This window comes from Gopherus flavomarginatus, chromosome 7 (assembly GCF_025201925.1).
Source record: "Gopherus flavomarginatus isolate rGopFla2 chromosome 7, rGopFla2.mat.asm, whole genome shotgun sequence".
Classification (NCBI taxonomy): Eukaryota; Metazoa; Chordata; order Testudines; family Testudinidae; genus Gopherus; species Gopherus flavomarginatus.
This window is the reverse complement of record NC_066623.1, coordinates 37,178,059-37,442,282: the sequence shown is the minus strand read 5'-3', so window position 1 is coordinate 37,442,282 and position 264,224 is coordinate 37,178,059. Positions and strand designations below refer to the sequence as shown.

Here is a 264,224-nt window from a genome sequence, read left to right as displayed (position 1 = left end):
CCTACAGCTTTGTGTGGGAAGCTACTCCTCACCCCCTCTCCCAAATGCCCTACGGCGGAAATGGGTGGCTGAATCTGGTTCCACTGGAGAAAGAAGCTGCTCTCAACATTGTTTCCACAGACCACTCGGTTTTCCTGGCCCTGCCGGGAAAGGGGGGTTGGGTCCCATTAGAAATAGTAGGGTGGTGGGTGTGGGAGCCAGTGGGACCCTTAGGATCCCCTTGGACCCGGATCTCTGCTGAACAGAGCTGGCCAGCTGCTCCCTTCCCGGAAGGCGCAGCCGGGGCTCAGATGAGGGCTGGACAACGCCCCGGCCCCTCCTGCCAGGCCTCTGCCTCCCCACTGCAGTGGCCCTGGATGGAAACTGCGCGGAGTGGCTGCTTTTGGCCAGCTCCCTGGCCACAGCCGCGGCCTGGTCCTGCACGTGAGCCCCCTCGGCCTGCAACCCACAGCCCCCAGCTCCTCTCGCCTGGCTCCCCCCGAGACTCTGGGCCTCCGGCACGCCACGGCCCCACTGCTCCTCCCCTCTGCCCCTCCCCGTGCGCCTCCCCTCCAGCCACCTCCCCCGGCCCCGCCTCCCCGCGCTCCAGCCCGCCGCTCGCCCTGCAGCCGCCGCTCGCCGCGTCCGGTCCCCGGGCGCCCGGCTCGCCGAGGCCATGCTGGGCAAGGACTACATGCTGGCCATCATCCTGGTCAACTGCGACGGTGAGAGCCGGGGGGCCGTGCCCGGGCAGGGCGGGGGCCGGCCGGGCAAGGGGCCGTGCCCGGGGAAGGGAGGGGGCCGTGGCCGGGCAGAAAGAGAGCCGTGCCCCCTGCGCTGTGCCGAGGAGGGGCAGAGCGCCAGCCCCTCACCCTGGGCCGGGCTCGGGGGCGCGGGTCCCTGGCTCGCTGCAGACCTGTTGCTGGTCACTGGGCTGACACCTGCTGGGGTGACGGTCTGCAAAGGGCTCTCTGCACGGAGGAGCGAGCGGCCCATGAGCCCCCGGCTGCTGCTTGCCGTCCTGTGCAGGGGCGCCTCCCCCTCCTCCCGGGATTCTTCCCGCAGGCTGGCTGGGTCAGTCCGGGCCATGCCTCGGGCAACTCTCCATGGTGCTGAACGCGGACATGGGCTTGGCCTCGCATTTGCCTCTACAACAATCTCTTCTTGCTCGTTAGCTGGGAGGGCTGCGCTGAAGACTGGGAAACCTGGGCCCAGCCTCAGGCCCGCAGCCCTGCCAGCACCAGGAACAGCAGCCCGGATAATCCCTTCCCCTCAGTCATTTTACTCAACTTTCCTGATGCGAAACATGTGTGGAGTAAAAGGCAAATCTGGGAGGGCTGAGTGGCTCCGGAGTGGGGAAAGCCAAGCTGCAGCTGTGCACTGCAAATGGAACAGGTTCTTAATCACCCCGAGTGTGTGTGGGGGAACTGGCTGGGGGAGGATGGGAGTCGGGTGTAGGTCCTTTATCTCAGTCCATCTCCAGGTACCATCTCACCTGCTGCCTGATTGGCTGGCATTAAATGAGCTGAGTGTCTCAGTTCAAGTGTCCACATCACACCTGTTCTCCTTGTTGGAAGTGGAAGCAGAGTGGCCACTGGGCCCCAGACACTGGAGCCTCTTCTTCCTATGTGTGGCCCTGTGGGTGGAGATTGGGAGGCACTTGCTGTGTGACTACCCATGCTGTCCCTGTGCTGTAGACAAGCAGAGGCCAATGGCCCCTGGCATGGCATCCTGGCACCTTTCTCTACCACTAGGTTCCTGGTGAAGTCAGGAATGCCCTGTAGCTTTTATCCTCACTTTGTTTCTTTGGGAAGTGCGCAGAATCTGAGTGAGGCCAGGCATGAGAGCTCATGCTCCTTGTAGAGGAATCTGTCTGATGAGTATGGGCACATCCGCACCCCAGTTTACCTGTATCCCACCAGGGCTATGGGGCTGCCCTGAGCAAATCCAGGACCCCTGCATATGCACTAGCTCTTTTGAAAAACAAGACCCATTTGTTCTGAGGCCCCTACTCTGGGATTTCCTGCATCTGGGCAGCTTTGGCCATGCAGTGATGCTGTTACCACCTCTTATTGGTAACAGCCCTGCTGAATCAGGAAAGTGCCTCTCTAAAAGGTTGGCATCACTAAAGAATTCCAAATGGCCCTAAGTTGTTACCCCCTGGTGGCCATCTGGTGGACTTAGTGAAATGAGTTTGGTGGGTTTCAGTCCATTTCCTGGCTAGCAGGTGTCCAAATCACCAAAACCATTTCCTGTCTCAGCAGAGAAGCCAAGGACTGAAGAGACCCTGTAGACCCCACTCCTTTGCACTCGAGAGTCATGTCTGAGGCACGTTGCGCTGAGAAGGGGTGCGGGCAGTGCTCAGGTTGTGTCAGAATGCTCCAGAACACCGATCTAGGAGATAGAACAGTGTTATAGTACTTCTGCCTGTCCCAGGCCACCTGCTCCTTTCTCTCACTGGCTGCAGAGTGTCATCTGAGCAGCAGGTGCTGGGCCCTGGTGGCGGCTCTTGGAGAGGTATCAGTATAGAAAGAGCAACAAAGAGTCCTGTGGCACCTTATAGACTAACAGAAGTATTGGGAACTTTGTCATTTTTTACAGATCCAGACTAACACAGCTACCCCTCTGATACTTGAATGTAGAAAGAGTTGAGGACACTGCAGCCAGGACCAGGCAGGGGAACGTGGGTGCCCAGACCTACCAGGAGCCCAGGATGGAGCTAGAGCTGGGCAATGTGAGGAGTGTGGGATTGCCTGGGCAACAGAGCTCCCCACAGGGAGCTGGACACAGGTCGGGGGGAGGTGGACACAGGATGGGCTCTGCAGGAAGTCATCCCCTGCTCCCTTGGGCCTCCTCCAGCTTTCTCACTGCCCTTATCTTCCTCGCAGCTCCTTCCACTCCTCCCTGCTTGGCACTTATTTTCTAGGACTCCAGCACTGGGTGGAAGTGGGGGAAAACTTGCACTGCCACTGCCTGGACTGCACCTGATCTGTGGCTACAGAGATGAATCAGCCTCCAGGGAATGTCAGGGCATCCCTTGCCAGCCTGACAGCCACACCAAATGTGTGACGCTGTATAAGCGAATTTGGTTTGTATTAAAGATAATTTGTTGCTAAAGCAACGACTCCCACATCATTTCCCAAAGCATCCTGCCCAGCTGCTCCCTTTGCCCCACCAGAGATCTGGAAGATTTCAGATGCTTCTTCCTAATATGCAGCCATTTAACACCTCAAGGAAAGTTATCTCCATCTCTCTCAGCCTCACACACATCCTGGCCCCTGAGAACTGAGCAGTGGAGAGGAGAAGCTGGAGCTCGAGGAGGCTGTGTGGAGCTGTAGCCCGTTCTGACCAGATGAATCTCCATGCTGAAAGCCTGCTATCCCTTGATTAAATTCCCAGAGTTGGCATGGGTTTGATAGCTGTTTAGTGTCTTTGGGATCAATGTTATTATCCTGCCATGTAATACTGGACAAGGATTTCTGTCACAGAGTCATTGGCTGGAGGGTAGAATCAGTGACAAGTGTGGTATGTGCCCACCAACACTGAAAGACCAGGGTCCCCTAATACAGAAAAGGGGTCAGCATCAGGGCATGGTGAATGCACTAGTGCCATTGATGGAGAGCGTCTCCCAGGGCCTGATCCTGTGGGATGCTGAGTGCTGCCAACTCACCCTGAAGTCCCAGTGAGAGGTGAGAGCATGCCACGTCCCCAGAATTGGGCCCTGACTGCAGAAGGTGGAGGCCTGTGCAGGGATGAAGATCCACAGTGCAGCTCAGCTGGGGAGGCTGCAGGGTGCCTCCTCTCCACTTGGTCTCAGGAGTCGGTGTGTCCGCGCTCATTCCCAGTTCTGCCAGAGCCTGGTGCTGCGTGGGAGGCAGGAGGCTTGGGGCAGTTTGGAGGAGCTGTCTGAGATCAGGCTCCGGGCACAGTCTCTTTATGCATTGAATGAAAGACAGGAAAAGGCTTGTATTCAAAACACGTCTCTTGCGGAGCCAGCGTCAAGATTCCTGTCACGGGGGCCTCTACTCACAGGGGGCACCTCCTCCTGGGTGCTCTGGGCATTAGCTCTTCCAGTCTGAGGCCCTCTTCTTGTGGTTCCTCAGCCTGCTGTCTCATTGTCTCGCACTGCAGCCCTTCTCTTGCTCCTTGGGAGCTGCTGCGCCTCATCTTTGGGGCCTAGCCCTTTGGCCAAGTCACAGTGCTCTTCCCCTTCCAGAGTACTGTCAACATCTTCCACACTGTCCCAGGCAGTGCTTAACCCCACTGCCCTCCATGGCTAGAGCAAATGTTTCTGGACAGTCTTCAGGTTCACAGCCTAGATTGTGCCACTCGCTCAGGGGAACTCAGGCCCGCTCCCTACACTGGGTCCCAGCCCAGAGACCCTATCTCCAGCAGCAGAGGTCTGTACTATCACAAACCTTCCTGCCTCTCCCCTGGAGTGCTCCCTACCTTGCCTATCCCAGCCTCAAGTCTACCACCCTTCTAACTAAACCGCAATCTCCTGGGTTGCTGGACAACACAAACCCTTCCTCTTGGGTCCAAATTCCTTTCGCCCCCTTGTTTTAGGGAGAGTGACTGCCAGTGACTCCCTGCAGCCTCCTTTCTGCTCTCAGCTCCCTGGCTTTCTAGAAGCCCTGTCTGTTCCTGCACCAGTGAGCTTCCCTCAGCTGGGGCTTTCCCATCAGCCTAAATGGCCCCCATTTTGCAGCCCCTCTGACCCACATTATCCCCTTCTGGGAAAGCATGGGGCCCACCCCATCCCCTCTTGTCCAGCTGCCTCTCGGCACAGGGGTGCAGAACACAGACCCCCAGTCTGTCAGAAGTGAGGCCAGCTCTCTGCGGGTGTACACCCTCTGCAAACAACCCAACCAATGAGATCTCTGGGAGAACGTGGCTGAGAGCCTGGGGTGAGGAGCAACCTTGATGTGATGCTGTGGCCCAGGAAGCTGGTCTGACCACAGCTGCCTGGGGTTATGGCAGCAGCTGGCCCATTAGAGGGGGGCGTCTCTGCTGCATAAAGGGGTGTGGGTTGTGCCATTCCTGCGCATTGGTAGTTGGCAAAGCCGCTGCCAGCGGGCTTGTTTCATAAACTGCTGTTCCCACTTGGGAACCTGCCTCCTTGCTGAGATCCGCAGCAGGATGCTGACATCGCAGTGGTGGCAGCTTTCCCCAGGAGTATGTGTGTGTGGCGGGGGGACTGGTGAGTCCCACACTGCTGAACCTTTGGGACAGCCCCAACCCTCAGCAAGGAGAGGGAGGCTCCCCGTCGCCTGGTATTTTAGACAAGCTGAGGGGCAAGGACACAAACTCGTTCACCCTTCCCTTCTGCAGGGCACCTGGTGGGTCATTGCACCTGACCTCCTGGGAGTAGCTCGTCCAGGCAGCAAGTGCTGCTCCTGTCAATGGTGATTTGAGTGCTAGGCTAGGAGAGGCATGTGCAGTTGAGGGGGGCAAACGGGAATAAAAAGGAAAATCTAGGCTGAATCTCAGGGACCAATTTCCTGACAGTGCAGTGGGAGGGGCAGGGGAAGAGGGGCTGGGAGCCCCATTGCTTGAGCACTTAGGATCAGACGGGATGTAACCATGCCTGGGGAATGCACCCTTGGGAGAGCTGCCCTGGTCCTAGTGGGGAACCTGCTCCCGTTCAGAGGATTAGGTTTCAGGTCAACCGGCTTTAATTTCAACTCCACACCAACAGTTTCCTCCCCTGGCCCTTCTTAGCACTTGCTCGGCCAGGTGCTGCTGTTGTGGAACCTGGCCCAATGCCCACTGACATCAAGGGAGCCGTGACTACAAAAGGCTTTGCCTTTCCCTCCAGCCCCTTGATCATTTTGTGATTCTTCTTGGTTCCCTCCAATTTGCCTCTGTTTTCCTGGCACAGCGGAGCTCGGCCTCAGTGCCATATTCCCAGCACAGTGTTGCAAGTGCCATGTTGAGAGAGGCATGGTGTCCTCTCTGCTTGGATAAGGCACAAACTTTCTCTGGTTCAGATTCCAATGGCTTTGTGTCTTCCTTATATGTTTCACCCCTTTCAGAGCAATGCCAGGTCCTCAACCCCTTCTGGGGATAGATATATGCAGTGTAGCCCTTGGGTCCCTGGCAGGTTGTGGGCCAAACTTGGACACTGTCTGGGCACTGTCCTGGCCTCCTGAGTGAAGGGCTTTGGCAGTGACAGAGGCTGTGTGGCTGGCAGTGGATGTGATGGTTCCAGTGGTAGGAAGGAGCTGGGCGACAGCTGGCTGCTTTGCTGCAGGCTCTGTGCTGGGGCACTAATTTTTCTGTCTGGAGGGTGCAGGCGGCTTCTACCAGCAGCTGGTTGAGCCGGCCTGACTGATGGTGGGACCTGATTAAGTAGAGTGTGGCTTGCAGCTGCCTGGGCAGGTTGTGCCATCGGGGAGAGCAGAGGCACAGAGTATGCTAGAGCCTGGTGATAGATTATTCACCTTCTGTTCTGCCCATGTTGGGCGTCTCAACAGGATAATAATGCAGCAGGGGCATGCTGACCTTTGGCTATTTTTAGCTGTATTCCCGGGGACGGATACAGTTACAGATACTGCACCTTTGATTCCTGCAGGGAAGAGCCAGGCTGCAGGTTCTGATTCATGTCCATTCTGAGGAGGGGCAGGGACTGAGCTATTCCTCTGCTTCTGAAGGGGGGAAGGTGGCATTCTGGGCCTCCAAGATCCTCAATAATTTCCCTTTTACTTTCCTTCCTCCTCTTCCTCCCCACAAAGCATCAGCTGGTTTGGCGCACATTAGACCCCCTCACTGCTGCCCCTACGGAGGCTGTGTGTAGCCACACCACCGTGACCTGTGACCTTAACACATCTCAGAAGCAGAACAGCACCGGGCCTGGTCAGTAATTGGTGGGAGATTGAGAAAAAGGCAGAGGAGATGTTACGGGACATGGTGTTCGTGCACAGCAGGGGCCAGTCTTCTCTCTGAGTAGGAGCAGAGCCAGTGCCCCAGGGTGGCGCGAGGGGATGCCGTGCAGCCAGGGCATGCAGTCCCTGTAGATTGTTTGCACTGTGTTTTGTGATCTGCAGTGTAACGGCTGGAGATGAAAGGCTGTCTGTGACCTTCCCCTCTGGTGTTATCTGGACTGGTGATCTGCTAGGTCACTCCAATCCTTGACTCTGGGAGCCAGCCTGGCCCTGCTCTGCTGTGAGAACCCTACTCCTGGGATGTTCACACACAGCTTCTGGCATGTAAGCTGCTCCCAGCTACTTGCAAGCGAATGACACTAGCCAGTATCTCTGGTCCCAAACACAACCCTAGGAACCTCCATCTTGCAGTGTCTGGTTATGCTCGCTGGACGCTGCACGCTTATATGAGTTTGTCAATTTAACAAAGATCTTGATATGTACCAGGCTTGTTATCCCAAGGGGAGCCTCTGACACGCTTCAAACCAAACGCACCGCTACAGGTAGAATAAACAAACACATTTATTAACGATGAAGATAGATTTTAAGTGATTATAAGTCAAAGCATAACAAGTCAGATTTGGTCAAATGAAATAAAAGCAAAACACATTCTAAGCTGATCTTAACATTTTCAATGTCCTTACAAACTTAGATGCTTCTCACCACAGGCTGGCTGGTTATTCTTCAGCCAGGCTCTCCCCTTTGATCAGTGCTTCAGTCGCTTGGTGGTGGTGGTGTCTGTAGATGTAGGTGGAAGAAAGAGTGAGCATGGCAAATGTGTCTTCCTTTTATCATGTCCTTTCCTCCTCCTTGGCTTTGCCATCCTCTTCAGAGTCAGGTGAACATTACTCTCTCCAAGCAAGGTTGAGCAATTCCCCTGGTGTGGCCTCATACAGGTGAGTCATTGCACTGTAGCTCCCTTGCTGGACAATGACTGTTGATGGGTTGTTTGACACCCCACCCAGGCATTTGTTACTTTTCTTCCTGTTGCCTCTGGGGAGCTAATATCTGGCTCATTCCCCCAACTTACAGCACGTTTTAGTGACAGCCATACTACACAACTCTCATAACTTCATATGCATTAATGATACACGTATATGGATAGAGAAATGACTTTCAGCAGATCATAACCTTTCCCCTGATACGTATAAAGCATGCCTTGTAAGGTAAGATCATGATTATTTGAAAATGAGGAATATGGGGGTTACAATACGCTCCCCCAAGGTATAGAATGTCACACCATCCTGCTTGAGCCTTGACTGCAGCACATTGTACTCCTGCTGCACTGTGCCAGTCTTGCCTTGGCGGCACTGGGTTTGTAATGCATCTCTCCCTGTGTGTGCCTGAGTTCTCTGGCTGGGCCGTCCTGGGGATTGATGCTCCAGGACTAGCATTGTTCCTTGCACTGTAAATGGAGGCTTTGGAGAGTGCCTTTGGCTCAGATCCTGTGTGTCTGAGATGGCCATTGGCAGAGGAAATGCTGAATGAACCTCCTTTGCTGGGGAATGTGCCAGCTCCAGAGAATGAATTAGCTTTGGCTCCATCTAATTAGTGGTGCGTTTGCTCTGAGTATGTCTCTGGGGACAACCAGCTCCAGCCCTTCGCCTGTGCAGCCCCTGCCTCGGGGCCCCCAGTGTGGGGTGTGTGGCAATGGCATTAGCTCTCTGCTCTTAGCTCTCAGGCTGGGTTTTGGGGCCTTACTCTCCCAGCTGCAGGTGGCTTTGGCAGCCTGGGTTCCTTTACTTTGGGAGGATCCTCAGGGCTGCTGGGCTGAGCTGAATCTCTGGTCCTTCCTTGGAGGATAAGCTCAGACTGTCTGGGAAACCCCTCCAGAGCTGTGTGATCCAATTCTGTTGAAGAGACTGTTGGTATAAATAATCTGGATTGGCTAATGCAGCATTAGGGGTAGAGATTGCAACCTGCAAAACCGTCCAGGAATCAGTCACTTGGCTACAGAGAGTGAGATACTAGAGATGGCAACTTAACCCCACCTGTATGTGCCAGAGCATCATGCTGAATTTCCTGGCTTTTGAGTGTCTCCAGCCACAGCCTTTCTGCTGCCTTGATGCCACTGAATTCCTTTAGCTGTTTGCTTGACATTAAAAAACATGATCAATCACCCACTGTAATAGCCACACAGGCTTATTGCAGAAGAGTGTGTGGGCTAGTGGATAGAGCACGGGTGGTTGGAAGTCAGGACTCCTGGGTTCTATGGTTTATTTGCTCTATGATTTTGAGCATCTTGCTGTCTCCCCATCTGTAAAATGGGACAGATGTTCACCCCAATCCCAGGATTGTTGAGAGGCTGCCCCAGAGTTGTAAAAGTGCTTTGAGATCCTCGTGGTCAGGGATGTTATTACAGTCCCTAGTCTCATCACTGCACTGAACAAAACGACCCCTAGCATTGTACAGAGGTTCTGATGGGCCCGTGCTTCTGTGTCTGGGGGATCCTTCCTGCTTGTGAATCAATGCCTGGATTCAGTGATGGAGCTATGGAATCCTCATTCATTCAAATAACCACACTCATCCCTGCAGCTGGTGTGTGTGTATTTCTGGCAGGCTGCGCTTGCTGTGTCCTTACTTCGCTAAGCTAGCTAGTGTCCTGTGCACATGCAGCACCGCTTGGTAACTGAGGTTCCAGCTGAGAACCAGGAGCCAGTCTATGTGCAAGGATGTGTCCTGATGTTTTTTTCACCTGTTTGAATTTCCTTTGTCTTCCCTTCCTGCTTGATGACTCTGTTTACTGCTAACATGCAAATTATGCAGAGCGCACGTTCCTTTGTTTAGGACAGCTGTTTGCCAGATTCCATTTGCGCAGAGCTTTGTGGTTTAGAAGGTGTGTCAATAGCAGCACCATACAGGGAAATCTTATAACTTCTTATATAATATTGCCACACATATTTTACCAGGACAATACTGACCAGCAAATGATGAGTTTTCAAAGGATACCTTACCAGGCATACTTTGTTCAAAGATTATTCCAATAGTGGGTAGGCTGGGAATATGGGGGTGTATTCCCTCACAACTCCCCTGGGCTTGGGCTGGCTCATTGGGGTTGAAGCCATGAAGTGTGTGTTCCTCTCCTGCTTGGAGGCCTCTGGAGTGGCAGGGTGGCTTGTTCTCTAGGCTCAGCAAGGAGGATGAGCCATTTGAGCCCCAAAGGGATTTGGAGAAGTATCTGAAAATGGAGATGTACAGTGGTCTGATCCTTTGCTATAGCTGACCCAATGGGATGGCTCAGGGCAGGTCTACAATACAACTTTGAATTGGTGCAGCTACACTGCTGTAGCGCTTCTGGTGAAGACTCTTAAGCTGACAGGAGAGCTCACACCCCGCAGTGATGTAGTTGTAAAGAAGTAAGTGTGTAGTGTAGACCTGGCTCAGGTCGGAGGTGTGACACCAGGCTTTAAACACTGAGGGTGTGTCTACACAGCAGAAAACCCTGCAGCAGCCAGTCTCATAGCCCAGGTGAAGTGACTGGGGTGTGCACTGCTGGACTAAAAATAGCAGTGTGGATATTTGGGGTTGGACTGGAGCCCAGCCTCTGAGACCCTCCTGCTCACTGGGTTTCAGAGTCTGGGCTCCAGACCAAGTCCAAATGTCTACATTGCTATTTTAGCTCTGCAGTGTGAGCACCATAAGCCCAAACTAGTTTACCTGGGCTCTGAGGCCTGGTCTACACTATGGGGTTAGTTCAAATTTAGCTGCATTAGGTCAATTTAAAAATGATTGCATCCACACAACCAACCCTGTTCTGTCGACCTAAAGGGCTCTTAAAATCGACTTCTATACTCCTCCCCAGCGAGGGGAGTAGCGCTAAAACTGACCTTACTGGGTTGAATTTGGGGTAATGTGGATGGAAATCGATGGTATTAGCCTCTGGGAGCTATCCCAGAATGCTCCATTGTGACCACTCTGAACTGCACTTTGAACTCTGATGCACTAACCAGGTACACAGGAAAAGCCCGGGAACTTTTGAATTTAATTTTCTGTTTGGTCAGCATGGCGAGCTCAGCAGCGCTCAGCAGCACAGGTGACCATGCAGTCCCAGAATCACAAATAAGCTCCAGCCTGGACCGAAAGGGAGACACTGGATCTGATTGCTGTATGGGGAGAAGAATCTGTGCAAGCAGAACTCCAATCAAAAAGAGGAAATGCTAATATATTTGCCAAAATCTCACAGGGCATGTTGGACAGAGGCTACACCAGGGACACACAGCAGAGCCGCATGAAAGTTAAGGAGTTCAGGCAAGCCTACCAAATGACAAAGGAGGCAAACGGTTGCTTCAGGTCAGAGCCCAACACATGCCGCTTCTATGAACAGCTGCATGGTATTCTGGGGGGGACTCTACCACTATCCCACCACTGTCCATGGACACCTGCAAGGGGGGCATCTCACGGAACATGGAGGAGGATTTTGCGGATGGAGAAGAGGAGGAGGAGGAGGAGAATGTGCAGCAGGCAAGCGGTGAATCCATTCTCCCAGGCAGCCAGGAACTTTTCATCACCCTGGAGCCAATACCCTCCCAAGACGGGGTCCCTGACACTGAAGCCAGAGAAGGTACCTCTGGTGAGTGCACATTTGTAACTACACTACAGGGTTTAAAAGCAATAGTGTTCATGGTCACCTGGTTGAAATAGGGGAATTTTTTTAAGGGAACAGTAAAAGGACCCCATTCATGCTGGGCTGTTTGTGCTTGGCTAAAAGAGATCGTCCCGGATAATAGCCATGTGGTGGGGTGAGGGTAGGTGTGTGCTACACATCTACCCAAATACTGCAGCCTCTCCTTTTAAATGTGAAACCCAACCCATTGCTTGCTCAGGGAAAGGGGGGCGCTGCAGTTTGAAAACATTCCCACATGTTATGAAGGCATAAGAAGTCAACCCAATTTTACTCTCCCTTATTATCTCCCCCTAGGTGCAAAAGTTTCTATGCTCCCCCTATCATCTCCGTCTCTGCGGTTATCACAGATTAGAAGGCAAAAAAAATGCACTCGCAATGACATGTTTTCTGAGCTGACGCAGTTCTCCCGCACTGATAGGGCACAGCTCAATGCATGGAGGCATTCAGTGACAGAGGCCAGGAAAGAATTGAGTGAGCGTGAAGAGAGGAGGCAGGACGCAATGCTGAGGCTAATGGGGGAGCAAACGGACATGCTGAAGCATCTGTTGGGGGAGAAAACAGACATGATGAAGCGTGTGTTGGAGCTGCAGGAAAGCCAGCAAGAGCTCAGACCTCCACTGCATCCACTGTATAACCACCTACTTTCCTCCCCATGTTCCATAGCCTCCTCACCCAGATGCCCAAGAATGTGGGCACTCAGCTACTCCACTCCAGAGGATGGCCCAAGGAACAGAAGGCTGTCATTCAAACAGTCTGATTTTTAGTGTGGCTACAATAAACAATGTGGCCTTGTCCTTCCCTCCTCCCCCACCCCACCTAGGCTACCTTGTCCATTATCTAAGTTTTTTAAATTAATAAAGAAAGAATGCATGGTTTCAAAACAATAGCTACTTTATTTCGAAGGGGGAAGGGTAGTTGGCTTACAGGGAATTAAAATAAACAAAGGGGGTAGGTTTGCATCAAGGAGAAACACACACAACTGTCACACCGAAGCCTGGCCAGTCATGAAACTGGTTTTCAAAGCCTCTCTGATGCGCAGTGCACCTAGCTGTGCTCTTCTAATCGCCCTGTTGTCTGGCTGCTCATAATCGGATGCCGGGTGATTTGCCTCAACCTCCCACTCCACCATAAATGTCTCCCTCTTACTCTCACAGATATTATGGAGAACACAGCAAGCAGCAATAACAATGGGAATGTTGGTTGCGCTGAGGTCTGACCTACTCAGCAAACAGTGCCAGGGAGCTTTTAAATGTCCAAAGGCACATTCTACCACCATTCTGCACTTGCTCAGCCTATAGTTGAACTGCTCCTTACTACTGTCCAGGCTGCCTATGTACGGCTTCATGAGCCATGGCAGCAAGGGGTAGGCTGGGTCTCCAAGGATCACTATTGGCATTTCAACATCCTCAATGGTAATTTTCTGGTCTGGGAAGTAAGTCCCTTCTTGCAGCTGCTCGAACAGCTCGGAGTTCCTAAAGATGCGAGCATCATGCACCTTTCCCGGCCATCCCACGTTGATGTCGGTGAAACGTCCCTTGTGATCCACCAGTGCTTGCAGCACCATAGAGAAGTACTCCTTGTGGTTTATGTACTGGTTGGCAAGGTGGTCCGGTGCCAAGATGGGAATATGCGTTCCGTCTGTCGCCCCACCACAGTTAGGGAACCCCATTGCAGCAGAGTCATCGACTATGACCTGCACATTTCCCAGAGTCACGACCTTTGATAACAGAACATCAATGATTGCATTGGCTACTTGGATCACAGCAGCCCCCACAGCAGCCCCCATCGACTATGACCTGCCCATTCCAAATTTATTCCCGACTGACCGGTAACAGTCGGGCTTTGCAAGCTTCTACAGGGCTATCGCCACTTGCTTCTCAACTGTCAGGGCAGCTCTCATTTTGGTATTCATGCACTTCAGGGTGGGGGAAAGCAACTCACAGAGTTCCAGGAAAGTGGCCTTACACATGCGAAAGTTTTGCAGCCACTGTGAATCATCCCATACCTGCAACACTATGCAGTCCCACCAGTCTGTGCTTGTTTACCTGGCCCAGAATCAGCGTTCCAGAGTATCAACCAGCCCAATGCCACCATGATGTCCCAGTTGCCACAGACTCTGCTTTCAGGAACATCTGTGTCCATGTTCTCATTAAAATCCTCCTTGTTCCAGTGTCTTTAACCCGGTTCTGCATATACTCAAGGATAATGCGCAAGGTGTTTACAATGCTAACAACAGCAGTGGTGACGGTGAGCTGAGCGGGCTCCATGCTTGCATTGGTATGGCGTCTTCAGGAAAGCAGGAGAGCAGAGTTGCAGTGGAGCAGTGAATGATGACGGTTAGCACTGTGCAGATTTCTGACAACTTGGAGAAAATTGCTATTGAGATTGAGCTCATTTACAAGAGCAGGAGAGCAGAGTTGCAGCGAAAGCTGTGGATGATGATGGTTAGCAGTCGTACTGCACCGTCTGCTGACAGCAGCACCCAGGACACAACAGCAACGGTGATGGTGAGCTGAGCTGAGAGGGTTCCATGCTTGCCCTGGTATGGCTCTGCATGGGAAAAAGGTGCAAAACAACTTCCCTGACATTGCTTTCACAGAAGGAGGAGAGACTGACGACATGTACCCTAAACCACCTGCGACAATGTTTTTGCCCCATCAGGCACTGGGAGCTTAACCCAGAATTCCAATGGGTGGCAGAGACTGTGGGAACTGTGGGATAGCTACCCACAGTGCACCCCTCCATAAGTTGATGCTAGCCACGGTAGTGAGGATACACTCTGCTGACTTAATGCACTTTAGTGGGGACATACGCAATTGACTGTATAAAATTGATTTCTAAAAATCAACTTCTATAAAATCGACCTAATTTTGCAGTGTAGACATACCCTGACACTCACTGCCATGGAGCTTTTTTTGCTGTGCAGACATACCCCCAGGCTCCCTGCCAGTTCCAGAGGGGTCAGTCTGACCCTTTCTCCTTCTGGGGATAAGAAGTCCAACACTGTGCACTTCCTATGGATGAGAGCTCAGAACCCAGGGTTCTGTGTGCTGCAGAGCTAAAGGTACTTCTCAAAAGAATGAGAATTTGCTGCTGTTTGCCATTAGGTGCTGCCCCCCACCCCAGAGCTGGCTGCATTTCAGTGGGGCTCCATGGCTAGTGTGTGCAAAGTGCTTTGGGATGTAAGTTGCTTGAAGAATGCAGATGAAAACAAGCAGCTGTTACAGTGAGAGTTAGATGGAGCTCCTGAGGGAGGGGCTCCAAGCGCAGTTAGTATTTCAGAATGTGATCCTACAAGTCCTCTGTGTTCAGAGTCACCAGGGACTTCAGAGGGAGTTTGGTGCATGGGGCGCTTCAGCACTGGGCCCTCCCACCCAAGCTCACCCCTTTGTGACGTGAATTTTTCCATCTAAGTATGAACCAATGGACTTCATACAAGGAGGCTCAGGAGTGACCCTCCTGGGAGTGACCTCCTGCCTCATGCTCTCCCCATTCTCTGGGAGCGTGCCAGCTCCACCACAACCAGGGGCTTCCCTCCTCACAACTGGATCAGGGCTCAGCCCTGGCTGAAAGTCATCAGGTCAAGACTGTAGATTCTATACTGTAGAAAAAGGAAGTGAATTGGACTGGTGCCATGGAGCCGGGAAACAAAATTACCTTGACCCTCCCTGCATACTCAGCCTAGTTAGAGTGTGTGTGTGTGTGTGTGTGTGTGTGTGTGTGTGTGTGTGTGTGTGTGTGTGTTGAATACACAGATGATGCACTTACAAGACATGCACATGAAAGCTTGTCTCTCTCACCCAGAAATTGGTCCAATAAAAGCTATTACCTCACCCTCCTTGTCTCTCTAATACCCTGGGACTGACACGCCTACACCAACACTGCATAAGACATGCACATAGCAGTTAATGTGACACTACATCTATATAAAGCAAACAACATGCAGCACCGTTCAACTACCTCATGCCCTTGTCCCCCATTTCTCTTTACACTCTGCTTTGTCAGGTTATGCTCCTACATAGACTGTCAGCTTCTGAGAGCAGGGACCATGTCCTCTTGATTTGTTCACTTGATGCCTTATTAATAATGCACAGTTGTTTGTATTCTAGAGGCAGCACCCTTCCCTCTGAGTTCCTGCTGAACGGGTACCTCAGAATGGCTCTAGGGGTGTTGTGCTGCTGGAGGTGCTGCATTCCATGGTGGTGTCCTGGCTCAGGTCCTGTGTCTCATCCCAGAGGTGGCTGCATTTCAGCCAGGGTAAAGGGACAGTGCGGTATCTGTAAAGTGCATTGGGATCCTTTAGGATGAAAGTTGCTCCACAAACCCTGACCCCAGCTGCCTGATGCTTTCTAGATAACCTGTGGAGTGACCAGAATCTGGAGACAGAGCCTGACCTTCCCGCAGGATGGAGGAAAATTCACGACTCCTCAGGGACCTACTACTGGCATGTGCCCACGGGCACGACACAATGGCAACGGCCGTCATGTACGTCTGGCCTGGGAGGGAGCCTGGCGGCTAGCGGAGAAGCTGCACTACAGGAAACGGTACAGAATGCCAGGAGAAGGTTGGCTTTAGTCTTCGCACTGCCAGTTCCATGTGGGAGGAATGAGATTAGATCAATCACCTCTGGTCACCATGGGAGGGGAGATGGCCAGGGCTAAGCAGGGCTGTATCAACAGCGGGGTTGCACCCATCAGGAACGCTCATCTGCACACAAGCTCCATGTGCTGTCTGGTGGCCTTCTCACGAGTCTCTTCTCCTGTCTCTGCTCAGGATCTGCCGGGAGCCACAGTAAAGCTTGTGTCCGAGGAGAGACCCATCCCCAGTCCAGTGGCATCGTTGCCCAGAAGGTAGGGCTCGTGGCAAAGGTTACCTTGCCAAAGCATGCCTGGTTAGGACAAACCCCATGGGAGAGAAGTCACTGGCACCTTGTCGTGTTTGCCTCCCTGGGTTAATCCCTACTGCTAGGGTTTGACTTAGCCTAGCTTTCATCCCAAGTGCTGGGTCCCGCTCCTTCCCTGGGGAGGCAATTCCACAGCCATGGGGGTGTCACGATCAGGAAGCCGTTTCCTGACAATCAAATTATATTTTCCTCTTAATTTCATCCCATTCCTCTTAGTTCCAAGCTCAATGCTCCTCTAAGGAACTTCCTTCTCCCTGGGCTGCACGGTGTCAGCTATCTGTCCCCACATAGTTACTGCTGAGCACCTGTCATGCAGGGAACCCCTTCCCCTCAGCTACTCTTCCGGCCTCCTCAGTGCTCACGGGTCTCCTTTCTAAGCTTCCCAGTTTTTCCCTGGCTTTTTGGCCATGTGGCACCCAGGGATCAATTAAACCACCCTGACCTCCTGCCCCAGCCCTGAAGCGCGGGACTTGCCTTCCCTGCTCTGGAAGGCAATGCCTTTGCATGGACAGCCCCCAAATCCACCAGCTTAACTTGCAGCCATATGCCAGAAAACCTACACATGGAGAAACTCTCTTACTGTCAACATCTGGCTAGGCAGCTAACTAAGGGGAATCAAACCTCATGCTTCAGGGCCCTGGCCAGCAGGTCAGAAAGGAACCCCCCATCTCACCTGAGCAGCATTGCACATTGGGCCAGGTGCCTCATGGGGTGTCTCTTGTTTATCACTTGCTCAGAAGAGTCTAGTACCAGCCACTGCAGGCGGCAGGATGCTGTGCTAGGTGGGTTGGCGTGGCTTGATCTGTTAGGGCAGATGCCGCATTCCTGTTTGGCATGCCGGAGAATGCATGTGCCCTTCACAATGGTAAATGGGGGCATGTCATACTGTTTGGATCAGGAGCAGCCAACATCTTCCCAGGCCAGACAGTGTCTCAGGAGAGAGAGAACTCACCCTGATCCCAGGGGTGGAACTGGGCACAGAGCTTGGGGGAGAGGGAGAGGAGAGGGTTCACCCTGATCCCAGGGGCAGTGGGGCCAAGAGCTTGTGTTGTCTCTGCATTGGATCATGAAGTCGGGCCTGTGTCATGACAGATGAGTGATTCCGGAAGCCAGAGTCGGGTGCTGCGGGCACATGCTTGCACCTCTTCTGGGAGGGCCCTGTTTGTTGGTGCTGCCCATAGGAGAAAAGGGCTGGTTTTCTTTGCTGAACATCCCAGGCCCCAACTCATGGCTGTTTGGTGGCCTGTATGGAAGCAGCTGGTGGGCCTCGGTCCAGTTCCTAGTGGGGCAGGGTCTCTATCAAGAAACCCCACCCCAGTAAGCACCCACCAGGCCAGGCCAGGGCGAGTGAGCAATGCCTTCCAGCCCTATGCAGGGTCAGATACTGTGCCCTCACTGCTCTGGGCAGAGGCAGGGGCCCCCAGCCTGCTGGGCTCCTGCTGCTGCTCCCTGCCATGCCCTGCTCAATGCCATGACTAATGCCGTACCTTCCTTTGCAGGACCTTCAAGCCCTGGCATGAGGAGGAGTTCCCTCCTGGTGGCACAGAGCCTGGCTCCAAGGTACTGTCACCGAGGGGTCATTTGGCGCAGGCTCTGGAAGGGAGTTAGTGTGCAGGAGGGGGTCAGGGCTGGGACAGGGGGTTGGGATGATCTAGTGGAGGGGTTTGGGCCCTGGGGGCTGTTGGTGTGGCTGGGCTGCTCCTGTCCAGTGGCCACGGGCAGCCTCTTGAGGTGCATTTCAGTACCCAGCATGCTCTCATGACTCCCGTGCTGGCTGTGAGTGAGCCCCGGGAACAGACAGACAGTGGGTGGCAGGACCGGCTTTAGGCCAATTCCACCAATTCCCCTGAATTGGGCCCCGCACCTAAGAAGGCCCCGTGCCCAGTGAGAATCTCTTCCCTGGCTAGAGGCGCCTTTTTAATTTTTACTCACCTGGCGGCGCTCCGGGTCTTCGGCGACACTTCAGCAGTGGGTCCTTCAGTGCCACTGAAGACCTGGAGCGAGTGAAGGACCCGCCGCCGAAGACTTGGAGCACTGCCCGGTGAGTACAAGCCCCATGTGTTTTTTACATTTTCTTTTTTATATACAGTCATCCCTGCCAGGGCCCCGTCGAAACTGTTCGAATTGGGCCCTGCATTTCCTAAAGCCGGCTTTAGTGGGTGGAGCCCTGAATTCTCACCCACGTGTGCTGCTGGCTTCATAGAATCGTAGGACTGGAGAGGAACTTTGAGAGGTCATCTAGTCCATTCCCCTGCACCCAGCAGAACCTCCAGAGGCACAGGATGGTGCTGGTAGCTGGGCTAGCTGGGGCCTTGGGCCCAGTTGTTTGATGTTCAGAGTCCTGGGCAGCTGGCATGGCAGTGACCCCAGCGGGTTGGCTTGGCAGAAGCTGTTTATACTGTGTCAATTAGCCCTCTGCCCAGACTGGGTTGCTATATTGGCCTTGGCTCTGTCAGGCTCAATGAGGCTGAGGGGAGCTGGTGGAGGGGTCTGGGCTGTTGCTGAGTGTGACCCCCATGTGTGTCCCCCTTCAGTGCTTCGTTGTGCGCTCCCTGGGCTGGGTGGAGATCCCAGAGGAGGACCTGGCCCCGGGCAAGAGCAGCATCGCGGTGAATAACTGCATCCAGCAGCTTTCGCAGAGCAAGTGTGAGGGTCGGGACCCCGTGGGCAGTTGGGGTGAGGTGAGTCCCTTTCCCGACATGGGGAAGAGACCACTGGGTGCCACGGGTGCCTGGGAGGAGCATGGATCTGCTCATAAGAGTCAGGACGCTGTCCCCGGAGTCCTGGCTTCCCAAGCTTGGCTAGTGACTCTCCATAGGGATCTCCTGCCATCTCAGTAGCAGCCGCGACTCTGCCTGATTCAGGGTCACTGGGCAGAGGGTGAGAGTCACTCCCTGTGTTCCCCCAGCCTGCCCCTCCATCCTGATCCCAGACGCAGGCACTGCCCTCCCCAAAGTATGCATCCTGGGGGTGCCCTCAAAGCTCCTGGTGGGGGAAAGGGTGTCCCATCCCCACCTGCCTCTGGCCACCCCTCTGGCATGGGTGGGAGGGGGAGCTGGGCAGCCTGGGGAGGGGAAGGGGAGGCCTGTGTGCTGAACACCCCTGCTCTCTCCTTGCAGGGCCAGAACATGGTGATGATTCTGAAGAAGGACACAATGAGCTTGCTGGACCCTCTGGATCATAGCCTGATCCACTGCCAGCCCATCATCAACATCCGTGTCTGGGGGGTGGGCTGCAACAATGGCAGGTGAGTGGCCAAGGAGTTGGGGGGCTGCTGGAGCTCACTCTGGGGGAGCCCTTGCCACCCGGGTACAGCAGGCACACTCCCTGGTGTGTGGGCAGGACTGCCCCGGGTCCTGTAATCCAGCCTCCAGGGACATTTCAAACCGCTCTGTGATCCCTTAGGGTCCGGTGCCAGGATGTGGTGTCACCCCAGCAATGGGGCATCACTGCACATAACACAATGCAGGGCATTGCAGCCCAGGGCTGGCATGGCTCCCTTGCACTGTACCTGCTGGGACACAGGGCATTGCTTGGTACTGCAGCTAGTTCTCTGCAGTGGGCCTTTCCTCCCTTCCCAGCAGGGCTCCTAGGGAAGTGCTGGTGAGGGGTGCGTTGAGGTGCATGTCCCAGCTCGCTGCTGCCACACAGGAATCAGTGCATTAACTGCTGTCTCCTTTCCTCTCTCCACATGCTACCACGCTGGCTGCAGGGACAGGTAATGTAGCTCAGCTTCCATGGGCAGGGCCGATGCCCCACACCCATCATCCTGCTCACCCCACTCTCTTCTCCTTGCAGGGATTTTGCTTTCGTGGCCAGCGACAAGGACACATGCATGCTGAAGTGCCATGTCTTCCACTGCAATGTGCCTGCCAAAGCCATCGCCAAGGCCCTGCATGAGATGTGCTCCAAGGTATGCTCCTGGGGACATGCCACCCATCATACCTGGGCCTGGCCCAGCCTGGCTTTGTCAGCCCTGCTGAGTTGGTGGCAGGGAGTCCTGAGCCCGCATGCCCCTTCACTCCTTTAGATCAGGCTTCTCCTGGGCTAGGAGCCAGGTTCCCCTCCTGTTGGCAGGTGTCTCAGAACCGGACATGCTCCAGGCCTCTGGCTGTTGGGAGGCCTCCCAGAGCAGCATCCATGCTTGGGAACAGCATGAGGCAGGACCAACAGGAGTCACTCCCTGATCCAACGGGGACCGTCCAGCCTGGCCCTGGGGAGCGGAGACCATGGCAAGGGCACTGATGAGCACTGTGGGTGAAGTGCAGGGCTGGGAGTCATTAAGGTCTGAATGCCAATTCCTGGTCTGCCACAGACTTGCTGTGTAGCCTCAGACAGGTCATTTCCCCATTGTGTGCCTCAGTTTCCCCTACCTGATTATAGAATCATAGAATATCAGGGTTGGAAGAGACTTCAGGAGGTCATCTAGTCCAATCCCCTGCTCAAAGTAGGACCAACACCAACTAAATCATCCCAGCCAGGGCTTTGTCAAGCTGGGCCTTAAAAACCTCTGAGGATAGAGATTCTACCACCTCTCTAGGTAACCCATTCCAGTGCTTCACCATCCTCCTAGTGAACTAGTGTTTCCTAATACCCAACCTAGACCTCCCCCACTGCAACTTGAGACCATTGCTTCTTGTTCTGTCATCTGCTACCACTGAGAACAGCTGAGCTCCATCCTCTTTGGCACCCCCCTTTCAGGTAGTTGAAGGCTGCTATCAAATCCTCCTCACTCTTCTCTTATGCAGACTAAATACCCCTGCTATCAAATCCCCCCTCACTTTTCTCTTATGGAGACTAAATAACCGCAGTTCCCTCAGCCTCTCCTCACAAGTCATGTGCCCCAGCCCCCTGATCATTTTCGTTGCCCTCCTCTGGACTCTCTCCAATTTGTTCACATCCCTTCTGCAGTGAGGGGACCAATACTGGACACAATACTTCAGGCGTGGCCTCACCAGTGCTGAACAGAGGGTAATAATCACTACCCTCGATCTGTTGGCAATGCCCCTACTAATACAGCCTAATATGCTGTTAGCCTTCTTGGCAACAAGGGCACACTGCTAACTCATATTCAGCTTCTCATCCACTGTAATCCCCAGGTCCTTTTCTGCAGAGCTGTTGCTTAGCCAGTCGGTCCCCAGTCTGTAGCGGTGGATGGGATTCTTCCTTCCTAAGTGCAGGACTCTGCACTTGTCCTTGTTGAATCTCATCAGATTTCTTTAGGCCCAATCCTCCAATTTGTCTAGGTCACTCTGGACCCTATCCCTACCCTCCAGCCTATCTACCTCTTCCCCCAGCTTAGTGACATCTGCAAACTTACTGAGGGTGCAATTCATCCCATCATCCAGATCATTAATAAAGATGTTGAACAAAACCATCCTCAGGACTGAACGCTGGGGCACTCTGCTTGATACCAGCTGCCAACTAGACATTGAGCTGTTGATCACTACCCACTGAGCCCGACAATCTAACCAGCTTTCTATCCATCTTATAGTCCATTCATCCAATCTATATTTTTTTAACTTGCTGGCAAGAATACTCTGGAAGACTGTATCAAAAGCTTTGCTGAAGTCAAGCTATATCACATCCACCACTTTCCTCATATCCACAGACCCAGTTATCTCATCATAGAAGGCAATCAGGTTGGTCAGGCATGACTTGCCCTTGGTGAATCCATGTTGACTGTTCCTGATCACCTTCCTCTCCTCTAAGTGCTTCAAAATGGATTCCTTGAGGACCTGCTCCATGATTTTGCTGGGGACTGAAGTGGGGCTGACTGGTTTGTAGTTCTCTGGATTCTCTTTCTTCTCTATTTTAAATATGGGCACTATATTTGCCTTTTTCCAATCGTCTAGGACCTCCCTCAGTCATCACGAATTTTCAAAGATAACGGCCATTGGCTCTGCAATCACATCAGCCAACTCCCTCAGCACCCTCAGATGCATTAGATCCGGACCCGTGGACTTGTGCATGTCCAGCTTTTCTAAATAGTCCTTAACCTGTTCGTTCACCACTGAGGGCTGCTCACCTCCTCCCCATACTGTATTGCCCAGTGCAGCAGTCTGAGAGCTGACCTTGTTTGTGAAGACCCAGGCAAAAGAAGCATTGAGTACTTCAGCTTTTTCCACATCATCTGTCACTATGTTGCCTCTCCCATTCAGTAGGGGTCCCACACTTTCCCTGACCACCTTCTTGTTGCTAACATACCCGTAGAAACCCTTCTTGTTACCCTTCACATCCCTTCTAGCTGCAACTCCAATTGTGCCTTGGCCTTCCTGATTACACCCCTGCATGCGCTAGCAATATTTTTATACTCCTCCCTAGTCATCTGTCCAAATTTCCACTTCTTGTAAGCTTCCTTTTTGAGTTTAAGGTCATTGAATATTTCACTGTTAAGCCAAGTCTGCCATATTTGCTGTTCTTTCTGCACATCAGGATGGCTAGTTTCTGTGCTCTCAACCAGGCTTCTTTAAAATACAGCCAGTTCTCCTGGATTCCTTTCCCCTTCATAAACAACAAGGAGTCCGGTGGCACCTTAAAGACTAACATTTATTTGGGCATAAGCTTTCGTGGGTAAAAAACCTCACTTCTTCAGATGCATGGAGTGAAAATTACAGATGCAGGCATTACAGAATGACACATGAAGAGAAAGGAGTTACCGCACAAGTGGAGAACAGTATTGACAGGGCCCATTCGATCAGGGTGGATGTAGTCCACTCCCAGTAATAGATGAGGAGGTGTCAATTCCAGGAGAAGCAAAGCTGCTTTTGTAATGAACCAGCCACTCCCAATCCCTATTCAATCCCAAATTAATGGTGTTAAATTTGCAAATGAACTTTAGTTCTGCTGTTTCCCCCTCATATTAGCCTCCCAAGGGATCCTGCCCATCCATTCCCTAAAGAAGTCAAAGTTTGCTTTTCTGAAGTCCAGGGACTGTATTTTGCTACTCTCCTTTCTTCCTTTTGTCGGGATCCTGAACTCAACCATCTCATGGTCCCTGTTGCCTACGTTGTCACCCACTTCTACTTCATCTACCAATTCTTCCCTGTTTGTAAGCAGAAGAGCAAGAATAGCACGGCCCCTATTTGGTTCCTCCAGCACTTGTACCAGGAAGTTGTCCCCAACACTCTCCAGAAACATCCTGGATTGTCTGGCATTGCTGTATTGCTTTCCCAGCAGATGTCAGAGGGATTGAAGTCCCTCATTAGAATCAGGGCCTGTGATCTGGAACCTTCAGTTTGTTGTCCGAGGAAAGCCTCGTCTACCTCATCCTTCTGATCCAGCGGTCTGTAGCACACACCCACCACGACATTACCCTTGTTGCTCTCACCTCTAAACTTAATCCAAAGACTCTCAACAGGATTTTCTCCAGTTTCATACTGGAGCTCTGAGCAATCATACAGTTTCATACTGGAGCTCTTTTACATACAGTGAACTCCTCCATCTTTCCTCCTGTACCTGTCCTTCCTGAACAGTTTATGCCCAGTTTATACCTATCCATGACAGTGCTCCAGTCATGTGAACTGCCCCATCACATTTCTGTTATTCCAATCACATCATAGTTCCTTGATTGTGCCAGGACTTCCAATCCTTCCTGCTTGTTTCTCAGGCTTCTTGCGTTCGTGTACATGCACCTAAGATAACTAGCCGACTGCCCTACTTTCTCAGTATGAATCAGGAGGCTTCCCATCTTGTACCCTCCTCCTTGTGTTTCCTCCTGGTATTCCACTTCCCGACTTACCTTTGGGCTTAGGTCACCATCCCCCGGCGAACCTAGTTTAAAGCCCTCCTCATTAGGTTAGCAAGCCTGCCTGCAAAGATGCTCTTCCCTCTCTTCGTTAGGTGGATCCCATCTCTTCCTAGCACTCTTTATTCCTGGACCAGCATCCCACGGTCGAAGAATCCAAAGCCCTCTCTCCAACACCACCTGTGTAACCATGCATTCATCTCCACAATTCGATGGTCCCTACCTGATGATACAGCTCTTTCCCCCTGAGCTGTACAAGTGCTAATGAGAGTAATAGCTCGCTCCTATATAGCATGTCTCAAAGGGAAGATGGGGAAAACAAGTCACAGAAAGACTTGCCCAAGATCACCAGCAGATCTGGGACTAGCACACATGTCTCCTGACTCCCAGGCTAGGATTTTAGCCACCAGGCTGGAGACAGCCACACTCATTTTCCCTGGTACTATCCTGCTACCCAGCAGGGGTGTTTTTGCCTGACCGCCCAAGGCTTGAGCCCCACCAGCCAGGATCTGAGAGCAGAGGCCTGTGGGAAGTGTCTGTGTCATGGTGTTTCTCTGTGCTGTGCAGATTATGGCCGAGCGGGCAGTGGTCAGCAACAGCCTCACTCGATCCATCACGCTGCAGCCCATCTCACAAGACAACTTACCGCTGCAAGGTACTCCAGGGCATTTCTTTCACCCCCCGGCACCTGCAAATGCCTCCCATGCCACCGGGGGCACGAGACCCCATCACCTGCACTCTGCCCACTGATCATCTCCTCCATGCCTACTGCCAGCATTGCCACCCCCTGTGCACTCTGCACAACTCCCATTTTGAAACCTCCACTAAAGACTTTGCTCACAAATGGTCCTTCCTTTCCCATACCGCAAGCATCTGCATGAGTGACAGGGCCAAGATCTGATACTTCCTGGCCCACCAATGGGTGGCGAGTTCTGTGGGCCCGTGGTGCCTGACCTCCAGGAATATTCCTGGTGGCCAGGCACCACAGGCCCGGCTCCAGCACTGGTCTGTGCCTCAGCCCCGTCTTCTGTCCCTGGGCACACTCCCACCCCCGCATCCTCCTGGGCTATTTAAAACAGCCCGGGGCCTCCACTCACCACCAGCAGGGCTCTGGGTGTTCTGGGCACCACCAAAATGTCTACAAACCTGCTGCCCCTGCAACCAAGGATAGAAACCCTCACCTTGTCCCATGGGACAGCTGGGAACTCCCTACCCATGGGTGCAGGGTGTTCCTTTCTAGCCCTGAAAGGGGCTGAGATATCAGCTCTCAAACTGATGTCCCCCAACCCCGATTTACAGATAGGAGCTTTGGGCTGCATGCCAGAGGATGGGGCTCGCTCTCTCTCTCCAAGGCCTGCCCCGTTGTACCCATGACAGCCTGTTTTCATAAGCAGGGTGGTGGTGGGAAACCTAGCACAACACAACCTTTCCTTGAAAGAAAGGCCTAAGGTGTGCCCTGGGCTGTGCTCGGAGCCTGTGGGGATGGGCTCAAGGCCTGGGCGCTCCTAGAACATCTTCAAGAGAAGGAAACAACCCCATATGCACAGAACCAATCCCAGGGCGGTGGAGGGCTGTTCGCCAGCAGAATGGCTCGCCTCCTGCTCTCTCTGTCCTGTAAGCCCTGAAGCCAAGCGACTGGTGCTAGGTGGGGAAATCCACGTCACTCGTGCCTGAGACACAAACAGACATCCTTTAGCTGGGCAGCCCTCAGGTCGGCCTTTGCCTGGGGGTAATACAATGAAGCCCCCACCCCTCGGTAAAGAGTTGGGCTTTGTTCAAGGTGGTGAAGAGCTGGAGGAGAACTTGCTCTGGCTTGCTCTTGTCTCTGGCAGTTGATATTGGGGACACTGTGAGGCAGTCTATCCAGAAGTACGAAGCCCTGTATATTGGCAGCTTACCGGTGCCCAAAGCCATGGGTGAGTAGCCCTGGGGGGGAAGCGCTTGCTGCAGTCCCTATGCTGTTACATCATATGGGCCACTGCATACTGAAAGAGAACGCGGGGGTGGGGGGGGATGCTGCACCCACTGAACGGTGTCGGTGGCCAAATGGCCACTGGCTTCAATGGGAGCAGAGTTAAGCCAGCACAGAGAGCTCCTGAAAAGCGCAGCCAGGTTGGGGGTTGGGGTGCGGGATGCAGGCTCTGGGAGGGAGTTAGGGTGCAGAAGGGGGTTCTGACCTGGGGCAGGAGGTTGGGGTGCAGGAGGGTGTTTAGGATGCTGGCTCCAGCTGGGCGGCGCTTACCTCAGGTGGCTCCCAGAAGTGACCGGCATGTCCCTCCTCTGGCTCTTAGGCAGAGAGGCCGGGGGCTCTGTGTGCTGCCCCCATGGCTGCCTCTGTGCTTAGAAGCTGGACATGCTGGCTGCTTCAGGGAGCTGTGCAGAGCCAGGGCAGGCAGGGAGGCTGCCTTAGCCCCACTGCCACTGACCAGATTTTTAACAGCCCAATCAGTGGTGCTGACCTGAGCCAATGGATGCCTGGCAGCTCTGAAGGGTTTTTTCTTGGGGGGGGGTCGGTGGGCACTGAGGCCTGGCTGTGCTGTGGACCAGCCCAGGGGCGGGGGGGCAGTAGTGAGGCTTGGCTGTGCTGTAGGCTGGCCTGGGGGGTGGCACCAAAGAATCCATGTTGTGAAGCACTGAGGGCTGGTCTGGGGCACTGCTGCTGCCTATATTCCCTGTTGCGTTGCTTTCTGCCCCTGGTCCCCAGGGAGTCTCCCCACTCAGTGTCTCCAGTGGCTTCTGCACTAGTGACACTGCCCTGTAACCATGGAACTTGCAATCTCTGCAGGATTCGCTGACATCTCCTGCCAGTCTCTAGCAGGTGCTGCCCGTGCCTCACCCTAGCTGAAGGGGCTGCTTGTGCACCCCTCCTTTCACCCCTCTGGCTAGATGAAGCTGCCTGTAGCCCCATCTATCCCCACCTCACTAGACACTGGCAGCGCAGAGTGCTCCCACCCTTGCATTTCCCTCTGGGCAGCACAGCCCCGCTGAGTCCTGTAGGCTGATGGGTGAGGAGCCTGATGGGTGAGTGGTAACTGGCCCCATTGTGCCAGGCATGGAGGATGTGGTCCATCCCCTCTGCTCATCTCCCCAGGGATGGTCATACTGAACGAGGCCATTGAGACCCTGATGAGCAGCCAAGGCCGTGAGCAGTGGACTCCCTCCCTTGTCAGCGTGTTGGACTCGATGATGACAGTGCACCAGGCAGAGGTAACATTCCACATGCTTGGTCTTCTAGAGGCTCTACCACAGGGCAACTACCCCTCTCCTGCTGCTGAGGGGTGCTTACTGAGTGGCTGCCTCTGGAATACAGGGGGTTCACTCATTGAAGCCCCCATGCATCAAGTGGAACAGGCTCTAAGGTGGGTTTGGGGGTTTCTTACTGCAGCCCCCGCTGCCCTGGAGCCCACCCGGTTACACTCCTCTGGCAAATGCAACCAGAGAACAGGTCCTACTGACCTTGTAGCCAATGCCCTCCCACCTGCCCTCAGCCTGTGGTTCCAAGCCACTCACTCATTAATGCCACTAGGCAATGCCAGCAGTGCTCAGGGCTGGCTGAAAGGAGTTCAGCGCTGCCAGCTCATGGGCTTTGAGGTTTGTCTGGTTCTCCACATAGCTGCCATCAATTGTCCTGAAGGGACACTGAGCGCAGGCCTTGGGCAACGAGAGGAGCTCGATGCTGCTGGGGCCCACCCAGCAGCAGGCACAGTGAGGGGCTGGGAGGAGTGTTGCCAACTTGAGCAGTAAATAGGACAGCGGGGCCGGGCTCCTGCTGGAAGTTGCAAGGACACATAGGGTGTAGGCACCAGGAGGAAGAGGAATGACGCAGGAGGCTCTGAGAGAAAATAAGGCAAAATGAAGCCAAGGGAACATAGGCTGATGGTTGGAGAAGGCTCATTATCCATCAGGCCATGGAGTTGCTTCCCCGTCTACAGGCTGGAAGCTCCATTGCTTGTGAGCCCTGGGGACAGTAGGGGACAAAGCCGTAGGCCCAGGGGATGGCCTAGCTGGGACATGCTGGGTCTTTTCTGCTGTGGTTCTTTGCATCCCTCTCAAGGACACTGAGGTAACCCTGAGGCAGGGTCGTTTCCTCTCTGCCTGAGTCTAGTGACTGCTCTTGTGTGTGTTTCTTTGAGGCTGGTGAGGAAGACGCCCACATCTTTGAGTGCCAGGTCCGCTACGTGACCTTCATCGGGGTTGGGAAGGATGCTCACACGTTTGCTTTCATCGTAGACATGGGGCAACAGCATTTCCAGTGCACGGCCTTCTGGTGTGAGCCTGATGCCGGCACCATCTCAGAGGCTGTGCAGGCTGCATGCATGGTGAGTGTGCTCCACCCCGCCCCAGGGGAACTCTCTGTGGTGAAAGGTGCTGGACTGAGAGCCCTAGAGACTGACACCTTCCATCTAGCCCCAGAGAGGGGCTGCATGGGCAGCTGTCCTTCAGCCCTGCCCTATAGAGGGGAGTCCATGATCCAGTCAGTCCTTGCTCTCTACTGAGACCTATAGACTGGGACAGCTCTGAACCCACCTGCTGTGGGCTGGCATTGCAGGCTCTATATTCCCAACCCTGGTTGTTGGGCTGTTTCACCTCTGAACCATCCCCATGAGGGACTCTGTTCCACCTCAGTGGGGGGTATGTGTGTGGGCTCTGGTCTAACAAGCCCCCTGAGCCACCTAGGTCCCTAGAAGTGTGGGTATCACTGGCAGACTGTAGCTCTTAACAAGCACGTGGTGCTTTCAAAAAGCTGCACAGTGTGTGGGCCCTGCCAGTACATGTCTGCAGCAGGGTCCAGGCTGGGTGGGAGACATGCTGCTGTCTTCCCTCACATGGGGCCATGTCCTCTAGAGCCAAACCCGGTTCCCTGTCAGGGAACTCACCTTGGCATTTGGAATGGGTCAACTTGCTCAGCTACCCCCTCAGGCCCTGAGGCCGGGGAGGCACCTGGATGCTTTGGGGCCAAACAATATGCCCAGCCCCCTTCCAGCTGGGCTTTGGCCACCCAAGGGAGCACCCACAGTCCCTGTAGAAAACAGTGTTTAGAGGTCAGGGGTAGGGCATAGTCTGGGGGGTTAGTGATGGGAACAGATAGGGGTGGGGCAGAGTCTGGAGGGGTTAGTGTGGGGGTAGATGGGGGACGGGTTTTCATTTTTCACATCTGACACAGATGTCTGTAAAAAAAAAATCTATTAGCACTGGAAAAAGTATAGAGAAGGGCAACAAAAATGATGAGAAGTATGGAACAGGTTCCAGATGAGGAGAGATTAAAAAGAGTGGGCCTGTTCAACTTGGATAAGAGATGATTAGTGGAAGATATGACAGAGGTCTATAGAATCATGAATGGTGTGGAGACAATGACTAGGAAACTGTTATTTACCCCTTCATATAATACAAGAACTAGGAGTCAGTCAATGAAATGAATAGTCAGAAGGTTTAAAACAAACAAAAGGAAATACTTCTTCACACAATACACCATCAACCTGTGGAATTCGTTGCCAAGAGATGTTGTGAAGGCCAAAATTATAACTGGCTTCAAAAAACCATTAGATAAGTTCCTGGAGAATAGGTCCATCAATGGCTATGAGCCAAGACAATCAGGGAGACAACCCCATGCTTGGGGTGACCCTAAACCTCCAACTGCCAGAAGCTGAGACTGGATGACGGGGTGGATCACTGAATAATTGCCCTGGTCTGTTGATCCCCTCTAAAGCACCTGGCATTGGCCTCTGTCAGAAAACAGGATACTGGGCCAGATGACCCATTGGTCTGACCCAATGTGGCTGCTCTTATGTAAACTCGACCCCCCAACTGATTCATTCCATACCCTGACACTTGCCTCAAAACACCCCTGGAACTTGCTGCCTTTCCTTGGGGTTCCACTGCCTCGGTGTTTCCTGTGTCCACTCTACATCAGTGGCCTGGGGAGTATAAGGAGAGGGGCTGCTCCCAGGGAAAACCCTTTGAAGCTGAGGCGCTCTGGGCATCTAAAGAGAAGGTACCATCAGCATCTCACAAACCACTCTCCACAAGCACCTACAGGAAATGGGCTAAAGCCAGAGCAGACTTGGGTGACTCGGAGCTGGGGGGAGCAGGATGGGAGAGGACTCTGGGGGGAATGGGGTTTAGTGGTCAGAGTAGGGGAACTGAAGATGCCCTTTTGCTGGTATTGTCCGGCTGGAGAGTCTGCTGAGAAGTATGATGCACACATGAAATGCAGAGCCAATTTGTACGCATGGGAAGGAGGCGGTTCTAGTGGTTAGAGGAAGGGACAGAGACAGGGTTCATTGGCTCCATTCCCAGTTCTAGGAGAGAGTGGAGTCTAGCGATTAGATGAAGGGGCAGACTGAGTCAGAACTCCTGGATTCTATCTTTAGCTCTGCCAGCTGCCTTTGAACAACTACCTAATCGCTCCGTGACTCAGTTTACCCACAGTGCATGGATGACGACAACACTTCTCCGCTTGCTGGGCTCTTGTTGAGGCACAGCGCTCTTTGTGGTCTGGTCTCTGTGACACTCTGACTCGCTGCTCCCATTCCGTCACAGGTTCAGTACCAGAAGTGTCTGGTGGCCTCCACCTCGCGGCTGAGGCCGAAGGGCAGCTCACGGTCGGTGCTTAAGATGAAGAGGACGGCATCTGTGGACTCCCCAGGGTGCCCGTTCCCTTCCACGGGCCACTCCCTGCAGAAAAACAGCAGCGGCACCAGCACTCGGAAGCGGGGGGTTTTCTCGTTCTTGGAAGTGTTCCGGCAGAAGCATTCAATGCTGCACACCCCATAGGGTGCAGCTGTTGGAGAGGAGGGGGGGTAAGGCAGCAGGCTCCTTGGCTGGCTTGTGTAAATAGAGTAACCAGATCTGTTGGCTCTACCTGCAGCTAATGGCCGACAGACCTAAAGAGCGAGTCCATTCCCCGCAGGGAGAGTCCCAGCTGGCCACAGAGGCAAGGCCAGAACCCAATAGTCCTTTGCTTTGTAGATAACCCCCTGGGGAGGAAGGTGGGTGTGGGGGGCTCGGGGGAGTAGCAATGACCCAGCACATGTATGGTTCCAAGCAGGGAATGTTTCTTAATATCCGGAGCAGTCAGCAGCGAACATGACATGCAGGCTGAAGGCAACCAAGTTCTGCCTTCGCTGGGGGCCGGGGTGGGCAGATGTTCCAGTCAGGGCATAGCTCCTTGGGATTCACTTCGGAATGGGAGCTCAACTTGATTGTAGCTGAAGGCCATGGGCGCTGCTGCCACCACAGCAAGAAGGGTTGGTGTATTGCCAGGACCCATGAGTCAACAGAGGGGTTTCACCTCCTCAGCCCTGGCTCTTCCAATGAACCCCTTTGATTTTCTGACAGCAGTATGGAGGGCAGGCACAGGCCATGGGTCTGTGTCTACTGGCTGCATATACGAGGAAAAGCCTTTTGCAGGCACCTGACTAACCATCCCCCCTGCCACACTCTGAAAGAATGATCTGCCTCTTTTCCCACTTCATTCAATAGCTGGTAACATGCTGCTGGGAATGGTAAGAGGCCTGTGGGAAGGGAGGGCTCTATTTCGCCCTCCTGCTGTGAATTGTTTTAATTCTAAATGAATTCTTGCCTCCTTTGCTCTTAAAAATATCAGTGGCAGCAGCCCAGGTGCAAATCCAACCAAAACAAACCAGTGAGCACTGCTTAGTGATCACATGCAAACCCACAGTAACAAACTGGTGCACGCAGCCCCAATAACTAAGTGTGTGTAGTGCCAGTGCGCATGGAACACCAGCACGTGCAGCCCAGCACACGGGAGCAGCCCTTCTGTAACAAGCCCATGGCCAGGTACCAATACCCTGGTGCCCAAGGCCTGGCACTGATACACCAGTGCTCCTGTGAAGGACAACTCTCATTTTAAAGGTAGGAAAAGAAAATCAGTGTTGGACTTCTAGTGGGTTGTTATGAGCTGGTGTGTATTCCTACTCCTCCGGGGGGGAGCCCATGTGTGAATTCCCACCAAGCCTAGTGGGTACCTGGCTCAGCCGTGTCCAGAGCGGGCCAGCTGGGGCTGTAATTGTTAAGTATAGTATGGACAAGCTGTCCTTCCAGTTGCAAGCCAGTCACACATTACCTGCTGGTTCCTTAAAGGGATTGTTCTCTTGCCCAGTTTGGAAATCACCTTAATCTGTCTTCACGCCCATATTTCTTTACACTTGCCTATCAGTTCCCCGGGGGAGCCCGTATGATAGACTGAAGTCTACCTCAGTAACACTTTCTATCTGATCATTTGTGCAAATAAAACACTAACATGCAGCAAGCACGAGCCAGCCCCATCTTTGCTTTAGCCCCTTCCTGCTCAGGATCGGACTGGGGTCAGAACAAGCTGTATGGGGGCTGGGGGGGCAGAAGGGGAAAGGAACTTTTTTGCTACACAGAAGTAGGAAGATAGGAACCACCAGACTGGCTCAGACCCATGGTCCATCTAGTCCAGTGGCCTGTCTCTGGCAGTGGCTGGCACCAGATGTCTCAGAGCAGTGGTACTGGAATAATTTTTATAGTGGACGGTCCTAAAGGTGGAAACCATGTTGTAGTGAAGCGAAGACTCACTGGCATGGTGACTCTTACTGGTCCTCTTGGGATTTAGGTCAACTCCAGCTCTGGAGCACCTCCTTCTGTCTCACCTGCCTTAGGCTCTGTGTCCCTCCTGGACCCCAGTGCCCCTTTACCTTGGGGTTCTGCCCCCACAGTACTCCCCCACTCTGGGTCTCCCCTCCCAGGGGACCCCCCCAACCCTCTAGCCCCACCTTGTCTCAATGGTTACTGCCAGCCACCATCTAACCTCCTTTTCCTGGGGCAGACTGCAGTCTATAGTGGCCATGCATCACTGGCAAGGGGGTAGGACCTGCTGCCTCTGCCTATTCCTAGGATGCACCTTTGCAGGCCTTCACCAAGGCCTGCAGTTTGGAGGGTTACCGGACTGGCGCTCCCAAGCTCCTCTTGCCCTTCCCCAGCACTGCTCTACTTCAGGTACCTTCCCATGCCAGGGCAAGAGTGAGCCTTCTTTGTCTCATGGCCCCCACAGCCCTTTTAGCCAGGCAAGTTGTGGCCTGATTAAGCCAGCCACACCTGGGGGCCAACTACCTCACCAACTTCCCCCTCAGCTGCTCTTAATGCTTTTCCCAGCTGCAGCCCTCTCCAGGGCTGCTTTTAATCCCTGCCTACTGGAGTGGGGCAACTGCCCCACTACACATATATTTGGGTTGTTACTACTTCAAGCCAGGGGGTGCAGCAGCACCCACCAGAACCAGCACTTACTCCTCCCTCAGAGGACACTGCAAGAAACCCCACAGTAGGCGGCATGGGCAGTGTGTAATGGAGGCTTGGGGAGGCTAAGCCTCCCCAAACCTCTGCTAATGCACCACACCATGGGCTGGGGGCTAGGCCATGGTAGGGCTCAGAGCTCCTCTGGGCAGCCGGGGCTTGGGGCTCCTCTGGTTGTGGCTTGGGGTGGTGGGCCAGGACTCAGGTGGGCGGGCTGGGGCTCGGAGGTAGGCTGGGGTGGGGGGGGCTCAGCTGGGGCTCCAGCTGCAGTGGGGGATTCAGGGCGCCTCTGGTATCAGCGGGCAAGGGGTGGGGGAGGAGCAGAAGGGGCAGGGTAAGGGTTGGGCTGCAGGTGACAGGGCAGTGCAGGAGGCTTGCCTCCCCAAACAGGGTTCATGTGCCGCCCATAGTAGGCAAATGGAAGATAATCTGCCCCCCCACCAGATGGATGGGATTGAAATACAAACCAACAGTGTCAGAGGCTGTGACTCAGTCCTTCATCGAACACCCTCTGGTGCTGAACTGGTGCCTGAGACTCTCCATGTGCCTCACACCTCAGACTTCTTGAGGAAAATGACATGGGTGAAATCATGGCTCCACTGAAGCCAATGGTAAATCTCTGATTGCTGCAGCAGGGCCAGAACTGCCAAGCTAAACCACTTGCAAATTCCCTGTCTAATCACAGCTCCAAGCTTGCCACATTGCACAGGTGCCAAGTATGCAGGGCCAGCACTTGGGAAGGAGCCCTCCAGGAAACAGCATGGGCTGTAGTGGGTAGTCTTCCATAATGCCCCAGCATGGTGATAGGGTGTGGGGGGTACTGGTCTGCTGGAAAAGTCATCTTTCAAAACAGATCAAATATAGAGGTTCTGACTAGTTGAGTCATCAAAAATCCCATGGCACTTTTGGTAAGATCACTGTCATTTGTATTGTCATCCATAGACAGAGGACCAGAGCCCTTTGTGCTAGACACTGTACATACACACAATAGGAGACAGTCGCTGCCCTGCTAGCTGGATGCACAGACTTGCCAGCTGGTACCAGCATTTGGTGCTGATCTCAGGCATTCCTAGGGGCTAACCATTCTCAGCTAACCGTTTATGACAGTCCGGAGGCTAGACAAATGGCTGGTGGAGACTGGCATAATGGGCAAAGACACAACAGCAAACAGGGAAGGGTTAAGTAGTGAACAAGGGGGAAGGGTAGAGAAGGGAGAGCAGGACAAGGGGCTCATACAAGGCCATGACTAGGTCAGCACAAGGAGCTGGGGACAAGCCCTTGGTATCAGTGCTGCAAATGGAGCGAGAGGTTGACCCACATATCAGAAAAGCCGGAGTGGAGGCAGGTGCAGTTGTCAAGATAAGGGTCTAGGCACAGAAAGAGAACCGGTTGGCTTCTGTAAGAACAGTGGCTAAAAATAGGGCAAGATTTGGCAGCAGGCTCAGGCTGGCTGGCTGAGGCAAGGGGGACCCCAGGTTACAGGTTGGAGTGCCAGGGAGGCTGGTGGCACTGCCAAGGTGATGGGGCAGAAGGGGTTTTTAGCAGGTAGGATAAATACAGTATAAGTAGTTCAGGTTTGACCTCGTTCATCTGGCTGCTGGTGAGACACCCAGGCAGAGAGGTGGGCTGGGATAAACGGCAGCAGGATAAATAGGAGGCACGTTTGTGAGTCATCGACACAGAGGTGGCAGCTGAAGCGACCCCCGGCGGCAGAGCCAGCACCCGGGCTCCGCGCCGCTCGGGTCCGGCTGGCGACTTGGCTGGGCCCGGCTGCGGTCGCCGCTTCCCAAGACCTCGCATTCACCGCAGGTCCCCTCCGGGCCCGGCCGCAAGCTCCGCCCAGCGCAACTCAGCCACGCCCCCCGTGAGCCACCGCCTCCACGCCCTGGTCCGGGCACTGAGCACCGCCCAGGCCACGCCCCACTTCGGAAGGGGCGGGGTCTCATGCTCAGCTGTGACGTGGCGATGGCGGAACTCTACGTGAAACCGGGTGAGGGGGCCGGGCCGGGCCAGCGGGGACGTTCCACGACCCCCTCCCCCCGTCCTGGGAAGAGGGGAGGCCTGGGCCCTCTTGTCCTGAGGCGTGGGGGAGGGGAAGTCCTGGCTCCTCTTGTCATGGGGCCTGGGGAAGCCTTGCCCCCCTCCTTCCTGTCCTGGGGGTGGGGGAGAGGAGGGAAAGTCCGGCTCCCACGCTTGTCATGGGGCTGCAGGGGGAGGGGAAGCCCTGGCCCCCACTTCTGTTCTGGGGCGGGGGGGAAGCCCTAGGTGCCCCCCTCCTGTGCTGGGGTGAGGGGAAGCCCTGGGGCTGGCCATCGTGTCGTGCCAGTAATTGGTGCCATTTGTGTCTCCCCAGGGAACAAGGAGCGCGGCTGGAACGACCCCCCGCAGTTTTCCTATGGGCTGCAGATCCAGTGTGGAGGCCCAAAGCGCCCCCCCCTCACACGCAGGGCCCCTGGCCCCGCTGATGGAGCCCCCCAAGGTTAGAATCGCCCCATATGTTGCCTTGCAGCTGGTGGGTCCATGCTGGGGGTGGCAGAGCCCACCAGGAATGCTGAGTTAAGCCCAGTTTCTGGCTCAAAGCCCCCTTCAGGGGGCTCTCTGCGGAGGAGGATTTCCCCCTTCCGTGCCCCCTAAGCACCTGTGAGGGGAATCGGTGCTAGCCTGCCCCTCTCCTTTGAGGCCTCAGGCTAAGGCTCTTGGGTTGGTCACTGTCTCGTGTTTTGCTGTTGCTCTTGTGGGACCTTCCTATCCGGGGTCATGCAGATGTCACGCTGACAGACCCCGGTCAGTGGGCAGGGTTGAACCGGGACTTCAGGAGCTTAGTGCATGAGCCTCTACAGCAGGGGCAGGCAAACGTTTTGGCCCTAGGGCCACATCTGGGTATGGAAATTGTATGGCAGGTCATGAACGCTCATGAAATTGGGGTTGGGGTGTAGGGGGGGGGGTGAAGAGTCTGGCTGGGTGTGTGGGCTGCAGACAGTGCTATAGATGTGGGTGGGTAATTCCTCTCCTTGGAAGGGCTGCCTCAGTAGATCTCGCTGCCCAAACCCAGCGGAAGACCCGAGCCCAGCCTGGGTGCTCATTACCTCCTTTCCCTGCTGGCTAACAGGCAGCCCCCTGGCTTTGCTGGGTGATTTCGCATTTGCGGGTGATTTCACATTTGCAGGTGATTTCCCTGAGGCCAGTTCTGCTCCTGTCCTCCCAGTGAGGGACAGATTCACTTTGTACCTAGAACTGCTTTCCTCTGCCACCCCAGGACCAGGGTGGGGGAAGCGGGCACTTTATGCCGCCCTGCCCTCCCCTCATCTGCAGAGAAGGGAGGTGCTGTGATGTGACCACCTGCTCCTCAGGAGCTGGGCTGAGACCCCAGCCCATGTTATGCAGGGCACTGGAGCAGCTACCACATGGGAATGCCTGCTAGTCCCTGCTGACCTGGCCAGATCTCAGCTGGGGCCCTCAAGCTGGCAGGTGCATTCCCAGTGCCCTGAGGCACCCAGCCCCTAGGTACGGCCAGTAGTATAGACAGTGGTAGGGGCTCTTCAGAACTGGAGCTCTGGAGATGTCTGCTCTGTAGGGAAAAACCTATGGCACTGAGTCTGAGCCTGGGTCAACTGACTCAGGCTTGTGGTGTGAGAGGCTAACAGCAGCAGTGTAGACATTCCCGCTTCGGCTGGAGCCTCTGTGCTGTTATTAGCCCCATGCTGACACAGGCTCTGAGACTTGCTGCTGTGGGGTTTTCTCTGCAGTGTAGCTAAATAGGCTAGCATGGCTTGTTGTGCTGGGCACGAGTCCAGTGTTCTGCTCTGAATGCTTTCCACCTCAGGACGCGCGCTTGGAGCACAGCCCCTTTGCTGAGCAGGTGGGACTTTGGGTGGGTCGGACTGGAATATTACTGTGGCTGTTGACTGCATAACCTTTGTATTTTCAGCCCTTACTCCAGCGAATTCTGCTCCTCCAGTGGTGCCAGTAGCCTTAGCCTCAAAACCTGTGGGGCCGCCCCCTCTTGCTGTGGTCAACCCTGCTCTGAGGCCGGATGCTGCAAAGCAGGTTGAGAGCCTGGCTGAGGAGGAGTGCGAGTTGAAGGTAGAAGATGTCCTAGCCCCTCTGAATGAGACTCTGAGCATGTGCAGGAACACTGTGCAGGTGAGGATTGCTGCTGCACCCAGTGGCATTGCCAGTGACTCCTCTTTCCATAAAAACAATGAAGTACCTCAAAGACTAACAGATTTATTTGGGCATAAGCTTTTGTGGGTAAAAAACCCACTTCTTCAGAGGCATGGAGATAAAATTACAGATACAGGCATAAATATATGTTGGCACATGAAGAGAAGGGAGTTACAAGTGGAGAACCAATGTTGAAGGCCAGTTCAATAATTGATGAGGAGGTGTCAATACCAAGAGAGGGAAAATTGTGCTGATGTCGAGCCCTGTACCCTGCTCTCATAGACTCATAGGTCAGAAGGGACCAATCTGATCATCTAGTCTGACCTCCTGCACAAGGCAGGCCACAGAACCCCACCCATCCAATTTTATAACAACCCCTATCCCAGGACCTAGTTATTGAAGTCCTCAAAAATGGTTTGAAGACCTCAAGCTGCAGAGAAACCACCAGCAAGCGACCCGTGCCCCACGCTGCAGGGGAAGGCGAAAAACCTCCAGGGCACCTGCCAATCCGCCCTGGAGGAAAATTCCTTCCCGACCCCAAATATGGCGATCAGCTAAACCCTGAGCATGTGGGCAAGAGTCACCAGCCAGCACCCAAGAAGGAATTCTCTGCAGCAACTCAGTACCCATCCCATCCAACATCTCCTCGCAGACCATTGAGCAGACCTGTCTGGTGGTAATTCAAGATCAATTGCCCAAATTAACGATCCTATCATAACATCCCCTCCATATACTTATCAAGCTTTGTCTTAAAGCCAGGAAAGTCTTTTGCCCTTACTACTTCCCTCGGAAGGCTATTCCAGAACTTCACTCCCCTAATGGTCAGAAACCTTCGTCTAATTTCAAGTCTAAACTTCCTAATATCCAGTTTATACCCATTCGTCCTCGTGCCTACATTAGTACTAAACTTAAATAATTCCTCTCCCTCCCTAACGTTAACCCCCTTGATATATTTATATAGAGCGAGCATATCCCCCCTCAGCCTTCTTTTGGCCAGGCTAAACAAGCCAAGCTCTTTGAGTCTCCTTTCATAAGGCAGTTTTTCCATTCCTCGGATCATCCTTGTAGCCCGCCTCTGAACCTGTTCCAGTTTGAATTCATCCTTCTTGAACATGGGACACCAGAACTGCACACAGTATTCCAGATGGGGTCTCACCAACGCCTTATATAACGGTACTAACACATCCTTATCCTTGCAGGAAATACCCCGCCTGATGCATCCCAAAATCGCATTTGCTTTTTTAACAGCCGTATCACATTGGCGACTCATAGTCATCCTGCTATCAACCAGTACCCCAAGGTCCCTCTCCTCCTCCGTCGCTTCCAACTGATGCGCCCCCAACGTATATCCAAAATTCTTATTATTAATTCCTAAATGCATGACCTTGCACTTTTCACTATTGTATTTCATCCTATTTCTATTACTCCAGTTTACAAGGTGGTTCAGATCTTCCTGAATAGTATCCCTGTCCTTCTCCGTGTTAGCAATACCCCCCAGCTTCGTGTCATCCGCAAACTTTATTAGCACATTCCCGCTCTTTGTGCCAAAGTCAGTAATAAAAAGGTTAAATAAGATCGGTCCCAAAACCGATCCTTGAGGGACTCCACTAGAGACCTCCCTCCAGCCTGACAGTTCACCTTTCAATATGACCCTCTGGAGTCTCCCTTTCAACCAGTTCCTTATCCACCTTACAACTTTCATATTCATTCCCATCTTTTCCAATTTAACTAACAGCTCCCTGTGCGGAACCGTGTCGAACGCCTTACTAAAATCTAGGTAAATTATATCTACCGCATTTCCTTTATCTAAGTAATCCGTCACCTTCTCAAAAAAGGAGATCAGATTGGTTTGACACGATCTACCTTTAGTAAATCCGTGTTGCAATTCGTCCCAATTACCATTGACCTCTATGTCCTTAACTACTTTCTCCCTTAAAATTTTTTCCAAGACCTTACATACTACAGACGTCAAGCTAACAGGCCTATAATTACCCGGATCACTTTTATTCCCTTTCTTAAAAATAGGAACTACATTAGCAATCCTCCAGTCATACGGCACAACCCCCGAGTTTATCGATTGCTTAAAAATTCTCGCTAATGGGCTCGCAATTTCACGCGCCAGTTCCTTTAATATCCTCGGATGGAGATTGTCCGGGCCCTCCGACTTCGTCCCATCGAGCTGTTCAAGTACGGCCTCTACCTCAGTTGCGGTAATATCCACTTCCATATCCACATTCCCGTTTATCATCCCTCTATCATCGCAAGGTTCCTCACTAGTCTTATTAAAAACTGAGGCAAAGTACTTGTTTAGATGTTGGGCCATGCCTAGGTTATCCTTAACCTCCATTCCATCCTCAGTGTATAGCGGCCCCACTTCTTCTTTCTTTGTTTTCTTCTTATTTATGTGGCTGTAGAACCTTTTACTATTGGTTTTGATTCCCTTTGCAAGTTCCAGTTCAATGCGGCTTTTAGCCTTCCTCACTTTATCCCTACATGTTCTGACCTCACCAAGGTAGCTTTCCTTACTGATCCTGCCTTTCTTCCACTCCCCGTAAGCTTTCTGCTTTTGTCTAATCCCCTCTCTGAGTTGCTTGCTCATCCAGTTTGGCCTACAACTCCTGCCCATGGTTTTTTTCCCCTTTCTCGGGATGCAGGCTTCCGACAGTCTCCGCAGCTGTGACTTAAAGTAATTCCAGGCCTCCTCCGCATTTAAATCCACTAATTCCTCTGCCCAATCCACTTCCCTAACTAATTTCCTTAACTCTTTAAAATTAGCCCTCGAGAAGTCAAAAACCCTAATCCCAGATCTGCATTTGTTTATCCTTCCATCTAGTTTGAACTGAATCAGCTCATGATCACTCGAACCAAGGTTGTCCCCTACCACCATTCTTCTATGAGGTCCTCACTGCTCACCAACACCAAATCTAAAATGGCATCCCCTCTCGTAGGTGCTTCAACTACTTGATGAAGAAATCCATCCGCTATCACATCCAGAAAAATCTGACCCCTATTATTCTTGCAAGTACTCGTCCTCCAGTCTATATCTGGGAAGTTGAAGTCCCCCATAATCACACATTTCCCCTTTGTGCTCTCTCGGCTGCTGATCATCCCCCTCAGGGTGTGTGCAGCCAGGGAAGGGCCCATTGAACGGGGGTGTTTGTTCTTTGTGGCATTACAGGGGCCCACCACAGCCAAGCCATTCCCAAGTTGTCCCTCTGCACCCTGCCGCCTGAGAGGAGGATGTGAGGGCTCAGCTTGCTGGGTGTGGGTGGCTCTGACAGGGTCTTCTTCCCAGAGCTACCCCTCTTCCCTACCTTAGTGCTAGTGGTGGTGGTGGGGGGTCCGGCTCCAGCCCTTATGTTGGCAGCTCTTCACTAAGGCTCCTCTCTGGACTTCCAGAAACAGGTTTGTGATGACATCAGCAGACGCTTCGCTGTGTTTTGGGAGCTGTGGCTCCAGGGAAAGCTGTCTGCCCCCGTGAGGAAGAGGATGAATATCCTGGTGCAAGGTGAGCAGGGGCAAAGGGGCACCAGGGAGCTGTGACCAGATCTAGGGAAGGGGCCAGCTTTGCATCTCCCAGGGGTTCTTCACTGTGGCCTGCATGCGTTCCTTTCCTGGCGCTCCATCTCCTCTCAGCATTCAGGAGGTGCTGCTCCCATGTCCCTCACCTGTCAACGTGAGGCCCATTTCTGCTGTCATGTCCCCGTGTCCGACTGTCGTACTCCCATCCCTGTAGTATCTAGGCACAACTCTTCTTCCAGCTGGAATCCCAGTGTTTCCAGCTGCTTTGGGGTGTGGATGGAGCTCATGCTCAGCTCAGAGCCTTTTTTACTCCCCACATCCACCAGAGAGGCTTGTGGGCCACTAACAGGGGTTGCTCTCTCCTTGTCTCCCAGAGCTCCAGCAGCGGCACTGGGACGTGGCCGATGAAATCCATCGCTCACTCATGGTGGACCATGTCAGTGAAGTCAGTCAGTGGATGGTGGGAATCAAACGGTTAATTGCTGAAGCAAGGAACTTGCCTCCTGGAGACTTGGTTGTAAATGATGAGCAGGGAGCTGGAGCTCAGCCAGCCGAAGAGGCCCTGTGAGCCAGGTGGTGGAGCTCTTGGCCACTGGGATTATTTCTCATTGCTGTAGTGGGAAAATAGCAAGACTCCTCCATCCCCGAAGAGTTTCTGGCTTCTCCCATGGCTCCCTGTCCTGCCTGTGAGTGTCTGATTCAGGATCAGCTCTGCACCAAGGAGAGGCTTTCCTACCACCAACAGATCTCGGGGCAACTTGCTGCATATGATACTGAATAAAATTATTGATCTTCCAGTGTCTCAAGCCTCTGTGCGAGCCCAGCACTAGCCCTCATCTGGAACCTGCTGTGAGCAGCCTTCAGGGGAGAGAGCTGCAGCTGGTGTGGACATGTGGCAGTCAGTGCTATTCTTTCCCAGGCCTGTCAGGCATGGGGATAGTGGAGGCCTGGGCTGTAATGACAGGTCAGTCAGATGCTGGACCTGGAGATCAGCGCTCAGCCCTTCCCATGCCCAGAAGAGAAGCTGCAGATAGAACTGGGTGATGTTTTTTGGCCCAAGATTGTTTGATTTAAAAAAAATGCAGTTTTTGTCAACCCAAACAAAACAGCTGGTAGAGACAGATTCTCTCATCCAGCCCAGTAGTTAGGGCATCAGCTGGGATGTGGGAGACTCAGGTTCAAATCCCTACTCTGGAAAAGACCCCAAATGGCCACCTTCAATTCACAGCAAATTCTGAAGAATCAGTATTGGTTCAACCCAAACACAGTGTTTTCGAACCAGGGGTGCACGGACACTTCTGTTTCTCGCCCAGCCCTGGTTGCAGTAAACATCCCCTGGCGCCAGCCACCTCAGTGCCCAGGGGAGGTGCGGGCAGGCCTGGCCCTGTTTCCCCTTTAGAACATAAGAACAGCCATACTGGGTCCACCAATGTCCAGTATCCTGTCTTCCGCCAGTGGCCAATGCCAGGTGCTTCAGGGAGAATGAACAGAACAGGGCAGTTACCAAGTGATCCGTTCCCCGTTGTCCACTCCCAGGATCTGGAGGATCTGGCAGTCAGAGGTCTACAGACTCTCACACAGGTGTTGCATCCCTGATCATCCTGGCTAACAGCCATTGATGGCCCTATCCTCCAGGAATTTAGCAGATTCTTTTTTGAACCCGGTTATACATTTGGCCTTCACAGCATCCCCTGGCAACAAGTGCCACAGGCTGACTGTGTTGTGCGAAGAAATACTCACTTCTTTATTTTAAGCCTGCTGCCTAGTAATTTCATTGGGTGACCTCTAGTTCTTGTGTTATGTGAAAGGGTAAACGACGTTTCTTTATTACTCACTTTCTCCACACCAGTCATCATTTTATGGACCTCTATCATATCCCCCCTTAGTCAGCTCTTTTCTAAGATGAAATGTCCCAATCTTACTAATCTCAGTTCATACAAAAGCTGTTCCATACCCCTAATCATTTTGTTGCCCTTCTCTGTATCTTTTCCAATTCTAATATATCCTTTTTAACATGGCGTAACCTGATCTGCACACACTATTCAAGCTGTGGGCATACTATGGATTTATATAGCGGCATTATATTTTCTGTCTTATCTAGTCTTTTTCTAATGGCTCCTAACAATCTGTTCGCTTTGTTGACTGCCGCTGCACACTGAGTGGCTGTTTTCAGAGAACTATCCACAATGACTCCCAAGATCTCTTTCTTGAACGGAAACAGCTAATCTAGACCAGTAGGTTTCGAACTGTCGGTCATGGAATGGAAGGCACTGGGTGACGGCGGCTCTGGTCCCGTCAGTGGTGCTGCCCGGCTAAGGCAGGCTAGTTCCTACCTGTTCTGACACTGTGCTGCACCCCGGAAGCAGCCAGCAGTAGGTCTGGCTCCTTGGTGTGCAGGCCGGGGGCACCACATGCAGCACTGGCTCCGCACATCCATTGGATGGGAACAGATCAATGGGACCTGGGGTGAGGTGGGGTGGGGGCAGTGCCTGCGAGTGAGAGCCACGTGGAGTCGATTGTGCACCTCTGCCTAGGAGCTGGACCTGCTGCTCGCCGTGTCTGGGGCACAGCCTGGTCCGCACTTCCAGGATAGACAGGAAACCTGCCTTAGCACCCCCAGCTATGCTGCTGACCGGGAGCTGCCTGAGGTAACCCTGCACCTCAATCACCTACCCCAGCTCTGACCACCCTCAAACCTGGAGCCCCTTCCTGCACCCCAAACCCCTCATCCTTGGCCCCACCCAAGCCCCCTCCTGCAGTCCAAACCCCTCATCCCCAGTCCAGAGCGTTCTCAGACCCTGAACCCCTCATTCCCAGCCCCACCCTGCAGCCCTCACTCCAACCCTCCGCCCCAGCCCCAGCACCCTCAGCCCCAGCTCTGTTAGGTCATAGGCATCAACAATTTTCTTCAACTGGGTCACCAGAAAAAAAGTTTGAAACCCACTAATCTAGACCCCATCATTTTATATGTATAGTTGGGATTGTGTTTTCCAGTGTGCGTTACTTTGCATTTATCAACATTTAAATTTCATCTGCCATTTTGTTGCCCTGTCACCCAGTGTTGTGAGATCCCTTTGTTGCTCTTCATAGTCTGTATGGGACTTAATGATCTTTTGAAGTAAGGTGTGTATCCGGGCACTGCAACTGCAGCATGTTCTCCAGCATTTCCCTCTTCCCAGCCCTACACTCCACAGGACAAGTCCTGTCCCAGCCAGTCAACGTGCCTTCCCTAGAAACCTGCCCCTCACTGACCAGCTCATGCTTTTACTGTCTGGGGTCCAAAACCAGCCAGCATTTCCCCAGTCACTATCAAGCACCTGCCACCTTTCCTCACTGTAGCTCTTCTTCCTTCTCTTGTACCTGAATCTGCAGTTGGGCTCAGCTGCTGCTGCTCCCAATCGGCACAGTGGGGCAAGTGTGCGCGTGTGTATAAAAAAATCACCAGGCTCAGATCCTGTCACAGCAGCAGGAGAACGTATCCAGCTCTGCAGGGGCCGGATGGCTGCTTGCCCTATGGGTGCAGTAGGGTGAGCAGCACAATGAGCTGGCCTGGCTGCCCGTGGCATCACCCCAGTGCCTGCCATCAGCTGGCCTTTCCCTCCCAGCCCACAAGGGGTCTAGGCCAGGCCCTGCCTCAGTGCCCAACCAGCCCTGAGTTCAGGGGGAGGGACAGCTCAGTGGTTTGAGCACTGACCTGCTAAACCCAGGGTTGTGAGTTCAATCCTTAAGGAGGCCATTTAGTATTAGGGGCAAAAATTGGGGGTTAGTCCTGCTTTGAGCAGGGGGTTGGACTAGATGACCTCCTGAGGTCCCTTCCAACCCTGATATTCTATGACTCTACAAATGCAGCTTCCCCCACCCATTGTCAGTCCTCTCCAGGAGGTGACATAGCACTGCCCTCTTGTGGGCCTTACAGGACATGCATCAGCAGCAACCAGCACTAAGGAATTCAGCTGGTTTCTCTAGGGGCTGGTCCACACTAGGGGGGGAAATCGATCTTAGATACGCAACTTCAGCTACATGAATAACGTAGCTGAAGTCGAATATCTAAGATCGAATTACTCACCCATCCACACTGCGAGGGATCGATGTTCGCGGCTCTCTGTGTCGATTCCGGAACTCCGTTGGGGTTGATGGAGTTCCGGAATCGATATAAGCGCGCTTGGGGATCGATATATCGCGTCTAGATTAGACGCGATATATCGATCCCCGAGCAATCGATTTTAACCCGCCGATACGGCGGGTAGTCTGGACGTGGCCTAAGCATGGAGACAATCTCACTCCAAACACTTGCTCAATCCCGCCCAGGCTGTGGGACAGGAAGAGTCCTCCCAAGCCTCTGTGTAACACAGTCACCGCAGTTCAGCAAGGGCATGAGGGGAGAGAGGGTAACAACTCCCTTGCACTCTAAAGGGGGCAGTGAGACAAGGGCATTGGCTGGCCAGAGGCATCAAAACTCCCAGCCAGAAGCAGCACTGGCCCAGGCATTCACTCCTCAGCCTTTCACCCCTCCTGGAGCTCAGGTGGCCAGACAGATCTGCAGCTGGCATCATTCAGGAGTGCACCCCAACTCCCAGTACCGGAGTGCAGCGAGTTTTGCAGGAGAGATCTTCCAACAGCCAAAGGCTTGGCCCTGAGGGATAATAGGAGATTTGGGATGAGCTAAGACAGTCTGTAGAATGATATGGTTACAGGCTGTTTCTTCCAATCCAGGACTGAGTGCCACTGGGTCTGCTGGCAGCTCCTGGAGCTCATTGAGTCCTGGAGCACTTGCTTCCACAGTGGATTCTGGCACAAGCCTGGGCTCGCAGCTAGCAGCTGGTGGGCCAGTGCAGGTTTGCAATTGCTGCTGCAGCTGTCACAAGAGACACTGGAGAACGCCTCTTCTTCCTGTCCTATCCTCAGCAAGCACCAGGGGCTCTGGGCACACAGCTCATGGAGCTCAGACTGCACCCTCCCAGGGCAGCTGTCATGACAGCCAGTGTGTCCCGCCCAGCCCCAGCACTGCAACCACTTCTGGAGAGGCTGAAAGCCATGGGAGACAGTTGGGGCTGCTCGGCCCATCACCCCCAACCCCACAGAGGACATGTCTGACCCTGGCCTGGGGGGTTCTTCAACTGCTGATTATGCTGAAGAGCCTGGTTCTGTGCTAAATTACAAATAAGCAGGAGCATGAAGTCAGCCTCCTCCTGATTGGCCTAAAGCCAAGGAAAGCCACACCCCCCCCGAACCCCAAGCACCATCCAGTTTGCACCACAGCTTTCAATCAAGCTGGATGGGCTGCCCTGACTGCTGGGGACCCAGGCCTCCTTCCCCTGGGACCCCTCGGGCAGTTCTAAACAAAGGCTCAGATCACCAGCGTCTCTCACTCTCCTGGAGGCGAGGGAGGGCCAGCGACTCCTGTACACTACCCACCCCCCCTCCCTCCCCGCCCACCAGCTCCAGCTACAAGGGAAAAGGGCCACAGGGCAGAGGCTTTGCCCATGGACTTGGCAGGCTCTTGCCAGGACCCAGCCATGGGCTGTGGGTTGGGAGCGAAGCACAGAAGACGCGCAGGGCAGAAGGGGGTACAGGTTGTTTATTGCACAGTCTCAGAGTAAGCCCACAGCGCAGCCACTAGACACGTTCAGCACAGCGAGCCCAGCCAGCCCTGTGGTGCCTGGGGGAAGAGCAGCTGCTCATGCCAGCCCCCCACGCCAGCCCCCAAACCCTGGCTTAATTTCAGTAAAAAGAACCGAGACCAAATGCAACTGCAGAGAAACAGCGTTAAAACAGTGCCAGATCCACAGGTGGCAGCTGCGCCAGGGCCTTGCTCACCTCTGAGTCTTCAGCGAGGGAAGGGAGGCAGGAGCCCCAGGAAAGCAGCTTGCTGCCAGCCAGCCGTGTTGCTGAGAGCTCAGATATCCATGGCAAACTGATTGTCATCTGGGCAGGAGAAAGAAAAAAGGGCTGCGTTAGAAGGACAGCGCATGGCAAGGGGGGCTCTGCAAGGATCACTGTGGGGATAGGATGCTGTTAACCAGAAGAGCACCTACTGCCAGTAGCAGCAGCATGGACGGGCAGATCAGAGCGAAGACCCTTCTTCCCCAGCTGAGTTCCTGGGTCACGGCTCTGCACTGCCGACCTTCACTGGCCTCTGGGTGGGGCGTCCCATTTCCCCTCCCCCCAGCCTGTTCCAGCTGCGAGCAATGGACGAGTCCCAGGGCTGAACTGACAGTATGTGAGGCCCATGTGATGGGGCAGCTCAAGGGGAGCTGAGCAGAGCCCCAGAGAGAGCAGCAGTGACTCCCTCGGGAAGGAAGGGAGGGGCAGAGACAGCAGTAGGCAAAGGCCCTGCCTGCTAATTTGCAGTTCTCCTCCCATCCACAAGGGGCACTCAATGCAGATGGTCACCCATCCAATAGGAGCAGACTTCCTGAGGGGAGTAAACTACGGGTCCGGCCCTGCCATGCAGCCACAGGAGGCAGCCGTGGCCCTGGCACCAGCACCCACTGAGTTCAGTGGCAGTCTCAAGAGGGAGAGGCTGGTGGCTCCATGCACCCAGGACCGGTCTCCACCCCTGGCATGGGGAACGAGCGCAGGACAGCAGGCGAGGGCTTGGCCTCCTCACTGCCCCACAGACAGGATATGGACCAGCAGCCACCACCCAGCCGGAGGCAGGTGGAACCAGACACGTTCTCCCCATCCCAGTGCTGGAAGGGGGTGCTGCTCCCCCAGGGTGAGAGCTGCATTACCCCCGGCTCCCTCCACTTGAAGTCCTGCTTCAGATGCCTTGAAACAGGCAGGACAAAGTCACTTGTGATGCACCAGGGGGGCCCCAAAGGCTGCAGCAGGAGCAAAGGTGACAGGCGGTGCTCCGGGACCAGGGGCTGGGCACGTGTGTCTTACCTGGGACCTCTTCCTCAGTCTCATTTTGTTCCTTAAGATCCTGCAGCTTGGAGAGCGCCGCGTGAGGGGGAGAGGTGATGCCAGGGATGTGAGGAAGGTAGCAGGGGGGGGTCCTGGCAACGGGCGAGTTCTTACACTCCAGCAGGAATTTACGGTCATAGATTATCCTGGTACCTGTCAAAACCAGCAGGAAAATCAGCCCCCGGCACTCAGATGCCCTCTTCCAAGAGCCCCATCCACCACAGTCTGCTCCATAGGGAGCTCAGGAGTCTGCCACTCCCTCTCCAAGCCAGGAGCAGGCAAGATCAAGCCCAGGCTTGTGCAAGCATCTCCTGTGTTGCCGAGCCATGTGACACCATGACTGTTTGAGCCGTCGGCCCAGGCAGAGCTGCTACTAGTAATTAATGTTAATTAGAACATAAGAGCTGCAATACTGGGCCAGATCATGGTCCACCTTGCCCAGTATCCTGCCTCTGACTGGCCCATACCAGAGCTTCAGGGGGAGTGTACAGAACACGGCAATTATCCATCCCAGCTTGACAGTCAGAGGTTTAAGGTCACTCCGAGCACGGGGCTGCCTCCCTGACCAGCTTGGCAATAGCAACTGATGGAGCCATTCTCCAGGAACTGATCCAGTTCTGTTTTGAACCCAGTTATAAGTTTGGCCTTCACGATATCCCCTGGCAATCAGTTGCACAGGTTAGCAGTGCCTTGTATGAAGAAGTACTTCTCTTGTTTGTATTACATCTACTGCCTATTCATTTCATTGTGTAATCCCTACTTTCTGTATTGTGTGAAGGGGTAAAACACATTCCCCAAATGGGGCAGTGCTGCCAGGGATCCCTTCCTCCCAGCTGGCAACATCAGCCTGCAGCCCACCCAGCCACATGACCCTTCAGTCACCAACTGCTGAAACCCAGCCACTCCCCCACTCCAGTAATCAAGCCTAGCATCAGGTGGCAGGGAGAATGCGCCAGGTAACATAGGCTCTGCAATGGAGAGGGAACAGCAGAGCAGCAGCTGGTGGGGTGAGCCCAGAAATCCCTGCACTGCTGATCACAGGTGGCAGCCTCTGGAGCAGAGCAAACATATCACGTAACCCAGTGCAGGCAGCTCTGAGCAGCTGACCTCAACGCCAGCACCTGCAGTGCCTCCCCCCACTCCCAAGATAAGACTTATCACGAGCCAGTGCTGGAAGGACAGGCTTGTGCAGTTTAACTGAAACGCACCCTGCCCATGGATAAAGGCTTGCAGCCCAGTGAGCCAAGGGCAGCACCAGGCACAAGGACAAGTGTGGACAGCTTTCTAAAAATAGACATGCTGGTGAGGCCAGCAGGGTTGCTTTCACCCCCTGCAAGAGGTCAGAGTCCTAGAGAGCCCCGAGGCAGGCAGTGCAGCAGCAGGGCAGGAGTCTGCCTTGCCTCCAGACACCAAAGTGTGGGTACACCTGGCAGAGCGCCCCTCTCAGCAGGCACAGCCCAGTTCCTACCCACACCCTGCCCAGACCTTGCCTGAGGATTTTGTACTGCTTTTCATCACACAGGTACCTGAGCGTCTCCCACAACAGAGCAGCAACAGCGCTCAGGTACTCAGGAACGTTCCTTACTAGCTCCACATGTGGACAAACCCTGGGAGATATGGGAAAGCCTGGAAGCAAGGATGCTCTGGCCTGTTTGAGGAGCTGGGCCATGCAGAGTGCAGCAGAGACCGCACCTGCCAAATGCTCTTGATCAGTGATTCTCAACCTATTTACCATTGTGGGCTGCACATGTGGACCACAATGTGTTATGGAGGATGCATCCAATACTACCTATATTGCCCTGAGGAGTCCACAAGGGCTGCAGCTGTGTGCTGACTGGGCCACAGGTTGCTCTAGATCATCTCTGTCCAAACTCACACTTTCAACTTTGAATTTAAATCACTCGTGCTGCCTCTACCACAAGTTTTCCTTAAACTCTCCCCAGGGTCCTAGCCCCACTGGCAGGGCTAATGCAGATAGGACCCACTGGTGTTTTAACCACCGCATCAGATAACCCTGCTCACAGCAGAGCTTCTGAGCAGTGCAAGAAACAGACCCAGCTTTGGAAACAGGGGGACCCTTCTGGTTCTCAGGGCCAGGGGCTCCCCAGGGCCTGCACTGCTACAGGGGTGTGGCCCCAACAGTTTTCATAAAGCCTTTGTTTGGTGTCTCTCCTAGCAGGCTCCTGTGCACTCACGTGGCATCGGTGCAGGCTTTGCAACTCCCAAGCAGGGAGCAACAGCTCAGTCGGCGACCCAGCCCAGCACTTCCACAGTCCTTGTTATTACGACGTGTATTGTGGGAGCCCCACAGGCCCCTGGGCCTTGGCCACTCCTGAAGTTGGTCAAGGAATCGGGCAACATTGGATACAACACCATGCAGAGCCTGCTGCCTCCTCTGCACCTCCCCGGGGGCGTCTCTTCCTCCCCAGCATGAGCAATGCGGCGCGGGGGGGCAAATCCTTTGGGTCTCAGGGGAAAACCGAGATCCCGTCCCGCCGAAGGAGAAACCCGCCCAAACCCTCCCGGGGCCTAGCCAGCCGAGGGCAGTTCCAGCTCGAAGAAGCTTTTCGGACACGGGGGAGGGGGGGGGGGGTGAACGGGCTTAAGTCGCCCCGATCCGTTCCGGGGGCGCAGCGCCGGGCGCCCCATTTAGCTCAACGCCACCCCGAGCCCGGCCGGGCGGATCCCCTCCGGTTACAGAACCGGGTCTGAGTTGCTGGACTGCGCGCCCCCGAAACTGGAACGGCTCGGGGCAAGAGCCGGAGATCGGGGCCGCCACACGCGCCCTCCTGCGGGAAGGGAGGCACCAGACCCGCTGCCCGGGAGCCCGGCCGGACACTGGAGGCCGCTCCCCATGGATCCAGGAAGGCCTGGGCCACCTCCGCGCGGGACAGCCGGGGTTGCAGCTGCAGTAGGGGGCGCTGGGCGGAGGTTCACCCTAGACCGGCTGCAGGCAGAGTCCGGGGGCTGGGGTCGCACTGAGCCCAGGGGCTGCTCGGGAAGCGGAGCCTGCTGGGCCCGGCCTTACCCCCTGGGGTGGTGGAGTAGAGGGTCCCGCCGGGGGTGCAGCTGTAGCCTTCCGGGGAGCCCGCGTCTCGGCCGCCCGGAATGGGGCAGGAGCTCGTGGTGCTCGCAGCGGCCATGGAGCCCGATCGGTATCCGCGGGACACAGCAACACGTGCAGGCCCGGGGCGGGGCGGGGCCGGATCCTTCCCTCCCTGAGGCAGGCGAGGCCCGTCCCAGCGTGGGGCGGGGTCGGGGGTGTGTGTCCTTCCCTCCCCGAGGCTGGACAGGCCCCTGACAGGCCAGCACAGGGCGGGGAGCGGGATCTGGCCTAGTTCTGACTCGGGATCCCCGGTGCGTTAGAAAAGAGCCAAACACCGCAAGCTGCACAGGAATCACCCCAGGAGCTGGGACTCAAACCCTAGACTCAAGCGCCAGCCTCCCCTTCTCCTACCTGCTGGGCTCCCCGCGGGGAGCGATAAGGCCCCTCCCTTTCCTCTCTCCGGCTCCACAGAAACCGGCTTGTACTTACTAGACCCTGGAAACGGAAACCCATGAGAACACGTTTCTGCAAAGCAGCCCCGAGCACGCGGCTACCCGCTCCTCGGTGGGAGTGGGGTGGGCCCCAAAGAGCCTTGGTATCAGAGTAGGACACCGCTGTTGCTGCCTGCAAACCTCTCTCTAGAGGAATCAAGAAGCGAGGGATTGATGAAACTTAAGGAAATATTTCTGCCTAGCCCCTGGATCCCAGTAAGCTCCAGTAAAAAACATCTCCCTGGGGCAGGGCTCCATCCCAGCTCAGCAGGGGAAACCTGTTTGCTAGATTCTCCTCCACAAAACCAATTTAAGCTCCTTCCAGGGGCGAATAAAGACCTCCAGTCACAGCAGAGTCAGTGACAGTTCAACCACGCAGGGCCTAGCTGTCTGCTTTGGGAGGAAGACCAAAGATTCACGAGTAGGCAGTGGTGCAGCAATAAGGCAGTGGCTCCTGGGGACAGCAAAGCATTGACTGAAGTGGGTCTAGTTTAGGTTGAATCCATCCTAGCCCCCCCCCACAAATGTGTCAAATTAATGTGCTGAAATCTTGAAAAATCACAAGGGCTTCATTTCTCTTTGCAGTCCAGGTTTTGCAGGGCCCTGTACAAAGTGCCAGCATGCAGACCCTCAGGCAGCCTTGTGCAATCCCCAGCAGAGTGCCGGTGTGCCTGGGAAACTGGCAGCCAAGCAGGCTGAGATGAGCGTTTTTTGAGTGTTGGCAGTTCAGAGTGCTTGTTCCTCTCTACCCATGTGTGTGTTGTGGCAAAAGTTGGGCATCTCAGGCTAGGCACTTCAAGGGCTGCTTTTTTCCCCATGGCCAACAGCATTCCAGTACTCTCAGGTCAGAAATAATCTCAAGCTCCGCTGAAGTGAATGCAAGTTTTGTCATTGACATCAATGGAGAGCTGGTATTTCACCCTCAGAATGCAAACATTTCTGACCCATCTTCCTCTACCTGTGCTCTATGATCAGGGATGAATCTTCCACCTATAGGAATGGCTGGTCTGTCTCCTGGGTCTGGGGGGAGATGGTCTCAGGCAAAGAAAAGCACTAGGCCTCAGTTCCCAATCCCTGTGCTGTCTACCATGCTGTCCCCATGGGCGTTGCTCTATTGAACATCAATAACTACAGCTAGCCCATAGGCTGCTGTCCCATGGCACATTTTGTGTGTCCCCCCCTCCCCAACAGCAATCAGATTTCACAACTTAGGTCCTTCCTATAGATTCACCCACTATTAAACACTGTCCCACTGCCTTCAGTTTTTATTTTATAAATAAATAAAAATAGCAAACCTGTTCTATATACCACCACATGTTCATGGGATAACAAGTTGTTAGATTTTCTCCATTACTGGTATCTTTTGCACTGTGGGCCTGATGCAGACTTCAAGAGCATTAGAACGACCACAAACCGAGACCCCACTAAAGATCGTTACTCCAGGGCAACTCCATGACCATCACATTTGACTGACTTCCACTGGGTACCAGTCAAAACATAACTTGCTTCGCAACATTTTGTTTGAGATGTTAATAGTCTAAGAATCTGCAAGGTAGAGGTAACTGTACAAATCTGAGTTTTGTTTCACACATTCCTCACTGAGTAACTCCATAATCCTGATTTGTAATTTGTCTCACCTCCCCCCACAAGCTTATGCAGCATCCAACTTCAAACTGTAAGCTCTTCAGAGCAAAGCCTCTTTACTTGTGTCTGGGAAGCATCTAGAGTGCTTTTGGAGGCTCCAATATTCAGAAAGTATTAATACAACATTAATACAAATTTTTACCTGTGCAAAAAATTCTGGAACCCGATATAGCATATTTTAATTGGGTTAATGTGCTCTTGTAAACAGAACATCTGTTTTGCTGTGGAGGGGGTAAATTGTTAGGGTAAGAAATAGCATCAACAATGACGTGTTCTTGTGTGGGGACATTTATGTTCCATTCTTAAATATTAGTAGAATACCTCAGTATGTTCAAAAGGTTACTGAGATCTGATCACCTACTAGTTCTTGGATACTATTTGAGCACTTCATGTTTTCAAAAACATTTAAAAAGTGACTGGGCAGAAATATGCCACCACATGGTTTGCAAGGAATGAACTCTTAGGATTCAGTGATGATTTGCCTTCTTCTGTCGCTGCTTCCTCAGGCTTTTCCTGGAAAAACTCTATTGCTGCATATATGGAATAGGCAGGAGGGGTGGAAAGATGGGGGAAGTCTCTGTCTATATTGAGCCTGTAAGAAAGTGGTCCATGACACAGGGTACCTATTTGTGTCATGTAGTTACTGGCTCGAGAAGTGGATCAGATCTTCAAATTATAATTAGTGCGTCATTACTGAGGAAGAGTAAAGTATGATTTTTAAAGCAAAAGTCTGACATTTCCAACCTGGGGGAAATGCACTATTTGCATGCAGAGTGAATGCAGGTTTTTAATATGGTATTCAAATGAGCTTGCAAAACCTGTTCTGACTCTCAAATATGATTATAAACTCCGATCACATTTAAAGGGACACAAATAATTTAAGATCAAACACTGGCCAACGCTATGATTGGTGGTGAAATATTCTCTGGTTTCCAGAAGTCTACCAGTCACCAAGATATGTAAATACATCAGTAGTTTTCAACCTGTGGTCTGTGGACCTCTGCAGGTCCACAGATTATGTTTAAGGGGTTCATGAAAGGTTGTTGTTAACACAGTACAGTGGTTTTCAACCTGTGGTCTGCAGATCCCTGGGGGTCCACAGACTATGTCTAAGATGTTTAAAGAGGTCTGCACCTCCATTTGAAATTTTTTAGGGGTCTGCAAATGAAAACCACTGTATTAGATGAAAAGACTCTTTGGTATGTAGGCAATACCCAGTGTTTTGTGTTCTCCTACTGTCATCTTTGGCTATTAGGATGTCATGCTAAAGCATATTCCCAGACCCAGAGCTGTACCTGATATAGTTGACACTAGTAAAAAATCCAAACAAACAGAATAGGAAAGCCACACTGGCTTGCATGATGTGAATGTTCACCAACCAGAAAAAGACAAAGCTAAGAGGGAGCAAGAGTATTTTCAAAGTTTTGAGAGGCTGTTACAAATGACAGTGATCCTCCCCCTACCATCCTGCTTGAGTAGCCGACTGTGTCACTAAAGCAGTACACAAAGTAATTATAGACATCCTGATAGCAAGATGTGGCCCTTCACCAAAATCCACACCACAACCTATAAATACTGTTCGTCTTTTTATTGAATATTCAGGTAAATATTTCACATTAATACAGGCTACATAAAGTGGAGCCACTATACGACATGAAATTTACTCAACTTTTTTCCTTTTAAGTATGTAAACAATTATACATGTATTTACCACCGTAAAAGGTTGAAATCATGTAATCATCTAGTTCTCTGCTGCATACAAGTAGCATTCAGTAGTGTTTAGCCAAAAGCACTAGGTTCATCTGATTTTAAGTTCAAAATGGCTAAACTAACTGGAGAACAGAATCAGTTGAATAGGTAAATCAATTTGTTCTTACACAATGGGCAATCAAATTTTCATTGTTACAGCCCAGAGAAAAAAATTGCTTAGTTAGGCACATTAAAAAAATCCCCAGGGTTCTTCCAAGGTCATAGGTTTCCCAACAAGGCTAAAAAGGATAGACCCTCTTAAATTAGTTGACGTATTTGAGATGCATATTTCCAATGTGAGGTGCCCAGGTGCCAGGCCAAATCTGCAGTGGAGAGAAAAAATAATTAAGAAATATAGAATATTAAGAATATGCCCAAGTGCAAAATTCTATAATAGATACAGTACCAAATTCAGACTTATTGTGGCCCAGTTTTTTAAACCTAGGTGTCTAAAGTTAGACTCCAACACAGGAGTGGTCAGATTTTCAGAGGGGCTATAGTAGTCTTCAGCAATGACCAGGTTTTTTGCATGAGCAGTAATTGGAAATGTAGAACCTGTCAGTGTGTATTATTAGTTCATCCTGTTCATAGCAAGGTGCTGAGCACTGCTGAGAATCAGGCCACTTCCTTATGAGGTAGACGAGGCTTTCTTCGGACAACTAACTGAAGTTTCCAGATCACAGGCCCTGGTACTAATGGGGGACTTCAATCACCATGACATCTGCTAGGAGAGCAATACAGTAATGCACAAACCAGGATGTTTTTGGAGAGTGTTGGGGACAACTTCCTGGTACAAGTGCTGGAGGAACTGACTAGGGGCCATGCTCCTCTTGATCTACAGCTTACAAACAGGGAAGGACTGGTAGGAGGCAGAAGAATTGGGTGGCAAACCAAGGCAGCAGTGACCATGTGATGGTTGAAGTCAGGATCCTCACAAAAGAAAGGAAAGGAAAAAAATACAGACCCTGGACTTCAGAAAAGCAGACTTTGACTCCCTTAGGGAACTGATAGGCAGAATCCCCTGGGAAGCTAACATGAGGAGACAAGGAGCCCAGGAGAGCTGGCTGTATTTTAAAGAAGCCTTATTGAGGGCGCAGGAACAAACCATCCCAAAGTGCAGAAAGAATAGCAAATATGGCAGGTGACCAGCTTGGCTTAACAGTGAACTCTTTGGTGACCTTAAACTCAAAAAGGAAGCTTACAAGAAGTGGAAATTTGGACAGATGACTAGGGAGGAGTATAAAAATATTGCTAGAGCATGCAAGGGTGTAATCAGGAAGGCAAAGGCACAACTGGAACTGCAGCAAGCAGGGATGTGAAAGGTAACAAGAAGGGTTTCTACAGGTATGTTAGCAACAAGAAGGAGATCAGAGAAAGTGTGTGACCCTTACTGAATGGGAGAGGCAACCCAGTGACAGATGTGGAGAAAGCTGAAGTACTCAATGCTTTTTTTGCCTGGGTCTTCACAGACAAGGTCAGCTCCCAGACTGCTGCACTGGGCAACACAGTATGGGGAGGAGGTGAGCAACCCTCAGTGGTGAAAGAGCAGGTTAAGAATTATTTAGAAAAGCTGGACATGCACAAGTCCATGGGTTCAGATCTAATGCATCCAAGGGTGCTGAGGGAGTTGGCTGATGTGATTGCAGAGCTATTGGCCATTCTCTCTGAAAATTTGTGGCGATAGGGAGAGGTCCTGGACAATTGGAAAAAGGCAAATATAGTGCCCATATTTAAAAAAGGGGAGAGAGAACCCGGAGAACGACTGTCCCCGGCAAAATCATGAAGCAGGTCCTCAAGGAATCCATTTTGAAGCACTTGGAGGAGAGGAAGCTGATCAGGAACAGTTAACATGGATTCACCAAGGGCAAGTCATGCCTGATTGCCTTCTATGGTGAGAACTGGCTCTGTGGATATGGGGAAAGAGGTGGATGTGATATATCTTGACTTAAGCAAAGTTTTTGATATGGTCTCCCATGGTATTCTTGCCTGCAAGTTAAAAAGGATGGATTTGATGGACGGACTATAAAGGTGGATAGGAAGCTGGCTAGATTGGGGGGCTCAATGGGTAGTGATCAACAGCTCGATGTCTAGTTGGCAGCCAGTATCAGGCGGAGTGCCCCCGAGGTTGGTTCTGGGGCTTGTTTTGTTCAACATCTTTATTAATGATCTGGATGATGGACTGCAACCTCAGCAAGTTCACAGATGACACTAAGCTGGGGGGAGAGGTAGATACACTGGAGGGTACAGATAGGGTCCACAGTGACCTAGACAAACTGGAGGATTGGGCCAAAAGAAATCTGATGAGATTCAACAAGGACAAGTGCAGAGTCCTGGACTTAGGAAGAATCCCATGCACCACTACAGGCTGGGGACTGACTGGCTCAGCAGCAGTTCTGCAGAAAAGGACCTGGGGATTACAGTGGATGAGAAGCTGGATATGAGTCAGCAGTGTGCCTTTGTTGCCTAGAAGGCCAACGGCATATTAGGCTGTATTAGGAGGAGCATTACCAGCAGATAGAGGGAAGTGATTATTCTCCTCTATTCAACACTGGTGAGGCCACATCTGGATTATTGTGTCCAGTTTTGGTCCCCTCACTACAGAAGGAATGTGGACAAATTGAAGAGTGAGGGGGGATTTGATAGCAGCCTTCAACTACCTGAAGCGGGGTTCCAAAGAGGATGGAGCTAGGCTGTTCTCAGTACTGGCAGATGACAGAACAAGGAACAATGATCTCAAGTTGCAGTGAGAAAGCCTAGGTTGGATATTAGGAAACACTATATCACTAGGAAGGTAGTGAAACACTGGAATGGGTTATCTAGGGAGGTGGTGGAATTTAAGGCCTGGCTTGACAAAGCCTTGACCGGGATGATTTAGTTGGTGTTGGTCCTGCTTTGACAGGGGATTGGACTAGATACCGTCTGAGGTGTCTTCCAACCCTAATATTCTATGACCCTAACTTCATGTACTCAGGTTTGAAAGTTTTGGCCTGTAAACTGATCTTTAAAGCCCAGTGCCAACATATCTAAAAGACATTCTCAAAAAAAAAAAAAAATTATGACTGCTGATAAAATCTTTTTCCTCTACTAAGCACAAAAATATCAATCGAGAAACCAGATAGAAAGTATTTTAAATTATGAGAAAGATACAAACAAATTTACCTGCTGAGCATCAGTACATTCTGTTGAGTTTTGGACAACCTTTATCATAGGATTCCAAGCGGGATCTGGAGTATGAAGTCCATTAAAGAGAGGCCCTCCTGGGCCATCAGCTAGCTGAGGATGAGAAGGTATTAGAGCGCCTCCATACATGGAAATCGGTAGACCCTAAAATAGCAGAAAGAACAATCACTGTACAGTGTAGTGATTACAGACAACAACACTAGTACATCACATAGAGAGTAGTATCTGTCATCTCAAAGAATCCCAGAGTGTTTTACAGAACTTATGGGCAGAGATCACTTCATCCAACACTGAAATTAGAAAGAGAGGCGACTGTGCATCAGCAGTGCTACAAAGCAGTGTTGTGAGGAGAGATGAGAATACCATATCCAATTCCAGGGACAATTCAGAGCAAAGCAGAAGGCAATTGATTTTTATTAGTGTTGGAATTTTGCAAGGCTCCCCATTCCAATGTACTGCACAATATGAATTAAAATGCATTACCCAAAATGTTCAAACTTCATTCAAATCCTTATGCAACATTAAAGTTGCACTTACAATCATCTTGGCATTCTGTGAGAAAAATGGGAACATGTGGTGATCTAAGCATCAAGTTTGGAATGCTCAGACTCCTTGGAACCAGAAGTTCAAATCCCAGCAGAACTAATTCAGCCCTTCATCTTCCTGAGATACCCATATTAAGTATCATCATAGTCTTGAGTGTGGTTTATTTAGATGAGTCTGCAAAGCCAGATGTTGTGTTTGTTCTACATGGATTTCATGTGAGATTCTGTGGCCTGCGTTGTGCAGGTGGTCAGACTAGATGATCATAATGGTCCCTTCTGACCTTAAAATCTATAAGTGCTCTCCTCTCCCATCAATATACCACTTGTCATCCTAACTGAGCTGCAGCGATGCTGTGTGTGTAGTCTGAAAGCACAGTGGGGTCCTTTAAGATGGAAGGTACTATACAATATTTTAATTGCCAACTGGAATAATGACCTTTGAGTTCATTAAAGAAAGCCACTACACCTTTTTAGAGCCTCACTTCTGTGGCCTCCAAAATGTGACATGACAGTTTTTATAAAACATCTCCCTACACAGAACAGAAGGGGATACAGAGCTCTTTTGATACCTCCCCTCCCTCAAATTTCTGTTGTATCATTGCATAGGATATGAAAAATCTTTGTCTTGCTCACAAAAAATAAAGACTGCAACAAAGTACTTTCTCCAGATGTAACTGTAGCAACGTTCTGAGAAGACTCCAGATTATGCACATGACCCTAAACACTCCTCAAATTCTTCAACTGAATTATGACAGGGCTGTATTGTGTTTTTGCCTTGTGCTAGTTTCTGATGTTAATGCCTTCTTTATGTACATAGTTCAATATTCTCCTAACCTCCTGCCACATGTGCTGAAGAAAATTACATGATATTCATATGCCTAATTTATATCTATAACTCGTGCCAGAAGCATTAAATATTAACCAGCCTGAAGAGGCGACCTAGTTCCATGTAGGAAGGAAGGAATCTAACACAGTAGGGGAGAATGGAACAGTGAAGGGTGTCACCAAGCAAGTCCATGTATAGGCCTGGGATATTAGCAACTAGAAATAATATTTAGTGTCAGTTATAATGTGCCCTCAGTTTGACTAGTGTGTCTCACATGTCCAAGAGTGTTTCTGGGGTGAAGGGGGGCTACATGAATCCTCATATCTGCTAGAGCAGAGGTCCTCAAACAGTGATCTGCGAGTTCTATTCAGGTGGTCTGTGGATAGTTCCCTCTAAGGTGTGCGCCTGGACAGCTGCACATGAGAGAATGAAGGGCTACTAGGGGCTGCTGTGGTGGGGAAGAGACCCCTCTCCTATCTAGCCCCAGCTCGGGGGCTGCTGCGGCAGGGGAGAGAAGGCACATCTATTGCATTAGAAAGGTAAGACCACTGATATTAAAATATGAGTTGTGTGCTGTTATTTGTACAACAAAAAATGTTAATTAAGGTTTTTTTTAATATAGTGCTTTTATCCAAAGTGCTTTACAATAGTTAGCATATGGCACAAACATTTAGAAAGATTATTAAGTGGTTCGCCAAGATCCCCAGCAATTTTCAAGTGGCCCATGAAAATAAAAGTTTGAGAACCACTGTGCTAGAGCAAGGGTGTACAACCTATGGCCTGGGGGCCATACACGGCCCACCAGAGCATCTCATAAAACCTGCAGCCTGCTTTAACACAATATACTAATGGCCGATTCATTAGAATTTTATCATGTTTACATCATTTTAGTTTACATAAGGGTGTAAACAGACAATGCTGTACATAGGTTGTTTCTATCTAAATACATACAAAATAAGCTGAACTTAAAATATAAATCAATACTGGTGACTTACTTCTTATTAAAATATGTACAATCTGTTTGGCCCACACAAGGTTGTGCTTATGTGTATGTGACCCTCCTGTATAAGATTGGGCACTACTGTGCTAGAGAACATTCAGAGTTAAACAAATCTGAATGGACTAATGGCCTTGCCAAAGTTGCCCCAACTTGTTCCAGAGAGAGGGCTTTTAATGAAGTCTCTCTGGACAGTCATTTCTGGACATGCACTGTCAGACAAGTCATCTGCAACCAGGCAAAGCCACCCAGCTGCTTATAACAAATTCAACTTTCAAATATAACTTACTTTAGAAAAATCCACAAAGCTATTTGGCATAGGTTGGTGGAAAATGTTTGAGGGAGCCACGATTCCAGAATCATCTCTCTCCATTGGCTGATGCTGGGAAAATGTGCCTGGGTCTGATAATTGTTGATGCATTGGATGATTCCCCATTATAGGCTGAGACCAACCTGACATGCCTTCTGGAAAGGAAGAGATTAAAAGTGGATGGTTATAATCAATCGAGAAAACTATGGAAAAAAAATCAATCAGCTGCACAGACCATCTCCACACGTTAAGGATCTCAGAAATAAAGCATAACAATGCTGCAAAAACAAACTGGGGCATTGCTCTGAACAAATCACTTTTCAGACCTCCCCAAAACTTGTATTCTACCCTCAGACCCCAATGACTTCTTAACAACAAAATATGCACACACATCTCCTATCCTCAGCTTCATGGCTCTGCCTACATGGCCCTCTCGCAAAGACAGGCTGTAGAAAGTACTGCCCATGTGAGGCCCCACTGCATGCAGACATTTTCTTCCCCTCCCATCACCCACTGAGTTAGGCACTTTAGCACATTCCATATCCATGGTAATGCAAGGTGAGAGACTCCACAGAGTCATGCTTAGGGCAGGAGCTGGTAGGAGGTGAAAGGCAGAGAACTTTCTGAAGACTGAAGAGGGAGAAGATGGTGAAATCTGGAAACATGAGACTAGGCCTGATATAATTTTCTTTCATTCTCCTATATTCCTGCACCAAATACTAAACCAATATTTCAGATGCCCCCAACACTGAGCTAAACTTTAATAGAACTGTGATCTATGAATAATGCCAATTTGTATGACAAGTTTATAACTTCAGTCTGAAAAACAGCCATGAGGAGACACTAAGGTTAATGGGATAACGTCAGACCAAATTTGGATCAAAATTTAAGCCTCATTTAAAAAAACCCTAGCTTTACAAAATTTAAGACCATTAACACTGTCATTTTATTTAGCTACATACACAATCTCTTAAAATTTCTAATGAAAACAATCTGCAGCTCATACAGTGCACTTCGTTTTGATCTGCAAGAACTTGAAAATGGAACTACCAAAAACTGAAAATAAACCTTCAGCTATCTAGAAGTCACTTTTTTTTTTTTAAAGAAAGAAATTGCTGTTGCCTGGAACAGAACTTATTTCATATTATTCAAGAAGAGTTACAGAGGAGAAAAGTATAAAAATTAAGGACCAATAGCACTCACTCTGAATGCCCCAGTTTTTATTTGCTTGTCATAACTGTAACCTCATTTTTAAAAATAGTTTGAGTGACAAGCTACAAATTAATGAAATGCAACCACAGCTTTCAGACCGAGTTTTAAATTCAGAGACCAAATTTTGAGGAAAAGGTAAAGCATTATTTGTTCCCATTCTAAAATTACATTTCTGTTCAACAGATTTAACAGTATAGAAGATTTCAATCACTCTTTCAGAGTTTATGTATTTACTGTGTACCTTTGCAGGATCTAAGTCAGGTGAAAAATTCTATATTATGAGAGAAAATTGCAACGGTTCTGGCAAAACAGATTTGGCCTGAAGAAAATCAGAGTAAGTCATTACCCAATGAGGAACATTTTGGCAAAGCCCACCCTATCTCTATCAAGAAATTCTTTAGAATCTTGTGGGTGGGTTACAGATTATTTCAGAATCAGTCATGAAAAACTTGGTCTGTCAGCTATAACATCAGAGGTATTTATCTCTTAAAATCCTGCAGAGTAGCTGAATAAATGAAAAGAAAAGCAATCATGAAACAAAACCTAAAGAAATACCTCTGTTCTTCCGAGACTTGATCCCATCCCAGGTGGGATACTGAGGCTGTATTAACAGCCCATCTGTAAAGAAGAGTATGTTTCTGGATTTGTACCCACATAAAGTGTTGCAATCAATCACTTCTTTTGCCCTAACCTTCCTTTCTAATTGTGGTCCTTATGGGTCAGTTCCTCAGTAAATGAAGAACAATTTAAAAGGCTTCCCCAATATATTCCCTTAAAGGATCAGAATATGCACGTTTCTCAACACTTCTCTCTATATCCCTCCAGCTCTCTGTTTGTGACTTCCCCATGATATTCCTTTTAGTTTCTGCCTTTAAAGTAATCTTACATGCAATTGACAAAGTGTATTTTATTCTCTGGTTTAGAAGGGAAGATTTTTACATATTACTACCATGTATTACTCTATTATTTCAAATTTGATCCTTGAAAAGCTTAAGTTTGGCATTTTGTTTCCCCCCAATTAGTTCTCAGAATGCAGTGTCACCCTAAAATCTGAGGTTTGATTTTTTTTAAAACAGAAAGCTTACTTATTGTGTATGAGACTGACTTACCTGATACACTGTTAACTCCAAATGACCAGATACCACTATGTCCAACAGGAGCCGTAAAGTTAGTTCCTAAGGGGGTAGGAGTGACAGAACCTCCCTGCCGAATTCTAGCAAGCCTTTCTGTCCCAATAGGAGGTGGTACCTTTCGATCTTGACTTGTGCTACCTGCTTTTGGCTGGCCCAAGTTAGAAGGTGCAGAAGCAGCTGAAAGGGGTGAAGATGATCCCGATGAAACTGATGGAATAGGAGATTCACCTGGTGACAAAATATTTCTCTTGCTTTATTATACATGGAACACTTAAGTGATGTTAAATACCACAATTTCCCCTCTAAACTGCCAATCTGTATTCTGTAATGCAGATTATGAAAGGGGTAAAAGTTTATTGATTTATCATCTTTTGGGGCTAGTGAGAGAATTTAGTTATCTGTGGCAGAATAGTCATTGCACTGATTGCTGTTTGGCCCACTGGAAAGATTCTTCACCAGTGATTTTGTATCTTACATTAGTTGCATAAATGGTTCCAACAACAGGATAGTATGACATTTTCTAGATCTTCTTGTAAATATTTTAGATATACTAGACAAGGACAAGAAAACTGGAAGACTGTATGAAGAGATCTGCAAATCTGGGCCTAAATTTTCCAGGCACTCAACTGGCCTTGTTTTCAGAGGTGCTGAGCATCCCCAACTCCCATTGGGATATAGGCTCAGGCTGCAATTTTCCAGAAATGCACAAATGACTTAGAAGCATAAGTTCCATTGACCCTTAGTTTTGGCACCCAAGTTTATTTTGGCCTTTGTACTCAGGGAGTTGCCATCACTAAGATTCTGAATTGCAAAGATCCAAGCTTCTCATGTGGCCATTCTCTCTCTCTCAGATTTGCTCCATAAAAGTCCTCACTGTCATTTCAGACAATTTACAAATTTCAGTGAATATTAAGATATATAAAATATTAATTGCAGAAGTCTCATTTTTAAAACCTTTACAATAAAGCATAATTCAATCTGAGAAAATCACGCCAATTTCATCTGAAGCAGTTTTACACTACAAGAAAGCTCCCGGTGTTGTGATCACACAAAAATTAACCTTCTCTTCAGAGTTTAAGGGTACATCTACACTGCAAAAAAACAAAAACAAAAAAACCCAAAACAAACTCTGCAGCAATGAGCCTCAGAGCCTGTGTCAACTGAATTGGGCTCAGGTTATGGGGCTAAAAACTGCAGCGTAGCCATTCTTGATCAGCCTGGAGCCTGGCCTCTTGGCCCCACTCTCCCCTTGCTGCTTTTCAGAGATGAGGTCCAGCCTGAACAAGAATATTTATATTGTTACTTTCAGCCCCATGGTGCAAGCTGGAGTCAGTTAACCTGGGCTCTGAAACTTGATGCCGCAGGACTTTTTTTGCAGCGTAGACATACCCCTAAGCCTCCTGAAGCTACATCAAGAGAGCTAATACTAATGGAACCTGTGGCATTTCACATAAGATATCCATAAAACGTTTTGTGATGCCATTTCACACATTTCCCTTTACTGAGGCTAAAAGCAATTTCCAATAATAGTTTCTCAGGCCACTGGTTGCTTTCCCCTCAAAGTCAGAAATCAACTAGTAGCTAAAGACAATAACTAAAACATTGAAAATGTATAGATAATAAAGACAGACCCATGAAGTTCCTACATGAATTTGTAGCGCTCGTCCAAGGATGTGGTGAAAAATGCTGTCTGTTAAAGCTGGGAGTCCCAACAGGTGCTGGCCCTTGAAGATAAACCCGTTGTATGTTTGCTGAAAAACCTGTCAGAGGGGCTGAAGAGGCAGCTGAAGAGCCGTTGGATGGATCTAGAGAGGGTAAGCCTGAAATAAATGTAAAACTTATGAAATATACCTATTTGGAAAAATAATTCACAGCACCATGAAGATTCACTGCTCCAAATACAATTTAAACTTAGTGTCCAGTCACCCTTTTCATGGGTATTTACAGGTGCAATGAGTTTTTGCAGGTTTCAGGCTAAGGGAGAATTACATACTGGTATATGTATTTTTCAATCTTGTTCTTTGTCAGCCTACAGCTGTTATCACACAAAGCTCTACCTCAGGGTACTCTATTTTTTGTCAAGGACCAATTTTTTTAGCCAAGGTGTAGCCAAGGTCCAGACTTCAGAGCAAATAAAAAGAACAATACTGAAAAATAAAAAGATCTGGGGTCTGGTCAAAAGTGTCTGGTGGTCCAGATTTGGCCCGACTATTGACTACCCCAGCTCTACCTTCACCTACCATGAGATATGAAGGCAAACCCAAGACATAAATCCCAACTTACTCCTCAGTCTAGAATTCTCCAGAGCTAACCAAGACGTACAATGTAAGTTAAAAACAATAAAAAAAATTGATGTAAGAAGACTGAAAATGATCCATTAGTACCAGGGCAGTAATTCATAATATATTTCTTGCCCATCCTACAGTTGGGTCCATAAGTAGAGTGCACACAGTATTCTGTGCCCCAAAAAGTGAGGTTAGACTGATATTTGCGTAGTGTGATGGTTGGAAGCAGTTTCTCAGCACAAGGCTGCATTCCAAAGAGGAGCAAAACCGAGTCTCCTTTAAAACAAGGGGCATTGGGAGTTGAATTTTCTGACCAAGCCAAAGCCTCGCCACCAAAATACCTTAAAGACCTTTATCATAGCTTGGTAATAAACAAATATGATAATAAATACAGGGAATCAGAGAGGTTGTTTTGTTGGTGGTGGTTTCTGGAGCCTGTGGGAATCACAGCTGCCATTAGAGAAGGGGGCTGACAGAACTGTTGAGGGGCTCAAGTTAATAACCACAATCAGGACGAACTAAGGCCCTTTCTGGAAGGTCAGGGACAAAAATACCTAGTTATGGTAGTCAGAAAGGGAGTGGTGGTTGTTGGATAGGAGGGGTCATGCACTGTGTTTTTTTCCCTGTCCCTCTGACTTACCAGCCTCTTGGAAACATTCCTGGTTATCCTATTTCACCCTAGTTGGAACAGAAGAAAAATCCAACCAACCCAGAATCTCTGGTGTGTTGTTTTCAAAATGTTAGGTCCTGGTGCTGAATTTCTGCTTCAAGCAGCTTAAGGCTTGCCTGTCATGCTTCACCTAAGCCTGGAAAACCAAGTTGCCAGGGAGCACTGGCTTGGAGATTCTGCAAATGCAGCTCCTGCAGCTGAAGCACTGCAAACAAACACATTAAGTCTGCCTGCCATAATATCGTACAGTGAGGGGGGCAGTGCATTATTGTGCAGTTGGGCCATGTGCAGGAACCCCTTTGATCTACACTGCCTTGTTTTCTCCTCAAATATCAGTTTCCTGCAGACTCCTCTTCTCAAAGATCCTCTCCCCACCAAGGAGGCACCAAGCAGAGGAAGAAAAATCAAAAGACAATAGAAAATGCTTCTGCTTGAAAAAATATAGAGCGAAGAGAGAGAGGAGAGGCCTAGACGAACCACCCACTTCAGGTGGTGGTGACACCATAGGAAGTTAGAGAGGGAGACAGTTCTCTGGACAGCTCCTTCATCTCACATTACATTGTGAAACTAGAGAAGTTAAAAAAAGAAGCACCTTCATGCTTGAAAGATGAAGCGGAATAACCCAACTGTAGTGGATCATGAAGCACAAGATGCTCATGAGGGAGAACTGAGTGAGGAAGAACCACCTTTGCAGAGCTTTGATCAATGTTCAGTGAATGTACCCTGATTTGAGATTCAATTTTCATGGATAAGGGACTAGGCAGTGCTTTGTGCAGGTTGACTGTAAAAAGAGTACTGTTTGTTGGCACATATTTTATGTAGGCAAGTCTACTGGCACAGAAATTATGCTAGTGTTGTGTTTAGTAATAAGTTACTGTTGAAGCAAGTCATGGCTCTTAATATCCCCCAGCTGGGGCCTCTCTCCCCATAGTGGGGCTACTGATGGTACTCGTGCCAATTCCCTGCTCCTCATACAAAGCTCAGAAGTAGGCCAATCTGAAAGGCTCCTAACTCCATTGTGATGCATGTAATAATGAATCAGAGAGACAAAGTGGATGAGGTGATATCTTCTATTGGACCAACTTTTGTTGGAGAAAGAGAAACTGTTGAGCTTACACCGAGTTCTCCTTCAGATGGTGAATCAGAGGCTGGTTCTTGGATAATTACAATGGCTGGCTGGACAAAGTGCCCAATGGACTGATTTTCAAGGACTCATACAGAAAGTGGCATTTCCTACAGCATTGGCTCATTAACTGGGTCTCTGTCTATACTGAATGTTGGAGATAACCATTCATAGTAATGGAAACTTATGCCGATGACACTGATAGACAGGGATCTACCTATCTCTTCAACAAGAGCTGAATATGCCTTTGGAAGACTGATGGCGAGATGCCTTCTAAAGCACAATGATTATGTATCCAATGTAATTTAAGTGTTGTGTTCTGCACACTTCTGAGAGCAAGGGGGAATGTTTCTGCAGGAAGTGGCTGAAAAGCTGCTATATTTTAATCAGCCTGAAACTTTTGAAGTGCACAAGTCCAGCACTGTCAGTTTTAGGTAGGCTAACATGATAAAAGATGCCACCTTCTATTAATACTTTGCCCCCGCAATAGTAGAGGAAAGAAGAACCAATCCAATACCAACAAGGGCTACTGTGGGCAACACTCTAAGCAGCGTGTGAACTGGTTTTAGTCTCATACTTTGGAGGAACAGTAACATGCTTAAATTAGTGTCAAATTATGCCATTTCAAATGTGTTTCTCTGGCTGGATTAGCCAAATTTGCATAATGAGCATCAGTAGCATGAGACTGTGTCCTGATGCTACATGAAAACTATGCTCAAAGTACAGTTTCTCAAGGCTCCAAGATACTTCTGTGCAGACTGTTTGCCAACTGCCAGGGCTAACGTAACCTGGATCATTGCTACTCCAGATCTCAAGGAAGACCTTCAAAATCAGATTCACATTGTGAGGGCATCTGTTGTGTGTGGCTTCAAGGAATTGTGATGGTGTTATAGCTCAAGGTATGCCAGCTTACTATAATGCATTTTAACCTAGCACAGACAGACTTGGTCCTCAAACGTAGAGGAAGCATAACAAGTGACTGAAATGGATTCCTTCTGGTTTTGTCTGGAGCCTTCTAAAAGGAGCATGCAAATCTGTCCCCAATTCTGCAAACTGCTAGGACCAGCAGACATGAAAAGTGAAGGCAAGACAAAAAGACAGTTTTCCTGAATAGACCCAGAGACGTAACCCATGGCAGGGAACCACAAATATCTGGAAAGAAAGTGGGCAAATTGGGATTCTCTGCTTTCAATCTTAATTTTTGGTATCAGTCTGCTTACAACATGAAGGTGCTTGTCAAAACTTCTACTTTAAGACTCAAACAAGTGAGGAACTTAGCTGGGCTTTCTGCTGCAAACCAACGTATAAAAGTGAACTCCACGAGACTAAGTCTGTGGAAATCCAAGTATTCCTAACTGTACCCCAAAGGTACAAAAGAACTCAAGTGAAAAAGAAACTTGGCGAACAAACCATTGCTCAGTGTTACAGGTGCAATGTCATATCTAGCAGCCATTTTGATAAATCTCACCTTACTGGTACAATATATGAAGATACTGTATACTGGCCCACCAGCAAGGACTACCAGACTGTCTAAAGCCCAGGGCTGCTGCACTCCACAGCACAGTATTGTACGTCAGTAACAAATGGGACTTTTTGACTTCAAAGAACTATGAGAAACCTGTAATTCAAGTATATACCATCAGTCAAACAAGCTCCAATTTTGATAGACAGAAGAACATTCTTTCCTGTGTGGCTAATCTGTTCTTCAGCCCGAGATAAGCACCAAAGAAGTACACCTCCACTTCATTCCAAGATAGATAAAAACGGATTTAAAACTAGATTTTTAAATTAAAAACAAGTTTGTTATTAAAAATAAGCCTATTTAAAATTTGAAATGATGACAACCTATGCTAAGGCCTAAATGTACTCTAATCTACTAAAATAATTTAAATTAAATAAAAAAAAGTTAAGCAGTATCTATTTACTACCAAAATTTTAAAGAAACTCGAACCACTGAACTGTTGGACACCACTGGCTAAACAACTGGAAAGAGTTCGCTGAAATGCTAAACCAGCCTCTCTCAGCACTCGTCTTTTCTGCAGATACAGAGAAAATATTGTTTTCATTTCAGTTCAATGATTAGTTCACTCAAAGTTAAAAACCACTAGAAAATTGAAAAAAAAAAAAGAGTAGGAAAGCTTGTTTTCCAGTTTATGAATAAAAACTAGGTGTAAGGATAAGATCTACTAGTTTTAAAATCCTGAAGGACATAATGCAAGAAACAACCAGTTCGATTAACTAACTGCAAAAACTTCCTTTGTTTAATAAATCTGTTAGTTTTAAATACAAAACGTGTTGATAAAATGAGTTATTTTTGCATTTAGTTGAATTTGAGTTCCCATCCAAATAGGACTTAACACAAAACCCCCCCCCTAGTAAACAAGAAATGTATTATTCACTATTTTCTAATGTAGTAAAAATTAAGAATCTGAATAAATGCAAATTAAGCTATATAACTGCTTAAACATGTACAGATGTGTATCCTGGTTTTCAAAAAGCATATTTAGTGTAAAGGCTGTATTTAGTTGCAACTGAAAACGTCTTTGGGCTTCGGTCTTCACATACTTTAGTGAAGACACTACTACGCCAATGGGAGAGCTTCTCCTGTCAGCATAGTTAACACACCTCCTTGAGAGGTGGCAGCTGTGCGACACAGTGCTGTCTACATGGGTGGTTAGGCTGGCGTAATTACGTCACTTGGGTTGTGCATTTTTCACATCCTGGAGCAACGCAGTTATACCGATATAGGTCTGAAGTGTAGACCTGGCCTTAATGGTTATCACCAATGAGAATCAACCTTTCTTTAGGAAAATAAAAAAATACAAATGCAAAACATGATTAAAATTGATGGATTTAAATCAAGATTTCCTGCTTGCTAATTTAATCATGATTTAAATCAATCCATCCTGCTTTATCTCATCTAAAAGACTGACTGCAAGGTCTGACTAATGACAAGGTGATATCTGTGAAAGAATGGAAGTAAATGAAGCTGACTGAGCCAGTTCTTGTTCTACACACACACACCAAGGGGATGATGCTGGAGCAGGCCAAAGACCACTGACACTTTCTAGATACCAAGATCTGGACAATCTGAATAGCTCTGAGAAACTATTGTTCTTGTTACCCACTATCAACTTAAATCCTCTTTTCCCTAAGCAGAGACAAGTGAACTCAATCTGAAGAGCTTCAGATTTCAGGCAGGGTAGCAGATTATGTAATTGACTCAAGACCTGAAACTTTTACTTTTGCCTTCTTGTTCTGTGGTTAGAGGATGTAACAGACCTCTACATATGGGACTGTCAACTATAGGACTGAGGAGAAGAGGCGGCTCAACTTTGTTTTTTTAAAGCATATAATCAAATTTTAAATGCCCCAGCCAAATTCCAACTTGGATAATTTACATTCTGTCAGAATCCCCTGGTTTCAATTGGAAAAAACACAACATTCCTCACTTTTCTTCCAGAAGACATTTGTGTAAGGTGTGGTGGAGCATAATTCTTACCATTTCTAACTCAGTGGTTTATGCAGAGTCTAAAGAACCTTAATATATTTGGAGTGAAATGAGTGAGGGATTTAAAGTGTTGTAGCCATGTTAGTCCCACAATATGACAAGGAAAAAGTGGGTGAGGTACTATGTTTTACTGAACCAACTTCTGTTGGTAAGAGAGACCAGCTCTGTGCAAACTCAAAAGAAAGCTGGTCTCTTTCACCAACTGCAGTTGGTCCAATAAAACATCTTGCCTCATGCACCTTGTGTGTCTCAGAGATTTTAAATTATTTTACAGTTCTATTTTGTAGCATTTTGTATGAAAAATGGGTAACTTTATAATTTTAATAGTTACTCTCTGTGAAGGAGTTTCATTTTCCTTTACAAGCATAATAGCCTTCAGAGCCATTCTAGGTACATAATCCATGGGATTTGAGTGATTTGACAGACTGTCTATTTACCACATCTTCCTGAACAACTTTGACCATCCATGAGAAAAAAAGGAGCTGGTAAAAAAGCAATGTTTCTGGAGTCCACTGGAGCAGGACTTGACTGTTCTACTGTTAGAGGATTAGATGAATGAGGTCAGACTACTCCAGCAATCACAGTTCTAGCTGTATTTGGTTCTATTTGTTGTACTGGGAGCAGAGAGATCGTATGCAGCCTAACTGCTTGTTCTCTTCAGAATGCAGCTAACTAGTTTAAATTTAAATATTTTAAAAAAAACTCTCTGAGACACCCTGGCAAACATTTTCTGACTTTTGATGTTAAACACCTAAAGAGAAAAGTGGCCTGGTTTCAGAAGTGCTGAGCACTCATAGTCCCATTTGAACTCAATGGGAATGTATCACTTGTGAAAATCTGTTCACTTATTTAGGTGCCTAACTTCAGTATCCAAGTTTGGAAATTCTGGCCCAAAGTTTTAAAAGGGTTTGTGAGATGGTGTTGGGTGAAAGACTTGAAGAAAATTAACTTAGGAAAGCTGGGAAGTGAGGTTCTCTAGACACCTGTCTTCAAAATACAGTCTAATCTTCTGGCATATGAACAAATCTGAAAAGCAATGAGATAAGGGTAACATCCTTTATGTGTCTACTAGGTAAATGTCAGGGAAAAGGAAGGAGGACTGTCAAGCATTCAGTCCCTTACTAAGTCCCATATGCGATAATGTTACGTGAGCAACTTCAAAACACCAATAGAACAGGGTTCCAACAACATCCCCATCTGCTACTATGCTTAGTCTAGCACCATGACAATCCGTCCTTCCACCGGATGGAATCAATATTAAGACACCTGTGCGTGGAGTTTCAACAAGTGCCACAAGACCTTTACTTCCTAAAAGAGCCAATGGTGGTTGCTTCTGCAGCATTACCAGTACCTGACAGGTCAGAGCTAGGAAAAAGAACTGGATGTGTATAATTTTAAATAGCTTTTGAAATTACACATGGCAAGTTCAGCTCTCAGGTTGGCGTTCTTTTGCATATTACCTTGTAAAATCTTTCTAGAGCAATTTGAGAATAGGGTCAAAGACTAATGGCAGGATTGTCTCCATGCCAGAGTAACAGAGTCCTGTGGCACCTTACAGACTAACAGACGTATTGGAGCATAAACTTTTGCATGTGTCTGACGAAGTGGGTATTCACCCATGAAAGCTTATGCTCCAATACATCTGTTAATCTATAAGGTGCCACAGGACTCTGTTGCTTTTTACAGATCCAGAGACTAACATGGCTACCCCTCTGATACTATGCCAGAGTAGAAACTATGTGGACTTACCTACAGGGCTGGTAGAAACTCTCTGGGAAGGTGGCCTGAATCCAGGAGCCTTGGAGTTATCAGGATGCACATTTTCTACGTGTCCTAGCACAGAGTTACTCAGAAAAGTAGACTGAACAGTGAAAGATGGGTCTGCTGCTGCTCGTGTGGATAGTGGACAGTCTCCCCATCCCTGGTTGGCTGGCACCTGGTTACTATCAAAAAGACTACTAAAGTGATTGAAAAGTGTTGCTGGCCCAAACGTAGGAGGCAATGATTTGTTTGCAGGGTTAATGTGCATCTGAGAACCGTTCATAACGTTCATGGCTGATGAAAGCTGCACTGCAGCAGGTGGACCTTGAGATGGCGTTAAAGGAACTGGATTTGTAACAAAAATAGACTGATGATCTTGGTGTAGGTTTGCATTTGGTACCACTGAATAGAAAGAACCTCTAGGCTGCATTCTGTGAGAAACTCGAGGTGCTGGTACAGCTAACTGAGGTAAATTACTGTTGTCCTGATTATCTGCAGCAATTGATCTGGGTGAAGCTAAGCTTAATGGAGTGGGTTCTGAGCTAGAGGAAAAAGGCATGGACACAGAAGAACTTATATCTGACACGCTGGTTGGCAGTATCTCATCTTGGACGTTATTTAGAGGTGCAGGGCTGCTAGATGGGCGAGTTTCTAAGACTCCTGGATTGCTGCTAGCGGATATATTGCAACTACTTGCAACCGAAGATGGTGCACACGTGTTTCCAGTAGGTTGGTCTAGTGTTGACACCTTCTCTTTGGGTGCTGAGATAGCTGAGAAAGAGTCCGTTTTAAGTGCAGAATGCTGTGTTTGTGGAACATTAGAGGGCAGAAATGCTGTGGGAACTTGCCCGTTGTTTGCAGGTGCAGAGGAAGGAGAAGGCAGAGTGCTACAGGTGCTTGTCACAGTTGAGATTGCTGTTGCCACTGCACTTGTTTTCGGAACACAGGCGAACAACTGCTTTCTGACTGATGAGGGAGTCCGACTACTTGTTGCACACAGCGGTTGGGTAGAAGCAACTACAGAAGAGACAGTAATAGGACAGCTAGCAGTAGCTAATCCAGTAGACTCTGTCTGTAAAATATTCCCATTCTGGTTACCTACACGACTTGAACTATTATGCTTTGGAGAGCTGTTTGTGCTGCTAGGATTAACTGGTCTCACTGGGAATGGTCCCCAAGTGTTTGGCGAAGGTGAAAAAGTTCCTCCAAACTGGGCCATAGGTAAGCGAGGGTGCCGAATCTGTTGCATAGTTTGGGCAGCCAGCAAGGCAAAATGAGGGTGGGAATAAGCTAAGGGCAGAGACACTGGAAAAGAAGAACGCACATTTGCTGGAACATTCTTGTTTAATTTGTTAGTGGGTTGGAAAGTAGAAAGTGTTGATGACTGTGATGTGACAAGAGGTGGTGCTCCGAGAGGAAAGGAGTTTTTGTTGGAAGCAGCTGCAGTACTGACTCCAGATGAAAAGTTTGCATGAATTGATTTGGTGTTTGGAGCAGGTGTTCTTATATGAGTTTTAGGAATTAAGTCTTCCAGTTCCTTGGCGGGATCTTGAATAAGGGCACTGATAAGTTGCACTGCATACCTTGTTGATTCTGTACCGCCCCTGAAATTAAAAACAAGTATTAAACTTCTCTCTGGAATGGAATTCTCACTTTGCTGCAACACTTCTTGAACTAAACAATTTCTTTTGGCTATATTAATGCAGTATTTGATAGAACAGTCAAGAAGTTTTATTTCTTGATATCTGCTTTTTTTTATGGTTTAACTTTGTGTAAGTATCAGATTTTCAGCATGTCCTGCTGTCATTTATGCACTATACACTAGTGCCAAAGAGAGTCAATATGTCCTACCTTAAAGATAAGCAGATTGTGTAAGAAAAATCTTGTACCAACTCAATGTACAATTATTTTGTTTCCATATATCGTACCTTATTGTGATCATTCTCTCTCCATTCTTATCTTTTTGTTTGTCCACATCAATATGAGCACCAGTGACATCTTGAATTGCAGTGATGTTGCACCCACCTCTTCCCATTATTCTAGATACGACAGAAGCTGGGACAGATAATTTCTTAGACCTATATCACAAAGATTGCAAATATATGAAGTCATGTTGGAGACATTTTAAAAGTGCCAAAATCTCTCTTGTTTGGCAACTGAACATCTCAATATTTTTACAAATTCAGGGCAGCAAGTGGTTTTCTGCTGGTATTGAATTCACTCTCTAGAGCCTCCCTAAAACTTCCCCAATGAAATTACTTATTATTCTGAGCACTTCTGAAGTTTCGTCAGAACACTTATTTAACCAAGTACACCTCTACCTCGATATAACACTGTCCTCAGAAGCCAAAAAATCTTACTGTGTTATAGGTGAAACCGTGTTATATCGAACTTGCTTTGATTCGCCGGAGCGTGCAGGCCCCCCCAGTGCTGCTTTATTGCATTATATCCGAATTTGTGTTTTATCAGGTCGCGTTATATCAAGGTAGAGGTGTATATCGTATCATATAGATGCATATTATACAATATACATGCTGTTTTGAACATATAGTTCTTCATCTTTTGTCCTAACCTGTGTATTTTTAAAATGTGAGATTAAATCCTAAGTGACTCTCCTACTTTACATTTTAATTAGTATCAAGCATCTTTGGATCACAGGGATTAGCCACTGGAGGATACAAGTTGCTTGTACTAGTACAGGGGTCGGCAACTTTTCAGAAGTGGTGTGCCGAGTCTTCATTCATTCACTCTAATTTAAGGTTTTGCGTGCCAGTAATACATTTTAATGTTTTTAGAAGGTCTCTTTCTATAAGTCTATAATATATAATTAAACTATTGTTGTATGTAAAGTAAATAAGGTTTTTGAAATGTTTAAGAAGCTTCATTTAAAATTAAATAAAATGCAGAGCCCCCAGGACTGGTGGCCAGGACTCAGGCACTGTGAGTACCACTGAAAAATCAGCTTGCGTGCCACCTTCAGCACCCGTGCCATAGGTTGCCTACCCCTGTACTAGGATATAGCCAGACTGATAATCTTTGAAAGACCACCTGCTCGAGCAAGATTTTAAAATCAGGGTCTTGATCCAACACCCCGGTAGAATTAATATCTCCTAGACCTCAAGTGAGAAACTACAAATGCTCTGGAAGATTGCCAGTGACCCTACGCAATGGTTTATAGCAAGCAGGCCAACTGTGCAATTCAAGGGTCCAAAGGGATGCTGGAAGCCACTATGAAGGCAGCACAGATTTTCAGAAGAACATTTATTTTTAGGCCATGATACTGCAACCCAAACACTCAATGGACTTATTAAGTGAACTCCTAGGATTTTCAAATTCATATGGCATTGGTGGATCAGTGCAGGCATTTGGCAATGGGAAGTCTTAGAACATCAGCTATGCTTGCATTCCAGACCTGACCCAAGGTCCCTTTAGCCCACTCCTGCTCCCAGACTTCAAAGGCTGGACCTTTCAAACCCATACATGGCTTTCAAGCTTAACAGTGGTGTATTGCAATTTGTGAACTGTACAGTTAGAGGGAATTCCAAGGAGTTTCAGGAAGCACTGTGATGAAGGTTCAAGAATCTGAACAGAATATAGACTGTACATCTCAATGTTGCTGTTAGTAATCTAAAATGTTAAATATGACTAAATTTAAAATGTAGGTGAAGCTGGCAGCAAGAAATTATGCAGGAAGTGTATTTCAGTTAATAAACGTGTGTAATGTAAAATGGATAGTTTTTACACTTACCATCTGAAAATATTAACATTCTAATATATCTCATCTTTTTAAGTAACCTGTCCCCTGCCCTCCACAAAGTTCACACTATCTCCACAAACAATGTTCCACACACTATGCCCTCACCCCCCAGCATTTCTCATGTTCCAATCCCCTCCCCTTTGGATCTGCATTAGTATAAAGACTTCTCTATTGGAGCTCCCTTCCTCGTGTAGCTTCCAAGAGCCTTCCACATGATTCACATGGACCCCAGTTGCATTCCAGTCTCCTTTACCCTCCTCAATCCACTCCCCAAAGAGAACCCCTAGCCATCCTCCCCACCACCCATTGAGGAATTGCTTCCTCAGATGAGCTCTAAATAGGATCCAGAACCGCACTCCTCACCCACCCTCTAATGCCTCCCTCCCCACCCACCAAGCTCATTGTTTTTTAGTTTGAAAAAAATGCCCCAAATAGTACCTTTTTGCTCCTGAACAGCAGCGCCCTCCTCTCTGAAGCTGAAATTGCTCAATTGGTGTTGGCTGCAGAGTGTTGCTAGGGGGAGGGTCTTTCAAAACTCTGCCTACTTGCCTGTAAAGGGTAGAAGGGATGTTTTCATTGGTTATAAACAGATGGTTAAGGGTTAATGTCTCTTTTACCTGTAACAGGTTAACCAGCTCAGTAAACCTGGAACACCTGACCAGAGGACCAATCAGGAGACAAGATACTTTCAAATCTCGGTGGAGGGAAGCCTTTGTCTGTGCTTTTTGGGTTTTTTTCTTTGTTCTCTCTGGGTTCTGAGAGGGACCAGACATGTATACAGACTCTCCAATTTTCTGAAACAGCCTCTTCTGTTCAATTTAGTAAGTACCAGTTAGAAAGACGGTTTAGTCTTTTGATTGTTTTCTTTATTTGCAAATGTGTATTTTGCTGGAAGGGTTGTATCTCTGTTTGCTGCAACTTGTATTTGTGTTGGGGGGAGGATTCTCTCTAGTGTCTATAAGCTGAAAGACCCTGTAACATTTTCCATCTTGATTTTACAGAGACAATTTTTACTTTTTTTCTTTTTTTTATTAAAAGCTTTACTTTTTAAGAACCTGATTGATTTTCTTTTTTTTTTAATTTCTTGTGTAAGACCCAAGGGGAGGGGGTCTGGACTCACCAGGGAATTGGTGGGAGAAAGGAGAGAGGGGGGAGGAAAAGCCTGATTTCTCTGTGTTAGGATCACACTCTCTCTCAGGGAGAGTCTGGGAGGGTGAGAGAAGGGGGGAGGGAAGGTGAATTTCCTCGCTGTTTTAAGATTCAAGGAGTTGAATCACAGTGATCTCCCAGTGTAACCCAGGGAGGGGAGAGTCTGGGAGGAAGAAAGGAGGTGAATGGTTTATTTCCCTTTGTTTTGAGATCCAAAGGGTTTGGGGTCCCCAGGGAAGGGCTGGGGGCCAGAAAGTGTCCCAAAACACTATATTTTTGGGTGGTGGCAGCTCTATCATTTCTAAGCTAGTAATTAAGCTTAGGGGGGTTCATGCAGGTACCCCATCTTTTGGACGCTAAGGTTCAGAGTGGGGAATCATACCTTGACAGGAGGGTCTTTCAAAACTCTGCCTACTTGCCTGTCAAGGGTAGAAGGGATGTTTTCATTGGTTATTTCTTTGATAGACATCCCTTCTACCCAATAGGGTGCTTTAAGGGAGTGGGAGTTAGGACAGTTCTTGGTCTTGGAACTGGGATAAGCTTTAGGAGGCAAACAAACATGTGCAACACCTAGTTACTTTGAAAAGGACACATAGGTTGTTAAAAGGCTGTTAGACTACATGCATGCTCTGCTATTCAGGGCGGGGCATGGCAAATTCTGGCCCAGGGTAGACATTTTGTGAGAACATTCCTTAACAAATCTTGAGTTCTTAGGGTTATCAAAATCCACCATTTTAGGAAGAAATTTCTAGAACCCCAGCAGCTCTGACAGAACAGAAACATGATATCAAACACAGTAAAAGTAAAGCAAATTACTAAACTAAAACTCAAGAGACCTGTCTGGAGAGGTGTAGCAGCTTCAGGATCAATAGCAGGGTGTGTGCGCAGCCCTGGTAAAGGCACCTGTCTGCTTTTTTAACAGTTTCATGCCTACACGACTCACCAAGTTTGGGGAAAGGGGGAAATCTATGGCTCTTTATCATGCACACCCTGTAACAGGGAGCAATATTTATGAATATACACAATCACCAAAGTAGGGAGGAAATTACACATTTTAATTGGTGTGAACTGAGCTAAAAGGTCAGAGTTTAACATCTTAGATTTGAATTGCATAGATTTTTCATTGGCTAAAAAAGATAGCTTCCCCAAAACTCACACTTCAAGTCCTCTGTAAAACAGTGTTCCGTGCACACAAACTAAAAGATGCTCTAAAAAGGGCATTTAGTCAAAATCCTGCATGTCAGAATGTGAGAAGCTGAGTCACGGCTAAATGCAAAAACCTAGGATTTACATATTCATGCTTACCTTGCTTCAACAAAGTGAGTAAAAAAAATGCAGAAAATTTAAACAACAATTTCCAGCTACATATAGACAGAATGAATGACTAAAATATGGCCACAAGCCACCCAATGTAACAAAATTATATACATTTTCAAGGAAGAGGAAGAGGCTGCCATTTCAGAAGCAGAAGCTCTTCAACTACATAACCATGCTCCTACGTCTATTTTAGGGTCATGAATGAGTTGGAGCAGAATCAACAGCCAGAATGTGGGTCAACAGAGCATAATGTGCACCATGTCTCAGTTCATCGTCCACCACCCTGTGTATCTTCATTGACACCCACCAATCTTTGAGGGATCCCATGTGAAACTGAAATGTGACAGAGCTTTTGCTGGTGTATTCCTTCATTACCAATGGAGTCTTGGCCTACTCCTCCCCACTTAGAGAAGAGCATGAACAGACTCCCCCTCCCCCAAGGTGTTTTCTTCTGATTAGTGTCAGTCCCTGGGAAGGATCCCACTCCTACTGTAAAATACTGATGCCATGTTTGGCTTTTTGAATTGTAATTACCACCCATAATGATTGTCATTTGTTTGCAAAGCACTGCTAGCACAAAGGAAGAAGGGCTTTTATAAATAATGACCGTCAGGCTAACGCTACTGAATGTTCTGTGTAAGTACGCAGTTTAGAAATCAAAAGGTCTATACATAATCCAAAAACACTGAATTAAAACCCATTACCTTCTAACCACTTCTTTCCAGCCTTCTTCTCTTTTCTGACCTCTTTTTGGACTAGTGAGGTTCAGCTTTATGTTTGGAGAGGTCAGAGGCAGGGACACAGATTTATAACTTGCCGATAATGAATTTGGATTAGCGTCACCTTCAAGTCTGGGAACAGAGATGTATTGATTACAGACTATAAAATAAAAGTAGTTAAAGTAGTTGCAGAGCATAAATTTTAGAGGTTAGACAAAACTATCAGTTAAAACAATTCTCAATTTTTTTTTCCCATTCTCAATGCCTGTATTTAGATCACAGCTTCTGCAATATGGGTGCCAGTCCATGCCAATTAGTGTATTTTGTGTGGTTAATATGTTCACAAGAACTGGTCTGAGCCTCCAACTTATTTCACACAGGCTTCTGAGCAGCCATTGGATTGTTTTGACTTTCAATCATGTCCAATTAGTCCAGAATCAAAACTAAACAAAGCAGAATTCTTGGATCCCAGCATCACAAGTTACGGAGCTTGATCAGATTCTATAAAATCTAAGCAGCAGTAAACAGATTCACGGTGGCATAGACCAAGCAGCAGTCATGAGAGGGCAGTATAGAGAAACTGAAGATTCACCTTGTTTGTATTTTTGAAGCCGAGGTGCTTGTCTTTTCTTCCTGACAAGGGAGCAGTAATGAGGCATATCCCCTATCACCAGAAGAGTTTGTATCCACAGTGAAGTTCAACTCCTGGCTTTTACTTCCACTGCTACTCTCGCTATTGCAATCTGTGCTATCCAGGTTATCAGAATCGCTATTCCCACCTGCACCACCACCTCTTGGCTCTCCGTTTATTTTATTTTTATCTGCTTTTTGCTGTGCTAGTGATATATGCTGATCTGGCAAAATTATCTGCACATTTTGAGGAGTGTCCTTCGTTTTGTTCTTCTTATTTTTTCTATTTGTGCTAGGAGTTGTTACCACATTGGCTCTCTTTTTCCCGAAGACATTTGTGAAAGTAGCTGATGTTGCAGAGATTCCAATTGTGGTTGTAGTGGTTGCACTCGGAGGCTCTATAGGAACTTCTTGCTCCACTGGAAAAAAAAAGTAAATATACAACATATTTAATAGAAAAGAAGTCTCACTTGTTAAGGAAAGTACAATTAAAGTTACTTTTCTGTCAGCTGTCACTACAGTAATGAATTCAGCCATTCTAATGATTTAAAAAATCCTAGATTTGGTGTGTAGTTGAGGGGATGCAATGGTAACAACAGAACTAGTTTCATTGGGAACAATGACAGTTGCATGGGAAACTAATGCAGAGCAGGAGCTCTGAAGCACTGCAGTGACACAAAAGGCCAGACAAGTAAACTCAGCAAAAGTTTTCATTTCTTCAAGGATGAAATATTTCACCCTCCTGGAGGGAAAATTAGACATTTTAAAAAATTAAGTCAAGTTAGGTTTTAAAAAATCATTTCTGCTCTAATCTTTCACTGTTAGCACAGAACAAGCACAGTTATTATCTGCACTAAAATCCCAAAATAAGTTATTTAGGGTACAAAACAATACCTAGGAAACCTGAAATTTTAAAAGCTATACTTCCACGCTTTTTGCTTTGTACACCAACAATACTCCTGTCACTGTGACTACTGTGCACAGAACCAATTGATATAGTCAGCCTGCCATTAAAACTGCCTCAAAAATACAAAATTTGAGACGTGTACACACACTACACATACAAAAATCTCCATTCTATCACTAGTACAGATGTGCATTTTCATAGTGGAAAGCATTTAACAACGGCAGAATATATTTCTGAGGGAATTCTGTGTCAAAAAATAAAAATTCTGCGCACAATTCTAAAATTCTGCAAATTTTATTTGTCAGTAAATAAATGTGGAGGCTCCAGCATGGCAGTGGGGAGCACATGCCACTGGCTGCATGGAGATGGGAGATCACCCTGCAGCCACCCACCTGGGTACAAAAACTTGGTGGTGAGGTTGCTTCTGATGCTGCCAGCACAAGGGCTGGGCATGCTCTAGAAACACTTTGTGGCACTGCCTCTCTGTGTCAGGTGCATGAGGTGTGAGCAAGTCGGCTCAGCCCAGCAGGATTCAAGTGTAGAGTGGCTTAGCATGTGGGGAATCCAGGTGTGGGGTAAGAGGGTTCTGTGTGGGGAAATGTGGGTGCAGATGGCTCACAGCAGGAGTCAATGCGGGGGGGGGGGGAATCTGGATGTACAGGGGCTTGTTGGAGGGGGATCAGGTGAAGGTGGTTGGGGCTTGGTGCGGCGGTCTGGGTGAAGGCATGGGTTTCTGGATGCAGAGGTTGAGGCTCAGTGGGATGGGGATTCTGGGTGTGTGTGGGAGGTTTGGGTATTGGGGGCTCATTGGGGTGGGGCTCTGGGTGCTGGGGAAGTGGGGCTCGTTGGGGTGGTCCAGGTATAGAGGGGTGGGGCTTGTCAGGGTGGGAACCTGGGTGCAGCTAGTTGGGTTTCAGTGGGTGTGTGTCTAGGTGAAGGGGGCTCCTCAGCAGGGCCTCTGAATGCAGAAGGTGAAACTCAGTGTGTGGGGGACCTGAATGCGCAGGAGAGCAGCACAGTGACCCTTGCAGCTGATGAGTGACAGGGGCAGGAAGTGAGGGGAGGGCAGAACTTCCTTCATCTGGGGGAGGTTTCTGGAAGTGGGTCTGACTTGGCCATAAGCCTGGCCCTGGCCACTTTTTGAGAGGAAGAACAAGTCCCACCCTCTCCTGCCTCCAGCTCAGTCAGGATTAGCAGCTGAGTCCAGTGCAGTGTAGGAGGCACCAGGGCATTCCCAACCCCCACCGGCTTCTCCAAGTGCCTGAAACAACATGCCTGCACTGTTGCGGAGGAGCTGGTGACTGCTCTTGGGCGTCCCTTTGCTTTCTCATCAGAAAGTCATTTTTCTGCGGGGAAGCAAAGAAATCTGCAAGGGACATGAATTCTGCACATGTGCAGTAGTGCACAATTCTCCCAAGAGTAATACTTTCTTAAACATTTTAAATGTTTATTTTCTACGCTGAGTTCTTGCAGATATGTAGGAAGAATATTCAGAGTGAATAAACCTACTGTCCAACTGCTCCTCCTTTCCAGTATGAAAAAAACGATAGCACCTAAAATATCTTTTCACCAAGAAGGATTAAGAAACATTTATACAATCCAACAAGTGCTCCCGCTCCACAGAATAGTAAAAACATTAGATGTTCTTCACCTTCATCATCATTCTCCTCTTCATCATCATCTTCTTGCAGCTCTAAAGTTTCCTTAGGTTTGTTTTCCTCATCTTCTTCTTGTTTTCTTTTTTGCTCCTCTTTCTTCTTCTTTCTCTTTTCCTTTCTCTTTTCTCTCTTAGCTGCAAGAGCCTGTTTTCTGCTCTCTTCTCTTGACTATAGGAAAAGCATTAATATTTAGTTCTACCATGCATTAATACCAAAGATTAATATTCTCTTATGCTTACAAATTCAGGGCTTCAATGGAAAAAATGTCTGAGAGGTAGATAATCAAGAAAAATTCCATTATGACCTGAATCATTATGCAAAAAGCCATGATAATGACAGCAGAATGAACAGAAATGAATTGGAAGTAGTAGTGGACTAGATGGAACTGCAGTTTTCATAATGAGACTTATCAAGGAAAAAAAGAAAAATCAGCCAGCAAACTGCATGCAACCAGAATGATAAAGATGTGTGTTAAAACAACTTAGTATATATTTTAATGGGATATCACTGTAATCTTGTATAATGTCAGACTAAATTGCAAAAATTTGTTGAAAAACCTGAGTTACTGAAAGAATTTCTGGAGCAACCTTAACATCTTCCACTCAGAAGGCTCACAAAGTACTTTATGTGCTACATATAGCTATCATGGTATCAGTTGCTGAAATAGTTACTTCTTGGGTACAATGAGGCAGTCAGTTAGTACCAACAACACTAAACTGTAGGTTAGAAGATGAAGTGAAAAATAACTAACTGAAATTTAATGCAATACAGAATGAGGCTAATTAATCAAAATGGAATTTGGTAAAACTTCTCTCTTGTGAAAAATATCATGGTGAGTTAATTATCGTAAAGAGTCAAAAGCTCCACTTTAGATCCCCTGCAAATAATAAAACAAAAAGGTGCCTTCAGCAGTACAGCACCCAATAATGCTATTCTGGGCACTGCAGCATTATCAAACTGAGGACTGTTACTTAGAGTCAGTGACTGATTGTACTACTTGCAGCATCTGGGGATGGGAGTAATTCCTTCAAAGTCTCATATCCAACTGGCCATGCTGAACTCTGTTTACTGATCTGACAGCTCAAAGGTCTGCTTCAAGATAAGTCACAGAACAAGCTGATACTGTTTTGTATTTATTAACAGTTTTAACTGAAGACATTTTCCTCAGTCTGCATCCAAATAAAATAGAGTAATGCAAAATGCTGGCAAACAAACAGCTTAATTAACCAAAAAAGTAACAAGCCTAAAATTTCCTACAAAGGAATTAGTGTGGGTAGTAACAGACACAAACGAGTTCCAACTTGTTGCCTATGGAGGTCAGAAGGGCTGGAAGGTAGGTGGGGCTGTACAGTTTTGGATATTCTGAAGTAGAAGTGCAAGAACATCGAGGCTGCACACTGCAGCCCCAAGAGACTACTATTGAAATAGAGTTGAGCTTGTGCACTTAGGGCACATGCACTTTCTACAATGGAGATTCATACAGGCAATGAATGAAGAATAGAGTATTTCATCATCATAGTATACTCCAGCGGCAGCCAGGCAGAGATGCCAAATCCACTGAATTGTGACATAAATAAGGCAGTTTAATAAAAAAAATTGATTTAATGGGAATTTATCGGTGTATAGTCAACATTTTTTAGAAATGGTGATAATCGTAAAAACCAGAAACAAAGGGCAACAGTGGCGTGGAGGGTTCCTGGTACTCACAGCATGCAGCAAGTGGAGATACTCACTACACAGCAGCTGAGGAAGCCTTCCAGCTCCCTGCCCTTCTCACTCCCCACTGTGCAGAGGAAGCAGATGAGCCACATTGAAGGGCTGGGGGTAAGGAGGAGAGCGAAAGGCTGCATCCTGTGAGTACTGACGCCCCTGCCAGCCAGGACCCCTCCTGAGCTCAGTCCTGCAGCAGTGCTGAAGGGCAGGGATAAGGAGGGTGTGCAGCCTTCTGCTCCCTGCAGGCCTGCTGCAATAGCGGTCAGGTGGTCTTGGCTGCCTTGCCCCCTGGTCCTTGCCTGAAAAATTCTCAGGTCCCGAAAAAGCCAAAGTTGGGTGAAAAAAAAAAACAGTACAACCAAAGTGGTTTCTATAAATAACCTTTTGGGTTAATTATCTATTTACTTACATATCCCAAAATCCACCTTTTATATTACAAAATATAAATTAATGCTGTTTTTAAACAGTTACAAATTTGAAGTAGGGAAACCCTGTAAGCTTACACACATCTGAAAGAAAGAGTTGCCACATGCAGATGCACTGGCCAAGAACTAACGTAAGATGACAGATTTCGCCCCTCACCTTTTCCAGGTCAAGCTCCTTCAGCAGGATACTGGCGTTCTTATTTGCTTCTGCAGCTTGCTGGTCTTTAGCCTTCACAATTGTCTCCACACACTGGTGACACTTCTTCAATAGTTCCTGAAGAATAAGTTATTTTATTAAAGCAATCCTGAAAATCTGAAGTTAATTATAGCAGCTTGCTCTTAAAGTGTATGATTGGCTCACTGGTACTTCTAAACATACAACTACGCCACGATGCTAAGATACAGAGTGCTAACATTTGTAAAGTAGCTTTTTTAGAGGTAGTTTTGCAATAAAGGAAGCACATTATTCCTCTCAGTTTGGGTAGTTTTGTGAACATCTGAAAAGTTCCTCTAATAGGTATGAAATCTTTTTAAAATTAGAAATAAATGCGTTAATTTGGTCCCCATTCCTTAATTACTTTAGTATTTAAAAAACTGTCCTAAAAAAGCAAGAATAAAATTGAATTCAAGAGGTTTTGCTGTTGGCCTTTCCCCTTAATACTCTACTGTTCTGAAGCAGAAGGAAAAATAACTAAGTTACATATGACTCACTTTGATAGGAGAGTGACAGAATAGCTGGCTGTAACCTACTTTTGAAACTTTTTCATTTTCCTATAGCTAATTTGTTAACATTTTAATCTGATTTAAAAGAAAAATGTGATGAATCCATGATGGAAAGATTTAAATAAGCTGCTGTATAAAAACTGAAATAATTTTATATTTTATTCTTGTTATATTTACATATGTATTTTAAGATTCCATAAAGAAATTTTTTAGCTCCAGAATTTTAAGGGTCAAAGATAGGCATTTCATGTATGCTCAGAAAGAAGCAGCTGGTGGTGCTCTGGGCAAGGCAAAGGCCACATAACAAATAGTGGGAAGAGAACATTTCACATAGTTGTAACAAAGCTCAATTATCAATTCAGTCTTTAAATGACCTTAGATCTACCATTTGGGCACCAAACTTTTAATATGAGACAACACGTAATTAACATGCAAAATGTGTGGTTTCAATTCTATATACTTGCTAAGACCTTGGTATGGTCACCTACGTATTTTTAAATATCCTTAATGCACTAAGTCTGCTCTCAAAAAGTCAGTTAAACTCACCTTGTCAGTTATAGTTGCTATATATCGCATGCACTCGATGTCTGAAGGAAACTGGTTAACTTCTTTCACCAGGTACTGAACTACTTTCACATGACCCTGTAAAAAAAATAAAATAAAATAAAAAATAAAATAAAATTCTAGTGCCCTGTAAATACGGAAGTAAGCGGGTGACAATTTTAGCTGACATGACAGTTATAAAGCTAACATCTGAAATGGTAGTTTAAAATAAAATGTCGCCAAGTACCAAAACATCTATTAGCGTTGGTAAAGTACTGACAATGAGCATAGTGGTGGACAAAACAGTAGCAAAAATAGTCCATTCCCCAAATAGCTTCCTGTCTAAAAGATAAAGGACAGGACATGTTGGGAGAGTTTTTTTTTAAATTAATTTAATAAGCTCAATTTTTGTGAGCACTGGGAATGCGTCTGTCGAACTATGTACTCTGTTTTGCGTGAGGGGCTCTACTTTGTGTTGTAGCCTCCTTTGTGGATTAATAAATAATAATATCACCTAACTCTTATAACACACTTCTCATTAGTAGATCTCAAAGCCCTTTACAAAGGAGGCAGGTACCCTCAGCCCCATTTTATGGATGGGGGAACTGCAGCACTCCATTGAACTGACTTGCCCAGGTCAATGCCTGAGTGAAAATAGAATTGCAGTCTCTTGAGTCTCAGTTCAGTGTTCTGCCCACCAAGTCACACTGCCTCCAATTTGTAAAAGGGGCTTAACACCTAAAGGAAAGATTATGCTTGAGAAACTATGACAGAGCAATCCAGGGCCAGTAACATTGAATGACTCCCATACTGGAACAATGGGTTTTTCCACTAACAGGGCCTCTGACTTTGAATCTGTGTCTACACAGAAGCTGATGGGGAGGAGGCTGGAGCCTGGAACTCCCCCATCTGAAGCAAATGGGGAAAAAGGGGGACAATCGGTGGTGACTCCATGAATGCTCCGGAAGCTGGAGCACTCATTGGGGAAAAAAAGCCTCACTATCAGCGCCTCTCCACGCCTCCCCCCATCCCCAGTGCCCCCGCCCACCAGCAGGCTCTGTGGATCAGCGCCACTCTCTCCCTGCGCCTCCCACCCGCCCCAATCAGCTGTTTTGTGGACTGGAGGAGGCAGCGGCGGGGGGGGGTGGGGCATGTAGTGAGGATGCTGCACTCAGGGGAGAGGATGGAACTGGGTAGTAAGAGGTGGGGCAAGGGTGGAGCAGAGGCAGGAAGAGGCGGGGGTGTGGCCTTGGGGAAAGGAGCGGAGTGGGGCTGGGGCAGAGCCGGGGGTTGAGCACCCCTGGCACTTTGGGAAGTCAGTGTATAGAAAAAGAAGTGTGTTTCTCTGAGTCAAAGGGGTGACCACCACCACATCCAAGACAACCTGGCTAAAGAGAAGGGAAGGTATGCCTAGCCTATGGATGCTTACCGAATCCAGGACTCTCAGATAGGGTGAGATCAGCCCTAGGGCAACCGCATTCAGGTTTGTGTGTTAAATGTGAAAGTCTTGCAACTCTCTACTGTGCTGTGTTAGGAGTAAATTATCTGTGCTTAAAACATTCCTTTGCTAAGCCTGTGTTCCTCCTTGCTTTCCTGCCATGTTGTCCCAGAAGAGTTTAACAAGAAACCCGAGCTCCCATAGCCAGATGGACTCTGGGATAACATGTCTAAGCTACTAGGCACTTGGGAGGGCTGTGGCACTGGTATAAGGGTCTAAGGCAGTTGAAATGCAGTGTCCACTGCTCAAGAAGCATGTTGAACACAGAGTCTGCACTGGGAAGCGTGCTCGTGACCCTGAGCTAGCAACAGTGACCAGAAAATGCAGAAGTGAATCCAGCAATTAGGTCAGTTTAAAACAGACAGGTGTTCATCCAGACAGGGGGCAAGGGCAACGTTGTTGACACTGACATCTGTGGTGGACTTGAAAGGAAGAGAGGATGGTTGGCTGGAGACCTGTGATAGTGAAATGGTTTCATGCCAAGATCAGACACTCACCCACTGACAGTAGCAAAATTACGTATGCTCTGATCAATACACAAAACTGAAGCAGATCACCTCTTAAAAGTCAGGTGCGTTGAGCCGTATTTTAGCCCTTTTTTGAAACAGCAACTTAAACTGCAGAATATACTTAGCTTAAAAATGTTTTGTATTCCTGACACTTTCAAGACTACCTATTTCAATTTAAAACTGTTTTTGAAAGTATTCAGTGCTGAAACATGAGATCCAAGTTTGCCTTATTAACTTACCTTACGAAATGCTGACATAAGAGGTGTAATTTTCCGGTTATCTGCTGCATCCACATCAGCTCCTGCCTGCACAAGTAACTGCACTACATCAAAGTGACCACCATTAGCTGCCAACCACAGTGGCGTGTTTCCTTTCTTGTTACGAACATCAATATGTGCTCCCCTAAAAAAAGCAAATGTAAGTCACAGGCACACCTGGCTGACATATAGAAAAGATTACTAAAAAAATATGGATGTTCAAACTGCACTTAAGTTCGTCTTTTTCATCACTGACAAACCTTCAGTGGTGAGCTAGAAAACTTATGCTGGGAAATCCTTTGCTATTTAAATTATAGCATAAACTAAAAAGGAGACTTAAATGCCTGGATTAAAACAGAGCTATGGACATCTCTCTCCCATCTACATTAATCTCTAAATCATAGATAAGCAATTATTGAAACACAGAATTTAAGCTCTATTCCTCGTCACTGTGATTCTGTCCACAGATGGACTCCATGACAGAACAAGTATGTTACTCATGAAATAAGAAATAACCCACCGATTAATCAGGAGCTCACAGAACTTGTAATGGCCTTTGTCTGCTGCAATTGTTAAAGCTGTATCTCTTGAGGAAGGCACAGGTGGAGCATTGACATCTGCTCCTTTATCAAGGAGAACTCTTCCAACCTCTGCATACCCTCCAGAAGCAGCTTCCATCAAAGGGGTGAGACCAGTCTGTTTGAAAAACAAACAAGTTATAAAATATTCAATTGATGCAAAATATAGTCTGGGTGTGCCTTTAACGGTTTCAGCACTTAAACAGGCCTCTTATTTATGCATTTAGGAGTCTAACTCCAGGCAAAGTTTTTAAAATCTTGGCCTTGGGCTTTACAGCAGACGAGACAAATGAATGGCAAAATCTCATCAGATGTTAATCTCATTAGCAAAAGCTTGCAATTAACAAAAGTATCCCTTAAAACTGAGGGAAATAGAGGTTCAAATGCAAACAGTGAGCATTCAGCACAGAAGGAGGTCAAACAAGTGACTCCACGCCACCTTTGGACTCCCTTTGGCACTGGCGCTGTCCAGATACCAGTTGAGTCCCCAGCTCAGAATGTTCTAATTTAGATCAGTTGCCAACATCCCCAAGTGGCCATTGTAGAAGCTGGGCACAAGAGAACACTGGCCACACACCCTTTCCCCAGTCACATTTCCAGCACAAGGAGCTGGGAAAGGGGGCACAGACGATACTAGAGCTGTAGCTTTAGGGTTTACCAAAAATTCCCCTGTGCTGGTGAAATCTAAGTGTCAGTCTATGCAGACTTTTGGACTGCTTTGCAACAGGAATGAGGCATAACACTGTTCCAGTGTATCAAAGAACGGGGCCAACAGAACGTAAGAGAAACAGGAACTCTCAAAATTTAAACCATGGGTTCTATATTAACACCACAGTTTTCACCTAGAAGAGATAAAGGCTTAATCTAAACCATTTCTGTTGAGTGCATATAATGGCAAGCAGTATCTGTGCATCACTGTCAAAATATATGCACTATTACGTTCCTTTTCTGCTTTAGACTCTACCCATGTGTTCTGCTAATGAACATCAGTCATGTTAACCTTGACATTTATAATCTCATGATCTTTAAAGACCAAAAGTCGTCAGGACCTATTTTGCTTCCCATTTAGAAAGTATGAATTAGCTGTTTTGGAAAAAGTAGAGGAATGCCACTCGTAAGCAATCACATTTGTTTTTCACATGTAATGACTATTTCACAGTATATGAAAAAAGTTTGACATTCTGACAGAAGCTGGAATATAGAGTGGGTATTATCTTTAGTACACTAGTTTTTGCTTAAGAATGTTTTTAATTTGCTGATTTCCAGGGTAAGAATAATGAGGTTTTGGTAAAGTGTTATGCTTTACAGTTCCTTGTGAGTGGTAGAGATTTCTTAAAGAACTTTTTGAGATGCTTTGAACAAGAGCGATCAAATATATGGCCATCAATCCTATGGGGTTGCTTTTAAATCAGTGAAGTTGACATAGGCAAATAGGCTCAAAGATTTATATTAACAGAAAAACTTCAAGAAAGCTGACAAATCAAAGAGATCCTCTTGCCCAAAATAAATCTGAAGAGAAAGCTAGTCTGTTTGCTTACCTTAGCCCTATGTTCAACATTGGCCTTCCTATCCAACAGGAGACTGACCACCTCTGCTCGGCCCTGGAAACAGGCCAGGGTGAGGGCTGTATTTCTATTGGTCTCAATTTGCGCATTAATATCAGAACCCATATCAAGCAACAGTTTCACTGCAGGTACATGTCCATTCATAGCAGCCAACATCAGAGGAGAAATGCCGAGCTTACTCCCAGTCCTAAAGAGAGAAAATTATTAACTACAGATCACAGAACTAGATGAATCTGGATGAATCCTCTGGGAACCCAAGTACATTTCAACATTTTATAGTAAATACTGCCCTAAAATATCAGTAATTCAAAACAGATTATTGAAAACCAGCAGGATGTAGGATATTTGCTGTTTAAAACCTGCAAAGAGAACGTGTTCTCTTTCAGAAGAAATAGGTTTTGCTAAAGTATATATCTGTACTAATTCTAAGCCATTTAAATAATAAAAAGAGATAACTGTGCCTGCACCTAAATCAGAAAGACATACATCTGCACTTCAACCTATTTTGATGATACAAAATGAGTTAACTTTCCTACAATACGTGAACACAAGTTGCTTAACAGACAAATCCATGTGTTTTAGTTCTTCCTTTTATGGGCCCCAGAGCCACTGAAATGTAAAGCTTCAAAAGAACACGTGCTCCACTGAGAGCTTTGGTGGTTCCTCTATTTAGTTCAACTGGAAACAAAGTCCCAGAGTGCTAGATCCCAATATGGAGAAAAGTATGTACACGGGGCCATATGCCGCACTAATACAGGCACAAGTGCAACCTAAACACTGAGGGCAGTTTTTATTTTTTTTGGTGGCAGGAGATCTACAGCAGCTTCCCTAAAGGTATCCAGTCAGAAAAAGCATAACATTTTAACAGAGCAAACTTAGCAGGGAGATTTGAAAGCACTACAAGCTCCAATTTATGCCTTGACATAAAACCCACAGTGGAACATCTGTCCCACACTGCAGTTTGTCTATGACATGGAGAGTATGTTACCTTGAATTAATTTCTGCTCCAGCATTAAGCAGAATCTTAATGATGTTGACATATCCCCCAGATGCAGCAAGGCTTAGCGGTGTATAGTCAGACACGTTCCTATGCTCTTTATTTGCTCCCCGGGCCAGCAGCAAGTCAACTACCTGAAATGTACAGCACGAAAAAAAAGCATGAAAGGAATACTGGGCCTTAATTTTCTGCTACTTCCTGGATAATGGCTAACACACATTCAAAACTTTAAGTGTATTACCAGTTTCCATGGGCAGCAGTGGCTAGAGTGTGACGAGGTTCCCCTGCAGGATCTTTAATTTAATTTATGCACTGTATAGAGCTAGTAGTTAATCCTATTCATAAGACAGTCTGTGTGGGTTGTGCCAATGCAGCACTTTTCCTCCAAAAGGATTACTTTATCTACCTGAAATTACAAGCCTTTAAGGGAATCTCTTCCTCTGAATGGAGGTCTGAGATTTAGGACATATCCTGTTCTTAGGAAGTCTGATATAGTTGAAATTTGTGAGGGTTTCCCTTTCAGTGCCTCCCACAACTTGAATGAAAAAATGAATCTTAAGTCATTTTTGATTATGTTTGTGTTGCACAATCTTTCCAACAAAAAGTATAAGGATGCCCAAATCTTGACAGAAGTTAAGGGACATGAGGGAATGGCGGAGGAAGGGCATTTCTCCCACTCACGCCTCCCCTTTACAAGCCTCCTCATTTTCTTCCCATTACTACATTTATCGTCTCCTGCAATCATGGTATTTTTCATGTGTGCATTTGTGCTACTATAGTTTCCCATGTTTTCTTCCAAGTTTCTCTGCCTTTGACATCATAAGCAGGTAAGACTGAACATCTTAGAAGCAAAAGTGAAAAGTTCAACTTAAAAGTAGTTCTACCTTTGTGAGTCAGGTCTACATTGCATTTACTTACAAGTCAAAATGGAAATATCTGCTAGTCTAGTGTTAGTGTTCTGGAAGGCTGTGTATGTGTAAGACAAGTTTAGTTTCTGGTCCTGATCTCTCTCTTGAGTTGGAAGTACTGCAAAGAATGCCCCTTCACTTACTATGCAGGTGGGGAGGGTGCAAGATAGGACTGACTGGGTATCCTGAATTACTTAATAGCCTTCTTCCTCCCCCATCCAACTGAGGATTTTCACAGACTATATTATGAAAATTGGATAGATGAATGGCTCCAACCTGTAGTGAAGGGCTGCAATGGTGGGGCTGTATAAACAAGGCAAAGTTAATTCCCTTGTCTTTTCCTGGGACAAGAGAGCTACCAATTCCTGAAGTTTAAAGACTTTTTTAGTAAAATGAAAATATTAATTTAAGGGTAAATAACAAGAAATGAACGCAGTAATTTACAAAACAATTCAAAACCTATAGAAGAAATAGTAAGCAAGATATTTGTACCTCTTGGCGTCCACCAGAGCACGCCAGTGAAAGCGGAGTGTCCTTTGTGCGCTCGGACTGTGCTTCTATATCTCCACCTTTGTCTAAAAGAATTTCTACTACACCAACGTGTCCAGCAGTTGCAGCCAGAATAAGTGGTGTAAAACCTAATCCAAAAAGAATCACAATTAGAAGCAGCTCTGAAAAACTCAAAATATAATTAATAGCAAGCTGGAAAGTATGTACGAATGGATTAATTCAACAAATACCTGGGTCAAATATCAGAATGATCATCCATAGATAGGGCCCTACCAAATTTGTGGCCATGAAAAACATGTCGCAGACCATGAAATCTTGTCTTTTGTGCGCTTTTACCTTATACTGCAGGGATTTCACTGAAATTGGATGTCCTGACTCAAAAGGGAGTTGCATTGGGGTCGCAAGATTATTTTAGGGGGTCACGGTATTGCCATCCTTACTTCTGTGCTGTCACCTTCAGAGCTGGGCATCTGGAGTGTGGTGGCTGCTGGCTGAGGGCCCAGCTGTACAGGCAGCAACGCAGAAGTAAGGGTGGCAATACCATACCATGCCATCCTTACTTTTGCGCTGCTGCTGGTGGCAACTCTGCCTTCAGAGCTGGGCTCCCAGCCAGCAGCCTCCATTCTTCAGTTGCCTAGCACTGCTGTCAGCAGCAGCGGCACAGAAGTAAGGGTAGCAATACAGCAACCCTTCCACAACTCCTTTTTGGGTCAAGCCCTACAACACTGTGAAATTTCAGATTTAAACAGCTGAAATCATGAAATTTACAATTTTTAAAAATCCTATGACTATGACCAAAATGGACCATGAATTTGGTGGGGCCCTATCCACAGACAAGAAGATTAATTCCAAATGTATCCCAACAGAGTCTTAGGGTACTGTATTATAGCACATCGACAACTTTGCTATTATTGAGGTTGAGAAGAGCTTTGTTTGAAGGCTGACTCTAAGAGCTCTAACATCCACATTCTTACTCAAACTGTCTTAAAACTTGCTTTGCCTCATGGGGATGATGGGCACAGCTAGTGGCCCAAATTTGGGGTCATTTAATTAAGGGGTTCCTCAGATAAAGCCCCCACAAAAGACACTTATAAGAATCTGTTGACTGTGAACTTTAGTGCATGATATCCACTGCCACTTTTGGGGGAGCAATACTGAAAACTGTTATTAAAGGAAGAGTTTGGCTCCCTATAACAGTATATGCTAAAAACATGCATCAGCCAAAGAAACTGAAATGTACACATACAGCAAGCCTCAACAAGAGGGTTTGCACCGAGCACACTGTCACAGAAATTTGGTGGCCCAAGGAGACGTGCTATGATCACAATCTTAGCCACCCTCACACATTGTAAATTCAAACCCTTCCCTTGGCTGAAAGCTGAGAATGATCTGTGGCACACTGCTACTAGCCATCTCTGTTAAGAGGCTGGTTTTTGTTTTTTTACTTTTGGGAAATGTGCACCTGCTAATTTGTACAGCTAATTTAGAAGAGGCTTTAACTATTTTCTGAAAGATAATACATTATACATGCTCTATGCAGATACCCAAAAATGGCTGCTGGGCATGTTGCTACTTTTCCACACTGAGTATTAGCATAGCTGTGCACCAGCACTGATTAATCAATTAGCATTGATTAACTAGAGGGAAGATGAAAGACAGTTAGGATTATGTAATCATGTTTCCTGAACAAGGGACCTATGTGTGCTTACAATCAAGGCACATGTTCCTGATAAAGAGCTTACTAACATGAGGCACTCATAATATTGTTAGATGCTTGTAACTTTTTTTTGGTGCACAGGTAGGGAACTATGGAACAGTGGGGTCAGAGCAGTGAAGGAAAATGACTGTGGTAGCAATGCTGGTGGTGTGGGGGCTGGGAGAGTGAAGGAAGGGGCATAAATTAGAATGGGTTGTAGGGGAAGGGAGAAGATTTGTGGCAGAGAAAGGGGAGGAGGGCTGTTAATCCTACATTCGCCTCTCCTGTGCACGAGCACAAGGATCTGGGGGCCCCATTCCTTCTCAGAGGGTTTGAATGGCTCTGCAAGACTCCCAACATGAAAGCTGGGATCTGGAGACTCTGAGCTGCTCTCCCAACTACCCTATGTTCGCGCACCAGGATTTGAGGACGCTCTGCCCCTTGGGGAGGATGGGGCCTGAGCCGCATCCCCGCACACACCTGTGTGAGCTGGCATCTAGAGAAGCCCTGCCCCTCTGGACGTGGAACTGAGAGTAGGCATGCTTGAAACATGCAGTACTGGGGCCAGAGTGAGGAGCTGAGAATGGGCACGCCTGGTGCACAGCACAGGCTCACAAGCACAGTCATGGGGATTGGAGGGTGAGGGAAGGGGGGAATGAGAACACTCACTGAGATGAATGGAGCACTCAATCCCATTTTAACATGAACTTTGAGCTCAAATTGTAGGAATTCTTCTATTTTTTTGGTAGCTTACCCTTCTTGTCTCTGTGTTCAATATTGGCACCTCGGGCTATCAATACAGACACAAGCTCTTCATGACCTCCTGCACATGCAAGGGTCAGTGCAGTGTCGTGATTACTCTCCGTCTTCATGGTGGGGAGAAAAAGAAGTTGACATTTGTAAATGGCAAGTGTTTTCAGCATAGAAAACTGTCAACTTGTTAACAACACATTACTGCTAGACTGACATTTTATTTTAAATTTTAAAACAAGTTAGAGTAAAGCAGATAAATCTGTAGCCAAATTACTTACATGTGCATCAATATCAACTGAAGGATACATGGGGAGCACAGACTGAGAGCCAACATTGCTTGGTGTCTGTGCACAGGGCTCGGGTGCAGGGGATTCCGTAGTGAGAGAGGAACTAGTGGAGCCAGAGGGCACTCTGCTATTCACAGCTGAAAAACAGCATTAACACTAACACTGTTATTCCACTCTTGAGAATTGAGCACTTTAAATGGAAAAAATACTGTACTATAGAATCTTAATACTGTAAGAATGCATTTTCTAAAAAACGTTTAGCTTTAAATGTCTTGGAAAAAACTATGCTATTTAACGCAGTTTGTAGAATATAATGCAAGTGTCACGTCCAAACTGTGTTTGGGTCAGAAAGCTTATTTTAACAGATTAATCTGCAAATGATTTCTTTGCACACAACCATGAAGATAATAAATTATCTAATATCTTAACCTCAGCAGCGACAGTTCAATGTTCATTCTAGGTAGACAATAGTAAAGGATTTATGATAGAAGCATAATCTAAAAGTTAGGAAACAAAGAATATATCAGAACTATTTCATATAAAGTGTAGTAAGCACTTTCATTAATTTTCTAGGTAAGACAACTAAAGCAAGAAGAGTAAAAGTGAGTTACAAGAATAATTCTGGTTACAACAAATTAACAGAGGAAAAAATAGGAAGATGGCAAGACAGGCACAGGCAATTTAGGTATTTCCTTTCCCTAAAATTGTGTGTGTTGTGACGCAGCTTTTGACGACAGGGCTGCAAAATTCCATCTCCACTTAAAGACTTAGTTTAAACACATACAAATAGTGAGATTTTATTTTCTAAATTTTCCACAATTTGAACTGAGGTCTGAAACTAAGAATTAGCTATATTTACATACAGTGCTAAAATTAAAAGACTAGGAACAAATAGCAGAAAGGCCAGAAACACCATAATGAGTATTTTCTAGGGTCAGAACTCAGTCTCGGCCTCACAGCACATGGATGGATCATCACTACATGGTATTTTTGAAGGGAAGATCCCAAAAAATTTGAAGGGCTCTGACATAAATCAAATAGACAGGAAAGCTCCCTAACGACCTTGTTTCTAGTTGAAAAATTTCAATGCCCTTTATTATAATATAAAAGACAAGATCTAGAGAATAAAAAACTGGTATGAAAACCACTTCTGGACATCAAAATTTGCATCTCACAGCACTACCAGATTTCTGCATTGTAAGCTAATTGCTCTGGCTGGTTAGAGAAACAATTGATTTGTTCTAACCAGTAAGAGTGCAAAATTAATCCAAAGCATGTAATGTTTTATAGTATTTCTGGAGCAAGCTATTATAATGACAGAGGTTCATGATGAGTTCAGGTGGGGAATAAGCAGCAGGAATTTTTTTTCAGTGCCAATATTCTCTGTAGTAATGGAAGATGGAAGAGAAATGAAAATGTGGTAAGAATGTTTTCTAAACAGAAACTTCAGCAGTTTCACCATGAACTGTTATTCACTAATGCAAAGGATTTAAAATTAAACCACTGAATGAAAATAGAGTGTATCAATTAATGACATAGGATAAAGATTAAATTACTGGAAAGATCAGAAACACTAGGACACACCCATCATTTAGTGAGAATACATTCTGATGTTTGGTTATAGGTATATGAAATACAAATGATATGTTCACAAGTGGAGCAGATTTTAAAAGAACCCAAACAAACAGAGTTCTTAAAGCCAGGATAACTTGTTTAAAAAAAATAAAAACCAAGCCTTTGAGATAGAAGTTTTCAGTTACAGTCCCAAAGGCATTTAGTTTAGTGTTAGGGCTCACATTCCAGTGCATGAGTCAAAGGTGAGCAATGAAGAAGTTTAGTTACAATGTAAAAGGAGTAGTGCATTATACCTGGCCTCAAAAGGAACTCAAAGGGAGTTCACTTCGCCTCAAAAGCTAAGCACCTTGTGAACACATCAAGTTTGTATCATGAGTTTCCAGATACAAAGGTCTTATGCTTTATCTACGTAATATGCATTAATACGGTGGTTCTCAAACTTTTGTACTAGTGACCCTTTTCACATAGCAAGCCTCTGAGTGTGATCTCCCTTATAAATTAAAAACACTTTATATGTTTAACACTATTATAAATGCTGGAGGCAAAGTGGGCTTTGGGGTGGAGGCTGACAGCTCACGCCCCCACCTCCATGTAATAATTTCGCGACCCCTCCCCCCAGTTTGAGAACCCCTGCATTAATACTTACCTACCTCAGCAGGGTGTTAAACGGTATTTTACATTAATAAATCCTCTACATGTTCAAAATACTATTAAGTGCTAAAGTTAAGTGGATTTTGAAATATTCATATTTTGCAAAAACAGTAAGACACTATATCATCCAGCTAAGGACTGATTTTTCCCTAATATAAGCTAATAGCATCCTTCCGAAGAGGTATTTTACAACCTTTTTGTTTTTTTGGGAGGGAGAAAAAAGGAAAAAAACACAGAGAAATGTACTTCGGACATTTAATTTGTTTTTAAGACTTAGTAATAGATTACATTTAACTTTAATGCAGATCCACCAAAATCTAAAAATCAAATGACCAGGACTGAATCTCTTCACAGGACAAAAAGCTGTTGAACTCTGTGCATTAATGGAAATCTCTATATTGGTTTAAAGTCAATTCTAGCCACCAAGATTGTAAATATCTGATATAATTGATTTCCTCCCCAATAATTGCTAAAAGACAATTACTGTTTGCAAATATTTAGATTCCTGTAAACTTCTGGACACCTGTTGTGATGCCACATCTGTTGGCTGGTTGCCAAACCTGATATTTGACCAGTGAGAACTGAATGTAATCTGCACTCTCAAGAATAACCTCTCTATGAAGATCGTATCCTGAAGATGATGTAGTTCACTGAATAGCAAATATATATTAATAGCAATTAGTAGGCTTGTTAAGGCCAAGTTTTATATTCAATTACATGTTTTAAGGAAGGACCATCATACTACAAGTTATTTCTCAACGCATCTTAACAAAATATTTTGTATGGGACCAGATTTAATCAGCTAGTACTGATATTACATCCAGAGTCAAATATGTCTACAACTCTGAACAATACCATAGAAAAGCAGGTCAGCTATTGGTCTCACTTGCAGAGCATGGAAACTCATTCTCAAAGATTGGCCATACCATACCTGGCTTCCAATCAGGATTTTGCAGGAATGAGAGCAGTTCACCATTTTCTTTTCAAAGTCCAAAATCAATTGAACTAAAAGGAACACTTGCTTAAGGAGTCATTTATAGCGTTTATTTGACTTCCCAAGAATTTTAGCAATTTGCTACAGAAAGTTCAGGGCAATTTTCAAATGACTAAATCCTAGTGTGGCTCTAACCTATGGTATTAGATAAACTACAGTGTTCCTGAGGAACAGCAATATGAACATTTGGCACTATATCCACTTTGGCTATCACTTGTGGCACAGCTTTGCAGTAATGGTATTAAGATAATATGTAAAGGAGCAGTACACTGTACAAAAATTAAAAAGATGGTGTGAATCTTTCAAACTACATTGCTATGGCAAAAGATAATGGGATTAGAGGCAAAAAGATCAAGTGGAATTCTGCAAAATAGATGCTCAGATGGGATACAACAGATTTAGTGGCATCTTTTTTTATAAAAAATACACGCCACTATAAGCTAGGGGAAATCTTTGCTATACTGAAGAAGAACAAGAGCAGGAGGAAAAATTCATCCCTTCTTGGTGGCATTTCATAAGCAGAAAAAAGTCACACTTTTCTAGATAACTTCTAACCCAGTTTATAAACTTCACAAAAATTTATATTTTCAACATACTCTCGAAGAATGCAAAATCATTTCAACTACACAGCACCACTGAAGTACAACCACCTCCAAAATGGGAGGGCAGCAAACTCAGTGGAGCACAGAATATTGAACAATGAGGGAAGGGAGATTTTGTTCAAGGACACTGGGGCAAAATCCTAGCATTACAAAAAGTAGCCCTGGTATTTTTAGTCCCTGATGAATGGAACAAGAAACTTGAAAGAGCTCTATACTGATGTACTTTAGTAAACTTGTGCGATACTGAACCATGAGAATGAGCCCCCCCCCCAAAAAATCTGTTTTAACAGATCTTTAACAGGCCTCTGAGAAAATGTGCATGATTCAGTTGGAGTGGGTATGTTCCATTCATGAAATGCAAAGTTACAGGGTGCTGGGCAAAAGCACAAACACACAAATACTCTTAGTGACATGGAAGCCAAGTTTACTGCTTTACTTCCAAAACACAGATACAGGCACACAATTTACTTTAGAGGATTAGATATACTTCTGTCATTTCATTAGGAAGTATGTGTGTATGTGTATGTGTATGTGTATGTGTATGTGTATGTGTATGTGTATGTGTATGTGTATGTGTATGTGTATGTGTATGTGTATGTGTATGTGTATGTGTATGTGTATAAGTTTCACCTCATGCAATTTAGGCTCTATATAAAGGCTCTATATAATATTTATTTTGTGACTGCATTGATTTTAGATCCTTCCCTACAAAATACACAGGTAATACTTTTATAGAATATAGGTTGAACCTCTCTAGTCTGGTACTCTTGGGATCTGACTGGTGTCAAACCAGAGAATTTGCTGAACCACGGGAGGTCAATATTGTAGTGAGCAGGTTTCTCTTTTTATCTTGCTGAGGCGAATGAACAGCACAACGCTTGCAATGCCGTCTAGCCAAGGCTTACTGGCTCTCTTCATAACAAAGTGGAAGTGTTGTTACACAATTTTTCTGTACTGGCACAAGGAAATAAGTAGATTAAGCATAAAAAACAAAATAAAGACATGCTGGACCACAGATGTTGCCGGACCAGAGAGTGCCAGATTAGAGAGGTTCAACCTGTACTGTTATTTACAACTTATTCAATAAGCTTGTTGCCTGAATAAGTCTGAAGTTTAAATGACATTTCTGATTGTAGGGTTTCATTTAGATATTCGTAAACGTATGAAGGCCCAAAACTTACACAAAATGTATTTTCTTTAATCTTCACTAATAAACTTTAGTAAACAATCCTATGCAGTATAAGAGATATTACTGGTATTTTTTAATTTGGGAAACCCGATTACAGGGAATCTGACTAGGAACAAACTGGTGCGATGATCTTGAACAAAATGCCAGGTTCATAGCACGTTTTAAGCATTAAAAGGAGCTAAGGCAAAGAGAGATTGTGGCTGGTCTGACAGTTGCAGTATGAAGTTAAAATTAGACTCCAACTGCTATATTTATGAACTACTAAATATACCTCATATTACTGTAATATGACTAATGTAGATTCATTTTCTTTGTTTTTTTCCATGAATGTAAATTTGTACTTCAGTATTGTATAAGTCTCTTATAAGAGCTATTCCTGGAATTAAAAAAAATCCCACACTATTTTAAAATCCTATTATAGCAATCAACCACCATATTGTGACCTATTAATCTTTTAAAATGAATGACAAGCTGTCTGCTAGGTTCAGATTGAACAACATTTAACAGTGTTACTTTAAATAGGAGTGTGTTTGTATATAATTGTTACTTTTCACATTATGCGTCAACATTTCCCACTTTGGATTACACCGGTGACCAGCATTATTCCAAATGGTTATGTATTTCATAATGCAGTAGCCCAGAAGTCATCTTTAACAATGATTCCAGAAATAAAAATTAACAGATCAATTTTGTGGAATCATTTCACAAGCATGGATTTCAGAGCCAAAAAGGTTTGCAGAGTTACTACACAAGCATTCAGCAAACTGAAAGTTTACATTTATAAATTCAGATTCAGTCCACCAATAAAATCTCTCTAGGGAAAGAATTCCAGACAGAAGCAAGGTGCAGAAAATCTGTATTTTGAATGAAAAGGGTGACTGACCAGCACAAACTGACAAGAGCAATATTAGTAAATTTAACAACATACAGAAACTGGCAACAAATGGATGCATCGTTGTCCCGAGGAAGTCAACAAAAAAGCTTTGAACTTAATGTGGCTAACTGAGAAACCTACCCATATATGCATACAATATGAACTACAAAAAAACCCAAATTACATAGCATGTAACCTCTTGTATACCAAATTTGTACTGCAGTGGAGTAATGTACAATGAAGTCTGAAAATTCTGTCAACCTATGTTCACATATCAAGTCTCAGAAGATGCAATAAGCACTAATTCTTAATATTTTACACACTGACGAACTGTAACAATTTAATTCACCTTTATAAAATCCAATTAAACCCTGCAAGAATCAGTGAAAGGATTCAGAATTAGATGTGTGCTTTCTAAAAAGCTATTAAAGAAATTCAGTTTATACTTTATGATTAAGGATAATTCAACCGCATTCACTCTGAATTTATGAGTTCATCTTAACTTTCCAAATTCTGCTTATCACTACAGCACAGATGGTATGCAAGATCACAGAATTCACTGAAGTGAATACACAGAGTGAGTAACTTTAACTATTATATTTGTAATCAGGGAAATTTAGACCTCTAACTCCAAGTTACAACTCAAAACAAACCTCCCCTAACACCAGCTGCCCTATGAATCATAGTAGTGCCTCCCTTTAGGTGCCACAAGTACTCCTGTTCCCTTTAGTTGATGCACTAAACTACCAGGCTGGCCAACAACAACATGAGTTACAATGACATTTAATACCTAAAATTGCTCAATGAAGACATTCCTTGGAGAGAGTTCATGGTACCACACTTAGGCCTTGTCTAAACACAACCTTTGAGAAGTCTGCCACTGTTGCATTACCACTGGGGACAGTGGAAGCATTAGTGTCATCAGGGCCCCAGTCACTGCCAGTATTTTTGCCATTGTGTCAAGTAGACCTGCTTTGAGTTGGGTTACCATACAGAGTGGTAAAAATGCTGAATCCCTTTCTACACTAATGCTTCCACAGTTGCTATCACTGGTGCAGTTCTACCAGGGGTAGTGTAATCATGGGAGATTTCCCCAAGAGAACTTAAAGAAAAAAAAAAAAAAAAAGGCTTTCAAAAAACACTGAACTTGGTAGCAATTGCCATTGCACATAAACATCTGTTAATGTGGTTCATGAATACAAGACTTCTTGATTTCCATATTTTCTGCTGCAAAACAACTTCCATATAAAACAGCACCGCAATCTGCAAACTTGCCAGGGTGCAGTGTTCAAGAGCATCTTGAAGATGAATAAAATGTGAAATAAGGGTGAACATATGTTTTAAGATGCTTTGTAGATTTTTAAATAAATGCATGTAACTTCATGATAAGATGTGAGCCCATGACTCAGAGGGTTAATCTACTAAAAGATGTATCACAATAATGATTCTTGATAACTAGAGCAAAGTAACTAAAATCTCTCCAATCATTTTCAGGAAGTTTAACTTACATTTATGAAAATCAGGAGAAAATACATGTTTGTGGAGCAAAAATTTCGTTACTACCAGTAGCAACAACATATGTAGCTGGATTTCTAAACTCCACTCATGGTTGTATTATTGGAAATATATTAAGATAGTTGTGGCACTTTACTAAATGTAACTGGCACTAACAATATCTAAAGAAATACAAGTAAAAACTTCACTTTTATAGAAAAAATAATTTTCATTAAGAAAAATTATTAATTGGTTAGACTGTAGTAAATCAGTTTTATGATATTAATGGATAATAAGTAGGATATGCATGGTCACTTTGTTAAATACTGCACATTCTGAACAAAATGACAGGGTTTTCAGTTAGACATAAAATATCCATTAGGCCTTTGTCATATAAACAAGCTGAGGTTTTTAAATAGTAAACATTCTGTATGTTTCATATTTCACTTTCAAGCTAACAAAATTTAGGAAATGTAAGTACAAAATAACTCTCTTTTAAAAAACTAAGCTATTTATGTTATAAGTTTTGAAATTTAGTTACATTTTATGTAAGATACACAAAGCAACAAGTATAAAAACCAGTTAGATTCCATTCTATTACTGAGTTGATCACTACAAGTTCTCCTTTTGCTACTGCAGTTACATTATATATAAATGAAGACCATATAGCTAATAATTTAAAATAGGACTACTAAGGATTTCAATGTACATTGTATGATCCATTTAGAGATTTGTGGTATACATACATACAGAATGTATTATAGCAATAATATCCAACCCCAACATTCAGCTCTTGTAAATGACATATTAAACGCAAGATTTTCCTCACTGTATTCTGAAGTTTCGAATTAGATTTTCAGTAAGAACATTTAAGAATAATCCAGGTTTTCTCCTGTTAAAAAGTAAATTAACTCATCTCTAATGCTCTGCAGAAACATGACTTGGGGTAACAAGGGACAACAAAAATGTCAGAAAGCAGGACCTACATTCCTCTCTCCCTCACATACTAGACAGTTTCTTTGAATGAAGTTATACATCACCATCTGGAGGAAGTTGATCTTGTAACACTTATCACAACTATCCCACAGTATCCAGTAGGGCTTGAAGGAAGACAGCAAAATTGCTGTCCATCCCAATACATGTACTCAGCTTTGGCAAGTTACTAGTTTGGAGGTTCCTGTGAGACTCAGCAAAAAGTCTTATTCGACATTTCTGAAAAGCTTGAGATGAAATTAAGAGGATAGGGCAGTGACTAACTGAAGAGGAAAAGAGAAAGGAGAATAAAGACTAAGGGACAGACGAAAGGAGTTGAGAAGAGGTGAGAGAGATGCTTGATTAAAAACAAAAAACAAACAAAAACTAAAAGCAAGACAGTCAGGACTGACCTGCCCATGAATATAACTGTGGTTACATATTTAGATCTTTCACACCTCCACCAAAAAATAGAAATCTCAGCTAGATACCTGAAGCGAACTCCACAAAGATGATACCTTTTTCCAGAATGTGGCTAGCAAATGTAACCTTATGTGGGGGAAACCTTGATTCATCTCTGCTTGTATCTTCATACACTTATTGGCAAGGCCAGGAATGTTTTGATTTTTGCTTTTCATCCAGACAGGCAATGTAACATACTGATCTTGTGGGTCCACCACCATTTGATCCTAGCATGCCACATTTTAAATTTTGTAAAACAGTAATCATATTACTTTAACAACTGATGTTTAGAATTTATTCTGAAAACATAAATAAGCACTAAAGGGACAGATGGTCTTGCATCTGTATTTAGAGTCTAGACTGTGTTTAAACTGTATCAATGCTTCCAGCAGACAGGATAGTGGTACATTTGTCAGTATAAGTGACAAAATGTTTTCATACTTCAGAGACAACTGCCACACTGAGTAAATCCGCGTAGGATTATATGCAAAATTCTATAGAAGACTTAAAATAAAAACTAGTCATTTTCAGGTTTCCTAATGGCAACTTCTAATTGCTCACAACAAGATTTCCTTAAAGTATCATAAAAAAAGATGAGGCTACAGAGGCTGCTATAATAGGTCTCCAATAAAAGGAAGTTTAGCACTTCGTCTTCAGCAATTTGGCAAAACGGATAGGGAAAAAACTTCATGTTAGAATTTGGAAGTGTCTAAAGATTAATAGGACTAATAAGAAATTAAGTATTCTTAAGCAAGTATTCCCAAATTGGAAAACCGCAAGATGTCTTTTTGGAGGGGAGGAGAAAAAGGGAAACTGAGCACACAAGTTAATGCAAAAATATGTATATTTCTTAACCCACCTGCTATTAGGTCATCAAGAGTGTCGGTAAGCGTCTGTGCTGGAGTGGCAACCATTAATCCGTCTGGTTCTTGAACTAACAGCCCCTGCCCATGTCCAGCAATTTGCTGCTGCTGTCCTACATTTTGCTGATTACCTAATACTTTCTGAAGGTCAAGAGAATCTGTCCCATTATAACCTAGGTTACTGGAAAAATTACATTGCGGTGTTGACAATGCCTGGATAGGGACAAACTCTATTTGTTCAGCAGGTGGTGAAGACTGTTGTTGTTCATCATCTTTAGACAAGAATGTGTCAACCTGAGGTAACTCTGAAAAGTTTTCCTCTGGTAGACCCTCATCTCCTTCCACTTCTGGGAAGACACCTGCGTGTGGGCACTGCTGCTGCAGGGGAAGTGGTGTGTCTGTCTGACCTTTGGTCTCCAAATATTCTTTGGTAAACTGCTGCTGTGTTTTCATCTGCAACTGCCTTTCCACCTTCTGCAGCTCCTTCAATATTTTCTTCTTCTTCTGTACTTGTTCTTCTCTGTTCTTTTTAAGTTCTTCAATCTTATCTTTATTCAAAGGTTCACCTTGAATTAATTCCAATGATTTAAGTTGCGCTTTTTCAATAGCACTAATTCTTTGTCCAAGTTCATTCAGCTTGCCTTCAGTCTCTTCTACTATGCATTCCAAAGGCTGGTATGGGTGAAAAGGTGGCAGTAGGTCCTGATCTGCTACCTGCAGGGAACTTGACTTCTGCTTGGATGCACCTAAGCACATGAAAAATGTTTGAAAAAATGCCATGCTGAAGTTATCCCACACCTCCCCTCTCTCCCAACCCAAAACTTTGCAACTAAAACTGCACATCTGTCAAACCATATTAAGATGAACTAGATTTTTGAAGCCTACACTCCATATTAGGTAGCTGGCACAAGACAAATAACTGGAATTTTAAAATGCTGATCCTAACTGTCCCTTGTAATACAGCTATTTTAAGCTTAAAATGCCCTCTCATATTCATGACAATGGATATCAAGGAAATCAAAATCAGAGGATGCAGCACATGGCTGTTTTAGTAATTTACTGACTGAGTGGGGTTTGAGTAAATTTGCTCTAAGAAGAAAAAAATTAGCAAAATAAACCCAGCAACAGGACAAACCCTTTTACACAGACCTAACTTTCAAAAGCAAAGTTCAAAAACAAGGCTGTCCACACTGAAGGGAAATTAACTTTACAATGCATTGGTATTTCATTTCTAGACCAGATGCCCCAAAATGCTATAGTATTCCTCCCTTTGGTTCAGATATCAGAATCCTGGCAATGTAAACGGAAAAAAAAAAACCAAACCAAATCTGCACTTATTTTTAATTAAGTATGGACATTTATATGTAAGAATATGGAAAGAAAAATTAACTTATTTCTTGCGTGATCTTCTCCAAGGAGAGACCTCTACAGGTGCAGCTCTGGTCAATGTTAAGAATTTTAAAATCCCTCTTCAAAACCAATCTAGCAAGAAATAAATACCCTCCTCCTCCTCATCCACACCTCCGTGTGTGCTTACAAGCAATCACAGCCCTCAAGAAGGTAAGCCTCAGTTTGAGAAACAGCAAAAACTATACACTGCTACCTGATAGTTCCAACTGAGCAGGCTCACAAGAATAAATCTACTAAGTGTTTAGATACCAAATGTAATGTTAATATGAAAAAATTAAAAGAGGAGAAAAGCTTTTAGCTTACTTTATCAGACACCAATTTTCATAGTAATAGTAATTTAATATATTGAACAAATAAAATAGTTGTTTTAATTAAAGAGCTAAAACTTGAAAAATTACACACAGGCTAACCTAATTCTCCATCAAAAGTTGGAATTTAAAAAAAATACAAATTATAGTGTTAGCCATGACTATTTAAGAATCAAATTACCCGAATCAAAATATAGTTGAAGAAAAACTCAGCTTTACAATACAAATCAGAGCTGCATAAAGATATCAAATCATTTTAAGAAAACTAGCTGTATTGCTCAGTCATCTGGATTTCATGATGAACACATGTATTTAACATCAACTGTTTTAAGCAAGGCACTTTACCAAATCCAAGAGGTTTTACCTGACATTAAAGCAGAAAGCTAGATACTACGGTGAAAATCAAAAGCAAGCAAAATTCAGAATTAATAATGCTGATTCACACAGAAGTGTATTAAAAGGCTGTACAAAAGAAAAAAAAAACATTCAGTACTCTTTTCTGTATTTCTCTTGCTTCTGGAAGCATCAGGCTGAATCTGCACCTCTCACCTTTTAGCTTCCCCTGATCCTTGGCTGTAACTGCCCCAGATGTAACTTTGAGCAGCCTAAGGATTGCTCCATATTGCTCTGGCTGCTACAGTCCTATTAGGCACCACCATATGGGGCAAATCGTATATAGTGCCGTTGTGCTCTATCCCCACCTCCCCTCCTAGAGTGCGGATGAGGAAGGGGAGAACAGAGCAGGCTACATTGGCTTTAGCCAACCAAGGATTTCCCTAAATCAGGAAGAACCCTCAGCAATTCAAAGTTGCTGGACGAGGGCTAAGGATTGAGTCCTCTGTGTTTAATAGCTTCTTCTTTATATTGTGAGGACAGTGATCATATTCAGCCCTTTTTTGGCCTATAGTCCAGCTCCTTCTGCCCAATTAACTAAACACCCCTTTGTGACTGAAGATTTGTATGCTCTGTCTTGCTTCAGAGCAGGGATTCTGGGGAAGTCTTAGGTTACCTGGACAGGCCATTTTCAAGTTATGGCACTTAGGAAAAGTCAGTGACTCCTGTTTCCCAAATTTTGTGTGTGTGTAAAAAAATTCCTTGACCTACTGAGGTTTCAGCAAATTTTATCTATTTATCCCACTGGTATAAGGTCTTAAAAAAATAAAATAAAATCCCCAGAGTCACGTCACATAGGGAAAATTTACTTTACAGAAGCAAAGGTGCAGTCTAGGCTTCGGCTTAGCAGAACTTCTCAGTACCTACATGCTTTCCCCAGTGGTTCGTTTTTGCCTGCCTGTAGGATTAGGTGTTTCAAACAGTACCTTTTTTTTTAAAATATAACTAGCTTGCCTATACAATAAATTTTACAATATCAAAAGAGATTCAAATAATGAATATATATGGGTATATACAGGGTTTTTTTTTCTTTATTCTTCTTTGAAGAACTCTGAGGAAAAAAGTAGACATTTTTCAGCTAAGAAGATTCCCAGCCAAAGTAGAATTACAGGTCAAATGAAGGGCAAAAATTAAAAAAAAAGTGTTCAAACACTGGCTACACAAGATCAACCCAGCTACATCACTCAGGGGTGTTAAAAATCAACACTCCTGGGCAATGTGGTTAAGCCAGCTTAACCCCCCAGTGTAGACAGTGAGCTGGATTACCTATGCTGGAGTACCTCTCTCATTGGCACAGGCAGTGTCTACACTGAAGTGTTACAGCGGTGCATCTGCAGAGTCTGAAGTGTAAAGAAACCCAAACTCTGTATGCTCAATGCCTCCATTAGCCTATTTGGGAATGAAAATAAATTTTACCCAATTTGAAAAATAAAATGTTTCCTCATTTGAAATCCTCAGTGTTACCTGACATCTTGGATGTATCCTGGCATGCATCATTCTCAGATAGCACAAATCCCAATAAGCCTCCTACTAGCTGAAGTTCCACCCATTCTAGTTTTGTACTATTACCATCATATTTGAGTGCTTTCCAAATAAAATTGATAGCAACAGCAAATTCCTAGTCTCAATGTTCTGTCCTGTTATAGTCACTGAATCAGAAGTAACAAGAGAAATTCAAAGAAGTGGAAAATCTTATGAAGAGTTAGAGAAAACTTAATTTGGGCTCATTAAGGGGGACACTTAGCACAGAAATGTGTTTAACTCAGTTTCTGGTTTTGCACTGCAGTATACCTTTAAGGTTGTGCCAAAGGATCAATTAATTGTAAAATAATTTTAAACTTTGGTACCTTTAAGTTTTATAGATATACTAATCCAAGTTAGTTATATTTATGGTCACTGAAGATATATTTAAAGTTATTTCTTGTATCGTGATAAAATACATACAGGAATAAGGAAAGAAAATATCAAAATTGTTGTCAGTCAATTTTGTCAAATTAGGATGTTACTCTGATGAAGGTTTAATAAATCTAGCCCCACAAGAATCTTTTTCCTTGAAGTCTCTTGCTGAGAAACTAAAGGTATTAGATGCTGAGCTGCCCTCTCATAATTCCCAAGATTATTTTATTGTCCTCTCTGGATTTTTCTAGAAAGGGGGCTCAGACAGCCTCTCCCTGATAGGTAACGCTATCCCCTCAGGAAAGTGAAGTCGCAGTTTAACAAAACCAGATCATAAAATCTGGAAACAGTTACGGTTAACATCAATATTAATTTTACCTGCCTACTTGTGGAGAAAACAAGTCTCACATGAAAAGCTTCTAATTCTCCCTTCTAAAAATACATGGATTCTAACAGCACTAGTATAGTCCTGTACAAAGACCTGACCCTTCTGGTTTATAACAGGTATAGGAGGCTCTTTACACCATTGCAGGATGGGCCTTAGAGTCCTTTAAATCTGTGCAAGGAGAATATGGGAAAAACTGATCTGTGGCCTGAATCCAGAGCATCTAGTCTCTAACCATTACAGGGAATATGAATCCAGCTCACAGTATGCTGTTGGACAGATCTGGGCATTGTATTGTGGACAATATGTGGACAGTAATGAGATACATATTTTCCACCAGCAATTACGAGAGCATGGAGGTGTTCAGTCAGTCTCTAATTAGTGGATGGGTTCAGTTTTCAGGACATTACAAAACTTTCTCCAAGACAGTAAAGATCAGTGCCTGTAATCTTGTCGATGATAGGAGGGAGGTAAGAGGGAAGAATGAAAATTAGTGTTTGAACTTTAAGTGTGTTTATCAAGACTAAAATTTACATTGTAAATCAAAGTAGTGTTTTGTTAGTAACTACGATCTTCAAATATTTAAAAATTAGTATCTAAAATCTGTTTTTCTGGGATAATCTAAAATTCGCTTCACACTTTAAAAGACCTAACTGCAAAGATCTACAAACTGAATCAGCTGAGCACAGCCATACGTGTTGCTTCTAACAGCAGAGCCCAAATGGTCAAGTTTATGATGGATTTCATGGTTCCCAGAATGAAGTTCTGCAGGAGGCCACATTCAGTTATACTTGTGACAATGCCATTATTTAAGACTCGGATATCAAATGTAACATTAACACTTCACTACAAAATCAAACGAAAGGAAAAAATGGACTGAGGAAAGAAGTCTTCATTCAAAGAAATCACATTTGAAATAAGCAGATTTTTAGATCTCCTTGGTATAACTATACTCACTGCATCTATACATATAGTAGATGCCTAAAATCACGGCAATGTTACATACTTTGACTCCTGAAATACTGTTTCAAGAGGGCTTAAACCTCAAATGCCAGGCAATCTAGAATTAAGTCAAACTTTTAAAATTTTCTTTTCCTTTTTAAGATTAATTTTTAACAGACATCAGTGGACATCTGACACATTGGTACAAAAAAAGAAATAAAAATTCAATTGGTTAATGTCAATTTATTTGGGAAGCTTTAACATGCAGATTCATATGACAAGAGTGGTTACAATTTTGAACACACACTATATATGTTAATTTATGTCTGTAAAAAACTAAAACCCAAATAATAACTGTGCAATAGTTTATCCATATCATAAAAAATAAAGAACCACTTTGAGTACTCAAAGTGCCTTATTTAAGTTGCATTATTGTGTTGTATTGTTTAATTATATGAATAAAATCATTACATTTTAAAGGTTAGTTAGCACAGTCACTATAATTGGGGTAATTTGTTTGCATTATCCCTTACTTGTAATTTTATTCTCATATTATAAAAACTTGTATTTATATTGTTATATTTTTTAGTTTTACAGTATGTCATTGTAAGTTATTTTAAAAATATGCATACTAAGAACAGCTGTAAACTGATAAGCGTCCACACTAGTGCATCTGAAATCTGACTTTATAGTCAGACTATCATGCAATATAAATAGTAACATAAGACTGACTTTATTACTACCAATATAATTTGTAAAGGCCAGCACTGCAACATCTACCGCAAAGAGAAAGTTGGGAATTTTTTTTTCTTAACTCTCATCTCCATAGCAACTGTTTTTGGTTGCTCTTTACGAGACTTGTTCAGGATGGAACTAAGATTCAGAGCCACTGAAATCCCAGTTGTTGCTAGACAAAAATGTCAATGACTATTAGGTAATCTCAAGTGACATGGGAGAAAATTGCTCAGTCTACATGCTCAAATAGTAAGAAAGTGGAAGAAGAGCAACAGAAGAATATTTAAAAACAGGATGCATAATCATTTGCTAGTTTCTTCATTTGCAACTGGTAACATCATTTGCTCTACACTACTTAGACTTCTCCTCACAATGGTTTTCTCCAGGACCCAGTCCTATCCCACATACCACTCTTGAACCTATTCTTTGAGAATTCAACTTTGACTACCACTTGTATGCAGAGGATACCAAAGTCATTGCTTCAGTCCTTGCCTTAACTTTTACCTGCTTCAAATCCTGGATCATAGGTTATTTCCCCCCAAACTCAGTATATCCCAAACTAGAATTCCAACTGATAAAGAGTTGGTAAGGAGTAGTACTCTATTTCCTTTATTTAAATCTTATTTACTCATATAGGTAACCTGTTTGGTTTTACCCCCAGATCTCCCAGGTATATAAATCTGCCTTACAACTCCAAAGCATTGAACACAATACCCTGACTGTTCTGAAACTCATTTATATCCCTCTCTCGTCTCATTTAGCTTGCAATTCTTTTACAGACTTCCTACATCTCAACACTCCAAACATAAATTGGTGCAAAACATGGCTGCTGTCTTCACAGACTTTATTTCCATCAAGAAATTCAGAACAATCTTTCATCCATATTGTTTCATGCAGGGCAGGCTCCAGGTACCAGCTCAGCAAGGAGGTGCTTGGGGAGGCACGTCAGGTTCTTCGGCGGCAATTCAGCAGCGGGTCCCTTGGTCCCTCTCGGAGAGAAGGACCTGCCGAAGAAGACGGCGCGGTGGAGCTGCCGCCGAAGTTCACAATTGCAGCTTCCCCACCACCACCACTTGGGGCGGCAAAAACCCTAGAGTCAGCCCTGGTTTCATGCCTGACTGTAATGGCAAATTCCTGGAATTCTGACTTCTGATCTGTATGCCATTCCCTACATTGAGCCCTAGTCTACACTACAAACTTATCTTTGAGTGATAAAGTTATACCGACCTAACTTCCATTATAGACAGCGCTGTGTGGACAGGAGAGCTTCTCTCATTGATACAGCTACTGCCTCTTAGGAGATGGAGTACCTATGCTATCAGGAAAAGCTCTCTGGTCAACGTAGGTTGCATCTTCAGTAAGCGCTACAGCAGCGTTGTGTGTTGCAAGTGTAGACAAGCCCAGAGAAAACAATTTGTCTCCTTTTACAATGGATGATAAAGCTCTCCTTATCCTGCTGTTCCGAAGTCCAAGTTCTAGAACCATCTCAATTTTTTTGAGAGAGATTTTTGGAATATTAATTACATCTAAGATTTTCATTTTTTACTTACCTAAATGGCAACCTACTGTTTTACAGTAATAGCAGAATCTACAGGGACCCTGGTAACATCTGCAAGTTTAATCACGGTAATATTTACCCCAAAAGAAACATCTGACACAGTAAGATTGAAAACAGCCTGCTTTTTTAAATTTTAGTTGGTCAAAAAAATGCTTTAGAGTGTAATGCTTTACTCTTCACCATTGTGTCACAAACATCTTTGAACCAGATACCCAGTTTAAAATACACTGCTCCAGAACAAGAATTTTTGCCTTAGTCCTAAAAGACTGGGTTTCTATTATCTGTCTAACTGCATAAAGATTGGTCATTTTAGAGGGATAGCCTGGGATTGAAGTGCAATTTCTAGCTAATCTGATCATATTCCAGGTCAGTTCTCATTTTGGCAGCCTTGTGCATCACCACTTTGCCCTTAAGCAAGTTAGAAGACCAACTGCTAAGTTTCAAAAAGATTCTGGGATTTTGTTTCCACCCATCCAGTTAACAGCAGTTAAAAGCATATCTCCAAAAACTCTAGCTAGTTTTCTACTGACTTACTGAAATTATTGCCTAAATCAGAAGTCAACCCAGAATGAATGACAAGATACGCTCTAAGAAATATTTCCTCACTGGATCAGATACCTACTGGACAATGTTTGCATTTATACACTGTCAATCCCTGTACCATCTATATCAGTGGTTCCCAACCTTTTTGTGGCCAGTAGCATGTTTTCAGAAGAGTGAGGCGGGCTCTAACAATTTTTCAACGCTTGCTTTGTATTTGTACATTAAATACAAAAATCATCATATTTAATATTACATAATATATGAATCCAGAGAGAAGAGAGAAGCCACGAGGACAGAGAACACTGGTGTCTGCAGCCCCGGAGTTCTCTGACCCCAGCAGGCATGGGGCCGCAGCTTTTCTCCCCTGCTTGGCACTAGGCGGGCCCCGCGCCTCCTGGGAACAGAGACCACCACGCTCACAGCCTGAGTTCTATGTCGCTGTCAGGTGCAGGGCTGTGGCTTCTTCACCCTGCTGGGCACTAGGCAGGTGCACATAAGTGCCCCGGTGGGCACCATGGTGCCCGTGGGCACGTTGGGGACCACTGATCTAGATACTCATTATCTAGAACATCATTACAGAAGGATAAAGAGTCAGATTCAGTCCATTTCTCAGCATGACCAGACTTCAGAGGGCAGAAAACCATAGTTTATTACACCTCTACCTCAATATAATGCTGTCCTCAGAAGCCAAAAAATCTTACCATGTTATAAGTGAAACTGCGTTAGACTGAACTTGTTTTGATCCGCCAGAGTGCGCAGCCCCTCCCTCCCCCGAGCACTGCTTTACTGTATTATAGCCGAATTCATGTTCTCTCGGGTGGCGTTATATTGGAGTAGATGTGTATTTTAAAAAATTATTTAACGGCTTTTTCACAGAATAGCCTCTGATATCCTTCCTCTGATTTTGTGAGATTTAAAAATGTAGTCTGATTCAAAGTCTCCAAGGTTTAGGTTGGATTTTCAAATGCACTCAGCACTTGCTGGATTCTGTGCTCATTGACTTCAGTGATAAAACTCTCTCTGACTTCAAAAGAAACAGGTTGTGCAAAACTGAGCACTCATGAAAATCCCACATAATGCTGAGGTTCAGTTTATTAAGGAACTCAGCTCAAAGTCATAGTGATAATGGAACTGGACCAATTACACTTGTCTCAAAATATGCAGCACAGATTACTCAGCTACATGGACCCCTTTGGCAAATTTTCAGAAAAACAGTGACCAGAAAAATGGTTAAGAGCTTACACAATTTTTCCAAATAGAGCTCCTAACTAATACACTACTCTCACCTATATCCTTGATCCCTTACCACGGAGGAAGACAACAACTGTCAAACATTTTATTCCAGTTAGTTGTGTATTTTGATGGGCTTATCTTTCACTCTTAGTTGTTACACCAGTGAGACCCTCACAGAATGCATACTAGTAATTTACCAATTACACAGATGTAATAGAATTGACTACAAAATTTAAATTACAATGTAGTTTTGCTTATAAATATATAAAAAAAGTGTCTGTCTCCTTCTTCATTTCTTTACTCTGATTATTTTCCTAAATTAAATTCTTTTAATTATAAACCTGGAAACTATAGGTTCTACTCTATACATTAGTAACAAGTATGTGTATTTACTTTTGGCAACCAAAGATTAGCTGGGCACAAAAAAATAGATATTTTTCTAACTCACTTTTAAAGTGTTAAAGCTGAATAATTCTGATCAACATGTATTTAAAAGCTAATGGAAGGTCCTTTAAGGTGACAGTCAGACAATATTTTGCCTACCAAATATATTACTTCTCCAGATGCCTATGTGAACTAAACAGGCTAGACCTCTGCCAGCTTGTTTTAATACGTGAGGTACTCTGGACGACTATTATGCACAGAGTGGATGGGACAAGGGTGAATATCTAGTTTATGTGGTTGGTGGGGTCTCAAACAAAAAAGGCAATTGAGGTAAGAAGAGTGGTATTTTTAGCATCTTTGGAGTGCAAATAAAAGTTTAAGTTGTTGCCTCTGTTGGTACTGAGAATTGGAATGAATGATTATGGAATACGTGTAAAATGTAAGTTGTCAAAAGGTGGTCTCCACTACACTGGGATTGTGGGATGGACTGGATAGATTTCTGGGCAATGTAAAAGAGGAGATACTAGTGTAACTCTACTGCAATGGGAGAATAAATCAGAGGAGATTCTGGCTGGGAAGCCCTGCATACAGGGTTGGATGGTTAGCACAGTATGAGAATAACAGGCTTATAAAGAACTGTTGATGATCTACAGTGCATGGATGTAAAGATGTCTCTGGGGAAGAACAGCAGATAGTGGTCAAAGTATAGCTATATATGTAGCTTCAGCTAAATTTCCTGATTTTCAAAAACTGTATCTGCTAGTGGCATGTAGCTTCAGGAATAGAGAATATACATTGGTATAGCTGTTTGTAGCATTCCTCTAATTTAATACAGGAACATTGGTGGAAGACTACTTGTCTTATACAGCATTCTGCTATCCCACTCTTATACTCACTGATCAAGAGCATATGAGAACCCAGTGAAAGTTGCTAAACCGTTTCCCATCTCAAAAAACAATAGAATAGTGATAAAACACTGATAAGTCTGGATATTCTCAGTTAAATTCATCAATATTAATATTAGTTAATTTATAAGTGCAATAATTCCAAACTACTTATTTATAAAGTGGAACTTTTACTTAGCAAAAGCCTACACAGTTACCAATTCAAATTCAAAAATATAATTTCACATTTATTCATAATTTTTAAAAACATTTTAGTACTAGAGTGAAATTAAATATTTTCATTTTTTAAAGCTAAGAAATTTGCTTTTCTAAGGACTAGCTATACATATTCTTGGTGTATCGTTTTAAAAATTCATAATTTACATTTTTAAATTAAATTTTGAAAATATATAAAGGATGACATTCAGTGACTATAATCCATGGAAAATTAACTTGGCATATTTGTGTTCTATGAATAATATTTAGAATGCAAAGGGGAATTTAAAGGTCCCTTTCTTAAACATTAGGTTGCATTTACAAATTAACTGTAAAAGAATAATGATCAATTGACAGCTTTATATCTTTTTCTAAACTTTGCTATGATTTTTTTGAACGACAGCATCCTCTGACAGCTTTTTATAAAGTGGCAATAATTTAACTTTAAATTAACTTTTTTGCAAGAGAGAAGAGAGGAAAATGCCTTTGTTTTAAAAAAAATCTACATCTAAGTGTGCACTCAAAACAGTTAGGTGCATAAATTGTGAGATTGATAATTATCTGCTGGGGACTGACAACTGGTACAGTCAAACATGTGCCAAACAGTACATGTAAATTGAGACTAACATGTTACATTTGCAGGGGAAATGAATGGAAAGTTCTCTGGGCTAAAACAGAATGTCTAGTAGACTTAATCCTGACACCAGGTCAGGAACACAGTTGTTTATTACAAGGTAGTAAAACTACTGTTAAAAGCCTATTAAAAGATCCCCCATTAGGTCAGCCTGGCCAAATTTTATCTGCTTCCTTATTGCAGGACAGTATTTTTTCATGAGGGAAGAAACTAGTTACTTTTTCTATCAAGGTCAGAATTAGAGCCGATTTTATCAGCTAGGTAAACACTTTCATGACAATTTTGCAAGACTAGTCCAGAGGGCAGCATAACAAGTCACTACAATTCTGCATCATCACAACATGCATAGCCTGCCATTCATTGTGTAACAGATCCATGACCACCTAGGATTTCACAGTCATCACTGCACCATACACCATGGCCAGTGAGTACTTAAGCTGATGCATGGATACAGTGTGGGTCCCTTAACTTCAGATGTACAGTCCCCACCATTGTAGCTAAAGGAAAACGTCCTCTGGTTGTGTTAGTATTGCTTATTACCACTATGCAGTTCTCATTCCATACTGTTGAGGACATCAACCAGTGTACTACAGCTCACAAAAACTCTTACACTTCAATATTTGAAATAGCTCCTTTGCACCAGGAGTAAAAGATTGCAATTTAAGTTTTATGTGGGTAAATTAGATGAGTAATAGACATGCAAAGAGACTAAAAGTATTAATATGTAATTTCTCCCAAATTCTTTGATTTCTAATGCTTTCTTCAAGCTAAATAAAAATGATGGTCTTTCAGCCCAACACCACCTATAAAAATTCAGTCTCAAATATTTCCTCTTCAAAACTTAAAAGGGATGAAATTAGGGCTTATAACTAATTTTTGATCGTGACCTTTATTAGTTTTCTCAAAAACTGATCTAAATATTTCTAATGCACCTATCACCATATCTGTTAAAAACTATAGTAGATACTCCTCTGAAGACTGTGGACCCTTCCTTTTTACTTCACTCGATTCTTCTCTACATTCTTGTTCATCAGGTTTCTACCCTGACATAGCTTACTTATCTGAACATTTTCCATTTCCTTTTTGCCAGTTCTCACTTCTTTCACCTGTGTTAATTTTCTTCTAAATATTGCTGTTATAATTAAATTATTTTGATAAATATCAAATTGTACAATGGTTATTATATGTTAAATCTTACTCTTCTCCTACATCTCTAACCTGGTAATCTGCCACTGAGATCTAAATCAAACTGCTTTTTAAAGTCCTAGTAACAGTCCACTTCAAAAGTAAAAGACAGTGAATAAATTTGATTTTACTAGTTCAACATTTAATTTGCTAACTCCTTATTATGAAAAGTGTTGCTATTATATTTGCTGCAAAAGTTTAATACATTGATTCGAAAAAATGGGTAGACCTGGAATTGGTAGATATACAAATGAGAAAAATCACATGCCTCTCATTTTGAAGTAGCTAGTTTAGAGTTTGTGTAAACCTTGTTAGAGACCTGGTCAAAGCTTTTTGGATAAAAAAGTATTTTCCTATTGCAAGTGAATGCTATGACCTAAAAGCTTGACCAAGTCACTACATTTTTATTCACTGGAATAATGAGTATGCCTCTGATTGTATCCTTTACTACAAATGCACTGCCTGTTCCCCAGCAAAAGAAACCACAAAAAAAAAATTTAAATGTAACATTAATGTTACATGATCTGTCAAAAGTTAGGAAGTGAAAATGTTATAGATTAATACACAACTCTTACTGTACCCCACTATACAAGAGCTAAATACTGTATATATGCAGGATAGACTATTTATATGACCACATACTACTTATTTAACACAAAGTATAGTTTTTTCTACAGCCTTAGATACACTTAAGAGGTTACACATGCTACCTTAATTTTAAAGTATAATTTTCTCCTCAAAGATATTATGTACTTTAGTTTAATCAGAACCTATGAAGTATTTCTCTAAAAATTGCATGTTTTCTTTTGGGGACCAATACACTTTGAACAGCAATCCCAGCAACATGCTGCTGCTCAGTGAAATACTTGAGATGCATTGACAATATGCTTCTCCTCCCCCAGCCCCCACTATGTTTTGTATAAGCATAACTATTTTTTATTTTCTCATGTGACCTATTCTCAAATTGCATCCAAATTTCGTTTATAAAGAAGTGAAGCCTATACAGTACTGCTCTGAATCAGTATATTATCAATGTATTTAATTTCTCAGATAATTAAAATGAAACTAAACTCTCCATCAGATGCAAAAATCTGTTTCCATATGCCAGTTAAGAGGATTGGTTATGTTTTTAGAAGAATATTTATCCTGAAATACCACTGATCACTAATATTTAATTTAGCTGTAAATTTATCTATGCCAGTATATACTTATAGGCTCAGATATCATAAATAGTAAGGATAATGCCTCCCAGCTCTTACACTGTGCTTTTCATCATCAGATCTCAAAGCATTTTACAGATGGTGAAACTGAGTCACAGAAAGGGGACATGATCTGCCCAAAATCACCCAACATGCCAGTGGCAAAGCTGGGAAGAAAATCCAGGTCTCCTAAATCCTAGTCTGGTCTCAATTCACTAGGCCAGATCTGCTATATGTCTAAAGTAGTAGGAAAAACACACTATGATAAGTTGTATTTGAGAAATAAGGTTATATAAAGATAATCAATACATATCACATTTGCACAGAATGGAGAATTAGGGTTGCATATTCAATCTTAGTTTTCACATTTTTACTATAGTCAGTTTCCTGTGTTGTGTCTGTCATTGAGGTAGGGAGCTCCTTCCTGCACTCAAAAATTAAACAAGACTAATGCCTAGTCAATATGATTCCCATCTACTGCAACCTTAACAATCCTATTTTGATATTTTAAAATCCTTTCCCAAAGTCCCCAAAAAAACCCTTTAGAGCTATTAGGCCTGAAGAACCTCCATCTGGAGTTCTCCACAAGAGTTGCTTTTCTCTCACTGAACTAGCTTAGCAGAAAAAAAGATCACAATGCAGAATCCATTTCCAAAAAGATGACCCATGAAATTTGCCATTTAGCTATTGAAAATACCATTTTCTTTGTGAAAATGAGTTTAGCCTTGCTTATAATGAAAACCCTGACATAACCATAACTTAAACTGGGCAAGATCAGGAATCTTCTATAAGTAGCTTTGCAGTTAATTGTTTTGGCAATACATAACTCATGTCACTAGTTTAGAAAGAAAATGGGCTGATGCAATGAGTATATGGAGAAGAATTACAACTAATTTAGAATGATCAGTGTACAGTACTTAGTCTTTGTTAAGTCGCACTCATACTAATAAACTGTTCAAATAGAAATTCAATAATTGATTGTTTTCTTCAAGTAATTCCTTCAATATGCATGATCAGTAACTAATGTTAATGTTCTATATTACACAATGAAATAAATATGAATTACACATTACAGAGAACATTGTGCTCCTGGTTGAACTACACCTGTATTACAATTGTTTAAGGGTTGATGAAGTGAGAACTGACCTATACATTAGTTTCAGAAGTACTACAATAAAGCTTCCCCCAATCCTGAAAGGTTCTAAAACAAGATACTTTCAAGTGGCCACATACTGACCTTTCTGTACTCCCAAGAGTGGAGGAGAATTCTCTTGAGGAGCTCTATCAGGTTCCTGGGGAGGTACAACCATGGCAAGTGCATGCATTGGTACACGTGGAACCTAAAAATCAACTCAGAAAGAACTTGTCTCAGTTTTAGTTTTCAATGGATAAGAGTCTCTTAACTTAATCTAGAAGCACATTTCTGTTTGCATACATTCCCTTCCACTCAGCTGCTAACTGTGCACTGCATGTTATCCCTTAACATACCAACTTCCAAAAGTAAGGTGTTTCATCTTTAATATACTAACTGCAAAGTTAACCATTCTCTTTCCCCTCTTCTACCTCCAAAATGGTTAAGAACATTTACTTGTTCTTGTACTATCCAATATTTCATACCCAGAAAGATGGGAAATAAATTGCCTCATGAGTTAGGATTCTGAGGAGTACAAAGGCCCCAGTAGCCACAAAAAAAGTTAGGAAATTAGGCACACAGGTAACTTGTATCCAGTACAAGCCCACAGATCAGAATTCCATTAGCTTTTCGAATCATATGCAGGAAAAGGGGCATGCGAAAAACAGTAAGGAACTGCTACACAATACTTTCAATTGGAGTTGTAATTCTTCACTTGTTGGTCCAAAGTAGTATTTTACTGGCCTATTAGATCCTGCCAGCCAAACGCCGTTGGGAAAGTGTTTTTTTAAAATAGAAGCTATCAAATTTTATAAAGTGATCACTTCCACTTAATGAGAGCCATTACTGAGGGCAGACACTGCTCAGTGAAACTTCATCATACACTGTACTTGTATATGTAGTAACCAGTGCAGTCACAGCACTTGGGTGGTTTTCTTCAAATAAAAAAAACTCTTGCCTTTGAAACCACTTCATGTTAAACTTGCCAGTTTTTGGAAGTACTTAGAACACAGTATTAGCCTAGACATCATATATGCAGCTTTTTAAATGCTGAATATAACTGCATTTTATCTGCATCTTTTATTTTCCTAACTGTATTCTATCAACTAAATTCTTGGTTCTCTTTGTAGGCTGGGGTTTTCCAAAGATTCTTAGGGAGTTTGGTGGCCAACTCCTACTGAAAATCTAGTTCCCTTGGGCCACTTTGAAAATCCCAGGTACATGCAATAAGCTGCCTTTCACTTTACACAAGATACCAATATGTAAGGAAAACTAGCATCAGTGTTTCCAGTGCATTATCACATGGCTTTAGGAGTGCTGAGGCAAGAGGGTAAAGGCTGAGTAATTTCAATCAAGTGCAACAGTCGCCTAGAAATGCTGTATCTGGACTGGGCTTATTAGGGAACAGAAATTATTAAAAGTAAGATGGACAATATACATGTGTATTTTTCAGGAACTCCTAAGTAAACAAAGCTTCATTCATGTCCCCCTTTTGATAAGTTTCTAAATATGTAACGTAGAAAAATCAGTGTCACTGATCTTTATTTTACTTCCACTAAACTTTGTTTCCATTTATTAAATGTTAAAAAAATTTACTAAAAAGTTTTATTTTCTGTTGTGGAAATAAATGTATGTTTAATTATACTTTTATGTCTTACCTGAGACTGATCCTGAGAAGGTGGTGTGAGCTGAGACATGTCTGCAGTAGGAACTGACAGAACATTGTTTGGGTAATCCAGTAAGTAAGAAACAACATTTGTATGTCCACCCTTTGCAGCTTCAATGAGCATTGTTGAGCCATCCTGGGGTGAGAGTTTGGAGACAGAAAATGCAACAGTAAGGGGAGTTCTTCTAGCCTCTGTGCTATATAAAAATGGAGATTTTTCTGTGAAATTAAGTTTAAAATTGTCCAGCCTTCCCTTTTAATCAAAGTCAACTGTGCAGTACTTTAGTTTCAAGTTATGTACAAGGATAAGCAATTATGAAAGGTGAGTATATTCGAATCACAATGAATAATTTAAATTGAATACCTTAAGTCGATGAGTAGGGTCTGCACCATGAGCCAGGAGGAGCTCAACAACAGCAAGGTGGCCCCCCGCACACGCCAATGACACCACTGTGTGGTCATTATTAGCAGTAGCCCTATTAACATTGGCACCTATGAAGAAAACAGCTTATGCAGAATTAGCAGGAATTTCTTCATGTTTAAATTCTAAACAACAAAGCTGGTGTATTTTCTGATTTTGAGTGTGTATTATAGAATTTCAGATCTAGGATGCAAGTTAGTTACAATAAAAATCAGAATGAGGATAACATAACGGCAAAGACATTTCAGAAGTAAAAATAGGATGACTTCTGAGATAAACTGAGTTTCATAAAAAGATGTACATTCATACTGCAATGCAAGTGAGCTAGTGTGACCAGGTGTCCCGATTTTATAGGGACAGTCCCGCTATTTGGGGCTCTCTCTTATATAGGCTCCTATTACCCCTCACCCCCATCCCGATTTTTCATACTTGCTGTCTGGTCACTCTAAAGTGAGCAAAGGGAGGGGTATTCACACACTTAAAATAACTGTTAGAAGATTTATTTTTATATTCCAAGGAAGAATCACAATCCTTTCATAGTAAGGGGCTATTTATTTTTTAAACCAGGAGTACTCCTGGGCAAGAGTTGACTGCAAAACATTTTTAGAATAAAATGCTAGAAATACTATCTAACCATGTACTGACTGACATTTTTGCCTTACTCATCAGTACAATTTGGTGGAAAGTATTTTCGATAAAGTATTTCTGTACTCAGAAGTGAGCAATCACCTGTATAATATGAGTTAACTGAAATTAAAATCTTCTCACCACAAATGAGCACTTACCACACAACCTGTAAACCTAACACATGACATAAGGAAAATTTCTATTCTAGTAGGTATTAAAGCCATAACACGAAAGTTTAATAGAACTGTTAAGTGATGTTTCAGACACTGAAGTTGGTACTAATATTTTACCTTTGCTAATAAGAAACTGTACAGTGCATAAATGACCAGCTCTTGCAGCCTTCATAAGCGGTGTCCTTCCACCTTCAGATTCATGCTCCTGTTATAAAAAGGTGTATTAAAAAAAAGTGTTATAAATACTGGCAAAACATATCAACCAAGAGTCTTAGTGGCTGAAATTTTCACTTCAGGGATTTACACTGCTCTATTAATTTTAATGAATATTCTGTATAAATCCCCACCAGTGTATTTTCAGCTAATTTCTCAAAAAGGTCCCAATGAATCTATTTGGTTAGTGAATTACATTGGAAAGGGTCACTAAAAACGTCACATCATCACCCTCACAATTTCACAGATCTCACTGGAAAGTTTCCTGACTTTTAGCTTCGTTCAGTTTCATTACCTCTAAACAAATCATTTGCATCAAATTTTCTCCAATACACACTGTTCAAAAGGCTGCCATTTCTCAGCAAAAGAACATTGAGAACACAATTATACAGTGATACAAGAATGGAGAAATCTCTTAGCTAAGCCAACCTATGGAGAATAGCCAACATCTGAATCTTCTGAATTGTAACATGTTGGAATGGGATTATCACTCACAAATCAGACAAAACTCAATTATATGCAACAAAGATTGCATCAAATAGCCTTATGAGCCATAATGAGAGGGTAACTGGTCTCTGAAAAGAAGAATTAGAGAACATGGAGTTGAAAAGACAGAGGAACAATCTGAAGGTCAATGGTGAGATTCTCTTCAGAGCCATCAGATGCTGTCTCCAAAAACTGAAGTTTAACATGAGCAGCCCAAGTTAAAGCATGAGTGACATGAAAGATTTTGGAAAAGAGACACTATAGATGCTCAGAAAACTGACAAGAGAGATGAATGTGGAAGTTAGTAATCAACCCTTTCTACCCTTGAGATAACACAAGCCAATGAGGGAAAAGAACCAGCCAGTTACACAGGAATGGCTGATACCACATAAAGAGTGCTGGCAAGTGATGGGGACCCACCCCACACCGCAAGGGGATTAAGTGTCCTGTCCATGAGAGAGTGTACATGTGCCCTTCAAAATAAAACTCAGTAATGCATTAGGAACTTTATTTAAACAGTTTATAGGAAAATAATCTCTAATTCACTGTTTAAACTTCATTATTCTCTGAATATCTGATAGTGGAGATGATTAAGAACAGTAGGAGTACCTCTCCTTTCTTGTTTTAGATTGAGAAGGCTTAATGCTGGATTTATGAGAGTTGTATCCAACCCTACCCATTTCCTTCAATTGACTGAAAATCCTGTACATCCCCATTGCTAGGTTGCAGGTGTCTAGTGAAAATTAACCATTTGATTATGCACTTGAGAAGGGGAATCTTTAGTGATGGCAAATCCAAACCTGTTGAGAAGTTTAGTGGTCCAAATCAGTCATGTGCTATTATGAAGAGTCTAAAAAACTGAGCTTGTCTCCTCTCACCACTTGAAAAAGGGAAAAAGCGGTCTGGCATAATTTTTCTTATGAGACACAACAGTTTTATTGTACATTGCTTTAAGATGCACGTCTGTTCTCTGTGCACTGCGTCTTGATCTTCTAACTTATTTTGCATGACATTATTGCTACATACATATAATTCATGCGCAATACTATGCTGCAAGAGAGGAAGCCATAGAGATTTGATCCTCAAGTCAGAAAACACCTGAACTCCCTGCAACTACCAGAGTCAATTTATAAACAGATTTACTCAGTCTTTTATTATTCAGACAGAGACACTGAGTTCCACAGAGTTTATTGTGGAAGGCTCTTTTTCATGAGACCTTAATAATCAAAGTAATGCATGCTTTGCATGCATATGCAAGGAACAATAGTATATTCTTTAAAATTTGGGGTTTGCTCTGGTGCTTTGGCCTCAATTTTTACCTCCTGCGACTGTTATGCAATTAGCAGCTGCCCCTCCATTCCACATGCAGAACTCATTTGATTTGTACTGTGTGAAGATATTTTAAAATGCACTTTGAGATGCAATGCACTATGTATTAAAATACACAAAACTTCAATATATGAGCAGAAACCATGTTGTCCAAACTCAATTCCTGATGCAAGGTCTCAAAATCTCCATACTACGAGAATCAAAGAACTCAAATAAATAAATCGGGTTAATTGGAATTTTCTAACTCTAAGACAGTGCAAGTTTGTGTCTTGTAGTATGTTAAAGTGTCTTGTTTCATTTTAGATGGCTAGCAATAAACCATTAGTACTTTGCTTGGGAGTCTAAGAGATGTCACTGCTGGGGAAACTTCTTGATGTCCATGGCAAGTTTTCCTTTACTTAAATTTCATGCAGTTATTCTATATATACTGGTTTGATTATACCCACCTCCTCAAGCAATCGAATCCTGATCCTCCGTGGTGTTTACAAACTTCAAATACTTGCAGCACCAAACACACACACAACTCCCATCTGGCCAAACTATTCATTTTATCTATTGTATTTCTTCAGTATCCACTCCTTATTCATTTCGGTAGCTCTTCCCATCTGACTCCACTTTGACAACATCTTTTCTATCAGAAAACCCAACACTGCATACACTATTTTATTTTTTTTTAAACTTAATTTAATGCAGTTATAAGATGCCAGCCATCTGTAGAAACTTCAGTCCTCTATTTAGCCACAGCAAAGGTATAGCAGCAGCAGAACCATTGCAAACATGGTCCCCAATATATGGGTCAAGCCAGAACTGAGAATGGTCACCTCCAGGGGAGAGAAGGCAGTCTACATTCTATGTCCATTCAGTCCCCAGTCTTACTTCTGAGACTGCCGAATGTGTGTGTCTGATTGCTGTGGGTTGTGACAGACACATTCAGAAATGGAAGAGCTCTGTGTAGCTCAAAAGTTTGTGTCTCACCAACAGAAGTTGGTCCAATAAAAGATATTACCTCATGCACCATGATTCGCTAATATCCTGGCACCAACACAGCTACAACGCTGCATTCTATTTGGAGTAACAGACATGAGCTATCAGGGAGCTTACATAAAACTGTAACAGTTTCAATAACAATAGCCTGTTTATTTTGATACAAGGCTTCAAATATTGAAGCCGTAACTGCCTAAAGAATGAATCCTAACTTCCAAGGGAGGTGAATTTGTGTAGATTACAAATAACTATCAGATAGCAGCTCCAATATGTAATTACTCCCACTGGACAAATCCATACTTTGGTGAGTAAAGAGAAAGGGGGATGCAATCATAAGTGTCTTATCAGAATCTAAAGCAACATACAATGGAATAAAACAAATGGGCAAAATCACAAAAATATCCTACTGGAAAAGCAAAACTGGTATTTTTTTTTAAATGAGAAAAAAGTAACAAGAATTCAAACAGAACAAAATAGCATGACAAGATACAGAGCATGAGGAGGCCAGGGTTCTCACACGTGCTAGAAATAACTGACCTACATTAGTTTTATCCCACAAAACTAGCTCAAAGGATGTAAAAAAACCCTCATGAAACTGATTATAACACAAAGCATTTACAATAGTTCTTTCATCTTGAGGTGTCCCAGTGATGAATACAAGACAAAGTAATGCCAAAGATGACACTCCTCAAGATAATCTTCTCAGAAAGGTGTTGCAGAATTGCCAGTGCAGCATCTAGACACTGGGTCAATCCTTAAGAGGCAGTGCACAATGATGCTTGCTAAATTTGCAGTAAGACTCCTGTAGCTGGATTAATAGATTTCAAACTGCAACACCTGCTTTCATTACCAATGTCTATTAACAGAACAGGCTTTAACATGACCAGATAAAAATAAAGAGAAATGATGAGTTATTTTTCTCTAGATTCTCACCCAACTTTTGTCAAGAGAAGTTAGACATCTGAATTAGTTAGAAAATCCATCTTATATAATTCATTTTAACATTTATGGAGCAAGGATCCATGTGGATAGACATGATGGCAGATGAAAATATTATCCCAAGACAGAAAAGCCAGATAGCATTTCTGGAAGGAATTTTGGGTGCACATTCAAAAATCACCTCATTACTTTATACTCTGTCATAGAAAGGATCAGTAATGAGCAGCTGAAACACACAGCTTCTACAAGTAAAGCTACTGCCACAGTCTCTGAAAAATGCAAGGTCCTAAGAATCAGTTTAGTACAGGGCAGGGATGTGAGGGCTTTTTTTGTTTATTTTATTTATTTATTTTAATCAGCACATTGCTCCACTATGGGCTGGGATGTTAAGTATTATCAAACCATTTTACTGGTGACTGAGCTGTCACAAAAGCCAACATTGCATTTTATGTGAACTCTGTAGGAAGTGATCTACTGACTAACAAAACCTTGTCTACACCAGATACTACTTAGAGTTATCTAGATACAGGTTGAGAAACTGTAGTGTATTAGCAGTAAACTCCAAGGACTTGGCAACAATAGGCCCAATATTTATTATTGTTGCTGATATCACCCTTATCCTTGATACTTCATCCTCAGGTTCTTACATGAGAGGTTTTATATCAAGTGTCTAACAAGGCCAATATAAATTCGAAGCCAAGACTTTGCGATTTCAATAATTCAGTAAAATAATTGTTAGGCTTCTGAAAAAAAGATATCCTTGACTAGCCAATCATCAAATTAATGAAACATATCCACATTTAGACTGTAGCTATGTTATAACAGATTACAACACCAGAAGGGTCCAATGTGATAAACTAGTCTGATCTCCCATGTAATAAAGGCAGTGACTTCCTTGAATTAATTCCTGTTTGAACTAGAACGTTTATTTAGAAAAACAGCCAATTTTAATTCAAAAATTGCTTGGTAAATTACCTTCACTTAAAAATTTGCACACTGATTTAACTTTCAGCCATTTGATCTTATTATATCTTTGCTAGACTGAAGAGGTCATTATCAAATTTTTGTTCTCCATGTAGGTACTTATAGACTGATCTAGTCACCCTTTCACCTTTTCTTTATTAAGCTGAATAGATCATAGTCCATCATTATAAGACATACTCTTGGCTCTTATTTGAACTCTCTCCAATTTAATTATTCCTGGATAAATATGAAAAATTCTCTCAAGAGCTCTAGTGGACTGCTGTGTTCAAACTTCAAAGAGATAGTCATCATTAGACATATTACTACTTAACATGTTCATTACAAGATTTTGATTTTATTCTGGATCTGATAAGGAATGGAACCAGATCTCTCTCAAATTCTTTTGTAACAAGACCCTTTGATTTATGAGGGTTCTAATTCCCCTGAAAATGCTAAAAATTCAAGTCCTCTGAGGGTAAATATTTTACCGCATTGTTCTGAAGAATTTTTAAGTAAAACTATTTTGAATGTTTTCTTGTCCTTCCCTCCCACCCCTGCTGAAAAATTTGAGTTTTTATTAATTTTGTTCCCCTTTTTATAATATTCTCAAGACAAAACTCTGACTACGAGACTCAAAGTTATAAAAAAAAGTCAGTAACATGTCCTCTACAGACAAATTTCATGAGGTGGATACAAACACACATTAAAACTTAAATGGATTTCTGGTTAAGAGAACTGAAAACTATGAGACCCTATAGAGAGATATAGTGATCCTATTATTTGTAAAGAGTTTGTTGTAGCCACTATTCGTGAAAAGCTGGTTTAATAAGATGACCCTTTCATATACAAGGAGGAAGCAGGGTAGTAATTAAGAAAGAAAGGGATTAGAAATCAAGCCAAAGGACTGCAGAGAAAGAAATAAAAAAAGTAGAGCAATGATGGAGATTTAATACACTACATAGCAAGTCTTTGCACCTCTGATGAAATCTAGATACCGTAAGCCATGCTTGCTGTGAACATCTATTTTTGAGGTTTTAGCTTACAAGCATCAAAGGCCAACCTCACCTGATGCTTGGCCGTCTCTATGCCCTCCAAAATAGTCTTCTTTAAGTCCTCCTGCTTGTCCTGCGGAAGGAAAAAGAAGAACTCACGGATCTTATTCTACAAATAAAATTAATACTTGGCCGTGAAGACCTGGTGATTACAATTTCAGTTCGTCAGCATCATCAGCTGAATTAGCCTGAGGACAAAACTAGTCTTTAAACCAAGCAATGCAATTCTTCATCATAGCCTCAATCTAAGCCACCTAGACTCACGTGGCTAGTGAAAGTTACACACAATATCCACTGGTGCAAATTACCAGATGCTTTCTTGGTCACACTCAGTCACCACATATTCTGACCTAGCACAGCCAAAAATATGACTGCAATAATTCCGTTTCAATGTTTTGAGCGCACTCTTTTAGTTCTTTTGTTACAGAGACAACATGAATATTCTTACTAATAACCCTGGATCCTCTATCATCTTCCCCAGATAGTCTAGAACCAGCATCCAAAAGAAAAAAAATAAATACCACAATTACTTTTCAGTCCATCACACTGAAAACATATTAATCTCCCTGAATGTATAATGCAAAGCCCTACTTACAACCTACACAATGTTAGCAAGAACTCAGGTTGACATATATACAAAGGTTAAGTATGCAGTGTGATGTATCTAAGGAAAACATAAGGTTGATATTAAGGATTTACTTTATGGTGTGAGGGAAATTAATGTGTAGTACGTTTTCTTATCAATTGGAAGCAAAAAGAATTTCCCTGTGATGGTGCAGAACCTGTCAATGAAAATTGTGTAAGCACTAGGGTATGATTAAGAAGTGTCCCGTAGCTTGGCATTTCCTTACTCTGTAGGGTTTGAGCTGAGTTGCTATCAGTTAACCAATTCTACTCCCTTTTAAACATGGTGGTTATAGAATTTCCTAGGTTTTTAAAAGCAAGCGTTCCATGGTTTGGAGGAAGCATGGGTGTTTGAGATGAAAAGGAAGAATGGATTTTCTGCTACTGTATATGGGGGGGGGGGGTGGGCCTTGCAGGTCTCTCTTTACCCTCCTGAACTGCAGCACAAAAGTGCCCATATTTCAGGGGATCCTCCCTAGTGCTGCACCTGTTCCCTTGGGCCGGCTGCAGCTCTACAGAGCAGTGTAGTCTCTGCTGAAGGTGCAGAACTACACAGGCTACAAAGACCACAGCAATGCAGCTTGTATCTTCTCCCCAGAAATCTTGGCTGCTGCTCCCTAACTCTCCTTACTAAATCATAACGAATATGGGCCAGCATCTTCCCTGAGGGCAACCTATGACTTAAGTCCTATTGGAAATGAGAGTCAAAAGGCTGGCTCTCAAATGTACTGCATTTCAGCTAAATCAAGACCTCAGGTTAGGAGAAGAAATCTCCAACAAAATTCACTTCTAGCTTAGAGGAAGGTAAACTGAGTTAGGAGCCAGGAGATAAAAATCTCATTTGGCACTCACTACTGTTTGTATTTTTGTACTTTTCAGTCCTTAATTTTGAACCAGCAGGCCTCACACCCACCTCTCAGGAAATACACAATCAAGCTGTAACACTGAGTACCTTTCCCAGACTTGAAGGAGCAGCTTTGCGTAAAGTCAGAAGCTTGCCTCTCTCACCAACATAAATTGGTACAATAAAAGATTATCTTACCCACCTTGTCTTGCTAATATCCTGGGACCAACATGGCTACAATACTGCAAGCAACAATAGAGATATTCAATTCTGCCATTTGAAATGGAAACTCCCCAATATGAAGAAAGGAAGCAAAACAGTTTCTTCCTGAGCAAATGCAAGAAACAAAACATCTCCAGAGGACTCACCATCTATAACCCTCTAACCACTACATACAACTCCAAATATGCTGAGCAGCTCTGCAGGACTCCAAAAAATTGAGGAATCATCTCCTGCAACTCTCATACTCCACGAGAGACCACCTCAAACAAGAAATAATCACATACTCTCACACACAGATGGGGGAGGAGGGGAGAAATCAGGAAGCCTACCTGGAGATCATGCAAGAAGTCAAAAATAGCTATTACAAAAATCTGATGACAGCCATCCAACACAAAAGCAAAGTGGAACCAATTGCAACAACTTCACAAACCACAGACATCCCATGACAACCCAACATCAGTTTATTAAAACTACCTGTAACCAGAGCCAAATTAACTGTACTCTTCAAGGGACTGAACTTCTACCTCATCACAGAACCTATCATTATACTAATATGTGGAGAACTAGAATTCTTTCACTGATTTCACCTCAAAGAATTCTTTCACAACAATATCACCTAGAACTACCACCTCCCCGGCAACAGTCATAAGAAAAAAGAATAATCTGACAACACTCCACCACAGACAAAAATCACACACTTGATTACACTGATTGACTAAAGTCCCTAATCACATCTGCCATATACTCCCACCGCCAGTGCTGAGAGGACAACTATACAGTCTCTGAAATCCAACCACCAGATAGCAATTAAATCAGCAGACAATGGGGATGCCATCACAGTTCTCAACTGTGATGACTATGTTAACAAAGCCTACAACTCTTTGACACCACCAAAGAACTCAGACAACCCAGAAATCTAAGGATATCATCAAATCCTTTCCTGCTCAACTCCAAGAGAAACTAACAACCTTGTCCCCCACAAACTTTCTATATGCTTCCCAAGATACACAAACAAGGGAATCCAGGAGACTCATCATATCTAACCATGGCACTCTTAATGAAGCAGTATCAGGACTCATAGAAACCATCCTCAAGCTACTGACCACATAAAGGGTCAGCGTCCTCCAGAAACTCTAAACATTAACAACCTTCCTCAGAACACCATCCTTGCCACCACAGATGTCACCTCCCTATATACTAACATCTCTTACTGCTGCCTGGTGCGGATCTCTACAAGACAATGGACAACACTCACATATCCATCTCAAAAACATTGCTAAACTCATCCATTTTATCCTCACCTAGAACAATTTTATATTCAACCAACATCTTGTCCAAACAAAGAACAGCAATGGGTACCACAATGGCTCCCCAGCATGCCAACCTCTCTTCATGGGCTACCTTGAGGAAGAATTCATGGACAAATGCACCACAAAACCAATGCTATACCTGAAATACATCAATGATGTTTTTATCTTCTGGACAGATGAGCTAAACTTCCTTATAGATTTTCACCACAACTCCACCCACCACTACCCATCCATTCATTCAGCCCTCTCGAGAGCACTCCCATATCAGCATCAAACTTCCTGGACACCACGATCTGCTTCAACAGTGGAACTTTAGAGACAGCTATGTACAAGAAACCCAGAGATCACCACACTTACTTTCACCGATCCAGCAGCCATCCCAAACACACCAAAAAATTAGTTTTATGCAGCCAAGCACTCTGATACCACGGAATATGCACCAAGGAGAAAGTCCAGGATACACAGCTTACCACACAAAACACCAGAGCATTCCATCAGAGAAGTAGATTGCAGCATGGAACAGGCCACTCAAATACCTCAGTGTACTTGCTTCAATATGGAAAAAGCCCTCCAACCACAGCAGCCTAGTTGTCACGTATCCCCCCACACTGGACCCCATACGGTGTATCATTAAGCAATTAAAACCATACTCAACACAGACCAATCTGAAAAATCTCTTTCAAGCCACCTCTTTTGGCCTTCAAAACAACCCCCTCAACTTCTGCAGCTTCATCAGAAGCAGCAGCAAGCTCCCTAAAAAACAGGCCATACCATCTCAAAGCAGAAACAAATCCCACTGTAACAGATGCAAAATCTGCAGAAGTATCTCTCCTGCTACGACAAACAATATCCTGCCACAACACAGCTTTCAAGATCCATGGATCCTACACATACCTATCACAACATGTGGTGTGCTTCACCCAATGCACTAAGAGTACATATATATGCTGGAATAAAAGACCGTGGCAAGGCCACGGTTGGCCTGAGTGAGCTCTCAGGCTCAGGGGCTAAAAACTGCTGCAGACATTTTGGGCTTGGCCTGGCGCCCAGGCCCTGGAGCCCTCCCTGCTTGTGGGGTCTCAGAGCCTGGTCACCTACACAGCAATTCTACAGCTCCGCAAGCCCAAGTCAGCTGACATGGGCCAGCCATGGGTGTTTACTTGCTGTGTAGATGTACTCTTTATTCCCCAATACCAATTATGTGGGTGAAACAGGACAATCATCATGAACTCATACAAAAAAAAAACAAAAACAACAAAAGACAATTACATCATATTACCTGTGGGTGAGTACTTTTCACAAAGCGATCACTCCTTATCTGACCTCTCAATCCTCAGCCTCAAAGGAAACCCGCACACCTTCAAAACACAAGCCTGGGATCTTGCTATACACTAAAAATCACAGACTTACAGACACTGGATTTGTGGCTTATTACAACAATCTGTAACCCATTAACGTCTCTTTTTGTCCTATGACTACAGAGGTTTCAACTGGCCACTTCACCTCAATTAGTCTCTTCCAATACAGGTTAACTACTTATGCTGTTCCATTTTGTATTTTGCTGACACGGACTACCTTTCCCAGATCTGAAGAGCTCTGTGTAAGCTCGAAAGTTAGTCTTTCACCAATAGAAGTTGCTCCAAAAAAAGATATTATCTCACCCACCTTGTTTCTCAAGTATCACACAGGTAATTTTACAAATAAGATAATATAGGTTGCCAAAGGTAACTTAGCAGCATGAGGCACAGAATCCAATCTCATCCATAGAATTTTTCATGGGTCACGTTCTGATGGCTTGTGTCACATTTAAAAATTGAGAGAAGTATGATTGTTTTAACAAAATAGTGGCTATGTTCCATGAGGGCATGCAGACACTGCTGCTCAGAATAAAATTTGCCAAATCTAAGTGCTTAGTTAGGCCATCTATAACTACTATTTTAACCATTAGATCACACTCCTCTCCCAGAGGCGGAAATAAAATCCAGGAGTCCTGATTTCCAGCATTCTATTACTTCTGAGCTAATAACTGTGAAACCCACTGGGAAAGTGGGTATCATTTCCTCTCCAGTGGCTGATACAAAGAGAGAAGAACAGCTATTACTGTAGCTCAAGTGGTAGAGGTCTCAACTAGTGATCTGAAAGTCCAGGGCAAAAACTCTGCTGAGGATACATGTGGGTTGGTTGCAAGTGACAAACAGGAACTAAGTTTTCTTTTAAAAAATATTGACGCAGCAAGAAAATCTCTTTACAGATGGCGTAACACTCAGCAAACAACAGGTATTACACATTTTGGTCATTTGTCGCATTGTGTTTGCTTATTACAAACTGACAAGTGTGTGGTCTGATCATTTTAGTGAAGTGGTTGTGGCTTCAGTAATGTAAAGAGCTAAACCTTTAATCATTTTGTTGCTCGTCTCTGGACTTTCTCCAATTTGTCCACATCTTTCCTGAAATGTGGCGCCCAGACCTGGACACAATACTCCAGTTGAGGCCTAATCAGCATGGAGTATTGCTTACAATACTCCTGCTAATACATCTCAGACTCATGTTTGCTTTTTCCCCCCCCTCAACAGTGTTACACTGTTGATTCATATTCAGCTTGTGGTCCACTGTGACCCCCAGATCCTTTTCCGCAGTACTTCCTCCTAGTCAGTCATTTCCCATTTTGTATGTGTGCAACTGATTGTTCCATTCTAAGTGGAGTACTTTGCATTTGTCGTTAGTGAATTTCACCCTATTTACTTCAGACCATTTCTCCAGTTTGTCCAGATCATTTTAAATTTTAACCCTATCTGCCAAAGCACTTGCAACCCCTCTAGCTTAGTATCATCCTCAAACTTTATAAGTGTACTCTCTATGCCACTATCTAAATCATTGATGAAGATACTTAGCAGAACGGGACCCAGACTGATCCCTGAAGGACCCTGCTCGTTATGCTCTTCCAGCACAACTGAACCACCGATAACTACTCTCTGGGAACGGCTTTCCAACCAGTTTTGAACCCACCTTATAGTAGCTCAAAACTGCTCAAGATAGTTAAGACCAAAGCAGACAGTGAAGAACTTCAAAAAGATCTTACAAAACTAAGTAATTGGGCAACAAAATGGCAAATGAAATTTAATGTGAATAAATGTAAAGTAATGCACACTGGAAAAAATAACCCCAACTATACATATAATATGATGGGGGCTAATTTAGCTACAATTAATCAGGAAAGAGATCTTGGAGTCATCGTGGCTAGTTCTCTGAAGACGTCCACACAGTGTGCAGCGGCGTCAAAAAAAGCAAACAGGATGTTAGGAATCATTCAAAAAGGGACAGAGAATAAGATGGAGAATATCTTATTGCCTTTATATAAATCCATGGTATGCCCACATCTTGAATACTGCATACAGATGTGATCTCACCTCTAAAAAGATATACTGGCATTAGAAAAGGTTCAGAGAAGGGCAATTAAAATGATTAGGGGTTTGGAACGGGTCCCATATGAGGAGAGATTAAAGAGGGTAGGACTTTTCAGCCTGAAAAAGAGCACACTAAGGGGGGGTGATATGACAGAGGTATATAAAATCATGAGTGGTGTGGAGAAAGTGATTAAGGAAAAGTTATGTACTTGTTCCCATAATATAAGTTATAATATATAATTAGGGGTCACCAAATGAAATTAATGAGCAGCAAGTTTAAAACAAATAAAAAGAAGTTCTTCACACAGCGCACAGTCAACCTGTGGAACTCCTTGCCTGAGGCAGTTGTGAAGGCTAGGACCATGACAGGGTTTAAAAGAGAACTAGATAATTCATGGAGGTTAAGTCAATTAATGGCTATTAGCCAGGTTGGGTAAGGAATGGTGTCCCTAGCCTCTGTTTGGTAGAGGGTGGAGAGGGATGGTATGTTCTAGCACCATCTACGTTGCATTTCCCTAGTTTGTTTATAAGAAGGTTATGCGAGACAGTAACAAAAGCTTTACTAAAGTCAAGATATACCAAATCTAACACTTTCCTCCTATCCACAAGGCTTGTTACCCTGTCAAAGAAAGCTATCAGGGTGGTTTGACACGATTTCTTCTTTGTCCACACTGATTGTTATTTATCACATTATCTTCTAGATATTTGTAAACTGATTGCTTAATTATTTGCTCCATTAACTTTCCTGGTACTGAAGTTAAGCTGACTGGTCTGTAATTTCTCGGGTTGTCTCTATTTCCCTTTTTATAGATTGGAACTATATTTGCCCTTCTCCAGTCTTCTGGAATCTCCCTCATCTTCCATGATTTTTCAAATATAATCACTAATGGCTCAGATATCTCCTCAGTTAGCTTTTTGAGTATTCTAGCATGTATTCATCGGGCCCTGGTGACTTGGAGACTTCGAACTTGTCCAAGTATTTTTTAACTTGTTCTTTCCCTATTTTAGCCTCTGATCCTACCTCATTTTCCCTGGTATTTACTATGTTAGATGTCCAATCACCACCAACTTCTTGGTGAAAACTGAAACAAAGAAGTCATTAAGAACCCCTGCTATTCCCATATTTCCTGTTATTGTTCTCACCCCTCCTACCCCCCATTGAGTAACAAGCCTACTCAGTCTTTGGTCTTCCTTTTGCTTCTAATGTATTTGTAGAATGTTTTCTTGTTACCCTTTGTCTCTAGCTAGTTAGATCTTGTTTTGCGCCTTTCTAATTTTGTCCCTACATACTTATTTGTTTATATTCATCCTTCGTAATTTGACCCAGTTTCAACTTTTTCATAGATTCATAGACTCTAGGACTGGAAGGGACCTTGAGAGGTCATTGAGTCCAGTCCCCTGCCCTCATGGCAGGACCAAATACTGTCTAGACCATCCCTAATGGTCTCTGTAGGACTGTCTTGATTTTTAGATCATTGAAGATCTCCTGGGTAAGCCAGGGCAGTCTCTTGCCAGACTTCCCATCTTTCCTACGTAATGGGATAGTTTGCTCTTGTGCCCTTAATAACGTGCATCTGAAAAACTGCCTGTCTTCAACTGTTTTTCCCCTTAGACTTGCTTCCCATGGGATCTTACCTACCAACTCCCTGAATTTGCTAAAGTCTGCCTTCTTGAAATCCACTGTATTTTGCTGTTCTCCTTCCTAGCACTCTCTAAAATCATGAACTCTCATGATCACTTTCACCCAAGCTGCCTTCCACTTTCAAATTCTCAAGCAGTTCCTCCCTATTTGTCAAAATCAAATCTAGAACAGCCTCTCCCCAGTAGGTTTCTCCACCTTCTGAAATAAAAAATTGTCTCCAATACTTTCCAAGAGCTTGTTGGATAATTTGTGCCCTGCTGTGTTATTCTCTCCAACAGGTGAGTAGTTGAAGTCCACCATCACCATCCAGTCCTGTGCTTGGGATGATTTTGTTTGCTGTTTAAAGAAAGCCTCATCCACCTCTTCTTCCTGGTTAGGTGGTCTGCAGTAGACCCCCTACCATGACGCCACCCTTGTTTTTACCCCTTTTAACCTTACCCAGAGACTTTCAACAAGGCTGTCTCCTATTTCCATCTTAACCTCAGTCCAAGTGTATACATTTTTAATATATAAGTCAACACCTTCTCCCTTTTTTCCCCCGCCTGTCCCTCCTCCTGAGCAAGCTGTATCCTTCTATACCAATATTCCAGTCATGTGTATTATTCCTCCAAGTCTATGATGCCAATTATGTCAGTTGTGTTTATTTACTAGCATTTTGAGTTCATCCTGCTTATCCCCCATACTTCCTGCATTAGTATACAGACATCTAAGATATGGATTTGATTCCCCCACTCCCACCCCCAGTTCGGTCTTCTCTCCTTTATCCCTACTATAAGACCACACGCTCTCCCCATATTCTGACCATGTTTGCGGATTGGATGTGGATACAAGTTTTGTATCCGCACAGGGCTCTAGAATGCAGGCCACATGCCTAAGACCAGAGAATTGTAGCAAGTAGCATACACTGGTCCATGCATGCGCTGTTGCCCTCCTTGTGCTCCAAAACGAGGTATAAAGGGTGGTATGGACCAATACCTCTCCAGTTTTCTTATCATGAATCAAATAGGATCCAAACCAGAGAGGAAGGAGGATGAGTAGAGGAATACAAATAAGAACCACTCATCTCAGAGAACCTCAAGTTATGGGTAAGAAACCTCCATTTCTTCAGTGCTGGTCCCCATGTGGGCTCCACACAGGGGTGACTGGTAAACAGTATTCAAATAGGAGCAGGGTGCAAGATGCAATTGGTATGGAAGTCTGTAACACTGCTGTCCTGACAGCTGTATTTACTGAAGACGACTAGACCAGGTTGTAATGCTTCATAAAAGTGTGGATGGAACTTCAGATAGCCACTTTACAAATGTCTGCTATTGGCACTTCTCAAAAAGAGATGCTGTGGAGATTGCTTGGGCTCTCGTCAATTGGGCTTTCACCCTGTTCGGGGAGGAATACAGGCCAGATAATAAACCGAGTGATGCAGAGATTCCACTTAGTCTCTCTGGGCTGATAACTCTTGCCCTCATAACTCTGCCATAGCTGACAAAGTCTTAGTGTTTTACTAATTGGCTTTGTTCTCCGCAGATAAAGGGCCACAACTTGTCTGACACTGAGTGCATGCAGTCTCTTTTTCTCAGTGGATGCGTGAGGCTTTGGGAAGAATATAGTGAATGAATAGGTTGGTTCGTCTGAAACTCTGAATTATCTTGGAGATGAAGGGAGACCTTTTTTCTATTAAATATGGTGTATGTTGGGTCTGCCATGAGTGCTCCCAGTTAGCTCATCTGTCTGGCTGATGTGATAGCAACTAAAACCTTCATGGAGAAGTGACATGGAACACGTGGCCATTAGTTTGAAACATGGTCTAGTAAGAATTGGGAGTACAAAGCAAAGATCTCATTGTGGCATGAGTTTCATCACTGGTGGGAAGGTTCTAATAAGACCCTTCAAGAACTAATTGTGGTAGGGTAAGTGTGTGTGGCAGGATGAGAGGATGGCAAGGCACTGATTGCAGCCAGATGGACTTTCAACAAGCTAACAGAAAGCCTTGACAATTTGAGGCACAAAAGATAATCTGAAATGACTGGGACATCTGCCGATTCTGGTGATAACGGATTTCTTTGTGACCAGGTAGAGAAATGCTTCCATTTAGCTAAACAGCATTTCTAGTGAAAATTTTTCTGCTGCGATAAAGGATCGTTCAGATGGCCTTCAAATAGAAAAGTTCCAGAACTGATGCCCATCCAAATACCAGGCTGTGAGATGAAGAGGGTCTTGGCTGGGATGTCTGGTCCTGCACTTGCCCTGAGTGAACAGATATGGAAAAGGTTGAATGTAGATAGAAGGATGGGCTGATATTTGTCAAAGGTCTGGAAATCAAAACTGTCTGGGCCAATTGGATGCAATGAGAACAAGCCTGGCCCTGTCATTGTGAATTCTGCAGAGAACCTGAGGTGAAAGAGGATGGAAGTACCTCAGACAGTCCATCCAGGATAACAGAAGGCCATCGTCCCTGGAGTCTTACCCTAATGCTGTTCTGGAACAGCAGAGACTGAATTTCTTGTGTGGGAGGCAAACAGATCCCAAGATAATGCTCCCCACTGGGTGAAGATTTCGGTCAAGACAGAATTAGGTATTTCCCATTTGTGGTCTAGGGAGAAGTGCCTATTGAGATAGTTCGCTAGAGTATTTTGCTCACCCGGTAGGCATGTCACCAACTGTGTGATGTGGTTCTTCATGCACCAGTTCCATAAGTTCACTGTCTCCTTACACACATGAATAGATCTTACTCCACCCTTTTTGTTTATATAAAAAAATATATTGTCACATCTGACAGAACTGCATGAGGGTGAGGAATGTGTTGCAGGCTATGGGAACTGCCCTCAACTCCAGGACACTGATATATCTTCTGGACTCCCACAGGGACCATGTGCTTTGTGCACTGATTGTCCATATGTGCTCCCCATCCTATGCATCTGTGATTATGGTTGTGTTGGAGACGGATGGAAGAAAGAAGACTTGCACTTGGATCCACTGTCATCCACCATGCCAGAGGGGCTCTGGCCTGTGGTGGGATCATTACCCATGTATTCACATTGTCCTTGTCCAGTGAGTAAACAAAGTGAAGCCACACCTGCAGACAACAACATGTGCATACATGATCTGGTGAACAGCATCATGTATGCACATGGAGCCAAGTGTCCTAGCAAGGAAGGTGCAAGGTCTGATGGTGACTTAGTTTTCCAGCTATGAACAGCCTGATAAACCATCTGTAGGGAGGTAGGCTTTTCCTGATAATTAGTCTAGGGTCAAGCCTATGAAATCTATAGTCCTTGTGGAAGTCAAAGTGCTCTCTGTTCAAACAGAACCCCATTGATGCCAGAAGGTGGAGTAAGATAATAGGGTTGCCAACTGGACGTCATGGCTTGATCTGCCCTATTAGTAACCAGTCATCCAGATAAAGAAAGGTGGTACAGCCACTGTGTCTTATCTAGGCTGCCAGAGAAAAGGCTAATAAAGACCCTGGGTGACACTGCCAGGCTAAATCAAAGTACTCTGAATTGGACATGCTCTTGTCCTACCACAAATTTAAGAATTCTGTGGGAATGCTGAATATCCACATGAAAATGGCATCTTTCAAGTCGAGGACCACAAACCATGTATTAAGAACGTAAGAATGGCCATACTGGGTCAGACCAAAAGGTCCATCTAACCCAGTATCCTGTCTTCCAACAGTGGCCAGTGCCGGGTGCTTCAGAGGGAATTAACAGAACTGGTAATCAAGTGATCTGTCCTGTCACCTATTCCCAGCTTCTGGCAAACAGAGGCTAGGGACACCCATTCTCCTCCAGGGATGGAATTACCATGCAAAATTCTGATTTGCTAATAATGTTTAGTTAGTGTAGATCAAGAATTGGGTCTCCATCCTCTGTTTTTTTTATAGTTTGTTTTTTTAAACTATGAAGTGTGAATTCCATTCCCTGATGTTAAAGTGGCACCTGCTCTACAGCCCTTTTCTGGAAGAGAGTTCACTTCTTGATAAAAGATCCCCCAGGAGTAGAGCCTGAGAAGGGGCCAGGAAAAGGGGTTTGTGGTGTGGAGGTGAGAAACAACTGTGTAGCTGGAGTGGATGATGTCTAGTAACCACTTGTCTGTTATTGCCCTCCAGTTGTGTGAGGAATGGGTAAGGCAGCCTCCAAAGATTTTTGGGCGGGGGAGCAATATGGCATGGCATCAATAGCTGTATGTGGTCCTTGAACGTCCCATTAAAAGAAACCCTTGGACAGAGAGAGGGGCTGGGTAGTGGTCGTAGAGGTGGAGGAAGCCATGTACCTGGGTCTTTGAATGCTCTGTTGCTTGCACGGTGGTTCTTAAGGGTACTGGTGATAGATTGATCAGGGGGGAGGTCTGGGCCTATAGGTTTGCTTGTGGTGTTTCTTTTGGGGGTTGGGGTGTAAAAACCTAAGAAGCAGAGGGTTGTCCTTGAGTTCTTACAAGTATAGTGACTGTCTTCTCACTGAAGAGATTAGATTCAAAAGGGCAAAATTGTTGATAGTATTCTGGACCTCCCTGGGGAACCCAGAAGAGAACAGCCATGATTCAAACCTCATGGACCATAGCTGTGGCAATTGCTCCAGATGAGTGTCAGCACATCCACTACCACTTGAAGTCATGTCTTATTCACCAGACTGCCTTTATCGATGAGGACTTGAAACTGAGCCCTGTCTTCCTAAGCAAGTTTGTCTCTGAATTTAGGAAGTCATAATTTACTAACTATACCTGGTAGTTAGCAACACTGAACTGGAGACTAGTTGATGAAAATACTTCCTTCTTCTAGAGGTCAAGGCATTAGTGCTTGTCAGTTGCTGTAACCTGGACCTCTCTGCAGCTACCTGCATCACTGAGGAGTTGGGCACTGGGTGGATAAATGCTCTGCCCCCCTTTAGCTGGCACAAAATATTGTTTAAGGGTAGGGCTACAGGATGCAATGAACCCTACATTATTCATCCATAACTAAAGCAATCACCCACAAAAAATTCAAATCCCTGAAAAAGGCCACAAAAACCCAGCAATAAATTAGTCTCCCTGTGCCTTGCTTCACCATCTGTAAAATGGAGATATTACACTCCCCTATCTCACATGGGTTTTTAGAATACACACACATTACAAGGTTACAATACTCTCAGATACTACAGTAATGAGGTGATATATGTAACTAGAATACTCACTCTTTGTATTGGGTTTAAATTGATGTCAATACATTAGGATAAGCTACTAAAGATGAGTGAGTTTATTCACAAGCATATGTTATTTCCTTTGCTGGACACAGAACACCAAGCATAGTGGCATCCCAATTCTCATGAGAGCTAGGAGGGAGCAGTCTCCCTCTGCTGCTGAGAGAAAAAGCCTGGCCTGCCTATGAAAACTGAGGTGGTCTGAAACTAAATTCTCTTTCTAAAAGAACAGTGCTTTTGGAATTCACTAGTGCAGCATCACAGCCATGACTTTAAGATTACCTTTTAAAACCAAATGTAATTTTAAAACTGCTGTTTCAAGTGTGGGCTTCAACAAACATCTAAGTGGTTATGTAAGCAGCTTAATAAGGACACTGAAGACTGGTAGACTCAAGTTATTGTAATGATATTCTTTACATATCTTTTAATACTGCTTTTCTACAAATAAGTCAATGTAAGTAGCTTCCACAATCAGTGTGGCTGTGCTGTAGTGAGAGTCAATTTAACAAATTCAAGTTCAAAGTTTCAACAGGTTACTATAAATAAAGTTCAGGCTTCCAATCCCCTGAGCTACTTGTAAATTAGTGAAAGAGCTATAAGCAGTGGGAGAGGGAGAAAGCTAACACCTTAAACCTATTGAAGAAATGCAAAGAAAGTAATAAGCAGTGCTGATGGACTCCAAAGACAGCCTCAGCCTAGAAGGATGGAGACTGAAAGGTTCAAGGTTGGAAAGGGTGGAGGATCCACAAGAATGCTTTAGCGCTCCTCTGAAGGACTATTAAAAGCAAACCATAATTAAGTTTTGAACACAACTTAAAAAAATTTAATTGTTAGATCCCTGAAGCTGGCAGGTACACTGGAGCAACAATTTTAAGCCTCCAGCTGACTGGCCGCAGCAATCAATAAATCCAAAACAGGAATCTAACTTACTGTTTAATGGACATACTATGCAGAACACACCACCACACAACCTGGGAGTAACATGGGAAAACCATGGAAGTGGCCTAGAAGGCAGGCAGACATTTACTAGGATGTGGAAGCAGGGATGTGGTATAAAATTCCAATATACTCCGCCCTTTGGGAAGGCATTTGTTGCACAGTCTAAATTTTGAAAGCTGTGCTGTAGAAAGAATACCAAAATGATAGACAGTGTCCAAAGATCAATAAGATTAAAAAACTCAATATAAATGGGCAGCGGTTAATGCCCATGAAGTTTAAAACGCAGAGTAGTAGTCCCAAAAATTTCTAATCCAGTACTGGAAACTCAGGATTCTGGGACATAGATGAAGAATAAGACTAGTATACTTAAAAGAATAGACAAAAACTATACCTTGCAGAGTAATGAGCCCCATGGTACATTCTGCCAAAGGCAAGAGGGAACTATTACAAAATCCAAGAATTAGTTAAGTATTTAACTAATGGATGTATTAATATTCAGTGCTATTCCTCAAAGAAACTGGGACAGATGTTGCAGGCTTTCAATCCTCCTTTTGACTACTACCACGAATGTATACATATCTTAACACTTGCAAAGCATTCTTCTTGTTTTATATTAAGCACGTAACTTTTTTCTGTAAGAAAGGTAAAAGTAAATGCTAAGTTTACAGTTAATATATTCATGCAGAAGATACACATGAAAAGTCTTACTAAATCAGCACCAGCTTGAAGTAATACATCTGCAACATCAGTATGTCCGTTTTCACAGGCATAGGTCAAAGCTGTGTCTCCTGTTGCTGTTGTAGCATGGACATTCGCTCCTATAAAAGCAACATAAGTTGTACTGGTTACTGTAGACATCCTCTCACCCAAATATTTTATCTTAGTGAACCCACTAACAATTCAACTTAAAAAAAAGCAACAGATCTTCCTTCCACGGCAACTGAAGCCATGTTCTACTTACTGCCAACAGCACTGGGTCTAATAGGGAAAGAGACCTGAGAGACAGAACTAGAATCAGGAATTTGTGGCAAAGGAAGGTTGTGGCACATTTGACTGCAGTTAAAGTGCTGAACAAAACTGTTCAACTCACTCCCTGCAGTGCTGATTGGCAGCAGCATTTCCCCCCACAGTGCTGAAGATTTCAGCTCATAAATCCATATCTGAATTCAGGCTCTCTTTCTTTTCTGAAGTTTTGTTCAAGAACCTAGAGTAGGGGATAGCAAACTATGGCCCAGGGGCTCCATTCGGCCCTTCACACATTTTAATCCAGCCCCCAAGCTCCAGCCAGGCAGTGGGGTTGGGGGCTTGACCCGCTCCATGCGTGCCATGGCTCCACATGGTTCCCAGAAGCAGCGGCATGTCCCCCCTCTGGCTCCTATGTGTAGGGGCAATCAGGGAGCTCTGCACGCTGCCCCCACCCCAAGCGCCGACCCCGCAGCTTCCACTGGCTGGGAACCACGGCCAAAGGGAGATGCAGATGCAGCACCTGCAGACGGGGCAGCACACAGAACCGCCTGGCTGCTCCTCCGCATAGGAGCCAGAGAGGGAACATACTGCTGCTTCCGGGAACTGCTTGAGGTAAATGCTACCTGGAGACTGCACCCCTGACGTCCTCTCGTGCCCCAACTCCCTGCCCCAACCCTGATCCCCCTCCCACCCTTCAAACCCCTTGGTCCCAGCCTGGAGCACCTTCTTGCCCCCCAAACCCCTCATCTCCAGCCCCACCCCCGAGCCTGCACCCCCAGCCGGGGCCCCCTCTCACACCCTGAACTCATTTCTGGCCCCAACCCCCAATTTTGTGAGCATTCATAGCCCACTATACAATTTCCATACCCAGATGTGGCCCTCAGGCCAAAAAGTTTGCTCATCCCTGACCCAGTCTATTAACCTATGCACATTATCCCAAAACCCAGTTACTATGACACTTTCCTGCAGCGTGGGAGACCCATGTTCAAATCTTTTCTCCACATCAGGCAGAGGGAAGAATTGAACCAGTTTTCCACATCCCAAGAGAGTACTCTAACTACTAGACTAAAGGTTTTAAGAGGTCGTGCTCCTCCTCTTAGGCTTTTTTTTTTTTTTTTAATTTACTCATTTGTTTTTGTCAAAATGTTCAAAATAAAAAACAAGTGTTTGGGTTTTTTTAGTCTGGTCAAACTGAAATGTTTTGATTTTGTCAGTTTGATCAAAACTATTCAGCAAAAACCACACATTAACAAATAGTTACAGGTTGAACAAAATCACACTTTTCACAGAATAAATTTCTTGCCAAAAAACCACTCAGCTCTAGTCAGTAGTGTACAAAAGCAGAAATAGTCACTGTTAAAGTTGTTTGAGTGCAAGCTTAATGATGACTGAGCGCACATTTAGTTTTTGGCATCGATTGGATGGAAGCAAAAGCCTCATGGAAGGTTGGACTGCATAACTGATACTGTTCAATTTGGGCAATATAAAGATGGAAAGAAATGCAGAATGTCTTTTCTCAAGTTATTTCCATTCTCTAAAGGCTTTGGGAAGATGGAGTGTGCCCTGCTGCAACTTTAATTGCCAATAAGTCTAGTTATTTCCTAATTTATACCTTTTTTTTAGGCTAGCATTTTTAAGCTAAATCTCCTATAAGCCAACCTGTCATTTATAACAACATACCTGCTGCCAATAAATATTTCACCAATTCAAGGTGTCCCTCCTGAGCAGCTTCCATTAAAGGTGTAGAGCAACCAAGTTCTATATCAGCTCCTGCCTTAATAAGGAAATCAGCTACTTCAGAAAATCCTCCACAGCATGCCAGAGTAAGAGCTGTTTCTTGCGTTTCTTCTGTCTGTGCATTTATATTTGCTCCTAGGGAACAAATTATCTGTTAATCTGTTTGACCAGACAAGTAAAACATAGGCACTCATCTTCCTGCTTTGCCTCTATCCCACAGCCCTTAGCAAGAGATCAGTGTATAATAGTTCTATGTTCTTTCTATACAGTAACCGTCAAGTCACAACCACATGCTAAATATAAGTCATTACACACAAACTAGCCAGGTCAGTACTTCACCATTCAGAATAAAAGACTATCCAAGAATATGTAATTTGAATAACTACTAAAAATATGTAATTTACAGTACAGTAATTTATAAGATGAAATGGTTTTCTTACCCTGTGCCAGTAACAGTGCTACCATCTCCTCATGCCCTTCACGTGCAGCTTCCATTAGTGGAGTATAACCTTCATCATTAACTTCCTCAAGATTTGCTCCCCTTTCTATCAGTAGTGCGGCTAGTTCCACATGTCCACCACAAGCAGCTAGTGTAAGTGGAGATTCAAATGAATCCGCAGGCATATTGACTTGAGCACCACTATCTAGAAGTAAACGAGCTACTTCCACATGTCCATCCTAAGAGCAAAGTAAAAGTTAAAAAGAAATTAAATCAGAAACATCCCAATTTAACAAGGACACAATTGTTACAAAATGCAACAATTTGTTATCATGCAAGTCCATTTTCAGACCCTGGTAAGATCTACTTTCAAGAAAGTTTCTGAAAATTAAAACTGTGTTTGTCCTACTTAGAAAAAGAAATAAGATTTTTTTCAAACTAAAAACCTCATACAACACTTTTGCATAATAATCTGAAAACTATATATTTCACCTTCAATCAACTAGAAATTGGGTAATTTAGAAATAAAAAGTCTGATTATTTTATATTGTAAGAGCTTTGGGGCAAGGACCACACCTTTTGGGAACTATGATAATATAGCTAGTAAATATTAGTCCAACGCACAATTACCAAACAGTTTAGGACGGTGAGTAATCCCACTGAAATCAGTAATGGACTACTCCCAGTAGCACAATTAATCCAGTAAAAATTTAGCTTTTCCATGATTGGCTCATCACCAGTATGGACAAATAACTAGTAGCTTCCATACCAAGGGAAGAAAAGTAATTACAGAGAAGTTAAAATGTGTTATAGCAAAGTGGCAAGAGGGGAGAAACTGGGAGAATGAAGGAAAGGAGGCCAAACAGCCGTTGGGATGAGCAGACTTCTTCACAAAGACGACCTAGGGTTGTCATAGAAGAACCTGAGAACTCACCAAATGAAGGCTATATATCACTCAATATATGCTAATATAGCTGGCAACATCTCAAAAATGTAACTGGGCTCAGGGGGTGGCCTGGAAGAACTTGTCCAAAGATTTTTTATGTCTCTGATAGAAAGCTCAAAGATTCTCTGAGCAGGGGAGGCCAGCAAATGAGTGCTTGCATTGGATAAAGAATCTGACTGAGCAAGACCTGGATATTTTCTGATTTTACAACACCTTTAGAACAGGGACCAGAATTTGAGGAATGGTTTGGGAAAGGTAGCCCTTGAGTATTTGGCAGAGGGTCCACAGAATGCCAATGGACCTGAAGTCTGGCCTTAGGGTTGGGGAGCAAGATATCCTGGATAACGTGGAAGACTGAGATTACAATGGGAAGATGGCTATAGCACATTTAGAGAACTTCTCTCTCTTTATGGAAAAAATGAGGCATGCGGATTTCAAGATGGGGCTGTGAACTCCTACAGAGTCTCTAACAAAGTTGAAGGCCACAGGAAACAGTGGAATAATGAAAGTAGGTTCAAATGCATCTGAGCAGAGGACACCTGTTTACTTGACTTGGCTCCAGCAAACAGTGAGACTTACAGGGCGCCTACTAGACTAAAGAGACTACTTTAGGGAACCTGATTATGAGACGGGAACCCAAGTCAGAACTCTCCTATGGAGCAGGAGGTTTGTCTCCACTAGCTGAAGTTCCTTTGGCTGATAAATGGTGTGAGCAAGCCGTGTTTGACGCTGTTTCAGGAACTACAGATTATAGTGTTCAACTCAATTTATCACTGGCTACACTTGCAGTTGAACAGTATTCAAGCACTGGAAAACAGGTGCAGCATTTTTTCTCATAGCGACAAGGCATCTGGATACTAGCAGAGAACCCAAGCTCAACCTCATTCTGGAAGAATTCCAGATGGAGATAATAATGGATCTCCAGGATACAATTCCATGGAAACTAAGAGACTTCACCCCACAGAAAACAAAGATAGTACCCTTCTCTCAGTAACAAGAGGACTCAGCTGGTAATCCAAAATTTAGAACTGAGGGAGCTTTCATAAGCAAGAGCCTGAGACTGAGGCAGATTTGGTCAAGATAAAGGATAAGTCTTTGGAACAGTTGAAGACCCACAAACTAGAGCCATCTCAGATGCTCTACACCTACATGAATCAGCATTTAAGTTCCCTCTATACTGCATGGCTGCGTAAGGGGGAGAGGTGTTTCACCCCCAGCCAAGCTGCCACGCAGCAGGCAGAGATGCCTCTCCCCCAGCCCTGGACTGCTGTAGCAAGAGGAATCTAGGGAGAGTCCTCTCCGTGCTGCAGCCCTGGGGCAGCCTTCACCCCAAACCCCTCATCCCCAGCCCCACTCCAGAGCCTGTATCCCTAGCCAGAGCCTTCACCCCCCACACCCTCTCTGCCCTAGCCCTGAACTCCCCCACCTCAGCACCCCAAACCCCTCATCCCCAGCCCCATCCCAGAACCCACACCCCTAGCCAGAGCCTCACCGCCCCAGCAGCCCAAATCTCTACCCCAGCCCTGAGCCTCCTTCCGCACTCCAAATCCCTCAGCTTCACATCACCTCCATATTGGTGCACACAAAATTCATTCCGCACATGGATGAAAAAAATTAGAGGGAACACTGATCAGCAGGCATCAATCCTATTTCACTTTCTGCAGACCATGTTATCAGTAAGAGGTGAGAAAAAGGTGTCCACTCCTTTCCCCACTAATGATAGAGAATGCATGCCGTATCCAGGCCATGAAGTCCAAGTATACATGTTACAGGATCTGGAAAAGTTGTAGCTCAAGGCAAAGAGGTCCAATGAGTGAGGCTGAGAACAAGTGACTACTTTTTTGAAGACCTACTAGTGGCAGGACCATTTTCTTGAATGAAAATACTTCCAGCTCATCCAGACTGACATTCAGATGTCTGCATGTGCAGGGCACTGAGGGAAATTAGTTTTTTCTCCACCTGGTGGACGAGAACATTGGATTTTGTCTGGAAGCAATGCTCTAGGCTTGAGCTTGATGATTCAGCTACGCCAATACAGTTGTGTGGGTTTCACCTGATCATGACATAACAGACAGCGGATCTCAGGGGCCTCAAAAGCCAACCTGATGGATTCCTGGTTGTGAAGGGAACACTCAGGTTTGCTTGAGTTTGTAGTTCACTAATGATTTCCTCACTGAGGCAATTAAGCCTGCTTCTCCTTAGGGGAGAAGCAGATCTTTGATAACTCCTTCAAGTTAGTGTAAATGGCTGGGTGCCCTTAAAAGTAAGCGCAAGAAGAAAAAGCTAGTAGGTGATCTCACCTCCCCAGGGATGGATTTACATTGTTCTCTGGGCCAAGGTGGTGGTGTCCAAGACACTGACCTCAAGAGGGTGTAATCTTGGCCATATCATTGACAGCATTAACACCAATGAAGCACATACAGCGGTTCCTGTCTACCACAAATTACAGCATGGAGCGAACACTGTGTCTGGTTAGAGCTCAATGAGCCACTGGATGGCTTTTCTAGAGGGGTAGAAGGCATAGATCTATGCACCAGCAGTTTGAATTATTGTATAGCACACTCCCTCCCCCCTTCTTCTACCTTCCTTCTGGGAGGCAGAGTCCCAGTGGTTAGAAGGGAAGAGAATGAGTCCCATTTTGTGATAGCCAGAGGTCATGGATGTCAGGATCCAGGCTGAAGAGCCCAAGGAGGTTCCTTGGTAGGTACTCCTGGGGAAATTCTGCACCAAAAAATTAAAAATTGAGCACAATATTTCCAAATTCTGCAAAATTCTGCATATTTTGTCAAAATAACATAATATAATCACACCAGTTTCAATTATTTTTGGTAATTTATTTCAAAATACTAGTCAGCAAGTACGTGTAACAATACAGACAAAAAAGATTCAGGAAATCTTTTCTGACAAATAGATTCCTTACTAGGCATATTAATACAGAACTCTGAGTAATAATTTAAACTATAATACTGAACTGTATTTCCTGTACCCCTCAGAGGCAGTGCAAAGACTTTGGGGAATCAGAGGTAACAGAAGAGCTGAGGGAAAGGGAAGTAATTGCTGGGAAGGAGCTTGGGTGTGAACTTGGAGGGTGGTTGTGTATGGCTGGGAAAAGTATGGAACAAGGGTGGTTTTTTGTGGGGGGGGCAGAGATTGTTAGGGAGCTTCCCACAGGCAGACCCTGGGCTGACCCCTAGCCTCTGCCATTAAGTAAGGTACATCTGCCCACCCCCATGTGTCCCTGCACCCCCATGTGTCCATATGTGTCTCTCCACCCCCACTCCCTCATCCTCCTGAGGCTCTATATCCCCTTTCCCATCCCATGTGTATCTGTGCCCTCACTCAGCCATCCGCCCCTCCAAGCCCTATGTGGCCCTGCACCCTTTCCCCCATCCCCGTGGCCCTGCGCCTCCACTTCTATTAAGCTCCTGCCACATTCTACCTTCTCACACTAGCCCTATGACTCCCCAGCAACCCCATGCTGTCTGTCTCCTGACCTGGCCCAAAAGGTACTGTGAAGAAGGAAGGTGCTCCCTTCCCTAGCTGGCCAGGAGCTGCTGCTCTGTTCTACTGCCATAGCACCCTCTGGTGAGGAAAAGGCGGAACCGCAGCAACTTTCCGGCAGAAGTTTTTTTCTGTGCAAAAAATTAAAAATATACGCAGCTCATTAATTACACACACGCACAGTAGCACAGAATTCTCCCAGGAGTGGGTAGGGAGGACACTGAATCAGATGAGGACAAAATCCACTTCATACTATTTGCTATACAGCAGTGGATAGGAAGAATCAGCATTGAGGTTCAGCCCTAGAAGAAAATAAGGCGCTTCACCTCATTTGGATTTCTGTTCCTTCAGAGAGATTAAGGTTTCTGTTGGATAGAAGACCAATTAACTTCACTGTTCCAAAATGGCCCTAAAGGTTTTTGGAGGAACAAGGAAGTAAAAGGAAAAATAAACCCAGGACACAGTGAGCAAGTCAATCAAATTCTAGCTCATCCTTTTCAGAAGACACTGTACAGAAGGAAGGAAAGGATGAAGGATGATGTTCCTCTCCACCTCTAAAAGTAGGAAAGGGGCCCAAGGAGTGTACTTGCTGTGGACATGGAGCTTTGAGTAAGCTTTCTTGGAAGGAAGGTGTAACAAAATGGGAATTTTAAAAAATATTTTTATGATGCATATGTGCACCTCAGTTTCCTCCTACACCTTGCATGGTTACCCAGTGGGAAGGGAGGAGGATTAAATCTGCTCAAGGAAGAACATGAGAAATAGGTGTCTCACCTAGCTGTCCGCACCATTAAAGAACAGACTAAGTGATCCAAATCAACAGAGGATCCATGAAGACAGACACCTCAATGACTGAACAATTCACACCTATCAGCAGGAAACCCTGGCCAGTAAGACAACTGAGATTGAGAACAAGGAGGAAAAGGTGTCAGGTGATGCGGAGAAGGACAGCTCTTTGCAGGGGCTCAGGAGCTTACCTAGGAGAACAAAGGGACAAGCGATGGAGTTGAGTGGGAGTCAATCACAGCTTGGCTGGCTCATCATGGCACTGGTTTGACTGGGATGGAGTATGGCTTAGCTTCTGCATCTCACTAATAACATAAGGACTTTCAGATTCTGTATGTCATGTGACTAACAAATTGTTACCTTGTTTTGAAAAGGTTGCCTGTGTCATTGTAAATACTGAGAGCAGTGTGCCCTGAAGGGGTACAGTACAAACTTCTAGGAAGTCTAGCATGGTTGGATTCACAGGAAGGAGTCACAGAGAGAGACAGGGATTGCTGATGCCAAAGACCCAATCTTGGAGGCCACAGGTCTGCCCATGGAACTGTGTGGGTCCTTGGGGCCTGGCACATTAAAGTGATCACTCCCAGGAGACTGGCAGGGGCATAGGCTAGACCTTGTGACTCCGTGACAGAAGGCAAAAGGTAATTTGTTAATTTGTTAGTGAGTCCAGGGAGGCTGCAAAGGCCTGATCCATCCAGGCTTTTGGGCTCCTGGATTAATGGAATCCCTTGTGATGACAGAACAGAGGAAGACTTACCTGCAGCATAATGTCTTGTAAGATCATAGTTGAGTTTAGGCCCTTCTAGAAGTTTCTTTAAAGGGGTTTTCAGGAAAAGGGGGAAACTTGGGAAGAGTTGTGGATATCCAAAAAGACTACAAAGGGCTGTGGAAGCAGAGCGTTCACCAGGTTCAGAATTGCGCCTACTGTTGCTTGGATCTGGTGACTGCAGTTTCATGTAAGACCACAGGGGAAATGGGGCCAGAACTGAGCCTACTGCCAAATACAAATGAAGGGCACAGAAGTAGTATTATTAGGACTTCCTAGGTATTATTAGAAAGAAGACGTTTCCTTTGTCCTCTTCTGTTTTATGTTAGATCCAGAGCACCAACGATGCCTGGAAAGATGTCTCAGCAGAGGCAAGAGAACTAAGGAAGCCTGTCTGCACACCAGAAGAAACTAAATGCAAAAACCCTGTATTTGGATTTGCTAGCATTTGTCTGACAGATGAGGACACATTCATTTATCAAAACTTGTGGCAGTCAGACCATAAAATAAAAATGTGAAGTTTGGTTTAGCAATATCCTGATATTTAAATATGGACCAATATTTCCATTCTTATATTCCTTTTGTGAATCTTCTCCATCAGCCAGCTTCCAGTCTGGCACCCTGTCTTACCAGATGATGACTAAGGCTGAGATTCTGTCATGGATTCCGTGACTTCTGCAGTGGCCGGTGCAGTTAGCAAGCAGCTCAGGAAGTCCCTGGGCCAGTTGCAGTGGCTGCTGCTGGGGCAGTCTCAGGCCACCGACCCCCACAGGAGAAGTCTGGGTGTGGGAGGTGGCTCGAAGCTGGGTCCGGGAGGGGGTGAAGGATCTGGACAGCACTTACCTTGGGAGGAGAGGGGGATCCCTGGAAGTGGCAACATGTCCTTCCCTAAACTCCTAGCTCCACACGCTGCCTCCGTCCGCAGCTCCCATCGGCGGCGGTTCCTGGCAAATAAGAGCTGTGGAGCTGGCAGTGCATGGAGCTAGGAGCTGAGGGAGGAACATATCGCCGTTTCTGAGAAGTCAGGAAGGGAGCCTGCCAGCCCCGCCAATCTCTCCACCAGCACAAGTCCTGGGCCACCCCCCCGCCCCCGATCCCTGAGCACCCACCTCCTCCAGCACCCAGGGGAGTGTCCCAGGCCGCCATCTGGGCCAACACCCCCATGAGCACCCCCGCAGCACTCCCAAGATTTAATCAGGGGCATAGCACAAATCAGACAGGTCACGGGCTATGAATTTTTGTTTACTGCCTGTGACCTGTCCATGACTTTTACTAAAAACATCTGTGACTAAAATGTGGCTTTAATGATAACACTGCATCCTGAAAACCAACCTGCAGTGATTCTCTCTAAAGAGGTCCCCATTAGTGTGTATGTGCAGGGGAGGAGGCGGGCTGTACCCTCCTTTCTCCGTGAGAGTCACAACAGCCCCCATCCAAAGCAGAAAGTGACTTACCAAAGGTGCTGGGTGGCTCACATATGGGGAAGCGGCAAGGTGGCTGGCTCCGTTACTGAAGGAGCCCATGGCAGCTTGGAGTGAACCAGGGCTCCTCATGGCAATGGCCAGAAAAGGAAAGTGGGTAGAGAAGCTGGCTGTTGTGGGGCTGGTCTGCACTACCCCCTACTCCTGCCCTGCCCTTGATCATTCAGTGGATTAAAAAATCTCATTAACCAAAAAAAGGCTTGCTTTGTTCTATCTACCCCTTTCACTTCTCTCTCATCCCAAACAAAATTGATTCACTAAATGCAATTTACCATGCAGGCTTCCATTAGTGCTGTGTGCATCTCATCTGTTTTATGTTCCTGATCAGCTCCAGCTTCAAGCAGAAAACGAACCATATCTAAATGGCCTTCAAACACAAAACAAAACAATTTGTTACAAACATTAAGAAAGGGTTTAGTCAAAATATCATAATTTAGGTAGTTTGCCTTTACAAGCCTATCCAATTATAATTTCTAAGTACACTGCTATTGTGGCAAAACACAAGATGGACTTTCAACTTATAACAGTGGTCTTACCTGGAAGATTTTATCTTCTGGCTATGCAAAGTTGATAAACTGGCAAAAAAATGCTGAAAGGAGAAAAATCAATCTAGAAGGTAAGAAACCTTCCAGAGAAGAACAGTATGAAGTTAAACTTATCCTGAAGTTTTTACTACAGTAACTTTCACAGTAGCATTTTTATGCATTGTGTAAAAAGATCAGATTGCTGTATTGCAAAGTTTCAATCTAAAAAACCTGTAGAGTTGCCACAACTGTTCTTAAAGCTTTGTTCAATCTCATTCAAATTAGTTTTATTTTACTTTCATCTATGGAGCTTTAACATTTTTCTTCTGTGCAAAAACAAGTTTATTTAGGTACTTGCACAGTGTTCACTCTAGTATCTAGATGCCTAATCTGCTGATGGATTTTATCCTCTCAGCATGTAGGCAAGGAAGGTTTTCCCTAAATTACAGAAGGGGAGTAGAAGGCATAGGGTAGGTTAAGTGACTTCCCAAGAAGATCGTACAGGAAGTCTGTGGTTGACCTGGGAATGAACACCCAGCCCAGAATCCTATCATATCATTCTTTCCTACTTGAGTTGTTCTTAATTATACGAAGTGCTAAGGATATTATCCTTTTTAGGTATCAAAAGTCTATTCCAGGGCTAAAAGTTCTTTATCATGCAGCATTTCATATTGCTGCAATCTACCATTTAAAAAACCCTGGTATCTGAATTTAAGTTCTTATTCAATTTGTCCAACTACCATCAATATCGTTCATTACCCCAGACACAAAAATGTAGGAGGATATACTTAAGACACCGCAACAGCACCTCTGCAGTTACGAAAAAGAGTTTCTAAGAGATACCAGCACCCACTCCTCCCAACTTTAAGAGGAAAAGCAGCTGAATTTTTCACCTGAAGCCTATCACTATTTTTCTTAGGTGAAAGGAAAATTATTTGGAAAGTATGTCCTATTATCCTAATCCAGAGCTATGGAACTCGTAACTTTGAAAACTGGCGGATTTACCTTTAATAAATCTAATTGCGTAAAAGATTCTCAAATATAGATGGTCTAAAATTTTTTAGTTCTCAAATCCTCAATGGTGTACATAAAAACTCTTAAAATTCAGTTTGGGAGGAAATTTTTGGAGTTTAATACAAACATTTCAACTTTCAGGAGTTGCATGAAGGTCTCTGCTAAGATAATGACTGCGAGACCTTAAGTTTAAGGAAGTTAAGTGTCTGTGAAACTTGCAAACTGAGTAAGAAATTGCTGGAATAGAAAATTAAGGCCAAGATTTTAAAAAAGTCAGTACAACTTATTTAAGTGCCAGAACTTCCGAAGTGCTGTACTCATCCCACTTAAGCCAACAATTGCTGGATGTTGGGCAGCATGAAAATCAGGCTGCTTATTTAGGAACTTAAATATGGACAATCTCAATTTATACATTGTTTCTAAAAGACCTGGCCTGAGAGTTACCATCATAATATCAAAAAAATATCACGGAGCCATTTCTCCCAAAAAGCTTTCAACTTTTAATCAAGTCTCTAATTTTACTTTTCCCTTGAAAGAATTTTTATATCACCCAATGTATTAAAATAAGTTAAGTAGACTTGGACTTCAGAAAAAGTAAAAAACTACAGTAACAGTGGCTATTGGATCCCACTTATGGGTCTCGTGCACATGAGGCATATGCACACCATATCTTTTGACCAGCAACAGCCATTCAGGCTGTGTCTGTGCACCTTCCTCCATCCGAGGGCACATTGGGAAGAATGGTGCTGAACAACTCTCAGTTCTTTTGATAATTCAGAATCCCAGCAGAGTTGGACTCCAAATGGGACTGGGACAGAGAGCAGGTCATGAGATCCACATGGCACAAAACATTTAGAAGATCCACACTTACAACAACATAAGTAATCATGCTCTTGGAGTCTTTGTCCATGTAGATCTCACTTGTGATGACTCACTAGCAACTCCATGAGCACTGTGAGAGGGTCCATGGGTCCTATCTGTGTTTATCTAAATTAGGATTGAAAAATACCTCTCTCAAATTTGGCATCTGATCTAGAAGCCAAATCCAGGGTATAACATATTGTAAAAGTATAAACTAAACTCCATGTAGCTCTCTGCAGATTTCAGTAAGGAATACCATTAAGCAACCTGAAGAGACTGCTTGAGTTCCAGCTGAGTGTGTCCTGAATCCCGAAAAGACAGGTAGACTTAACTGGTAGGATACTTTAATGCATGGGGTAACCAACCTGCATATCTGAGAAGAGATGGGTTGGCCCTTGTGACTCAAGAACCTCTTTGTGCCAACTGGTAGAAGGTATAGGGGGGCAAAGAGTTTTACAGGGATCCCCTGGGTCAAGCATATGCATATTAAGATTACCAAAACATAGCTCTTGGTAGAGATCACACATGACAGTAGCCCACTAGTCAGCATTATCATTTTGAAATCCATGTACAGATAACGTTTAAGGACTTAAATATTTCTTCTGAAAATTAAGTTCTTAAATGTATGAGAGTTAAGGCAGGTCACCTAAAGGTGATAAACCTGTTCCTGTCAGGTCAGAGGGAAGAGATGTGTCTGTCTCTCTCTGGCTAGTCACATGTATACTGTTCACTTCCCAGTGGGAGACCTACTTGCATTATTGAAGCTAACGGAGATTGAGAAATCACATGAGAGCAAAACTGCAGGAAAAACAAAAAATGTCAGGAGTCTCTTGTTTACAAGTAAAGAGCCTGTCTTAAGGAGGGTTAAAGCCAACCTAGTTGGAAAATGCTGCAAAGACTTGGGTGAGATAAACTTCATTAGACAGAAAACTATCTTGTTAATCATGTCTAGGTTCCAGAAGAGGGGTTCTCAAACTGGGGGTTGGGACCCCTCAGGGGGGTCACAAGGTTATTACATGGGGGGCTGCGAGCTGTCAGCCTCCATCCCAAACCTCGCTTTGCCTCCAGTATTTATAATGCTGTTAAATATGTAAAAAAAGTTGTTTTTAATTTATAAGAGGGGGGATTGCACACAGAGGCGTGCTATGTGAAAGGGGTCACCACTACAAAAGTTTGAGAACCACTGTTCTAGAATGTGTGTTCTGACTATTTTATATGTATTCATTTGTTTCTAACACTGCCACTTGCTGCTTCTCAATTCTCTATACTTTGCTAAATAAGCTTTTACTTGTTTTCACTATAAACATATCTAAGTGCTAGGTCTTAAATGTTACGGTCATCTAAGCTCTAACTGGTAAGTTGTAGGGAGTGTTCTTTTGGAAGCAGTGAATCTGGAATTCTGAGAGTGTCTGGTGAATGAGGTTGATGGATACTTCAGAGAGATACTCGGGGGCTTGGAGCATGGCTATCACTAACCTGCAGAGGAAAAGTGGAGCCTGCGTGGATTAAGAGGGGAGTGCTTATGTTGCCCATGGCTGATGGAGTCAGGGAGCTGACAACTAGTAGCACAGGCAAGGCTTCCTCACACAAAGGGGAAGTGGTAGCAAGATGCCTCAAAAACCTGGGAAGCGTCATGGTCCTAAACTGTTTTTCCAAGTGCCACGATCAAACAGGCGATTTTCTAAATAGCTTTGTTTTATCTAGGTAATGAAGAAGGGCTCAGGAAACATCTAAGATGTGCAGTTTGGCTTCCCTCGAGTTTGAGTGAGGTTTCAGGAGGAAAGCTAGGAAAGATGGTTCGGTTTAATGGAAGGTCAGACACCTTACATTTTTCAAATAAATTTTATCCCTATGGAATACCATACAAGGAGTATATGCCATGGACCTCAAGCCCACCTGGCTGAGATGATAGCTACCAGAAAGGCTGTTTTAAGGGTGACATGGTAGAGGGAGCACTTAGATAAGCATGCAAAAGGGGCTTCAAGACCCATCAGAACTACATTAAGGTCCCATGGTGGGGTAGGCTCCCAAATGCAGGGAACAGGCTGAACCAGCCCTTTTAGAAATTTTTGAACAATGGAATGAAAGAACAGTTATACGTTTGAATGGGAGAGTGGCATTCTGAAATAGCAGCTAAATGAACCTCGATAGTACTGATCATGAGACCTGATAGCTGGAGCTGCAGGACAACCCAAATGTTGGGGAACAGAAAATTTCAATGGATTGAGACCTTATTAGAAATCACAGATGGACATCTTTCACTTGGATGTGTAGACTGATTTTGTAGAGGGTTTCCTGTTCTGTATTAGGATTTCTGTGGAACAATCCTTGTCTGGTGCATTCAACTAGCCAACTTCCAAGTAGTCAGAGATATAGGTACTGGGTGGAGAATTAGTCCTCTACAATGGCTGTTGCGGACAGATGCAGCAGAAGTTTGAGTTAATGCTGTCTTGCCTAACAAGGGGCTGTATCCATCACTATAGCCACATCCTGCTTGATGTTCCTTATGACTCTTGGCATCAGGGGAACAGAAGACAATGCATAAAGACATTGAGACCAAAGAATGAGGAAAGCACTGGCCTGGTACTTGGTCTGGGCCAGAAGAGAGGGCAATTGTCATTTTTGTTGATGGAAAACCAGAGCATGTCATCTTGTCTGTTGAGGAGGTGGTGTCTGTCAGGATTGGTACTGTGATTCCTTTCAGAAGTGGTACAAATTCACTGCAGATTAGACAAATTGCCTTGAGTTTCAGCACTTTAATATGTAGTGAGGACTCTACATATGTAGTGAGGTTCCTCTCCACTAGCCACAGAGGCTTATGTAGTGTGTTGCTGTGGGAGGAGGGGTTCAGAATGATACCATTTTGCATACAACCTCTGGATTTGCCATTAGTCCAGGGAAGATAAAACCGGATTTGGGATCTTGAGGTAAGTATCCATATAGTGTCTGGTAAGCTCGTAAACAGATCTGAGGCATCCTTGGAGAAGGCACAAGTGAAGTCTGGCAGGAGGTGTCACACTTAAGTGGACAACATCATGTGGCCTACATTTCTTGCTGTTATTGCAGATCAGGGATGCTATGGGCTGAAAACCTGTTCAGAGAGCTACGATTTCATCAGCTTGGAATATAGAAAGGTCCTTATAAGTTCTATGGACTGAGAAGTAGTGACAGATGACTACTTTTATTTCACCTCAAGTCCTGGAGAGGACAACAGGTTGAGGTCTCTGGACAGGCCACTGGATAATTCCTGGAGGATTTCCCTCTCAGAAGCCAGTTACCCAAGTAGAGGTAAACATGCATTCCTTATGTTAGATGTGCTGTCACTACTGTCAGACATTTTGTGAATACTTTCAGGGCTACAGACAGGCCCTGTACTAACAGAGGTCATATCCTACTGTGATCCAAAGATATTTTCTGAGGACCAGGTGAATAGCTATGTGACCGTAAGCATCCTGAAGGCCAAGAGCCACAAGCCAATCCTGAGCTTCTACAGACAGAATGATGGAAGCTAGCCTCGCCATTCTGAATTTGAATGGATGAAATTCAAGTGTATGAATTTCTTGAATCACCTCAGTTGCTTTCCCCTCTTCTGGGAATAAGAAAATAGCAAGAATAGAAACTTTGAATTCCTGGGTTACTACTTCTAATGGCTCCCAGCTGAAGTTGAAAAAAAAAAAATCTACTTTTTTCCTTCAGTTGTTTCTCATGAGATGGGTCCCGCAAACAGGGACATAGAAGAGAGTTCAGCTGGGGTCAAGGACTGAAATCGTAATCTCAAACACCCATTGGTATGAAGTAATCTCAGTTCATGCCTGAGAAAAAATGGGAAAGGTGGCACCCAAAAATGGAGATGAGAAAAAGGAAGCTGTGGAACTGGTACATGGCCCTTGACTTGAAAGTCAGAGTTGTTGATTGGATGATGATGCAGGATGGGTGGGTAGGTAGGTAGCAGAAGAGGAGCGGGCTGTCTGGTAGGTGAATTGAGACTAAGGCATGTCTTCACTAGCAACGTTATTAACTAAAACTTTATATATATACACACATGCACACGCACACACACACACTCTGACACTTTACAGCGCTGAAACTTGCAGCGCTCAGTTTTTTGTTTTTTTAGAAGAATGCCTTTGAGTCTCTCACTGCTTCTTTTACTTTGTTTAGCCATGGTGGCACTTTTTTGGTCCTCTTATGACGTTTTTTAATTTGGCATATACATTTAAGTTGAGCCTTTATTATGGATATTGGAAAATATACGTACCTTCTCTTGCACTACAATATACAGAGTATTTTCTGTTCTTCCTAGCAACTCCTAAAGGACTTGTAGTCTTCAATAAGTGGTATACAATAAAGTGGGATAGGATAGGAGGTTTCCAGAGGATATTGTGACAAGTCACCTTCTTCCATTTCCTCAATGTACGCTTTTCCTTCCTGTTTTTCATCATCTGAGGGTCTGCTTCCCAAACTGGGCTAGTAGGTTGTCTGACCGGGGAATAAAAACTGGTGTGCTCAAAAGAGACCTGAGGACAATAACTCCGTAGATGTCTCGTTGGAGAAGACCACGTAGCCCAGGAGGCCCAAGATGGTAGACCAAAGGGACAGGTTTTGAGTTTTAAGGTGATATCTGCCACAATAATACTGGATACTTCAGGAAAGTATGTCTGGCTATTCTGCAGGGAGAAAATCTCAAAGTGGGCCCTAAATTGAACCTCTGGTGTCAGAGGATGGGATATATGTTTATTGGGGAATACCATGATAAAATGTACAGATTCAACTCCTTAAAACACAGAAATCCAGTTACAGAAATGGAAATGTTTATCAGGTTTTCAAGCTCAATGACCATCACCAGAGAATCCACACAATCCTTATGAGGCTGGATCTGACTTCATAATGGCCTCCGCATGCAAGCGGTCTCACACTAATGATTACAATCCAAGAATTTACACTGTCTACTGACATTTGGTAGAATTTAGGTTCTGAGAACCATGGAGTTCCTTTTCATTCAAGGAATTTACATAATCTACTGGCACAGTGGGAAGAGTTTTTAAAGCAGTTAAAGAAATAGGAGAGTAACAAAATTATTAAATTCAGTCTTCATCTGCCATGTCTCCCAGCAAGTAAAAAGAACCCAACAGCAAATGTTTCCTGAGTCTCAGAGTTTGAATTAATAATTCAGCTGCACTCATTTTGTTTTTTAAATACTTTTTTGTACATATATGTAAAATTTTACTTGACTTTTTGGAAAGTTTAGGAAAATATTTCTTATCAAAGAAAAACAGCATTAAAACAGTAGAATACTTGAGATCTTAGCATTTAAAAGTAGACTAAAACATTCCTAAAAGAAAACTTTGTAGAATTCTGGCTGGAAACTTCATTTAAAACAAAGCATTTTAAGAAAGCTAAATGTCTGCAAGTCAGGAAACTGAATTTAAGTTCTACAACCAGCCTTAATTTTGAACATGTAACACCATCCACAGTCTATCAGTAAAGTCACAAGTCTCCTTAATCCCAACTATTTCCCCCCATACTTAGATTTTCAACATGAGCCAGGACACTCTCCCATATTCTCCATCTACTGACCTGCAAACCAACATATGTTAGTAGGAGAACCTAATCACCTCCAAATCCATATTCCTGCTACGCTCCAGAGATCTTACCTCTACCCTTAACACAAGGTTTGGCTACACTTGCAGCTGTACAGCGCTGGGAGTTAAAGCTGTCTTCGTACAACTGTGTAGGGAAAGCGCTGCAGTGCGGTCACATTTGCAGCGCTGCTGGGAGTGGTGCATTATGGACAGCTATCCCAGCATTCAAGTGGCTGCAACATGCTTTTCAAAAGAGGGGGATGGGGTGGAGTGCGACAGGGAGCGTGGGGGAGACCGTGTGGATTTTTGGAGCTGACACTGTCAGCTCCCTGCCTTGCAAGTTCTAAAGACTTGAAAATGCACAGCATCAACCTTCAACCATTTTAAAAGTTTCGACCCCTTCCCCTACCCCTCTCTCATTCACTAAATGCAAAAGTCTTCAGACCAGATAAGCAGCTGCTCCAAAGCAGACCCCGCCCTTTCCTCCCTCCAGGCTGCTTCTCTCCTCAAGCAAACACTAGCTGTGGACATTCCAAAGGGATCCCCCTGCCTGCCTCTGCATGAGCAAACAGTAGCTGTGTTTGTTTTTCAGATAAGCAGCTCTGGGAGCCCTGAGTTCACAACAAAACAAAGAGGCATCACAACAAAACAAAGACTTATCTTTACTTAAAAAGCATTATGGGAATGTTCCGGAGGTCAGTTACAGCATACTAAGATTAATCACTGTTTAAACTGGCACCCCAGCGCTACAAGAGCAGCGCTATACTAGCTATTTCCCTGGCTACAGTGCTGGCTGTACTCCAGCACTGTAGCCTGGGAGATACAGCGCTGTATGGGCCTTGCCAGTGTGGACGAGGAGTATGTTACAGTACTGTAACTTTCAAGTGTAGCCATAGTATCAAATAAGCAATACCTCTCCATGATTTGCCATATAATCCAATTGAAGACATCCACCCACTATACCAATCTCATTAAGACTCCTAAAATGGTTTTGTGACCTTACCATTACAGATAAGCACTATTACGTATCTTCTACCACATATTGGCTGCAGATGCCGAAGTATCATATTAACAACAACTGGGGTGCTAGTACTTTCTTTATAAAGGAGAGACAGACAGCACGTGAATAGAACATCATCATTTGCAACAAGTTTGAGTTCAGAAAGATGCAGTTTTTGTTGTAATAGTCACGGCCACGACAAAACATACAGTTCTTATCTGTGTCAATGTCACTGGATGGAGGGTAGGTGGGGTATATTGAATACGAGAATGTTGCAAAAGGGGGAGGGATAGCTCAGCGGTTTGAGCATTGGCCTGCTAAACCTAGGGTTGTGAGTTCAATCCCTGAGGGTGCCATTTAGCGATCTAGGGCAAAAAATCTGTCTGGGGATTGGTCCTTTTCTGAGCAGGGCGTTGAACTAATGACCTTCTGAAGTTCCTTCCAACCCTGATATTCTATGATTCTAACTCCAGATTTCCTGACTTTCACATTTAGCTTACTTTAAACTCCAGCATTCTAATTAGGCTCCTGATGGTATTTTTTGAACCTTGACAAAGATTGTCTGGGAATTTTAGTTAGATTTCAAGCACAAAATCTAACAATGTCATGTGTGTAATACAAGGATCCTCAAAAAAAATATAAAAGGTGAAAGTCACCTAAAGTTTCTTCACAATTGAAGATTTAAATACCATACCTTTATAGCATGCTAATGTAAGTGCACTTTCTTTGAACTCATTGGAATGAGTGTTGATTCCTGCACCATATTCCAGAAGTACTCTTGCAACTTCAACATGACCTGCACTGGCTGCTTCCATTAAGGGGGTATGTCCATTTTCATTATGATCTTCTATATTAGCACCTGCTTTCAATAGCACTTTCACTATATCAACGAATCCCCCAGCGCAGGCATAAGTGAGTGCTGTGTTCCCTAAGAGAAGATAAAAAACATACAGTAAGCAACCCCCTCATCTTTCCCCTAACCCCAAGTGTAAATAAATGAAACCAAAACCTATTTTAAACATATAGATTTTAATCTACCTAAGTATTTATACCATAAATCAACCTAGCAGACTTAGGCATTTCTCTCACCTATGATTTCAGGTGAGGTAGAAGATTCAGAAACAGATTAACAATAAGACAACCATTTTACTGAAACATTGCCCTAGTTCTAAGATAGCTTTTATCAGCCTAAACCAGTGTTTCTCAAACTGGGGTCGCCGCTTGTGTAGGGAAAGCCCCTGGCAAGCCGGGCTGGTTTGTTTACCTGCCCTGTCTGCAGGTCCGGCCGATCGTGGCTCCTACTGGCTGCGGTTCACCACTGCAGGCCAATGGGAGCTGCTGGAAGCGGCAGACAGTACGTTCCTCAGCCCACACCACTTCCAGCAGCTCCCACTGGCCCGGAGCAGCGAACAAGTAAACAAACCAGCCTGGCCCACCAGGGGCCTTCTCTACACACAGAGCACCCTCAGTTTGAGAAACAATGGCCTAAACCTTTTATTAGCCTATGTTATCTTCTCCGTGAGACCTAGAGACACTCAACTACCCTTTTATCTTTCATCTCATTCAAATACTATCATTCCTGCTTTGTTTGGCCTCTGCCTTCAGTAAAAGATATGCTGGTAATCTCTCTCAGCCAATACAGTCAAGTTCTGACAACTGGCTCTTGCTTCCCTCAGCATTTTTCACCACACGCCTAGTATCTATGTAAACGATTTAACCGTTCATTATTTTTTTCTGTCTTTGCCCCTAACCCATCATATTGGTATCCCTGCATCACTTGGTTTCAAAAATTGGCCACATTTTGTCTATTAGCAGTATCTCTCAGTTACTGCCCAGATGAAGTTTAGCTTATTTTTAATACTACTCTTTCACCTTCCCTAATCTCCCGAAATTCCACTTTTCTAAAATACCTTCAACAGAAGTATGGGTTAAGCCCTGGTTTATTTGCTCAAACTCATTATTTCTATTAGTGACTTATAGTATCTTTGAAAACTTCTGGGTTTCATTTTCAGGAAAGCATCCTGGTTATCTCAAGCACCTGGAGTCCATTTCAGCAGACTACAGATTCAACTTCTGCTCTTCAAAACAGCTCATTTTCCCTCTTCAGAACTCTTTCACCAGACAAGCAAATCACAGATATAAATGCCTCTCTCTAATCATGGCATAAATTACTCACGGGGACACAGAATCATCTACTACCACTTCCTTCCTCTAGACCACTAGTCCTCAACCAGTGGTACACAATATGACTGGGGATACAAAGAGGGGATACATCACCTCATCTAGTTATTTGCCTAGTTTTACAACAGGCTACAGAAAAAACACTAGTGAAGTCAGTACTAACTACAATTTCATACAGACAATGACTTGTTTATACTACTCTGTATACTATATAATGAAATGGAAGTACAATATTTATAAAATAAATCAATTGGAATATAATTATATGGTAAAAATGAGAAAGTAAGCAATTTTTTAGTAAGAGTGTGCTGTGAGACTTTTGTATTTTTAGGTCTGATTTTGTAAGGAAGCAGCTTTTAAATTAAGTGAAACTTGGGGTACACAAGCCAAATCAGACTCCTGAAAGTGGTACAGTAGTCGGGAAATGTTGAGAGTCACTGCTCTAAACCAGTGATACTCAGACTTTAGTAGTTCAGGAGTCAAATAAGCAATTAACATTACCCAAAAGAGACATAGTAGTGTGAATTCATTGTTTCATTTGCTACAATGACCGATGAAGTATTATTTTATCAGCTACAATTGGTTAACATGGTAAAAGCATCCTGACTGGTTAATAATTAAATCAGAATGTTTTAATATCATGTGCTTCAAAGAGCCACAGGAGATGCATTAAAGAGCCACTTGCAACTCAAAGCTTCAGTCTGAGTATCACTATTCTAGTAAGTAGCAGCTCCTTCCTTCAATTCTGCAGGCTTCACACTCCAGATTTCCAATAAACTATATGCCTGAAGTTTATTTGAAATTGGCTTTCCTCTACTTATCCTGTAATGCAATATTTACTTCCCTTGTCAGTCTTCCATCAAATGAATTAAATGTTAAGAGAATGCCGTTGTGGCAAATTAAGTTTGGTTAATTCTCCATCATGAAAAATGTGTTTTGCATTTCAAAAGTAGTTTAATGGTTTCCTATCATATTAACAAAAAACAAGACAAACATTAGAAAACTTCCCAAACTACCCTAAACTGACATAAAAAGCAAGAACTTCTTGCAGAAAAAAGTATTTGGGATCACTACACAGGTTTTTTTTTTGCTGTGGACAAGGAACGAACAATGCACTACACTACACAAAAACCTCCTTAAACTTTTAGTTACCAGAAACAGTATTTGATCAGTTTTCAAAACTGATCATTTTTTCACCCAGCCAAATTAAAGAGCCGTAGTATCTAAATGTAAAAATAAAAACCTGAGTCTCTCTCTCAAACTCATCTTTTGAAACCCTATTTCACTTTAAGCTTCCTAACAGGGATCTGAATAAAACTACAGTTAAAAAGGGCAAGTGCTTGAACTACACAAAGTTTGAACAAAGGGTTAAACTGAAATTTGGGCTAAAAAATATCACATAAGAACTTAACAGTTCAATCAAAATTTCTTTGATATATGGAGGAAATGGTTAGCTGTGTTTTTGCAAGGGTTTCCCCTAAACATAAATCCTAAGGAAACTGCAGTTCTGGTAAGTATTAGTTACTGAATTATTATATTAAAATATCTTAGGCTTAATTTGTTCCAATTTGTTTTATTGGTGTCCCTACTTCACAAGGGTCTTCAGTAGATAAAAAGCTTTTGCATTAGAATTAACATCAAGGACTAAGGAAGAGCCATCTGGTTTCACTCAGGGGTTCAGTTTCAGCTGAACAATTATGGCTCCTGTTTGGTGCCCTGTAACAGTTATGATTGTTTTACCCTTTGAATTCAAGTAATTTGTACTGTATTATCTATTAAATGAAAGCACCACGTACTTAAAAAAAATCATATAGTTCAAAACATGCAAGTAAGAAACTGGGATTGATTGGTAAGTGCTAATCTTGTTAATTCATCCAGTTGCTATTCCATACTTACCTGTTGAAGACTGGGCATTGACATCGGCACAGTGAACAAGCAGCAGTTTTACAATGTCTACATAGCCTCCACTGGCAGCTGCCATTAGTGGAGTTATGTCTCCTTTATTTCCTCGATCTTCAACATTTGCATGCATCGCTAGTAGCACCTGGACAAACAAACAGGAGTTCACTTAAATGAGTTTTAACAATTATGTTTTCCTCCTTTAATTATGGGGGGACTCAGGATATGTCTACACTACAAACCTAAGTCGACCTACAGCCACTGCAGTAATTACTGCGGTAGCACATGCCTGCACTACCCTCCTTGGGTTGGTGGTGCATGTCCTCAGGAACAATGCTTCCACTGACCTAAGAGGGGCAGTGTGGGGAGCAGACAGCCTGGTCTGGCAGCTCCACTGGCAGCTCCCTGCCAGAAGTCTGGCTACCCGGCAGGCTTCTGGGTGCCCAGTGGGCTCTCTCACCCCCCACTCCCAGAAGGGAGCCAGACACTCATGTCAATTTCACAGTCCACTGAGCCCTGAAATAGACTGCCTGGTTCCTGGCAGGTGGCTCTCAGCTGAGACTATGATCCAAAGCCCCTCCTGGCTTCTCACCCCAGCTCCCAGCCGGGATCAAAGTCCAGCTACCCTGCTTTCCAAGGAGCGGGGACATTCTGGTCAATTTTATGGCTCCTGGCATGAAATTGACAAGAGAGCAGATAGACACTGCATAGCCCTAACTACATTGACATAAGCCTTATGCCTCTTATGAAGGTGGAGATATGTTGCTATGTTTGGGGGGAGGGATAGCTCAGTGGTTTGAGCATTGGCCTGCTAAACCCAGGGTTATGAGTTCAATCCTTGAGGGGGCCATTTAGGGATCTGGGGCAAAAGTCTGTCTGGGGATTGGTCCTATTCTGAGCAGGGAGTTGGACTAGATGACCTCCTGAGGTCCCTTCCAACCCTGATATTCTATGATTCAATGTCATCGTAGTAGGGCACTTATGTCAATGGGAGGTGGGCTGTAGTATAGACGCTGACAATTAGGTGAACATAAGCTGCTTTACATCCACCCAACTGTGTAGCATAGACTGGCCCTAAAAACTATTTTCCCTTCTTTCTCCCCGCTCCTTTTAAAAAGCTTTGTATCACAGCAATCCTACCTTTGGTAAAGAACTAGATATGGATCTGTCCAGAGCCAGTCATGACTGCTACATGCATCTGCCCAAGTAGCGCACTATGCTGTTTTTCTTCCACATTTTTCACGTTACAATATTTAAAATCAAAAATATAAGCAAAAACTGCAACATAAGTTAACGTTTTCAAATACTTCAGATAAAGCAATTCCACTCAAAGTGAGTTTGTTGCAATTGAGATGAGCTACATTTATGCGTTAATGATTCCAGCACAAATTTGTTCAATTTACTTGCAAAGAGGTTTCTCCCATTAAACTCATGTTGGGATCACTGAGTCAAGCTAGGTGCTTTCTGGCTTGTGATTCACCACCAGTAATAGCCTTCAGTGGAGCTGCACAAGTGTAACTGAAGACAGAATCTGAAGGTAATGCAGATGTGAACTGGCTTTAGAATTTAGTTAACGATGCTGATATATTAGCTAGAAAAAAGTCGCAGTTTTAGAAAATGATTGAGTCATTATGCATCACAAAATATTAATATAAGATCAAAAAAAATTTCGCTTTGCAGTCACCTTTAGAGGCTGAATCTTAGGGCTACACTACCTGATGGACTGACCAGCAGCAATCAATCCAACGGGGGTCATGATGCAATAAATCGACCGAGTGCTCTCCCATCGACTCTGGTACTCCACCAGGGTGAGAGGCACAGGCAGAGTCGACAGGAGAGCGTCAGCTGTTGACTTACCGCAGAAGACACCGCGGTAAGTAGATCTAAGTACGTTGACTTCAGCTACATTATTCACGTAGCTGAAGTTGCATAACTTAGATCGATCCCCCCCCGTGTAGACCAGGCCTTAGAATGACTATTTGGCAGCACAGCTTGATTATGTCTGAAGTGATGTGCCTGGAAGCTAGAGGCAGATCATTTGAAAAAACATACAAGATGTAATTTTCAAACAAGATCATTTATGTTGTAGCATGTCTTATTTGTTACCCCCTCTTCTTTAGATTGAGGGCTTGTAAAAAGCATATTTAGTGGAAAACTGTCTGAAAGGCTGTTGAGCATGCAATAAAGTGAACTGCATTATATTTTACTTCATATTCTTTTTAGAGCACAAAATCCATTCTTATCAAAAGGACTAAAAATGTTTGGCTTTCGAAGAGTTTCAGGCATATAGCACTCTGTATTTAAAGTCTCAATCATAAGCGATTGTGTATTTTCTACTTACTTGTGCTAATTCATAATACCCAGCTGAACAGGCCAAGCAAAGGAGACTCTCCCCTTCTTCGGTGTGTTCATTTACACTTCTTCCTTCATCCAGCAGCTTCCGGACAGCATTCACATCCCCATCAGAGCATGCTTCTGCCAAACTGCGACTGGAAAATTATTTATCATACAATGAACACACAGGAATAGTTCTACAACAGACAGGTAGTAAGCTTTCTGATAAAGAACAGTAAGGTCAAGGTAAACTCAAAAGACTTTTGCTTAACTGACATGCTAGTTTGCGGGTTAGCACTTTCAAAGTGCCTTTCAGAAAGTGATACAGAAAGGCAAAGTGCTTTTCAAAACAACCAATAGCTCAACACCTCTGTGTAGGAGCTACTATTCCCTTTCACAAATGGTCTAATAGGAATCTGCCTTGATTTTGAAATAAGTGCCAAGCCACTGACACAGCTGCATTGGTGCAAATCCCAGGTCCAGACAAGGGAAACTATAATATGCACCAACTTAGCTCATCCCAGTTTCAAGCAGAGAATCTCCACTAATTCAAGTTGCAGCTTTTCTGTGTACATTTTAGGTTTGTACTGGGGCAGTTTTGGCAGCAGCTACCATTGACTGCAAGAATGAGGCAAATTCCCAGTATAGACAATGCTTAAGTGACCTGCCTAAGATCACATTGAATACTGTTGCAGAATTAGGAATAAACCAGATCTACCATCTGCCAGCCCTCTGCTTTATCCACAAGAATTTTCTATTCCTACTGCATGAATTATTTTATTGGAAGGAAAAAAATTAAGTAATGAATGTTTAGACAAAACATTTATATGACAAATTATCCTTAGTTATTTGATCTTTTTGGACTGCCAAAATTTTAACTATACCTTTAAAAAACACCAAAGAAACTCAAGCCACTGAAGTTTGCAGCCTATCTGGAATAATAAATTATTAAAATATGCCTAGCGGATGGATTCGTTATTTTATTTAACATTCCATCATAGTGGGATACCTCAACTAAGGGTTTGGCTACACTGGCAATTAACAGCATTACAACTTTCTTGCTCAAGGGTGTTAAAAAAAACACCCGAGCACAGCAAGTTGCAGCATTGTGAAGCGCCAGGGTAAACAGTGCTCCAACGCTGGGAGTGCATGCTGGGAGCTATGCCCCTTATAGAGGTGGTTTATTAGAGTGCTGGAAGAGGTATCTCTCAGTGCTGCGCCACGACCACACAAGGCACGTTAAAGCGCAGCTTTGCCAGTGTAGACTAGCCCTAAACTGCAAGGAAGGGAGGTGGGTGGGTATTCTGTAGCTCCTTCTCATTCAAGAACCCCAAATCTGACAAAAAAGTAGGAAATCTAGAGCAGTCAATGTACCTCTTACATTCCAAAGTGAAAATGCACCAGCGTAGCAGCATAAAATATACTGGAAACTGACTGACATGCCAATTCAAGAAGGATAAAAAGGGCAAAAGGTCCTTACACAGTATTACTATTCTCTAACTATCAAGTTGTCATGACCAATGCCCCCAGCTCTTGTCACCATAAAAGACCTTAAGGCTCAGGAAATTCTTAGCCATTACCTTAAGCAACAGTTTTAAAGGCCAATGGGAGCTGCAGAGGCAGTGCTCGGGGCTGGGACAGCGTATGGTGCCCCTCTGGCCGCGCCTCCGCCTAGGAGGCAAGGGATGTCACCACTTCTGGTGAGCCTGATAGGCAGCCTGCCAGCCCTACCACACCAACTCCCATCCCAGAGCACCCCCGGTGCTCCCAGGCCACCCCAAAGCACCCAGGATTTAGTCAGGTTATAAAGTACAAGTCAGAGAGGTCACAGACTGTGATTTTTTGTTTACTGCCCATGACTTTTACTAAAAATACCCGTAACTAAAATGTAGCCTGTGTCATGATTACCAATACAGATAACTGTAGGATCAACTCCAGCTGAACAATCAGAGTGATGTGTTCCTGCCAGTGCATCTTATTTATAAGACATGGAAATTTGCCTTCAAAGCGAGGACTGGTTGGCACAGAGGCATAAAATTCAAGAGAAATTGGGCCCATTTATTTTCTGACACATACACAAACTGACTCCAGAGCCTCTCCTCTATCATTCTCAGTGTACAGACTTTGATAGGAAGAGAAAGTTCACTTGTTAATTCAGGAATATATATGAATTTCAATTTCCAACAAAGTACTAAAGAATTCCAGTGATTAAACTACTCTTTGAATCCCTATAAATAATTCTCACTTGAGAGATACACCCTTCTCAGATAATGAAAATGTTAGTAGTTGCCAGATAAGGACCCTAGGAGCTGGGCTGATAAGGAGGTGGAAGTCATTTCCCAGACTGAGCTTTTTGTGATTCCCTTCAGTGACTACAGCAGACATTTAAATATAGGATTAACAATGTAATGTGATAGTAACTGACACATAGGATCACATTCCTGGTCCACCTAGTCAGTATCCTGTCTCCAACAAAAAACAGCACCAGATGCTGCAGAAGGTGGTGCAAGAAACTTCAGAGTAGGCAGATTTGGCATAATCTACCCATCAGAAAGGTTTTATCCCAATCCTTAATATTTAGAGTGGCTTCAGCCTTAAGCCTGAAGTTTTATACCCTTTCCAAAATATTATTTGCATTAATTCAAACAACTCTGTATGTTCTTGTTATCCAAATAAATATCCAATCCCTCTCAAAGTTCTGTGAAGTTCTTTGTCTGACTTCCTGTGACAGCGAGTTCCACAATCTAGTTACATGTGTAACACTGTTGCAAAAAAAGCAAATATTCTGTGATGTATAAGCAGGAGTATTGTAAACAAGACATGAGAAGTAATTCTTCTGCTCTACTCCATGCTTATTAGGCCTCAACTGGGGAACAGACTCTCCAGTTCTGGGCATCACATTTCAGGAATCATGCACAAAATGGAGGAAGTCCAGAGAAGAGCAACAAAAATTATTAAAGGTTTAGAAAACATGATCTATGAGAGAAAATTGTGTTTGTTTAGTCTGGAAAAGAGAAGACTCAGAGGGGACATGATAACCGTTTTCAAGTACGTAAAAGGTTGTTACAAGGAAGAGGGAGAAGAATTGTTCTTAACCTTGAGGATAGGAAAAGAAGCGATGGGCTTAAATTGGAGCAAGAGAGGTTTAGGTCGGACATTAGAAAAAACTTCCAAACTGGAATAAATTACCTAAGCAGGTTGTGGAATCTCCATCATTGGAGATTTTTAAGTGCAGGGGACTGGACTAGACCTCTCAAGGTCACTTCTAGTCCTATGATTCTATGATAAGTGAAAAAGTATTTCCTTTTCTCAATTTTGAATTTACCACCTGCTTTTCAATTTCACTGAATACTCCCCTTGCTCTTGTGTATGAGACAAGGAGAGTAGAAGTTTCCCATCTATCTTTTCTAGAACATTCATTAGGTTAATTTTTTTACACATCTTTATCTCCCTTCAAAGGAGAAGCAAACAATCTCCCTCACCCCAAAAAACAAAAACCTCTTCCTATGAGAGTTTCTCCATGCCCTTAAACACTCATCATCCTTTTCTGAACCCCCTGGAACTCTGCAATACCCTTTTTGAGATAGGGTGACTGTTACTGCAGACAGAGGTCATACCATTTGATTTTTTTTCCATTTAGAGAAATACTCTAAAATTAAAATACAACAGTGCATAGATCCAATCATTTTATTATCCTAATCAAAGTAAGTATTTTATACGAAGAATTGGCTGTATATATTGTGTACATGGCAGTGTATTCAAGCCCACCTATTAAGGAATCGAACTGAAGCTGAATCTGCTCATAGCAACAAAGACTGAAAAAAACAGAAGTTACAAAGCAATATGAATATTATGGACATTGAACTTGCCTCTAGTTGACACAAAGAATACATCTTCTCCAAACTCTTCTTCCTGTTTGCTGTCTGCTCAAGTTTTCCACACACCCTATGCTATTCTCAAGACTAAATGATGCATATTTTAATAATATAATTTAAAAAATTCACATAATCAACTCAGTGGGCTAAATGCACAAATTATTTTATGGCTTGTGTTATACAAGGCCAAACTAGATGATCGTAACTAGCCCTTCTGGCCTTAAACATCTACAAAAAAGTAAATGTAAAAATGCTTTTGCAATACACTACCCCATTCCTTCCCTCAGATCTACATGTTATGGATTTACATGTATGTTATTTGTCTAACAAATGATAAACTCTGAGGGGAAAAGGCCTTGTCCTATGTTTGAAAAGAGCCAGGCACATCTGTGTTACTATATTTAAAGACTAAAGACGCAGTAACTAAAAACATCATACTTGGTAGATGTTAACTTAATTAAATCACAAACACTATACAGTTATGTCCATTTCTAAATTCCTTGAAGAACTGTTGCCCATGAACAGTACTTCAAATCTTACACACTTTTAGTTCTGCAGTGTACACTACACAGTATTTCAACAATTATTTAAGTTTCCTTCAGGCCCACATACACTACCACCTTAATGTCAAATATCTGAAGGGAAACTGAAAGTAGAAGAGACTGAGGCTTCAGCAGCTTAAAGTGACACTTCTCTTTCCTACTGAAGGAGTGATGTGAAAGCATGCTTCCTTGGGACTTAAGACAATCACTTGATTCTGGGGCATTGGGGCAGCCATACTCTCCTGATTAATCAAGCTGACAGATGTTTCATGGACAAGTATTAGGAAATTTAGTTTTTCCTCCAAAACCTTAGAGCAACAGCCTTTGGCAGATGACTATCCTATGAGACCTACCCCAGACAATTAGCTATCTAACCTTTGGTTTCATAAAAGGACAACCCTCGAAGCTGCTGCGGCAGTAGTTATGGCAAAAAAATCTAGCATCTCTAGGGTACGTCTATACTCCAGTTAGAAACCAGTGGGAGGCCCACACCAGCTGACTAGGGCTCGGGCCAACGGGTTATTTAATTGTGATGCAGACATTTGAGGTCAGGCTGGAGACCAGATTCTAGGAACCTGCAAGGTTGGAGGATCCCAGAGCTTGAGCTGCAGCCCCTTAGCCCAGACCCAGCCAGCTGCAGGCGTCTAACTGCAGTGTAGACATACCCTCCATGGGAATGGTGAGGCTGGCTTTCCATTATAAGCAAGCTTTTGTTTAAGAAGATTTTGTACAGGAAAGACTGACATCACACACCAAATGGTAAGAAGGGCAACTTTCTCAAAATGTTAAGAGAAGGAAGGATGCTACAATGCACTATTACACTGTCCTTGTTACTGTCCCTAGCTAACACAGCTTGAGGTAAGATGTGCAATGCCTTGAGATTGAAGAACATGGCTGCTGCTTCTACTAGCAAGAGATTTATGTGACCGAGAGGTGGGAACTGCAAAAGTAATTAAATTCAAAATGTAAAAAAATCATTTTCAAATATACAATTTAGATACCATAATTTAAATTATATGAAAGTGTAAGCCTTTACATACTTGTCTACTTGTCCTGCATTGTGATTGTTCTCTGCTCTCATCCGTGTCAATGCAGCAGCAGCTTCATCCAACGCACAGCTGACAGACGAAGTCAGTCTTCGGAGCACCTCAGGATCTGCGAAGGCTTTACCATCGGCAGTGGACAATTTACCAATTCCTTCAGTGTTTGTTCGTTCATCAGTCAGGTTAGTATGAAAGTCACACAAAAAAAATGCAAAGACACTATTTTAAAATTTCAGTCACATGCACTATTAGTAAAAAAAGTCATCTGCAAACATGCTGGGAAATCAAATACAATTAGAATAACTTTTTTATAATCTGAAAATTTAATTATAGCAGCAGCAAAGCTATGTTTATTTGCAGTTCTATTATATGCCCCAATTTCAAGCTTATACCTTTTGAAAAAACTAAGGGTGGAGAACAAGCATGGGAAACAAGTCTAAAAGTGAATGCCTGGGAAGCTTTGATGTAATGCCATTTGGCTTCTTTAAGATTATCTGAATTTGAAGAATAATTTTTCTACTCCAATTTTTCAGATGCCTCCCCCTCCCCACATTCCCCACAACTTAGGAAGTAAAAAACGTAAAAGCTTCCTGAGGATTTAGTTATCAACAAGGATAAGTGCTTTTAACAAACTTGAAAAAAGTTTAACAAATATTTGTTTGATCTTCAAGTAGCTTAATGTACTGAAGTGCAGAGAACCAGATAAAACCAAAATAAAGTATCTTACTCCACAATGTAGTAAAAGGGTGATTTTTTCCAGTGACCGTGTATAGTAATTTTTAACCCCGGTAAACTTTTTAATCCGTTTTTTTTTTTTTAAATGAAGTTTAGTACCAGTGTGTAGTTGACCTTTATGACACAAACTGATGCATTTCTGAATCTACAGACTAGCAAACAATAGCACCAAAAGAAAGGGAAACTTACCTCAATCTCAATGCCACTCAAATGCCAACAATGAAAACTTTTTCCACTGCTGATACCCCTGTGTGGTACAACTATAGAAGCTTATCCCGCATAGCTGGTTGTACCCAAAGATGTACTCAGAGCTAAGGCCCCATCTATTCGACAAATGTAAACATTCTGGCACAATTGTACTTGCAGCATAGACCTAAATCTTCAAGTACAAACATGCTACTAGTCAAGTCTCTGGTAACATACTGAATTACAGTACAATAGTTCACTGCAGTGGTTCCCAAACTGTCAGTCATGACCCACAGGATGGCCCTGAAAAAGTACCAGGATGGTCATGAGACAAGGGAAAAAAAGATGCAAGAAAGCTTCTAAACAAACAGCCACCAGGGTAGTGCCATCTGCTATTAGAGCATTAGGGTATGTCTGGACAGCATTTTGGACTGAACCTCCCAGCCTAGACCCAGAGACTCAGCCTAGTGGAGCGCATGCTAGTGCTCCCTTCTTATATAGCTCTCTAGACAGCAGTTTGAAGTTGTGGTTCTGGTGAGGGTTCAGGCTCTGATCCTAGGAAAAAGAAGGTGGGCTTCAGTGCCTGAATCAGCTGACCCAAGCTAGGAAGTTTGTTCCAAAATGCTGCACAGATCATACCCATAAAGCACTCTCACACCCACAGCTGCAGCCAGCCAGAAAAGCTAGGAAGTGCCATGTGCTGCCAGAAAAATACAATACACTCAAAGCAGCAGCATGCCTTCCTATGGCCAGCAGCAAAAGCATGGGAAAGGGAGGGAGACTGATGGAATCCCTTTCTTCCAGCACATGGGGCAGCAGGTCAACTAAAAGGATCTAGTGGACTGGATGTGGCCCTCAGTTGCCCAACCCTTTTTTTGGTTTGGTGTTCGAGGGAACCCAGGAGACAGAGACCCTGCATGAGTCACATTGGTTAATCCAGGCCTGGCTACCCACCCAAAAGTTTCAAAGTAAACTGTTAAGATGGAGTGCAAAATCAACCTGAGAACTAAAGTATCAGGAGGCTCATGTGAACAGAGGTGAGTTTAAAGGGGGCCAACAGCATGAGCAATTTGGGAATCACTGGTTTACACATTACTAGAAACTAACACACTGATTCAACAGCAGCAAATGTAGGTCATCTTTAATAAGCTAAGCAACAGAGTGGCTTGAGTAGCTATTTAATCACAGATGTAACCAGGGCCGCACCAGAAAGATAAAACGCCTGTGAAAGTGATTCTGGACAATACATTTCAGAAATTTTAACATCTGCCATAGGTACATCTTCGGATTCTTTTGAAATTCAACTATGTTTTCTATTTTTCCCAGCTTGTAACCCAGAGTCTAGCATTAGTAACCAGAACTGTGCAACAAAGGGAAGGGTATAAAAGGAGAAGAGCAATCATTCATTTACGATGGGATGGGAAATTTGCAGAAGTGCAAGGAGATTAGCATCGCTAATAGGGGAGAGTTAGTTGTGGTGTAGTCTCTGGTATGGTGTTTGTTTGGATGGAGGAAAAGGTATTAAGACGTCTTAAATTTTCATTTCCTCGACACATATTTGTGTGTATGAATATTTATTCAGATCATTGCTTTTAAAACAGTGGGCCAAATTCAGCAAACCTGGCTCACCTAGTCAAAATGATTACACTAGGCTAAAGGCAGACTACATTCTGACAGCTTTTTTCTTCTGTGACTAATTGTCTGCATGCTTCATATGACTGATATGTAAATTTTAAAAATGAAAATCAAGTACAAAAAGATTTAAAATAATGGAAGATGATGGATGGGCATGTGATTTGATGACAACAATTCTCTCTTTTTAGCAGTACACTACAGCACTCAAGCTCAGAAGCTCCTTGTGATGTTCACATTGACATGTTACCTATTTGTATGACTAAGCTCACCGAGCAGTGTTCCCCCACCCCCACAGTATATTAGCTGTAACAGAACCATTAGTAAATCAGGTTTACCCACTGTCACCACACAGCCGTTTCTCAAAAAGCAGAGTGAGGAAACAGCTGATAAATCTGACTTTTTAAATGGCAACTCCTTTCTGTCTGTACAAAATTAGATCCTTACACCCACCCCAATTCCCTTATACTTTAGGAAGCTCGTGCTATAGAAACTGTCCTATAGCGACAGGTCCTTTCCTACTTCAAGTTTGTCTACTTGAGGGGATTACCTTCCAATTTACAACATAAGCTTCCCAACGCTAAATATATTTAGGTTTTTCTCAAGCTTCTTCTCTAGTTTCTGCTTCCACTAATTCTCTAACACCTTGGAGACTCCTTATCTTTGATATCCATTTCTGTAGTTTCTTCAGAATTCTTTGATATCCTTCCTGTAATATATACTGAGTTTTGCTCAATACCCTCAATACCTTATTCTCTATGAACAGGACTATGATCTCCTGACATGCTTTATACCTGTATACACTCCAGGATTCAGTTTACTTTCCCAACTGTTAAAAAATCAGTCTAAAACTGGATAATACTTCCCCCAACTCCTTGTCCTGATACTGTAATATGCAACTATTTTTCAACCTTAAATTTCTAGACGATGTAAAACTTTAAAGATAATATATACAACACATTCTGTTCCCACGCTTCTAACCTCACTCAGTTTTTCCAAGTTCTTTTGAATCCTGCCTCCCTTTTGTTTGGGACAAATTCTCCAAAGCAAGTCATGTGCATGTCTGTACAGTAGCTGCATGCGCCATCTGCCAGGTAGTATGAACAAGACAGGAGCCTAATGCAATCCTCGCATTATCTTCATAATTCACTTTAGTCACATCTAACCAGTAACCATATATTTAACACTTTAGAAATGTATCAAGTTGTATTATAGTTGCTAATTTTACACTGGTTTTTCACAAGATACTATATATAAAGTTTTCTTGAAGACAAAGTAAATTATTTCCACTGCTTTCACAACTCTATCATCACTTCTTCGAAGAAACTGGGTTTTAGAATAAACTAACCAAAACTGTACTCTGCTAGTAAGCTGCTAATCCCTGACATTGCCCCATATGATGATCAGATTTTCATGTATCTTATTTCCCAGGTCCAACCTTACATCAAGTTTTAAAGTGTCATATTAGCATCTCTTTTGTTGCCAAGTAATTACATTTCCAGAGAATTATCAAAACTGGAAAGAAACCCCCCCAATAGCAGTAGTTTATACTCTAAGGCCTGGTCTACACTGGGGGACAGTGTGGTGGTGTCAATTTAAGTTACGTAACTTCAGTTACATGAATAACATAGCGGAAGTCGATATACTTAGATCTACTCAATGCGGTGTCTTCACTGCGGTTAGTCGACTGCTGCCGCTCTCCCGTCGACTCTGCCTGCGCCTCTCGTGGCAGTGGAGTACAGGAGTTGACGGGAGAGCACTCAGAGGTCCATTTATCGCATCTAGACTAAGTGCGATAAATCAACCCCCGCTGGATCAATCGATGCCTGTCAATCCAGCAGGTAGTACAGACATACTCTTAGAAGGCTTGCTGCTTTACCGTGAAACCTGGTACGTTTAAAGTTGCATTGGTTTATTCTTTTTACCTGGTGTTACTCTTCGTTACATTAATCTTTCATCTTCTGCCCACAGACAACTCCTGTTTCTAGCATGCGCCTTAATTATCGCTAGAAAATAGTTTCCTAGTAATACCTGCCTTCTCTTACTATATGCCTCACTATCCCTCAAGAGACCTGCACTGTTTTCCCTCCTGTTCCCTATACAATAAAACTGTTCAAATCTGGTGTATCTACCTTTAGAACTCTCTCCATTCATTTTTGCTTTTTCAATTATTCTTACAATGCCAGAATTTGTGATGCAAGATCAGACCATTAGTCTACCTAGTCCTGCGGACAGCCATGACCTATACTTGATGCTTCAAAGAAGCAGCTGTCAAACTGTCCATTGATCACTACGGGTATGCAGGTTATTTGCAGGTGGTCTGCAGAGATCTGGCTAGTCACATCAGTGCTCGTTCTTGTTTCTAGTTGCGAAGCCATATTGCCAGTGCACTCAGTTGTTTCCAATTGTTACCTTCCAATGTAAGAAATTACAATATCGCAGAGAACTGTCAAAGTATAAATCAATGGAGTTGTTTTCTTCTTAAATCTGCACATAGACATCTTTAATGCTACATTGTTGATAATTTCATATTGCTTCTCTTTGGCAAAACTGTCAAACAAGATTTTCTCTGCTGTTACTCAAGAACCTTGTGGGTAACAGTGTAACTAAAGAATCACAGCTATTCTGCTACCTAGCAAAGCTATGAACAGCAGAAGAGGCAGGCGTCAGAGATATTTCAGAGGTGGCCACAAAAAATTGGTGACAGGGAGCATAGATTTCTTTCCTCTGTTCCTCACAGTAGCCAGGAGGCATGAAGGAAGAGATAGTGCTCCTCTTCCCTTTCAGCAGCTAAAGGGGTGTGTGCAGAGCATCAAATTTACTTTCAGACAGAGATAGATAACAAGAGATTGAGTACTGTAAGTTGAAGGACTGCACCCTGGTACACCAGCCAAGAGTCCTGTGGCACCTTACAGACCAGGGGTTGGCAACCTTTCGGAAGTGTTGTGCCGAGTCTTCATTTATTCACTCTAATTTAAGGTTCTGCATGCCAGTAATACATTTTAACGCTTTTAGAAGGTCCCTTTCTATAAGTCTATAATTTACAACTAAACTATTGTTGTATGTAAAAATAAATAAGGTTTTTAAAGTGTTTAAGAAGCTTCATTTAAAATTAAATTAAAATGTAGAGTCCCCTGGACTGGCAGCAAGGACCCAGGCAGTGAGAGTGCCACTGAAAATTAGTTTGTGCCATAGGTTGTCTACCCGTTATAGACTAACGGACGTATTGGAGCATGAGCTTTCGTGGGTGAATACCCACTTCGTCGGCATAGTGTCTGTTAGTCTATAAGGTGCCACAGGACTATTTGCTGCTTTTACAGATCCAGACAAACACAGCTACCCCTCTGATACTTGACACCCTGGTACAAAATATCCATCCCCATCCCAGGCAGTTAGAGGCTGTCATCTCAACAAAATGCTGCAAATTCTACCTGCCTCTTTTGTATCTAATTTTGGCTTGTAAAAATCTAAGGATATTTACACTCTACCACCAAATTTAGGTGAGACGCTAATGCAGACGTGCTAATAATGATGCTTTTAATTTCTCTCATTATCCACACACAAGACTGTCTTCATCTCATATTCTTTTCTAGTAGTAGGTCCATATGTAGAAAGCCCCAAGTGATAGTCTTGCTGCAGTACAAGACAAAAACCAAACACCTTGAATAGCTTACTCATTGAACAATCTTCCACTGCAGTACAGTGCAGGAAAGAGTGACACTGACAAAAATAGGATAAAGTAAATGTGCCAGCCCCGGTTGCAGAGGGCTTTGGCACAACCAAGGAAGAAGTAGGGCTTCAAGCAATTACTACCCTCAGACTCCTCCTCTGTTGCTACACAATTTACAACTTCCACCACGCAGTTGTTGTAACACTAGTGTTGAGAGTCTGACAGACTTTCTCCAGTACGGTGGTGGCCAACCTGAGCCTGAGAAGGAGCCAGAATTTACCAATGTACATTGCCAAAGAATCACAGTAATAAGTCAGCAGCCCCCGCATCAGTTCCCCTGTTCCCTCCCCAGCTCAAAGCACCTCCTGCCCACCAGCAGCCCCACTGACCAGCACCTCCCCCTCCCTCTCTGCACCTCCTGATCAGCTGTTTCGTGGTGTGAAGGAGGCTTGGGGGGAGGAGCAAGAGCACAGCAGGCTCAGGGAAGGGGGCAGGAAGGAGTGGAGTGGGGGCAGAGCCTGTGGCAGAACCAGGGGTTGAGCAGTGAGCCCCCCCCCCCCGGCACATTGGAAAGTTGGCACCTGTAGCTCCAGCCCTGGAGTCGGTGCCTATACAAGGAGCCACGTATTAACTTCTAAAGAGCCGCATGTGGCTCTGGAGCCACAGGTTGGCCACCTCTGCTGCAGTATCTCCCTTCTTCCACTCTGATCTGCTATGTCAACTATCTCTTACATCTGGGAAGCCTGGAGTCAGATCACTTCAAACCAGGAGGTCCAGAATTTTTTTCTCAAGCGTTATTCTATCCAGTTCTAGTCCCTTCTTCCCCACCCCTTTTCAGGGACACTTCTCACAAAATACTGTTAAAACTGGAAGTTGACTCCCCTTTCCAACCTGGAGCAGAGTAAAACGTGCCTTTAGGATTCAGAGGGCATGGGTTTTAGTTCCATTATTTTCTCATCTCAAAGAAGAAAGAGAGTTGGTGTCCCATTTTGACCTTCTACATCTGAAATCTATAAATTTGTTGAAAATCAGGATGGTGACTCAGGCCTCCATAATTCTTTTATTAGATCCTCAAGACTGATATATAGTTCTTGACCTCCAAAATATCTATCTTCACATATCCATACATCCAGCTCACCAGATATACACCTCAGATTCCTAGTAGGAGCATCTCACGACAAGATCAGAGTCCTGGCCTTTCCACAGCACCAAGGACATTTAACAAATGCTTGGCAGTTGTGGCAGCTCAACTAAGGAGACAAGGAATCCATGTCTACCTATCTCAATGACTACCCCATCTCAAAGGTTGATCTGAGGAGAGCAACCCCCACAGATGACCAATTCAGTTCAAAACAGCTCTTTGCCACACGGGGCCTGAAAATCAGAGAAGTTCACAGCTGCTGTCTCTGCACAGACTTTATACAAGCAGTTAACTTTCACTGATCTGGAATCTATTTTCCACAAGAAAGATTTTGTATTATAGTGAAATTCAAACAAAATAACTTCAGGCTCATCCAAAGACATCAATGCGAACATGCCTCAGGCTTTTGGGGGACACAATCTCATGCACCTATGTGACAATTTGTCAGACTTCACCTATGCTCCATATCACTGTAGTTAAAGTCATTGTATCTAACATATCACAAACATGATGGTCAGTGTCCCACAAGAAATCCTCCTAGTCATTTAATTGCTGGAAAGACGCTATTAAAGTGTGCAGCGGAGTACCCTTCTCTGCACTTCCACCTACAAAGACTCTGATAATGGATGTCTCCACTCAAGGATGGGAGCCCACCTATGTCTTTAAAATTCAGAACCTATGCTTCTGTCAGAAAGCTCAGCTATACATACACATTCTAGAAATCAAAGCCATCCACCTGGACTCACTGCCCTTTCATTTTAGTCAAGTGTTCTTGTATTATGGTACAAGATAAAAGATGAGCTATTGATCTGTCCCCCAACTTTCATAATGTTAGAAACATCCCAGTCCCTCTGATATTTTCTCCTTTCAAAGAAAAATTAGTCTTGGCCATCTCTAGACCTATAGAATCATAGACTTCAAGGTCAAAAGGGACATTATGGTCATCTGATCTGACCTGCACAACACACAGAATCTCACCCACTCCCGCAACAAACCCCTCACCTATGTCTGAGCCACTGAAGTCCTCAAATTATGGTTTAAAGACTTCAAGGTACAGAGAATCCTCAGCAAGTGGCCTGTGCCCTGTACCCCATGCTGCAGAGGAAAGTGAAAAACCTCCAGGGCCTCTGCCAATCTGTCCTGGAGGAAAATCCCTTCCCAACCCCAAATATTGCTATCAGCTAAACCCTGAGCACATGGGCAAGACTCACCAGCCAGACACCCAAGAAAGAATTCTCTGCAGTAACTCAGAACCCACCACATCTAACATCCCATCACAGGCCATTGGGCATATTTACCGCTAATTGTCAAAGATCAATTAATTGCCAAAATTAGGCTATCCCATTATACCATCCCCTCCATAAATTTATCAAGCTTAGTCTTGAAGCCAGATATGTCTTTTGCCCCCACTGCTCCCCTGGGAAGGCTGTTTCAGAACTTCACTCCTCTGATGGTTAGAAACCTTCGCCTAATTTCAAGTCTAAACTTCCTGATGGCCATATACGTATGCAAGTCCCATAATACTCCTAACCAAATTCAGTGCCTTGACTCTCTCAGCACTTTCTTCCTGTAGAGGGAATAAAAGCAGAGATGAATAAAAAGGGCAGAAAAACTCTACTGGCATCATAGTGTACACCACTCAACCTGCTTCTGGAAAATTGTCCTGTTTTAACTACTGCCATACAACTGAAGGACTTTGAGTATGTGACATTATCTTTGGCCTTCCCCAGAGGACTCTGCATTTACAGTTCATCAGCATATGACCAGTTTTTATTTTGCTAGTTTATGCGTCCAACAAGTCAGAGAGGATTATGGAAAAAGTCTTATTTTAAATCATTTGTAAGATTTCTCTAATTGAATACTGATCCTTAAAAGGTTATTATTTCATTTCCACTCATAAGAGCTCCCCTTTGTTGTTTTCTGCACTTCTGGCAAGAACTGATCAAAAACTTTTGATAGTCCAAGTTAGCGACAACCAGTGTCAGCTTTATTTTATTTAGTTTTTCCACTCAGAAGGCAGGATTTTCCATTCATAAGCCAGGCTGGTTTGATCATAGCAGGTGAAGCTACAGTATACACCTCTACCCCGATATAACGCAGCCCAATATAACACAAATTCAGATATAATGCGGTAAAGCAGCGCTCCTGAGGGTGGGGCTATGCGCTCCGGCAGATCAAAGCAAGTTCAATATAACGCTGTTTCACCTATAATGTGGTAAGATTTTTTGGCTCCCGAGAACAGCATTAAAATCGGGGTAGAGGTGTACTGAACTATATCGTGTCCCTAAAATAGAAGTAAAGCTCTTCAATCTAATTCACAGCATCTCTTTTAGCTCCTTTTCTGTGGACTGGAAATATGCTGATGGAGTAATGCTGCTTTTAAAGATGTAGTACATATGCTAATCACTATCTCCATTATTTCATACACTATTCCTTCAGAACTTGTGGACAGTACAGCCACTTTACTGCACCTGAGTTTTTCAAGTGGCCCCATGATTTCAATCAGTTAATGCAACACTAATTTCCCAAGAAAAATGCCCTTGGAAGAAGAACTCCCAATGCTCACCCAAAATCATCTTCCAAGATCAAGACTTTTACAGAAAAACTATGACTCCAAGCCTAGAAGGCTCTAAGTCACATGCAAGTATACCAGCTTCCAATGTAATGAATGTGTTTCTCAATCTCTATTTGCTCAATACAGTGAACTCTGAAACAGAAGCCAAGAGTTATATCTAGTATTCCAACACAGGGAAAGCTGGTTAGACTGACTGTGTGTGGAACAAATAAAACAATCCTATAAAAACCTTTCTGAAGCAATTCATACATTTTTATTGTCTATACCAGCTGGGGATGAAGATCGAGGCAACAAGAATACAATTACCCTTTAAAGGGGACAGAAGTACTTTCCCCAAGTATGCTGCATACTAAAAGACAGCAGCAACCTCCCCTAGTGGTAACAAAGGGCTACAAAAGCCAGTAGTGAATCCAACAGGAATCTAAGGCAATATAAACCTAAATTATCTGAAGTGATAACCTGTCCTGTTTTTAGGAGAAGAGTTTTTTTTTTTTTGTTTTTACAACCCTTCAATGTCTGCCAGCTTTTCCTTGTTCCTAAGGGCTCTGGGTTTAAAAATGTGGAACCCAGAACTGAACAGATTTAGCAAGAATTCATTGTTTTACTTCTGTTCCAAAGTAATGATATAAGCCTTATTAACTGGGAGGAAGTCATGTATGTAAGTTCAACAAAGCCTAATTTAAGGCTTAAAAACGTTTTTTTCTCTTAAATGAAGACGCAATTCAGAAGTTGTGCAGAAACATAGCCTGCCATGAATGTAACTAAAGCATCTTCCTGCCCACAAGGCTACTGGTAATTAAAAGAATAGCGTCACCCTAGGGTCAGAGAGAAATCTTGATTTGCGACCATGAAGAGCATAGACTGGGCTTTTCTGGTGTCTCATATAACCTCTAGACAACTACAGAGGCCCACAGCTGATCTGACTCACATGGTTTTGTGAAAGTTAACCACTAACTTCCTGGTGCACAGATCCTTAGACTTACTGTTGAGTTGGGAGACAATGGAACAGTGGTTCCCAACCTATTTACTATCATGGATTGCATATGAAGCTCTGTGTGTTAAGTGAGCCACATCCACACAACATATATACTACCTGTATAGCCCTGAGGTTGTCACATGGGCTGCAGCTGTGTGCTGATTGGGCTGCAAGTGGCCTGCAGGTTGAGACCCACTGCTATGGAGCACCTGTCCAATTGCCAACCTGAAGTAGGTCAGGTTAAGGTAGAAGGATTAGGTGATTGGGCTTGGCACCCACCTTAATGAGACCTTGCATGTAGGTCTATTTAGTTGTTCATCAATCACTGCCTCTGACTGGCTACTAAGCAGAGTCAGGTGCCCGCTTCTGGTAAATCTGGCCAGGGAAGAAGCTGGTAAAATGAGCTGCTCTGAAATGCTAATACAAAAATACGGCCTTTGTTTGTTTCTATGCAATGCCTGTGTCATTTTTCCCCCTCTTACCTACTTATCTGCTCTTCTACTTAGGTGTTTTGGATTTCACTTAGACACTAAATAAAAGCTTCACTTATTCCAACAGTCCTTGACTCTTGGTACTTCAAGTGTACCAAGCCTGAAAGTCCAAAGAACTTGAGGGTTCATAAATTCTGCAACCTGCATGATGTGATGCAGTTTTGGTTTGCCTCAACCTGAAAAAACCCACTAAGGTTTTATTAATTGAAACACCACATACTTTAAGATATAATTATGTTTACAAAGAAAAAATTCATAAAAAGGCATTTTGTCCTAAAAGAAGAATTAACAATTCCGTAATTAATCAGAGGAATAATGATAAGAGATCAGTTTATTAGCTTATTAAGTCTACCATGCTTTTGTATCTGCCCAAATGTGAGATAGCTGGAAAAAAATCACTTGCTTTTTCTACAACAGGCCTATTAAGAATTGACACTATACTAAACCAAATACGCCAAAAACACTACTGAAGTTGAGCTAACTAGACAGCAGTGCAGTTCTTAAAAATTTACAATTCAGATGCAAAGAAGATGTTTAGTTTATTGTAAATCTAGCATCTTCAAATTTATAGATAGGAAAGAACGAACGCTGGATTTCATTCCATTACCCATTCAACTACCACTCCACCTGTTTGGGCTCAGTCTGACCTTTATATTCAGGATCAGTCATGTTGGTCACGCAATGAAAAGATTCCACACTTATCTAAATACTTATTCCAATTCATTCTTATGTAGTGTTAGTTCTCTGATCACTAGATCAAGCAAGATTTCCATTGAGACCGCAACAGTAGTGTCATCCTGTATTCATAAAAGTTCTTCTGAAACTCTGCCAACTGTATATTTAAGTTTAGTGCCTCTCGCTGTATAAAGTATAGACTATGATTTCATCAAATAGTCCTTCATGCTCCAGGTAAACTTTCTTATGGTAGTTGGATATAAAGCAAAAAAAGAGTCTTCCTGAGAGTTGCAACAATTTTCATTGGCAAGATGAAGTATTAATTTTTTTCCAGCTAACTCCCACAAATTTGAAAGCCCTTAGAGAATGCCCTGTCAGCAGTGAGAAGAAAGGAGAGCCTCTACTGACTGCAACTCTGGATAGAAGATAAAGTTGCTGTTGGCAGTGGTAAATTGTTAGCTCAAGTGGTATAGGTCTGATCTAAACATTGCAAATAGAGCTAGTTGAATTTTTTTGCTCAAAGTCAAAAAATGGTATTCTGACTAGATGAAAAGTTCCATAAAAATGTTTCTTTGAAATTTCCCACTTGAAGAAAATTCAAAACAAAAATTGATACCAAAAATAACTTGTGAAAAAGCCCCACATGACTTTTCACAATTACTTTCTTACACTCACACTGAAAAACAAAACAAAAAACGTGAGAAAGTGTTCCCTTCCCACTGAAGTGGAAGAAACTTTTCAAAACATTTTTTAAAAATGAACATTTTTTAACTGAAAGCAGAATTAGTTTTGAAAAAAATAGTGAAATGCTACCTTTTCAATCAGCTGTTGTTCCAGCCCTGTGAAATAGTACGGTTCCCTATGACTGACTAAGGCTAGGATTTTGTCACGAAAGTTGCAGAAGTCACAGAATCCATGACTTCCAAAGACCTCTGTGACTTTAGCCCTGGCAGCTGGGAGATGCAGGGCCCTGCCTCCTCTCGCAGCAGCAGGGAGCTGTAAGGTACTCCTGCCACTGCGAGGGGGCGGACTTCTCAGTGACCACTACAGGGCAGGGGGACCCTGACAGCTCCCCAGCCACTGCCACAGGGCAAGGGGACTCTGACAGCTCCCCACTGCAGTGGCTGCAGAGGGGTGCCCACAGCTCCCCAAAGCTGGGGAGGGGGTAGTGGGACCCTGCACCTCCCCTCTGTCAGTGGGGGCAGGGGGACCCTGGAGCTCTGAGTTCCCATGAGTGGCGGGGCCCCAGAGCTCCCAGCGACCCCATAGTTGCCCAGTCACTTTCCAATTTATCATGGATATTTTTAGTAAAAAAGTCAAGGACAGATCATGGGCTTTTGTGAATTTTTCTTTATTGCTAGAGACCTGTCTGTGACTTTTACAAAAAATATCCATGACAAAATCTTAGCCTTACCTATGACTGAATTTGTTGGGTTTTTTAAAGATTTTTTAAAGAAAAATTCTAGGAAATTACATTAAAAGAACATTTTAAAATCTTAAAGGCTGCAAAGTCAAAACATCTAAGTTAAAAATCAGAACTTAGGCTGCCTGGGTAATCTTAGTTCACTTTTGGGTATACACATTATGATATATTCTTTAATTACATGATCACATCCTCCCCCATCCCCAGGGATCCATGTTTCATTCAGTGCATGGGATAAACCCATTCACTGAATGGGTAATTACTAAGTATTTCCTTTTATCCTTCTCAGCATGTGGCCATTACTTATTTCTGCACATGACCTAAACCCTGCACTTGCTACAAAATCATTAATTTCTTGAGGGGCTTTCTAATGGTGCTCATCACTGCAATATCTGAATGTTTCACAAACATTAATGAACTCATCCTGATGACACCTTTTTAGGTGGTATTTCTATTTTACAAATGGGAAATTGAGGTAGAGATTATGACCAAAATTTTCATATTTCTATTAATTTTGGGTACCCTACCTGTGAGAAAGAAAAATCAGGCCATAAGCATCCCCCCACCTTTTAATTTTTTTTAAAAGAGTAATTAGCATTTTATAGTTCAAAGCATAGCTTCCATTGACTTCATCTGTAGTTGTGAGTACCCAGCACTTCTCCAAATAAGGCCCCAGATGTCTTCAAACAGACACTCAGAAAATGAGGAACACACTACAGCTATCTGAAATTTTTGAATTTAGGTGATTTGCTTAGCATTGCAAAGGACCTCTCTGGAAACTCAGGGACAGAATACAGTTCTCCATGAGGGTTACATTCAACTGCTTTAACCATGTGACCATCCATTCTCTCTTTCCAATCCTCTGCCTCATTAACTATTCCCCCTTCCAACTTGTGCCACAGGTGAGGCAGGTCTCTGACTACACAACCCTGATTCATTCTGTGAGCATCTTGTATCTTCTGCACTGAATTAGTCAGGTCCTACAGAGAAAAGTAGTAAGTAGTCATGTAATCAAAGACTATCACAATGAATATGCACAAAAGGGCCAAATTAAGATTGTGCAGAACACTAATTTTGGCATTTGACTTTGGAGTGCTTGACTTTGCATCATTAACATTCATTTGTGTTTTACATGCAATTTTCATTTAAAATTTCTTAGCAAAAAGCAGAAGCCTCATTGTCATACTTGTCTCCACATTCTTGCATGGCATCTTCGACAATATGTTGTTTCCTTTTCAGAATCAATAACTAGCATTAATTAGGAATATTTTCCCTTTGAATGGATGCTTGGATTACCCACTACTGTGTCATTCTTCATGTGCCAACCATCACCTTAATTTTAACACAGTCTTATTCTGAATTATATTCTGTATTAAAGCTTTAAATATGTCTGAAGGAATGCACCTACAGTCAAGTGCTTCAATCATTTCTTTCAACTGCTCACTTCCTCCTAATTAAGGAAATGTTGGCATAAAAAAAGTTGTTACTTTACCAAATTCAATTCTTTGCCTTCCAGTTTTTATGGTCTATCTAACTGATTTAGCCACTTTTTGGACATAAAAAACAGATTCAGTCAGGATTAAGTCTAACGTAACACCAAGTCCCTATTATTGTGGTCATGTTTTGACGAATCTCTCTCACTTGCAGCATCACCTGCTTTTCTGTCAGACTGTTTCATACAATGGCACATTTGATCCCCAAGCTGAAGTAACCAATGTTCTGGACTTTGAAATGAACATGAATTTTTATTTAGCTACTTAACTCCTGTCAGCATTAAATTTTATTTCAGAGTTCGGTTTATTATTTCAGTCCATTCAATCTAGACTCCTCCCTATTCCTTCACTGCTAGGAACGTTGAGTAAGATAAGTTTAACAGAAATTCATACATCTATCACCCACCTGCAGTACCAATGCGCAACTTTCACATTTATTACAGCTGGAATGGAAAACCATTTAAGAATTTCAGCAAAGAGCTAACTAGAAGCTTCTAGCACCACTGTGCCGCCCTCCACCCCCGCCCCCCACTCAACTTTAAATCTCGCTATAGGCAAATGGTGGGTAATATGCTTCCGTTATGATTGAATCCTAATCCCTTGTAGCTAGAGAATGGCTTAAGTCCTAAAACACGTTTTTTTCTCTTTCCAAATATTATTTGCTAGCATTAACTATTATAATACTGGATATCTGTTATCCGTAAGTATCAAATCCCTATTTCAATCTTACTAAGCACTTGGCCTCAATAGCATCCTCTGGCAATGAGTTCCACAGTTTGTATAAAAAGAAAATTTTTTTTGTCTATCAGTTTTTATCGCTTTATCTCAGAGTTTTTCTGGGCTCCTAATCAGTCTTGAGCCACATCTTTTTTTGAGATGGGGCGAGCAGTGCTTCATACAATATTCACAATTATGCTGCACCACTGATTTATGGCTCATTATTTCCTGTACTGTTCGCCATCCAGGGGAAGGAGGATGGCCCAGTGGGATATGAGAGAACCAGGTTCAATTCCTTGCGGTGCCACAGACTTCCTGTGTGAGCCTGAGCAGGTCACAGCCTTTGTGCCTCAGTTTCCCATCTGTAAAATACTATCTATAATGCTTCCCCGCTTCAAAGCCGTCCAAGGGAGGAGATGGGCACCACCAGGACAAAAGCATCACCCACTGAAATGTGTCAGAATGAGGTCCGTGCAACCAAGTCAATCACAGCCACAGACATTCTCCATTCTGTGTGGACACAACAGCAGATTAAAAGGTAGCCATCCAACAGCAAAAGAAGTCAGGACCAGACTTCAAAGATAAACCGCTGAGCTTCAGTTCATTTGCAAATTTGACATCAGCAGCTCAGGATTAAACAAAGACTGTGAATGGCTAGCCAACTACAAAAGCAGTTTTGCCTTCCTTGGTGTTCACACCTCAACTGCTAGAAGAGGGCCTCATCCTCCCTGATTGAACTAACCTCATTACCCTGTAGACTGATTCTTGCCTGCATATTTATACCTGCCTCTGGAAATTTCCATTACACGCGTCTGACGAAGTGGGTATTCACCCATAAAGCTTATGCTCCAATACATCTGTTAGTCTATAAAATGCCAAAGGACTCTGTTGCTTTTTACAGATCCAGACTAACACGGCTACCCCTCTGATACTATTCTCCATTCCGTTACTCAAACACCTTAAATTCTTGTTTACGCAATACGTACCTGTGGTCAAAAAACACAGATACCGAGGTATCACAGCTCAGGAAAGGAACCTAGGCATTACTATAGTTAATTTAGAATCCTGTAAAGATGTATGAACAGTACAAATTTTTCCCCTCCAAAATGCACTGCTTTGCAATTATCCACATTAAACTTCATCAGCCAACATACTGTCCAATCACTTAGTTTGGTTATGTCCCCTAACTAATCTAAATAACCTCGAAAAAACCTAGCCTACTACCAAGAGAAAGGTAGCACAAATTACTGTATCTAGTTGATTTCTTGCGGAAAACTAGACTTTTTAACCTTGCTCAATATGAATGTGCTTGGGAAAGACTGGTGTAATTTATTTTATGCAAGCTTTTATATAAGTTAACATGAATACATCTATATATTATTCCTACAGTATATACAATTCTTTCATTCAGTTGAAATTTGTTTTGGCATGAACAATTTTTGTATACATTTCCAGCCTTTCTAGTGAATATCTCATGATGGTTTTGTGGATGAATGCTCACATTATGCCCTGGCACCGGGGGGGGGAGGGGTGGGGGGGCGTAGAGAGACGACGATGACAAAGAGGTTTGATCTAAGATACATAACTTCAGCTACGAGAATAGCATAGCTGAAGTAGATATATCTTAGATCGACTTAGAATCACTTACTTTGCATCCTCGCGGCGCGGGATCAACAGCCGCTGCTCCCCTGTTGACTTTGCTTCCGCCTCTCGCCAAGCTGGAGTTGAGCAGTCGACGGGAGAGTGATCGGGGATCGATTTATCGCATCTACACTACACACGATAAATCGATCGCTACCTGCCGATCCGATGGGTGGTGTAGACGTACCCTAATAGCCATTGATGGATCTATGCTTCATGACCTTATCTAATTCTTTTTGAACCCAGTTATAGTTTTGATCTTCACAACATCCCCTGGCTAATGAGTTCAAGGGGTCGACTGAATTGTATGAAGAAATACTTACTCATGCTTCTTTTAAACCTGCTGCCCATTAATTACATTGAGTGGCACCCAAGTTTTGTGTTACGCAAAGAGGTAAAAACTTTCTTATTCATTTTCTCCAACCATTCATGATTTTATAAACTTGTATCATATCCCTCCTTAGTCTATTTCCTTTTCCAATAGGAACAGTCCCAGCGTTTGCACTCTCTCCACATATGGAAGCTGTTCCACATGCCTTACTTTTGCTGCCCTTCTCTGTACTTTTCCCAATGCTAATAGATCTTTTTTGAGATGGGGTGACCAGAACTGCATGCAATACTCAAGGAGTGGGCATACCATGGATTTGTATAGTGGCATCATATTTTTTGTCTTATTATCCATCCCTATTATGGTTCCCAACACACTTAGCTTTTTTGACTGCCATTGTACATTGAGCATATGTTTTCAGATCCACGATTCCAAGACCTCTAAGTGATAACAGCTAATCTAGACCCCATCATTTTGTACATATAATTGGGATTATGGTTTTCCAGTGTGAATTACGTGAAATTCAGTGTTAATAAATGCAATCTGCCATTTTTTTGCCCAGTTTCGAGAAATCTCTTTGTGACTCTTTGCAGTCAGCTTTGGACTTCACTATCTTGAGCAATTTTGTAGCATCTGAAACTTCGCCATCTCACTATTTACCACCTTCTCTGGATAATTTATGAGTATGTTGAACACTTGCTCCAATACAGATCCTTGGGAGACCCCGCTATTTACCTCTTTCCATTGTGAAAATTGATCATTTATTCCAACCCTTTGTATCCTGTCTTTTAACCAGTTATTGATCACGAGAAGACCTTCCCTCTTATTCCATGACTGCTTTATTTGCTTAACAGCCTTTGGTGAGGGACCTTGTCAAAGGCTTTCTGAAAGTCTAAATACATGGTATTCACTGGCTCACCCATGTCCATGTTTGACTCCCTTGAAGAATTTTAAGAGATTGGTGAGGCATGACTTCCCTTTACAAAAGCAGTGTTGACTCTTCCAACATAGAGCATTCATCTATGCGTCTGATAATTCTGATCTTTACTACAGTTTCAACCAGTTTGCCTGGTACTGAAGTTAGCCTTACTGGCTTGTAATTGCCAAGATCACTTCTGGAGTCTTGTTAAAAAAAATTGGCATTACATTACTTATCATCCAGTCATCTGGTAAAGAGGCTGATTTAAATGTTAGATTACATACCACTTTTAGTAGTTCTGCAATTTCATATTTGAATTATTTCACAACTCTTGGGTGAATATCATCTGGTCCTGGTAACTTATTACTGTTTAATTTATCAATTTGTTCCAAAAACACTCTACTTGACACCTCAATTTGGGACAGTTCCTCAGATCTGTTACCTACACAGAATGGCTCAGGTCCTGGAATCTCCCTCACATCTTTCGCAGTGAAGAACAGTGCAAAGAATTAATTTCAGGTTCTTCACAATGACCCTGCCGTCCTCGAGTGCGCCTTTAGAATCTCAATCATCCAATGGCCCCACTGGCTTCCTGCTTCGGATGTACTTAAAACAAATTTTGCTGTTAGTTTGTCTTACATAAGAATGGCCATACTGGGTCAGACCAAAGGTCCATTTAGCGCAGTATTTTGTCTTCTGACAGTGGCCAATGCCAGGTGCTTCAGAGGAAATGAACAGAACAGGTAATCGTCAAGTGATCCATTCCGTTGCCCATTCCCAGTTTCTTGCAAACAGAGGCTAGGACACCATCCCTGCCCGTCCTGGCTAATAGCCATTGATAGACCTTTCTTCCATGAATTTATCTAGTTCTTGTTTGAACCCTGTTATATAGCCTTGGCCTTCAGAACCTCCTCTGGCAAAGAGTTCCACAAGTTGACTGTATTGTGTGAAGAAATATTTCCTTTTGTTTTAAACCTGCTGCCTATTAATTTCATTTTGGTTACCCGCAGTTCTTGCATTATGATAAGTAAATAACACTTCCTTATTTACTTTCGCCACATCATGATTTAAATACACCTTTACTATACCCCCCCCTTAGCTGTCTTTTCCAAGCTGAAAAGTCTCAGTCTTCTTCATAGGTAAGACTCAGACATTAAGAATCAAAATCACTCAAACTCAAAGATCAGACTAAAGGATTTTAAGGGCCAGATTAAGAGTGCAGGTTGGAACTCAGGCCTCATGGGGGTCTGAGACAAGGTGCTGCTTTGACACACATTATGGGATGACTTCTATTGGGTAACTGTCTTAATAAGCCTCTGAGAAAACCACTCCATACCTCTAATCATTTTTATTCCCCTTTCTGAACCTTTTCCAATTCCAGCACATCTTTTTTGAGATCAGGTGACCATACCTACATGTGGTATTCAAAAGGTGGGTGTACCATGGATTTATATAGAGGTAATATATTTTCCTGTCTTATTACAGAATCACAGAATATCAGGATTGGAAGGGACCTCAGGAGGTCATCTAGTCCAACCCCCTGCTCAAAGGCAGGACCAGTCCCCAACTAAATCATCCCAGCCAAGGTTGTCTCAAGCCTGGCCTTAAAAAAACTAAGGAAGGAGATTCCACCACCTCCGTAGGTAACCCATTCCAGTGCTTCACCACCATCCTAGTGAAAAAGTTTTTCCTAATAGCCAACCTAAACCTCCCCTACTGCAACTTGAAACCATTACTCCTTGTTCTGTCATCTGCTACCACTGAGAACAGTCTAAATCCATTCTCTTTGGTGAGGGACCTTGAGGTAGTTGAAAGCAGCTATCAAATCCCCCCATATTCTTCTCTTCTCTAGACTAAATAATCCCAGTTTCCTCAGCCTCTCCCCATAAATCCTGGGTTCCAGCCCTCTAATCATTTTTGTTGCCCTCCGCTGGACTCTTTCCAATTTATCCATATCCTTCTTCTAGTGTGGGGCCCAAAACTGGACACAGAACTCCAGATGAGGCCTCACCAATGTCAAATAGAAGGGAATGATCACGTCCCTCAATCTGCTGGCAATGCCCCATCTCATATAGCCCAAAATGCAGTTAGCCTTCTTGGCAACAAAGGTACATGTTGAATATCCAGCTTCTCATCCACTGTAGCCTTTAGGTCCTTTTCTGCAGAACGGCTGCCTAGCCATTCGGTCCTTAGTCTGTAGCAGTGCATGGGATTCTTCCGTCTTAAGTGCAGGACTCTGCACTTGTCCTTGTTGAACCTCATCAAGTTTCTTTCGGCCCAACCCCTAATTTGTCTAATTATCTATCCCTTTCTGAATGATTACCAACACTGTTCGCTTTTTTGACTGCTGCTACACATTGAGTGGATGTTTTCAGAGAATTATCCACAATGACTCCAAGATCTCTTTCTTGAGTGGTAACAGTTAATTTAGACCCCATCATTTTATATGTATAGTTGGGATTATGTTTTTCAATATGCATTACTTTGCATTTATCAACATTGAATTTCACTTGCCATTTTGTTGCCCAGTCACTCAGTTTTGTGAGATCCCTTTGTAACATTTGTGTCTTTTGTTAGTTGCTCTTCTAATTCTCTTTTAGCCTACCTAATTTTTTTATATATATAATTTTTACACTTGACTTGCTAGAGTTTATGTTCATAGTAAGATCTGACTTCCAATTTTTAAAATGTCTCTCTCTCTAACCACCTCTTTTACACTGTTTAGCTAAGGTTCCTTTTTATGGTCCTCTTTTTTTTTTTTTTAAACTCGGGCATACATTTAATTTGAGCCTCTATTACGGTGTTTTTAAAGTTTTCATGCAGCTTGCAGGCTTTTCACTCTTGGGACTGTTCTTTTTAATTTCTATTTAACTAACAACCTTTTTATGAAATTCTCCCTTTTGAAGACAAATGCTACTGTGGTGGATTTCTTTGGTATTTCCCCCCTTCAAAGATATTAAATTTAATTATATTAGAGTTACTATTACTGAGCAGTTCAGCTACATTCACTTCTTGGACAAGATCCTGTGCAACACTTCGCAGGTTTCAGGACTAGATGCTCCAAGCAGCAGTCATTAATGGTATCTTGAATTTTTATCTCTGCATTCCATCGTGAGGTGACATACCCAGCCAATCAGGGGATAGTTGAAATCCTATTATTGGATTTTGTGTAGCCTCTCTAATCTCTCTGGAGCATTTCACAATCACCATCCTGGTCAGGAGTATATTCCTACTGCTATACTCTTATTATCCAAGCATGGAATTTCTATCCATAGAGATTCTATGATGAGGTTTGATACATAAGATTTTTACTACGTCTTCTTTCACATATAGTGTCACTCTTCCACCAGTGTGACCTACTCTATCATTCCTATATATTTTTGTACTCTGCCCCATTGATTACCATCCTTCCACCAAGTTTCTGTGATGCCTATTATTGCAATATTCTTATTTAAAACCAAGCACTCAGATTAAATACTCAGATGGGTGAAACTTCTTGCACTTGTGTACAAACACCTAGAGCCCTGTGTGGATACAAAATGTATATCCATGGAGCTGCAGAGCTCTACCAGGAAGGACAGTGATGACAGCAGCAGCACATTGGGCTGCTGCTCACAGGAACCAGTGCCCAGGCCAGGCAGCTCCTTCGGCGTCACTGTACTGCCCCCAGCCCTGCCCAATGGCACGGGAACCAGGCTCACCAGCAGCTGTCTCTGGTCACTTTAATGTGTGCAAGCGGCTTGCACGCTCCCAAACAGGAGATGCACACCACTGCATTAAAGGGAAGCATTCAAGCTGCTTGCATACACTAGCTGCCGGTGAGTCTAGTGCTGACTCCTCCAAGTGGAGGCCAGACATGAATTAGCCCTGCCACCTTATCAAGGATCCTAAAGGGATTAGGAATCAAAAGGATGGCAAGCTAGAGCCTTGTAAGGAAGCCCTCAGCCTTGTCTAGCAGGCTCCTAAACTCCACACACCGCTACCTCGAACAAAAACACACAGGCACTAAGCTTTTACAGGTTTCACAGCCTGTAATGTACAATTTACACTGGAATATGAAAAGGAAGTGTTTCTGTACCTTAAGTTTACTATGGAACATAGCATAAAAGTCTAATGTAGCAAACCAGTTCTGACTAGTGTAATGCTGTGCAATGACATATCTTGCAGGAAATGAAACTTCCTTTTACAAGCCAAGTAACTGTGTAATAATTTATCCTAGCCAGCTACAAGTCGAGAGGCTTAGATCATAACTTAAGAAGATTTTAGCAGGAAAACCCATTCAGCCCAAATTTTAGTTTTAAATTTTAAAGCATGTTCTGATAAACTTTTCCATATGTATCCAACACATTTAAGGTAGTTTTACTTAACTATTAAAAACAAATTTAAAATGCTTTTTTGTGCATTTTTAAAGTTCCAATTTCCATCCAAATGCAGCTTGACACAAATCATGAGTGAAAAATTGATGCATTTGTTGTTTATTAGTCAATTTTTAACATAAGTACAGACCAAATCTGAAGAAAATGTATGTTAAACTATATAATTGGTTAAATAATTATGATATATTATATCCTCCTGGTTATTAAAAATAACCAAATTTAGTGTAAAAGCTGTATTTAGTTGCAAATCGGCATGTTTGAATGGTAACCAACAGTAATCACTCTCTTTAAGAAAAGTAGTACAAATGCAAAGCTAGATTAAAATCAAGTTTACCTGCCTTTGCTGGTATACATTAAAATTATTTAATTAAATATTAAAATTGAAGGTTTACACCACTTTGATTTAAATAGTGCACTCTAGTGCAAGCTAAAACAACAAATCTAGTATTCTGATATCTCCACATTTTTTAGTTTGTTTTACACTCTATAAAAAGTAAATATCAAGGTAAGTCATTTGGTCCATGTAAACTATTAATGATTGGGTAAAAACTGTCAGTGTGGGTGCTCATTTCAACTGGGAATACCTGCAGCTTTCTGAAAAATGCATTGCATATTGCTGCAAAAATATTCAGAAAAGTGATCTCTACTTCTGTCCCGGGATAGTTGTTTGTGTGCTGTTAATCAGCAGCAACTTCCATCCCACAGAGACGGTTACATTTTAATAGTAAATGAAATTATTCCCATATATGTTCATAAACTGTTTACGAATGGATGGTGCTCTGTAGTCTTTTTTGAAGCTGATGTCCATTAGTCTCATTAACATACATTAACTTTTAAATTTGCAGAAGTACTTCTTTAACACTTAGAGTAATCAGTTTTCCTTGATGTGTAATAAAACAGTTGTACCGAACATCTGTTTGGATGGCTAATAGAACGAATAAAAATTGACATGTATTTTCAGACGCAGAGAACAAGATATGCATGTAGAACAGGAGTAGGCAACCTATGGCACATATTCCAAAGGCGGCACACAAGCTGATTTTCAGCAGCACTCACACTGCCCAGGTCCTAGCCCCCAGTTCGGGAGACTCTGCATTTTAAATTTAATTTTAAATGAAATTTAATTTTAAAAGCCTTTTTAATTTACATACAACAATAGTTTAGTTATATATTATAGATTTATAGAAAGAGTGTGTAAAAATGTTTAAAGGTATTACTGGCATGCAAAACCTTAAATTAGAGTGAATAAATGAAGACTCAGCACACCGCTTCTGAAAAGTTGCTGACCCCTGATGTAGAAAACACTTTTTCCTTCAAATTAAAGCTGGACAGCTAAACATCTTCAAGTGTACTGAGCAGTAAAAGTGTGAACTAGTTACTAGTATACCAGTGTTCATATAAAAACTTTTTATGATAAAAGGGGAAAAAATTCTTGTTCTTTCAACTCCCAGTTTCTCAACTTTGACTGAACTAATCATTGAACTGAAGTGAAAATATTCTCTGTATCTGTCAAAAGCTAGTTTAGCTCTTCACAAATTCTGGCCAATGACTTCCACCAGTGCAGTGTTTTGGCTCTCTCTCAAACATTGGAAGCAAACATGTGCAGCTTGAACATTTTTTAAACTATTTTAATATAGTAACTTTAGGCCTGTATAAGTTATAGTTTCAACTTTAGTTTAAAATACATTAAAAAAAGAAAATAAAGTCCAATTTTTTTTTATTCTTAATTTTTTTTATCTAGCCTGACTTTACTGAACTAGTAAAATAATCTGGTATTTCATTTCAATATCGATTTAGAAAGTGTGGTTTTATACATAACTAGGCATACAAAATTTTGATCATTCTGTGTATTTACGTACTTTAAATGGTTCTCAGAGCACTGCCATATCTCAGTTTCATTGCCTTTTGTGGTCAAACAGATCTAGAAAGCAAACTGCTGCATTAAAGACACTGTCAAGAGAAAAGAATTTGCATGGAGTTTCATCTGTTAGGATGGCTACTCTCAGTCAAGTATCAATATAACTGAATTTCCTTTGGTCCAGTTATACCTAAAAATTAGTAACGTTAAAATAAAACTGATGTTAAGATGCCAACATATATTCAATCACGGGTTTTCAATGCAGATAACCCAAAGGAGTTTGCACTGTTACTTTTCTTAACAATCTTGCTATTCCTCTCTTAAGTAGGAGAACATGTCATGACACCCAGTCCAGACAGTCTGTTACTGATATGCACAATGTGCCCCTGTTTTCAAAATAACTAACAACCTTGCATCTTATAACACTTCCAGCCACACCCAGAGCAGGTGGCTGTCAATTCAAGCTATAAACTAGAACTGCCTGACTACTGTAGACTAAATTGTTGGTTCTAGTAATAGCCATCACCCTTCGCTATTAAATGTTTGAACAAAGTCAAAGCCCAAGTGGAGTGATTTAAATCAGATTTTTCTTCATTTAAATCAGTTTATTAAAGCCATCTAATTTGTACTACTATAATTTTAGATTAAAGTTTATAATGAACAATATTCGAAATACTTTTTTAAAACTGACGGATTTCATTGCTACTCCTGATTAAAAAGTGTGTTTTTCACTATAGTATTTCTGTAAAGATCAAATAAACATTATGATTATTTTGTGGTGACAATGATTTTAATCACTTTGCATTTATCATTAAAGTTATTTCATTGTCAGTGAAAAATTCAGTTTCTAATATTAAAGTACAAACTTGTGAATGTTTCCTATACATAACCCCACAAGCATGTTATTAATGCACCATACTTCGATATTTTAAATAATTATTAATTGAAGGTGCTTTTCAAAAGTAAAGTGCTTAAGGAAAAGCAACTTTGGCATTTCCCTGGTTCTCATGCAGTTTCCAATTTTTATGTGCACTAGGCCAAACAATAAAAACCAATCACTCACAGTGTCTTTATTTTCTCCCAAGGGTACTGACTTGTAGCTATTAAATGATGGCAATACCATCTTTTTCATTTCTTCATTGGAATAAATTACTTCAGAAATGCACAAACCCATTTAGAACATAAGCCTCTTTATATTCAAACACCAATATTTAGGTTGTAAATGGAAACTGGAACAAACAGATCAATCACATATGCTTGGAAAATGTACAGTGTTCAAGTATGTAACACTTCTGGAGTATTCAAATTTTGCCAACAAAACTCCAGTTTGACAAATAAGTTTTCCAGCTTCCCTCCTATACTTCAGCAACTGAAAAGCATTAATTCCTCTGCACAGAATCAATGCCATCACTACTGGCTACATTATTTGGAGTAGTTTCCTAGCACACGTCTTCACATCAGCGTGTTACTTTCTAGCAAGCGAGAGAGTCAATATGCTGTCAATATCATGCAAATTTTCATGGACTGTGCCCAGTGCCACCTCCTTGCTGGTCACTGCCCAGCGCCCCATCAAACTTCTAGACAATCTGCAAAGATATTCCATCTTACTTCAAGACAAGTAGACAACCACCTTTCCATTAGCATTTGGCAGCTGCAATTTGTTTTTTTGAGGACTAACTATTGGCTTGTACACATGGTAGGGTAATGCATTCTACTGGGAAACATGATCTCCAATTGATTTTCTTTCACATCTTTTGACATAAAATTTAGAATGTACACAAACCACCATGTTAGTTATTTATTGCAAAACAAAAAAATCCAAACAAAAAAAAATCCACCATCTGCATTGTCACACACTACTTATTTTCTCACACCTTTTGATAATCACTAGCAACTGTAGTCAAATTGATGAATTAGAATAACCAGAGGCATCCAATGGACCTCTCTTCCCTCAGCAGTTACTGTAGCAAACAGATGAGATTCACAGTCAATATTACATCAACCACTTATACTTAACATGCACTCATTGGACAGTTTCTCAAAACACTCAAGTCTTTTGAGATGCTGCCTGTCACCACAAACCCTGATGGAAGAGCCCAGGATAGTTAAAGCATTGCAACTTTGACTTGAGGATGTTCAGTACAGCAGAAAATGCTGCTGTCTGCATATATGGCACAGGGTATTTACTTATCACTTTTGTGGTGTTCTCACAAAGGATGCTAGAGGCTCTGTGATTTCTCTTGACTAGATAAACATTTAGTATGAAACATCAGAGTAGGAAAAAACCCTATGTATATTCTGAAATTCTTGTAACAATTCGGAAAAACAAAAAAGATACTGACTAGCAATTTAAGACTATACATCAAGATCACTTAATAAAAGTAAAATAAAAAGCAAATTTTTAAGATCTGTTTATTTTTCACCTTGGCCCAGACAGCATCAACTCTTAATCTTTGCTCTAATTTTGTCTTAAAAGAAATTAGAAAAACTGAATGTGCACAGGTTGCTGGGAAGAGGGGGACAGGGAGAGATCCAGTATAAGATGCAAATTACAAGACTGTCTGAAAACATACCTGGTCCAGAAAGTGGTTCTTGTCTAGATGGTAAACACATATAATGGTTTACAGGACTTCATAATTATCTCACCCTATTACTCACCATCGTGCTTGGTATTTTACCATTTAGACAATGGAAAAGCTGTGTTAGAAACTACTGCAACTTGAAATGGGGTAGAGCTATTGATCTTTTTCTTTTCACTTCATGATGCTGCCATGGAGGCTACTATCTGAACTGATCCTGAAATATCATGCACTCAAGTCATAAACCAAAACACAGAATTACTTCTATAGCTACCTGCTACTGCACAGTACAAACACTTACAGGGCAAACAAGTGAAGCAAATAAAATACATTCTATAGAAAAGGTATTTGGCTCCACAGCAACAGTTACCAGAATTTTAGCTGTATGTGTCCAAAATGAAGCAAAGATCTTAACATTTTTTTCTCCCCATATTTAACTAAGCCTAGTTTCACATAGAAGTATTGCTTCCAAGACAGAACCAACAATTTACCCCCTACTGGCAGATTCCACAACTCTTTTAAGTTACAGCAACCATTTATTTAACAAGTGTACATTAAGTCTTCTCATCAAAGTAGCTGCTCTAAGGCTTTGCAGAGAACGCTATGAGGTAAAGCAAATTTTAACCTTGAAGGAATATTGTGTTTTTTTCATAAAAGGATTTTCTAACTAATTTTTTCTTAACCAAATCTAGAATAAATACAGATATAAAAGTGAGCATCCAAATGCTCAAGATATTGTCAATGGAAGACGTATCACACATTCTGGCACACTGTTGCAGGAAAGCTCCCTTCAAGAGAGATCTGAACAGAAGCAGTGTTAACCCTTATCATGTCAATCTTAAAATTATACCTGATGCATATTTACAATGGATTTGTTATTAGACATCAAGAAACACACGTTCTGGCAGATATGGTTATTCTAAAACAGTGGTCACCAACCGGTCGATCATGATCAACTGGTAGATCCTGGAGCCTCTGCCAGTTAATCATGATCTCCGGCTGCTACAAGTCACTTCCAATCCTGACCGAGTAGTCCTGAGTCCCTCCAAGCTCGCTCAAGTGCCGCTCCAAGCAAATGAGTCGAGATGCTAAGCTCAATCCAGCACAGTTGAACTCAGGCAGGCTGCCTGCCTGCCATGGCTCCATGTCGCTCACAGAAGCGGCTGGTACATCTCTGCCACCCCTGGGGAGCTGGGGGGGGGGTGCTGGGGCAGGGGCATCACACTGCCACCTCTGCCTCCCCCTCCCCACCCCAGGGCCACAGAGATATGCCAGCAGCCAGACACCTCTGGGAGCAGCATGTTGCCACAACAGGCAGGCAGCCTGCCTGAGCCCCACTGCACCGCTGACCAAGAGCTGCCTATGGTAAGCACCTCACTGCCAGAGTCTGCACCTCGCATCCCCTCCCACAGCCCCCTCCTGCACCCAAACTCCCTGCCAGAGCTTGCGCCCCTCACTTCTGCACCCCAACCTCCTACCTCAGGCTCAACCAATGCACACCCACAGTTGAGAATACTTCTGATTTGGGACAATCCCTAAAGAATTTTAGATCTATAAACCACAAATGACACTACTAAAAAGTGAAACTCATGAAATGCCCAGTGGATTCTGAGATTAGGTGCAGTGTGACCATATGACCCCTGCACCCAAACATCTTCCCAGAGCTTGAGCCTATCATTCCTGCACCCCGACCCCCTGCCCCTCACCACACAGTGAACCCTTCAGCCCCAGTCCAGAGCCTGCACCCTCTCCCGCACCCCAACCCCCTGCCCCAGCCCGGTGAAAGTGAGTGAGGGTGGGGGAGAGTGAGTGATGGAGGGAAGGGGAAGGCATGAAGGGGGCGGGATCTCAGGGAAGGGGCAGGGTAAATCCTGGATTGATCTTAAATTCAAAAAGTGATCTTGTGCGTAAAAAGGCTGGAGATCATGGTTCTAAAACTTCAGAAAGTTCTGAAATCCACACAATATATTGTATGTCCAGATTGGGTAAAATTTACAGATTGAAACATATTCCTGCAAAGCAGCATTTTGATTGGAAAACTACAGACAATCTGAGGGCTGCAAACCATGATCTCATTGTCCAAGTTAAGAGTCACTACTAAGACTGACTTTTCCCTCAGCCCATTGACCTTTATTATGTGCACAGAGAAAAGGGTGGGGAGGGAAAGGTATATACACCATAATAAGTTGTTCCATTTTACAGAGACTGGAACTATTTGTCCTAAACCTTCTCCAGTACCTACTACACAAAGATTCTGAGGGCAAAGAGGTTTGAGAATACTCAATATTAATGGCAGGCAGACCACCAACACTGAACTTTCACATACCTCTCTGCCCCTCAGAATCTTTCTGTAGTAAATACTAAAGAAGGTTTAAGACAAATAGTTCCATTCCCTATAAACAATGACCGATCCAATCATTTCCACACTGAGCCAATTCACAATTACTTAGGTCTAGAACAAAGCACTCCTAGGCTATGTCTACACTACACACCTTTTAGTGACACAGCTGTGCCGCTAAAAGGTGTGCCATGTAGCTGCTCTTTGTTGGCAGGAGAGCGCACTCCCACTGACAAAATAAATCCATCCCCAAACAAGAGGCGATAGCTTTGTCAGTATAACTTTTGTCACTCCCTGGGGGACAGGGGGGAAAAATGTCTCTCATACCCCTGAACGACAAAAGTTTTATCAGTGACAGTGCAAAGCCTTACAGACATGACAGCTTCAGATCATTGCTGTCATATCTCAGAGGTTTGACACTTAGGGCTTGTCTACACCACGCATCTTTTAGCAACAAGTCAGCGTGTAAACGCTTTTTGTCAGTACATTGTCGGCACTTTTGCAGATAAAATACTCCCAGCCCCACGAGCGGTGTTAACTTTGTTGGCAAAGAGTGCCACTTGCATTGGCAAAACTTGTCTTTCGCAAGGGGGCTTTAAATACCCGCGAAAGACAGAAGTTTTGTCGACAACTTCGCAATGTAGACATACCCTTAGTGCCCCTTTCCCTAAGGAGTTAGATTATGATCATAATCAAAATAGCATTTGTGACTATTAAGACTTATGAATGCAGGAAAAACATACAATTAAAAGATGACCCGATGTTTTAATTCTGATACAAGTTGATTACCATCTGATGTCAGGGAGCAAATAAAACAGGACTATAAATAAAGTGCTGGTCATGATGTGCTGTGCTTCTCTGGAAAGCAGATGAATAGTTGCCAGGAGAACAGTTTTCTGTTTATTTACAGCATCTGCAAAAGCACTGCTGTTCTTAAAAAAAAAGGGGTGGGGGTTGAAAACCCTAAAACACATTACATTATTAGGACCACTGAAAATTGATATTTGTTCATTCTTCCAGAAAAAAAAATCATCCCCATAGCTGACTACTATTAGAGGAGGACAAAGACTCAGTCTTGTAGAAACAGGGTCTGAGTTAAGTTTAACAAAAATGAAGACAAAATTATCTTTATTAACTGGAATTAGAAGGAAAAATAGAGTTGCTTGTACTTTTAAAAAACAATTTTAAACGTAACTGCACAGTTAGCCAATGGCACAGAATTATATTGTGCTTACAAATAGCTACTAAACACTTTTAAAGAATGGAGAAAAGCAGTGAGATTTATATTCTGCAGACAGTGTTTGTCTAAGGAGTTTGCTAACTTTACTAATTCAGTACAAGACATCCTAGAAAGAGTGAATATTGCTATACCTTAAAAATGAAGAGATGAACGACGTCTTCAAATAAAAAGTATGCTGAGAAAAGCAGATTCCTTACAGAAGTAGATGACTGAAGTCAGGTTTGAGAAAGTTACCATAGTTAAGTTTAACATTTCAGGTTGTGGGGTTTTTTTTTTTGGTTGGTTTTATTTTTTTTTTGGGGGGGGGGGGGGAGGGCCCTGTTTTTCAAAAGGCGGAAGCTTTAGGACTATTCCAACATCTCAACACCTTAACTTTGCTGGATTACAAGAAAAGAGCATACCATTACAGGGAAACAGTACAGCTCAAATTTACTTTTGTGTATTACATATATTCTACCAGTTTATGGTTACAAGAGAAATTTTAAATTCTCTTCAAAGAAGCAGCTTAGTGAAAGGGGCTGCCATTACAAAAATGTAGTCTTTGGAACAGAAGCACTTTCCAAATATTGATGTTAATTTGATTTACACCAGAAAAGGCCTATCAGGTTAGAAACCTATAGCATTTAATCATGCAGAAACCTGTAAACTACTTATGTTTACGATAGTATGCTTACAAAAATAAAAGATTAATGATACTACATGCAAGAGACTTCAGATAGTTGCTGATATAATAAAGCAAACATTTTAAAATATAACATACCATATATTCCTTCCCACTCTGAATCTTTAGATAGTGAAGAGAGAGAATGAACAAGTCACTATAATAGATCAGTATCTCAAAAGGCAAAAGTATTCAAGGCACAATCAATAAAAATAGTAGAGTATCTTAATTGTATAGCCCCAGAATCCAACAGAACTATAATTAGAATTAGGCCTACTAGATTTTTATTGATAGGTACTGTTTCATTATTTAGTTGCTTCAAAATATATAGTTATTTTAATTCAAACTACTCCCTCACAGAACACAGGAGTACTGTATCACAGAACAAGTTGTAAAAACGATATTTTTGTAAATTAGTTTAAGCAGATTTCAGAGTCATTCTTGCAAATAAGACGTGTTTCTAAACTGCCAGGAAGAGCTACTACACACTTCTGCACACTGGCAATTTTGTATTATAAATTGCAGTTTAAACAAACTTCGGTGTGCACTGGAATTATACCACCACCTAACGCTCAGTAAAAGTATTTCTGCTGTGCTGAATCCCCCCCCCCCCCCATCATGTCACAGATTTAAAATTTGTAAAATAAATTTGAAGATGGATTTTCTGCACAAAAGTGTGTAATACCAAGCAAAAACAGGACCTTGGAAACACTGCCAAAGAGTGATGCATTTGTCCAATTACTAAGTCAATTCTCCATCAGTGAGGGCATGTTCCAATCTCTGTTCATGTTACTGCTAATATCCCTTTCATTTAAAATATCTACATTGAGTAAACTGGAACAAATACATACATTGTGAATTTAAATTCAAGTCATTTTCTGATAGAATTTATTGCGAGCAACATACTAGAACCTTACCCCTAATTGTTAACATCTACTTTCATTCATCATGTATGGAACAAACTTTCAATTGCAGTGTCTTTTGTTCTTTAAGCTCAATTTTGCATCAAGTCATTAAAATAAATGCAAGCAGAAACTACAGCCTTGCAAACAACTGAAATGTCATGGGCATTTGAGAGAGTCTGGATAAGCAAGGAATCAATCCCTAGAGATCTCACTTAGTAATTCCCACCTACTTTGACCACCACTTTCAATGGAATGCTGCTTCAACCCAATTAGGGCCTGATTTTCAGAAGTGCTGAGCATCTATAACTTCAGTTTTAATCAGTGAAATCTAAAGGTACTCATCACCTTTGAAAAATCAGGTTCTTGTGCAATATATTATCAAATTTATCTTGCCATGATTAATATTCAGTGGCTGGCCAACTAATCACTTTCTCCAAACTATTTACTGAATTCTGGACTGCAAGTCTTAGAACATTACTGACCTCAAACCAGCATGCTGACTACTCTCTCTCTCTCATCCGCCACCCTCCCCAATCCCAGCATGTTAGTTTTACAAAAATATCTTGTCAGATCAATCTAAGTTGACTGCTATTTAGAACCACTAAATATTTTCAATCCATTCTTTCAATTTGACCTTGGACAGAAATACAACTAGCATGTTTGATTTATGCTTCCATCTATTCATTTAAAAGATGGAATAATATGGGGCATTCTGTGCTCTCCCTACCTGCCAAAATATAGCCAGCCCATGTGACATAACTGTGCTCTTCATACCCACCAAGACTTACAAACACCATCAGGCATTGACTGCCCAGCCAGCTACTGAATTTAGACAGAATTAATGGACAACTAGCATTAAAAAAAAAAAAAGGATTGGTGTTCTACTACTTCTGATTACCTCTCAACATACATAATATGATCACCATATGCAGATCTGCCAAAAGCTCTACAAGCTACAGAGGTCCCCTTACCTGTTTTTACAGATTTCCATACACCCTGTTTTGCAGCTTTCTCCTCTGATTGATTACAGATGTCTCTGTTGCTCCTCTGAATTCTAATCTGGATTCATCTCAAACTTGTATGTCAGCAGCCAAAGAACCTGTCCTTAGTTGAACAGATTCTTTGTTCCCCCTCAAACAATATTTCTAAGTTTCCCCACTAACTTTCTTACAATAGAGGCCTCTAACCTCTTCCTACAAGGACATGGCATAGATTGGATTTCTGAGGAAGTCAACCATGAAGTCCTGCTGGTTACTTTACTAATAAGGTTCCAACATAATTTTATACAAGCTTGGCTTCACACTGTTTAGTACCTACAATACATGCATGAATACTACTGGATTACCAGTCCTGGTTAAAAGGCTATCAGCCAAGGGGATTATACATTATATTGGCACCAAGTTGGCAACATACCATTCAGTTCTGTTTCCTTGAATATAAACAGCTATGTAGATCAATAGGATCCCATTCCATCACTTGTCTGTGTAAGACCTCAGCAAGATTTCAGGACTCTGAGGTGCTAGAGGTGAACTGATTCCTTATCCATACTTACTCCTGCATTTGTTCAATGCTTGATTGTCAGCACATACTTTTTACAAGTTTATTTTGAGGGAAGAAGCAAGCAATTTTTGGGAAGTTCTGTCATTTAGGCCTCATGCACAGATTTCCCAAGCTGGATAACAGTTTTCATCAACTTTCTGCGTATATAGTTGCTCACACAAGACAAACTGATAAAACAAACTCTTAAAACAATTTAAGTATGAACTTCTTGAAATGTTTCCAAATTACAGAATTTGTACACTGTAAATGTGGTTTTGATTACATATTCCCATTTAGGATTTGCCCCGGTCCTACTTTCAAACCTAATCTATAATCACAAGTTTTTACTCTAGCCTTGTCTTGTGTAACAAATCTTTCAATTGAGACTTTCAGTCTACGGGATCCCAAAGAGCTTTATGAACTTTACAAAGCTGATTACAGTTAGTTTCCTACCTACTGAAGTAGGGTGGAATGTAGCAGTTTAATCTAGGTCTTCTCCTGGCATCCATCCTAAAATTCTGCATAAGGAATGCAGTCATGAATTGTACCTACTAACATATGGTACTTCAATGGTTTATTCCTTTTAATTAGGGTCCCCATGTAAAGATTTTAAGTTGAGAGAATGTTCTATGGAATTTGGCATTTTGAAAAACTGCTGTAGAACTCCATGTTTTGGGTGCAGAATCTGCCATTTGGTTGCAACCAGGTGCCCCAACATTTTGCTCACATTGCCCCCCAAAGACCTTGGTACCTCCTCTTTCTGTGCTACTTTCAACCACAAGGCGGCCTGCATTACATAAGCAACACATTCACTTAGCCTGCTGCCCCATAAAGGGGGAGCCAAAATATGAGAACAGCTCTCCTGAATTGTCAGGACCACCCTAAAAGCAGAAGTTAAGAATAAGCTGAACAACTGTGGGCACTGGACAGAGCTCTGTCCCACCCAGACTGATGTATGATGGATTAAGGCAATATGGATTCAAATATATAGCCCTAACAACTACATCACAACCCTACCATGCCCCTCCCCTCATCCCAAACTAGGTGCTGTGGTGGAAACGGGCTCCCTCCCTTCCACCCTCCAGCAGCTGGTACTATTCCGACAAAGACCCTAAATATCCAGCCTTATTGGAGTTCCATAAAAGATATTACTGCATCTCCACAGAGGAAACTACAATTATGAAAAAACCAACAAGCTAATTAAATTAACATTGCAAAGGAATGGAAAATTTGCTGCTGCAGAATTTGACTCCATTATGTTTAAATACTCAGGGCCTTGATTTTAATGTAAAAATGTGCGGCTGGGTCCCCAAGTGTCTTTCCCTTTTCAGGGTGTTTTTTTTTTTAAACTTCAAATCTGTTCTTGCTGTGCTATTAATAGTCTCCTAAAGTGAAGGAAAACTATTGAAAGATTTCTCTGGTTTAGGATTACTTCCCAGCACCAGAACCTGATTAGTAAAGTAAGCCTTGTTTCTTAAAACCTTTCAAAGCATGAGATAAGACAATTTGTATTTGGTCCTAATGAAGCAGAAAGCGGAAGTTATCTGGTTTAACAGCCTTAAGTTTTTAAAATCAGTTTTTTGGGATGTGATCCAATCATTTAAGTACTATTTAACAAAAATATTGTGGAAAATGCTTGTTAATTCTAATTAAACAGGTTAATTTGAATGACTTCAGACCTCTGCCTGGAGAGGTAGGGGTAGGGAGAAAATCAGCCATGCTTTGAGATGAGTAAATAAAAGCTATGTTTTTTTACATGGCAAACAGGAATGCTCTTGCACTGGAAATTTTATTTAAGGCTTCCATAGCACTCAGAATCCAAAACCACCACATTTTCAATTAAAGCTTCTAGGCACTGTGCTCCTATCCGCTTAGAAAAGGTGAGCTAAAGTAAAACAGTGAAAGACTCTTGAAAATAAATCTCTTTATAAAACAAAAAAACCACACAACAGTCAAGATATATGTACAAGATTCTGAAACATTAACAGATACTTTTAATTCAACTCAGACCCACCAACCAGCATAGATGTGATCCACTTGTCACTCAAACAGAAATGGGAGCATTTACTCAGGGATTATGACTCTAAGGATGCAATGACCAAACAGATTACTCTTTCAGTTAATCACCTGACTAAACATCTCTAGCATTTAAATCATTAGCCTTTCAAAAGGACAAGTTATCAGGACACAGATCCCAAAGTCAATAATAAGCATGCCCATGTTAAGTCCTGAGAGCATTCACGGATTTGGAAAGCAAACTAGTTCTGCAAACCACACAAGACAAATCCAGGAATACAACTACAGACTTATCAGTGCATATCTTCCTCACTATTTTGTGGTACATAGTAGAAAAAGGACAGGAGAGATTAACATGAACTTCAGACACTACCAGTAAGCAAACATACCTGATCATTGCACTTGACTCTCCAGCTGCTTATGAATCTGGTATCACAAACAGGTCTACAGCAGGAAGAACCCATATAAACAAGGACTACAACACTGAAGGCCCACTACGCAGGAAAGATGCATCATTTCAGGAATAGCTGAAATCTGTGTGCCTGCACTGATTCAATGTTCCATGCTGTCCAATCTATACAGCACAAGGCCTAGAAATACAGTAACTCCTCATTTAACGTTGTAGTTCTGTTCCTGAAAAATGTAACTTTAAGCAAAACGATGTTAAGCAAATCCAATTTCAGGAGGGTTAGGTTCCAGGGAAATTATTTTCACCAGACAAAAAACTACATATCGTACAGCTACACACACAGTATATGTTTTAAACAATTTAATACTGTTCACAGCTATGATGACTGTGAAGCTTGGTTGAAGTGGTGAAGTTAGAGGGGGGAAGACTGAGGTACATTTCCCAGGGAATGCCTTGATGCTAAATGATGAACTAGCACTGGCTGAGCCCTCAGGGGTTAACACATTGTTAAATGTCGCCTCTCACACAAGGCAGCACGAACACGAGGGAGGGGGGGAGACAGCGACAGACGCACACCTTGTGTGGGGGAGAGAGAGAGAGAGAGAGAGAGAGAGAGAGAGAGAGAGATGCGCACTGCCCCTTTAAGTAAGCTGACCCACTCTTAAGTGCATTGTCTTTTTAAGTGGATCAGGAAGTTGAGACAGCAGCTACTGCCCCAAGCTCTCTGTCTCTGTCCATCCGTGTCCTCTACCTGCTCTATATGGAGAAGGGGTAAGCAGGGTGCAGGAGCAGGGAGACACCCTGACAGTAAACCCCCCCCCTTCCTCCTCTCACAGCAAGCAGGAGTCTCTGGGAGCAGCTCCAAGGCAGTGGGGGGAGGGACAGCTGAACTGCCAGCAATTGATAGCCTGCTGGATGGCTGCATCACAGGGAACTTAGGGGAAGCTGATGGGGGGGCTGCCGGTCCACCCTGGTTAAAAGCTCCCACCAGGTGCTGCAACGGGCTGCTCTTCCTGCAAGCAGCAGACAAAGCAGGCAGCTGACAAGTGACATTAGAAGGGAGCATTGCACGACTATAAACAAGCATGTTCCCTAACTGATCAGCAACGCAACAACGTTAACCGGGATAACTTTAAGTGAGGAGTTACTGTAGACTGGTAATGCCAGCAGGAAGCATTTTCCTCCTCCAGAATTTAAGGAAGAGAACAAAGCAGTACACCACTAGGCAGTATTGTTTAAAATCCATGAGGGACACATGGTTTGGAAGCCTCAAGTGAAGGTAGAAAGATTCGGTATTTTTATCTAAACCCGCCACAGAAATGTGAACCCAAGTAAGAATGTATGTGAAACATCACCAGCAGTGCTAGTTTCTTTCAGCCCCCTTCAAATTAAGCTTTTAATCACCAAGCTACCACACTCCATATTTCCTTTAGTTTATCCTAATGGTATTCAGCTTTTTCAATGTAGATTCAAATACTGAGTAGTATTTAATTGAAAAAGTTTCACAAAAAAATTCTTAGTACTTCTAGCACCTTACGTCTTCAAAAGGTGAAGACAGAATTAACCTTCACAATAGTGCTGTGAGGTGGTGAATATGCATACACTATTCCCAATTTTAAGTGAGGAAACACAGTTTTACCTGCTCAAGGTCACAGTACAAGTTAGTGAAAACCAGGAACAGAAGCCATCTCTCTCTCGACTTGGTCCCACGCTCAATCTACTACATTATGTTACGTCTGATGACTATCCTCTGCTTTGGCACAAAGCTCAAATTGCTGAAATCAACCAAATTTTCATTTTCATACCTAGATTTACAGGGCAATATTTAAGCAGAGTATTCAAGCTAAAGTTCTTGACTGGACATGTTTAAAAATACATACTATTATATATTTTTCCAAAGCTACTCAGTCTACATACTACTAGAAGATGTTTCACCCAAGCACTAAACTGAAGATATATGATAGATTTCCCCATAGGTTATGACCTATGCTTACTGGTTCCCCACAGTGATTTCTCCAGTCCAGTTTTAAGTTTGCTAAGTGATGGAATTTCCACTTCATTAGACAACAGAATACTGATGTCTGTATGAAAGGGTTTCCCTATATTTAGCCTAGTTTTCCTTTGTTTAATGCCATCATGGATTTGTAAAGACCAAATCCTGTCAAACCAATCTGATAGCTTTCTTTGACAGGATAACGAGTCCTGTGGATAAAGGAGAAGCGGTGGATGCGGTATACCTAGACTTTAGTAAGGCATTTGATACGGTCTCGCATGATATCCTTATCGATAAACTAGGCAAATACAATTTAGATGGGGCAACTATAAGGTGGGTGCATAACTGGCTGGATAACCATACTCAGAGAGTAGTTATTAATGGCTCCCAATCCTGCTGGAAAGGTATAACAAGTGGGGTTCCGCAGGGGTCTGTTTTGGGACCGGCTCTGTCCAATATCTTCATCAACGACTTAGATGTTGGCATAGAAAGTACGCTTATTAAGTTTGCGGACGATACCAAACTGGGAGGGATTGCAACTGCTTTGGAGGACAGGGTCAAAATTCAAAATGATCTGGACAAATTGGAGAAATGGTCTGAAGTAAACAGGATGAAGTTCAATAAAGACAAATGCAAAGTGCTCCACTTAGGAAGGAACAATCAGTTTCACACATACAGAATGGGAAGAGACTGTCTAGGAAGGAGTATGGCAGAAAGAGATCTACGGGCCACAAGCTAAATATGAGTCAACAGTGCGAAACTGTTGCAAAAAAAGTAAACGTGATTCTGGGATGCGTTAACAGGTGTGTTGTAAACAAAACACGAGAAGTCATTCTTCCGCTCTACTCTGCGCTGGTTAGGCCTCAACTGGAGTATTGTGTCCAATTCTGGGCACTGCATTTCAAGATAGATGTGGAAAAATTGGAGAGGGTCCAGAGAAGAGCGACACAAATAATTAAAGGTCTTGAGAACATGACCTATGAAGGAAGGCTGAAAGAACTGGGTTTATTTAGTTTGGAAAAGAGAAGACTGAGAGGGGACATGATAGCAGTTTTCAGATATCTAAAAGGTTGTCATCAGGAGGAGGGAGAAAACTTGTTCACCTTAGCCTCTAAGGATAGACCAAGAAGCAATGGGCTTAAACTGCAGCAAGCGAGATTTAGGTTGGACATTAGGAAAAAGTTCCTAACTCTCAGGGTAGTTAAACACTGGAATAAATTGCCTAGGGCGGTTGTGGAATCTCCATCTCTGGAGATATTTAAGAGCAGATTAGATAAATGTCGATCAGGGATCGTCTACATAGTATTTGATCCTGCCATGAGGGCAGGGGACTGGACTCGATGACCTCTCGAGGTCCCTTCCAGTCCTAGAGTCTATGAATCTCTTTATGTCTTGTCCCTTTAAACTACCACTTTTACAATTTAATCTTATTTTTATGCTGTTATTCATCACCACAGCATCTCAGCATGTTCCACCTAAAATCAATATCAACAGCGAAGTTCCTAGTGGACTTCATGGAGTCCAATACTTCTCCCTTTATAGGTTAAGCTCTGCTTGGGGAAGGGGAAAACAAGAATGGCGTTCAAATTGCAAGTGTCACAACGGAAAGACTCAATGTTTTGCAATGTCTCCTAAAGTGGGTTAGGCCCTAAATTCACCTGATCTCCTCTGCAATACTGTTCTCTAGGCCAGATCCGACAGAGAATGCTGTGTCTGTAGCTCTAATAGCCTCCCTTCTGGGCTCAATGATGTGCCTGTCCAAGAGGAGCACAGCCTTCTCAGTGGCTCGTAGATAAAAATTCAGTCTGTGATGTGGCTGGTTTCTAATCTACTAACTGCTTAGAAAATTAGGACCAACTCCTTAATTTTGGCATTGGAAGTAGACTAGGAGCCAGTGGATTAATCTAAACATAGGCCTGATATGCTCATGGCAGTCTGACCCAAGAAGAAATAATTCCAAAATAATTCTCCCTTCTTAGTGATCACATCTTTCAAATACTTTTGATTATTTCCTTTTTTCTCTTCCCTACCCTTCCTCCTTGTTCAGCTAAGCACCACCTATTACAGTTGTTCAACACTTCCCTTCATAAGACCCTGTTTTAAGTTGCTTAAAAACTTTGCCATAACTAGCCATTTAGGCTGAACTTTTTCATGCCAGGTGTCTATCTCAGACTAAAAAAAAAAAAAAAAAAAAAAAAAAAAAAAAAAAAAGTTTCAGTCAAAACAGGTCAGCCGTTTGAGAACAAGGTTAAGGAAAATACGCTCACTTGTTTATTCTAGTAACCTTTTCTTTGAGAAGCTATAGGGTCTCCATGGTTTAGAGTGGGGACTTGAAATTTGACAGGGAGTGGCCTTTGTGTTAGGGATGTGCTTTGCTGTTCTTGCAATACTGCCAAAATTGAGCAAGCCTTTGTAAAATTTCAATGTGCACATATTCAGAGATTTAGTTTAGCATCTAAAAGTCTCTGAAGATTGCATCCTCACTGAGCATGATCCTGCCTTTTACAGCTCCTAGTGTGGATCAAACTGTGCATATGCCATCCCCACAGAGTGGCTGTACGTACTCCGTGCTCTCTGGCCTGGAGTATGTACAGCTACTCTGTGAGGATTGGTATGCTAAGGCCAAACTTTGGCAGTAATTATACCTTGGGGCCAGCTCAGCACCAGAACTGAGAGCAGGGAAGGAATTTGTCTCCCCTGTGCTCTCAATGACACATCTGTTAGTGTGGAGCAGCCTCTCTCATATGCATATAGGACAAGTGTGGGGGCAGGGGAGTAATTAGAAAACAAGGAACCTGGGACTGAAGCTGGGAGAGAAAAACTGACCATCGTGAATGGGGAGCATTTAGGGGGAGGCATTGTGTGTATTGAGACAGGATGAATACAGGGACTGGAAGCTTGAGGGGCAGGGAATGAGGTAAAGACTGGGAGTCTTGAGGCAAGATTGGGACTAGAAAAAGCACAAAGATCCAATGGGCAGCTGGGAAAAGGGTCTGTCTGGATGAGGAGACAGATCTGTCTGCCCTGGTTGCCAGTTCGATAAGGAGCTGAGGGTCTCAGGAAGAGAACTGGGACCAGAAGCCAGGAAGGGATATCACAATGTATACACTCAAGGGGGCCAAATTAAGTTGCACAAGCATTTCCTAAGTTTTGATGTCTGATGGCTTGTTAAAAGCCACATAAGAAGAGCATGAAGATTGCAAATTGAAAAAATGAAATAAAAATAAACCACATTCAGGGCCGGCTCCAGGCACCAGCTCACGTCCAGGTCTTCAGCTGCGGGTCCCTCAGTCACTCTTGCTGAAGAATGAAGCAGCGTGGTAGAGCTGCTGCCAATCGTGGCTTTATTTTTTTTTTCCCCCTCTTTGCCACTTGGGGTGGCAAAAAAGCTGGAGCCGGCCCTGCACAAATGGCATCCTACTGATTCACCATGTGGTGATGAACACTCAGAGCCACTGCGCAGACCACTGCCACTTGAACTAGAGGAATATCTGATAGCAACAATACATTGTCATCCACTCCAGCACTAGAGGGGATGAGACATTTTGCAAGTGGGTTTCACAGATATTGGCTGACAGAGGAAGGGTGACACTTTAGAACCTGGAATACAATTCAAAGTTCTCTAGTGGTCTGAGCCTTCTCTTATTCCTCCCCAACATGTTCCCTGCCCTGCTCCCCTTTCTTCCCCACCTCTGGCTCCTCATTCCACACCCACTCTCCTTGCCTGTCCACTCTGCACAGGAAGGGACCTCAAGAGGTCATTAGACCACTCCTCTGCACTCATGGCAGAACTAAGTGTTATCTAGACCAGACCATCCCTGACAGAGGTTTGTCTAACATGCTCTTAAAAATCTCCAATGACTGAGATTCCACTACTTCCCTAGGCAATTTATTCCAGTGCTTAACCACCATGACAGTTAGGAAGTTTTTCCTAATGTCCAATCTAACCTCCCTTGCTGCAATTTAAGCCCACTGCTTCCTGTCCTATCCTCAGAGGGTAAGAATAATAATTTTTCTCCCTCCTCCATATAGTAACCTTTTATGTACAGTACTTAAACTTATGTTCGCTCTCAGTCTTCTCTTTTCCAGACTAAACAATTTTCTTCAGCCTTCCCTCACTGGTCACATTTTCTAGACTTCTCAGGCCTCTCATCCAAGTTGTAGTCGCCTTGCACAGTCAGTCCGAGCTTCCATTACAGATGCTCATTGGACTGCTCACACCACCTACCCTAAGCTCCTAGTCCAACCATTCTCAATCATCTCCACACACACATCCCCCCAATCTCCCAGCTCCAGTTTCTCTTTCCATCCCTGCCTACCACCCCAGTTCCAGTCCTCACCGGGATCTTTGTTACAATATACTCCTTTATCTCATCCAATACCCTGGTCTGGCTTTTGCCTCCTCTGCAATTGAGCCAGATGGTTTCCTCCTACACCTGTGAGAGTGCCAGCACTGGGGTCATTAAGAGAACAACAGAGCTCTCAGCTCCAGTAACCAGCCCCACTTAGACCCAGAACAGCTTCAACCCTGTAGCCATGGAATGGAACATGCTCAGTCACTCCATGGAATGGCACACAACATTAGGAACTGAGAGCTGGAACATGCACAGTGACACAATTCTCAGATTTTAGCTGCCATGAATCTTGCAGTATGTGCAAACAGAGTTCTCACAGCCTTATAAATTGGCCAAATTTGGGGAGATTTCCATGGAATAGCAAAAGAACATCCCTGACACAAAGGCCATCTCCCTGCCAAATTTCAAGTCCCTGCTCTCAAGTACAGGGGTGGCTGAGGCTTCTCAAAGAAAAGGTCAGACTTTTTAAATTGACAATTCAATGTATTCTACCTTAGCTCCTTTCCCCAAAACTTCTCTGTGAGGCAGACACCTGGCATGGAAATTTTCAACCCAAACTATTAAAGTTCAGCAAAGTTTTAAGCAACTGAAAACAGGTCTTATGGGAAGTGTCAAGCACCCTTAACAGGTGCTTCTACTAGCCCTGCCTATAATTTAGTTCTGCTAATCTTGTTATAAGTCACTTTTACCCCATAATTATTTTATTGTTCCTCAGGGAACTGCCAGTTTGTATGGACCTGTGTAGTCCCCAGAAATGAACAGTGCTTCCAGATGAAGTGTCCCTGCCTGGGGGAGTACAAAACAGAATATTTTACTTACGGCTTCAGACTGCCTTTAGCTGTCAAGCTGTACCCTTCTTTTAGAGTGAAATATTCTAGCATTTGTCATGACCCATTTTTTCCTACTACAGGTCAGGTGACTTAGCCCCTCCCCCCATTGCAGCAACATCTTGAAACATGATCTGGCTTTTCAGAAGGTAGCATCTGTCTACCAAAGGAAAGCAATTTCTAATAAAGGAAGAGAGTTATCTTAAGTCTTCTACTGTTTCCCATACTTCTCCAGATCCCCTACCCAATTTTCATTTTTTCCACTTACCATTCCCCTTTCAAAGAGCTCTAACTATGCTTCTTCCAAGCACTATCAGAAACAAACAAGAGAGCGCACTGGTTGACTAGAACTACTTTTAAAGGTTAAGTTGCATTTTCAAATGTGTTAATTAAAAAAAAAAGTGTTAGCTGACATTACAATTTTTTTTAATCTTGGCTGGGCCACTAACTTGTCTTATGTTTAATCCTGTGAAATAACTTTGGATGCTACAAGTACAGGTGCAAACACAAAGCTTATGGAACAAGAAGCTTCATACAGCCAGTCATTCAGACCCCCTTCCCACTCCAAATACACACCCAGAGCAACAGGTTTCAGAAATCTTCAGGATGGATACAGCACTCTTCTCTTCTAACCCTCCTCTGGCATAAAGAGACAACTCAAATGGGTCAAATATTTCAATTCCTGCGAGAGTGCCTTGGGACATTCTCTTCCACAGAGGCCAAGCGTTTGTGCATGAGACAGTTGTACCACTTTTAAGTTAAATATGTTTACGCACTATTTTAGTTGAACTAGTGCAAAACCACGTGTTCTTGCACTACTCTGATCCTGTTTAAGTATGGCTTAGTTTATCTTAAGTCAGTAATGAATAGAACTAAGCTAAGCTAAAAGAAACTACTCTTAACTGAATAAATACCTACACAAGGTTTAGTACCACTAATTAAATTGATTTTAAAAAACTTCACCTTTAAACTGGTGTAAACTGCGTGGATAAATCTTAATGTCCCTTTTGGATATATTTATACTGGAATAAAAGGTGTGTGCTGTTTTAAAAATATGTTAGCAAACATTTTAAAAACCAGTCTATAAACAAGGCAAGGTGTATTTTAGCACATTAGCTAGTCATGGCATACCCTAGGCTTGCCTCAACCATCTAGCTTGCGTTGAAGTGTTTAAAATGTACCTTGCCCCAAGTACACTAAAATTTTAATAAGTCAAAATGTGTTAGCTATCATTTAAACACCTGCCCCTCACCCCTACCTTAGCCCAGTCTAGACAAACCCTCTGAAGGAGATAGTAAGGGACTCTTTTCTTTCCCAAAGCCAGGAGGGTCTGTCCCTAGGAGATGGCTCACAGGAATTCATGCTTATCTACAGATCTGGTGTTTCTGCTGCCTCATGCCCCTTCTCTGACTCTCTTTTCACTCGTAACCCATTCTTCTCCTGGCAGCAGTTAATGCGACCAGTTCCTTGATGGGACAACATGGAAAGCTGTCCCAGGGTTTGAACAGGGAGCTAGAAAAGAAAGTGGGTCAACATAGGTTTGGGCATTCCACTGTGAAATATTCTGAGATTATGCACAATTTGGAAATGCTGCCTAAAGCCTGAATGAATGACAGCCTTCCCCCAAACATAGAGCATATTTTGGGTGGGAGGCTGCTTATGCTCTTAAAACAGGAAACTGCTTGAAGTCATTGTTCTACCCAATTCTAAAATATTTTAAATTGAAGTTTGCCTTGACAAAAATTCCATTTGACCAGAAACTTACCAGTTTCAGCAAGTGTCTGTAAGTAACTTAGATAATTATTTCACATCACCATGGTTTCTTGAAAGGGATATGTTTTCTTTGCATTGGTAACATTGTATACTTTCTGCATTTCTTAGCTTGCCAATTTCACTTTCTGGTACAATGCTGCAAATATTTGATTGCAAATACTAGAAGGTAACATTTAAATCCAATCAGTAATTGTTTCCATTAAAGTTCAACAACATAGGGGCAGTATTTCTATTAAGAATCTGATTTTATTTTATTTTTCAGGCTCTAAAACCTACATTTTTGTCATACCTCATGGTGACAAACGTAACTACAAATGAGAAAACATTTTGATCACATAAAGCTAGCACCAAGAAGTCTCTTATAAGAATACAGAAGAAACTATTTTGCAGAGGTCAAAGACTGATTGAAGTGACTACAGATGTATTTGACAGCCAAAGCAGAGCACTAACATTTCACCTGTAAGTTTATTGAAATGATGAGTTCAGAATTACACATCACTACTCTGTGAGGGAAGGAGAAAATGGCAGTTTAGCAAACCAGTTTCCTTTCCTTGCTCCTTTAACCCTCATCCATAAACTTACTTTAACTCTTAGCCTGGTTGATGACAAATGCCATTTACTTCACTTTATGGTTTTTTACATTATAAATGAAGTAATACTGACCCAGAAAGCCTCTTAAATGAGAAACTATGAACTGTCACTTTTCTCAGACTCTCCACCATCAAAACACATTTTAAACTTGGTTAATGTTTCATGTGACCAAAGAACAACAAATGACTGTAAAGCTTCCAGTTAAAAGAAAATACTATACAAACATAGTACCTGCTGCTTCTAGCAAGGCTTCTAATCTTGCTTGTGTTTCTGGATCCACAGTTCTTAAATCGGTGCCTTCTGCAGCACTTGATAAGAATAACTCCGATGTCGTTTTAAGCACTGGGTTATCCAGATCTTCTTGGTCCAAAATAAATGACTCAACCTGTTTTGAAGTTAGAGAAATAAAAACCATGAAATGTCAAACTATAAAAATATTATAACTTCATTATTTTCTTAAAAGGAATATTATAGCATTTTATTTTAAACAGTTTTCCTATCAAGCTTTTTTGTTAGAAAAAATACTAGAACTACATCTTCAAGCATATGATTATGGAATTTAAAATGTTTTGAAAGGATTCTCTAGGTTAAAGGATTAATAAAGGACTAGAAATTTTCACCTCTAAATCACCTGATCAAATCTGGCCCAGATCAACAGTGGTGTTTATAAACTGAGTTTGTCGTCTCAGTTGAGTTCCTGAAATGGAGAGACGTCCTCATCAAAATCCACACTTAGGTCTTTTGCACACCGAGAGTTTTGCAGGTATAGCTATACCAGTATAGCTAAACCTGGCAAAACCCTCATAGTGTGAATGTAGTTATAACTGTGCTCTGAAATGATAAGCTATACTGGTCTAAATGGCACCCTCCTTAGGGCCTATACCTGCATAGCTCTGTTTGTTAGGGGTGTCAAATATATTACACCTTTAACAAACACAGCTACACTTATGTAACAAGTGTAGATCAGGCTATATCTCCCTGTTGTGGGCTACCTTGGAGAGGCAGAGGATTAGAGAAGACGAAGACTGCTATCCTACCACTCTATGCGTCTGTGGTTCTCAACCCACAGGACACTTGGAGCTCTATCAGCACACAGCTCCGGCTCATGTGACATCCTCAGGGCCATGCAGGTAGTGTGTGTGTGTGTGATCCATATATGATGGATGCAGCCCACAATGGTAAATAGGCTAAGAATCACAGCTATAGGTGATCTCATGATAAGATCTGAAGGTTCTCCATTAAGGTCAAGGAGAGCTTTACAATGAAATATGGCCTTTATATAGTAGCAACTTAGCATCTGTTCAACATCACTTAGTAGGAATATACCAATAGGGTAATGAACAGATAATTCACCTTACATACCATTGCTCTCGGCCCTTTTTTACCCATTCTCTTTTCTATTCCTTCCAACTCTCCCAATTCCCACTCCCCCATTCCACCCTTCTATAATGATCTGCAGTTAGATAGTTACTGCTTATAATTAAAGTGTCATCATTGGGGGTTTGTGTTAACAGCTCAGTGAGAGTCATGAGGATAGAGAAGTTCATTATTTAAAACCCACTGGTTCAGACCGTCTGCAGACTCAGTAACAATCATACAAGCAGAGTTTAACTGTAGGTCACAAGGGCTAGAAACTTTTTAAAAACAAAACAAAACTTTCGGTTCCACAGAATTTGATGTGCCATTCAGGCCATAATAAGATTGGATGGACAAAATGTTTGACATCACTAGACTTGACATTTTCTGTTAAACACATTTTCCAGAAAAGCAACATGTTTGCTGTATGTTAGCACAGCACTTTTAAGTGATATGGTGTGCTACTCTTAGCGTCAATGGCAGCCAGCTGGTGTCTGCTCAAATAAAAGACAGCAGTTTGTCACCACAAGAATTTTAAGAAGCAACACTTCTGGTTTAGCAAAAATACAGACCATACGCATATTATGATTAATACAGTTATGCTACTAATATTGAGAAAATGTTACTGTGAGCAAGAGAGTTGAGAGGTTAAGGAATAACAGCTTAACTACATCAACATGAATGAAGTTGACAAGCCATTTATGACTCATCAAAATATATTCTTAAGATTTTTCTGCTGCACAACTCCAATTCCATGTTATGTTCACATAAGGACTGGAATAAACAGGTTCCTGTTAGCCTCAGAGCATCTTCTTCACACTTATGAAATACACTCCTGTTTAGTGTATCATTTTTGTTCATTATAAAAACCATTATGCCTTGGATAGGTGACTTAGCTAAATCAGAGCTTTGGCCTGAATTAAAATTCATCATTGTTAAACTACACCTCTACCTCGATATAACGCGACCTGATATAAGATGAATTCAGATATAACGTGGTAAAGCAGTGCTCCAGGGTGGGGAAGGGGCTGCACACTCCGGTGGATCAAAGCAAATTCGATATAACGTGGTTTCACCTATAACACGCTAAGATTTTTTGGCTCCGGAGGACAGCGTTATATCAAGGTAGAGGTGTGTCTCCATAACTTGTAGGAAGAATGTCATCCTACATGTATAAGAAGTGGCTGCACAACAAAACTGATATATTTAACTTACTTCAATTATAGCCAAGTAGTTATGCACTGTATACTGATATTATTTCTTTAATTACAGACAAACTGATCTCCCTTTTGAAGATATACTAAACAGGATGAATGTTTTAGCAATCACTGAAGTGACCGTGTGCAAAATACCATGCATACTCAGCAAATCTTGAAAATGACTTTTTTTTTGGCAAGTTTGCCCAACCTTAACAGATAGGGAGAGGTCAATCTAACTATAAATTATTACAATCTATTCCATGGATTCTGCTCCATTCACATTTTGTTTCACGTGACTTCATTTTTGGCCCTCGCATAACGCATGACCTGGAAGCAAAGGACAATTTCCTCCTTGACTATTGCCAGCAGACCAAAGTCAAGGTTTGTCTACACTACAAAATTAAGATGACATAACTTAAGTCGATGTACAGACACCAAAGTAATTAAAGCAGTGGTTCATGCCAACACTTGCTCCTTCTGTTGATGGTGCATGTCCTCACCAGGAGCACTCCAACTGAAGTGGGACATTTTGGGACACTGATAGCTGAAGCCTGGGAGCCCTGGAGCTGACAGCCTCAACTGTACTCTCAGGACTCACACCTGGCCTACCCTCAGCTGTCTCATGGGCACGGACTCAAAGCTGTGAGCCCCCACCCCAACAGCAAGAGCTGTGAGCCATCACCTGGCTTAATTTCACAGTAGGGAGCCTACCAGCAGTGAAATTGACATTCTTGTCAGTTCTATGGCTGCTATTTCACATTTCAGATCTGACTCCAGCCGTCAGCCTGTGGGAGTCTCACAGCTAGAACCCCCTCAATCCCTGCCCTAGGCACTCACAGCCAGGAGCTGGAGAGGAAATGTGAAATAACAACAGCTATTAAACTGACAAAAATGTCAGTTTCACTGGTGGTAGGCTCCCTGCTGTGAATTAAGACCCACACAGGCTCATAGTTGAGACTGTCAGCCCCTGGGCAAGGGGGGCTCCCGGTGAGGGATGAGAGGGAGGGGAGGGGAGGGGAGCCCAAGAGGCAGCAACATGGGGAAGGGCACCTCACAGCTTGCGCCCCGCTGACAGCTCAGGCTTTCAGTGCCAGGACTGGGGGTGGGGGAGGGCTCCATCCAACAACTTACTGTATAAGTAACAGTGTCTACACAGACACTGCATCACCCTAACTACATCGACATACGCATTACACCTCTCATGGAGGTGGAGTTATGTCGTCAGTGTAGTGGGCCACTTACTTTGGCAGAAGCAGCATTGTAGTATAGGAATTGACATAATTAGGTCGATGTAAGCTGTCTTCTGTAGACTTAACTCTGTAGTGTAGACCAAGCCCCATTCCTATTTGCAAAGACAAGGGCCAGTAACAGAACACCTCCCTGCTTTGTTCAATGGCACAATACTCGTTCTTTGCTAATCTAATAGTTTAAAGCTCACCATTTTACCTCTCCACACAGAAAGCACATTTTAGCTATGTGATCCTGTTCTGAATTGAAATCATTTCCTTCAGTTAAAATTCTTAACTGAAGTTATATTCACATAAGCCTAAATATGAACTTACAAGACAAAAAGTTACAGTCAGACAGACTAGTAACTACAATTTCCAACCATGAACCAGATAAACAGGAAGTTTTAGATAAGAAAGAAGAGATTTAATATTGCTAAAATTTCTCTTACCTAGAATCCTTTTGTAGCCTATCTCCTTTGAGCTTACCTTTAGGTTCAACTTACTTGTAAAAACTATCAGAAGATAGTCACATTTAAAGTTTCAAAATGATATCTTACTGCATGTACTTGCTGTCACTTTAAAAATGTGCTGCCCACTAGTTCTGTATCATGTGCAATATGGGAGCTGGTTGTCACACAATTTAAGATGACAAAGACAACTTCCCAGATCACTGGGTTAGCTTGAAATTGAACACAATTCAGTGCCTATTCTAACATGTTAAAAAAAAAGCATATCTGTATTAAAGAGGGCTGAACAAAGAAGTTGCTGCCATAAGGTAAAAAATTTCACACCCTAGGCATTTACAAATTTGCTTCTCTGAATACTCCCATCCCATCCCTTGTACCCCCCACAAGCATAGCCTTAAGTATGAAAATACTAAATATACAAACAAATTACAAAAGTGGCTAAGCCAGGATTGCCAGGGCCTTTTTTGTGTTTAAGACAAGTTTCGCAAGATTTTGCCATTAAAAAGAGACTGAAAATTGGCTAACTGACATTGTTTCTCAAACATTAGGGACACAGCTATTACAGTGAACGAAGATTCTCTGTCCGTACAGCTGTTGGGAAGAAAAACTAAATTAGCAGGATTATGTTAACTCAAACTAGAAATATCACTTCATTTAAATATTAAGCATATGCACTTTTGTTCTTTTTAAAATAAAAATTAAGTTTGTGCAAGCTAGGTTCAGCCCTCAAGCCCCTGAAAAGCTACTAATATGGCATTTGCAGAATTTGGGCTCTTTGATTTAACCCAGTCAGAAGTGTAGTGAAATGACAGAGCAACCAGTCACTGTGCTATTTTTGAACTACTTTGTGAGCTGCTTTGAGCAGCTAATAGGCATCTTATTTGGTAGCTGATTAGATATGCACATGAAAGTGTTGATTTAAGACATAGCTACTCAATAAAATTGCAACACCCATTGTAAATGTTCAGCAATTCCCAGGCACCAAGAATTCAGATGATGTGGCAAGCTACTATTACTGGACCCCAAGCAACTGGACACGAGGACATGAGTAGGGACACTTAACACTGGCACACTTACCTGCATTGTTCTAGCTCACAGAACTTGCTGAACTACTGCCAAAGGACTGCAGCAGCCACCGAGAGGTTTACAGATCCAATTACAAAAGAGCTCATCTCTTATAGCAAATGCGTTCACAAATACCTGACAACTATATAGGTATCCATAGGTCAATACCAAGTCTCGGTTTATTTCAGGTCAGGGAGCGAGATACTGAACAAACATCACAGGCTTTAAACCTCTCAAGACAGCTTTGCAAGAGCAACACTAGTTGCTTTAAAAGAAAGGCAATTAATAAGGCCATGAGTTTTTCACAGAGGTCATGGATTCCATGACTTTCTGTGACTTCTGCAGTGGCTGGTGTGCCTGGCTCAGGGGCAGCCCCTGTGCCAGTCGCACCAGCTACTGCTGGGGCAGTCTCGGGCCACTGCGCCACCTCTCTCAGCAGCAAAAGAGTTTGGGTGTGGGATGGGGCAGAGGACAAGGTAAGGTGGACTCTGGGCAGCACTTACCTACAGGGCTCCTCGGAAGCGGTGACATCCCCCTCACTCAGATGCTAGCACCCCAGGTAAGCGCCACCCAGAGCCCGTCTCACCCCATCCCATGCACCAACCCCTTGTCCCCTCCCACACCCAAGCTCTGCTGGTGCTGTGGGAGGGATGGGGGAGAGGCATGGAGCCAGGTAGGAAGCCTACTGGCCCTGCGCTCCCAAGCTGCCCTCCTCCAACACCCGCAGGGCCTCCAAGCAGCCCTCCACCAAGTTTTAGTCATGGGTATTTTTAGTAGAAGTCACGGACAGGTCTTGGGCATTGATTTTTTGTTTACTGCCCACGAACTGTCCGTGACTTTTACTAAAAATACCCATGACTAAAACATAGCTTTAGCAATAAACTAAGGGACAGAAACAAAATCAGACTAAAGCCAGGTCTACACTAAACTTCTGCTGGTATACTCATGTTGGTTGATGGCAGGCAGATTTCCCCCCCACCCCCACTCACATATACCTATACCATTTCCATACCAGCAAAAGCCCTTATGTAAATGCAGTTATACTGGCAAAAAAGAGTGCTTTTACTAACATAGCTTCCCTGAGCAAAATAAGCTGTCATAACTGTCCTACTCAGATCTGAACCTTAGAGTTCAGAACATGAGAAGCTAGCATGAAACCTCCAAACTTAATTACCAGCTTGGATCTGATATCGCTGCCACCAGCCAGAAAAATTCCAGTATCTGGCTCACTCTGGTCTCCCCAAAACCTTCCCTGGGGAACCCCAAGACTCAGATGACCTGAGTCTCATCACAAAGGGAAATAACCCACTTCCCTTCCCCCTCTTTACCTCCTCCCAGATTTCCCCGCCCTGGGGACCCTAGGATACTCCCTGCTTCAAGTCCTTGAAACACAAGTACTGAGAGATCAAATCTCTCTCCCCCCTCACCCAGAGGGTATGTAAAGTCAGGCTTAGTAAATCTAACACAAAGAGATTTTCCCTTTCCCCTGTCTTCTTCCTCCCACCAATTCCCTGGTGAGCTGCAGACTCAATCTCCCTGAGCCCCCACTGTCTGCAATTTGGGGGGCGTGTCATAAACAGATAGCTAAGGGTTAATGTTCTTTTACCTGTAAAGGGTTAACAAAGGGAACCAAACACCTGACCAGAGGACCAATCAGGAAACAAGACTTTTTCAAATCTGGGTGGAAGGAAGTTTTGGATGCGAGTTCTTTGTCTTGGTTGGGTAACCCTCTCGGCTCTGAGAGTGATCTTTCTATCTCCAGGCTTTCTAATATTCTGTTTCCAAGTTGTAAGTACAAGGATAGTAAGACAATAGGTTTATATTGTTTTTTTGTATTTACATGTGTGTAGTTGCTGGAATGTTTTAAATTGTATTCTTTTTGGATAAGGCTGTTTATTCATTTTTTCTTTTAAGCAATTGACCCTGTATATTGTCACCTGATACAGAGACCATTTTATGTCTTTTCCTTTCTTTTTATATAAAGCTTTCTTTTTAAGACCTGTGGATTTTTTTTTTTTTTAGTGGGGGCTCAAGGGGATTGAGTCTGTAGCTCACCAGGGAATTGGTGGGAGGAAGAAGACAGGGGGAAAAAGGGAAAATCTCTTTGTGTTAGATTTACTAAGCCTGACTTTACATACCCTCTGGGTGAGGGGGGAGAGAGATTTGATCTCTCGGTACTTGTGTTTCAAGGACTTGAAGCAGGGAGTATCCTAGGGTCCCCAGGGCGGGGAAATCTGGGAGGAGGTAAAGAGGGGGAAGGGAAGTGGGTTATTTCCCTTTGTGATGAGACTCAGGGCATCTGAGGCTTGGGGTTCCCCAGGGAAGGTTTTGGGGAGACCAGAGTGAGCCAGATACTGGAATTTTTCTGGCTGGTGGCAGCAATATCAGATCCAAGCTGATAATTAAGTTTGGAGGTTTCATGCTAGCTTCTCATGTTCTGAACTCTAAGGTTCAGATCTGAGTAGGACAGTTATGACAGAAGCAGTCTAAACTATACCAGCAAATGCACTCTTAGCAGTACCGGCAAACTTAGATTAGACTAAGATATAGACACGGGAGAGAGAAAACTGATCCCTAGAATCAGCACTCTCTTTTGCTAAACAAAAAAAAAGGAAATCAGAAGTGACAAAAACAAAAGAACAAATGTGCGCCCTTGTGTTGGAAAGTGAAAGCTGCAATATTACCATTTCTTTAGGTGAGCGTCTTCCAGATGTACCCCAAAAAACCTGAACTTTTAGTGGCAGGGACCATTTTAATATTTTGAGTTTGTACAGCACCAAGCACAATGGGATCCTGATCAATGACCGAGACCTCCTAGTCAGCACTACAAGATTATTCTCAATCTTGGCTATCCTGTAAGTAAAACTGAAGTATACATGAGATCACCACTATACAATTTGAATTATTCAGATATCATAAAGAATCATACATGGTGTGCAAAGCCTGTATTAAGCCCACTGGATAACAACTAATTTTTATTCTGTTCAGAAGTCTTCTCTATGATGGTTAAAGAAACTTGTTAACTTAAACTATTATTTTTAAAACAGTGTTACTAATATCAGTTAAGTGTTACCATCACTAGTATTTCTGCTCTAGATAGGATTGGTAAATGAAAGTGAGAAGTTATGGAGTGGCTGCTGTGACTGGAAGTGAACTGGACACGGGGTTCATGAGTTATCACACCCTAAATTCAGAGGCTCACAATTCTAAAGTCAAAAAGGACTGGAGTACTTGTGGCACCTTAGAGACTAACAAATTTGAGCATAAGCTTTCGTGGGCTACAGCCCACTTCTTCAGATGCATCCGAAGCAGTGGGCTGTAGCTCACAAAAGCTTATGCTCAAATAAATTTGTTAGTCTCTAAGGTGCCACAAGTACTCCAGTTCTTTTTGCTGATACAGACTAACACGGCTGCTACTCTGAAACTGTTCTAAAGTCTTAATTTTGCCACTTTGTAGCAAAAGAGAAATGAGACAAAAGTGCACTGGATTAATTTATTTAAGATCTAATGTTCAAAACCAAAATGTGATTAAAAGTCTAAACAATTTTAAAATTATGTTTTAAGTATTAATGTCAGAATCGCATACCAGCTCTAACACATCAGGACTTCACATTATTGAGGATCTAATTTTCTATCTATAAGCTTCTAGCCCTGAGACAGACCTCAAAATGGAGAATATACAGGAAGAACTAGAAGCACATTAGATAAATTATGACTTAACTGGCATCACAGAGACTTAGTAGGATAAGTCATGGCTGGAATATTGGTATAGAAGGATAGCTTGTTCAAGAAGGACAGGCAGGAAAAAAGGTGCTGCATTATACATCAAGAATATATAAACTTGTTCTGAGGTAAGAAGGAAGGAGAGGCAGAACAGCTGAAAATCTCTGGGCAAAGATAAGGGGGGGAATAGTGCTGATATCATGGTATGGGTCTACTATGAACCAATAAATCAGGAAGAAGACTTTCTAGAATAAATAAATATCCAATACAATACTAGCCAGACAGCTGTTGTGGTAAAGTAATATGGTAAAACACAAGATTTCCAGAAAGTTCTTGGAATGTATTGGGGACAACTTTTTGGTTCAGAAAGTGGAGCAAGGACAGCCATTTTAGACTTGAGTCTGACCGACACGGAGGAATTGACAGTGAATCTGCATATGGAAGGCACACTGGGTGAAAATTATCATGAAATGATAATTTCACGATTCTAAGGAAAGGAAGGAGTGAGAGCAAGACAATAATGACAACAGACTTGAAAAAAAACAAAGCCTTTAACAAACTCGGGACTGATACAGAAGGTCCAAAAGGAAGAAAATTAAGGGCTAAAGTAGTCCAGGGGAGCTGGTAATTTCTCACAGGGGCAATATTAAAGGCATAACTATATACTATCCCAATTTGATGGAAAGCTAGGAAGAATAGTAAGAGGCCAGTATGGCTCCATCAGGAGCTCTTTAATGACCTGAAAAATTGAAAAGTCATCCTAAAAAGTGGAAACATGGACGAATTGTTAAGGAGTACAAAAGAATAGCACAAAGAAGTCTTATTTTTATTTACTGTTTGTAAATTTTAAAAATAAACCTGTTTGTAATTTTAAAGATAGTAATCACAGAATAATATAACAGTTTTTGCCAGATTATAATTTAATCACATTTACTGGTTTTATCTATTTAGGCTATGTCTACACTAGAGACCTTACAGTGGAATAGCTGTACCACTGCAGATGTGCCACTGTAAGGTCTCCTGTGTAGCTGCTCTCCCATCAGCATAATTAAACTATTCCCAATAAGCAGCAGTAGCTATGTCAGAAGGATAGCATCTCCCGACAACACAGTGCTGTTCACACCAGTGTTTCTGTCAGTATAACTTATATTAGGTAGGGATGTTTTTTTCCCTCCCTACACTCCTGGCGACAAAAGTTTTACTGACAAAAGCGCTCGTGTAGACATGTCTCATCTCCATGCGAAGGCTAATACCACCTCTCTTATCTCATGACCACAAGAGGTGCATACAAGCATGGATATATGGAGGGAGCACAGACCTTGGAGGCCACCTACAGTTCCAGTAGAGTATGAGGTGTCACAAGGAAGCAACAGATTTTCCAAATCACAGTACATCTTAAGAGGTTCATTAGCGCCACTGCTTCACACACACACACACGATGACGCCTCCCCCCAACACACAAACTCCCGCTGAAAGTCTTGGGAAGTAGGACCCCACCCTCCTGCAAGCCTAAAAACAAATTATTGTACTTGAATATATATTGCCTCTACAAGCCTTAAAAAGGGTTGTTAGCATCCTTAAACAACAACACTCACCAGAAGCCCTATTTAAGCTCCCAGTAAGCATAAATAAAGTTATCAGGCCTCCCAGACTGGAGGGATTGCTGGAAGGCCAACAATCCAACTGTAGTTTGTTGAGGACAGAGACTCCAGAGGTTGGTTTTGGTGGAGGGAGCTGGTTAGCTTCCCTTCCCCCCTCTACTCATATGTTAAGCATATAAGGTGCTCAGGAAGAGATCCTCCCTCCTGCACACCTCTTAAGTTGTGCATGAAAGGAGCTATTCTCTGTCAGATCTCAGGAGCCAGAGTGGACCTTTACTGCTGAATACCATAAGGAGAATGCCCAGGTGAATCTGAAGTTGCAGACATACCATTTGAGTGAAAATTACCTCAATATTAAACATTTAAACCACCTCTGAAAATTCAGAGCTAAGGTTGCACTCATATTAAAAAAAAAAACACACACCCTCACAGGGGTACAAAATATTAGTGATCAGCAATTATGGGTGCCCAACCTGCAATACCTCAACGCATCTCATGCTGGAGACACAAAATCACCAGTCACTTCTCAAAATTCAGGCCATGTTTGCATATACAAATACATACCTATATAATACATCAAGAGAGAAATGCAGTATGGGAACATTGCTCCATGCTAAAAGTTAGACATCCAGAGTCCTAGGCTTTGAATTTTCTTATGCTAGTATTAACAAATCAATGTCAAATAACTTTTATGGGCAGACATTCGGGGGGGGGGGGGGGAAGAGTTGGACAGGTGGTCCATATAAAACACATCAGCAGATTTCTCTCACTTAGATACTCAACTGAACTTTCCTATACCAAAATACATATTTAAAATGAAGCAATACCTCTCAACAGTTTCACAAATACTGGAAACTACCAGGGCAGAGCTAAGGATGAAGCCATTATTGGACTAGGACCATGTGATTTGTGGAAGTTCAACCACAAACAAGACATTAAACTAACGTTCTTGAAAGGCAACAAATTCAAAATATAGGAAGTGTGCCTATAATCTTATAGTTTTGTCATGGTTAAGTAAGGTTAGCAGAAAAACAGAACAAGTGCAGAAACTTCTTTGAATTGCCTATAAAAAAAGCTACAAGATTGGCAGATATTTCAGTCACTACTTTAAGAGAGTTATAAAATAAAACAAGACTCAGCCAGAACCGATTAGCAGACAGGCAGATTGACGAAGTTTTAGTTTCAAATGACTCTTTGCAGTTATCAGCAAGGGACTCACCATATATACAGTGTTGGTTCTGACTGCCATCTGCTCTATTCTCAAAGCATATTCATAATACATGAAACCAAATGGGAGTTAACTGTACACATCAAGGGGAGAACGGACTAGTCTTGAACCTAAGGAAGGCCTTAAACAGATGACTAGGCCTTAGTGTCTAAGGTAGTTACATTTATTAAGCATTATATGTGTTCAAGTATATTTCAGCATACACTAATCAATTTACTAATCAGTTGATCCATTTTTTCATTATTTAATCACTGCTTCAAAAGGCTTCCCCGCAGCTCATTTATTCCCACCCCTCAGACTTTGCACCCAAGTCAGTTTCTGATGTCATCTATTTCCATGGAAACAATCCTGTGTTTGACATCACTGTTTTCAAGGAAATAACCAATATAAGAAAAGTAATATTATGACTTTACTCCAGGATGAGAGAGAAACAGTGTAGCCAGACTCTAGTTCAAGCATTTCAACACAATAAATTAAAAGATATATATCAAACACAAACCTCAAGTTACCAGAAGCAGCATAAAACCATGTTTTGTTTAAAACTAATGGACTTCCTTGGGGTTGTCTTTTATGCTCTACTGGGGGAAGTTGCTTTACCACCAGCAACCCTAGGAGGGAAAACCATCTACTGTACATATTTCAGGTTGAATCTTCACAAAAAGCACAAGTTAAGAGATAACTTCCCATTCCTGGGTTTGAAAGATTCCATTCTCCATTCTAACAAGGTATGCTAGTGCGTTGAGGCTGGGGGAGCTATCACCTCTTTTCTACTTCACTACCGGAGGAATGTTCACATCACCCGTGTCAAACTCAAAAGAGGAAAACACGGGAAAACAGAACACATGTCTGCTGGATTGGGAGCCCATAGTTTATTTAGTCTTCTTGATTTACTACTCTGCCCATAACTGGTCTTCTTTATACTAGGGTAATGGCTCACTTTAAAAACAAATACATTTACAAGTACACTTTTTTCTCAGTCTAGAAAAAAAAAAATCATCGAGAGGGCTGCTTTGATCAGCTAATACCATCTGGGCTCAGGTAGAGTAAACAATTATTTGTAGAAGTGATCTTTTTCAAGCATGGCCCAATGTGAAAGGTTATATTTATGAGCCATCAAGCAGTTTAGGCCCCAAAATGTGAATTCCATATAATTGTGCCAGTTTTAAGAGTCCAATCAGTTCTAGATAACTTTTAGATAACTTGACAATACAAAAAAGAAGAGGGCTTAAAAACGCATAAACGGAACAGATGAGCACGCCATCTAGCAACTCAGCAATCTGATCCCCACCCATATGCTTCAGGCACCAGAGAGCCTCAATATTTAAAAGTGACTACTCCTACATAAGATGATAAAACTCTTAGGATCTCCTGTAGGGAAGGGTACTGCAATGACCTTCAACTGCCAGCAGAAGAGAGAAAAAGCAAAGCTCCCTGAAAGAAGTGAAGAGTGTTCCACATTCAAGTCACCTACTATATAGAAGTATATAGCTTGGTGGAGACCATGCTGAGCTTTTCTAAATCTTGTGCCATCTTTAGTAAATCTTTTCAAACCTAGCACATACAAGTTTACATGCGTGTTCTGCCACTGCAGAGCCAGCAAATGAAATATAGAGCAAACCTCAAGAGTTATCCTAACAAAAAAGTCTATTCCAGTGAACAAAACAACTCCACTACAATCCCCGTGCTAAATTCTTCTCCACTGGAAACTCAAGATTAAAATCCAAATGGTAAATAATGTGCTGTTTTTAACCATGAATAGCTTGGATATCGATGGCCTCTCTCCCTGCACTCTACTGTCATCTTTGCAATCAGCAGTATGGTCGGGAGTCCCCTTCATTTAAGACTGGGGCCTAGTGATAGACCTCTCTCTTTATGATGCACTCACTTGGAAAAGCTGATCTCCTTCTCTCTTTGGTCTAAAACAGGCCACATTTGTTAGCCTTCCAGGCACACTAACATTTATCATTTTACTAAGGTTTCTGGGTAAGGAGGATATTGATGGAGAGAAAAGGTTTCATCAGGGAGTTTTGATTTCTGTAGTTAAGTGAATCGTTGAGTGGGTTGTCTTTTATTGAAAGCAATTGGGGAGGAGTAACTTATGGCCCTAGTGGAAACTCTGGGCCCCTGACATGTTCAAGTCAAGTCACAAGCACATATTCTGTATATTTTTGTGCATTTAAACAAATATTTAAAGTAAAGTGTCTTCTATTTTCAAAAAGAAAAGGATTTTTGGAGTAGGGCCAGCGAATGGACCTATAAGAAGTGTTACATAGTCAAGTGAGGATCGGAGTTTTGGGTTCTTCTGACCAACAAAGACTGCAACAATTAACCATCTATCAACACCTGTCTCAAAAACTAAACTGGATGGCTCTGAAAGGAGTCACTACATTTTTTATTAGTTATACCAGACCTGCTTAGTCAGAATTATGAGATATTGTGAAACAAGGCCCTATGAAGGAAGGATTTAAAGAGGATGAATGTTTATAAAGTTTCTACCAGCCAAAAGTGGAATGGGGAGAGAAGAGGGAAAAAAAGTTCTCATTTTATAGCAGAACTACTGAAAAATGAGACCATTCACAACATGAATTTGCTTCTTCACAACATATTTGCACAGTATTAATACATACTATATCCAGGAACATGACTCTTCTAGCTACATTTTGATAGATATATTACAAAAGAAACTGAATTTATACAAACAACAAATAGGAAAAATGTTAAATCTCCAGTTTATATTCAAACTGATTATTAGGAGGTTATAGATGGAAAAGGGAAATGAAGACAACATGATCTGTTTTAATCCCCAAAATTTCAAAGACCCTATAGTTCCTCCAAAATTAGGCTTTAACCTTCCCCTACAAACTTCTGCTAGTGAGAGAAATAAGCTTTCAAATTTACACAGAGGTAGTTAGTTTTAAAAGCTGGTTTACAAATAAGTGTATTAATGAGAATAATCTAACAAGAGAGTCCAACTGTTCTTATAATTTAGACTATCACAGGAGTTGAAAATCATACTGTGTCAGTGGAAAGGTTTCAAACAATAGGATGTCCTTAATTCTTGAATGCATCAGTTATTAAATACATAAACACGATTTTTGTAGATTTCCCATATTTACAAAGGAACTTGATTAGTATAACTCATTAATTCCTAAATTTTTATTTAGTTACACTATCCTCATTCCAGAAATGGGCACTTCTATTAGAAAGACAAGATAAAAAAATCACAGGAGATAAAAGGACTTTGGGTGATATCTGAAGCAATGTTATCACTTCTGAAAATATAGAATGTCCATATTAGGACAATCAGAACTTACTCCCCAGGACACAGTATTTTTGACTTCAGCTGATGCCACTGAGAACTACTAGGGAGTCCTCATAACAGATACAGAAATTACATTTACTTGCTTCAGGTGAAAACTTTGGAGGGGGAATGGGTTCAGGAGGTGTTCTTTTTCGGTCAGAAGAAAGGCTTGAGTGTATACTGGATGAAAGAAATCAGGGTAGAGTAATTTAATTCACTGATTCTAATCCTAATTTAAATCATTAATTCTAATCATGTTTTAGACTTCCACTTTGAATTTTGCTTTAGGAAAATATCTATTCTCATTGTTTGGTATAGCATTCAGACATGTTCATTTTGCAACTAAATATAGTTTTGACACTTTTTGCTAACCAGGAAGATAAATGTATGTAAATATAGTATAAACAATTATATAGCCTAACATATATTTAAATCACATTCTTAAGTTTTAATTATTGTAGGTTAAGAAATTTCATTCACCATTTTCTATTTACTAGTTAATTTTTACTCATGCGTCAAGCTGCTTTTATATATAAACTGGAATCAATTAAAAATGTGTAAGAACCACAACTTAAAACTGTTTCTAATAAACTACCTTAAATAAACTGGATACTAAAAAAAAAAGTTTACTAAAATGTGTTTTGCATTTCAAATTAACTGATATATTAAACAAAGAAAGTGTTATTTATAGTCAGCATGCTGACAGATTGAAAAATCTGTCCCATGGTGACCAGAAACAAAGGTATTTTTTTTTTAGGTGCTTCAAGATGCAGGTAAGTGCTTACTGGGATTTTCAAATGGGCACAGGCATATAATCTGCTTTAGCCCTTTTCAAAATCTCACTAAGCATCTATTTGCATCTGTAGGTGACTAAATACCTTTGCAAGTCTGTCCCCACGTTCTTCGAAGTACTTACATATTTGCGAAAATGTAAAGACCAGTATTTGCTGTGTTATAGAGACTGAAAACAGATAATGCACTACATGACATGCATCCAACGAAGTGGGTATTCACCCACGAAAGCCCGTGCTCCAATACGTCTGTTAGTCTATAAGGTGCCACAGGACTTTTTGCTGCTTTTACAGATCCAGACTAACATGACTACCCCTCTGATACATGACATTGTTACACTTATGAAGCTTGAGTTGGCCTCAAAAATTACAGATGTTTTCTCCCTGATTCGTTATATAATTAAAACAGCAACACCTTTTAGCTCACTAAAGCTTTTAGAGGACCCACTGATGAAGCTTTATTTAAATGTTAATAGATTATATTAGGTTTAGGCCTTAACATGAGTTGTCATTTCAGATTTAATTTTAAAGGGTTTAAGAAGAAATTTGTATTTAAACAAAAATGCAATTTAAATTTAAAAAATCTGATGAAAAATCCCATTTGATTTTTTAAAATAATTTATTTTTTATCCACCCTGCAAGAAATCCTTATGTATTAAGGAGGATATGGGGTGCCTACCATAGGGACTCTAAACGTAGGACCATAGGGAATCTAAAGGTATGTTATGTCCAATTTTTAATTATGTTTCATGTAAATATACCCAGAGGCTTATAGAATAGATACATTTTATACATAAAGCAATTCTGCTGTCAGGCCACCCACTCTGAAAAAGGGATGCAAATGGACTAAATGACATTCTACAGCAGGGGTGAACTCTAATTTCCTTTGAAAAAATCAGGACTACGTAACTATGAACACAAGAGGCCTGCATAACTTTTATATGACTGCAGTCAAATGCCACTCTGAACCCCAAGATCCTCGAGTACCTTTATCATTATGGATGGCCTCAGATTTGCTTTTTCATTTTATATTAGGTCAGTGAGGCAAACAATATTGCAAATACTTTAACTATCATAGTCCTTTACTTCAATTTGGTACATCTATTTCTGCAGCCCAATTTTCCCTTTTTAAAAGGCAGACTTCAGTTGATGAATTTGATGTAATATTGGTGAAAGGTAAGAGATTCACATGATAGGCCTGGACCCAGTAGTCTTCTATAGCCAAAGGACAGGTAGCTTAAACTCCACACACACGCCCCTGCTAACTTAACTCCTACTTAACCTATAGGGATCGCAGCTAGTATCAATAAGAGTTTAATATCCATGCCTATTCACTCCACCAGCACCTATTGCCAGAGGCTCAATAGAATCCAGCTTCAGTGATGGCAGTTCACTCAGAACTAGATTAACTCATTTAAAATTGGCCACAGCAGCTTCCAACCACAAACCCAGGCCAAGTTTAAGGTATGTGAATGTTTTGACCTTCACTATTGTTACCAAACCCATGGGCAATCTGCAGGGATTCCAAAATTAAACATGAGGAGGGCAATAGCCTTTGGTGGCAATATCCTCTCTAAGTACAGGAGAATTACTGCATCCCTCTTACTATTTTGTCTACTATTACTGAAAAAATTATCTACTTGATATGATTCCCATGGATCATGCTTGAATCATCTGTAATTGTTGACTGATTTGCATTTGATGTATTTTTATGGTGATCACAGGTGTTAGTTTCCTGAATCTCCTCTCTCTCACCTTATCAGCCTCTCCATAGTTCATCTGCACCACTAGTTTCAGAAGTATGTTCCCTTTGAACTGTCCCTTTGAACTCAAACAGACAAATGTGTTCGTAAGGGGTATATCAGCTGGCATGGGCCAGCCATGAGTGTCTAATTGCACTGGAGACATACCCAAGGTTTCCTAATCTTTCCCCATAGGTACAGTTTCTTGACCTGTGCTGACTCAAAACTAATTCATTCTCATTATTCTCCTTCCTCAGTTTTTTCAATTTCTGATGCCCATTTCCTCTGCCTCCATCCACAAAATAATCCTTTAAAACAACTGAGACAAAGATATTGCTCAAAAATTATATCTATCCAATTACTGTATATACTTGTTTATAAACTGAATATTTTTGGTAAAGTTAAGCATCAAAAAGCTTATAAATGTGTCTACATCAAAATTTGATGATTTTAAACTCTATGGAATCATTGAATTGATATCTAATATATTGTCATTTTGTTTACCTGGAGCATCTGCAGGCCTGGAGCCCCTCAGCTCCCTGTGACCATGGTTCGCCATTCCCAGCCAACGGGAGCAGCAAACCGCAGCCACTGGGAGCTGAGGGGCTCCAGGCCTGCTGATGCTCCAGGTAAACAAAACGTCCAGGCCCACTACAGGCTTACCCTAATGGGCCAGGAGCCAAAGTTTGCAAACCCCTGAAATATAAGGTCAGCTTATGAAAGGGTCATACAGTTTTTGCTATTTTTACCTAACCATATTGGGGAGGGGAGCAGGGGTAGGCTTATAAATGAACAGGCTAATGAACGAGTATGTTTCTACTTTAGAGACTTCCTGATCCCCACCCCAGCTGTTTTTTTCCCCATTAAGTATCTTGCAGGATGCAGAATAATGCAGGAAATAGGGAAATGGACTGAGAGTCAGGAGGTCTGAGTTCTATTCCCAGCTCTGTCACTTACTGGTTGTGTGACTGCGGGCAAATCACTTCCCCTCTGTGCCTCAGTTTCCTCATCTGCAATGTAGGGATAATAGTTCCATTTTAAAGCACTTTCAAATCTCAGATAAGAAATGCTGTAAGTATTATTTATCTTGCCTCTGAAATGTATTCATTTTTGAATCCTGTATTTGTTTTACACTTCTGTTGTATTTTATTTTCTGCACCTCCATGATGATTTTATTTGGCTATTTTCTCCACCTGCCATTGACTAATCCTAATCCAGTTATTTTATCATATTAAAAACCACATCAATGCAATATATTAAGAATACGGCACATGCACATACACTTGTTACGGACGTCATTTCAGCATGGTTTCCTTTTTAGAACTATAGAAGCCAACTGCAGAAAAAGCCCAGATTAACGGGACATGGCAAACCTTCATTTTATGTACACTATAATTCCAGCTATCTGAAAATCGTAGTTACCCGAAGCCAGTGTCCCTTCCATGTAACCCTATGTCACTTACAGAACGCTTCCATTTATCCAAAACTTTTGGATGTCATCCAAACCATTCTGATAAATAGAAGCGTATTATTTATTTTTAAATCTCCCTTCAAGTGCTCGCTAATTCCAAGCATTGGTAGTACCTCAAAGCATACACCCAAGTCAGCGACTCATGACTTGAGACCACAGTTCAGACACTTGTTAAATTTTCAAAGCTGTCTAATTCAAGAGCTGCAGTTTTCCATCCCAAGAGCTTACAGTTGCTTCTTTGGGGACAGAGGACAACAGCAGCAGGTGCCTCTAATATTCTTACGCAGAGAACGAGGCTAAAAGACAGCTCCACCTGAACTGTGTCAACCTTGTTCCATAACAACCTAGCAGGGAATCAGTCACAAGACTCATCTTTCTCTGTCATATTTCCTCCTACAGTCACCTCTGCCCAATACTGAGCACAGGTAAGGAGCACATTCAAGATCAAACTCAGGCAGAAATACCAAGACAACTTATCTACACATGTATTTTGGAAGGCTCTGAATATTTATTTGGCAGCATCTTTTAAAAAGTTTTAAATAAGAAAGCAGTTCTTGCAGAAAGACCTTATTTCCTAAACTCCAGCCTTGAGCAAGTGTTTGTACAAAGTTCCTAATCTTTTTTGCCCTCAACGGTTTATAATGAATCTACAGACTACAGGCATCAACTATAAATAGTACTTTGCCATTATAGAGCCTCATTCACCAGAGGATCTCAACAAGGGTGCTTCACAGACACTAATTAGACATCCACATCTCCTGAGACAGAGAAGTAGGTAACTAAAGATACATCACAAATTAAGGTATGATTCTAGCATGGGTATGCCTACCTATGTAAGCTTTAATCTAGCTAGTGGGAATAATATTAGTGAATACATAGTGACACAGACTTCAGCATGGGTTACCCATCCCAGTAAACGCCTGTCAATGGCCCTAATCATGTACTGTGGTTGCTGGCCCACACTGAAAACTCTACCATTGCATCTTCATATTATTGTTACCCACACTAGAGTAAAGTTGGTGCAGGTATGCCTACCCATGCTACCGTCATCCCTTAATCTGCATCACAGACATACCCCAAAAGGATACATTTCCAAAGCAGAATCTTTACCAGTTTGATGGTATCAATATCAGAATAAAGATACTATATCAGAATCTCTGTAGGTATGTTTAGATCTTTCTTGATTTCCTATTTAGCTGACATTCTCAGAGTGGTTCTCACTTAGACCTGTGTTTTGTAAACACTGCTGTAAAACAGATATACACTGGCATGTGAAGGAACAGAGATAGAAGACTTGATACATACTAGATACCAAGAGAAGCAATTGGTATTTTTTCCTTAGCTAGTGCATGGAGGGGATTCAAGTATTTTACAAATAACCCCCAACCCCACTGGACTATATTTCAGTTTGAATATTTACAAGAACAAGGATTTTTATGGGACGTAATCTCAAATTGAGGCCATGTTCACACACAGAAGTTCCACCAGTTTAATTTAGAATTTAAAAACAGTTTAGTCTCAGTGTGGACACTTAAACTGACATATCAATTCAGCTTAATTTAGGACGCTGTAAGAAGTGTGCCTGTACACTTTACCCAAGCTTACACAAGTTTAACTAAATCAACTGGACTAAAAATATGTATTTTTATTAAATTAGTGCAACTCTTAGTCGGACAAGGCCTAACAGTTCAGAATTCACCAGGCCTAGGGGTGAGTGGACAGATGCACAATGGAGTGCCTAGACACCAGAATAAGTGCTGGGCCCCTCCGTCCATCCCTTCAAGTGAAATTGTAAAGTAGAGAAGTTCAAGCATCAAGCCACTCCAGGCATCCAATTCTGGTACATAGGGGGAAAAAAAATCAGTATTATGTTAATTGTACCTTTTTCCTCTCTTGCAAAGATGTGCAGAGGTTAGGGAGCTGCAACACATGAGCTTTAGTCACTAGGAACCATCTGCTTAGGTGGAGGCAGTAGCAGTGGGTAGGATCTCAAAACTCTCCCCTTCAATTAGGTGACACAGGAAATTGAATTAATTCCCTCACCATAGCACCAATGGGTGGTGATGGATGAAAACTTAATTTGTCTTTACCCCTAGACCAGATGGAGCAGCATTCATTGAGAGTTTAAAACCCCCACAGGTCCCATATAGAATGTTGATGGGCATACACATACCCCCATGCACACCCCTCTTCAGGTTATACACGTTTGGGAAATTAGACACTGGGATGCCCTCCATTCTTCTCTAGGGAGAGAGAAACAAACCCCTCCTCTCATCAGGAAACTAAGTGCTTGGAACCCCTATACCTCCTCGTCCTGAGTCTAGGGTAGCAATAAGTGAGTGCTGGGAACCTCAGACACTCCTTAAAACCGAGCATAGAATAGGTTCAGTGTGGCCAGGTACTGGAAGCCACCACCCTCCTACACTATGAGAGAGAGACTGAATACTAAACCCCTCCCACACCCAGACCATCTGTCTGATGAAACAAAAGTGGGTACTGGGACCCCATCTCCCCGAGACGGAGTGCAGATGAGATGCTCAAATCACCCCCTCCCAGCCTGGGGTGGGGGGGTGAGCGGCTGAGACCCGCCTCCCAGACTGGCTGTGGAGAGAAAAATGTGGGGGTGCTGAGTCCCACAGACTAGGGTCACAATGGAGGAGTCTGGGTGCGGGGCCCCGCCTCCATTCCGCGGGCACAGGGCTGGTACAGGGACCGTCCCCCGCTCATGACGACTGGAGACGCATAGCGAGACGAGCGAGTGGATACCAGGAGGCCCCCAGCTCCTGGGTGCACAGGAGGCTAAATACTGCCTCCCCCCCCCCCGGGCTCGCTGGTGGGTTCTGGGCCCCGTTTTACTGAGCAGAGAAGGTCAGGCCCCAGGTCGCCGCTGCCGCTGCGAGCCGGCCTAGGCCGGTCAGGAAGCGGCTGAGCGCGGAGAAGCCGGGCCCGGCCATCGGTCTCTCACCTCGGACACCTCGTCCTCATCGCTGCCGGAACCGCCGCCGCCGCCCCCACTCCTCAGCACGGCGGCCGCCAGCTTGAAGTCGAGGGCGGCCTCTCCGGCGTCGGGCGCTCCGGGGCCTCCTGGCCCGCCGGGCCCAGCCTCCCCGAAGAGGCGCACGGCCCGCAGCCCCAGCGGGGCGGGCCCGGCCGCGACGGGGGCCTCGGCGGTGGGGGGAGCACGGGGAGTGACCGAGTCTATCTCCTCGTCGCCGACAGGGGCGGCGGTGCCGTCCGTGAGCATCGCGCTGATCCGGGGCCGCCGCTGCTCTCACAGCCCAGCCGTCTCCGTCCCCTCACAGCACCAGCAGCAGCGCCACTAACTTCTCACAACCTAACCGAACTAGGAGCGCCGTACCGCCTTCCCCGCCCGCTCCTGCCACTCTCATTGGCCATGCTCGGTCTGCGCCTCAGCTCCATTGGACAAATCTCCCGCCACTCATCTTCTCGTCACGCGCTCCCATCAGGCTACCTTGAGAGCACACGCCGAGGCGGTTTGTACTCGCTGCCCCGCCCCGTTCTCTTTCGGGCTCTTCCTGAATTTTCGGAAATCTGACTGGGCATCTGGCATGTCAGTCAAGCCCCTCCCGGGACAGCTGGAGACTGATTGGATAAAATACCCGTCGGTCAACTTTAATTCGAGATTTCAGGACTCCGATTGCTCAGAGAGTGCATCAGTCATACCGCACAGCTCTTGGCGCCATATGATTGGCTTGTCTCCCAATCCGTCACACACTCCCCTTTGACTCCTTCTGAAGGTCTCATTCCGTGATACCAGGCTCCGCCCCCTACTATGATTGGAAGATAGCCATGTCTGTCAATGATAAGTGCCGTGCCCTCCTGTCCCAGCGGCCTGCCCCATCCTACCCTGCAGTGGCGATACAACTGGATGAGTGCGGTGTCAATCACTCAGTCCGCAACTCCATCTGCTTTCTTTCCCCACCCCCACGCTGAGTCCAAGGGTGGTCGCTACTGATACCCCCATGGGCGCCTCTCGAACGCTGCGGGTCCCGCCCACCGCGATGCTCACTCCCTGCCCCTTCCCTTGCCCCAGATGCGGCCGGGTTCTCTTTCTCACGTGCCCCCTCTTCGCGCCCCAGCTGTGTTCGGAGCGCCCATGCGGCAGGGACGCTCAGTCCGCCGGACGCGAGGCGGTTGGTGGGGGCTATTCAGCGGGGGAAGTTCCCCAAGGGCTTACTGCAGCCGGGATAACTGGGTCCCAGACCCAATCCGGCACCGGGAGCTGGCACATGCGGGAAGCGGAGCTGCCCCGGGGCCGGGAGCCAAGCTAAGCGCGCATAATAGCCGCTGTTGCCCTCTAGTTACTTGGGGTTTAATATGCTCTGCTGGGATGGTGGAGGTGCCCAGCCGTGAGAAATGGCTGGTGTGCCACCTAGCTTCTCCTCCTCCTGCAAAATGCTTGGGTGTTTTCTGCTTCAGTGCCAGCTGTGGACCTTACTAGTCCACAAGTTCATCTCAGTGTGACATTCACTCTGAAACTGAACAATGACCCTGTACCCAGCAGCAACCTTATGTTCTGTTTTGTTAGTGATCATTGGGGGCGGGGGAACATCCATTCAGTACGCTTTTCCATTGTTGGAGGGTGGGTGAGATAATTTCTTTTATTGGACCAACTTTTCCATTGTTGGACATACGGGTGAGTACAGGGAGACAATGGAAACAATTGTGCTCTCGCTCTATATCCATCAGTTTAAAAAACAGGCTGCCCTTTCATTCAGGGCTCAGTGCCTGTTCTCTGACTGGACTTCTCACCCATGATGGAGGGGACAGAAGTGAGTTGGGTCGGGGCTTTCCCCTGGCCCAGAAGTCCGAGGGAAAGGATGAAAGAAATGACAGGCATTTGAGTTTACTTGCTCCTAGGAAGCATATTTGCCAGCAGTTCTAGTTTAGCAGGATCTCATCCAAATTTCTGTCCTTGGTCCTACTTAGTTGTCTTGTTCTTCTGTAGGAATTCTGATAGGTTGGAGCCATGATCCTTGTTCCTCTGGTTCTCACTGCCTGCTGCCAGTTTATTTGCTGCGTGAGTCTCCCCGCTGCAGCATAGTGGTGTGAAGTAGCAGGGGAGTCATCCAAACAACCCTAGCCAGCAGGAACCATCCCATCCAAGGCTGAGGGGGAAGGAGATGAGAAAGCTGTGGGGGAGGGGCAGAAGGAAAACTCATGTCAGGAGCCTGCCTAAGTAAGGGTTGAAGAGAGGAGTTCCCTAGTGGTTGGAGCACAGCTGTGCCCCCAAAAGGTTGGGCTACATCAGGTTGCAGTTTGGTCACTGTCAAAAGCCTGAGTTCCTCCCAAGGACACAACTGTCATTTGTTTTTCTTTGTATAAGAGACTAAATAATTGGATTTACTGTCAACTGCCCCTGGCAGAAAAGGAACTTGTTTAAAAAGGACACACTCTGGTTAAAAGCCACCTGTTACAAATACAGTATATCTGTATTCACCTGTGCTACTAACAACACCTTTGGTGACCAAAACTGCTGTGATTTTACAAATCTCATGTACTTTTTCATTGCTTGGTCCATTTAATCACCTGTTAAAAATGCAATCACCTTAGACAACAACAAATAGATACATCAGGTTCGCTTTTATTTCTAGTCAGTTTCCCTTTGGTTCCAATCCCCAAGCACTATGCAGTTGTATTTGGAGAGCAAGCACTGCAGGAAATCTTGAAAGAGAGCGAGAAAAAAGTATGACAACATATTCCCACATCCATGACATTTCCCAGTGTGGGATTTTGTAAAATCTCTTTTCCAAAACCCAAATGTTTCAGCTTATGCTACTTTAAGGCTATTCTAGCCTTGCAACAGAGTGACATTCTGCAGGAACTCAACCAACATTCCTCACAGGGATCCTGGCCATGCATGTGAGAGTGACAGTTCCATCACCATGGGAGAGAGCACAGCCTGCTCCACTCTGCACCTAGACAGCTCTGCAGGATGTGTAATGGCACAACAAGGAGAGCAGCCTTTCATGGACAGAGAGGACGTGACATGCGAGGAATGTAAGGTTGGTGAAAGGTGCCAGCAGTATAGTCCTGGGGACTCTCCTCTCTGCATCCAAAGAGCAGCCCAGGGATATCCCATACCAGTGTGCCCCAACCCTGTGACTTGGAGGGACCACCATGCACGGCTGGCCCTATATTTTGTCAGGCTTTGTGTGATAACACGTGACAGCCACATTTAGCCCCTTGCCAAACTATGGCCATGTCCCACATCTCCATGTGGCACCAGAGTGGACTGATTCCAACCAAAGTGATTTAAATCAGCAGGCAGGAAGCCTTGATTTAAATCTATTGAAATCATGTTTTTCATTTGTATTTTTAGTTACTTTCCTAAGGAAACATTGATTCTCATTAGTTGGTAACCATTAAAAAAGGCTGACTTTCAACTAAATACAGCCTCTCCACTAAATATGGTGCTTCTTTTGGCTATGCAGGAGGACACGCTATATCTATACTCATTTATTTATGCAATTTTATCATTTAACATACATTCAGATTTTTACTTTTTAAATGTATTATTTTAGAAAACGGTGAACAGTACATTTTTTATTTACTGGATGATTTTTTTATACTTGTGATTTGTGTCAAGCTTTATTTAGATGAAAATTCAAATTAAATTAAAATGCACAAAACAGCATTTATTATTAAAAGAAAACTACCTTACAAGTGCAGGATGCCTGAGGGAAAAAAACATATCAAAATTAAAAACCTTTTAAAATGTGGTGTTGCAGCCGTGGCTGGTCCAAGGATACGAGAGGGACAAGGTGGGTGAGATGACATCTTTTATTGGACCAACTGCTGATGGTGGAAGGTACAAGCTTTCAAGCTATTCAGAGCTCCGGTCTGGGGAAGGACACTGGTTTCCTTCCCCAGATCTAAAGAAGAAATCTGTGAAGTTCAAAAGTGCATCTGCCACCAACAGAACTTGATCCAACAAAGGATATTTCAAGTACCTTGTCAGTAGACAGAAGGTGGAGCCACAGTGCCATGCTCCAAGCTAGGCTGGAGGTAGGGGAAGGGGTTAGTTCATGTGACATCTACCACAAACATCTCACTACAGAGAGGAATCAGGGATGGCTATTTGGCTGCCAGGGTGGGTTTGCATGCATGAAGCAGGGCCCTGTGCAGACACATCAGCTGCTGTTGCTTCTACTGGCAAAAAGAGTCCTAACAGGAGCAGAGGTTTCTTCTGTGCATCTGCCCATGGAAGCCTTCTGTCATGGCCCATGCTCTGAAGTACAGGAGTGCATGGAACTTTGCTGGCCCACCCCTTCCCCATATGGCTGAGCTGTTCCCACTGTCTGCACCATGGCTGGAGCTAGGAAGAGTGCAGGAGTGATTCCGTATTGTGGGGCACTTGGCAAGTCAGTTCCTGCATACAACTGGGCATTGACCCATAGGAAAGCACTAAATCTAGCTGGGCCAATAAACTGTCTACACAGAGGATTCCCCCTGTGCAGTGCCAGAAGCATCCTGGCCAACAGTGCAGCGTCACAGTCCAGGTTTTTCCATGATTGTCTCTTTTTTGAAGTAGCTGTCCTGGGAAATCTGTGAGACAGCTCAGTACACATTGCAGCTGTCCAGATCTAGGGGCTCAGGATCATTCTGGATGTCACACTCCTCCCTCAGGCTACCCATGACAGAGAGCATCCAGCAACCCCAGCTCTTCTCCCAGCCATGGATCCTTGCCACAGAAGAAAGGCATTTGTCTCTCCTAAACACAGACTACAGGCAGATGCCACTAAAATGTTGGCTAATCCCTTGGGAAACATAATAGCTGAGATGATGGGGCAAACACCAACTTGCACAATCAGAGTCTCTTGACAATGGACTACAGCTGATGCTGCTTCTGGACCCTGCCATATCCAGCTACTGTGTCTGAACTTAATAATCCTTAGACTACTGAACCTCAAACTATGCAGTTGCATCCAGCTCACCAGGGCACCGGACATTGCTCTCAGGATCTGATTAGAGCCATGCAGTAGTAGGCCCAGCATGTGCAACATATTGCTACATGGGGTTTGTCATGCCATGTAAACAGACAGTGACGTGGAGTCCTTATGACACAAAACCCCATGATGCAGCATCAGGATGCCATGAACCGATTATTTTGTGAGATGCCTAGAAGCCACAGGAACAGAATTTACTAAATTCTAGTAATGATACAGGTGGTAATAATAATGAGACTTTCTTCAGTGCCATGTGGTAATGAACTGGCTACTTTGCCGCTCATAACTCCTGGCACACTCATGTAGGCTCAGCCCTGCCCACCCCCCACCCCGCTCCTCTAAGGAGAGCAAATAGTATCAGCAGGGATCAGAGCAGGAGAGACAAGGACTCCTACAGAGAATGCAATTACATTTAAAACCTGCCCTTGTGCATGTGAAATGAATAGTTCATGTGACTAATTCAGACTGCTGCACTGAGTTCACCACGCTTCGTCAAACAGTGCCATGCCTATAAAAGTGGAGACGCAACACAGCATTCACCTGGAGGGCAGGCTCCAGTCCTGCCTGCTGGCAGGAAGTGCCAGCAGAGCCCAGTCCAGGAGCAAGTGCCACGCTCAGGAGATTGTTTGAGGGCTGGGATCCTCCTCACAAGTTTGTCACCAAAGTGTAGCAAGGTGCTTCTAGCTAGAGGACTATTTTGAGGTGGACAATGTGTGTGTTGGAATTTATCCATGGTGCAGCTTCCTAGGGCCCTTGCTTTCAGCTGGAAGAAAGAGAAAAACGTGAACTTCTGAGATGTGAGGCAGCCAATCCTGGAGAAAGGCTGACTAGAGTGAAGAAATGGGGTGGATTTGGGGGTAATTAACAGGTGTTGGGGCACTTTGAGGGGCCTGGCGCTTGGGACTTTTAGGGCTGGATTTTGTTAGTGAATTTCTCATAATGACACTGAGGCTAGTGAATCTGTGCTAGTGAAAAGATTTTTAAGAGGGGCTTGCTAATCCTAGGAAGTAGGGTACAATGGGGCTAATGGCACACAGCTACTACATGCTATTCCAATGACACAGAGGTTGGTTTAACCTACAACAGAGACTTGAGCCAAGTTAGTAAATGAGCTGCCACCTTACTATTGATACAAGGCCTGAGTGGGTGGAGAATCCAGAGGAGTGTCCCAGCACTACCTAGTGCTGGAAACTTACTCTGTACACCTGTCTGCAAGGCAGTGCCAGTGCTAGGCATAATCAGACTAAGCCATTGCTTAGGGCCCTGAGCAGCTCAAAGGGGCCCCCATTCGCTTTTATAGTATGTGTTGTGTGTGGGTTAGGGACCCCAATGAGGTAGCACTGCCTTTGCTGCAGGGAAACTGATGATATGGTTAAAGCATAGAACTGGGGCTTAGGCTAGGTCTGTTCTGATCTAAGCTGTGCCACAGACTCACTGTGTGGCCTTGGGAAAGGTTACTTAACCTTCAAGAATGAGGACAATACTCCTTTACAGTGGTGGAGTTTTTTGTGGCATGCTTTATGAGCCATGGACAGAAAGTGCTCTTTAAACACACAGTGTTCTTTTGTACACACCCAGTGCCTCTAGCATTGTTGCATGTACTGTGTGTAATGACAGGAGAGGACTCAGTGTTTCTCATACAAAACCATCTCTATATTAAAAAATGCTTTACAGAGGTACTAGCATTCAAGCCATGTGCTCACAGACTGACTTCCTGCTGCCTCCTCCAAACATTTCCCTCCTATAACCTGTGCTCCATCCTTCAGGTTCCAGGCAGGTTGCTACAATCATCACCTACAAAAGTTCACTTGAATAAGGGCCCTGTTTAGGGGGACTTTATAGTTTAGGTTTTGTCCACACCCAAACTTGCAGTATTCTAGTTACAATGGTGCAAACCCTATATGAACACTCTTGAAATGGTTGAAAATCAGCTTATCGGAGTAGCGTATCTGTGCAAGTTTGTGTGTAGACAGCCGCAAACGTCTCTGACATTTCTGCTGAAGCAAACCAACAGTGAGTATGTGGATGCCTTTCCATCTCGGTAGGAACTAGAGAATGCTATAGTTTCAGGTCTCTATCCCCTCTATTCATTGTTGTATTCATTTAAGTCTCTCCCTGTTTCTATTGCAATACTGGTAAATGGCAGAAGATTTTGGTGGCTCCTAAATCACCACAGAGGCCAGTCAAAGGCCATATAATGCTTGTAGCGAGGCGGTGTGGTTCCCCTCCTCCCCAGGGAGGGTTGAGCCCCGTCAATCACCCCCCAGGGCGGAATCGCTGGGAGGAAGTCCCGCCCCTCAAAGGGTCAGGCAGCGACCCGGAAGGATAAAAGCCGGGCCCCAGCTCTTAGTCAGGGCTCGGCCGCCGGCAGGAGTAGACATGCCCGCTGACCCTCACCACCAGGAAGCCGCTGAGGCCTGAGGCCGCTACGACGAGGAGCTGCCGGAGCTGCCCAGCAGTCGCTTTGACGAGGAGCTGTCAGAACTACCCCGTCCCTACTACGGCCCCGAGGAGCCGCCAGACCAGACCTGGCCCGCCGTCCCGGAGGTGTTCCCGGACCTATCGCCCTGCCCTGACTGGGAGGAACCCATGGTGCTGGACGCCCCAGCGGACCAGGTAGGAACCGAGGGGGAGGCTGAAAGTAGCCCGGGGGCAGCTGACTACAGTCAGGCTGCAGAAGGCCCTGCGCCTATGTCAGTGTGTTTCGGTCAGGACCTCCTCACTGACCGCCACTAGAGCCGTCAGCCGCTACTAGGGCCTCGGGCTGGAATGCAGAGGAGCGGGTGGGCCTGCGTTCCCCCTGCCACCTGTGACCGGGTGGCAGACTCCCCCTCTTCCCAGCCTAAGGTCCAGAGCTCTGCCCTGCTCCAAAGGGTCAGAGCTGTTTATAACTCTGTTTGGTGCCCCGCCCGACCCAAGGGCTGGGCCCCCTCTGACTTTGCCACTGCTCTGCCCTGCTCTAAAGGGCCAGAGCTGTTTATAACTGTGTTGGTGCCCCGCCCGAACCAAGGGCTGGGCCCCTATTGATTTTGCCACTGCTCTGCCCTGCTCCAAAGGGCCAGAGCTGTTTATAACTGTGTTGGTGCCCCGCCCGATCCCAGGGCTGGGCCCCTATTATTTAACTGTGTTGCTGTTCGGTCCCCCACACAGGGCCCGAACTGCCGGAGCGGACTGCGGTCCCAAGGGCAGAGGCCCTCGGATGACGAGACGAGGCCGGTGTGGCTCCCCTCCTCCCCAGGGAGGGTTGAGCCCCGGCACCCCCCCATCCACATTTGGCACCTGACCAGGGACCTCTGAACCCCTCACCCCTGTGAGGAGGGGCCGGTAGGAGCACTAAGAGATCCAGTGTTCCCCAGACCGAGACATGGATCTGGAACGGCTGTTCCAACTGCTGGCGGAAAGCCAGGAATGGCAGCAGGCAGCGCAGCTGCTGCAGCAGCAACAGCAGCAAACCGCCCTTCGTGAGCAGCAGCAGCAACGAGATGCCGCCCTGCTCCAGCAGCAGCAACAGCAGCACGCCGCCCAGCTGGAGCAGCGACTGCAGCTTATCCTGCAACTGGAGGGCCAGCTACAGACGCTTCTCGGGACTGCCGCCCGACCCGCCGACAGAGCCACGGGAGGGAACGCCGGCGGTCCCCGGCCACCGGCGCCCCTACGCCTGACCAAGATGGGCCCGGGGGATGACCCGGAGGCCTTCTTGGTCACGTTTGAGCGGGTCGCTCTAGTCGCAGAGTGGGCCCGGGCACAATGGGCCACTCTCGTGGCCCCCTATCTGACCGGGCCAGCGCAGTTGGCCTATCGTGGGCTGGCAACGGAGGACGCCCGAGACTACGACCGAGTGAAGGCGGCGATCCTTGACGCCTTGGACGTCAGCCCCGAAACCTTTAGACAACGGTTCCAGGGCCAGACGTATCCGACAGGCGCGCATCCTCGACTGGTCGCCCAAGGCCTGAAGGAAGCCAGCCGCCGCTGGCTGCAGCCCGAAACCCGTATGGCGGAGGAGGTAACTGAGCAGGTGGTTCTCGAGCAGTTTATGCATATCCTGCCTGTGCGAGGACGGGCCTGGGTCCTCCGCCATCAGCCCGCCACCCTGGGTGCCGCGGTCTCCTTAATGGAGGATTTCCTCACTGCAGAGACTTCAGTGGGGCCCGCCTTCCGGGCCCCAGCACCGGGACTCGACCAACCCCATGGAGGGAGAAGAGGGTCCACTCAGCCTGGAACGCGGGGCCTGGGTCACGGGCGGGGCCCCGAGCCTGCCCCTAGGACCCAACGTTCGGAGCCCGCCCCACCTGCGGGTGCAGGGACCTCTCCCGCGGGCCCGTCGGAGCCCTGCCGAGGCCCCCGAAGCCCTCGGGCCAGTGGGCCCCAGCACGGGCGCTTGGAAATAGGACCCTGCTTTGGGTGTGGGAGGACCGGCCACCTACAGTGTGACTGCCCCGCGATGGAGTGTGACTATGGGCAGGTATGCGCAGGAGAAGGTCGGGCTCGACGACCTCAGCCCCCTAAGCTCACGATCCCGGTGGTTGTGGGGGACCAAGCCATGACAGCCCTGGTTGACTCCGGCTGCGGTCAAACGTTGGTCTGTCAGGCCCTGGGATTGCCAATCGACCCCGGCCTGGGACCTATCCACCTTCAGCAGACATTCGGCTCTACCCAAGCGCCCGGGCCCAGCTGACTGTCAACGGCCTCACCCGGTCTCTAATTGTCGGGGTGGCCCCTCATCTGGCCTACCCAGTCATCTTGGGGCGCGACTGGCCTGCCTTTGAAGGGCTCCTTCGATCCATCCCGGCCCTGGCGGCCGAGCCCCTGGAACCCCCAGAAAGGACCGAAGGGGGCCCCGAGGAAACTGGGGCAGAAACTGGGGAGACTGGGGTCTCGACCGAAGGGGACCCTTCCGTGCCCCACTTTGACACGGACTTTTGTCGGGACCAGCGGGCTGACCCCACTCTCCGAAGGGCCTATGAGCAGCTCGCGACCATCGACGGGTCAGTCATCGACTCGGGCCAGGCTACGCAGTGGCCCCACTTCGAGCTCCGCCGGGACCAACTTTACCGGGTTGAGCGGGACCCCCGCACACAAGAGCCTCGAACACAGCTTCTCGTGCCCCGATGCCATCGACGGGCCGTAATGAGCTTGGCCCATGACGTACCAGCAGCGGGACACCTGGGGCATGAGAAGACCCTGGCACGGATTCGGGCTCGATTTTATTGGCCGGGAATAGACGGAGATGTGAAGCGGTACTGTAGTTCATGCCCGGGGTGTCAACTGGCCGCCCCACCCCAGACACCGAGGGCGCCCTTGGTCCCGATGCCTCTAATTGATACACCGTTCGAGCAGGTCGCCATGGACCTGGTGGGCCCACTTCCCCGGAGCACGGCGGGATTTCAATATGTCCTGGTCCTAATCGACTATGCCACCCGGTTTCCGGATGCCATCCCGCTGCAGAGCATCACGGCCCGGACCATCGCGGGCGAGCTAGTGAAGGTGTTCGCCCGCGTGGGGTTGCCCAAGGAGGTCTTGATGGACCAGGGCACGAATTTCACGTCCCGCTTGCTGAAACAAGTCTGCCGACTCCTGGGGATAAAGCAGCTCCATACCTCCATCTGTCACCCCCAGACGGACGGGTTGATGGAGCGCTTCAACTGCACCCTTAAGGGCATGCTCAGGAGGTTCTCGCCTGATGAGCTTCGCCACTGGGACCAGCTCCTCCTGCCACTGCTCCTCACTGTCCGGGAGGTTCCCCAGGCTTCGACCAAGTTCTCCCCCTTTGAACTCCTCTATGGGCGGAGGCCACGGGGCCTCCTGGACCTCATGAAGGAGACGTGGGAGCAGTCGGTCTCCCCAACCCAGGGGCTTCTCCAGTATGTCCTCCAACTGCGGGAACACCTAGCCCAGGCCGGAATCCTGGCGAGGGAGAACCTTAAGGCAGCCCAGGAGAAGCAGGAGCGGGGTTATAACTAGGACACGCAAATGCGAGAGTTCGCCCCCGGAGACCGGGTTCTCTTACTCCTCCCCTCCAGTGAGTCAAAGTTGCTGGCCCGTTGGCAAGGCCCCTACGAGGTGCTTCGGAGAGTGGGGCCCGTCAACTACGAGATTCGCCAGCCAGGCCGCCGCAAGGAAAGGCAGTTGTATCACATCAACCTGCTGAAGCCGTGGCGGGACCGGGAGGGCCTGCTGATTGACCCATGCCCGCCAGAGTAAGAGTTGGGTCCGGAAGGGGCCCGGACGAGGGAGGTATCAGAACGCGCACTAGGAAGCACCCTGATGGAGAAGCAACGGGAGCAGGCCAAGTGCCTCCTGCGGGCCTTCCATCGGACCTTCACGGCGCTACCGGGCTGCACGGGCGCCACTTGTCACACGATCCAAACAGCGCCCGGGAAGGTCGTTAGGGAGACTATCCGGCCTATCCCATACCGAATGCGAGCAGAGGTCGAGGAGGAGGTTCGGGCAATGTTGGCCTTAGGGGTCATTGAACTATCCCAGAGTGAGTGGCGCAGCCCGGTGGTCCTAGTACCTAAGCCAGACGGCTCCCGGTGCTTCTGTATAGACTTCCGAAAGGAGAATGCCATCTCTCGTTTTGACGCGTACCCGATGCCCCGGGTCGACGAGTTACTCGTCCGCCTCGGAGAGGCCCACTATATCACCATGCTGGACCTCAGCAAGGGGTACTGGCAAATCCCCCTCGAGGAAGCGTCCAAGGAAAAGACCGCCTTTGCCACCCCGTCCAGGCTGTATCAATTTACTCGGATGCCCTTCGGCCTCCATGGTGCCTCCGCAACCTTTCAGCGGCTGATGGATCGCCTCTTGCGACCACACCAGGAATATGCGGCCGCCTACTTAGACGATGTCGTGATCTACAGCCGCTGCTGGGACGGCCATCTGGATCGGGTCGCGGCGGTCCTCCGAACCCTTCAGGAGACGGGGTTAACAGTGAACCCCAAGAACTGCCGAATAGCCTGGGAAGAAACGACCTACCTCGGTTACACTGTCGGGCAGGGGCGGATAAAGCCCCTCGTGGGGAAGGTCCAAGCCCAGGTGGAGTGCCCGACCACGAAGCGGCAAGTACGGCGCTTCTTGGGGCTTGTAGGGTATTACCGGAGGTTTATTCCCCAATTCGCGTCAATTGCCGCACCCCTGACCGGGCTGCTGACGAAGAACAGCCCTCGAAATGTGCACTGGACCCCGAAGTGTGAAGCAGCCTTTAAGACGCTCCGCAACTGCCTGTGCCAGGAACCCGTCCTATATAGCCCCGACTTTGATAAACCCTTCATCCTTCAGACGGATGCATCTGATGTGGGCTTGGGGGCTGTCTTATCTCAGGAAGGGACCAGAGGAGACCACCCCGTCCTATATATGAGCCGCAAGCTATTCCCCCGGGAGCGGAGCTATGCCACAATTGAAAAGGAGGCCCTCGCAGTCAAGTGGGCCTGCGAGGCTCTTCGGTTCTTCCTCCTGGGGGGGCCTGTTCACTCTGGTCACTGACCACGCCCCACTCCAATGGCTAATACGGATGAAGGATAACAATGCCTGCATTATGTGCTGGTACTTGGCCTTGCAGCCCTATGCGTTCACCATCCGGCATAGGGCTGGCAAGGACCACGTCAACGTGGACTTCTTCTCCCGCCTCGCTGAGATGGGGCAGCCCGACGCCGACCGACGGGGGCCGGACTTGAGGAGGTGTGTGTGTGTATCGAGGCGGTGTGGCTTCCCTCCTCCCCAGGGAGGCTTGAGCCCTGTCAATCACCCCCCAGGGCAGAACCCGCTGGGAGGAAGTCCCACCCCTCAAAGGGTCAGGCGGCGACCTGGAAGGATAAAAGCCGGGCCCCAGCCCTCAGTCAGGGCTCGGCCGCCGGCAGGAGCAGACGTGCCCACTGACCCTCACCACCGGGAAGCAGCTGTGGCCCGAGGCTGGTACAACGAGGAGCTGCCAGAGCTGCCCCGCAGTCGCTACGACGAGGAGCTGCCGGAGCTGCCCCGCAGTCGCTACTACGGCCCCGAGGAGCCGCCAGACCAGACCTGGCCCGCCGTCCCGGAGGTGTTCCCGGACCTATCGCCCTGCCCTGACTGGGAGGAACCCATGGTGCTGGACGCCCCAGCGGACCAGGTAGGAACCAAGGGGGAGGCTGAAAGTAGCCCGGGGGCAGCTGACTACAGTCAGGCTGCAGAAGGCCCTGCGCCTATGTCAGTGTGTTTCGGTCAGGACCTCCCATTGACCGCCACTAGCGCCGTCAGCCGCTACTAGGGCCCCGGGCTGGAACGCAGAGGAGCGAGTGGGCCTGCGTTCCCCCTGCCACCTGTGACCGGGTGGCAGACTCCCCCTCTTCCCAGCCTAAGGTCCAGAGCTCTGCCCTGCTCCAAAGGGTCAGAGCTGTTTATAACTGTGTTTGGTGCCCCGCCCGAACCAAGGGCTGGGCCCCCTTTGACTTTGCCACTGCTCTGCCCTGCCCCAAGGGGCCAGAGCCGATAAACGGCTACTGTGTTTGTTGGTGCCCCGCCCGACCCAAGGGCTGGGCCCCTATTATTTAACTGTGTCGCTGTTTGGTCCCCCACACAGGGCCCGAACTGCCGGAGCGGACTGCGGTCCCGAGGGCAGAGGCCCTCAGACGACGAGACGAGGCCGGTGTGGCTCCCCTTCTCCTCAGGGAGGGTTGAGCCCTGGCACCCCCTCGTCCACAATGCTATAACATTAGATGTTTCTCTGTTATCCCAGAATATCCTTTAAAAGACAAACTCAGGGCCCAATCTTGCAAGCCCTTCCCCATACATACTGTCCTTACTCACATGAGCATTTCAGTCATGTCACAGGCACTGCTTACTTGAGTAAGATTAGTCACTTGAGTAAGGAATTGTAGTGTCATACATGGCTTGTGGTACAAATGGTACAGAGGAGTCACTTCACCCATGATTGAAGTGCAGCTACTTCTGTGGTGGGACTCATCAGCTGTTTCATAGCACAGAGCAACACCACTTAACAATTTAGGTTGGGAATTGAAGAATATTATATCTAATTGAAACTACTGTGGGAGATGGTGGGGGGGGGGGTTTAGGCAGGTGGAATGTTATTTATCAGAGTTGGAATTTGGCCTGACTCTATTCACTAATTATTTGAAAAGTACCTCAGGAGTTCTGATCTCTGCAATTTTCAATCTCAGCCTGATGGATGAAGCATCACAGTTCCTACTTGTCAGGTTGTTTTTGTTCAAACTTCTATTAACTTCCACCCTCTGTCATTATTACAAACTAATTATTAACAATTTTCTCTGTATAAAAATAGCCTTGATCCTGCACATTTCATGTGTCAGGAATCCAAGCCAGATAAAGAACAGTTCAACCATGCAGATGTGATTTCTGTAGAGGGAGCTGATGAGAATTCACTGAGCCAAACTCAACAAGGAAGCAGTAGTAAAATGAGCCCTTCAGACTCTGCTGGGATTTTAGTTTTATTTTCCCTTCCCAGGTGTGGGAATCTTGCCCCAAGAACATTCCATAGATGCCATTCATATTACATATCCTCCCAGTGCATGCCCACTGCTGCTAGCTGACTGGCTGGTAACCAGTGCAATTCCTCACCCAGGCTGCCTGGATGATGACTGGTACAAGTCCCCCACTGGCCACCCAGCTAGCTACTAGCATAATTCCAGTATTGGGTGCCATCTGAAGACGAGCAAACTCACCCTGTTGGGTGCCCTGTATGATTTTTCATCTCCTGGCTACCAGCAGAGGAGCAAACCCTGGCCAGGAATGAATGGTGATGCTGCACTACTCCCTATTTCTGCAAAGATGCTCTGCCATGCAGAGAAGGTGGCAGCCACTGGCTACCTGTTCAGTGAGTAGTGCAGCTCACCTGATGAGTGGGGCATGGAGGCGGGGCACACATCCCCTTACTGACTGGTATGATCGCTTCCCTCCCTCCCCACCCCCGCAACCATCCACATATTACCACCCTGCTCTACTATTGCCTGACCTGGATGTGCTTCTGAAACCAGGAAAACATAAACCCGGGGCAGGAGAGTCACAATTACACATGCAGTGCGAGGGGCAAAATGATACATCAGCTCCAAGGCAAACACACTTATGTCTCTTAATTATACTACTGCCTGCAGAGAACAGTACCAGGGACAATGGCTATGCTGCAGCATAACATGACTGCACTTCCCCAGAGGCAGGAGAGCAGCTTTATTTTTTGCTGTGTATTATTAGCATTTCACACGTATCTTTTTGTAATCTGGTACTTACCTAGCAGGCCTCACCTAACAAAGGGCTACACACAAAAGCAACATCTGCCTACAGGAGCTGGGCCATGGGGCCCTGAGAGCACTCGACCTCGGGTCTCTGACTACCAGAGGGATGCAGACAGTGTATTTATTTTGTATTTTAAAATGCTTATAACCATGGGGCCAGAGTCTGCTGTCCGTTACACCGCATCAATCAGGAGCAGCTCCACTGGAGTACCACCAACACGGAACAGGAAAGTGAGAGGAGAACTAGACTCACAGTAGCCCAAGGCCTAGTATTGCACCACTGAGATGAATGGCAGATTTGCCACTGGCATCAGTAATCACAGGATGAAGATTTAAATGCTTTCCTATCTGATGGTAAACACATCTGTGGCATGGGGCGAGCATAGTGCTAATACCATGAGAAAGAAAGGACCAATGCAAAGCGAACTATAAAGACAGCATGAACCCACCTGGGAGCCTGATCAACTCCCGCTTTTGGGGCCCGCCCAATGCCTCCCTGTGGTCCTGTTTGTGCTGCTCCTGTGGTGCAAAGGAGACTTAAAGCTGCCATAAGGCAGCCTAGGGTAGGGAAACCACAGATGGCATAGGACTGGTTACACCAGCCCTTCTTTATCCCACAGGTGTACAGGATCTTTTGGGGTAGGCTGGGGCATGTCAGGGGGGAGAAGGAAGCAATTCCAGTTTATGTGGCAGCCCGGGGGGACATTTACGTGTCAAAATGAGTCACTGCAGCCTCAGCATTGCTCTAACTTGTGCTGCAGCCACGTATGGACCATCCAGGTGAGGATATCATAGAGGGAGCATAAAAGACTGATGCACTGTCCCCTTCTTGGGAGGTGCTGAGCATGGCTCTGGTGCACCAGCAAATCTTCCCCGCTTTGGCCTGGAGAACAGCTCAGTGTTCATAAACTAGCTCTTCCTCACAGCATTTTTAAAACCTGGGATGGGGATAACTTGCTTTGGCTGGTAGAGCTAAAGCCCTTTTAGCACTCAGACATACAGAGAGAAATAAAGATAAATAGGTCTCTAAGAAACATGCTGGAGATGGCTGGGGAGAGCATAGAATAAAAGGTACTTTCCTCTGGATCTGATGTAACATCCCAATGCACAGGCATCGTGGGCATGGATTTAAAACCCCATCATGGTTGTAGCAAAGATGACGCTGCTTGGTCATGCTCTGGAGGCCCGGGATATAAAGACTGCACCATGGAAAATCACTCGCACCCTCTCAGATCAGGATTCACACTGGCAGGACCAGATTAAGGCATAGTCTCTGTAGGGTTGCACTTAGACCCTCATCCCTAGAGTCACAGAACAGGAGCAGCCAGCTCCTGAGCACCATCTCCACAGCCAGACTGTTTTTCCCCTTCAGGGCCCTTTAAATTCACAGGTCAAAGGTAGCTCAAACAATCCCCACAAGGGGGACCACTTATTGAGTCCTCAGGTGTGTATTAGCTCCCTAGGCCCCAAGCCCTGCTCGGTATCTCTCTTTCAATAGCCCAAAAGAGCACAGAGGCTTGGAGAATAGAACACAAACTCTCCCAGCCGTTACCCGAGTTTCAGGTGGGCACAGCCCCACCCCGCTCAGGGTCGGTCTGTCTGCTTCCCAGCACCTCACCCTGGAGTTTGCCCTTCTCAGGTAGTGCTCTCTCCCTGCCAACTCAGGGCCCTGCAGTATCTGTTGGCTTGGCTGCACTTTACCCCCTGCTCTGCACCTTCCTGTTCCTTTTGTACTGGAGCCCCATATTCCTCTCAGGTGGGGCTTGTCCTGGAGTCAGAGCTGACTTAGCCCCAGGCTCTCCAGTCCTTGGGGCAATGCACCTCATTCCAGGTCACAGGAGGACAGCAGGATAACAGCTTTCTTTAAAACATAAACATAGCCTATCTGGGTATGAAGAAAAGCCTGAAAATATGACCAGAGTGTCGTGGAAGCAGCAATATCTATCTGAGTTGCAGCAAGGCTGAAATACCAGCTCTGGGAGGTGTGACTTACCCCATTCCTCCTCCTGTGGAGTACTAAGCTTTGAAACCTGCTCTGGAGGCCCTGCCAACACCAGCTCAGCAGAGGACACTGTGGTGTGGGCCCTCACTGCTGGGGGGTGTCAGCAGGGAAGCCCTCCTCCTCCCATAATCCTCTGCTTGGGTGGGTGGGGACTGAGTCCTCCCTCCTCCAGGAAGGATCCAAGCTTGCCTGAAGATAGGATGTGGGGAGTCACATCCTGCCGAAATAGGGAGGGGGGGACCTATTTTGACAGCTCTAGAGTGAATGGCCTCTGTCATGACCACCCTAATTAGAGGTGGGGCCAGTGTGCACGGGCATGGCTACGGCACACACGTGTGGCCAGGAGGGTGCCCCTGAGAGGGTGTCCCTAGCTCCTGGGCTTGCTTTAGTGTGGCTCTGTAAGATGCCAACATTTTGGAAGAGATGGGAGCCCCCTGGTCATATGCCATTGTTCGGACAGTCTGGGGTCTTCTGCTAATTGAAAAGCTGATGGATGGTCGGAGCCAGGCCAGGGCAGTTCCATACAGAGCTGACCACCATGTCTAGACTATGAGGAGGACAAGCCAGAGGAAACAAATTAACCTGGGAAATGGAGGGATTTTCTTTTGCTGTAAAACATTTACAGCCTTTGAGCTGCATTCTAATAGTAATAAATGGGGAAAACAACGGCTGCTAACCGTCAGCTCCTGTGTCAGCTCCTACTCTAAAGATCCTGACGATGCTATAATCTGACCTGAAAAGCTACAGTTTTTTTCTGGCATCTGTTTGAAATTCACAAAATACAAAGCAAAAGCATCATCCCAGGAAATCGGGCATGATCTACCCACAATGCAACACTGTCTTATATTACTTTCAGTGGCCCAATATAGATCTCTAGGTACTGAAACCTCTCTCAGGTGTAGATTAAAGTGAAGAAGTCTCATTCCCTAGAAGCTGAGGACAAATTAAAACCTAGTGGTCACACATGACAGTTGTCCTTACAAATAACTAGGAAACCTGGAACTCCGGCAAAGGGAAATCAAAATGCAGACTCTAATTTGAACACAGATATTTACAGTCTCCCCAGACAAGTTCTCAGTGATGGTAGCTTTCAAAGAGCGCTGGTGTTATTAATCTGCAAAACTCACTAGCTCATTGCCTAGTACGTCCAGCTCAGGAATCTGGCCAGAGGAATCCCTGCTTAAAAAAGGAGCAGAATAGAATCACTATGGTACTAGAACACCAAGTGGGCTCAGCCCGGCCTGTGCTACAGGCAACTTTTCTCCCCAGGTGGGGAGAACAAGGAGGGTCAGGGGACCCAATCAAGCCAGGACGAGACTTGTGGAGAGAAGATGATACAGATGGCTGTTGGCAGATGCCTGCAGACATTGTAGAGTTGTAAGGAAGTTCCTGGGGAAGGCTGAAGGCAGGAGAGCAGCATGGTGAAGTTGGAAAGCTTCTATGGGGTCCCTGCTGGGATACCAGGCCACATCTTAGGCAAGAAGCCAAAGAAGACAGACCCTCTGGGTGGAGAGGCTGGGCCCAGTTGGAAACATTGTGTTCATTGTGGACTTGCAGGTGAGACACATGATCGAGTTCTGTTCATAGAAGACTTCAGTTCCCCTCTGTGTGGCAACAGTAGAGGGCATATCAAAGGGACCAAGAAGAACAGCCCAAGCCCTGGAAGGACAAGTTAGGAGGGCCAGGTGTGGCCTTTAGGGCCCCTGGAGAGTGTGTGAACAATTATATAAATTAGACTCCACCCAAACAGGGGAATTTTCTTTTAAATACTGTGGAGTTTACTGAGGGGGCCTGAGAAGGGGAAACCGAGGCAGGGATCATAGAGCCAACTCCAGCCACAAGCGAGCACTCAGGAGGCAGCCACCCTGCTACAACAAGGAATCATTGTGGCAGGTCATAGTTAGAAATTTTTGCTTCTTCTTCCTTCTCATGCCAGTGTACGGATGGCTCTGAGATCTATGCCCATTATGCTGGGCTTCCATCATGTGAGAAGTGGTCTGCACCACTCCGGGCTGAGGGTGCTGCTGCTTCCCACAATACAAAGTGATTTGTGGGGAGCTGTTATGAAACCATTTCCTTCTGAACCCATTCACCATGGATCCCAAGGACAGAATCCAGCATAACTTATTGAGTCCTCAGGTGTGTACAGGGGTACCACCCTTAGTAGCATGGGTAGTCACAATTATAAGGTGCCCGCTTAAAAGCTGCAACTACTTGGCATAAAATGGAGGAAACTGCAGCATTCTCCACCTTTAATACAGAAATTAAACCGATGGAGACTACAGGTCCCAGCATGCCATGCTCCGTTTCAATGCAGTGGCTTTGCTGGGACCTGTACTCCACATGGCCTGCCCATCCATATTGTCATGGTGCATGGTGTAGAATTCTATGGCCAGCTGTGATGGAATGTGTCTGCACTGAGCCTCAGCTTGATGCAGTGTAGCAATAACTCCCTGAGGGTATGTCTACACTATGGGATTATTCCGATTTTACATAAACCGGTTTTGTAAAATAGATTGTATAAAGTCGAGTGCACGTGGCCACACTAAGCACATTAATTCAGTGGTGTGCGTCCATGGTCCGAGGCTAGCGTCGATTTCTGGAGCGTTGCACTGTGGGTAGCTATCCCGTAGCTATCCCATAGTTCCCGCAGTCTCCCTCGCCCATTGGAATTCTGGGTTGAGACCCCAATGCATGATGGTGCAAAAACAGTGTCACGGGTGATTCTGGGTAAATGTCGTCACTCATTCCTTCCTCTGTGAAAGCAACGGCAGACAATCATTTCGCGCCCTTTTTCCCTGGATTGCCTTGGCAGATGCCACAGCACGGCAACCATGGAGCCCGTTCAGCTTTTTTTTACTGTCACTGTATGTCTACTGGATGTTGCTAACAGAGGCGGTGCTGCAGCGCTACACAGCAGCATTCATTTGCCTTTGCAAAATAGCAGAGATGGTTATCAGTTGTTCTGTACCGTCTGCCATGCCATTGTAAATTGGCAATGAGATGATGGTTATCAGTTGTTCTGTACTGTCTGCTGCTGTCATGGGTGCCTCTGGCTGAGATCAGCTGGGGGCGCAAAGACAAAAACTGGAATGACTCCCTGAGTCAATCCTTTATGGTATCTAAAAATAAAGTCAGTCCTGCCTAGAATATGAGGCAAGTGTACTAGAGAACAAGAGAGCACAGCTGCTCCATGTCAGATCCCGCAGAAATGATGAGCTACATGCCATTCTAGGAGGTGCCCCTGCAACAACCCCACCGGTTGCTTCCCTGTTCCCCCAACCCTCCTGGGCTACCGTTGCAGTGTCCCCCACATTTGTGTGATGAGGTAATAAAGAATGCAGGAATAAGAAACACTGACTTGTTAGTGAGATAAAATGAGGGGGAGGCAGCCTCCAGCTGCTATGATAGTCCACGCAGGACATTAAATGGTGCGAGGGAGAGGAGCCCAGCATCCCGCTACTATGATAGTCCAGGCAGTACAGAATCTTTTCTTTACACATGAAAGGGAGGGGGCTGATGAAGCTCAGCCCCCAGTTGCTATGATGAAGACGGTTACCAGCCATTCTGTACCATCGACTGGGAATGACCGGGAGTCATTCCTATTTTTACCCAGGTGACCCCGGCCGACCTCACCTGAGGCCAGCCGGGAGCACTCACGGGCTGATGATGATGACAGATAGCAATCATATTGTACCATCTGCCACCAGGGAGGGGTGGGGAGGGGAGAGGATACTGCTGTTCACTGCTGCAGCATCGTGTCTACCAGCAGCATGCAGTAGACATAGGATGACATTGAAAAAAGTCAAGAAAAGATTTTTTTCCCTTTTCTTTCACGTGGGGGTGGAGGGGGGTAAATAATGAGCTATACCCTGAACCACCCCAGACAATGCGTTTGACCCTACAGGCATTGGGAGCTCAGCCGAGAATGCAAATACTTTTTGGAGA

At 44.0% G+C, this 264,224-nt stretch overlaps 4 protein-coding genes across 14 annotated transcripts; 2 read left to right on the top strand and 2 right to left on the bottom strand.

Annotated features, from left to right (window-relative positions):
• Positions 1 to 622: 622 nt before the first annotated feature.
• APBB3 (amyloid beta precursor protein binding family B member 3) lies at positions 623 to 32,437 on the top strand. The gene is made up of 12 exons (XM_050960925.1): positions 623 to 704; positions 15,880 to 16,070; positions 16,300 to 16,376; positions 17,929 to 17,989; positions 18,964 to 19,110; positions 19,549 to 19,676; positions 20,228 to 20,342; positions 24,744 to 24,831; positions 26,009 to 26,092; positions 27,268 to 27,383; positions 28,310 to 28,495; positions 30,717 to 32,437. The coding sequence occupies exons 1-12, from the start codon at positions 656 to 658 to the stop codon at positions 30,948 to 30,950; spliced, it is 1,476 nt and encodes a 491-aa protein (XP_050816882.1). The 5' UTR covers positions 623 to 655; the 3' UTR covers positions 30,951 to 32,437.
• A 2,904-nt stretch (positions 32,438 to 35,341) lies between these two features.
• Positions 35,342 to 42,891, top strand: SRA1 (steroid receptor RNA activator 1). Its single transcript, XM_050960908.1, has 5 exons — positions 35,342 to 35,442; positions 35,806 to 35,931; positions 37,381 to 37,595; positions 41,016 to 41,124; positions 41,513 to 42,891. The coding sequence occupies exons 1-5, from the start codon at positions 35,397 to 35,399 to the stop codon at positions 41,704 to 41,706; spliced, it is 690 nt and encodes a 229-aa protein (XP_050816865.1). The 5' UTR covers positions 35,342 to 35,396; the 3' UTR covers positions 41,707 to 42,891.
• Positions 42,892 to 46,698: 3,807 nt separating this feature from the next.
• Positions 46,699 to 51,289, bottom strand: EIF4EBP3 (eukaryotic translation initiation factor 4E binding protein 3). The gene is made up of 3 exons (XM_050962895.1): positions 51,076 to 51,289; positions 48,027 to 48,200; positions 46,699 to 47,063 (listed from the first exon to the last, which is right to left on the bottom strand). Exons 1-3 carry the CDS (start codon positions 51,188 to 51,190, stop codon positions 47,035 to 47,037), a joined length of 318 nt encoding a protein of 105 aa, XP_050818852.1. The 5' UTR covers positions 51,191 to 51,289; the 3' UTR covers positions 46,699 to 47,034.
• A 3,512-nt stretch (positions 51,290 to 54,801) lies between these two features.
• ANKHD1 (ankyrin repeat and KH domain containing 1) lies at positions 54,802 to 243,413 on the bottom strand. Of its 11 annotated transcripts, none has more exons than XM_050962498.1 (37): positions 243,029 to 243,399; positions 221,122 to 221,275; positions 174,826 to 174,982; positions 169,376 to 169,523; positions 167,032 to 167,179; positions 163,649 to 163,882; positions 154,246 to 154,340; positions 146,495 to 146,732; positions 145,998 to 146,189; positions 144,060 to 144,169; positions 129,209 to 129,268; positions 123,347 to 123,434; positions 122,373 to 122,500; positions 122,001 to 122,144; positions 120,448 to 120,550; positions 105,302 to 106,051; positions 95,621 to 95,766; positions 95,344 to 95,455; positions 92,876 to 93,021; positions 91,467 to 91,609; positions 90,452 to 90,665; positions 88,856 to 89,031; positions 88,318 to 88,480; positions 86,075 to 86,170; positions 84,963 to 85,079; positions 82,661 to 82,835; positions 80,065 to 80,521; positions 79,458 to 79,604; positions 76,726 to 76,836; positions 74,459 to 74,608; positions 72,519 to 74,134; positions 64,812 to 65,000; positions 63,157 to 63,408; positions 62,603 to 62,665; positions 60,815 to 60,990; positions 58,137 to 58,301; positions 54,802 to 55,300 (listed from the first exon to the last, which is right to left on the bottom strand). In XM_050962498.1, the coding sequence occupies exons 1-37, from the start codon at positions 243,305 to 243,307 to the stop codon at positions 55,241 to 55,243; spliced, it is 7,902 nt and encodes a 2,633-aa protein (XP_050818455.1). In that variant the 5' UTR covers positions 243,308 to 243,399; the 3' UTR covers positions 54,802 to 55,240. The 11 variants fall into 11 exon arrangements, with proteins under 11 accessions (XP_050818455.1, XP_050818456.1, XP_050818458.1 ...); XM_050962499.1 differs by having other exon boundaries at positions 64,827 to 65,000; XM_050962501.1 differs by lacking the exon at positions 62,603 to 62,665 and having other exon boundaries at positions 243,029 to 243,400.
• Between the last annotated feature and the right edge of the window lie 20,811 nt (positions 243,414 to 264,224).

Excerpts from the sequence above, each read along its gene's own strand:
- ANKHD1 (XM_050962498.1), bottom strand. The coding sequence starts at position 243,307 with ATGCTCACGGACGGCACCGCCGCCCCTGTCGGCGACGAGGAGATAGAC. Across the intron at positions 154,341-163,648 it reads TACATTAGCATGCTATAAAG|GCCATTTAGATATGGTTCGT; the intron begins GTATGGTATTTA and ends TTGTGTTTGAAG. Across the intron at positions 95,456-95,620 it reads CAGTTGATATTGATGCACAT|ACGGAGAGTAATCACGACAC; the intron begins GTAAGTAATTTG and ends CCCACCATGAAG.
- APBB3 (XM_050960925.1), top strand. The coding sequence starts at position 656 with ATGCTGGGCAAGGACTACATGCTGGCCATCATCCTGGTCAACTGCGAC. Across the intron at positions 705-15,879 it reads CATCCTGGTCAACTGCGACG|ATAACCTGTGGAGTGACCAG; the intron begins GTGAGAGCCGGG and ends GATGCTTTCTAG. Across the intron at positions 16,377-17,928 it reads GTGGCATCGTTGCCCAGAAG|GACCTTCAAGCCCTGGCATG; the intron begins GTAGGGCTCGTG and ends CTTCCTTTGCAG.
- EIF4EBP3 (XM_050962895.1), bottom strand. The coding sequence starts at position 51,190 with ATGGCCGCTGCGAGCACCACGAGCTCCTGCCCCATTCCGGGCGGCCGA. Across the intron at positions 48,201-51,075 it reads CTACTCCACCACCCCAGGGG|GTACCAGGATAATCTATGAC; the intron begins GTAAGGCCGGGC and ends TGGTTTTGACAG. Across the intron at positions 47,064-48,026 it reads GACTGAGGAAGAGGTCCCAG|ATGACAATCAGTTTGCCATG; the intron begins GTAAGACACACG and ends TCTCCTGCCCAG.
- SRA1 (XM_050960908.1), top strand. The coding sequence starts at position 35,397 with ATGCTCAGCTGTGACGTGGCGATGGCGGAACTCTACGTGAAACCGG. Across the intron at positions 35,443-35,805 it reads GGAACTCTACGTGAAACCGG|GGAACAAGGAGCGCGGCTGG; the intron begins GTGAGGGGGCCG and ends GTGTCTCCCCAG. Across the intron at positions 37,596-41,015 it reads TGTGCAGGAACACTGTGCAG|AAACAGGTTTGTGATGACAT; the intron begins GTGAGGATTGCT and ends CTGGACTTCCAG.